This window comes from Carassius gibelio, chromosome B1, assembly GCF_023724105.1.
Source record: "Carassius gibelio isolate Cgi1373 ecotype wild population from Czech Republic chromosome B1, carGib1.2-hapl.c, whole genome shotgun sequence".
In the NCBI taxonomy this organism is placed as follows: Eukaryota; Metazoa; Chordata; class Actinopteri; order Cypriniformes; family Cyprinidae; genus Carassius; species Carassius gibelio.
In genome coordinates this window covers 19747589-19998874 of record NC_068396.1, presented here as the reverse complement: position 1 = coordinate 19998874, position 251286 = coordinate 19747589, and the positions used below count along the sequence as shown (strand labels likewise).

Below are 251286 nucleotides of genomic sequence, written 5' to 3'. Positions count from 1 at the left end.
CTGACTTTGGAGTGTCCCATCAACAGAGGGCGCGAGATAACTACTTATTTTTTCTGCCTGTGCTACATTCAGCTAGTTCTTATGGTCATTTAGAAGAGCACTTAAATATATATAACTGAAGTATTTATGCAATCTTTTTATTTTGCTATTCGGATACAATATTTCATTGAGCAGCATAGGAGAGAATGACACCTTGTGAAGAAGAATAAGCTAATAACCATCATTTCCCACACCTAGGCTACTTGTTAGTTTAAAGCTGCGGTAGGGAACTTTTGACGCTCTAGCGGTTAATAAACAGAACTGCTTGCGTCTTGTGGAAGAACATCGTAGCCGGATCTACTTCTCTCTGTTTATGTCTATGAAGAATCACAAAGGTACTGGGTTACTCCGCCGCGGTATCCCCGAAGCACTCTAAAATAGTCTGAATATAAACACTTATTATAGGTGTACCCTAGTGATTCAGGACAAGCCAAAAACACGGTTTGGAAAATAGATTCATGGTGTACTCGCTTAATATATACATTTTTCTACATTTTGAACACAAACAAAGTAACGGACCGCAGCTCTGATTGGTTATTTTTTACAAGGAGTGATGGAGTTTCTGCAAATGGCAATAGGACCACTGGGAGGAGCCAGAGGAGCTTGATTTTTTTCACAGATTATTATCTGTCTCATATTCTATTGTCAGGACATAATGACAGGTTTAATAAATATGTACACCATACACTTCTATAATTGGCAACTGTAAAGTAGCTGTGCATAGCAAATGTTGTCAGCCTTGCACTCTTTGTTATAGCTTATACCATAACATACATCTGAGTATGCTTTTCCCTCCATTATAATTAAAGGGGTCATATGATGCGATTTAAAAATAAATAAATAAATAAATAAATAAATAAATAAATAAATAAATAAATTATATTTATATATATATATATATATATATATTTATCTTTGTTTCAAGCTCTTGGAGAATAAAATAAGATCTGTAAAGTTGCAAAGACTAAAGTCTTAAATCCAAAGAGATATTCTTTATAAAAGTTAGACTCGCCCACCCTTAAAATAGATAATTCTAACATATCGAGACTAGATAAGCAAATGCCCTTATCCAATTGCAATCCAATGACAGGGACGCATGTTTTGAAGGACAAGACAGTAGCCTATAGGATCGAATGTCTGGTAGTCCTCATTTCATCTTGTTAACAAAGACACACCATAAAGTTTGTCATAGTTTTTATAATCAGTTTTAGCTCTCAACGTCTCCTCTTAGTCACATAAAAAATGTTCGTTAACATATTTTTCATCCTCGTTTTCGTGATGAAATTAACACTGAGGGGAATCTTGGAAAGTCTGGAGAATGTGTTAGCCTACTTATGTAGACATGCGCAGTACGTGTCAATTTTAAAGGCAAGCACGAACAAACATACAAACCTGATTCCCAAAAAGTTGGGAGACTGTACAAATTGTTAATAAAAACAGAATGCAGTGATGTGGAAGTTTCAAATTTAAATATTTTATTCAGAATACAACACAATGATTACATATCAAATGTTTAAACTGAAAAAAATTATCATTTTAAGGGAAAAATAATTTGATTTTAAATTTCATTGCATCGACACATCTAAAAAAAGTTGGGACAAGGCCATGTTTACCACTGTGTGGCATCCCCTCTACTTTTATAACAGTCTGCAAACGTCTGGGGACTGAGGAGACAAGTTGCTCAAGTTTAAGAATAGGAATGTTGTCCCATTCTTGTCTAATACAGGCTTCTAGTTGCTCAACTGTCTTAGGTCTTCTTTGTCGCATCTCCCTCTTTATGATGCACCACATGTTTTCTATGGGTGAAAGATCTGGACTGCAGGCTGGTCATTTCAGTACCTGAACCCTTTTTCTACGCTGCCATGATGTTGTAATTGATGCAGTATGTGGTCTGGCATTGTCATGTTGGAAAATACAAGGTCTCCCCTGAAAGAGATGACATCTGGATGGGAGCATATGTTGTTCTAGAACTTGGATATACCTTTCAGCATTGATGGAGCCTTTCCAGATGTGTAAGCTGCCCATGCCACACGCACTCATGCAACCCCATACCATCAGAGATGCAGTCTTCTGAACTGAGCGCTGATAACAACTTGAGTTGTCCTTGTCCTCTTAGTCCGGATGACATGGCGTCCAAGTTTTCAAATTTTGATTTGTCTGACCACAGAACAGTTTTCCACTTTGCCACAGTCCATTTTAAATGAGTCTTGGCCCAGAGAAAATTCCTGAACTTCTCGATCATGTTTAGATATGGCTTCTTTTTTGACCTATAGAGTTTTAGCTGGCAACGGCAAATGGATGGTGGATTGTTTTCACCAACAATGTTCTCTGGAAGTATTCCTGAGCCCATGTTGTGATTTCCTTTACAGTAGCATTCCTTTATGTGATGCAGTGCCGTCTAAGGGCCCGAAGATCACAGGCTTCCAGTATAGTTTTCTGCCCTTGACCCTTACACACAGAGATTTTTTCAGATTCTCTGAATCTTTGGATGATATTATGCACTGTAGATGATGATAACTTCAAACTTTTTGCAATTTTTCCTCTGAGAAACTCTTTTCTGATATTGCTCCACTATTTTTCACTGCAGCATTGGGGGAATTGGTGATCCTCTGCTCTGCCCACTTTCACTTCTGAGAGACACTGCCACTCTGAGAGGCTCTTTTTATACCCAATAATGTTGCCAATTGACATAATAAGTTGCAAATTGGTCCTACAGATGTTCCTTATATGTACATTTAACTTTTTCGGCCTCTTATTGCCCCAACTTTTTTGGAATGGGTAGCTCTCATGAAATCCAAAATGAGCCAATATTTGGCATGACATTTCAAAATGTCCCATTTTCAACATTTGATATGTTATCTATATTATATTGTGAATAAAATATATGTTTATGAGATTTGTAAATTATTCCATTTCTTTTTTTACTCACAGTTTGTTTGGAATCGGGTTTGTACACAACAATGGAATATATGGTACTGTTGCTGCTGCTCAAGAATTTGCTAACATTTTTTCATGCAAAGTGTGGAATACTTCAATAATATTACAACCAACAGCAGAAAGGCACATATACATCATATAATTTTCACTTCTAGGTAAAAACCAGCTAAGTTCTACATCACGTTAGATGTACATGACCAGAACAGTTTACTTCCTGTTTGCACCTTGAGAAGATGATGGCCGGATCAAAGCTCCAAAACTAAAGGCTAGTTCTGTCAGGGTTTGGCAAGGGAGAACCCAGATGCAGAATGAACGGGGAGAACAAAGTTTATTAACAAGAATGAGAACAAACAGATAAGGCAGGAAGACAGTCCACACAATAGGACTGTGTACATGACAGGAGAACAAGCTGGTCGGGGACAGGGGTAGCTCCAGACTCTGTGGCAAAAGGATACTTGTTAGCAACTCAAGGAACCACAGGCTTGATCCTGGGGACGGTAACTCTTGAAGCACGGATATGTCCATCAGGTCAGAAGAATCGGCGACAAGGAAGGACTCAGGAAGCAGGTCAAGAACAACACAGACACACAAAGACAAGACAACACTAGAGACGAGAGATAGACACAGATCAAAAGACTAGCAAGTAGAAGGCACACACAAAAACAAACCAGCAAAGACCAGAGGGAAATGAGCATAATATAAAGGGAACAGAGCACCCGGATCAGGTGAACACAACTGTACAAACAAGGACTAAACAAGGGGATGTGGTGATTGAAAACGAGGAGGTATGACGAGAGGAGCACATGGCCAAAACAAACAAAGACACAGCCATGTGCTCAGGCGCAAAATAAACAAAGAAACATTCAACAAAGACAGTACAGACAAAACTGTCAGGGCAGGATCCTGACAACTTAAATGTCTTACAAAGATTTTTGTTCATGGTGTATAGTATTCATGTATGCAAACACGAACCGTATTTTTCGGACTATAAGTCGCACCTAAGTATAAGTCGCATCAGTCCAAAAATACATAATGACGAGGAAAAAAACATATATAAGTCGCACTGGACTATAAGTTGCATTTAACTAGAACCAAGAACCAAGAGAAAACATTAACGTCTACATCCGTGAGAAGGCACTCTATGCTGCTCAGTGTAGGCTACAGGATCAATGAGTAGCATAGAGCACCCTCTTGTGGCTGTATGGTAATGGTAATGTTTTCTCTTGGTTCATGTCAAATTAATTTTGATAAATAAGTCGCACCTGACTATAAGTCTCAGGACCAGCCAAACTATGAAAAAGTGTGACTTATAGTATGGAAAATACGGTATATTTAGTCTTGTTGAGTGTGGTCATCAAAAAGTTAGCTGGGCTAAGATTTCTAACAATTTTTATGACTGCAGAAATATCTTATTTCAACATAATATATATATATATATATATATATATATATATATATATATATATATATATATATATATATATATATATATATATATATATGTTATTACACACATTATCCCACCATTATCCATCCAATTGTGACTGAACATAAAACACAATTTTCCAAAAAAACACTTATAAATAAACAAAAAATATAAAAATATATTTAATAAAATCTAGCGCAATATGGGACCAGGAGAGAAAAGCACATGTTCCTGGAGAGAAAAGGAAAAAATCTATGTGTCATCCAGGTACACATATATGAATTGGTCGACCATATCTCGCAGCACATTGTTGACCAATGCCTGGAAGACCGTTTGGGAGTTGGACAAACCAAAAGGCATGACCAAATATTCAAAGTGCCCCCTGGGGTGTTAAAAGTGGTCTTCCATTCATCCCCCTCCCTAATGCGTACCAAATGATAAGCATTACGTTAATCAAATTTCTTGAAGATTGACGCTCCCTGTAATCTCTCGAAGGCATTAACGTCAAAGGATAAGTATTCTTTACTCGTGATGCTGTTCAGTCAACGGTAATCGATACAAGGTCACAGAAACCCGTCCTTCTTCCCAACAAAAAAGAACCCCGCCCCCCCTGAAGAAGAGGAGGGGCGGATGAACCCTGATGCTAGAGAATCAGAAATATATTTCTCCATAGCCTCCCTTTCCAGAACAGAAAATAAAATTTGCTTTTAAGCGGAGACTTACCTGACAATAAATCTATGGCACCGTCATAGGGACGATGTGAAGGAAGAGAAGCAGCATGAGCTTGAGGTACTCCGCGGGCATGTTAGACAAATCCACTGCTTCCTCCTGAAACACAGACACAGAAACAGAAGGATAGGCAGACACAAGACATGACACTTATTGCTCCAGGCCAAGACTGATCACAGTTGCCAGTCCACTTTAGGGTTGTGACGGATGAGCCAGGAGTGTCCAAGGACTATGGGTGCAAGGGGAGAGTCTAATATATAAAAGGAGGGGATCTCAGAGTGGTTGACTGATGTGAGGTTAATTTCTCCAGTGGTGAGTGAAATGACAGGAAGTTCTTGGCCATTGAGGGCGTGAACAGCAATCTTGTGAGTGAGTGAGTGGTTTGAGGGGAATCTGAAGTTGGTGCACAAGTGCATGGTCCATGAAATTATCTTCAGCCCCGGAGTCCAGAAGTGCTTGACAGTCGTGGGTATGTGCTGACCATCTCAGTCTTACTGTGTGGAGCGTAGATGATGATGAGGTCTTCTCGGTGGAGATCCCACCCGATAGTAGCCTCACACTTACTATCAGGGTTAGCCTTTTACCGGACAGATGTAGGCATGATGACCGGCTCCTCCACATTAGAGGCAAAGGCCCTGGGATCTCCGCCTCTCCTTCTCCTCCAGGAAAAGCAGAGCTCACCCTACCTGCATGGGCTCGTGATTGTAGACGGGGCTGACCGTGTCCCCACCACTGACTCGTGTATCAACAGGATCTCTCGGAGTATGACTGCGCAGGGTCTGTCGCTCTACTCGGGACAGTCGTGCAGCTACTCCTAGTGCCAACTCAATAAGTCCATTGAGAGAAGTCGGAAGATTCAGGGCATAGATCTCTCTCTGGACATGGTCAGCCAACCCATGAAGGAACATGTCCCACTGCGCCTCCTCGTTCCATTTACACTTTGCCGTTAAGATTCGGAACTTGATGGAGAAATAAATCTCTCTCCCTGTCGCAGGTCCACAAGCATTCTGGCTGCCTCTCTCCCGGCGACGGCCCAATCAAACACCCGTCTCATCTCAGCGGCGAGCATCTGGAACGAGGCGCAGCATGGGTTTTAGTTCTCCCACACCACCGTGCCCCATAATGCCGATCTCCCGTTCGTTAAAACGAATGCCACCTTGGCTCGTTCATTATTGAAGGTCCTGGGTTGGAGAGAAAAATGCATGGATGAATGGAGAAATTACTCCAGTGATGACGAAGGGTTACTCACTACTTATATAGTGGACAGATCATTCTGTCAGGGACTGAAGACAGGAAACAAAATACAAGTAACGGTTTATTGACAGAAATGAATAAGAATGAGAAAGGCTTCAGCTGACGGTGGGTGGCGCAGGGACCTCGATGACAGCACAGGACGGGTGAGATGGTGAGTTGAGTGCGCTGGTGAAGGATGATGAAAGGTCCAAGTGATGACGAAGTAATCCACAGTGAAACACGGAACCGGAACAGACCCACGAGAATGAATGCTGAATAGGAGGAAGATAGACATGCTGCACGAAGGACCTCAAACAACAATCCGACAAACAAGAGACGAAAGACATTAAGTAGGCTGTTGGAATTAGATGCAGCTGCCGCTGATCACTGATGATCAGCAGTAACGCCCACATCAATCTATCAGCATGACGTAAACATGAGGCAAACAGGAAACAATGCATTCATGAACCGTGACATATATATGATTTTCATGTCTGGGAAAAGTTTGGGATTAAACGGGGCGCAGTACTGACATTGACCAATCATAACAGTTGCTGTTTACTGACTTTTTGTGTGTGCAGGCTTTATCAGCATTATAAATTTACCTCATGGAACATATACAGATAATTAAAAGGTAAATCCTAGAAAAATAATTTTCCATTATCATAACAATTAAATAACTAATACTAGATTACTAGAACTTTTTTCTTTCATGTCGGTTCTCAAATATCATTCTCCATTCTGTATATTAAAACCGCTGCATTATGTGCAGTTACAGCACCATATGAAAATCAGTGACATGTCATCTGTGATGTTAAACCTCGCCCAAAGCACTGACATGCTGAATAGGGATTTGAAGAACAATCCAGATGTTTGGAGCTTGACAGATTAGGTAACTATGAACGGTCTCTTTTGTATGATAAAGGGCTATATAAAGATTCTAAAAAGATTTCTCTTCTCATTGTCCATGGAAAAAAGTCACGACATATTTAATGTAGTTTCATAACAAGGTTCGGGAGAAGCACGTCAGATACTTAACCTAATTAGCACAGGTGGAACCACTCAAGATAATCAACCTTAGGTTATAAATACAGCTGAATCAGCCTACCTGTCTCCATTGACGGTTTATCAGCATCCCCCCTCCACCCCATCTCCTCCACTAGAGTTCATTTTACTCTTTTATATACGGGGGGGAGGGCGGATGGGGGTACTCTAGGTTCGGGCCATTCCCGAGCTCAGAGCCCCTTCCCGGGACAGCACGCCAAATATGCATTATAATACTTCAGTTAATTATATGTAAGTGTGAACTCGTGAAAATATATAGGCTATGTATACTATTCAGATTGTTTCAAAGCAGCTTTAGAATGAAAAAAAGGACAACACAGTTTCAATGATGCAAAAAGAAGTAAAAAAAAGATAAAAGTAAACAGTCATAATAAAAAAAAAACAACTTAATTGCAAGCTAACACTTTTTTTTAGTGTACTGAAATGAGTGACTGTTCTGCGTCACGTGTCGCTGTCCAGGGTTCTGAAAACAACTGCAGTTTTTTACACTACCTGGGCTCCAGTAGCCTACTTAAAAAAAAAAAAATGTCTAGAGATGATTTATGCCATGCACACATGAGAATTTCGCGGATAATTTAATTACAGACATTCTTCAGTCAGACAAAACAGACGAATTGATTGAATTTAAGAGGTGCGCGGGAGCAATTCTAAAAATAGCCTGACGAGAGCGCGCACTGAATTAGTACCAGATAGGCTACTCCTAAAAATACAGAGACGCGAGCAAGGTGTGCGCGGTCGGGCACACACATATGACTCTGATATAGATGCTGTTTGCCCATTTCACATATGAGTAAGCATGCGGTCGGTGGGTGAGAATGGGACACGCGCTCGCGGATCTGCATTTCTATTGACTCTTCCTTTTTAATCTGAGAGTGACGAAAGAGAGAGAGAGAGAGAGAGAGAGAGAGAGAGAGAGAGCGACGAAAGAGAGAGAGAGAGAGAGAGAGAGAGAGAGAGAGAGAGAGATCACTGGGAAAGAGACGGACTCCGCCTTTGCCGTCGCCGAATACCGAGCCCCCGGTTCAGTGAAGGGGGAAATCACAGATCTGCTAGCTAATGCCGGAGTTCCTCTGTTTGCGTCGTCTCCGGGCGTACAGATGATGGGCTTCCCGTAACTGGAGGTGGAGGGGAGAGGCGGGGGGTGGGGTAGCGAGAAAACAGGAGGGGTGGGTTGAAAAAAAAAAACACGAAGAGAAACAAAAGCACAGTTGTGGGTTCCTGAAACCATGCGAGATTTGCACTATTCTCAAAGACCGCTGCTCTATCCGTGGACCATGTCGTGAGGTGTGGCTCCAGCGCTCGGGATACTGCCAATAAATACGCCTGGGAGCAGGGCAAAAGATGTCCGCCTCGGTAGGGGCCCAAAGCGGCCCTCGCCCACCCACCGTGCCGGCTCCCATGCCCGATATGCCGGACCTGAGTCACCTCACAGAGGAGGAAAGGAAAGTCATCATGGCAGTGATGGTTCGGCAAAGGGAGGAAGAAGAGAAGGAACAAGCCATGCTAAAGTAAGGACTTGACGATTTCCTTTGTGCATCCACAGACGTTTTCAACACTTTGTCTTTACTCTGAGTCATGACCTTTCACTACCAATAACGTGTGATTAATGACTCCCTAAAATCGTAGTGCTTTTGCAGTTTAAGAACGCGCGCGTCTTCAAGTGTCATTTGCTGGATAAAAGCGTCTGGTTGCAGTGGCAACTACTGCATGGAAATCAGGAGTCTATGTAACAGATGAGCTTTGTATAGCTTGGTTTCAACAGCAGCGTGTAAGTAAAAATTAGCTAGATTTGAGGTCAGGCGAGTTACAGGTGCACCATGGAAAGCAGACAGGGAGATGGGGCGTGACAGAGCGCGAGGATGAATCATACTTCGCAACTGCGTGTCACACCCCACTCCACCCGATGCACCTCCGGGAGCAACACAAGGTGCTCTTCACCCTTAAGCAAGAGCCCTAACTCTCTTTCATGTGGTGAAACACAGAGCGAATGTTAACTTGGCGAAGGGCTATTGAATTAGGCTTGCGCGCTGGTGTGTGAAAGAAGACACGCATAGTTTGAACAGGGAAGCCAAAACGTATTTTTTATGGCTGTGGACAATATAAGATTTCAACAATCTGGAAAAGACATAGCCTACAGTCTTTCGCCGCTTTACAACTGGGGTGTGGTTCATGACTGGCTCGCGATTGTTTCGCGTGGCTCAGCCCATCCATGTGAGGACGACTACCAACTAAAATGTGTATCTTAAAGATACATGGATAGCTAAAAGTTGCGACTGTAGACACAATCGTGTGTTTTGAGATCTTAAATACAATTTCTTCTCATGTGACAAGCACCCTCTCCCTTTCGTCGGCATGAATGATTTGGAAAAGGACCTGATGTCGAGCGCTAGTGACGGCTCTTGCGTTTCTTGTATTCCCTCACAGTTACTCTTCTGACGGAAGTGACGTGATAGAAAATTGAGGCGAGGTTATGTAATTTTTTCCTATGACGATTTATCTGCAACGGAAATGGTAATCTATAGCATTGACCATGCGGTGATTAAGTCACAGGCGTCACTACATCACGACTCACCAGCCACATCTAGAAATGTGTGACAGTGGGGTATTTCAATACTGAACGTGCTGAGAGGAGCAGCATGGTTCAATATGAACCGTTTGTCTCAATATCTGTTTGTCCATATGTCACCCGCTCTAAAGTTCACAGTGTAGTAAAAGCAAACCGATGTGAAAAATATGGATACAGATTTACTGTAATCTTAATTAATCCTGCATGCGCTCTTTGAAATGCGGTGTTCTCTTCACTATTAAAGGTACAGTTCACCCAAAAATTCTGTCATCATTTACTCACCCTCAAGTTGTTCCAAACTATACGAGTTTCTTCTGCTAAACACAAAAGAACCTATTTTGAAGAATATTGATAACCCATCACTTACTTCTATGGAAATTTCTATGGATGACAATGGCTAGCAGTAACTCACCCATATTCCTCAAAATATTTTCTTTCATCAGAAGAAAGAAACTCATACAGGTTTGTATGATATATACATAACTCAAGGATGACACAATGTTCAGTTTTAGGTGAACTATCCTTTTTCGTCAAATTGAAATTCTGATTAAAATATATTAAATATGTATAGAAGTATGTTAAATGAACAGTATATACTCTAAAGTGTTTTTCCCTGTTTTAGGCCTATATAGTTTAATCAATATAAACCCAAGTAAATTCAAAATTAAAGTTTCATATAGGTGAAAAATCACCCTCAGGGCCATATTGTATTACATTTAAATTTACATTTAATCATTTAGCAGACGCTTTTATCCAAAGCGACTTACAAATGAGAACAATAGAAGCAGTCAGGTCAACAAGAGAACAACAAAAGTATACAAGTGCCATGACAAGTCTCAGTTAGTCTAGTATAGAACGCATAGCCAGGTATTTTTTTTTTTAATTCAATTAAAAAGACAAGAAAAGGTATTAAACATATTACGTTCAAATCTTAGTAGTCACACTGCATTTTAATATACCTAGTTCTATACTATATAGTATGGCAAAAGAGTACTATATTCAAATACATAGTATTAAAAAAAAAAAAAAAAAAAAAAAAAAAAAAGCAGTAGGTGAAAAGCACCCAGTTTTTGATGTGTGTATTCGATTGACACTTTACTATCCCATGAGGCCATGAAGAGGCTATACGTACTATCTTCTTTTTCAATGTTTTTCATCAAACGTGGCACCTAGTCCAGCAGTATGCAATTTGTGACACAGCGTCACTTATAGATGACACAGAGATCACATATTTTCTTAATTATGCTTAATTTTAACCAGTTAAACCCATTATACCCATTGATATTTAGTAGAGAAATGTGGCTACTGACTCCAGAGGGACCCCTCCGTGTGTGTTTGTGTTATTTTTCATTGTAAATTGGTCACTGATTTATATGATTTAGATGATAGTTAACATTCTGTGTTTTTATTTATCGATTTATTTTCTTTTTTGGCTTTCGTTGTTGTAGTCGGCATTAGTATATGATCAAATGCTGGTCTGAGATATTATATTATATTTTTTGATCGGTGACTCGGGTTATCTCAATCTTAGCTGCGAACAGGCCAGCTGGGACAGATAAAATGCTGTAATCAAGCTGCTCAAACTGTTCCAGGCAGCTTTGACAACAGGTGAGAGCTAATCATTGAGAGGTGATGTGGGAATGCAGCACCTGCTCAAGTCACGCAGTATGTGCCATCACATGCTACATGATCACACACATTTGTATATGAATATGCAGAGTTATGATAAAAACACTGAAAGCTTAATCACAAGCAGAACTAAATTGAAAACCCAGACCTCTACAGACAAACCTCAGAGCTCCTTTAGAGATTATGTTCTTGGGATTCCCTCCTTAAAAAAAAAAAATAACCTACTGAATCTAAAAAAATCTTACATTTCGGCACATCGGAAAATGTGCATCTACCAACGTTTTTGGCAAAACTACAAAGAACTTTGTTTTTTTTATATAAATATTATTGACTGCAGTTTCCAGCTGAAATGAACACTAGTGGCAGTAAAACAACTCTGATTCTTTTTCTAAGAAATTAAGATTGCAGGGCAGATTACTGATTAATATAAAATACTTATTTTTGCATGGTTCCTTGCACAATACAGTGATATGACTGAAAAAAATACAGCATAATTTATAAGCATACATTATGACGTCTGCATCACATAACAAGCTCCAGTTGTTTGGCATTTCTGATGTAGTAAACTTGCTCAGTAGCTCACCTGGTAAAGTGCTACGCTTGTGATATGTAGTGTTTAGGAGTTCCGTGAAACATAAGTCATGATAAAAGGGCTCAAAGACTTGTAGAAACAAGCTATAAAAGTTGCTTCAGCAAATTAGTTATTATCTTACATTGGCTTTTGTTAACTGTATCGGTTAGGTTTAGTGTAGGTGGTATGCTATTTTCAGCTCAATAGAAGAGTAATCTTTTAGCGCCAACCAACGACCATTTATTTACAATCTGTCACAATATGTATTATTTCTCCTTTGAACACCTTGTCCAGACCAGTGTCTTGCTTTAATGCTGGCTGAGTTTATGGGCTCTGCAAAACCAAAATGAAGGGAATAAATAACACCATTCATGTGCTCCATTCAGAGAATCCCAAAAAAGAGGCTTTAGGATTATTCAAAGGTTAGGATCGGATAGGCCCTCAAAGCCAAGATACATTGAAGAATAAATTGCAGCCACACAGACCACAACAGAGGCCACAGGTAGGCCAGATCAACCCAATACAACACAGGCAACAGGTAAAGGAGAAAAACAGGACTTTGTAAAAAAGATGATGATGGAGATGTTCAAATATGAAATGAATATGACACGACCGTACACACAATAGACAATCTTGAGCAGTTTGAGCAGTATGACAATACAAAACCTGCATATTCCAAGTCTATGCTTTTTTAGATTCCACATAAACTGTATGTTTAATTTGCATAATAGTAGCAAAATGTGCTAGCCCTCGTTGTTTCCTTCCACTGTAACAAAGCTGAGAGTATGAGAATGGCAGCCATGTTTCCTTCTAGACTTATGAAACTGGTTCAGTTGTTAAGGACAGCTTCTTGCCAGACTCCCTCAGAACAGTAGCTTGGCTGCGGAAGAAAGTCCTCATAAAAAGATAATGTGTCTTACTAAGATCAGTTTGTTGAAAAGACAAACATCGGATCATCTTTTCTTGTTCCTCTCCTTTTTTCTTAGCATGAGGAAGGTTTTAAGGTTTCAGGAAAAAAAAAAAAAAACGTGAGCATTAAATTATGAATTGAAGCTTAAAATAGCTCACTTGGAAGTCCTTGCTGAAATATTTAAAAATTGAGCTCGTCCTGGGCCTCTGTTGGTGTTCCCTGTCTATTTTAAACCTATTTATTTTTTCTACCTTCCCTCATGAATTGTTGGATTTAATTGTGTGAGTTGGCTCAGAGCATTATGAACCTATTTACTTTGAGATGTGAATAGGCTCATCTGTTCTTCTAACACTAAACTGTTGTGACTAAGCACTGTATTGATGGGTTAATCATTAAAACCAGGCAGTAGCCATTTCATGTTTGCACAAAAATGTTAAGAACATTTGACCTTCTTTGAGACACCAGTTACCAAGTGATTCAGTATAACATTATTGGCTGTAGTTCATGGTCTTGAAGATATTAGTATAGGTTTTCATGAGATTCTTGTTAATAGTGGGATTATAAAAACAGGGCATCCGCTTACATGATGTGGAAAAAGTGTGAGTGAAAAAGTGATAGAAAAGTTGCCTTTTTAGCACTCAACAACATGAAAATTTAATAAACAAGCGTTCTGCATGGGTTGCCCGGGAATTCTTGATCTGTGTGTGTGTGTGTGACCGACTAGTCAGAAATCCCCAGTTTACCAGTGCAGTGTCGACCACAATGCAAAAAAAAAAATGCTTTTCTTAGATTTTTTGTCTTGTTTCCAGCCAAAATATCTACAAATTGTTAAATCAAAAAGGATTTTCTAGAGAAGTAGAATAATTGTGAGTTTTTGATTAGAACAAGCCAAATAATCTGCCAATGGGGTCTAGAAAATTGATTATATATATATATATATATATATTGGCTGAAAACAAGACAAGAAATCTAAGTAAGAAAATAATGTTTTGCAGTGCAATCGAATCCGTCATGGTATCACATTAATGCATCATTGAATGCAATGCATATATTGGCATACTTATGGGTCACACACACACAAATATATATATATATATATATATATATATATATATATATATATATATATATATATATATATATATATATATATATATATATATATATATATATATATATATGTATATATATATATATATATATGTATATATATATATATATATATGTATATATATATATATATATATATATTATATATATATATATATATATATATATATATATATATATATATATATATATATATGTATATGCTATAAGAGCACCTTGCTACTGTGTGTAAAAATATTTACAGATAAAAAATATAACTCACTTAAAACCATTTATTGTTGGTGAAAATACTAGTAGCCTAAGACTATTGGACAGTACACATACTATTTAAATAGTTTTTTAAATAACTATATACACTATTTGAATAGTTTTCTAATAACTTGTTTGAAAAAATAGAAAATCTTAAAAGTAAACCGGAAGTCTTTGTTAGTGAATATCGAAAAAATGAAAGGAGAGTTAGTGAGAGAGAACAAGAGAGTAGGCATAGGGTCCATTACAAAAAGCACTAAAGGCACTTAGTCTATAAATACATACAACTTCCCTACAGTAACAGCTTCACTATCAACAAAGAACAGCAAAGTAGAAGATGCTGGGCATTTTTATTCCCGCTACATGTAGTATGTCTGTTGTGATTTTAATTACGTATGATAATTTCATGCCTTTCCTAAAGGAATCATACATCGTAGGCATAATTATTAATAACATGAGACATCAATGAATACAGTGGATTTTTATCATATGGGTTACTGTCAATTTAGACAGCTTCAGAGGTAGTTAAAGGATTTTCCTATTTAGCAACACATTTTCTAAAGAGAATAGCCTCCGCAAAAGGTTATTGCATTTGTTCATTGCTACGGGTTTTTCTAGGGTTTTAAAAGTGGTTATTCACTATTATATTATTGTCTCTAAAAAAAATCAGTGGACCCCCATCACAGGGCTTTCTTTGTGATCAGGTTTCTGAGTGTTCCCTTTCAATCTGGCAGACCCAACTGACCAAACGTGAGCTGTCTGCATTTGCAAAAATTTCTAGGGCATTTCTTTCAGTATTCTCAGTTGTTTTTAGTACATTGAAGTGAAGATTTAAGGGTGTTCTGAGTGGTTGCATGCAGGCCCAAGTCAAAAAAAAAAAACTCCCAGTGATTTTCTGATGTCTAGATATGGTTCTAAATGTGACTTAAAGGCTTTGTATACATTTGTGTTCCTAAATTTATTTATAATGTTGACTTTGTTTAGTGCCCCGAACAAGATTAAAACTGCTGACTCTAAATGAATTGTGTTGCCTTCTGAGAAATAATGCAATTTTGCAGCTTTTGTGAGTCCACCGTGTGAAAAGATGGATCTCAAATGAATCATTCATTATTGGAAAGGGTTCAGGGTCTCAGGACAAACAAGGGTTTCTCCCAACTGCTGCTTCTATCTCTTCTTTTTCTTGACAAGAATTGCAGAACGTCTTTGCATGCACATCTAACTTTAAGACCTGAAGTAAGTCCGAAAATGTACTGAGTTGTGAGAAAGAAACAACTAAGCTGCTGTGATGTCTGTTAACCAAAGAACGAAAGAAAAAGAAGAAATCAATGTTTTTATAGCTTTAAGCATTCATCTTTATTTAATTTAGAATTTCCTAGCGTTTGATAATTCAATGTATTCAATTTCTGTATATTTCCAACTTGCTGTAGGGCACGATGAGATTTATTATAAGGTGTTTATGTGAAGATTGTTTATTTATGTGAAGGAGTTCATTTAAAATTCAAATGTTAAAATTGATAGCTCTCAGTTATAATGTAATGTCGAATGGCTAGACAATGGTTAAATATTACGAAAAATATTTCCTGGAGACATCAGTAGTATTGGTCATCAGTAATACTCACCTTGAGTTATAAAAAAAGATGCCATAAGATAAATATTTAAAATATACTGTCTTTATGTTGTTTGTACATTAATTTGATGATTGAATGTGAAATTATTGCAAACTAACAGTAAATGTAAAAAATGTAATGTTAGGTGATTATTTATTTTTTAATCGATTGCTCTCACATATAAATAAAATATCAGTTACTTTATTTTTCTCATGAGCTATTCAAATTTCACTTGAGCCATTTCCATACATTTGTATTTAATTAAAATTGTAACCACTGACCAGTGACTTCAGCCTCTCCCGTTATTATCACTGTTTCTACTTTGCTTTCTCTCTTCTGCCTCCGCTATGAAGGATAAGAATAGATTTTAACCTATGAGCTGATTCAGTGATCGATACTTCTCTTTCTTTCCGCTGCCCTGTATCTAGTTTCAAATAGATGCAATGGTGGGTGAAGATATAGATTTTACTTTTATGAATGAACTTCACTCATAATCCATTATAATGAATCTTACGATATTTATAGTTTAAGATTGTATTTTTTAATTCGTTTTTTTATTTTTTGTAACTATAGTGATCACCCTATAAACTGATAGTCATTTATAAATTCACTGGAAGTCGAAATGTCCTCTGTATGAGGGTTGAGCCGTGTTTGTGTGGTTATTTTTCTGGTGTTTCCTGAGTGCTGATTCAACTAGACGCTTTCAATTAATTCGTGAAAAATTAAAGAAAGAAAGAGAAACACACAGTCAAGGCGGCAGCCGGGAATCAGCAAGTGAGATGGAAATAGTCCCTTTTTTTCTGTTCTCCACCCTTTTCTGTGTTGCCCTTCTTGTCTCTCTTCCTCTCCCCATTTATTCTTCCATCTGTCCGTCCATCCTTGCTGTCTTGCTCACACCTACTCTTCTGATGTAATCAACGGGTGATAATTACTAGTCTCAGGCCATGTCTGAGGAAAAGGAGAGAGCGACAGAGAGAAATCTTGTGTCTGTGGGACATTTTAAGGCCATGCATGGATCATAAAAACTAGAGCAATGAGGAGCTGTACAGAGAATACACAAAAATTAGAGGGGATTTTCCATTTCACAGTTATACGTATTACTCTTAGCCTTTTTCCTTTTAATTAAATAATTTTACAAGGGATATCTTTACACTATGTTGAGTGTGATATAGCTTAAATACAACAGTTCAAGAAGAAGTTAATATTGTGTTAGTTATAAAGATACAAAATTCCAGTTACTGTAGCGTGTCTATTTTAAGTTCATCAATCCACACAGTTCATACAGTACACTCTTAAAAATAATATTTCTTTATCGGAATTGATGGTTCCATGAAGATTCTCGAACATCCATGGAACCTTTCAAATTCACAAAAGGTTCTTTATGGTGGGAAAAGGTTCTTTAGATGATTAAAATGTTCTTCAAAGTGGTTTGTTTAAGAACTGTTCACCGAAAGTTTCTTTGTGGATCCAAAAATGGTTCATCTATGGCATCATTGCAAGAACACCCTTTTGGAGCCTCTAGTTTTTAAGAGTGTAGTAAGATTCCTGAATGAATCAGCGTTTCAAGTCAAGTCAAGTCTGCTTTATTGTCAATTCTTCCACATGTACAGTACATACATGCAGAGAGTTGACTGAATGATTCATTTGTTTCTTAATGAATCTGTGGACAAATTCAGATGAGAATAATACTCTTTTGCTTTTTTTTTTTTTTACAAAAATGTAAGTTTAGGGTTATTTTATGTAGGTTTATTTATTATATAAGCATTTATTTAATCAAATCACTGCCTTTGCAATTTGAAAATCACACTATACTGTATCTTTATAAGCTTTATTTTTATTATTTGTGCAGCCCTAGTAGTAAGGATTTTTGATTAGTTGAAAAGATGGTAATTTGTTTTGTTCCTGAATATATGAGTGTGTTTGAAGTCATAAAGACTTTCAGTTTGTTACAACTTACTGTCATAGCAATATAACCTGCAATAATGTTCAGTGTAAAATCCCCACTAGTGCATATTTGGAACATGTAAAACAGAAGTAGATTAATACAAACAATGAAAAGTCCTAGCACTCTTGGCGAATCAAATTTGAGCACTGGAACTAAACGTTTTATCATTATTAACACATTAATTAGCTAATTATTGAAAACATTCATTTTCTACATCTGATTTCATCATACACACACACACACAAAAAAAGTTTACTATATTTCAGTCAAGATTTTGGGTGTCCCTATGTTGCGTCTTACTTTCTTGGCAGAATGAGGTCATCCTTGTGTTCTCTGGAATTTTCAGTCACCCAACAAAGTTGAAGGAAATCTCAAAGTTCTCAAAGGTTTCCTGATGTCTTAAAAGAGTGTTCTTGTCTTTTGGAGTGTCAAATTTGTCATCTTTTTTGGTCTGCTCCTAGGATTTTGCACAGTTAAGTTACAAGTTACAAAACTATATTTGTACATCACAGTTATATCATCAGAGGCTGTCTTAGAGTTAAAGGGATAGTTCACCCAAAAATGAAAATTCTGTCACCACTTATATATTTCACCCATTAAATTCTATAGCATTTTTTCCAGAGTATGGAAAATGGACCAGCATTTGTTTGGTTAACCACATTATTACGAATATCTTGCCTATTTTATTTTATTTTTTTTTATTTTATTTTTTTTTCAGCAGAAGAAAAAAACTCATACAAGTTTGGGACAACTTGAGGGTGAGTAAATGACAGAGTTTTCATTTTTGGATGAACTCTGCCTTAAGCAGCTATTTTAGTACTTGTTTAGCCTTTTGCGAAGATGTAGAAAGACCACAGTTCAAGGCTCAGAGCTAACTTCAGTCTTTTCTAAGAGAAATCTATAAGTGTCTACTTGTATTGGTGTTTCTATTTTGGTCCAATATCCAGCCATGTACTCTATACTGGTGAATCACTGGATCTAGATTTAGATATATCAGCAACCTTTTGAACTTTAAACTTTGAAACACAGAACAATTCAGAATCTAATTTAATCCTGCGAAATTAGTTTGTACATTTATATTAGGATTCATGGCTCTTAGTTCCAGTCTTTAATGTTTACACTTGAGCATCTTAATTAGTTACTCACTCTCATGTTATTTAAAACTTGTGACTTTCTTTCTTTCCTGTAACACAAAGGTTGGCTATGAGATGTAGTTTTAGTTATGCAGTTATATACAAGTCATTTTTCAGGATAGTAATATAACCACGTATGGGTAAACTTCGTTAAGTTTACTAGTTACATTTGAAGATGCTGACCTCTGAGAATGGTGTTGAGGTGGAGAGAGTTGAGTCTTTTGGGTCAGTGCTCTCAGCTGGGAACAGCTGTCATGTTAGCAAGGGACCAGGTCTCCAGCCATCATGGAAATACACGTAAGCCAGCTCTACACCTCTTAAAGAAACAGTTCACCGACTAATGGAAATTCTGTCATTGTTTACCCTTGTGTCAATCATCTATTGATCTTCCTGTTGAATCAAGAAATCTCTTAACAAGAACCTGTCTGACAACATGAAGCATGCTTAAAGAGCAACACATGATGCTGCGCTCTAAAGAAATTCAAGAACAGATGAGAAACAAAATAGCGGACATGTATCAGTCTGGAAAGGGTTATAAAGCAATTTCTAAGGCTTTGGGTCTCCAGTGAACCATGGTCAGAGCCAATATCCAAATATGGAGAAAACTTAGAACAGTGGTGAAGCTTCCCAGGAGTGGCCGGCCTACCAAAATTACTCCAAGAGCACAATGACGGCTAATCCGGGAGGACATTAAAGAACCCACAACAACATCTAAAGAACTGCAGGCCTCACTTGCCTCAGTTAAGGTCAGTGTTCATGATTCAACCATAAGAAAGAGACTGGGCAAAAACAGCATCCATGGGAGAGTTCCAAGGCAAAAGCCACTGCTGACCAAAGAGAACACAAAGGCTCATCTAACATTTGCCAAAAAATATCTTAATTATCTCCAAGACTTTTGGGAAAATATATAATGGACTGATGAGAAAAAAAATGTACTTTTTGGAAGGTGTGTGTCCCATTACATCTGGCATAAAACCAAATAGCATTTCATAAAAAAGAACATCATACCAACAGCCAAAGATGGTGGTGGTAGCATGATGGTCTGGGGCTTCAGAACCTGGACGACTTGCCATAATTGATGGAACCATGAATTCCCCACTTTATCAGAATATCCCAAAGGAGAATGTCCGGCCCTCAAGCACATTTGGGATATGCAGCAGGACAATGATCTTCAAGCAAAAAAAAAAAAAAAATTAGGTTTGGAGTGGCCAAGTCAAAGTCTGAACTTAAATCTGATTGAGATGCTGTGTCATGACCTAAAACAGTCCATTAATGCTTGAAAACCCTCCAATGTGGCTGAAATAAAACAATTCTGCAAAGAAGAATGGGCCAAAATCCCTCCACAGCGATGTGAAAAACTCATTGCCAATTATCACAAATTCTTGATTTTTGTTGTTGCTGCAAAATGGTACAACCAGTTATATAAACTACATTTTGTATTTAATCTGGTTATCTTTGTGTAACATTAAAATTAGTTTGATCTAAATCTTTAAATAAAAATAATTAAAAAAAGGAAGGGGGCATATACAGTACATGCTGTATATTTTACAGAAGAAGGTTATAAGGGTTCAAAATGACAGTGACAGACAGGTGAGTAAACAATAACTGAATTTCCATTATTCGGTGAACTGTTTCTTTAAGAGGAGTAGAGCTGGCTTACGTGTATTTCCATGATGGCTGGAGACCTGCTCCCTTGCTACCATGACAGCTGTTCCCAGCTGAGAGCACTGACCCAAAAGACTCAACTCTCTCCACCTCAACACCATTCTCAGAGGTCAGCATCTTCAAATGTAACTAGTGACTTCATGTTTCATCTTCATTCTTCTGGAAATCCATACACATTTTTGTCTCCTTTGGAAGAACTGTTTGCCAAACCTGATTCAATATGTGTGTATAAATGCACATAAAATGTCCATAAATCTTCTTAAGCACATCAATAATCTTCACGAGGTCACTTTTCTTTTCTTTGATTCCTCTGCCAATGATTCATCCTTGTCGCCACGCCTTCGACTTCCCACGTAACGCTTCATCCTGACTGCGTAATATAGCATCACTGGCCAAGACTCCCCAAAGTCACCACCTCCATCCAGATACCTGCGACTGCAGTCTGCTGTTTGACTCCAGAAGGGAAACTACAAATGTGGTCAAGCAAGAGAAAATGCTAGCATTTGCAGTCATGGAGACCAGAAGTCGTGGGAAGTGTGCTTTCATTAGAGAGTTCCAGTGGATTCTGGAGTCACTGTTTTATGCAGGTTTGGGATTTTGAAAGAAAACTGCAGATCATGGCTGTTCGCCACAAACGGAGGTTTGTACTTGTCTTTGCAGTTTTGTTTTCTTGAAGAATGCTTTTTACTGCAGTGTAACGGAAGTACATTTAATGGGGTTGAACAAAACTGGGGGATATTGGGCAGAAGGTGAGGATGAACGTTACCTGTCAGCCTATATTGTTGGAGGAAACTTTTACAAAGAAATGCGTGCAATGAATTCACAATTTACAGTGAGCTGTGTCTTTTTTTTCTTCAGGGGAATCTATTTTAAATGGCTTTATGTCTTTACCATGGTCATTAGAGCTGCTAACCACTTGCTATAAGAGAACTGTTATGCTAATGTGGTGTTCCTTTGAGAAATGTTTCTGGAACGAAGCCCCATCTTTTTAAAGCCGACAGCAGCGCCTCATTGGCAATTCATCAACAGTTTATTTTTATTCCAGTGAAGGGAGAAGACAAATAAAGTGGAGTTGGTTTCAATTCAGATTGAACTTTGAAAAGATGCCTAACTGTAATAGACATTTCAGATATAATATGATGTTGTGCATGTGCTAAATGCTGTCCATCACCCCTACAGTTCATACACATTGTCAGGATACATTCATGTATCTGGAAAATAACATTTTTAGTTGATCGTCTGCAATACTTCATAACAATGTTAATAGTTTTAGTTGTCGGAAACAGTTTTTCTAACAGTACAAACACACTAACAAATGCTTCTTTCTTTCTCCCTCTTTCATTTTCTGTCAGGACACTGCACCAGCAGTTTGAGAGTTATAAGGAGCAGGTGAGGAAGATTGGGGCAGAAACCAAACGGCAGCAGGCTGTCCATAAAGATGATGCACCTACCTGTGGCATCTGCCGTAAGACCAAGTTTGCAGATGGCTGTGGGCATCTGTGTTCCTACTGCCGGACCAAGTTCTGCGCCCGCTGTGGGGGAAGAGTGTCGCTGCGCTCAAATAACGTAAGAACCCGCTGAGAGGCTCTCATTGCTTTTTATTCCACTCACCATCCATGTTGTCAGCTCCATTTCATTTTAAAATTTCATTTGTTTTATTATGCTTGCTTGAGTGTTCCTTTCTGTTTGTAACTACATATGGGTTGTTTGGTTGATTCCCTGATGGGGAATTTGCTGAATCTGTATAAACCTTACAATTCAGAGCGATTACAGTCTACATCCAGAATCTGCACAGCTAATCTCAGTTTCTCCTATCTGCACAACTCTACAGATTTGGACTGCGAATCCAAACCACCCACAGCTCCTCTGAGCTTTATAAAGACTCTTCTTGGAGTGAAATCTTCATTGACTTTGCTAAGAAACAGTAGGGTTATGTGTGGGACCGTTTCAAGCAGTACAACCTGCGATGGTCTATTTTAGGATCTCATCCTTGCGTGCTGTCCCTAAAGACGCCCCCCCCCCCCCCCCCTCCTCTAGTGTGTATTACCTGAGAATGGACTCATCTCACTGGGCATGCTGAGGAACAATCTGCCTCAGTTCCGTCCTGCCCAGCTGGGTGAGGTCCCCTACTGTCACATCTAGTCAATTTCAAAGTTTTCAATAAGGAATAGTAACAGTGGGGCTCTAAAAATCAGTTTTCTGTATTTACTGTTAATATGACATAAAGCATATTATTTTGTCAGCTCAACCCTATGATGGTGTTTACTTTAGGGATGCACAATATATTGGTATATATTAATAACTGGACTGTATTGTTGATTTTAAGATGATGTCGGATGCTTAGTTGTATCTGCCTATTTTAAGATTTAGATCATCATCTAGCGCTAATTTTTATAAGGTTAGTTCACCCGAAAATGAGAATTCTGTCATTAATTGCTTACCCTCATGTAGTTCCAAATCCATTAGATTTTCAAAACCCAAGTGAAAAGTACTTATGGAAAGTATTTTTAGAGATTCCCGTGCTTCCAGTTCTCATACTGTTGACAATATGTGAAAACTCAACATGTGAACATTTTGGAACTGACTTGCAATAGAGGGACAGAAATCTCTGATTTAATAAAATAGTTTATAGTAAAATATATTTTGTTTTATTTATCATTGTATAATGAGAAACACTCTTATAAGTTTGGAACAACACGAGGTTGAGTGACTGATGACAGAATTAAAAATTTTTAGTTGAACTATCCAAAAAAATGCCAAACTTTACAATTTTTCTTAGTGTGAAGAACATTTTAATAATCTAAAGAACTTTTTCCACTTAAAAATTAATTATTAAATTACATTTGACTGTATTTTAATGTATATTTGTGTATTATACACAGAGGCAGAATATTTGTAAGTGTTTTTATGTGTTTACCATCCTGTCAAGGGTTTCTGCCCCAGCCTTTATCACTAAAGACTCACTTTTACGCAAATCAAAAATGTGCAATGTGTCAAATCCCCCAAGCCAGCACCCAGGATCAGTCAATACTTTGTAAGGCCAAGGCTGCAACAGAGCATAGTTGTAGTTCTTGTGTTTCCCTGTCGGGGGCATTACAGACACAAAGTCATGTACAACCCTCCTAAATCAAACACAATTTGTCTAAGAAATATGATGCACAGGCACAGATTCAGCGAGGCTTCACAGTGTTGAACAAGCATCCTGTGAGGCTGCTTGAACCCCCTCATCTGTGTTTTGCGATGCTCTCATTTGGGTATGAGTGGAGAACATGTCTAGAGGTGTCAGTTCTGTTCTTACATTTCATCTCTACCAGAGAGCCATACATGACCATTGTTGGACATGTCTGCCGTTATGTATGGAGAACAAACTTTTGAAGAACGCTTTCAGCATTGCGTGAATTAAACATGTATTCAAATTACAATTATTAAAGCATCTTTGATTGCCCTTGTCACACTCTATGCATATGTCTGTTTTGACGCACAAGAGAAAACTCGGTTGCTTCACTAACACTTTTCCCTCCCACTCTTCCCTCTCCCCATCTCTTTTTCACACACTCTTTCTTTCCATTTCTCACCATTTATTTTCAATTTTAATTTCACACTTCTTCTCTTCCACCTCCAACCCTCCTCCTTTCCCCCACTACCCCTGTTTGCTTGTCTTTCACTCTCTGCTTCCTGGACTGCATGACATGAAGGAGGATAAAGTGGTTAGAGTTTTTCTTTTCTTTTTGCTGTGTGCTCTGCTAATGTGATCTGAGGAAACTGTGTTACATCTGAATATGCACAGTCACGGGATTAAATGGACTAATTCCATTTCTGTTGCTAATATAAGAAGTTGTGTATGTACATGTGTGCGAAAGAGTGATTTGAATCTATTGCAAAGCCTACAGTTGATGACTGTAAGTCTTACAACTTATAACAGTGATATAATATTAATATAGCTACTTGATCTATATCTTAAAATGTACTGAAATCCACCAAATGAATAATGTAGGTGTTACAATAGAAAGCCTGGTTAATCATCATGACTCAGAGTTTGTCGTAAGTGGACTATAGACAGTGCACAGGGTTAAGCACAAAAACAAAACACAAGCAGGATAATACACATAACACTAACAATGAAAAAAAATGTAACCTAATGACAGAATATGCAACAACAAAAAATACCATGATGTACAAAACTGATAACAAATTTTTGATAACTTTTGTGCTGCACTGTTTTTTTTTTTTTTTTTTTTTTTGACTGGTCTACAGAAAAATTGCTTGTAAATTTCTCATCATGCTACGGTATATTGTTATTACCAAATCTTGGCCCCTCTTATGCGCCTCAGTTTTTGTGTGAGCATTGTAAAATAATACTTTTTTCCACTCAAAAAATGAAAGTTTTCACTCAAAGTTACATAAACTCAGATTATTGAAGCTAATGATCAAGCAGTTAAAAAGAGATATACAAAACCTGTACTAAATGAAAGAAAACAAGTTGATGAAAATATTTAATCCAAGATTTGGTGATAAATAAAGCTATAAGCCAAAAGAAGCCGTAGTTTACAGTGAATTTATAACAGCTAAGGGGCGTTGTTGGGCAATGGGCAGAGCAAATAAAGTGTAATGATGTAAATAAAAACAGAATTCTTTCACCAAAAAATGTAGTTCCTCTGAAACAGTTGTGTTTCCAACAAAGCGGTTGCCGAGCAATAAACTGAAGTAAACAAAGGAATATGTTTGTAGTGTAATTTACAACAGCTTCGAATGTGTCTCAACCAATCAGAATCAAGGACCAGAACTATCCATTTAATAATGTAGTATAATATACTGTAGCAAGAGAGTATAAGCAATTTTTTGTAGGTTGGTCTTTTTTGACTAGGAACACCACAAGTATAACAAGCTATACTAACTATATATATATATATATATATATATATATATATATATATATATATATATATATATATATATATATATTTTTTTTTTTTTTTTTTTTTTTTTTGGAAGTCATATCCTGTGGGAGCAAAGTAAGTAATTTGTAGTCCAATGAGATAACATTAGTGTTTTCATATAAAAAGAAAATGCTCAAATGGGTCAAAATCCCTCCTTAGGTAAAAATGACCAAAACACAACATGAGGGTTAAATAAAATATTACCATGTGTGATGTGTCATGCATTGATATCTGGGAGGTCCTTTTCAGTAATTCATACTTCTTATTTAGAAGTAAGAAGAAATTAAATTTGATAATATTTTGCAGTAAGGTAGGGTAATGTAAAGTTGAGCTTAAAAGGTTTTTATTGTAACATTTTTACAGCTGTTTCAAAATTTATTTACAGTGTACTGGCACTGTCATGGCATTGTGTTGTAAAATTCAGTTGATTTTTTTTCTGCTATATTGAGCACAAACTAAATTTGACTAATATTGCGCCAACTATTTGTCTTCTGTTCATGCAAAGTGTCTCATAGGGAAAGACAGGGTAAGACATTCTGAGTATTGTACGTAGATTCTGCATGGGCAACACCAATTCTTTCCTCATGAAAGCCAGCTAATAGGAATCGAGCATGCGTTGGCTGAACCCCATCCCCCTCCCTTCCTTGTTGCTACCGCCAGGGATACCGAAGTCGTTGCCACAGCAAGGGGGTTAGGGGAATAGGGTATTTGGATTTGTTGGAATATTGATGTCTCACAACTGGTTGCTCTTTAGTCAAATGGGTTTAACTTAATCATTATGTAAGCTGCACTTATATAATTTTTAGCAGTGATGTTCTAAACATGGAATGGATTCCCTTTCACTTAAAGTGCTACCAGTGATGAGAGAATGCTTATCCGTGCATGTTCACTGCACCTGCTTGTGCCCTGGGACTGCAATAGGCATGCCATGGGGTGTAAGTTCAAGGTTAAAATTCAAGGTTCTAGCACATAATGTTATAGTCGCAATTCACTTTTTTAGTATTGATGAAGCACTCACCCTGCACTCCAGTGGGCACTTGCGACTTGTGCGTTTTATGTGTGTGATGTGTTTCCTGTCAGGTGTCTGTGTTTTACTGCTGTGTTTTGTGCTTGTTGTCTCTTTCTGAATGACTGGTAACGGAGTTGAGTTTATACTGCTAAAATGCAAATATACTTCCTTACTTGCCTTTCTAGAATATATATCTCTGAATGTGCTGTGTGGTTGTAATTAATCAATTTGGTAAAAAGCTTAGCTTTCATATGGGCAGATTCTTTTCAACAGTAAGCCCAAAGTATGGTTTTGTACTTGTACGTTTATCATATGTGAAAAACCAAATGCGTATTCTTTATTTGATAGTGCACACTAACACGGGTGATCGACACATGGGCACTTAAAAGTTTAGGTAATAGGAATAAAACCAAAATCTGGCGTAATGTGATAATCAAATTACAAACCTTTGATATAATTAAAGGTATAGTTATTCAATCCGAGATAATATGAAAAATGACCTCCGGCAACAGTGTTAAAGTAGCCCAATTCCACGGAAAACCACAGACTTGGCAACACTGCGTCTCTTCCTTTTCTGACCCGGGCCAGTGTTGCCACCTTGTGGACAAACTAACTTAGTGCAAACACAATTCAAGACATATATGCGATCTGCACGTACTCTTCTCGCGGGCTGGATGAAGATGTTTGGAGGGCCGCATTTGAACAAATACCAAATCTAGGGCATACAAATGCATACCTGTCAATTACGATTGTGAGACAGTTGGCTTTTTATGAGATTTCTAGGCTCAGTTTTCTCAGAAATGCGTCCAGCAATATTTTCTGAAAAATGTGTCCAGGCAGATTTTCTCACAAACGCTGTCAAGGAAGATTTCTGACAAATAAGTCTGGGCAGATTTTATCACAAATCCGTCCAGGAAGATTTTCTGACAAATGTGTTTCCAGGCATATTTTCTCACAAATGCAGTTGAGTAACTTCCTCTTCCAAAACAGTAGATGGCGCTAAGCAAGGGGATTCATTTAGCTAGTCACTTTTGTCCCTCATCTGCCATTTCCATAGAGTGTCCAAGTTATGACATCACTTTGTAGGACAACCCGGAAGTTAGCAGCGCATGGGTTCCCTCGATCGAAAAGCCTATGCATTTTCCCCATAGACTTTTGGAAAATCGCAAAAAATAATATCTGTGTTCATCAAAGAGTTATGACCCTAACACATTAAGTCTATCAAGATAATCTTTACAAGTTAATGCAAAATTTATACATTTTGAAGCCTAAATAAAACCGTCAGATATAAAATTCTAACGGTAGGCTATAAACGGACTACAGCACACCATGGTCGCTGATCAACGTCATCATCAAGCTTCCTTTAAACTTTATTTAAAAAACACGCTCACTCATTATGATCTGCGCTGCATAAACACTTATCCACTTTTTCATGAGAAATATTTCCCATTCGTTTTTTCCAAAAATGTTAGAAACTAATTTTGTTTATGCGTGCCTATCTGAGATTTTTTTATCTTTTGTTGGTGTTTTATTTATTTGTTTATTATTTTGTTAGTTTATATAAACCTTAATATTATTTTCTTTGTGATTAAGATTATTATGCCTAATCATTGTGCCCCAAATAAACTTTAAAGATCATCTTTCACTGTATTATGTTTAATACAAAACGTAAAACGTTAAACGTTAGCTATGGCTGTATCAATTTCCAAACTTATGTCCTTTTTCCTAGACGATAGAAAAACCATAGATTGAGCGAGAGAACCACTATAAATCCGGACATGTAGAACAGTGCAGCTTAGATGCTGGTTTACTTACCGGTATAGTAAGGGCCAGCATGTGGGACAAGGTTTATCTAGTCTTGGGAAAAAAAAATGATGATGCCCTTCAATAATAGAATTGAACAAGTTTTATCAAAGCAGATCGAGTTTGTTTGCAAAATGCTGGATTTGTTTGTTTAATTATGGCACATAATTCGCTCCATAGGATCCTTACAAAATCAAGGCTCAGAAACGTAGCAAGGAGATCTTTAAAATAATCCATGAGACATCAGTATATGTACGTACAACACTGAACAAAGGTGTAGGATTGACTTCCAAACAATTTTCACTCAGAAAGTTCTAGTAAATATCATAGATAAGTACAAAGAAACTTCAGTTAACACAGAAACATGACATATGAAAGTAGACAGACTAAAAATTTTATTTTCTTGTAAAACATACTAATTTTAGTAAACATTTTTATCATGCACACTGTATACATAGTATGTGTAAAAGTATACTGTGGGCTTAAACCCTTTAGCATTTAGCCTGTACCTGAACTGCATGCATATGCTAAAATTACTCGCTAGCGGAAATGTTTTGGAAAGCTGATGTAAAGATGATTCACGAGAAACATGCTTGTGGCTCGCTAACAAGATAAAGAAACAATCTCTTCCTAAAAGCCTTTTAGCGAAAAAACTGCTTAGCTTAGCTGTTAGCCATGTTGTTAAGGAAAGGAATGAGCATTATTTACCAGTGCTACGCCTCCTTTCTTACCAGCAGCAGGCTAGGGACTGTTCTGTTTACACGGCGTGCACAAATGCTGATGCACGCACATGCTATTCCTCCTTTCAGTCCTCCAGTAGTAGAGCTAGCCAAGCAAAGGTAAAAGTCCTTTAGGAATCTGTTCTGTGGATTGATGTGTGGCAGGCCGGCAGCTAGTGCAAGGATGGTATATTTTCTGAAACAGAATAGGGCATTGTAAATATTGGGAATTGTGTTACAATATTTTTCTAAAGATCAAGGAACAATTTGGTCTCTTGTGATATGAGAGCCTAAGCAGCCTGTCACAGGTGTCTGTATGCTTTAATATTAAAATTCCCTTGAGTGCTTCATTGGATCCAAGCTGTGCGTGTGTGTGTTTGTGTGATGTATGAGCAAGTTTTCTCTTTGGGGTGTGCATTGGGGACTGTGTCAGCAGATCTGTCATTTTTTGAGAGGAAGGCAGTTATTTTTCATAACCCATTTCTTCTGAAGTAGCACAGTTGAGCCCCAGTCCTTTTCCCAGACCTCTGCATAAGCAGTCGACTGCCTAATTCCTCTCTGTCCCACCTGTCGTCACTTCTTTTTAGTATCAAACCCATGTCACTGCTTTTGTTCTTTACAGCTAGTCATATCAATGTATTTACGTATTCATGTTTTTATTTGTTAAATTTTAGGGCTGAGCAATAGAACAAAAAATCGGTAACACTTTAGAATACTGTTTCTTACTTAATACATAACTATTAAGGAATTATTGAAGAACTAACAGGTGATTATTCATTAACACTTAACTCACTACTGTTAACTACTAAGAAAGATGTGTTAACTAATCAGTATGTAATATAATTTTATGATTGTGTTAAGTAACAGTTAACTAATCAGTAACTAATATATTCTGTGAAACCTCCTGAAGAACTACTATTAATTATCTACTAGTTAAGGTTCAAGAAAAATAACTATGAAGTAACTACTAATGAACAGTTTTACGCAAATAATCACTATAAGAATCAGGCTGTGGCCCACAAATCAAGTACTGAAGTAAAAGTACAGATAACCCAATTAAATATTACTCCAGTAAAAATAAAAAGTAGGCCTATTCATTTTCAAAATTACTTGAGTAAAAGGACAAGTACAAAGAACTACTACGGTAGCAACTTTGTTACAGCCCACTTATTAGCTTATAATGGAAATGAAATATGGATTTTGTTTGCTTCTAAATGTTTAACTTTTGAATATGAAATGTTTGTTAAATTAGTTAAAATGTGGGCAGTATACATGTTAAAATGGAATAAAATATGCTGTATTAAGAAATGTTCTCATCTGAAATAATCAGATTTTAGTCAAAATGATGTAGTTTATTATTATTTACTAATAGGTTCACTTTAGAATTCTGTTTCAGGTTCTAAGTAAGTCCTGCAAAATTATCTGATAATTCTTTATTAATTACTAATGGGTTCCCTATGTTTTCACTTTAGAATACTGTTTCAGTTTCTAAGTAATTCCTGCAGAATTATCTAATAATTCTTTATTAATTACTACTGGGTTCTCAACATTTTCACTTTAGAATAGGCCTAATGTTTCAGGTTCAAAATAAGTCCTGCAGAATTATTTGTTCATTAATTATTAATTTCTAATGGGTTCCCTATGTTTTCACTTTAGAATACGGTTTCAGATTCTAAGTAATTCTTCAGGAATTATCTGATAATTCTTTATTAATTACTAATGGTAACCCAACATTTTCACTTTAGAATAGGCCTAATGTTTCAGGTTCAAAATAAATCCTGCAGAATTATTTGTTCATTAATTATTAATTACTAATGGGTGGCCCATGTTTTCACTTTAGAATACTGTTTCAAAATTTTAAGTAATTCTTCAGGAATTATCTGATAATTCTTTATTAATTACTAATGGGTTCCCAATATTTTCACTTTAGAATAGGCCTAATGTTTCAGGTTCAAAATAAGTCCTGCAGAATTATTTTATAATTCTTTATTAATTACAAATTGGATACCTGTATTATAGCTTTTCCGCAGGCTTTGCCTTACATAAATAAATTTAATTAATGAAAATTTATATAAAATATAAAAACGAAGGTAAGTTATCGCAAAGGTACTGGGGTCATGGTAGGGTTCCTATTGGAAGCTGATTTCTTACAAAACACACTTCCTTTGTAGTTAATTAACACATCTTCCTTAGTAGTTAACAGTAGTGAGTTAAGTGTTAATGAATAATCACCTGTTAGTTCTTCAATAATTCCTTATTAGTTATGTAGTAAGTAAGAAACAGTATTCTAAAGTGTTACCAAAAAATCTATATTGGATAAGTTTGAACATTTTTGAATGATGCAAACAAATCACTAAATTCACTTAAGTCACAAACACTGATTTACGTAAATTAATTCAAACTTAAAGTTTAAATAACAGAAGCTATTAAAATATCTCAGTTTGTACATGCTCACAAATTTATGAGCCAGAGTTGTCTATATATGTTTTTTTACTTTTACTATAATGCAAATTAGACATTGAATTTAATCAAGTTTTTAATTAACTGACACAAACAGTTTGAGCTGATTTACAGAAATAAATCTTAACAGTGTTTACATAATAAAGAATGTTAAAATATCTTAACATGCTCATACTTCCAAGTTTTATTAGCCATTTTTGTCTATTTACTATTTAAGATATGTAAAATGCAGCATACCGACTTCATTGAATATTTTTAATGGATAATATAATTCATTATTCTTAGCTAGAATGTTTGACTGATATTTAAAAAAGGCACACTATTAAGATTAACATGCTCAACTCACAACAAATCACGTTTTATGAGCCATATTTGCCTATATATAGTTTTACTAATGCGTTTAATATATGAAAAAACCTTTACATTTTTTCATTTGAGTTTTTGTACACTTAAAAATGCTCATAATTGCAAGTTTTATTAGACAGGTTTCTTTACTTATTAATAAATGAAAAATCCCACAAAAGAACTTGATTCACTGCATTACTAATTCACGTAAATAAATCCAACTTAACTATAGCATATTTTTGAAATATTTTTAAATCCCACATTTACACACACTGATATGAACGGTTTGAACTGATAACTGATAACTGTAACATAATTTTACTGACTTTTAAATAAAAAGTACCTCGTTTCTAACTAGTTATTAGGAAATAAAAAGGGCATATAATTGTGATATTCCTGACTCTCTGTATTGGAGACTCACACTGTCCTCTGTACATCTTCTCTCCTTTCACTGATTTGGTTACCATGGAGAACAGTATTCACCAGAGCAGGGGGAGGCTGGCACACTTATGCTCAGAGAACAGTAGAGATTTACACCCATATAAATGTACACACACACACACACACACACACAACTTTCCTCTTCCGTCTCTCTCATTCCATATGTGCTGACCTCAGGTCTGCAGTTAAATTAAATTAAACTTGTTTACTGTCTGATTTTTATGGGGTCTTCTGATACTTAGTGACTAGTGATCTCCCTGCACAAGAAAATCCTATTCATGCTATTCAGGAATACAGTGAAACCACTGTTCCTGCCCTCTCAGAGATGTAATCTCTCTCTGTCTCGTAACAATGGCCAGGTCTCAGTGGCCTACATTTTGAAATGTTTTATTTCCCCTTTTCTCTTCAGTTCTCTAGTTGGGAGAGGAGCTCTAGAATCAAGCCTTTGCAAGATGAGAAGCTTTAATGGCTTTAGCTGCCCTGGATATTGTTGTGAACTGGCTTTTGGAGAAAAAAATAAATACAAGTGAATCAGAGAGAAAGTGAATCCTTCATTGTGCATACGGCTCGAATTTGATCTAATTCAAGGATTAAAGCCTTGGATTATTTTACTCATCCTCGACTGCACAAAATTAGTGATGAGCAATCTTGCCATCTATCCATCTTTTAGGAAGCATATTGAAAATTATTAGGTGTTGATTTTCTCAGTTCCTACTCAAACCCATCTAAACATGATCGGCAATACAAGTTTTCACCTATAAGTGTGAATTACTTTCTGATTATCAATAAAAACATGTCATATTTTTCCACTGAGACAGACTGAAGGTCTGTGGTCCATCTTTTCGAGATCAATGTTGCAGTTGTAGTCTCCCAGTGGCTCTGAGGGGAAGAGTGTGGGCAGCATTGTCTCGTCACTGGACTGAATAATGGGAAGGGCTAGCAATAGCACTGTGGGATTAGCAGGGATTGCTAATCCTTCCCGAGAGTGTTTCTCTGGCTGGCTGACAGCTGTGGGCCACTGCACATCTGATTTACCTCAGATTATGCTGGAGCTGTGCCAACTGGATCCAATCAGGCCATGATGCTCTCTCGTCCCTTCTCTCTCACTCTCCCTCATATCCATCCCGTCCTAGAACTGATTCTCTCCTCTTTAAGATCAGGTCAACACCGAAATGCAATGCCTTTGTCGGAAAGGTATCTCGCACTGGCTTCTTCAAAAAAATGATTCTGGATGTTCACGGTGTTGAAGGTTGACCCTGTGAGAGGGGATCCATTATCTAGGAGGACGCCACCATGTGAGTAGCATGAATTAGTTAGTTTGTCACCATTAGAAGTCAATCATTTGACTCCTGTATGAAGTATCAACCATCTGTCGTGACATTGCAGAATTATGAGGCTTTTTTAGCATCATATATGCTTTTGTGCGTCATATAAGATCTCGCTTTAATAATCCATTTGCGACTGATCATCAGGTGCTAAAGATGACTAACGTTACAGGCTTTTCGGGGGATGTCTGCTTTTCCGTTCTCACACCATTCATCCGATCGATAAAACATGCAGTGTCGGTTGCAGGGTGTGCATGTGATCTACACAGTTCTGTATCGCACAGACCTTTGGCTTTCTTGAAGAATCACTGAGATCAGTCAAAGAAAATAAGGTCCTACTTGACCCAAATTTCCTGCCGCCAAGACAGCCTCGGTGTATTACAATAGGAGTGGATTTACTGTCATTCTAAGGGTGCTTTAAGAGCCTAACTCTAGATCAATAGATTGGACCTCTGTGCTTTTAAAGCCGTGAACTTGTTGTCAAGGCAAGAGCTGTTCATTTGATTTAGCATTCCCGCTAATCATGTCAGATCAAGCCTGGCTAGCTAAAAAAAAAGTGAGAGGGAGAAGGAGAGAGTGTAAGAGAGAGGGTGAGAGAAATATGGGTAGAGGAAGTGAAGAAATATGGTGTCGGCGGATGTATTTTAGGCAGCCTCAGCCATCCATCTCATGAATGAACCATTACAGGGCTCGATAATAGGGCTTCATTGGGGAAAATGAAAGAGATGGGAGGAAGCAGACTGACAAATATGAGGCTGATGATATAATAACTTGTGCATTTGCAATGCAAAAATCTAGCCAGATGAAAAGGGATGGCTGATTTCGGTTACTTCTTATTGAGAAGATAGTTAACCTCCATTGTAACAGTATACGTTTGATTTAATTATATTTCTTCTTGTTTATATTTGTTTAGAATTGGTATTCTAGAAGTGGTGTTTAATTAGCATATGATGCACAGTAAAACCATGCTAATGATACCATCTACAGCCATATGTGTCTTTTTGGCTGTTGTGTCACTCCTTGCTTCATATTTTAGCACCTTGTGCTACTGTCGGAGCATTGCAGTTTTGGAACATTTAACAATAACGTTCATTTTATTGTTTCTGGTTTCTGTTTCTTCCTATTCAAATATACACACATGCAATTAAAATTATTCAAACCCTGATATATTGTTATAATGTTCAAATGTAAGCTTTTCTAAGAGTTTTTAAAGGTTCTTTTCTCACCAAACTTTTGTTCATTTTCGAAACATGAATTAAGATATTTTTATTGAAACATGACAGATTTCTGTTTGTTCTCTGAAAGTCCACACAACCAACATTTTGACACTTAATTAAGTTCATAAATAGACTGTAAGAGTAATCCTTATAAATCAAGTGGTAAGTTCACAGTTGATTTATATGATGAATATGTTTCATTTAAGCCTTCATTCAGATATAACTGATCAATCAATGCACATAAATCGAGCAATCAAATATGGTAAATGTAAGGTGATATTCTTGTGTCATGCAAGCATGTAAAATTTTTTGCAAGAACCAATTAGATTTGTTCTTATACGTCAAGCAAATATGGTTGCCATAATTAAAGAGCTTTGTGCGTTGCTCAATACTTTTTAATGTATAAAAGTTTTGGTAGCATGTACTTTCAGTGGATACAAAAAATGAGAGAATATTAAAAATATATTTTCAGTTGTGTCCCAAAAATGAACACAAGTCTTATGTTATGGACTTGAAATGACATGATGACAGTTTTCTTTTCTTGATTCTCTTCATTTGTGCTCTTAGTAGACCTCCAGTTATTAAATTGCACAATCTTTCAGGTCATTAAAGATGCAATAAAATCTGAGCTTTCAAGCTTATTAGCTTTAAGATTATGTTTGTTAGTAAACTTCCTAATTCAATAAGAATTAAGTTGAAAACTGTGCTTTTCAATCTATTTATGTGGTTTTTAGGTACCATCAGCTTTCAAGGCTTGTACCGTGATCTACAACCTTAGAATGACTTTTCAAAATATAGCTGCCAACAGCAATTAGTGCAATCCAGCAGGTGTAGGAAACTGTAAAGAAGTTGATTGACTGACTTGAAAATAGCCTCGTTTGTACCTTATGTAACTTGGTTTAGAGTGATTGACTTGATTATGTAATATTGCAGCTCATATTTATACCTGCTCAACAATGTCAGTTCATATTCCTTGCCTATTGCTCAGAGAAATTGCTAGATTAAAATTACATTAGCTAGATATAGTTAACGAATTAACAATATTTGATAGTGTGTGGATGCACTGTATTGTATGCATTTTATGTTTATATGTCTGTCTTTCTCTCTGTCTTATTTTAAATGTAAACCTATTTTTTTAAATACTGTAAAACAATGTAATTCAAGTATTCTGAATGCCAATATATTAGCGATTCTGTAATCTTGATAATTTACAATGATCATCAATCTCTGCTGGCCTTAAACACTTGTATTTGTCTATGCAGGTGATGTGGGTATGTAACCTGTGCAGAAAACAGCAAGAAATCCTAACTAAATCAGGAGAATGGTTTTCATCAGGGCCTGGGGGGAGACCTCTTAGTGTTGGCGCTCCCCTCAGTGTCCCTGAGTTGGAGAAGGACAGGAAGTTGCGCTCCAGATCACAGGCTCCGGTTGCTAACAACACTCTGCCACCCAGCACTGGTGCTAGTGACCCCACCAAGGGAGCAGATACGATGCCCACTTCACGCTCCCGCAGTGAACCACCACGAGACAAGTAGGCCAAAAAACGATTACAATTTATACACGACAATCCTAAGTTATATTTCTCAAAGCCTGCAAAGTATGCAGTGCAGGGGTGCATATTTACGTGGCAACTGAAATAAGCTTTTGTATTTTGTGTCAACTAAGAATGGGTCATAAAGGTTTTCTTGTTGTCTTTTGGGTGTGATCAACTAGGTTATATGTGACCCTGGACCACAAAAGCAGTCTTTGTCTTTTTTTGAAAGTTTAATAAATAGGCTTTCCATTGACGTATGGTTTATTAGGATCAGACAATATTTGGCCGACATACAACTATTTGAAGATCTGGAATCTTAGGGTGCAATCGAAAAAAATCGTAATACTGAGAAAATCGCCTTTGAAGTTGCCCAAATGAATTCTAAGCAATGCATATTACTAATCATGAATCAAGTTTTGATAAATTTACGATAGGAAATTTACAAAATATCTTCATGGAACTTGATCTTTGGGTGTTGCTTGATCCCGGACGAGCCCCCAATTTATGTTACGACCCGGCTCAAAGTCATAACATAAAGAGGACAACTGACAAGATGATTTCAAATAAAGAAATTGTAAGTTTATTTAAAATTAAACAAATAATGTCTAGGGTTTGAACACAAGATAATTATAGTAAATATCAACACAAAATCAAATCAATAAACAGTTGGAAGTGAGGTTGGTAGAGTTGTGGAAATCATATGGGAACGCAAATTCAAGAACCCACTCTTCAAACAAAAATCACAAAACCCAAATGAGAGAGAACTAGTCAAAATTCAGGAGCTCCTTAAATAGTTTGCCTCAGGTGCAAATGATCTTCATTAGAGCAATCCCGCCCGCCAAAAAGGAGTCAGTCCTAGAACTCAAAAGATAATAGCAAGAATACCTTCATTCATAATTCACACAGCGAATAATAACTTAATCTATATTAAATTGCATTATGGACAAACATGAATTTACAATGGACAATAGTATATTTATTAAGATTAGCTCAGAATAATAAAGGCTTCAAATGTGTTAAATGGTCAGTTGTTGTGGTTTGTTGTTAGTTCATAACAAATGCATTAACTAATGTGGTCCCACTTTATATAAGGTGGCCTTAACTACTATGTATAGTATTTACAAAAATAAAAAAATAAAAAATAAAAACTATTGAATTGCAAATCAATTTTGCTGCTATTTAGGTGCGATACAGGTAGGGTTAGGTTAGGTTTGGTGGTATGGGTTTGTTTAAGGGCATATTAAGATGTAAGAGTTTGGTCAGCAGTTTAATTATGAATGTAATTACAGAAATTAATTACAGATGTAATCACATGCATGCATTTAAAAAAAATATATGTTCAACACGTATGTACTAAATAAGTGCATTCTATCAAATGATTAATTTAAATGTAAGTACATAGTAGTTAAGGTCACCTAATATAACTACTGTTAGTTGATTGGACCTTACTGCCATGTTTTAAGATGGCATGTCAAATTCGTAGTTGTTCCAGGATTATGTGAAGCAGTTCAAATTGTAGAGGGGTTTGTTAAGGCCAAATAGTCAGCTAGTAATCAGTTTTCAAAATATGTGGTGTTACATATCCCTGTTGTCAACATACAATTTGTTCTATTTTAAGCTGGACATTTCAACAAAATCTGTTTATCCTGACCTGTTTTCAACTGGCAGTACGTGGACTGCACCTCCTGCCTTATAGTCTCTTTATAAGATGATGACTGTTGCTTTTCTTCCTATCAGATGCATATTCTACTAACCTCCTTTTTGGATTTGAATTCCCACAATTTGAAACAGTAGTTGTGCTATTTATCTTAAATAACTGCTATTGTAGCAGTTGTAAAGGCAAAATGGATGCAGCACTTGGAAATTCTAAATGCTATACAGTATCTCACAGTCTTTCCAACTTCTGTCTGCTGAATGATAGGAAGAGACCAGTGTCCCTGCACGAGCAGAACGGAAAGGTGGTGGGACGTGGAGAGAGAAGGCGAGGCCCAGGCCGGTTGTCATCACAGGCCTCTGAAGACCGAGCTCCAGGTGAGAAGCGTGACAGCAGGCGATTGGAGAAAGTCCACTCGCAGGAATATCCAGAAGATGAGCCCACCCATCCCCAGCGGCGAAGTAGACAGGAAGAGGAAGAGCGAGAGCGTCAAAGACGAGAGGCAGAGTATCAGACTCGGTACCGCAGTGACCCGAACCTTGCACGCTACCCTGTTAAACCGCAGAAGGAGGAACAGGAAATGCGTATGCATGCCAAAGTGTCCAAAATGCGTCAGGAGCGTCATCACAGTGACCAAGCCATCAACGAAGTTGGATTAATGCAAGATGGGGGTGAGGCAGCTGGAAATAGAATGAGCAGGCAACGAGTGGCTAACAACGAAGACCGCAAGGCCCTTTTAGAAAACCATCGAGCTTATTCTGTGGACAGGACCGTGGGGGGTGGCATTGGGGGACAAGGATCCCTCACGAAACAGGGCCACGGGGGCCCTCAAGTGGGCCCTACTGGGCCTCCAGACCTCAGGGATGGAAAGGACTGGGGCCCAAAGGGGTATCTGGAACCTGGGTCCGCAGCTTTTCTGCACAGGGCTAAGCGGGAAAAGGCTGCAGAAATCATGCGTAAAGATTCTTCTCTTAGCTCTGACCAATCTGAGTCATTACGGCCTCCTCCACCTAGAGCCTATAGACCCAAACGAGGCCTCAACAAAAGGCAGATGTCCATCAGTAGCTCGGAAGAAGAGGGCGGCTCCACGCCTGAATACACCAGCTGTGAGGATGTGGAGATTGAAAGTGTTAGTGAAAAAGGTAGGTAATCTTTATGTAGCTCATATTATTGTCAAATAGTCCCAAATTCACTGAACACTCTTGTTTACATACACAATACAGTGGTAAATTTGGTGATAAATTATTATTATTATTTTTTTTAATTGTATATTTTTCAATGATCATGGCAGCAGTAAGTGTAAACAGATTAATGGTGTGTGTTTGGTGTGGGACTCTGGGCCATGGGCACTGACACCATTTTATTACTAAGTGATTAAGTGACGTGACATACAGCCAAGTATGGTGATCCATACTCAGAATTCATGCTCTGCATTTAACCCATCCAAAGTGCACACACACAGCAGTGAACACACACACACACCATGAACACACATCCAGAGCAGTGGGCAGCCATTTATGCTGTGGCACCCGGGGAGCAGTTGGGGGTTCAGTAACTTGCTCAAGGGCACCTAAGTTGTGGTATTGCCGGCCAGAGACTCGAACCCACAACCTTAGGGTTAGGAGTCAAACTCTCCTAACAACTAGGCCATGACTTCCCCAAACACAAGGTTATTAAAGTAGAGGGTGTTTTAAACTAAAATGAGAAACTGTCTTTGATTAAGTAAGTTTATTTTCTTAAATGTTATACTGGAAACAAATGAACAGTGCAGTCAACTAATTCAGTATTAGTCCAAATAAATTGTATATATAAACTATACGTTTAGTGGTCAGTAAGAATTATTATAATTATTTTTTTTAAAGAACTAGTACTTTCATTCACCAAGAATTTATTATATTGGACCAAAATGACAGTAAAGACATTTATAATGTTAAAACATTTCTGTTTCTATATTTCTATCCTATCACCTCCACAAAAATATGAAGCAGCACAACTGTTTTCAACATTGATAATACAAATCAGCATATTAAAAATTATTTCTGAAGGATCATGTGACACTGAAGACTGGAGTAATGATGCTGAACATTCAACTTTGACCAAAGGAATAAATTACATTTTAATGTATATTGAGCTAGTTATTTAAGAATATATAAAAATATCAGTTTTTACTGTATTTTTGATTAAATGAATGCAACCTTGGTTGAGCTGAAGATATTTCTTTCAAAAACATTAAAAAAAACATTTAGTGTAACTATGCTCTTTATTCTGCTCACACACACTATTTCTAAAAGTGAATAAAAACACAGAGAAAATGCAAATCAGGAATAATACAACAGTAAAACTGCTACCCACACTTTATGGATTTAATCTTTAAAATGCAACTTTCACTTGTTCGGCTTCGATGAATGCAAATAATTAACATCTTAAACAGCTCTGTTTTGCATTTAGTGTGAAATCCAAGGTCAGCTAGGGTGATGTGAATGTATTGTATGTGCGAGTGTGTGCACGACACTTGCACTGCAGCTTTGATCAGTTCCAGTCAGCTCCCAATGTTATAATACGTTTTTAATAATTACATGAATATATATATATATATATATATATATATATATATATATAGTTTTTTCTGCATAATTCATAGCCATGCATAGCATCATCTTACGTGCGTCATAGAAGCTGTTCAACCATGATGATCAGTCTTGAGTCTGAGGTCTGTGAAACAAACCCTGCTGATTCATGCAGTGAAGCTCCATTTGTTTATTTGGAACATTTTAGGGCACCAGATTTGGGAATTAGGTCATCAGCTCTCTCACATAAAACCACTGAGTGACTGACTGGCTGGCTTTCATCAGTCCTGGGATGTAGCATGTTCCATTTGGGGACCTTTTGATATTCATCCTTGGGTAACCCATTCCAGCTCTGAGCATGATTACGCTTTGGCTCTTTCCATTACTCTCAGCTGCAGACCACAGAATTTTGAAAGTCCTTGGCATTATGCATTTGTAATCAAGCTCCAATTTGGTCAAATTATGTTAAAATTGTGAAAATTAGATTTATATTTAGCGTCACCCCACCATCACCTCCTCCTATCCTGTCCTAAAAATGCAAAAGACAGAGATTGCACCAACACTGGAGATGAGATAACATGTTTTCATTGAATTTATTGATTTGATGCCAATTTTGGTCTGCTGGTTATTTATCCTGAAAAAGGTCTTAAACATGAATAACTTGAATCTTGACGTATTGTTTGTGATTATTGTTGTGCATGTGTATTTATTACCAATTGAGTAGGATTTAGGATTTATACTTATAGAAGTGTTGATATAATTACTAATAATTGTTGAACTCAATATTTACATTTTTACTATATAAACTTTTGAGAGAAGTTAGTTTTGCCAGTTTTCATAACATATAGAGTGTGTTCATTTATATGAGAAATATAATGATTTAGGAAAGCTGAAGAGGTAGAATAGATGCTTCACATGAGTTGGCATTTTCTTAATATGTGGTTACATGAAATTGCAATAATTCTGATAAAATGTGTTATTATAATTTTATAAGGGGTAACCTATATTGTAACTTCAAAGAGTTTTTCTACATGATTTAACTCATATAAAGTAGTTTTACTTGTATAACTTAATGGAATTAGGTTGATTTTAATTAACGTTTTTAAACTCAAGTAAAACCGTTTCGTTTAGATGTTACATTGTTAACAATCACAGAGCTAATGAGACTTCATTCCTGATGACTAGGACAAGCTAATACTGGACAGAAGCTTATAATGTCAGTGATTGCCAAGGGAATAGCTCCTGCTTCATTCAGTATGTTCGCAGGGTCTTCTTGGCCACTATACATTAGACATGTAAGACAGTTTTATGAATGTAATCAAGATGATCAAATGAGACTGTAAAATTTTATACAGACCATATATTATCTTGTTTGGGCTTTGGCACTTTAAACATCCCCCACCTTTGTTGCTGAAGGCAAAGATACTTTGTGATATGCTCCCCTTAAGTTAAATGAACTCTCTATTAATTTACAGCATTAGTTTTCTTCTTAAGTGTAAATCTATGAGACTATTCTTATACACAGTATATCAAGAGAGATAATTCCCTCTTCCTATACGGTAAAGGTCAAGTTCTGGGCATGTATTGATTAGGCCTGTCAGAATAACGCATGCGATTAAATGTTAAACACAGTTAATTTTTCTTACTGCTTTTAAAGCATTTATTCTGTATTGTATGACATTGGCCAGAATGATTGACAGGTTGAAATGATAAAAATCTCCTTTGTACATTATATTTATATATGAAAATACATTTTCTCTAGAAGTGTTATTCACATAAAATAAAAATAAAATTAAAAAAAAGTATCTGAATCCACTAGCATGTTTCTTACAAAACAAGTTTGTAATTACGAAAAAAAAAAAATAGATTAATGTCAGTCAAAGCTAAAAACATCAATAAACATTTTAAGGACTTATTAAATTTATTTCAGCTAGTTGCCAACATTTGTCATGTTCTATTAAGTAATTTAATTAACTAAAACTAAGTAAACTTAATAAAACTATTAAATAACTCTAACAAATAAAAAAAGTTAAGTCTAATAGTATATTACTCACAAATCGGTTTTCATCTGGAAGCTACACAGTTTTTAAAACAGCCCTCCATTATGAGTGCCATCAGGCTTTTACAACTCTATTTTGGATTAATTATTTTAATTTTTGCAGGTGACTGGGACTGTCATCCGCTGGACCCAACTGTGTGGCATGTTAGTATTTCAATTGTATTTCAATCATATTTTTCAGTCATGTATCAGTGGCAATGAATAATAGCAGAAACAGAAGATGTTTGACGACAGCGTTTCTGTAGCTGAACTCATTGAACTGTATGTTTACATATACATGTCATGTCAGCAATGTGTGTTCAGCATAAATGGGACTAAAAAAGCATTGTTTGCTTCCTCACAGCATCCAGTGAGCTGGCAGCCATCCAAAGAGGGAGATCATTTGATTGGCCGCATCACTCTAAGTAAGCGCTCCACCATGCCACGAGAAGCCGGTTCCCTGCTGGGTCTGAAGGTGAGCTTGTCAATGGCAGTTAACACTAGCTAATCACATCTTTGTCCGTGTTTTGTACTTGAGGGGTTGGACTACACTGAAGGTTGTGTCCCGTTTACTCTATTGAAATTTTACAGGCATCCAGATGTGACAAAATATAGTTAATAATATGGAAATAATGATGATAAAATAAACATCTAAAGCTATTCTGACAGCTAGCAAACAAACCAGCCCTAAACAACAGCTTTCCTTACAGCTTTTTGCTTTATAATTGAAGTGTAATGCAGATCCAGCTCAGTAGAAAGAAGGAGGACCTTGTCCAAGTTAGGAATCTCCACCCAGACAGAAGTCACTGCTGAAGAGACTTGCTTTCAGTCTGTGCTGCAAATTTAGGTCAAAGTTCAAAAACTTGAACCCAAAGCGAAATTGGCATAGGGAAATTTATTTGCCTCCAGAAGTCCATCAGGTGAAAATCTTCATTGCACTGATTCCCATTAAAATGACTGGATTTTACTTGCTAACCTTTGCAACAGTAAGGTCATTGCACACTTTTTTGAAAAAAATTGACCTCACCTTATGGCAATCACGTTTACACACTGCCTCCGAAATATTCATCCGTCATTAAAAGAAATTCAGATCGGGTTCGATTTTTTCAGTTTGAGTTTTTTGACAGTTCACAGCCACTGTACAAGCGAACGCCAAAATACAGAATGCCGATTGTCAAGTAATCCACTTCCTTCCACACTGAGCTCACAGAAACTGGTGGTCTTCTTTCTATTATGTGGTTTTGAATCACCGCTGCTCCTGATGCGGAGGTAATGATAAAGGTAACAATGACAAGGTTTGTTATAGTTCTATTATGACAACCCTTGAAAGATTTTGGCATGGGAATGATAATGACAATGGTACTGTATTTGGTCTTGGTCTTGGCAGAATACAACTGCTACGCTGCTGCTGCTTTTGGTTATTGATGTTGTTGTAGATTATTACTGCTGCTGCAAAGCAAGTACAGTAACTTGCTATGGCCAATAAATAGGCAGATATGGTGCTGTAAGTATTTAAGACATACTGCTGATGCACAAATACTATATGTAATAACATGAGCACACCTATACAGGTGGAGCTGGGGAAGGAAACTATTCTTTTTTTTTTTTTCTCCATTTCGTTCACCCAATGGAGTCTGGGTTCGTTGCTACTGTCATCTTTTGGCTTGCTTAAACAGCACTGATGCTACGGGATGAGAAAAAACTTGAAATGACGCGGGCTGAATAACGACACTGCTGTTCTCAGTAGAGCTTCTCATCGCTGAATTGAACTAGTTTAATTACTGAACTCATCTGAATCAAAACTGTACCAAACAATGACACTTTTGTCCACTAGAGCTGCTTTATGGCAGAATTTTGGATTTGTATAAGTGGTTCTGTTACTTTCCTGTTTAACACCATAAAGCTGATTTGACTTGACTTGATGCGTCTGTCCTGTCCAGGTGGTTGGTGGAAAAATGACAGAGGCAGGGAGACTGGGGGCCTTTATCACCAAAGTAAAGAAAGGAAGTTTGGCTGACATTGTAGGCCATTTACGAGCAGGTAATAATTATAAAAATTAGACTGACTTATTTTGTAAGAAAGTTGCAGTATTTAAATATTTAAGTTTCTCCTTAGCTTTATGAATGTCTTCTGCTAGATCTCCGTTGATATTTTTGGTTGCATATCTACGTGTAATTTTTCACAGCTCATTATTCAGTCAGTCTGTCTATGCAGGACGCCGCCAAGTGCTAAATGGTTTCTTTTTTTGATTTCAGGCGATGAGGTTTTACAGTGGAACGGAAAGGCGTTGCCTGGAGCAACTAAAAAAGAAGTTTACAACATTATTCTGGAGTCCCAGTCAGCACCTCAAGTGGAAATAGTTGTTTCCAGACCAATTGGGTAAGCTAAACAAACCAAAAAAAAAAAAAAAACGAGCGGCTAGTTTAGAAATTAAATAAAGAAAACAAACTTTTAGATTTATGAGTGACTTCAGTGATTTTTCTTCCTGTTGCATGTTAAAGATGTATTCAGCGAATTCTGTCCAAAAACTTCTTGAAAAAGGTCTATAGAGCTTATCAGTAAGTAAAGTAGTATCTGAGAGTGTTTGTCTTCCCAGTGTCCCCATTGTCACCCTACATGCTCCAGACCCTGATCTCACCCTTAAAACTGTTCAGCCATCGCATTAGAGCGGTCCTTCGGTTCCCTATTCTTTCCTGCGTCTGGACAGTTTTGCTATGATGTCTCAAGAGGGAATGTGCAGTCAAGTTTGTGTGTATGTGTGTGGAAAAACGAACCGAGAGAGAAGCTAATGATCTGTCAACTGACACTCTTTTCTCCTGTGCTCCAATTGTCTGTTTCTTGCAGAGATACTCCAAGACTTCCAGGAACATCACATCCTCCTCTAGAATCAAGTAGGTTTTGTGACTAGTTTAAAAAGATGGTTCTAGTGAAAATTCTGACATCATTTACTCACACTTGTGTCATTTCAAACCTGTATGACTTTGTTTGTTACGTAGAGCACAAAAGGAGATATTTAGCAGAATGTCCAAGCTGCTTTTTCCACGCGGTTAAAATGCATCAAAAAGAGAGTCACTATTGAATTTCATTGTTTGACACAAGGGCAGTGTTAATCACTTCAACAAAATTATTTTCAAAAACTGTCATTAAAGGTATAGTTCAACAAAAATATTAAAATGTTGTCATCATTTTCGCACCCTTGTGTCATTCCAAACCTGTATGTCGAACACAAAAGAAGATATTTTAAAGAACCAAACAGTTGTTGGTTCCCATTGACTTCCATGGGAGGGAAATAAATACTATGGAAGTCAATGGGACCATTTTTTGATTACCAGCATTCTTCAAGATATTTTCTTTTATGTTCTACATAAGACAGAAAATTATATAGGTTTAGAACAACATGTGGGTAAACTATCATCTTTATCGAATGTGACATGACAAAAACTATGATTAAAAATCAAAATTAAGTACATTTTACCATTAAGTGTGCAATATATCACAGCTGTATACTTATTATGTCAACTTTTTGAACTTATAGCTGGTTCGAGTTCTATAGATGAATCCCAAAAGATGGAGCGTCCATCCATCTCTGTAATGTCACCGACTAGTCCTGGGATGTTGAGAGACCTCCCTCTGGTTCTGCCGGGACAGCTGTCGGTGAGCATGGAGAGGGGGAAAACACTTTGCAGAAAAAAATATGTAGACAAATTTTCACACCTGAAAATGAATGTGGCATGTGACAAGGTTGACGTATTTTATCTGTTAACTGAGTAATACATTTTTTTTTATTGCCAACACTTTAAAACTTGGAGAAATTGATATGTTTATTTATTATTATTCTAATTTTTAAATTATATATATATATATATATATATATATATATATATATATATATATATATATATATATATATATATATATATATATAAATGTTTTTTGTTTTTTTTTATACCAAGGTGAAATTATGGTATGATAAAGTGGGCCATCAGCTTATTGTCAATGTCCTACAAGCACGAGAACTGCCCCCTCGACCAGACGGACGACCCAGAAATCCCTACGTCAAAATGTATTTTCTTCCTGATAGAAGGTAAAATATTTAAAATGTATTAATAATAATTCAAAAATATTTCACAATATTATTGTTTTACTGTATTTTTGCTTAGCAGAGTTGAGACTTAAAAGCACTACAACTATATGACTGTAAACTTTTGAATGGTAGTGTAAACGGATGGCCTCAAAATTTTTTATTTTTTTCTAACAATTTTTTTTTTTCTGTCTTTGATAATATATTTGTCCATGCACTAGCTCTCTAATGTAAGATCTGACTTGCATTTTCCATTTTGGGTTTTGCTGAGTATCTGAAATACATTCCATGCCAAAAGATTAAATAATAAGCAAGCGGTAATGGAATCTGCAGACTATTGTGCTGATTTCTAGGAGTAATTTGCAAAATTTGCAGACTGCATGCATTCTTTTAAGCACACTACATTCGTCTATATAGTGACAAGAGCAAGAGACGGACGAAAACGGTGAAGAAGAGTGCAGAGCCAAAGTGGAACCAGACGTTCCTGTACTCTCACGTCCACCGCAGAGACTTCAGAGAGCGCATGCTGGAGATCACTGTTTGGGACCAGCCCAGGGTCCAAGAGGAAGAGAGTGAATTTCTGGGAGAGGTGTGTGTGCTTAAATTAGTATGTCCTGACATTAAGATGTCAAGGTATCTATATCTAGCTTCAAAACAACACATAATATGTACTTGTGTTCCATTTTCTTGACTCCACTGGTAATAATATATATATATATAATATAATATAATATATATATATATATATATATATATATATATATATATATATATATATATATATATATATATATATATATATATATATATATATATATATAAATGTACATATTTATTTATTTATAAATCCAAGCCAGTGGGAGCATAGCAATTTGCTCTTTGAAGTCCATTTTGTTAATATGCTAATTTATACATCCCCCTGGTGTGCAGTTGCTCTGAAGCAGACAATTGATGTTTCTCAGGTGTAAAGTGTCTCTGGTACTCCTATTCTTTCATGTTTCAAATTCCCCTTTACTGGTTTTCGTTTTGACCAGATTCTGATCGAGCTGGAAACAGCTCTATTGGATGACCAGCCACACTGGTACAAATTGCAGACTCATGATGTGTCGTCCCTACCATTGCCCCAGCCGTCCCCATGCCTCCCTCGCAGACATGTTCATGGAGACAGTCCAAGTAAAAAACTGCAAAGTAAGTATAAGCTGGCATATTTGTTCTAACAGTGTGTGTCACTGTAAAAAGTGAGGTCTTCATAAAAAGAAATCAAGGTAACTGTTTGCATTTCTTTTTCTTTTTTCTTTTTCTTTTCTTAAAATCTAAACCCAAATTTAAACATTTTATGAACACAATTAGGCTACCTGTTCAGGAAAGTATCTTTTATAGATGATGTCCTCAGTTAAAAGTTAAAATCAAGTGATGCAAATTGTTTCCTTTATTTACATGGTTTTAAATTGGTCAGTATTATGGGCCCTATAATACACCCATCACAATGCGACGCAAGGCAAAGCGTAAGTATGTTTGCTAGTTTCAATCCAGCATCCAGCACCACGTCATTTAATTAGCAAATGCATTTGCGTGCTGGTCTAGAAAAGAGGCGTGTTGAGGCACATTGCTGGTGCAATGCTATTTTAAGGAGCTGAAAATAGACTGAGCCATAGACCAGCTCAAACCTGGTCTAAAGTCTGGTCCAACGTTTTTTCTTTATTTAAAGAGCGTACACGCTGCTTATTTAACACAGGGACGCACAGCAGCACACAAACATGCCAAATATAAAAAATTAAAGGATTGCAATGCATAAGATTTTTATATGCATTTATAAGATATATATAAATGCCTACATGTCATAATGGATAGTCAACACATGTATCAGAATTAGGCTATTTGCTCGCACACAAACATCTCCATTTCATCTCGGAGACGCGTTCTGTCTTTGCACTTGTCAAATTCCATGGTGTAAATGGCAAATCCATCATGGCACGAGCGCAACTGGCTCTTAAAGGGAATGGAAAATGAGACTCTGATTGGTTTATTGCACGTTACGCCCAAAAAACACCCTTTACTCATTAAGAGAATAGGGACAACCCGTTTAGACTATGCGCCCGGGTGCGCCAACCGTTTTTCCGTCGTTAAAATAGCAAAAGTGGATTTGGACACACCCTGAGTGCACCTGCGCCATGCGCTTTACAATTTGCTTTTAGATCGTTAAAATAGGGTCCTATGTGTTTAATTTCATGTTTTTCTGTGAGAAATGTGAATGTCATGAAGAGCAACGTACTTGTTCTATACGCAATCAAATGTATTTAAAAAAAAAAAAAGTTTTTATCTTTTGAAGAAAAATCTTTTGAATTTATTTCATGTTTGATAATTTTCAATTTAAGACAAAAATATTTTAGTCTAGTGTGATCCAATGCTGTGAATGCTTTATACTTCAGTTATTAATTTTCCATGTTGTAGTTTTATTGCTTTATATAGCTTTAGTTTACTGATGTTTATTGTCCAGTGCATGATAATCATTATTTATTGAAAAAAACAAACAAACAAAATACATATAGTTTCTATACTTTTCTTCATTAAAAAAATATTGTACATCTTGCCTTTTATTACTTACAATTTATCTTAATTTATATATATATATATATATATATATATATATATATATATATATATATATATACATCATCCTTACGCATATTATAAACTGTTTTTATTGTTTTCAAAACCAAAAGAGACTTTGTTAATGAACATTTCCATCACTAATGTTATTGATGAGATTAATACTGATAATTTAAAGCAGACGAGCAAAGACAGAAGAAAGAAGTTACTGAACATGAGAACAAAATCAACAGCTACAGTATAAATAAAGCAAGTAAATGATCAAACAATGCAACCACATTAATTATTCATACCCCAGTTTGTGTTGAGAAGAGGGTGGAGGAAAAATGAGGTAAAACTGAATTGCTTTGAATGCAGGTTGCACTGCAGTTATAATTTTTGTTGTACTTTATGTTCAGTAGTTGAACTGTATGCTGTGTGTGTGTGTGTGTGTGTCTCAGGATCTCATCGCATCATTGAAACAGATTATGATGATGGTATAACGGTAGTGTCCACAGGTGGGTGGGGACAATCATTACTCTGAAGAGTAGAAACCCATCACAGGGTGAGAAAGAAAGCTAATGTCACATATTTATTACTAGCGTTTACAGTTGTTGTTGTTTCCTGTTCTTTTGAGCCTTTTAGTTGCATACAAGCATACAAATTAATTTATTCTGAATTGGCAAAAAGATGAAAGCATAAAATCAAACAGAGTGTGTATGCTTAGAATATAATAATATATAACAAAAGAAGGCTCTGTTAGTTTGAGAAAAACAGAACAGAGTCTTTCTCCTCCTGTGCTGGGCTGTCGAGTGTACCACAGAACCACAGAAACACCCCACATGAATTCTGTGCATGGACACTGTGGAGGAATGACTCCACAATCACGCTCTATATAAAACACACTTTTATCACCTTCATAAGACCTGTTAAATTTTGTTGTCAAGCTGGAGTAGCTAGAGGTTATAAAGTGATTATAACAGTGTATAACAGCATGTAACATGATTAGTATGGGTCTTATGAAAATGGGTGTTACCTCTGTTGCATGCCTGCATAGAAAAGCTTGCTGTAGAATTTAGAGCATAAAAGATAAATAAGCTGTTTTTTTATACTTTATTCCATGACTATTTTGAACATAAGAGTACTGCAAGTTGTCAGACCTGCAGTAAACACGGTATACTCTTATGTATCTTGGATATCCAAGATAAAATCTAAGGATTGTTGTCTGGACAATCTGTTTGACTGAAATTTTCTTATACAGTTGCACCTATATATATATATATATATATATATATATATATATATATATATATATATATATATATATATATATATATATATATATATATATATATATATGTATATATATATATATATATATATATATATATATGTATATATATATATATATATATATATATGTATATATATATATATATATATATAGTTAATGTCAATACTGAGAACTTGATAATGTGACATATTTTGATATTTATATTACTTTTACATAAAAGAACTCAGGATTTATTCAGGATTCATTTGAACATTGGGGGTTGTGGGGGATATATTGGAGTGCTTTCCATTTATATTCTGTTTATTAATTTAGGAAAACTTCCACTTGTTCAGAGTTAGTGCTTTGAGGAGCAATCATAAAAAGTTCAATAAGATGCATGAGTCATGAATTCTCAGAAACCCTGTAGCATTTAATGCTTAATTTAGGCACATTTAAAATTCCTTTCAACATTGATTGGGGGACGATTCACTTCCTTCCCAAATCTACTTTTTAACGTTAACTGCATGCATGCCAAATTTCTTTTACAAAAAGCCCCAATTTCTTACTATTGCAAATCAGTGTGCTTCTCCAGTTCAAAATCGTGCTAAATACATTCACTTCATAGTTCATAGACATTTTCATGAGTGAATTGTAGTGGAAACTGTATGTGTTTCAGTGAAAATGATACAAATGCTGTTAAATCCTTAATGAATTAGTTAAATTCTGTGGTTGTAACCATCAAATCCTTGATGAAATGTAGCATCATCTGTAGTGGTTTACAGTTGTACTTTAGAAAATTAATTAATGACATTGATACAGATTGCTTTTGTGGTGTTGTTTGCTCAATATTAGTTCAGATGTGAATCAAGCATTGTTTTTGCTGTTTAACTAGTTTTGATCACTATGTCAAGAAATACCACAAAATAATGAAAAAATGGATAGAAAGAAGATATAAAGAAGCCATTGTATGGTGCCGTTATGTTGAAATAATTTTTGTAAGGGAAAACTCCCACTGATAGCATCAAAAAAAATAAATAAATCCATATCATATTTTTACAATAACACAATTCAAGGCTTTATAGATTTCTACCGCCACACAAGACTTGCCATCTTTTTAGAGACTTTCTTACCTTTTACTAAACTCATGCATCATGTGCAGTTAATTCTTATATTTGTTCTGCCAAGCGAATGAAATATAAGTCAAATGTAAAACATGACACCAATTGATCATGAAAATAAATGCATAAAAGGGGACAAATTCAGACAAATCCTAACAGTACAATCATACAGAGCAGATTTAGTTTTTCTTTATTTATTTTTTGCTTGTTTTCTTTCTAGCATGTGTAGAGCAGTAGCAATTGTGCTGGTAATTCAGCACAATACTTTGGCATGAATTGTTGTAGTAGTTTTAGAAATGTGAATGTTAATGTGTCACTCTCCAATGTCCCTATTTTATTTATTTTTGGCTGGAACAAGTCCATGACACAGAATGTACTTGTATTAAAGCAGCAGAGAGGAACTCCAGGGACAGGGAGAGGTCAAGCACACTGACCGTACCTGAGAGACAGGCAGCCATACAGCATCGCTCGCGCTCAGTGTCCCCACACAGAGAAGACCAATGTAGAGCCCGCTCTCGACCTGCACACGTCCCTATGCAGAGGTGAGCCACATCAACTGGATACCACAACCTAACTGACCAATCATAGAAACTATTTAACAGTTTAGATTTTTGGCCTTTGTTATTTTTCAATTATTATTGTATATTATATTTAATTATAATAGCATTTATAGTAATAATAATAATAATTATTATTATTAATTTGTTAAAGTCATTGTTGTATTTGTTTTTATTTGTTGCATTTATTGATATTTATTTTGATGTTATTTTATAGTATAATTTTTTTCAATCATATAATAATAAACATTATTATTATTTTACCATTGAAAATCACTGTTTGTTTCTTTCTGACTTTTTTCTTATAAGCTGTTGCTGATTAATAATTCCTGTTCCCCTTTGTCAGATCACTACAACGTGAGTCAGAAGTGATTCTGATGAATGGGGATCGCTTGTGAGAGCCTATCTACTTCAAGTGAAATAAAACGAGCCAATGCATATTGGCATACTATAATTGCACCAGCTGCTTTGCATCGCAGCGCGAGTATATAACAAGCAGCAGGTGCATTCGCATACCTGTCTTTCGCTTTGGAGCCAGACAGTGAATGCTGTTCCTGTCTCCTGCAAGATTCTACAGAACGGTGATTCGAGTCTCTGCGAGGAAGCCTCTGTGTGGTGTTGGTGTGAGGACGCGTGCAGTGGTGGTCGCAATCTCTCTGTGTCAACAATTTGAGCAAAACAGCTGTTTTCACAGCGTTGTTGGTTCAGTGGGCATGACACTCAGAGTGCTCACACAGGATTGCACTACTTCCCTGTGTGTAGCCGCGGCTATCTCCTTGTGCGTTTCAGCACTTCAGAGGGCTGACATGATCAATCTACTTCTTTTTCAAGATGTCATTCAGATGGTGTATTTCTGGATACAGCCAATGTTTGACTCCGGCATACAGGCATGATCGCAGTATCACGTGTTTGGGCTATAAGCACGCTGAGATGGCGCTCATGGATGACCACATGACTGTTGCAGCGTAACGGTCGAGACTCCGTTACCTCGAAAAAGGTGGAGCCCCTTCGCTTATTTCCCGATCTAGCCCTTCTTCTGCCCAGCTGAAGAAGCCTACTTCGGTTAATAGCCTTGATGATAGCCTCGGCCTTGATAATAGCCTCGGCCCCCTCACTCATCTGTAACGCTACCCGCGGAGCCTCCAAGAGTGCGCACTGGGCCGCCCCCGGTGGTCCCAGTCATTTCTTTTGGAGCTCCACTGGATGATCAGATGTCGGTCGCTGCATCGGAGGGTGAGCTAATCTCCTCTTGGGATGACGACTCGGCTGCGCTGCCCCCCTCAGGTGTGCCAGCTTTGTCCGAGTCAGACCCCCAGCTAAAGGCTATGCTTTCCCGGGCCGCCGCAAGTGTCGGGCTCGAGTGGAACCCCCCCACCGTGTCCTGAACCTTTGCGGCTGGACGATTGGTATCTCGGGGCGGCCCGTGCCGGTTCACAGCACCCTGCCCCAGTGCCTTTCTTTCCGGAAGTGCATGAGGAGGTTACAAGGACAAGGACTGCACCTTTTTGAAAGTGAAAAAGTGACATGAAATTCAGCCAAGTTTGGTGATCCATACTCAGAATTCGTGCTCTGCATTTAACCCATCCAAAGTGCACACACACAGAGCAGTGAACACACACACACACTGTGAACACACAACTGGAGCAGTGGACAGCCATTTATGCTGCGGCACCCGGGGAGCAGTTGGGGGTTTGATGCCTTGCTCAAGGGCACCTCAGTCATGTTATTGCCGGCCCAAGATTCAAACCCACAATCGTAGGGTTAGGAGTCAAACTCTCTAACCACTAGGCCACGACTTCCCCGGAACCATTCTGGTGCCTCTTCCTCCCTCACTACCCTTGACGGCGGGGAAACTAAGGGTTACGTGGAGATTCTACCGGTGGAGCGGTCTGTGGCAATGCAGGTGTGTCCCAAGACTGCTACCTCCTGGCCTGAAAATCCATGCCTCCCCTCCCAGGTGTGTAAGTTCTTGTCCGCTCTCACGGGCAAAGCTTACTCAGCCTGTGGAGAAGCTGCCTCCGCCCTGCATGCCATGGTGCCCATGAAGGTCTGCCAGACCAAGGTGCTCAAGGAGTTGCACGAGGGTAGTTTCGTTATGCAGAAACTGTGTGTGGTGATGGACCTCGCCCTCCGGACAATGAAAGTCCCTGCACGCTCCCTGGATCGGGCAATGTCCCACTGCAGGGACCTCCCTTTCGAACCATTGCAGACTTAAAGTTCCTGTCACTAAAGACAGTGCTCCTGACTGCTCTCGCTTCCATCAAGAGGGTAGGGGACCTGCAAGCATTTTTCGTTGACGAATCGTGCTTGGAATTTGGGCCGGCCAACTCTCATGTTGTCCTAAGACCCCGGTTTGGATATGTGCCCAAGGTTCCTACCACTCCCTTCAGGGACCAGGTAGTGAACCTGCAAGCACTTCCTTCGGAGGAGGCATACCCAGCCCTAGCTTTTTTCTCTGTCTCGTCCGCTCTTTGTGGGTTTACGTGAACAGAATGCAAAGCTTCAGGACCTCAGATCAGCTCTTTGTATGTTACGGAGGCCAGCAGAAGGGAAAGGCTGTCTCCAAGCAGAGGATGGCCCACTGAATAGTGGATACCATCACCTTGGCCTACGAAGTCCAAGGTGTGCCTTGCCCGTTCGGGTTGCGAGCGGACTCAACTAGAAGTGTTGCTTCCTCCTGGGCCCTGGCGCAGGGTGCCTCTCTGACAGATATATGTAGAGCTGCGGGCTGGGCGACACCTAACACGTTCGCTAGATTCTATAGCCTCCGTATAGAGCTGGTATCTTCCTGTATACTCACCCCCAGTGGCCAGTAGCACAAGTGACCCGTTCTTAGAGTTGGCTTAAGACGCCACTCTCACCACCTTGTGCCGGATACATGCGTCCTTTGCTTCAGTAAGTGTTCCCCAGTATGGCTAACCCTGTGAGTTCCTATGTCACTACTGCGGCAGTCGGACATGGCGGAGCATCTGACACCAGGCCTACACTCGTATGTGCTGTGGAACCTGTGTTAGGCTGGGTATCCATATCTAGCGGTCCCTACGGCGACCCCATATGTGTATTCTTCCATGATCAGTTCCTCCGTGGTCGATCCCGTGTCTTTCCCTCAATAGAGCTGCTCTGTCGTCTCTGCTGGTGTTCTTTCCCCCCTGTAACTAGACTGGAACCACCCCTGAGATTGCCATATGTTGTACTACCCTGTTGGCTAGTTCATATGTGTAACATCACTGTGCCTCTCTCCGGGGTAGGATGTGGCTTCCACAGCATTCCCTTTGCCCAAGGGTACACTTTCCCAGCATTATTTGATGTCACACTGAGTGGGTCTTGCGGAAAAGCGGTGACTGACCTTCTCTGCTTGAGCCCCTACTTCTGCCCCACACTTGGGTCAGGCCAGGAGGCTCAAGCAGAGCGCTGGAAGGGCTAGTCGCCACAGTTGCTGAGGTTCCACTGTATGACCTGGTCACAGGTCTGTCTCCTCAGCGGAAAAACAGGTATGCAAATGCACCTGCTGCATGTTATATGCTCGTGCTGCTATGAACAGCAGCTGGTGCAATTATCTCATGCCAAAAGGTATTGGCTCGTTTTATTTAACTCGAAGTAGATAGGTTCTCGCAAGTGATCCCCATTCGTCAGAATCACTTTTGACTCAAGTCTCCATTCCCTCCTCGGGGAACGAGGGGTTACCATTGGTAACCGAGATGTTTTTTTTTTTTTTTTATCAGCTAATTTACCCACCCATGAATAAATATTCACTATATAAAGAGAGCAAATGTTGCTAAAAACTAGCTTAAAGGGATAGTTTACTAAAAAATAAAATTCTGTTTTTAATAACTCAACCTCATTTCGTTTCAAACCCAAACCTTTGGTTATTTTTAGAACACAAATTAAGAAATTTGTGATGAAATCCGCGAGCTTTCTGACCCTGCATAGACAACAATGCAACTGCCACGTTCAAGGCCCAGAAAGTTAGTAAAGAGATTTTTAAAACAGTGTATGTTACATCAGTTGTTCAACCTTAATTTTATAAAGCTACAAGAATGCCTTTTGTGTGCAAAGAAAAAAAAATCAACAATTTCTTCTCCTCTTCAATAATAATGAAAACATTTTAACAGTGACACAGCAAAGATATAACGCTCATTTATGCACGCATTTCAATGTAATGCTGATGTAGCTGATATAGTTGTGTGGAGTGATGATGATGATTGATGTGTGATGTACATTTACGATTCAACACTCTTTATCTTCTCCTCAGGAGTCTGGATGAGATCCACAAAAACCGCCATCATTCCTATTCTCCCTCTCACTACCATGACTCCCACCAGGAACATCGCTCCGGAGATTCTGACTATGAATATTCAGAGGACAGGTAACACTATTCTAGTGCTCAATGCTCCAAAATGCATATATAAAAATGTGTGTGTGTTTGTGGAAAAACACTGTAGCACTTTACATAATCATATGCTTTAGCTATATCGAACTGTACAGTATGTTTTTATTCACACCTAGACTGATAAATAGCATCAGGAACATTTGATGTTTTAGAAAAGAGTTTGACGTGTTTTCATATTGTGTCAACAAAATGTTTTATGCTGTTGCTCTACTAAATACTAATACTACTAATATGACTAACAGTCATAGTTTTTAGTTCATTCCCATTAATAATAGTACAAATATTGCTAAATACATGTCTATCACTTTCTACACATATTCTGTTTTTTTTCTTTTCTTTTTCCTCACCATCCTCTTACTTTTGTTTTATGTTTGGTTGTCAAACTGTCAATGTGTCACCATCACCATGGCAACCTTAGCGAGGTCCTGGAGATGCACAGATCAATCCGAGGTGGGAGTGCTGAGTGCCTGCATACAAACAGGTAAAAATCCAGAGCTGCCACTTTGAGTTACCTGTATCCCAGAATGCCTTGCTTTTCGCTGTTTCTTGACAATTTTAGAGCATCCAAATCTTATGGTGATGACATAAATATAATTAGAGAATTTAGAGCAAGACTTTTTTTTCATCTTAAAGTTCATTTTGCTTTTAAGAATTTACATGTAATCTTTTTTTACAGTCATTTTTCATCTGTTGTCTGTGCCTGCCATGTTAAAAGATTGAAAAGATTTTTTTGTGTTTGCTTGAGTAATGGTTTTTATTCTGTTTTGCTCTTTTTTTTTTATGCCGGCTTGTTTGTGCTAATGTAATATAGGAAATTAGCTAGGCACTGTAACACACTTCCCCCAAAGATGCCCTTGTTAGTGAATGGTATACATAAAGATATTTACAGGTAAGCTATTGAGCAGATTCCCGTACTGTTAGTGAAATCTTTTAGACCCTTGCAGCAAATTTGTGTGCTGTTTCAGTCATTACAGACATAGTTTCCCTTCCCTTTCATTGTGTTGTACCTCTGTAATGTAGTTTACCGTGAGTTGTATTTTGTAATAATCTAATGTGCATTTATTAATTGTCCACCAACCATTCAATGCAAGTCTGTGAAATTGCTGTATAGCTTTTCGGTTCATAAACACATACTCTGTTATTACTTTTTAACCACAATTCAAAATCAGAACAAGCTATCGATATATATTTAGGTAAAACAACAAAGTTCAATGAAGATGAGAATGCAGTAAGCAGAAGATGCAATAAATCACAGTTTTGATTAACTATACACAAAAGAGAAGAATCATACTGTTATGTTATCATGACCCAAATATGAATACAATATTATATCACCAGGTCCCTGCTGATTCCCATCCTAGTATACAGTTTTAGACTGTAAGATACTTAATTACAATATTTACATAAAGAGTATGCTTTAATCTGGTTTAAGATAAACTTGGCATATATACTGAAAATTCATTATCCACAAATGAGGTAAATTCAATTTAAATTAAATTACTCGTATAAACATTCAATAACACATATGAATACTGAGTATCTCTTTGTCATAAAAAAAATACTGTATTGTTTTTCTAGACACAGCTGAAACATTTTACAGCATCACAAATATTATGTATGAAAATAAAACTGGGAACAAGTCCTTATTGTAAATCATTAATTGAAATGATTCATTCAAACCAGCTGATTCATTCATTAGGAAGTAAGTGACCACTTTATGAGAGGGTCATTGAATCATTGATTCATCCGATTTGTTCAAATATGAATCATTCAATAACAAGTTGACAACAAGTTTGTTGTTTTGTTTGGAACTAAAACAATCAGTAAGTAAATATGACATGACATTCATGGAAAACAGCACTTTTGCTTGTCATACTGCTTAAATATATAATGTTAATATAAACACAGATAACAGTAAATCACACATTCTTCCAACCATGGCATGTATATCAGTAAGTGATTATATTGCAGATTAATTTAAGCATTTATTTCAGTCAAGCAGAGTCTTGAGACGTGCATAGCTGCAGACATGCTTGTACACAAAAGCATGACACCTTTTGCTGTCAAATGTCCCTTATTGTCTTCTCCTGAAGTTGGCAACCCCAAATCACTAAAATTGCTTCTAGATCTATTTATTCAACTGAGAGGATTAGTTGTTTCCCTTCTTGTGATGTTCACATTTAAAAAGCCCCTTTCTACTTTTACTTCATTTCTAGTAAATTTTTGCTTTCTTTCTCTGTCTGTTATGCATGCTTTTGTTTCTTTCTTTGTTTCTTTCCATGCTAAGCTCTACCCTCCCTGCATGCTTAAAGAACAAACCGCCACGGCGAACAGAGAGGGATGGTGTTATCTCTCTTAGTGCCATTCCACAGCGTGTTCTCAGGTTCACAGACGAGGTCAGCTCTGGGTAAGGGGCCCAAATCCAAACCATATAACAATCAATAGCAAGTGAGAAGGAGCAGTGAGCAATTCAGATCTTTTGTGCTGTGCTGCAAAAGGCACAAGTATATATGCCTGAGAAAACAAAGCAGCAAGAAACTATTACAATAGTAATATGCCATATCATGCCATGTGTATATATATATATATATATATATATATATATATATATATATATATATATATAGATTGAGGACACCCCCTTCCCTTATTACTATGTTAATGGCCAGTAGGGGGTTGCACGACTACTGATTTCTACTAGTCGATTTTTTATTTAAAAAAATACTCGAGTTACTCGACTACTTGTGGTTCATGCTACTGTAAATGAAAAGACATTAAATAGTTTTTTTTTAATATAAATAAACGCTTATTAATTCATAGCGAATGCAACAAATACACATATAAATTGTCCAAACTTTATAATTATGACATTACATATTTAAATGTTCATGTAACAGCCAGTATTTGTATCTGTATTTGTGTCTGTTACAATCACAACATTTTTATCTGCATTCGGATACAACGTTGATAAGACCGTCTTTTTTTCATAGTTATCACTGAACAAGTATGTCGTGTTAAACTAAAAGAAATATTAATTTCTAAAATAACATTTATCATGCAAGCTGACAGAGATGTCACGACAAATATTTAGTGATAATTTGAACACGATTGAATCAATTCAATGCAAACATTTTCATTACGCAGAACACGTTAAGCGAGTCTTAATGTTTAGTAAACTTCAGTAAACACATATGTGTGTGCCACGCAAACCAGCAAAATGTAAAGATGCAAACACATAGGACAAGTAGAAAATGTATCCGTATCTAAGTTGATTATTAGCCTGCTAGAACTGGTTTGGTTTTTGAGAGACTGAGACGCGCAATCATATTATATCGTAACCTAAGGTTTAAATCATTGCCTTTTAAACATATACAAATAATAGACCGTATATTATGTATTATTATAGATGATATTACTCTGGCAAAGCTCTGATTTCTGAGAAATGCACCAGCTATGCTGTGTTTGATTTGCGCTCTTTTCATTCATAAAGTTTACGTTAATTCACTTCACACTCATAACTTTAGAGGTCTGTTGTATAATATTGCACTGATCCCTGACTCAACTGTTATCTAGCAAACTCCGGCCTGTGCTAGCTTCAGCCGAGTATTCAGGCAGAATTATTCTGAATTTATTTGTACTTTTTTAAGCTAAAATCCATGCCATTAAGGAATTCGGTTTCAGGCACACCCCTAATTATTACATTACATATTTTAATTTTACATGCAACATAGATCATGTCGTAGAAAGTAACAGCTACACGCAATTCTGTAATCCTAAAATTCATGTCGTACTTGCAACTCGTTATTATGGTTAATGCATGCTCGACTAGTCGATTGTTTCTGACAGCGCCGATAAGTGGTTGAAGTAGTCGATCATTTGAAAATGGTCCCATCGGTAATAAAGTTTCTTTTTTTATATAATGAAACAATAAACTGTTTACGCTCACTTTCATGATTTTAAGATTTTCAAGTGTAAGTACCTTCAAAACACACTACAGAATGCTACAGGACACACCGTCCCTACTGTACAATGATGGTGAATAATGTATATATTAATTGGTTAATACTGTTCTTTCTTTCTTTCTTTCTTTCTTTCTTTCTTTCTTTCTTTCTTTCTTTCTTTCTTTCTTTCCAGTGATCTTCAGCCTTCATTAGACAGAGTAAGAAGTGCCAGTACAACTTGTTTGAGACCAGAGTCAAACTTCCACTCATCTGAAAGAGAAAGGTATGAGGAAACAAGGGGGATATCAGTACCTACAAGTACACTATTCTTAAACTGCACTCTGTGTAATATCTCAAAAACACCTTTGGGTTCAAACAGTAAATATGTTTACATGAATAAATAAATAATAAATAAATGGATTTATTTATTTGTTAATTAATAAAATGTTTGAGCAGCAAATCACGTGTCAAAGAAGACTGGAGTAATGATGGTGACAATTCAGATTTTAAAATATATTATAATGCTGATTTTCTTTTTCCAAATAGTAATACTGTTTATGTAACAAATATTTATGTTATATTTGCATAATAATATATTTTTTATAACCTTACCAACTCTGAACTTTTGAACAGCAGTGTACTTTAGCATCTTTTTCTGTAACAGTTTCAGTTAAATCAGAGAAGCATCATCCTTGATCTCCATGATATCTTTCCATTCAGCTTCCTACATTCCTCCTTTTGTTTTTTTGTTTTTTGCTTTTTCTCCCACTCTGATTGTTTTCTGGATCAGTCATTTTCCATCTCACAGGCATTCTGGTAATTTGGATAGGCCAAGCTGTCAGATAGCTAACAAGAAAACCATTGATGGCGACAGGTGAGATCTCATAATAAGCCTTTGAACATCTCTTTATCACTTGTCTGTTTTTGTTTTCTACACTGATTTACGTATGCTTCTTTACTATTTTTTACCTTTCTTTATTATTGGTTTACCCATTTCAGTTTTTGTTTGCTTGTCTGACTTTTAAATTTCATTACAACATTTCCTTTTTTTTCTTTTCACCCTGCTGTGGCTGTGTTTAGACTTCAGCCCACCTCTATCCTCAGGGGTGGCAGGAGGGGGAGAGAGCCTCCCCTCAGGCCCTTTGGCCAGACCAGCTTAGGGGGTTCCTGCCCTAACTCGCCACGAGCTGACAGGTGCATGCTGGGAGCCCCTCAGAATTTGGCTGTACCTGTAGCTGCCTGTAGTTTGTGCACTGCTGCTTATTGTGATGTCTTAATCATATAAATTCAGCAATACAAGAAATTACTAATTTCACCTACGAATCTCAAATCAGCTTTCTTGTACTTCTGTGACTACAGTACATAGTGTAGAGGACAGTAGCTATGTTTCCATCCAAAGATTTGAATCAAACTTATGCGCAAAACTGTAATATCACATAAAACATATGCGAATAAAGCACCGTTTCCATCCAACGAGTCAAAGAGAATAAAACCCGTCCCCTCATGGTAAATGCAGCTAGTGTTGGGAAGGATACTTTAGAAAAGTAATAGGTTACAGATTAAAAGTTACCCTATTTAAAATGTACTGAGTAGTGCAACTATTTCAGGTCCTTTTTAAAGTAATGTACTGTTAGGTTTGATAATTTTTTTTATTACATTTCTAAATTTCTAACGAAAGTTTTCATCTGTTGATCATTTTGAAACATTTAGAGAAGGCAGGGTTAACTTTACAGTAGGACTCAACACGGATTACGGTCAGACTTTCACAATACTTTATCACTTGAATTAAGATGATTATTTAATTTTATAGCACAGCCACACAAAATCTGACTTTAGCACGGATTCTTACTTTTTTAAAATCATAAGATATAGTTAAATAGTTACTGTTTAAAAAAAAAAAATCCTTGTATAGGTACAGTACAACAGGAAACACTAGCATCTTACAATGCCTTGGGGAAAAAAACACGTTAATCTTAAAAAATAAAGCAAATACATAAACCCAAATAGGAAATAAAAGAGTTATCAAAGAACCATGTGTCCTGTTCTGTGTCCTAAACTGCTGAAACATTGGTGTCACATATTTAAGAGCAGTCACTGCAATTTCTGAAAGAAATCAATCAAATCTGTAAGTGTGTGAAAATATTCAGATGTAACCCTCCTTTGTAACTGTTAGCTTTTTCATACGTAACTGTAATTTAGTAACACATTTTTTTCTCAGTAACTGTAAAAGATTACAGTTTTTTTTTATACATTAATTTTATAGTTAAATTACAGAATTCTGTTACATGTAACTAGTTACTCCCCAACACTGGAGTAGAATGAAATATCTTTTAATCACATTTTTTAATTGTTCATCTGATGGGAAGTAGTAATCAGTCCTTTTTTTTTTTTGGGACAAAATCTCTCTCTTCTCAGAGAACCTCGGCATGGTGGACATTATTCCCCGGCAGGGACCACTTTATTAGGGCACAGGGGCAGACAGCTACCACAACTCCCTGCAAAGAGCAGCAGTATAGAGCAAGGTAAGCAATTCAGGCTCTCTCTCTCTCTCTCTTTCTAAATACTCACAAACTCAGACAGCAGTAACCTAAAATGCTGTTACCATTCAAATTCACACCCCAAACCCATGAATCTGTTCCAGTGACAGTTACCTTTATAAATGCCAGGTAATTTCATGACTCCTTGGTCCATAGCCTTTTTTTTTTTTTCATGTGGTCAACAAGTTGTTGATCTCTCTACCTTACTCCTTTCTGTCTCTTCTCATGCCATCTCTCATTCCTTCAACCCCATCTTCATGAAGACCATGTCAACAGTAAACCTGAAGAGAAACCTAAGTCAGGTATCTCATTCCATTCTCTGCATTTTGCCCTAGAATTGATGTTTTTAGTCAGTGGTATACTGTATATTTCTTAGATAGTTCAAACTTATCAATATTTGGAACATAATGTAGTAACTCACCCAAGTTGGTTATGTGCTTGTCAACCAGCCTGGCTGACCATCTTTAGATGGTTTGTTACTGGTCAAAGATGACAACACCCAGTTTGGGAAATCCTGACTTTATCTAATGTTTCATATACTTCATGTTATTGATAACAAATAATAGAATACATTTTTTTTCTCTTTGTATTTAAATATTATGGAGCCCCGCACATGACAAGCAAGACAAAATAAATAAATTGTGCGCACAAATTACTAATTCATTCTGTCGATATACTTATATGTGCACACGATTACTATTTCGTTCACTCGATTTGCTAAATCATGTGCACAATTTACTAATTTGTTCCCTCTATTTATAAATTGTGTGCACGATTTAGCATTTCGAGGGAACAAATTAGAAATCGTGCGCACAATTTATAAATCGTGGGAGCGAAATAGTATATTGTGCACATGATTAAGCCTACTGTTATATTATTTTTTTCATGCATGTCATGTGCGGGGCTCTGTAAAATATAATGGCCAGCTTGGACCTGTTAGAAATCAGCTACCATTGTTCCAAAATGTAGAGACCAGCTGACATCGAAGCACTACAGGCAGAACTACGGTCAATTTTATGATTTTGGGCTTTTTTGTTTCCATAACATCTTATTTCAGACTAGTGGAAATAAAACAGTCAATGTATACAATTAAGTGTTTATTATATTATCTATTGTAATTGTAGATTTCAATTACAATACATATATTTAAGAAACATTAGTACTATCATGATAACGCTCAGAGGATTTTAGCATGGTAATGTACAGTATATGGCAATGTTAATGTATTTGTTCTTGGCTGAATAGATCTGATATGCTTTTGCTGCTGAATTGCTGCTGCTGTTGATTATTGCTGTTATTGTAGATTATTGCTGCTGCTGCTGCACACGTAGCATATATAATAACCTGTGGCAGATCTATACAGGTGGAGCTGGGGAAGGTGGAGGGTTTTAGAGTAACTCTGTTAGCACAGCAAAATGCTCTAGTGAGTGCTAACCAGCCATTTCAATGTAAATCTTATTTGCTGCAACATGAACCAATCAGCTTGTGCCACGTAATTTAACGCTGTGAATATCATCAGTTTGTACTAACCACATGCTATCTAGAGTTTCATGGAAGGACTTGACATTTCTTTCTGCATTCACATATTCCTATCTATATTCTGAAGGTTTTTACAGAGGAGTTTGTTCATATAACATTCACTTGATTTATATACTGTAACTGTAATAAGTTTTGTGTTTTTTTTTTCTCTGGCTGTAGACTGTATTTTCAGATTTATGGAGCCATAAATACAGAAATCCCAAATTCCTTTTGTAAAAACCTTTAATATGTCAAAAAAGGAATATTGAAGCCGACTTTATCCGATGTTCAGATTTTCTGTTCTGGAATATATGCAAATAAGTGCATATTTAAAGAGATAATGTCTATTTACATATTTTAACATTTTGCAAAACATGTTATACAAAACAAGTGTACTTTAATCAGTCAACTTGAGAAGTATGGTGATAATCTATTAGTTATATTTTTGTATTACCTTAAGCTGGATTTTCAAGCAGTGAATATTTAATATTCATTTCCACCCAAAGTAACACTGTTAACAATCAGAAATGTCGACTGTTTTCCAAATGTCCTTATTTCATTTTTAATTAACACTATTTCTGTGCTATTTTAAATGAGATTATTTTGTCCCCTGTTCCATTTTTTTTTTTTTTTTTTCCTTTCTGTCTTGATGTAGCACTAGCAGTGGAAGACCGAGCTCGTCAGTTGCAAATGAGAGGACATTCCTATCGACCAGGCTCTTCTGCCAGCTCTGGTCATGACCCAGAGGCAGAGCTCAAAAACAAGAGAGATGTGAGTGTTAAACTCCTTATCAGGTCTCCAACTCGTGTGACTGGCAATGCTGTTATGTATGGCAGGTTTTTAATTCCTATTGAAGATTTTTTTTTCTTGTCTTTGATGGTTTAGATGTATAAGGATCAGAAGAGGAGTAGTGATAACATGTCTGCGAGGTCATCAGACAGTGACATGAGCGATGCATCAGCTATCTCCCGTGCCAGCAGTGCCTCACGTCTGAGCGCCACCAGCTACATGTCCATCCAGTCTGAGAGACCACATGGGAGAATCAGGTTAGCTTATTAACACAGGATCCATATTTAACACTCGTACTGTGTGTTAAACTATTTAAAATGAGGATAAATATAAATTGGCAGTGTCCGTTAAACTTATTAGAAAATGCAACATAAAACATGGTTGTAAAAATTATAGTATGAACCTCTCTGATATTAAGCTACACAAATCAGACTTATAAACCTACAAAAACGTTCTTCTAGAAGTTTAAATAGGATGTCTAAAAAATGTTTGCAGGTTCTAAAATTAGTTGTAATAAAATTGTTACAAATTAAAATACTCATAATCAGATTACTGTTAATTTTTTATTGATTAAACGACTGCTTTAAAGAAAATGCAGTAAATTATTCACAATTCACTGATTCTCCACAATTCTTCTCTTTTATATATTAAATTTGATATTTTAAGATTGTATTAATTAGTAGCTTTATTAGCATCAATTTATTACAAACCTGCTGCAGTTTCTTAACAACACCCAGTTTGGGAAATCCTGACTTTATCTAATGTTTCATATACTTCATGTTATTGATAACAAATAATGGAATACATTTTCTTTCTCTTTGTATTTAAATATTATGGAGCCCCGCACATGACAAGCAAGACAAAATAAATAAATTGTGCGCACAAATTACTAATTCATTCTGTCGATATACTTATATGTGCACACGATTACTATTTCGTTCACTCGATTTGCTAAATCATGTGCACAATTTACTAATTTGTTCCCTCTATTTATAAATTGTGTGCACGATTTAGCATTTCGAGGGAACAAATTAGAAATCGTGCGCACAATTTATAAATCGTGGGAGCGAAATAGTATATTGTGCACATGATTAAGCCTACTGTTATTTTATTTTTTTTATGCATGTCATGTGCGGGGCTCTGTAAAATATAAATATGGTACAGGATTTTCTTAAGTCAATGTTATTGGTAAAAAAAAAATATCTAAAAGTAATCAAATATAGTTATCTAAGATTAGTAATGTAATCGATTACTACCCTTTTTTTCTTTTTTCTTTGCTTCACTCTAAATTGCTAGTTGGCGTTAAATTTGGGGATTGATTTGGGTTTATTTTGGACGCTACACACAAATTGGTCTATTCAGCCAAGGTCTGTAAAGACAAGATGTCAGAATGCAACCATCTATATGTGTTTATAGGACATGAAAGTAAATGAAAAATGTTTTTTTTTTTTTTTACTTTTCAGTCTTTCTTTCTCTTTAGCGCTTTGCTATTTTTCCTTTCACTGAAAAACATTATATCAACATTCACTTGGATAGCTTATTTATCTTCCTCTACAACAATCATAATAGTTCTCCCTAGTAACATTTTAAAATGATTATTTACAAAGCAGCAATTAATAATGCCGGTCACATCAGATTGTGATATTTCTTTGTTTGTTATTAGCCATGTGTTTAACATTTGCATGCTCATAGCTGTCTGTCCTGTGCATGGCTTGTTAAATTTTTTATTTTCTGCATGATTTACTTTCCTTGCTATTATGGCTTGTGCTCTATTGCATGCATGCATATTGTATTGGGTGTCAAAGGTCAAAGTCGTTGGAGAGTTGTAAAGGAGATGAAAAGAAGGAGAGAAGGATTTCATGGGGGGTAAATGGAACAGACAACAGGAGGAGTCTAGGAAAGAGACGTTTCTCTGAGGAGCTTAAACGCAGACGTCATACGGTGGCTGGAGATGTGAGGTAACATGGACCAGCTCCCCCCATGTTTTCACCTTATCCACCACCGAAGAAAATTTCATCCTTACCTCATATCAGAAAAAAAAAAAGTTTCTAGTACCAATTTAAAAATCCAGTAACAGCATATAGAAATTTGCTCAACAAACTTCCTCGTCTTGCCAGAAAACAGACCACAATCTACCACTACCACAATCTGTAATACTTCACTGAGACTGTATGATCCCTTTGTAGTTGACTCTTAAAAGTGCAAAAGCATGCTCAACCTCAGCACACATCTGGACATATGCCCAGTTCTTCTTCGACTTTTGATCACCATTTGATATATTACTGCTGCCATGATCACTAGAAAATGTATACAACATCTCTCTTGCATGAAATTCCATTTGCCACATGCACACCATGGTTGGTAATATTGAAACCTTAATAACAGTTACTTTTGTGAACATGGCACATTCTACAAAAAGACTAATTTACATAGAAATGAGTCAATGACGATGGTAAGAAGAAAATTTGCATTCCTACAGCATAAACAGTAGAACATATAATTAATAACGACAAGTTTGGGAGTTGTATTCCCAGAGAATGCATGAATTAATTAAAAAAAGTACACCTTTAATGCAGTTTCATCACCACTTCAGATAAAAGTGTATAATGCTAAAAAATATAAACTCCATAAATATAAATGTAAAATTAAAAGAAAAAGAATGATGTTAATTATTATATTAATTATTAAATAATAATTACAGAATCTGTAATAACTTTTATTACAGATTCTAAGTAACTAGATAATATTTAGTATATGTATATTATTTATTATTTGCTCCTCGAGCTGAGTCTGTTTCTGTTTCTGTTTTTGTCCTTGCCAGAGTTTAAGATATTATGATTTTATTAAAGTTGCTATGAAACCACATAAAATGTGAACAATTCTGTATACAAATAAAAATAACTATACTTGAGAGGCACTAGAAATTGTAGCCCAGAGTGGTTAACCACAACCAATAAGTATTATCAAATGCCTTCTAATAGAAATAGAAAATGGACACTATGAGACTCTTTTCTTTTCCTCTCTCTTTTCTGATATATTTGGCTTTACTAACCAATTATATCTTCAATATTTCTGATCAATTTGAAGCCACACACTACAGTAGTTATCAATTTGAATGAAGTCTGCTTAGTTCAATCAAACATACTGTAGGCATAACGTAAAGTTGCTATTGCGACATACTAAACGCTGTCTAAAACTATTTTATGAAGCTACTACTTAAACAATTATAATGCATGCAGTTTTTGATATATAAATATCGTAAATGAAAAACGTAAATGTACTATTGTCAAAAATATTCAGTTTCCCTACACATTCATTGTGAATTGTGAACTAAAATATAGATGTTGAAAAAAATGAGAAAGTATTAATATATTATCTATCTTCAATTCATATTCAAGAGGCTTCAGCTATTCATACTGCATTGGAATATTCTTCTCTGCTGAAACATATCCTTTTCCCTACAAATAGTTTGAGAGGTTCATTATGCATGCTTTTTGAATTCATTTGTTTGTATTCTGCTTCATTCACATGCCACTCTGTCTGTGTAAATGTTTGTCCTGTGTATTGTACTGTGTGTATTAGAGCCCTCTTTGCATGCCTCACCTCATACATCCCATGCTTGAATACTGAGCCAGCACTGGATCCCAAACCCAGACCCCTGTCTGTCACTACCCTCCAGCCTGTGGAAGAGAGACCCACCTTCTTACTTCCTATCCCCACCCTGTGTCCCCCAGAGAGGGGGTTAGAGTGTAGAGATGATGGAGATGGTGCAACTGGACAGTCCTGCAGTACCTTGACTCCATCAGTGGGCGCAGACACGAGGCGGCTCCTCCGAACCCCCAGGGGGCAGCAGAGGACATGGCTCCTCTGTCAGAGTGTTCTGCCATGTCATAATATAGACAGTTTGAATAACTAAACCAAACATGTTGCTGTTCAATTAACACAATTATGTTATCTCATGTGTAAGTCTTAAGGACCTCATGAAAAATCATTACACTTTTAAGGCTTTTAGTGACTATGTGTTACAAACATATACGTAGATTATGAGTGCTTCATGGGAATAAGCGGCCACTGTTATTTTGGAGGGATTTGATTGTTGCAATTCTCTGATTGGTGGAGATGTCTCTGCAGAATCATGGGTAATGTATTTTTTCACCAGGAATTCATAATTGGTCATATCATTTGAATGCATTTTGATGGCTTCAGCAAAAGCATATAGCATTAATTAACAACATCATAGCTCACAATAAGGCAAATCCCCAATGGAGAAAGTCAATGGCATTTTTACTTCTGGATCATGAACCTCTCATTTCTGGCTAGGAACCAATTAGCAATTTAAATAAAACTTTGCTTGTCAAATAATTTTATGGAGTCTTTAACAGGTGTTAACTTGTATTGACTACTGCAGGAGTCATGGTTCAGGCTAATTTCATATAGAGAAGTTGGCTGAGAATATGAATTTTATGTATTTTATGTTCTATACTGGTTTGTCCAAAATCATTGGATAGGACAAAAATAGTTTTTTTTTTTTTTTTTTTTTTTTTTTGTGCTAAGGTTAAAATCAGTGACATAGAAGGCTGTGTTGTAAATACACCCATAAAAGAATAAAGCATTTTGAATACCATTCTCAACAGTCTCTCTTTAATGTCAGTTAGTTTCTATTACCTTTATATACTGGATCAACTAATCTGTTACTAATTTAGTCTATCTCTCTTTTACTTGCTTTCTCTTGCTTTCAGTCGACAAGTCAGAGCCTCATCTGGTCGAAGCATGCTAAAGAGCACAAGCGTTAGCGGTGACATCAACACGTCAGAGCGAACAGACGGCAGCCAGTCTGACACTGCCCTGGGAACAGTTGGAACCGGAGCCAAAAAGCGGCGCTCCAGCCTCAATGCTCGATTCGTGGCTATCGTGGGAAACCGTCGCAGCCGAAGCACCTCACAGATCAGTCAAACGGGTAACTAGTTCAAATCTATTAACATACAGTATTTACTGACATATCACTTGAGACTTATTGATATAACAATTAGAATTTAAATCTATTTGGACTACTACCTGTGCACAATGCACATTTCTTAATATTAAGCCTCAAATATGTACAACATACAACAACCAACATAATAAAATGTTACCACATTTACACTCATCTGTTTTGGAAAAAATTAACATGTAACATATCCACTTTTAATTGCACATTTCCCTCTGAAAGTGTTGTAAAAATGTGCCAGAATCAACAAAAGAAATTATTTAGCAGAAATGACAGAATAGGTTTTGTCCAAGAGACTTGGACATCAGTTCATTTAAATATTTTCAAGATTTCTATGTTAACACAAGAGGGCACTCGATGTTTATGAAACTGCATTTTAGGCTTACCTTTCTTTTTTCACTTATGCTGAATTCAGAACTGCATGCTAGCATACTACTCTTACTGCCATATAATTGTATGGTAAAAATTGTAAGGGCAGTATGATAGCACGCTGTTCCGAATTTCAGCATTTGTTTTGATTAGTATCCTGCTATGAGTTTAATGGCATGCTTAAGCTATGGTTTGTCCTCATCAAACATGAGCAGGGTCTTTTCAGAGGGGCACCTGTGGCCATTTTAGTGATTTCAGATGTCAGCACTCACTCTGCATTGTTTGATATAATACGATTTTTCATCGGGCGACTTATGTCAGTGCCACAGAGCTTGTTTCTTTTGAAAAATTCTTGAAAGAACATTAGAGGATTCTAAAACCTCCGGGGGAACTGCATTTTGTTCTCTCTGTTTTATGTAAGCAGACAAAAAGGGATTTGGGATGATGAGACATGCCCTTGTTTTTAAGAGAGATAAAAGGGGGTGGTTAACACAGTACGGTTAGCGTCCATCCCGGTGGGAGCTACAAGCACTGTCAAATTATTTTGCTGCCTGCTTTTAACATCAAAAAGGATGTCGTATAGTAAAGAGATAGTCTGCAGCTTGACCAGTATTGTTTAGAGAGGACACTGATCCAACTCTTTAAAACTTCATCACAGAAAATCACATAGGAGCGATACAGATTTGTCTTTTTTCTCTAAATGAATGATACAGACTTCTCTTAAAAGTCTCTTTTTCTGATTGTTTGTGAAATCTGTCCATCTTCAGAGGCATCCAGTAAGAAGTCAAAGGGCAGTCAAGGGACGATCCAGCGCAGTCAGGAGACGGGAATGGCTGTGGAATTGCAGAGGAATATGAGTCGTCAACCCAGCCGTGAATCTAACAACGGAAGCATGAACAGCTACAACTCTGAGGGCAGGTAAGTTTCCTTCTGCTTTATTAGTTTTTTATCATCTTTTGCATACTTCTAAATGTATGTAGGACTTGTATGGTGTGTTTTTATGTATATTGCACTGCATTGGTGAAGCACTTTTTCCAAAAATCTGTCGCATACTCTTTAAAGCAGCATGGAAACTTTTGTTCTCATCATTTCCTACCAATAGCGAGTTATTGTATGTACATGTCTGTCCTAAATCATGGGTCAGTTGGAGCAATTTCCTGTTTCTTTAAATACAGCAATCCAGCATAATTTGACATTTTCCATATTTTTTCCTCTTCTGAAATTCCCCATCTTAAACCAAGGTTATTATTGTCTAGAAATAGCAGCCTCCTTAAGTGCCGTTCCTGTTACCCTTGACAACCTTCAGTCAGGCATTACCATTATGCCTCAAAAAAAAAAAAAAAAAACCTGTTCAGTTTGTGAGAACAACATACCTGCATATAAACCTACAATAGTTTGGGTCCAATGATCATTAAAATATGACTAAATACAGAATTTTATTTCCAAAACTTTGAGATCCAATTACTAAATTTTGAAACGAATCTACCATAAATCAGAAAGAACAGCATCTGCAGTATTTCATATCAATGTTTGTCTTGGTCAGTCCAATCTTCCCAGCAGTTCGAGTCGAGACTCAGTTCAGTGACTTCCTGGATGGACTGGGCCCTGCTCAACTAGTTGGCCGGCAAACCCTTGCCACACCAGCAATTGGTAAGTTTTTGATTTTTGTTCTTTAATCTTTCACCCTTGTAGCATACTATCGTTATCCCAAGTTGTTTACAATTTGTATTCATTTATATACATTTTTGTAGATGTAATTGATTGTGATTAATTTAAATAGTTTCATTATATTAAATAGCTGCATAATGTGTATAAATATTAGTTGAGAAAAGGCACCAATGTGATTTAAGACATTATATTATTGAGGCAGACAAATAGAAAGAATTCAGAATTGAGTTTATTTTCATATCACTGAACATAAGCCCAATACTGTCCAATGATGTATTATTATTATTATTATTATTGCACTTATAATTGTACTAAATACCTTCAATTTAATTTACAGCCCTCATTCACTTACATATTTCAGTACAAAATAACTGCTAATGGAAACCGCAGTATGTCGGAAATGCTTTTTGCATGAATCATTTGAGTAAGTCCATTAAGCAAAGCTACCATTTAAATAAATTATTTGATTTGTGTATTCTGTGATGTCCAGGTGACATTCAAATTGGCATGGTGAATAAGAAAGGCCAGCTGGAGGTGGAGGTGATAAGAGCACGAGGTCTCATCCAAAAACCAGGGTCCAAATCACTCCCCGGTGAGTCGCTTCTGCTCTATTCTGAACTCCATGTGTCTCAGATTACTCAGCCATGATACAACTCATCAAGCAGTTCTAGCTGATACAAAAAGCAGTCCGATTTATCAGAGCTAGTCACACTAATGTCAGTATGCACTGTTTATATCTGTCTAATTTGATTCATTCTTTACATAGCTCCATATGTCAAAGTCTATCTTCTACACAATGGGGCGTATGTAGCTAAGAAGAAGACAAAAATTGCACGCAAGACACTCGACCCGCTGTACCAGCAAACGCTGCAGTTTGAAGAAAGTCCACAGGGTAAAGTGTTACAAGTGAGTCATGTGGTTTATTCATCTTTTTTTCAACATGTCGTTTCACTGATGAGGAAGTCGAACAAGTCTTTTTGGAGAAAATATCATTTGAAGGCTTGTGTGTCTAGTTTAAATGGATCACACTTGTGAGATTAGATGTTATTAACCTTGATTATGTGACCTGATAGGGTCATCCACTGATGAATCTGTTGATTTTCATCCAATTAGGTAATTGTCTGGGGAGATTATGGGCGAATGGACCACAAATCCTTCATGGGAGTTGCACAAATCCTACTAGAGGAGCTGGACCTCTCCAGCAACGTGATTGGCTGGTATAAACTTTTCCCGCCTTCTTCCCTAGTCGACCCAACTCTTGCCTCTCTAACTCGACGTGCTTCTCAGTCATCCCTGGACAGTTCGCCGGCACCTGCGGGGGTTCGATCGTAGTGGACTAATAACATAAAGCACAGTCTGTGAGACAACAGGACAACAATAAGAGCCAGGCAGAAAATGCGATGAAATAACACAAAGCTTTGTTCAAATCTGACAATCACTCCTGTGACTTTGTTTTTGTTTTCCTCTTTGTGGGTAGCCCGTGTTCTGCCAAATTTGTTTGTCCTAAATGAAATCGTTTATTTCTCTCACTGTTTGTCGCGTGAGATTTAGGGCTGTCTACACTAGCACGCGGGAAGCACCGCTTTAGGGAGAACATAGAAAGCAGTGTGATATTCAGTCAAGTCTTCATTGAAATATACGTTAGCTAGTTTTTAACAGAGCATCAGAATGTATCAACCCAAAAACAAAGGTGACCTCTGACCAAGGGATTGTGGGGGCTCAGTCGAGGCCCTATCTAAACCCTGTTTGTACTGAAAGCGAAAGGTCAGGAACTTGAAAGACATAGGGCGTCCCCTGGGGAGGTTGTCTGGAAGGGCAGGGCCTTTCTTGGTGCCTAAACCTGGAGGACCCAAAGCCATGGTTCATATCCTCCAAAACAGTTTTCAATGTATGTGACAGCAAACGGAGGCCGCTCTCGTCGTTTATTTCACTTCTTTTATAAATGAAAAACAACAGGTTTGCATTGTCCTGTGAAAAAGACAGGAAACACTAAAAAATAAATTGAAGATGATGCATCTGGAAATCCACACATTTCTTTGCATATTTTTATTTACTTTTATTAACTGAAACTATTACATTATCCTAAAGTACGTTGCTATACATCATCTTATTCAGTGAATTGGATTCGATTTTTAGATGTTTACACTTATCATTCAATGCTATTAAAAAGTAGATATTTAGTTCATGAGAAACACTATGTACCAAGATTAACATATTTGCGAACTTTGTTCATTTTCCTATTTGGGGTGTTTGGTAAAGGAAATCTATACAGTCATGTTTTCATCTGTTGAGTATCTTGGTACATAGAGTTTTTCAGACACTAAACTAACTTTTTAACTTTGTTTGATGCTAAGTGTTTGTGCAGACGTACACTTGTCTTTTTGATATACTGTATGTGGTATACTGTAAAAGCAAAAGCCACTTTCAGCTTATACTGTACCACTCTGAGGTAACACGACTGGCCCGAAACCCTTGCACATACGTCTTTATTTTGAATAAAAAATGCAAGCACAAAAGCTTGATTTTAATATATATATATATATATATATATATATATATATATATATATATATATATATATATATATATATATATATATATATAAAATCAAGCCAACTAGCTTGTTAATTGCATTTCCACTTTGTGTACTTGCCAGAAAACAAAGAAAAGAGTCAGGCAAATACGAATTCCTCTTGTGTGTCTCTGTATATGTTGACGTGACCAATCCGATTTTGCCATCACAAGCATAAACACCAATCATCTATCAGGCCAATGGACCCTTTCTCCAGTGCGGCGGAGCAGCATGACTTGGATCAGTTCCCAGCTGCATGCACATTTTTGTAAAACAGACTACACAAATGTTAAAAAGTAACAGAAATAGATATGTGTTAGTTCAACATACTGTAGGCCAGCTTGTATGTTGCATGTACCTGTACAGTTTGCTTGTACTTGAATATAAGAGATAATCCAAGAAAAAGAAGCCATTTGCTTTCACTCAGACTTTTCAGATCAGCTACAAAACTAGTTCATGTCCTCCATTCGGGTGCTGAATGTTGCAACATGTTTTCTTTCTTTATTTTTTAAAAGTTTTTGATTGCTTTTAAGTCTTTTATATCCCTTAGGGGAAATGTGCTGTACTGTAACACTGAACAAAAACTAACCTCCCTCACGTTTTACAGATTTTACCGTATCATAATTTACCTCAAAACCATAGAAATTTACTTAGAAATGTGTATACATCCCATCAAGTTATTCAAGAGTATACCGATATCAAAACAGGAACTATCAAAAATATATCATACATACATACATAAAAGTATCCATGTTCAATATAAATGTAGATGCACAGAGACTTATTAGTGCATGTGTTGTAAATATGAGATGACCATGTGGTTAAGCCATATTTGCAAAGGGGCCAAGGCTTACTTTTGAGAACAACCATCCCAACACAAGGGACCGCTGAGCGGACACCTTTCTCATCATATGGGTCCAAATCTAGAGCTCTCACTGTCACTTTTAGAGGGCCGAACCACTCCGCTCTAAAGCTGTAGCCAGATTGTCATTTTCTCTGTGCTATCGAGCCAAATTCTTCACCTCTGCTATCAGAACATTTGGATTGTTTTTCTTCATGAGAGACAGGTGTTTCTTTAACTTGATCAGTATTCTTGGGTAGAGGAGAAAAACAATGCTGACTGTTTACAACTTCTAGTATGTGTTCCACTGAGATGATGAAAAAGAAAAAGTATTCACTGCAACATTTCTGTTTGTATACAGGTGTGGCTCATATGATGTGTATGTTTTATATTTAAAAAGAAAAAAATGAAAAAGTTCATTTTTATTATTTCCAAATAATAAAAAAAAGTGTGTGAAAGAAATTTCAACCCAATGTTTGTTCTTTTCTTGTTCATGGAATTTTTTATTTATCAACAGTGATGAGATGAACAGACTTTAGCCCATATATTAAGATTGTTTAAGAATAAATAAAAGCAATCACTGCTTTTGACCTTCACTTACTGTATACTTCCAACATTTCTAACCATATATTTAATCATCTAATAGTGCTTTTCTATAATGTTGGCTCTGGCCAATACCCTCTAAGGCTTTGTTTAGGAGCAATAACATCTGTATGCAATCTGTCTTGTATATGACCCCGTTCGTGACCTTTCAGAGGACCACAGGAAGTTTCCATCCATTTTCCACCAATCACGGTTCATAAGTGCAACAATAGCAAAAACATTCAACATTTATAATTTCTCACAATAATGCTATTTGCGCATAAGTGTAGGCTATGTGAGTGGAAAGAAAACCAAAGTACAGAAAATTTCAGAGAAAAGTCTCATTCATGACATCATCCAACTTGCTGCAGCATTATGGGAAGCTTATACACGTGGGAGGCTAGCTAGTTATTACACATCTTGCCCCATAATGGAACATGTTGTCACGGTGTTAAGAATCTGTCATTCATTTTTATATTATCCACCTTATTTTGCAATGCAAAATGTAAGCATATTTTATAGCCAAAATAAACAATAACTTGAAGAATAACAGATGGCAGTAAAAGGTTAAGTTATTTCCTCTACAAATCAGTGTTTATAATTAATAAATGTAAAAATAAAGTGGAAAGTTTTTTTTTTATTATTATTATGTAAAAATTACGTTAAGGCAAACTGTAAATAGCACCGCTTTTGGGTTATTTTGTATGTAATTTTGCTTATGTAATTATGTTCCACATTTAAAGAGCCAAAATGTGACCCTGAACCACAAAACTACTCATAAGTAGCACTGTTTTACTTGTAGCAATAGCCAACAATGTATGTGTCAGAATTGTCGAGTTTTCTTTTATGCCAAAATTCATTACGATATTGAGTAATGATCGTGTACCAATAAGATATTTTGTAAATTTCCTACCGTAAGTATTAGTAATATGCATTGCTAAGGAATTCTTCTGGACAGCTTCAGAGGCAGTTTTTTCAAACTATAATTTTTAAAGTTACTGAAATATATTTAGATATTCTTTGTGACAACTTACCTAGGTCTGCTCTATTGCAATCCCAATGCTGACTGAACGGCGTCGTGAGAGTTATCCTTACACTCAGCAGCAGAGGGCAGACGATTGTTAGGATCTTCCTCAGAGATTCGGTTCGTGTGATCACACAGTGGAGAATCATCAACTCAGCACTCTCAGCATCCCGTCAGGGCTCGCTTTCTTTGCCATGCTCAGACTTAACCCTGCATTCAAAGTAGAATTATGCAATTAATGCCATCATTTAAGACCACAGGTTTTAGAGTAAACTGGTAAAGCATGAATGTATCTATCAATTGATTCATTCTAAAATCAAGAACCAGTATGTACAAGTCAGTCTAATACAGAGATAGGCTACAAGTAACCAGACCATATTAATGTACACACTCCACCTAAAACAAAAAAGTAACTATATGCAATTCTCTTAACCTCTATTGTAGTCTATTGAAGATCCACATAATTGCATGTCCTTCCCCGTTGCCTCTCCAGCTCGCGTCACAGCAATTAGCCTGATACATGTCCCTGTGTTCAGCCAATGACCCCAGTGCTCCACTCATGACTGATGGCAAGTGATGGTGCTGGTTGCAGCAAAAGAGCTCATGGAAAATAGAAATAATTTCCATTGTGGGCTTTACTGGATCATTTTCTCAAGTTTCTAACCATATAAAAATGCGTAAGAGAGTAAATCGCATTAACACCAGTAGCACACAGATGGTGAAGTGTATAGGCCTACTTCTATTCTTAGCCCTTGATGAGCTAGAATGAATGTGAGTCTATGCCTCTAATATAGATGATTGGAACTCCGTCACATACTGTTTACATACATGCTGGATTCTGAATCACTGGATACAAGGTTGAGAAGCAAATGGAATGCAGCCCATGATGAGGCACGTGTAAATCATCACTTTTCGACAAATGTAGGCCTAGGTGCTATTGATATGCTGAGTCCTGAAACAATGTTAATTTTTTTTTTTTTTTTTTTTTGTATCTAAAAAAAAAAATGATGGAAAACAGATCTGATTAAATTAATTAGTATTCACCATCTTTACTGGTTATACTTATTTATATGGACATATGGACCAGCGCAAGATGTTGCTTAGGCTACTGACACAGCACACAATGCTCACCAAAAAGAAAGCAGTGGTCAAGGGAAGAACAAAAAGCCACAGTTTCCCAATCAGTTATTTATGTGTGGGGTCCGTGACAGAAAAGTGTGTCTGAAGCCAATAAAACCGATGGAAGAAGTGCCTCAGCCTGCACTGCAGTCTGGTCCACCAGTGACCGTTAAACTTAAGAGCATCTCATTTGACAATCAAATAGACTTAAATTGCTCTTGAGTCTTTTGCATAGTAAGATGTCGGCGTTCCAGAAGATTAAAATAAGAATAAGTATGTTGTCCGACATTTCTTCTTCTCACAGATGGATCGTTATGATCCAGCAGGAGTTCAGAGTTTAACTCTAGGGGAGGGCGAGCAAGCCCACACAGAAAACACAGAGTTCGTGTGGATTTTATTTTGGGTTTAGACACATGCTGCCTGACAGTTATACTACGAGGCTCTGGATAAAAGGGAAAATGTGCCTAAATAGTTAGCAGAGTCTTTATTTAAAAGGAAACTTTCATTAGAGATAAAATTAGATTAGATTAAATTAATAATTTATTCAGAGTGGGATTCATGCTAATTACTCATTCTGCGAATTTTTGTTGGTAGGGATAATTCATTTCCCCAATTTGTTGAAATCTGGCACAAATATTTAACTGGCTTTTTATAATATGTATTAGGCTATAATTGTTGTTGTTGTTGTTTTGCAAGTGTAGCGAATCCGGAAAGGGACATTAGCCTAATAGACTGTTGCTATGGTTACCTCCTCAAGCAAACTCGGTTTCTCTCCTGAAGCTGTATTTTGCAATAAAATTAATGTTTTATGAAAACTATTAAATGTCCTTTATGTAAGTACATTAAAACACCGTTTGATTTGGCATCATGTGAGAGTTTAAAGCTAGCTCCTCTTAATAACGGAAACTTAATGCGTTTTTTTTTCTGAAAGGAACCCTCGTGGTCTGTTACTGCGGAATCGCACTGTACCAGTTTAACTTTAGGAAATACGATTTTAAGAACGAGTTGTTATGCAAATAATAATTTTACTATGTAAACACGCGCATGACTGCTCAACCGTCAGCTTACCAGAGACGGAGCTGACACAGAACTTCTCATGTCTACATCACTGTTTATTCAATTAGTAGCCTACTACCAGAAGTGTGAGACTATATAGGCTCATAGCGGGTGCACTAGGAGCATTTACATGAATATTACGGAAACGTCACGGGCTACAGCATGAGCGCGCAGAGTGTCACATTTGATATTTCCTGTGCGCGTGTAACGCCAAGCGTGTGAGAGGAGCGACATCAAAAGCGCGCGCTGGAGTAACACGAGCTGCACACAGGCAAGACACACTGCAGTCATATAAAGTCACTTTGACGGTCTCTTCTCGTGGGTCAGCGCCTGCAGCGACTTTATACGCCTCCCATTTACTTAAGTGTGTTCATATCAGGAGCGAAGAAAGTGGCGTTCGCACGTCACTACCAGAGGTAAATTATATATTTTGAGTCTTTTTGACATTTTGCGTTGGTAGTTTCTTGGCTCTCCCGTCGCATCTACCAGAGATATAACAGGACGCATGCCACGCGTGTTTGGGTCCGCGTTGGTGATGCCATGCCCCGCAACCACAGCGGAGATGAGGCCGGCTCCGGCCTCTGGATGAACACCTCACCGGAGCACCACGCCGAAAGTTACGGATTGCATAATGTGGAATGTGGTGATACGATGAAGAACAATTGTTCACGGCCGGAGGACGGACTGTTGTCCGCATCTCACGCCGCCGCAGGTGCATCGGCCACGGAAAGAGAACGGGGGAAGCAGGGCGCTCGGCTGAGTCTGCTCGGGAAGCCTCTGGTGTACGGCGCGCAGAGCGGCCGGAGAAACGCGCGCTACCGGAGGATTCAGAACTACCTGTACAACGTGCTGGAGAGACCAAGATCCTGGGCTTTCATCTACCACGCTTTTGTGTAAGTGCCGCCTTTGTACCTTCACAGTCTGCTCGTGTATACTGAAAGCGTTGCTCAATTTCTCCAAAGTTTTCCAGCTAGAAAACGTACCTGTTGCTTTTAAGATTTTTCCGTACTATTGCCACGTATGAATGGAAACATCACTGAGGTGGAATATTGGCGCTTAAAGCCATATATAAAAGCCTTTGTATGTTTAATATAAATGCAAAATCAATAGATGTGGAATGACATGGTAGATTGTATTATGTGATTTTCGACTTGTTATTTTTATTCTGGTAGTAACAATAACAGTGAATGTTCGGCTGACAGACTGCACACAAACATCACAGCATCACATCAAGAGGGTGTATTGTTCTTTCGGGGTTTGGTCTTGGATTTTCAATCAAGCAAGGATTACTGTGAAGTGGAATAACCTGACGATATGATTCTCACTATGATATTCATTCATAGTAAGATTGATAGTTTGATTAGGTGATGTGATGTGCTATCAGGATGGGGAAGCCCTGAAGGGCTTTAAGTGCTTCTCATTTGTTTATACCATGTAAACTGTATACCATGAACACACAAAGCAGGCAAACATGTTGAAGTTTTGCAGTATTGTCATGGTTTCTCTTTTCCACTCAGTTACAGTGAACTGGAGACTAGAGTTCCAGTATCATGAATGCGATATTGTTTGTTATATCCCAAGTCTTTGCACAATAAAATTTAGTTTTTCAAGTTTAATTGAATGTCTTCCACCAAGGGGAAAGATAATCAATGCATAACAACCTAAATTGTGGACCATTCTTAAAACAAATCTTTCAGGTGTTACTTCAGAAGGCTTGAAAGGTCAAAACAGGTTTGGAATGAGTGACCTATAGGGTAAATATATGATTTTTACCTACATTTATGTGTGAGCTGTTCTTTTAAAACCCTAAAGGGTGTGGGACAAGTTAGGTTTTTGCATCTTCAAACCAGGCTAATGTCATGGTCAGTCAAATTATGTGATCTATCATTTCTTCTAGTAAAGAAATCAAACTGCTCATCCATGTGAAGTCATTTTCTATGTCATTGGTTTTTTTGCAAATCTTGTGTTCATGCATAGCCTGCTGAAAGAAGGACAGACTTCAACACCTTGTTAGCACATATTACCTTACACATACTTCAACACTTTGTTGATTTATGCTTATGAATTCTCCCATGAAATGGTCCATTAGATTTTATGCTTTTAGTCTTGAATTATTTGTCCTCAGATCATCCGTTTATAAGACTGAGTTGAGACAGGTTATGTTTTCTCTAGTTTGCTGTTGTAGGTTCTACAAGGATTGGGCAATACAGTTCATTCCTCACCAAGTGTTCTTTGCAAGCCCAAACACTGTGTTCTTCAGATAATGAGCGTAATAAGGTAGAGTGTTGTTGTGTTATGAGAGTCTCTTACTGCGAGGTAAGTCTTGCCAAAAAAGGGTCACTGCTGTTTACGCTAAGGATATATATTGATCTTCATCATGAATATGATAACCCTAACCTGAACCGACTCAAAGAATTACAAATAATGAGTGAATCTTAAAGGTGCGTTTCAGTTAGTAAGAATTATATCATTGTAATGCTACACTGTTGTTTTCATTTCACCTTAAATGGAAAAAATTTGAAGAATTATTTTTTGTAAACCTTTACACAAGCTCTGTTACACAAATGAAACTTGGTGTTGAAACATGTTGAAAACTCCATGCTTCCCACCAGCACTGTCAACTTCTACTTCCCCCTGCCGTGATGCTTTTCAGCAGATGCTGGCCTCGAAGCCTCATAAAAGTGTGACACTTGAATGTGATTGACAGCTGCTGGAGGAGAAAGAGTCAGCAGACACTTGAAGGGAAAGTGACACGGGCCATGTTACCCTTGTTTGTGTCAATCATGCAAAGAGCAGAGCCTTTCCTCTGAGAGGCTATTAAAAATTGTGCTTATAATTTCATTCGCATTGAAAGATCTGCATACAAATGTTCTCATTTGTATCATTATTAGTTCCTTTTTATGTGAATTAGCTGATGAAATTGCATTCGGCTGGTTTATGGAGTGATATTTTCCCATTGTTTGAAGACCATTGACGAATGTTTTAGAGGCTGTTAACCTTCTTGGTTTTCACTAGTGGATCTTCAGGCCATTTCAGAATTTGAATCAAGTCAAAGAGACACTGGAGTGTGAGACCTAACACTGTCATATCTGACATTTGTAAGCAGAGTTGTCATTCACCTTTTAGTGGCTATTTTGCTCTTTTTTGTTTTTTTGTGCTGTAACATTTTACCATACTCTTCCCACACACACTCACTCAGATATACCACAAATTTACTCATATGCAGATTACCGCGTCACCCATTCCTCTGTACAGCTGTTTTTAAGAAAAGTAATGCAAACTTAAAACTTAAAGACATGCTTCACCCTTAACTCAACATTTATATAACAGGACGCATGCCACGTGTGTTTGGGTCCGCGTTTGTGATGCCAAACATAAAAGAATATCAAGGTAACACTTTATTTTAAGGTCTGTTTCAGTATTTACTAACTATTAACTGCGACTTCTACCTCAATAAACTTCTAATTTGCTGCTTATTAATAGTTAGTTAGGCAACTGTTAAGTTTAGGTGTTGGGAAGGTTAGGGATAGAATATGGTCATGCAGAATATGTGCTATATAAGTACTAATAAACGGACAATAGGCTAGTGATATGAATGTTAATAAGCAACTAGTTAATAGTGAGAATTGCTCTCTATATTTAAGTGTTACCAAGATCTGTTTTTGCTCATAATGAAAGCCAGTGGGGTCTAAAACAGTGATATTTATTCTATGGACACATTTATTGGTGTCATAATTATCTCTTTGAAGTCAACATGATTTGCAATTCACAATCAGTTTTACATCCATAATGTATTTTAGAGTGATACAGTATTCAATGAGAACTAATGTAGAGTAGAGATGGATTGGAAAATAACAATATGCATGTTGTAGCATTGATATGAATTTGCTAAAACAATGCCTAAATGATAATTAGTTAATATTATCTAATAGCTTTGATAGACTGGCCATCCATCTAGGGTGTTTTCCTGCCTATGGTCCGAGATGCTGGATAGGAAAATGTTTGAATGTATGTATTATCCAAAAGCCTTTTGTTGCCTGAGTGGCATCAAATTGCTAAGAACAGGAACATGTTTTTACAAGTTAAACGCTTGGTTTTATTATCACTTTTCTTCTGTCTCCAAAAAGAACATGTGAATGCATCTTTAGTGGGTTCTTTTTCTTATAACATACAGGAAAGAGAGTCTCGGTAAAAGAGTCGTGAGTAATAGAGAGTTTTAGTAAGATGAAATATATTTTGTTCATCAGACTTCCTGTTTCACATCAAACAGCTACTATACATTGACAGATTTTAGAAGCTTTTAGGTTTAAGAAGACATTCTCTGCAGTGTCTTACAAACAGACACGTGCCCCCATGTACACTTCTCAGAAACAGGAAGCTACTGGTCACATTGTGAAACCGTTCTCTGCTGCTTGAACACAGCAGACACAACTCAAACTGTACTATTCCTTCTTATGAGGAACTTTTTCTTAGTAGGCAAACACAGTCACATTGGGTCATCGTTACTTTTAGAATGATCATGATGTTAGTAAATGAAGTTTTCTGGATTTTCTGTGTTCTTTCTGAGTCACAGGGTTATCCCCACTGTTGAATATACTAACCACAATGAAACCCTAAAGCACCTGCAGATGTAGCTAGTATTTGAGCTGAGAAGAGGAGCAGTCAGTATTCTGGAAACGGATACTTTAGCAACAGCTTAACTTAGTTCAGATGAATCATACTGCGTAACGCGGTTCTTGAAACTCGCAAACACAGTAAAATGTCTAATGAGCGGTGCTTAAATCAAGTTTGTGATTCTGGCAAAAAAATTTTATGTTGGCCATTGTGTGTATTGTAGCAGTTTAGAAATTAAATGTCCAGTGAGTTCTGGTATAAGGTTGATTACATTTAAAAATAATATACCACCTACCCTAAACCTCACCAATAGTGTTTACAAAAGCAAATGTAGGATAATGACTCGTTTGCTAAAGCAACCATGCCAGCTTGCTCCTATAAGTCTTTGAGTTCTTTTACCAGGACTCATGTTTTACTGAACTTGTACAAAGTGCTCCACATCACACCAAAATTGCTGTACCAGGTGAGCTATTGAGCAAATATACTGTCGGAAAAGTCATGCATAAGAAACTGATTGTGAGATGTCAAAAAGTATTCATTTACAAATCATGTGATATTATAAAAGTGTTTTGAGTTCATAACATAGTTTTGTGCAAGGACCACCTGCAAATAAGTCTTTATTAAGGGTACTGTATGTAATTTTTAACCACTATAGCAAAAAAGAAAATAGCATAATAGGTTTGCAATTCTATGTCCACATACTTGTTTCTCAGAGAAGCATTGTTACAGCCGGTTTTTCTTTGAAATGTGAGTTCTGGGTCGGAATGTCTTTTCTTGTTTCTTGGTCTGTGTGTTTCCAGACTAGTATTTCACCAATAGTATTTTGACACACCAGGATGCCAGTTGCCTGATAATATTGCGTTTTGCAGCCATGTAAGCCAGCAAATGAACTCGGTCAGAGATCACAGATCCTACTTGACTTAAAAGCCTCGCATCCACCTAAAAATCTCTATGATCAGAGAAATAAAAAATGTGGATAAATCAACTCATCAACTTACAGTGTAGGAGACTACTCAACCTAACATGTCACTTGTGCTTGTTCCTTGTTGCATCTGGCAACCCACGTGAGCATCAAGTCTAAGAGGAAGGAGGCGGGAGAGACATTGTTCTCCAATATTTTTAATTTGCATAATGTTTTTAATACATTATGCACCTGTTTCTGAAAATATTCCACTGTAATCATATTTTTTTTATAAAAAGGAATACACATTGTTGAGGTTTTACTGCAACTAGAATTAATTCCAGCAGGAAACTACAGGGGGTTGTACAGTATGCTTGCATGTGGGTACGTTATTGGAATTGTACAAAAATGTAGGTAGAGGTACATTTTTTTTCAATGAGCCTATGTTGGAAAAAAACAATATGGTAGTTGATGAACAAAAGGAGGACAGCTGGTCAGTATTTGTAATTCCCAGAAGCAATGGGCACTCTCATCCAATCAAACACTTCTCATGTGGAATAGAGTTTGTGTAGAAAAAAGGTCTAAGAGGTCCAAACCTATTAGATAGGGTGGGCAGACTGTCCCCGGGTGGAGCCCTTTGTGAAAATGTCCCCTGTTTTTCCATGTGCTCAAAACAGCCCAAAGTTAAATAACACCTAGTGCGCTAGATATGGCACATGATTGTTTAAAAACATTATATCACTGCATACAGTGTGTCATTCCATATTAGATTTTTCATTTTTGAAAGTGAAGTGAAAGTGACATACAGCTAAGTATTGTGACCCATACTCAGAATTCGTGCTCTTAATTTAACCCATCCAAAGTGCACACACACACACACACACACACCATGAACACACACCTGTAGTATTGGGCAGCCATGTATGCACCCAGGGTGCAGTTGGGGGTTCAGTGCCTCAAGGGCACCTAAGTCGTGGTATTGCCGGCTCGGGACTCGAACCCACAACCTTAGGGTTAGGAGATAAAACTCTCTAACCACTAGGCCACGACTCCCCCTTTTTTGACATTGAATTCATATTTACAAACACAAACACACAAGCACTGTTGGGTTTTAACATTTTATGAGGGGCAAAAAATACATATATAAATTAAAGGATATAATGTATTGACCACTGACATTATTTTTAGAATCATTTAATTTTAGCCTTCAGTTTTAAAGCATGCAGTTGAATAAATTATTGAATGTATATGTGTGTATTCGTGTGTGTGTTTGTATTGGGTGTGAGTGTGAAATAAGAGACAGAGAGAGAGCCTTGTTTGCATGTTTCCAAATGAAAGAACCTCTCTTACCAGCTTTGGCTCGTCGTTTCCACTAGTTCCAACCCAACCCCTGATACCTTCCAAAATAAACAACCCAGTGTTAACTCACTGTTTTCATTCACCTTCATTTCTGCCCGTGCTACTTGTGGCCCAAATATCTCATATACATATATAGTAGGGGTGTAACGATACGCGTATTCGTATTGAACCGTTCGGTACGCCGCTTTCGGTTCGGTACGCGGTACGCATTATGTATACCGAACGGTTCGTTGGAGTAATTAATTATATTTGAAAAAAAAAAAAAGAGAGAGAAAGAAATATAATGATATGCGTTCAACAAGGTAGCCCAATAACCCAAACAACGTAACAGGCAACGCCCCTGACACTCCCGAAGAAGAAAAAAACACCATCTTATATGTTTATGTTAGGCTACTCAGCAGGCGCTCGCTCACTCAGTTACACGCTGAAGGCTCGTTGCAAAATAGCCAATGCGTTTAACAGACTAGAAATGAGAAGATTGGACTTTGGATTTAAGACTTTGGATTCCCTTTAAGCTATAATGGTGATGGCAAGAGAGTGGTGGATAAATAAACAACGGTATGTCGCATCTGCAACATGACAGGGTACACCAGCGGGATTACAAAAAAAAACAAAAAAAAAAAACAGCGGGAATATCTGGGATATATGCGTCAGTACTATCTGGGAAAAGACGAAAAAAAGGAGAAACATGCACGCAGCAAACTATCCCTGCAGCATTTAGACACTATAGCTTACAGGGAATCCAACCCAAACACCAGACCTGTTGGTTATTTTAGGATCTTATATTTCTGGTCTGTTAAATGCATTAGACATTTTGCAACGAGCCTTCAGCGCGTGCTGAGTGAGCGAGCGCCTTAGGGGCCGTTCACATATCGTGCCTAAAAACGCATGGAAAACGCTAGCGCGTCTTTCTCCTGAGGCGTCTGTCTTTGCTAAGCAACAATGACGTGCTCTCTCCATGAGACGCGGAAATTTCAGCGAAGGATAAATGGATTTGCAGCTCTAAAAATCGCTTGCAGTAGCTCTGCTACTGAATTTATTTCAAAATTGCAATCCATATACAACTATGATCAGCTGTTCCTTCATCTTGGCTGAGCTCTCAACGTTGTTACGGGAAAGGATGAAGCTGATTGGTTGGTTCTTGTCACATGACCCGCGGTGCGCTTGCGGCATTCTGAAAAGTTGAGATGTTTTTACATTTTGCTGTATCTAAAACGTATCGAACCGAACCGAACCGTGACATCAGTGTATCGTATCGAACCGAACCGTGAATTTTGTGAACCGTTACACCCCTAATATATAGATATTATAGGAAAAATATCTTGGCATATTTCTAATGTATGTCTAATGCAATTAGTTTTTTTTTTTAATTATGTGTTTATGTCTTCTTAAATATTTGTTTGATAATGATTTAGAAGCCAAAATGTGTAATTTTTATTTTTATGAAATATGCATACATATGTTTCTTTAATAAATGAATTCAAATAGTCTCTGAAATATGCCCATGTTCCCAGATAGTGGGCCTTCATTGACCTCCTGTCTTTCTTTAGATTTATTTGCAAGTATGAAGTTTGTAGTCAGAGGGCAGGCCTTTCTCTGTGAGACTGGAGAGGTCTTAGAGGTCAGTTCCCAGAGCTGTTCTCAGGTCTGGTATAATCCTTCTTTGCCCTCTTCTCTTGCTCTTAACCAGTGAGAAAGAACAGGCCTTAGCATGTTTCTGTAAAGTGCTACACTATGTGCCAACCAAAACTTGTTCTTATTTGTCCTCCTGGAAATCCTGGAAATTCACGAAGAGGTCCTAACTTGTATTGTCGCGTGTGTGTGTGCTTGAATGGAAAAGTGGGTGAGTTAACCATTCCTAGACTGCAGTGCATATGAAAATTATGTCATTAATTACACACCCTCAGGTCGTTCCAAACCCATAAGACTTTTGTTCATTTTTGGAACACAAATTAAGATCTTTTTGATGGCAGAATGCTGTCAGATTTCCTTCCATAGACTGCCTTTGTAACTACCACTTTGACACTTCAAAAACTTCAATTAAATCCTAAATTAATTAACCACTCGATTCATATGGATTTGTTTTCTGATCTCTTTATGAAGTTTTTGAATCATCAAAGTGGTAGTTACAAAGGCAGTCAATGGAAGGAAATCTGACAACATTCTGTCATCAAAAATATCTTAATTTGTGTTCCGAAGATGAACGAAGGTCTAACGGGTGTGAAAAGACATGAGGGTGAATAATTAATAACAGAATTTTCATTTTGGGGTGAACTAACCCTTTAAAGGTTGTGTGTAATTTAATTTGTAATACTTTATTCTATCCCTATATCTATGCAGAGGTATACAGAAGGCTGAAGGCTCTCTGCTCGCAGAAACATGCAGGAAAAATTAAAACAGGATGGTAATATGCAGGGGCTACTGCTTACTGTCTTGACTGTGTGTCTAGGTCAGTGAGCTTCTTAAAATAGCTTTTTTATGACAAGTCAAGATTAGTTTATGTTGTAAAATATCATGTTGTGCCACTCCCCCAAAACCCAATTATATTTATTATTAAAGACCCCCATGTAGTTAAAATCAAGTTTTTAACTTGCTTAAAACTGTGTTTTTTTTTTCAATGTGACATCAGTGGTTCAACCTTGATTTTTTAAAAGCTGTGAGAATACTTTTTGTGCAAAGAAAACAAAAATGACTTAATCTCTTCCGTGTGAGTCTTTGACATGCATTCACCATACCATGACATGAGGTGAATAATTAATGACAGTATTTTTAAAGCGACAGAGTACCACAGTGACCAGTTCCAAAACCAATTCCGAGTGGGGCTTTTCACATTATCTCTTTATTTGAAAATGGTTTAAAACATTTTGCATCATATGCGATTCATGCAAATAGAACAGATTTCTAAGAACTTGGCACAGAACCATGTGTTTTAAGCCTGAATAAAAAACATGAAATAATACACAGATGTATGCCTTAAATCTAATACAACAGACGTAGGCTTAAACTTTAAATAAACTATATTGAAACAAATGTTCCTTTTCTTTGTAGCTTATAATATCTGTCAATGTCTTGTGTATTTAGCCTAAACCAGACTAGTAGGTCTCTAGAAACTCCAGAGTGATGGTTATAGAGCAGCCACCCTTCTGATCCAACTGGCCTGTCATGAGCAATCAACTTCCAGTGACGTTCCCTCAAACACACACACACACACCTACAAACATGCCCACACACCACTTCAGTTACTTTATCGCGAAATCCGTTATAAAGACGGCGTGTCTGTGCGCGTGAGGGTTCATCTGACCCTGATCACAGAGCAACATGCAGCTGCTGTTCGTGTGCTGAACAACTGAAGACAACACTTGTGTGTGGGTCTTTCATTACTGCCATGTTTAATATTCTGACTTTAAAGCCCAGAGACAGATCTTACAATCTTTTGTTAACGAATTAACAATTTCTGTATATCAGTATAATTGTCTATAAGCTGTAAGCTCTAAGAGAATTGTGAAGGATTGTTGTAAGTAATGGAAAATATTCTCCAAAATTTGAAGAGCAAAATGGATTTAATTATTAATAGTATATATAGATTATATTTATATAGTAAATAACCTCAAATAAGGTTTGCCCTCCATCATCCCCTGGTGCTGTGCCATGTTTGCTTAAATCAGCAAACCAAACTCAGTTTGATATTCTTCTCATTCTTTTTTTTTATGAAATGCATTTCATTATAGAATACAGTTATGGGAAATTCATCTTGGTAATTGTATTATAAAACAATGTGCATTGTGTGTGACTGAATAAGCAGTTTTGTTCAGTGTTTTCTTCAAACTCTGTCCTTTTACTGCTCCCATGTCACATGTCAAATTCTCCATATCTCCACATGGGCAGCTCCTCGTCCACATTAATGTCCCCACTTCCTGCACCCTCCCCCATGCTGTTCCTCCTTGTACCCCTCTCCCCTCAGCCTTGACTGTTCCCAGGTCAGTGTAAATTATCTTCAAACCCTCCGTCTGCGTAAGTCATGGCATGCGACAGTCCCAGGCATCAGACTCTTCTGCCTAAGCTTCACACACATGCAATCTGAAAGATCTGGGTTGTGAGTGAGCCCTTAATTGCCACTGAAATGCCGTGGCTCCATTTACAAAAGTAATTGTGGCTTTTACCCCACTACTGTCATATAAAGTGTCCTTCATAGATGCTAGTACAAGCTGGAATTGTGTTTTACTGTCCAATTTTCTTTGTAAACTCTGGGAAATGAAGTCACAGAAACGGTTGTCAGTGAGGCCGCCTGTAAGTGTGTTTATATCTGTGTGTGCGTTCGTCCATATGTGTGCATTATTGTTTATTTACTGTAATAAATTATAAGCATTAATGTGCACCTCGGTAAAACACACCAGTGTTATTTTAGTACTTTTATATTTTTATTATTATAATATTTTGAATTAGTGTTTATTTCTATGTTCTCTGTTTTTATTTTAGTTGTTTGTGTTTTTACTATTTTTTATTTTATTTTTTTATTTTCATTTAAGTTTTGGATATTTTAGTACATCAAGTTAAAAATCTAAAATGTTGCCTTGGCTACTAGCTGAAATTAAATAAACGTTTTTTTAATAATAATAATAATAATAATAATAATAATAATAATAATAATAATAATAATAATAATATAACAATTACATACAATACAATGCTATAACAATAACAATTATTATTGTCATTATTATTATTATTTTGGGTTTTAGGCATTCAGGTTTAAAAACAACCTAACTTTGGGTTATTTTGTAAATATGGGCAGAACAAGTACTGGGTTATTTTGAGCAAACTGGTTGGGTTAAATGTTTTTACCATTTTGTTTTAAGTAATCTATTGTTTACTAATTATTATATTGCTGGCTTAAAATGGACTGGAAGTTTAAACTCACACACATAATAATAAAAAGATCAACATTTAATATTAAGCAAGAACACATGGACAAAATGGACAAATTTAATTTATTTGGGTTATTACAGCATAGTTTACAATATTACAACTGCAAGCTGAACCCAGCATTTGGGTTAAAAAAATAACCCAGTACCTGTGTAAAAATATTAAAAACAACCCAATAAAATGACCCAATGGGCTGAAACCAGCATTTGGGTAAAACAATAAAAATAAAATAAATAAAAAAACTCATTAGTGTATAATAAATCTGAACCACACACAGTATGAAATGAATAAAGAGCTATTCAGGTGTATTCTTGTGTTCAGAAACAGCTAGGTGTGGCAAGTTCTGCAAATTTGTAATCAAAGATGGCAAGCTGGAGCACCACTGATGGAAAAGACCAAAACATTTTGAGACTCATGTCAAAGTTGAACTACTTTAAACAACACTACATCTTAAAAAGCAGCCCTCATTTCACAAAAGGATCCTGTAGCTGTGAAAAACTAATAAATCCAAATCCCGTAGACTGAATACAAGTATCGGTTCTGTGTGAACATCCACTGGGTCTAACTGGGCACAGCCAAACTCAGTTGTAAAATGGTACAATATAAGTGTGGACTGTAGGCCAGTATCAGGTTTACGTTCACTGAAGTAATGTTCAATGATTTGATGAATTAATCTGACTTAATTAAATTAAAAAGAACAACTGACAGTCTTACAACTGAAATGTGTTAACTGGTGGTGTATCATTAAGCTGAACTTGTTATACAGAAATTATCAATCAAAAAGAACTCTGTTATATATCTGTTATCTCACTAGTTTAGCTGGTTGCAGGAATAGAAAAAAATGTCAGAACTGAATTCCTGTTGGCAGTGCTGGCAGTTTAACTTTTTGAGAGTTTCTGCACCAGTAGACCTACTGATAAAGGCAGCAAGCAACCTTAGGAATCAATCTCATAGCAGTCAGTGTATCATTCTACACTCTCTGTTCCACCTGCATCAACAGGGGCTTCTTCAGTTTCATTCCAGACCACAGCTAAATCCACTGCAGCTCATGTTAAGACCTCTGGGGAAATCAGAAAATTCTCTGTCACTTTACTGGAAGATAATGTGTCATTGTTTTGGCTAGCATGCTAGAATTTGTTCCTGAATATGGAAATGTAATGCCTTTCTAAAGAGGATGTTTTGTTCAGGACTGCATAATATACATGTATGCTAAGAGTCATCTGCCGCTTCTGCATGACAAGTTCTTCCATGAGCTTCAGCACTCCAAATTTAGGATTATTTTTATACAGCATTACATATCAATATAACCTTAGCCCTTTCAATCAAACAATGGAAAGCCAGTCTTTTGAGGAAAGAGGATTAACAGTAGTTTGGGGTTGCAAATGGTGGACTTGACATTAAATTTGACAAATAAACTACTCATTTAATGTAGTTAAACAGCAGGGCTCCAGACTGCAGCTACTCATTCAAATTTAATCAGAGACATACGGTATCTGTCTTGCACAAAACAAAATAATGTAGCCTTTCCAGTAAAAAGCTATGTTTAAAAAAAATAATAATAATGGTGTCATATAGCATGACACTATGCTACGTTGTTGGTTTTTAAATCTGTAATGGTAAGATGTATGCTTTTCTAAAATATCCTTACAATACAGTATCTTGTATTCAGCATCAGAAAGTCATTCTACACTTACATTTTACACTTAGAAACCAGTAATTGTAGTGGTATCCTTTCAAAAAGCACCACTTTTAATGTACTCATATATAGATTTAAGGTACTAATATGTTCCTTTTAGGGGTAAATATGAAATAAAAAATAAGGCAGCATCTTAGGTTTTCTGTGCCTTTTTATTCTGAGAGTGAAACAGTTCATTTAAATGAATCTTTCATTTGTGCTTTGAATCAGTTCTCCGAAGTCTCCACATTTTAGGCACACTGTATGTATCAAACTATTTAGTTAACTGTTGCTGATGTTCTTGACTTATAAATCAAAATATGTTTGACTTGTTCTAGTTTTAGTTAGTAACTCCACTAGTGGTGTCCTTTTTAATTTTCTTTTACATCATCAATTGGCTTTGTCCTTCACTTTTTGGTTAACACAGATATTTTTTTTCTTGCACAACTGAAAAGATAAATCTCTCTCTCTCTCTTCTTTTTGTGCTATCCGTGGCCAAACAGCTGTTGACAACAGGGTGTAATCACAGACAAACAGCCAAGAGGCAGTTTGAAGCCTAATGAATAAAATGCTTTATATTCTCACTCCATGTCTCTCCATGTGAAATAGCCTTTAAAGCAACCATGCTTTAGTGTCTTGACAACCCTGGCATCATACACCTGTGGTATGTCTGTAGGTTTGGAGCACTTTTGTTACCATAAATGGATAAGAATAAGTATTTTTATTCAGTGATTAGTTTTATCCATCCTTTCGCCCATATATTCTGACAAAAAAATAAATAAATGTACATACATGGTTGTACTCTATTTTCTAGGTGATTTCATCCTCACTGTTTGGATTAATATTTATTTACTTCTTAAATCTCTGCATGTTCTCTCAATGTTTTTTTTTTTTTTTTAAATGTAATTTCATGTCAGAGCATGCTTTGCAAGTATGCTTGTCGTAGGGGTAACATTAACCCTATGTTTCACATCTTCTTGATTCTTTGTTCCTAAAACTTGCTCACAGCACTAAACAACGAAACAATCAAACAATGAAAATAATATAAAATGATAACACTGCTAAAAATTGACACAACATTGTGTACATGGGTAAAGTTTACTCAAAAGTGTTAATTTAAAAGGGGGTGAAATGCTCGTTTTCACTCAATATCCTGTTAAGCTTGAGTACCTATAGAGTAGTACTTCATCCTTCATAACTCCAAAAAGTCTTTAGTTTTATTATATTCATAAGAGAAAGATAGTCTGTACCGATTTTTACCGTGTGGGCGGAGCTAAAGAATCACGAGCGCCAGTAGGCTTTTGCGTTGAGAGTGTTTGGAAGCTGTGACATTATCGTGAGGAAAAAAACATCATCCAAAACAAACCATGGCTTACAGTCAGATTCAGCCGTTTATTTATTTAGGCTGAAATTGAACAAGAGCAGCAGCAGCAACGACTACAGCAGGACATCTCTATGTAGTATGTATTGAAACTGTATATATTTGCTTAGCGGTTTTGGAAAATGACTAAGTTCCACTTTGTCGTCTTTTTTTTTTTATTTTTTTAAGCTGTAAATGCTGAAAGTGCAGATTGATGACAACATCGCATGTTGTTTACTTGATGCGCTTACACGCCGATAGCTGAGTTAACAACACAGACATATTTGAAGCAGTTTTACTCACCGCCTGTGGTTCCAACACACGATCGTGACCTTTTTCGTTGGGACTGCATTATCCTTAAGAAATAAAGGAAATAAAATAAAGAAATACTCAGCTATAAATAATGTGTTTTTCATACAGTGCCTCATCCTAACAGAGTAGTTTCTATGAGGCGAAACAATCTGGTCCTTTATTGCACCTTTATTGGTCCTTTATTATGTTTCTAAAAGAGTCAGTGTAATTAAATTTAAGACACATTAACTGTTTTACTACATTTGGCTTGTTGTTAAGGTGTCGCTTGTGAATCACTTTACTTTATTTGTTTGTCTTTGTAGATCTTGATGTGAAATAAACGGCCTCAAAGGCCTGTTGTACTTCTAGTTGTTTGGCCATTAATAATGTCACTATGAAAGCATATGGGTTATAAGTATTTTCCAGGCTGCTCAAACATGTTCTCCGTTCGTCTTTCTTTCTCTCTTGCTATCTATCTGTCTTTTTCAAACAACACCTGTTGTATTTGGATGTAATACAGAGTCACACAATTTTAGTATTCCTAAAATCTTCTGGAAGAGCTAATTCAGAGAGTTAGCAATGCCAATGTTTTTAGCGGCTGTGCTCATGAAGCTTTATGACTTTTGTCTTTACGAGATCCGTTCTGACCAGCTAATACAATTTCTGGGGGAAATTATTGACAATGACAAAGCAAAATATCCTGGATTGATTATTTCTGAAACTTTAAATGAAGTTTAGCCCCTCCAAAAAGATGTAGATGAGTTTGTTTCTTCGCCTGAACAGATTGGGAGAACTTTAGCATTACATCACTTGCTCACTAATGGATCCTCTGCAGTGAATGGCAGTGAAAAAGTCCAGCCCAAACATATGTTTTGGACTTGTAAACAGTGCTTATTATATTTCTCTCCTGATGAGATGGATTTTTTCAGTGGAGAAAGCAGTATTTGGATAGAGAATTCAGAAGCAGTGATTAATTATTGCTCTTTACATCTCAAAATGTTAATTAATGGACTAGAGTCATGTGGACTACTTTTGGATTATTGTGATGTTTTAAGCAGATCTTTGGACTCTCATTCTGACGGCACCCATTCACTGCAGAGGATCCTTTGGTGAGCAAGTGATGTAATGCTAAATTTCTCCTAATTCAAAAACAAATTAATCTACAATGTGTCTTGAGTGTGAGCAACTTTTCAGAATATTCCCATTTTTGGATAAACTATTACTTTAAGCAACAAACAAACAAGAAAATTTGACTTGTGTTGTCACACAAACAACTGACACCCACTAGTTTGTGTAATTTAAGTACTTTGTTTTTTGAGGTAGTTTATGTCCTCTAATTCCCTTTTCTCCCTTTGTTGAAGTCTTTATGTTGTTACAGTCTTGTTTGTCACCAAGTTGTGGTTTTAGATACAACAGACATGCTGGGTGTAACTGTATTTTTCGTGATTGGGTGGAGAACAGCATTAGAAGAACATTTGTCAACAATGGCATTCACCCTGGTGACTGCACATACCCCTCACTGCTACTTTCTCCTACACACACACACACACACACACACACACGCGCGCATGCATGCACGCTCAAAACACACGCTGGTATTCCTATCATTATGGGGAAATTTCATAGACATAATTGATATTATACTGTACAAATATAAGTGCTTATTCTTTTCTACTTTTAACTGGCATAACTGATAAGAGATGTGGACGATCGTTGTCAGTTGTTGTCCTTATCTATTATTATTGATTTTCTCAAATAATTGTTGCAGCCTTAGCATATAACCACATGGCCAGAAGCGTCATGCACATTTAAAGTGAGTGGGCATGTGTCATATCATCAGCTGCTAAATTCAAACCTGCATTCGCTGGCTGGCGCTGAGCCAGATACTGATGCGTTTTTACAGCACTGAGCATTATAACCAATCACAAACAATGCTGTTGAGCTTATGAGTGCATTGACCAATCAGAGGTGTTCAGATGAGTCATCGCTAAAATGCTGTTGTTTTCTTCATTTGCTTGCTATCTGAATACCTCTTTCTGGTGAATTCTCTCGTCAGAAACAAAAATATGTGTACTAATCTGTGAGATATTAATTTTATAGTGTAAACAGTTTCAGTGATTTTAATGGGAGTTTTTGAGAGTGCTTGAACTAGACTGTCAGTGAAAATGTTCTTTTCTCCCTTTCTGCACAATGAAATTGTAGTAGCCTAACTTGCAGTTTCTTCATTAATATATAACAAATTCACATTAAATATAAACTTAAATATGTAATGTCATGACATCTATACAGTATCTGTTGTTAAGTAAACAGACAGGTTTTTATGCATGCATAGATTACATTATTAGGTTACTTTGTCTTTGACCCATCGCCCACTATACAGTAGATCAACATAATCTATAAGGTGAGAATCAAGATACATTTTTCTGCATTTAGGAAAAAAAAAAAACCTAAGTGCTGTTGTGGATGCTGTGCGTCACATGATGACCTCAAACCCCCACCCCCAACTCATGCCCCCTCAAAAATAATGAGTGCATGATTCCCCTGCACATGACCACTCACATTCACGAAGGAGCAGTTGTTAAAGTCCTAGCGTGTCAAGGCACTGATTCAGAGATCGCCACAGCAAATCAACAGCAACTGTTAACAAGGAGCTTTCATTAGTACCCTAATTACAGAGGGACACCCAGCCAGAGTGGGCGGCGGCAAAAGAGACAGAGACGGAGCGTGTTTTAGAGGGAAAGAGAGAGAGGGGGGGACTGGGAAGATGGCATGAGACTGGCAGAGATTAAAAATATTCCTGACCCCGTCATCGGCCGGAGGCCAAACAAGTGATCATGTGACAGCAGCTGCAGGGGCATCTCTAGCACTGCTGGACTCTCTATAGCTCTCACACTGATACCTGCTCTTCTTCTCCACTGTTTTTTTTTTTTTTTTGCCCTTTATCTTTTGCAGAGTTAATTTTCTCTTTTCTCTTTCACATCTCTGAATATGTCTCAGAGTGGCTTTACCACCCTCTTTATTTTCTTTCTCTGGTTTTATTTCTTGATTCAAGTCTGTTTTGCATTTGCTTGCGGTTTCTGAAGTTTCTGTGTTGCTCTAATTTAGCACAACAACAATTATTTATGTGAATAATGTATGAGTGTAAAAGAAAGAGAGTGAGGGTGATATGTGCTTTCTGAGGATGGCCTGCCACCGTTTCAGTCTGTATTATTAAGAATAGTCAGTTCCAGTAATAAGTACAATAATGATACTGAAAAGAAATCAATATCAAAAGTTACATAGTTTTTTCAGGTATAATGTAGTGGTTAATATTAATGTTGCATACTGATTATATGTATATATACTACCAGTCAAATGTTTGGAATAGTTAAGATTTTTTAATGTTTTTAAAAGCATTTTCTCTTCAACAAGACTGTATTTATTTGATCTACAATACAGTAAAAAAAATCATACTGAAATAATATTACAATTTTTATTAGCTGTTTTCTGTTATAATATAGTTATATCTGTGATATTAAAGCTCAGTGTCACATGATCCTTCAGAAATTATTCTAATATGCTGATTTGTTGCTTAGGTATGGTGCTCAGTTATTGATAATGGTTCCTATTATCAATGTTGAAAACAGTTTTTGCTGCTTAATATTTATTTAAATACCACTTACAGGGCTCCAAACTGAAACTAAAACGGTCGCATTTGCATCATGAAAGTTGAATTGCGAGTGAAGTGTTAGCTTTTGTCACCACTGGTGACTAGGCCTATGGATTTACAGGTACATGAATCACTTAAATTGTGCGTGTAATGCCTTTTTTACTGATTGTTTTGCGATCACATCTTTTGTTATGTTTGCGCATTAAACTGAAACGATGCATATCAAAGTTTTGGAAAAAACTGATGAACACCTGATAAACACAGCTCAGTTGAGCAGTGTGCGAGAGAGAAATGATGGAGACTTGAAGAGAGTGCAGAAAAACAGCGTTTATTTTGTGCACAACTTGAACAAACTACATCAGGTAAAGCTGTCAGTTGTGTGGATATTGGCAATATCATTAACGCTTCTCATTTATAATCATTAATAATATGGCTTCTTAACAAGATCTTGTGTTCTGTTAATGTGTGGACTTCATTATCTGATATTCACTTCACTTGCAGTTCAGTAATCACAAAAAGATTTGTGCTTTGTAACTTTATAATTAACAAAGTGTCAGCTTTAAAATTATTCTAATTATTATTCAGTTTTGGCGCTCTATAATGTGGCAGGCACGGTCTCGAGTAAGTACCCCAGTTCCAGCAGCACGTGAACCTATCATACCTTTCTCTTCACTAGTCTACTAAAGTACATAATGAACATGAATTAACATCAAAATATTGAAATATAAACATCATTAACAGCCAAATATTGTCTAACAAACCATACATCAATGGAAAGATTATTTATTCAGCTTTCAGATGATGTATGAATCTCAATTTAAAGAAATTATACTTTAGTGGTTTTGTTGACCAGGGTTACATTTTTTGGTTCCACAAAGAACCATTCAGTCAAAGGCTCTTTAAAGAACCATCTCTTTCTGTCCTTTTTATAATCTGAATTTTTTTTTATGTTTTTGTGAAACATAAAGCTTCTTCAGATGTTAAAGGTTCTTTATGAAACCATTTAGACAAACAAGGTTCTTCTATGGCATTTTGACCTATATTTTTGAGAGTGTTTTACAGCATTTACAGCATTGATGAGGAGCCCAGACTTCTCTCACTGGCCAAGTGATGATTATGGTGCATGATATTAGTACAGATTCTGTGTAATAAACAATGCGTGACTGTATTTCAAGTTGAAAAAGCCATTTAGTTCCCACTTTAAGTGAACCTTAGTTCCCAGGTCACCTACAAGATGGATTAAAATGCTGATAAAGTCAAGAAAAGATGAGACATAAACACATGACAGTATGATTGAAATGTTAAAATGTTTAATAATAATAATAATAATATATTTTTTTAAATAATAATAAATAAAACATGTTTATTCTGTTGCACCTAAAAAAAATCATTTGGCGTCTTAAGTTTTTGAACTGATTTAATTGGAAACCAGGAACTGAACTGAAGAAGGAAATTTCCTCAATATGTTTCCATGTTTTCGGCCCTAGTGAGCTGATGAGCTGATCGTTCTAGATCTGTTCCTTTACATTGTGCTTATATCAGCAGGCAGAGCCTGATGAGAGAGAATCACAACTGTCCTAAAAAACAAATCATCATGCACTGACCTGAACGGACACCCTGTTCCCTCTACTACTGAATGAAAACATTCACACACACACACACGCACACAGAGAAATGCTCCGCTAATACCGGTAATGTACATGAATGATAGAATGGAACGAACGAAAACATGAATGAAAGGATAAATCATTAAATACATAAACAAATCATAGGGTTTGTGCTTTGGCTGTATACAAGTTGCAAATAACATGTTGTTTAAAATATTATATATTTATTCATGGAATATATAAAAATGTTTCGCCATAGAAAATGTATTTGTAGCGAAAAGAAATTCAACAATGAAATAACATCCATGAATGTAATTTATAAATGTTCCTAGCAACCAGTAGCCACTTACGATTTTAACCACTGGCAACATGGAGCGACAAAATCACTGGAGATGAGAACTGGACTTCACACATAAAAAAATACCTGCTTGAACTTGAGTGTTCAGCACAAAGGTGCAAACACGGGAATTTATAGTAATTTAAGAGTGTGAATAATCATAATTGAAAGCTTATTTGTAAACTTTATTATTTTGGTCGTTAAGACAAGGATCGGCAGCCCTGGGTGTGTTTTGAACTTTCTGTTCTGAACTTTGTGATCACTCTCCAGGCAATAATAAATATATGTTCATATAACTTGGAACCAAAATTGATTCATTGAAATACATTTTGTACAAGACGTATTTCAATCATTCATTTTAGGAAGACTATAGTGCTGTATGTTTTTCTCTTCAAAGTTGTGCTGATGTAATATTTTTCATTTGTATTGATATCTTTTTAAATCGGGGGTCCCTTAACTCTAATGCATCCTTCCATTGGCTCTTCAATTCAAAACATTGGTCCTGTACTAACAAGATGCAATTTGTTTTTGAGAGATGATAAAGCATCCCATTTATATTTTCTTTATAATTATTTTTCCCCCTTCAACTTATTTACTTAAGATTTGTTTATTTTTTAATAATTTACTGTCTTTTGTTTTCGCCTCCAAAACATTTCAACATGACTCACTCATCTGGTAGCTATGAGACCATAACCACACCTTATTATCAGTCTATGATGGCTTTTCTTATCCCTGTCCATCAATGAAAAATTGCATCGGGTACATTTATTTGAGCATGTGTTTTATATCTATGAGTGTCGGTGGGTGTGTGTATGTGTGCTTAGCAACCCTCTATTATTCGTGATTGTTTGCTATGAGGCGACACTTTTGAAAATGTCACTCAGATTTTGGCTGTCATTGCATTTGAATGGGTGGTTATGTAAATGCATTATGGGATGTGATTTAAAGTGGCTCTTAAATGGGGAAATAGGAAATTGTATCTGTAGGAGAGAAAGAGATCATAGAGAATACTGTATATGTTAAAAACAGCCTCAATGTCACATACTTGCCTCTGATAATTTAGTTTTTAGTAGTGAAAAGAACCTCAAGCCTAATCAAATGGTATATGAAGTCAAAATGTTTATTTTAAAAAAGGCCATTGTGAAAAACTATGAGTGTGTGAACTTGTGTGTCTGTTTTGGGGCTTATTTAATAAGCAGACTTGTACGACAGGAGTCAGTGTGTGTGTGTGTGTGTTCGTTTGCCTTTATAGTGTTCTTTAAATTTGTCACAGCGTTTTAGTAGCATTATCCAAATGCTAAGAAAACATAAGTACATGTCTCTTGTTTAGTGCCTGGAGGTGTATCTGACAAGTGCAATTACAAAGCAATTGCTTTTGCTGTCACATGTAGAGAACATTTACTTGAATATAACTGCATGAAATGGCAGCAATAGGAACAATGCAGTTTTTGATATTATTTAAAACAAATAGCCTTGAATAAACAATATTTGCTGTCAATGAATATTGTCATGTCAGTCAAATTCCTGATGTTTATGTCATATTACATAAGTATCTAAACTGGGTTAAGCCAACAGTCCCCAAAACAAAAATGGCTTAATAATAATAAAAAAAATGAATAACCCTACATACTGACCTCATAACTTGAGCAGACAGAGTTTAACTTGACATTATTTTTCTTCTCTTGGATCTCAGCTCTGCTTTTGCCTCTGTCTGAATATTACTGACTAGCATCATATTTGAAGGGCAGTCATTTGTTTATTTCTAAACAGAAATATACAGTCGTATTACCCCTGTCTCACATGGTGTTCTTCAGGGTTCTGTGTTGGGTCCATTTCTTTTTAAAAATGCTTCCTCATGCATCGTGGCTTTAGAATTTAAAGCTTTGCTCATGATACTCAAATCAGTTTCAAGTTGTTGCACCTAATATTTTTTTTCTACCTCCTTTATTGTTTTTGTGTCTAATGTCTGTTATTTTCCCCTTTTGTAGATAATCCTGTAAAGTAATTTGACAAAGGCACTATATAACAATAACAATTATTATAATAATGATTTTATGCAAATTTGAAAACATCAGAATTTAGTGGAAAGTCCCCATCGTGACAGTGAAACACGTGTGTCTATGTGTGTGCTGTAGTATGCACGTGTCATTGGGTAAAATGCTGTCCCTAATTGTGCTACTGTGTGGCTGTCTGTTAAGAATGGAGGTTCAAAGGGAGCAAGAGACCCTAAGGCAGTAATAACATCTGTGGCCATCTTGAGCCCTCTTAGATGCCCACACAGTGTAGACTCATACAGTATTTATACACACACACAAACATTTCCAAGTCTGACATAAAGACAGACACATGATCATCAATCACTTAATATAACAAAATGTTACTGGTATGACAAGTAATACCATAGTTCATTTATCATTTTCTGTGGTTTACAGTAAACTATGCCCTGAGGAATGCTGCAGTCTTTCAGCTGAAACATTAATGATAGTTCAGTCAAAGTTTTTTTTTTTTTTTTTTTTTTTGATGGGATGAATGGAGTCTTTCATTCGGCATGTTAATTAGATATGCAGAGTCATCCTGGGATGATGCATTTAAAGGGGTCCTACCATGAGAAATCAAAATTCCCTTGATATTTTCATATAATTGTACCACAAAGGTATACTGTAACTTTCGGAATCCAACATTTCTTTTCCAGTAAAAAACTTTTCATTAAAATAAGGCTGAAAAGGTGAATAAATCTAACATTCAAATAGCTTATTTAAGTATAAGAAACATTATGGGAAATAATCATACAATTAAATCATAAATTCTTTTGGTGTAAAAAGAGAATGCAGTTGCATACAATATACTGGAATGAATTATATATACAGTACAACAAAGATCCACTATATGGACATCATAAGTTTCTCTCTGTACAAATGATTATATATTGTACTGGTGTAATACAGACTGTACAGTGGTGATTGTAAATGATTTTGTGCTGAGAAATACAGTCTTTAAGCTTGCAGCAGCTTGCGAAGCTTAGAATGAACCTTATACTCTCCTCACCCACACATACTGGTTCTCAAAGAATTTCCTGCTAGCTCATGCAAAAAAAGTTTCACTGATGCTACGATGTCTCTTACACACAAGCAAACAGTTTTCTTTATTTTCTTTCTCTTTTCCTTTTCCAGTGTCCAGTGGCTTAAATGTGTTCAAGCATGAAATAAGAGTTTGTTTGCTCAGCTGCCCCGCAGGCACCCGTGTGGTGGACAAATAGAGGAAGCATTTCTTTGGTGCTTTAGTGGCTTTTGCATTCAATCAAATGATCCCATGACCCATGATGCTTGCAGTTGTGTTTACTTTAGTATTTTTTGTGAAGCATCACTACGGACAAATTAGTTGTTATGTAAAGGGAGGTTTAAGGATGTTATGCTGACTTACAGTTGATTAGAAATTAAGTTTAATCAGATAAGATAAGTTGAGGAAGTTACAGAGAGCAAAGCTGAGCCAAGATAAATTGCATTTAAACATTGAATCTTAGTAAAAATTAATTTAGTCGTACTGAGTATTTGTTAAATATTTAACCCTGAACATACTATTGCAATAATTACATTAAGAAATTGTATAGCAGTTAATTTTCTCTATTAACTCGTGTACTATTGTGCTTTTTTTTTTTTTTTTACTTTGCATGGGTAAAATCTAGTCATTTCAATAGTAGTCCACATAAAAATTCATTTGAGGGAACGATTTCCCCTCACAGATTTCATAACAGTTGGTCATGTAAAAGCTGCTTGCTATTAAAAAAAGTGACTTATGTGGTCTCTAAATCCAGTCCACAGAGACAGATCACTACATACTTACCAACAGCTTATTGAGATATGTTTTTTTTTTTATTTATATATATATATATATATATATATATTTTGTGTGATATATTCAAATTAATATTTTAGTAATCTAAAAAATATATTACTATTAAAACAGATGTAGCTGAGCATCCACACAGGTGTTAGTGTGCTTTCACACCTGTAGATTGCTTTGTTCTGAAACAGAGATTAAAATTATTACAGTGTTGCTTTTTATTCTTGGTGTGTTCACTTTCACATGGCAAAGTTTCTGAACGGACCAAAATTGTTACTACAAGTCACATGCTAGTAAACTGTCCTCTCATTGGTCAAAGTTCCACGGTTTATTTTCCAGTATTCCGCAGTATTAGCTTAAAATTCACCTAACAGTTACTACGAAGACGAACAATAAGACATTATAAAATGTAAAGGCATGATTTCATTTTGAATGGCGAAGATGTGATCACCCACAAATATCACCTGCATCCCAATGGGCATACTATCCATCCTAAATTCTATATGATATTAGTAATTTTCTATACTATATAGGTCAGACAGGGTGGATAGTATGCCCATTGGGACGCCTGGACCGTCTACTGCTTTTCCCAGAACTTACGTTATTAATACCCATCATACCTTGCATATAGCCTGGTTCGTCGGTCTGTTGCATCAGATTGCTTTCTCACTACCACCGAACCGCTCCAGAATTCTTGTGTTGTAAAGAAATTTTACAGGGAATCATTTAAGAAAACATTGTATTGTGCCACATGTTTGTGTGATTGAGGTCACTGTTTTAAGAGTAACAAAGTTTGCTTAATGGGTGGTGAAAAGTTTTGTGTTATGCAAGTTGATCTGAGACATATGAAGTGTTTTGTTAGTTTTAGTACATTTTGGATGTTCAGTTGACTGTTGTGCCAAACTGAAAATTGGTGTGTGTGTGTGTGTGTGTGTGTATGTGTGTGTGTAAGAGGTTTTGTGATATACAGGAATGAAAACTTAATCCGTCTTTTAATAGGAAATCCTCAGTAGCTGCTGGTGCAGCTGACACACACTCTAAAACAGACACTCTGACACGTTCTCACACGCTCTGGAAGCAGAACACAGCATGTCAGGAAACTGTAATTATTTAAGATATGAGACTAGTGGCCATGCTTAAGAGAATTAACTATTCAAAATATCAATTGTGTTGTTGCATGATGTCATTAAATGCACACATCTAAGGTTATAAATGACCTGAAGGGTTTTGAAGTTTCTTCAGCTGTGAGAGATCATGGTCAACAGTAATTATTGTATTCCGGTTAAAAGATCCCCAGCTTCCCTCAAAGGGGCTCTGTCAAAATTAGATTGCCAATTTAAATGATTATACAGAGGAAATGATATCTATTCTTTCTGTCTACTTTAACGCAGGACAACATTTTACCAAAAAAAAAACTGAATTCCTGTAAATTCAAATGGGTTGAAGGAGTAGTTTCTCTAAAAAAATATATATTCTTTCATCAAATACTCATTCTATGTAATTCCAAACCTGTATAATTTGCCTTCCTGTGTGGAACACAATAAAAGATATGTATAGAATGCTTCTGCTTTTTTGGTTTAGAATAATACTCAGTAGTTAATATAAATGAATGCATTTAGGTTGATTAAGCAATATTAAAGGATATCTTTTATTTAAAGCCTTTTTTTTTCAATGTACTGACAAAAAGATGTAAAACATTCTTAAAATGTGTACTTTTGAGTTTTGTGAAAAAGAAAATCACATAAGTTTGGAATAGCATAAGCTGAGTAAATGATGAATCTTGTTGCTATTGTGGTCGCATTACAGCACAGTCGTGACAGGCGTGCAAGGTGGCTTTTTTTGTCTTGCAGGAGACATGCTGTTTACAGCGAGCGATACTTGGTGCATTTAATTATAAGCTCTTTACTAATCTTGGCCTGCTGCAGACTCTGCCAACTGAGGCATCAGACAACCAACAGCACAATGTGAGGCTCTTGGAGAAAAACAGGATAGCCTTGACCGAATAACCAGATTAAACATTAAAGCCCATGCCAGCAATCACTTGTACAATGGATGCCCATTCCTTTCATGTTTTAGTGCCAGATCAGCATTTACCCTTTCAGGCAGGTGGTTGTGGTAAAGAATGTTTTATAACAGTCGCAGGTCGCAGACCTTGCACAGCGTCTGCAAGTGAGCGTTGTGATGCGAACTACAAAATTTACACGGCAAGCACTTTAGGTCTTTGGATTATAATGGCATCCTTTTATTCTTCACTGAAGACAAGGAATGAGAATCATAGATGCTAATACATAGATTACTCGTTAATATGTAGGTATTCATTGCTCCTGGAATGGAAAACATTTCAGTTTTTTTTTTTTTTTTTTTTTTTTTTTTTTACTGTCAGATTATTATAATAATAAACTATGCTACCTTACATTTACTTTTTGATGATGCTTCATTTAATTTAAGTGATGAACATTTAACTATGATGTATACTATACTCCCTAATATTTTTTTTTGTTTAACTGTTTAAACACAAATACACACATCTATCTATCTATCTATCTATCTATCTATCTATCTATCTATCTATCTATCTATCTATCTATCTATCTATCTATATATCTATCTATCTATCTATCTATCTAATCTATCTTATGCTACCTTGCATAGTTAAATGTTCATCCATCTATCTACTGTATCTTTGTGTGCATGTGTTAGTACAGTATATGCATATTACAAATCAGTCAGCAAGTAAAACTCTTTACAATATTATGATTCAAAAGCTGGGCTTAAAAAAATATATAATTCAACATAATTTTTCTTGTGTTCTGACTTTTATAATTGTTTTGTGAATAACCAAATATATTATGACTTTTAGGGGAAAACTGTTACATTGAGTTATGGTTTATAACATTGTTTTATTTCTGATCACTACCATCGCTGTGTACTGTTGTGTTGAATATGCATAATGAGGATGTTTTAGCAATACTCTGATCATTTTAGATGTTTATTATCAGCAATTGTGCATGCATTATTTGCCAAATTGAGTGAAAATTGGTTAAAGTGGGCTGTTACCGTGTGCGGCTGCATTTGTTAGTTCACTTGCATGTGTTAATGGGTGGATTTTGACCTTTCCAGTATGGTGAGCGAGCGTGCAAAAATATGATAATTAGGAACAATTGCTGATGTAGAATCTACTGTAGGTATTTTAACATTATGGTAAGCATGGCTCTAGTTTCTGTTGGCTTGTTGAAATGAGTCTATCAGAATTTATTTTCTCTGATCGACAGCGTTGGGTTATTTGCTTTCAGCCACTTTTGGAAATCAGCTCTGTTAATAGCATCTTATTTTAGATCAGCTAATGTTTCTGACAGATATTACTGCTCGTTATTTCTTCCTGTGCAATTCAGGGAATCTGGGGAAGGTCCAGTAGGTGGGCTCATATTAGAGGACATCTGTGCATGCCAGGGTTGTGGCACAGCAGGTGCCCAAATCATCCAGCAGGCACAGAGAGGGGCCGTGGCAGACTGCTACCACCCTTGTTCTGTTTGTGCTGTCATGCCAGTTCACACACACTGATACACAGTGAGAAATGATTATGCTGAAGGTGAGCTCTGAGTCTTGTGTGTGTGTGTTTGTTTGGGTTTGTGTGTGCGCTGTGGCCTTGGGCTTGTAACTGTATTTTCAAAGCCAGTTCACCCAGCTTTCTGTCTCTCACTCTCATTCTCCCTTTTTCCTGTAATATCCCTTTATTTACAAAGTTACATTAGGCTGACAAAGCAAAAACACTATTCATTTAACACAATTTCGACTCGTCATCATCCGAAAAAATCCATAAAACACTTAAAGTAAGTAAGCAGCTCAGAGACACTGGTCCAGGATCAGTCTGGAAGACAAACGTTCCCCTTGGTATCTCCTCTCTTCATAATGATGCTTCCCGTTTCCCGTGGCTCTCAACGAGAGTCTTATGAAATACATTTTGTAAAGATGACATGTTGGACCCTGGAAGAACCTGATAACTTTAGTGGGTACGCGTGGAACAATATGCTGTCAGCGCTGTTGTTATGACTGTATTAATGTTGTGACCTTTTTCTCTGTGATTTAACAGAAAGGAAAAGCAAGGGAAGTATTATTCTGCTTGCACTCAGGCGTTTTTGAAGATTAAGCCTAACTAAAGTGTGTATGTGTGCACATGCGAGCATCTATTTGTGTGTGAGTGTGTGAAGTTTTCGTATCTTTGCACACCATGTTTAGCACTGAGGAACTTAAAAAAGGGGGAAAAAGCCAAGACTACACTTACCCTCCAAGCGCAGAATAATGCATATGAGGCAACACGGAGTGACAGCGCACTGTGCTTAACATGGAAAAGTTCAAAGCACAAAAAAGAAAGAGATATTGGTTCGTAGTTTATTATATCTGTGCAGTAGTTTATTGAGCTTTTTCTTTTAACAGTTTTAAATCTCAGTTTTAAATTTTGTCCGTCAGTTGTTAAACGCTTAGTGAACATTGTTGAATCAATATTGTTTTAGACCAGATTTGACCATTTCTTTTTCTTCCATTTACTATGGTCAAGGTACACCCTTGTGAATTGGCAAATAAACAGGTTTTAAACTTTCTATTCACTCTTATCATGTGCCATTCTTTCTTTTTCAGTGTCCACTCGCTATCTTTGGTCACCAACTCTCCAAAAAGAAAAAACATTCACTGCAGCCAGTTTGATTTTTTCTCCCCTTTCTGCTTCGATTAATTTTTTTTCTATTTTCCACAAATAGCCTACTGCTTTCATGAGCGCAGTGAACATTGATAGTGAAAGTGTCACTCAGAGACTGGTTAAACTTGTGTGAAGTATATAACACAGATTATGAAGGATTACCAGACCAAATTGGGTCAAATCAACCCAGCTTCCTTACCCACACTTTTGGCTTGAGGAAATAAACAAGCATTTTTTTAGAGTGTGAGGCCAAAAAAAAAAAAAAAAGATTTATTTCGATTCTTAGATTTTTTATTATTCATTTTTTATTAATTTTATTTTATCTTGATTTTTAACAAAAGATTGTTTAGAACTTTACATTTTATCTATTATTTTTGTTGTATTATTAAAAAAATAATTTGAAATTATGCAAGTAATTATATTTCAGAAATGAATCAGAAATGTTGCTATCATTGCAGCAATTTAAGTCTGAACCTGCATGTTTTTGCAACCTACTAGTCACATGTTGCCAAAGCCCTGATTAAACGGTAAATCTCCGATCCATACAATTTATTATTCTGTTCAAACACTATCTTCTTGAAAGCAATGTGACCAATATGTAAAGCAGCCAGTCACAGTTTATTTTTTTAGAACAGAACAAGAATAAAAATGATCTATAAGAATACCAATATTCCTATTTGTAACATTTGATTGCTGAACTGCTCTTCATTATGTAAATAAAATGAAGAACAGTATTGCAGTTCCCTCATGTTCCAATATTGCCATTAAACATCATCCTTCACATGTGCAAAAATGAGCTGTGAAACTTTTATGTTTGTTTGACTGCATTTTATTTAGAATATTTTCTACCCTGTACCAGTTTCTCACAGCACTTTGTGGTCTTTTTCTTCTCACATAAAACAATAATTTCAACTCAGATCAACTTTCCATGGCCCTTTATTTATTTACATGCTAACTAGCCATGTAATTAGCAGGATAATGTATGTTTAGCCTGTCATCATGAGAAAATAAACCATTTTAGGATGTCAAGATCACCCTAGGTTTTTATTTTGCCATAATGATGAGCTTCAGTTGTCAGTCAGGAGAATAATCTAAATGAATACAATGCTATCATTATACTATTCTCCAGCAGATTTACTATGCTGCACTCAAGTTCACCCCGTGAGATTTGATGATATCTACCGTTCATGTCAATATTAATAAATTCCAAGTTATGCATAGAAGCGAAATGACTATACAGCCATTTTTCTGTTGTACTGTACGTTCGTTTCATAAATGAGGCCCAATGTGCTGCAGACAAAATTCCAGGATTTTTCCATGCATCAGGCAAACAGTTTTTTAACTTAGTCTTTTTATTGCCTTTCTTTCTCTCCATCCCCCTTTCTCTTTTTCTTCTTGTATCATAACTTCACAAAGAAGGATAACTTTGAACAATTACCCTACCACATTAAACTACACACACATGCTCTCACCCCCACTTGTCCGTAAGTGGAAAATTGTCTCCGACAGGCTGTAACCCTCCACCTTGGTTAGCTTTTAGAGTGGTCATAAAAGTCTACACACTGCAGCTAATCTTGCTAGCACTTGTTTTCCACTGTAAAAAAAAAAGGAAAAAGAAATGAAGGAAAAAATATCATCCCAGCCTTATTTGAAAATGGCAGCAGGAGATGCGAGTAAGCCAACAGCCCCATTGTAGTTCAGCGAATGTCATCAATCAGCGTGACCAAGTGTCATCATATGGACATCAGAATAATGGAGTGTATAAAACAACAGTTTACGGCTCAACAGAGTTTTGTCTCAGCCGTGAACCACAGACAGGCAGTTATTTGTGGAATGATCCACCTACAAGAGCATTTAGAGTGAAGTATAATAAGCAGCAATGTGTGTGCATGTCCTGTTTAGAAAGCAATGGCCTGAAATAAATCAACTCCAGACACAGAGTCTGTGTGTGACTCTGCACTCCTACCTTCCCTTCAGTACATAAAGGTGTCATTCAGACCAGAGCGAATCTTAATTGTGTGAGTGTGTGTCTGTGGTCTGCTGTTTGTATTATCATGGCTGCTGAAGATTAGACTTGGACAGCTCTATTTATGTTTCAGAAGTAGACATATTTATTATGTGTAACCTTATAAGCATCACCTTGCCATCTTAAGACTATACAACCAAAGTTACGCAAGACCAGTAGGCAGTTGTTTGAGAAACTCTTGACTTTCATAATGTTGCGGTGACCAACAAAATGTTGTTTATTTAAAGGAGACATATCATGGAAACTCAGTTCGTTTTAAATGTAAAATGTATGCTGTGTAATAAAATAATATACAAAGCTCCTGCTAGTTCAAATAAAATATTTTTTGATTATTATTATTAAGCTTATCGTCTTTTGCAACCTACCTTCTACCCTGTACCAGTTTCTCACAGCACTTTATGGTCTTTTTCTTCTCATATAATACAATAATTTCAACTCAGATCAACTTTCCATGGCCCTTTATTTATTTACATGCTAACTAGCCATGTAATTAGCAGGATAATGGACGGTTCGCCTGTCGTTATGAGAAAATAAACCATTTTAGGATGTCACAAGATAACCCTAGGTTTCAATTTTGCCATAATGATGGGCTGCATTTTCTCTATCAGAAGATAGACATATGACCATTCAGTGTGTAATATTTAGCAGCTTGGCCTGCTCTGATGAACACTGACCAATTAGAACAGAAGGTTATTTCATATAGAAGTCTTAAAGGCATGATCACTGCAAAAAAAAAAAATAAATAAATAACTGCTATTGTCTGTCGTCAATAGTATAACAATGTATGAAGCACAACTTACACAGAAGTCAAATTCAAACAAGGCAGATTGTGATTGGTAAATGAGATTAATCTGCTTTACCAACTTGAACCAGCTGGAGTAAATCCATTGCGTGGATATTAATTGAAATGTAAAAAAAAAAATGCAGAGCAAGAGTAAATATCACACTTGGAAAGGGTATATGGCCAAGTGGAGCTACTTACTGTAAAAGTAAAATTAGTTGTCAGGCACACACAAACCAGCTTTGTCCAGTGGAAATGTATACGACACACATACAGTACATCCTATTAGTTTTGCAGTTCCTATGGAAAATACATCTAAAGAGGATTAGGAGAAGGCAGACTGCCTCTCTCTGTCATCCTCGATTTGCCTCTATTTCCATCACTTTTCTCTTTCTCCTTTTGTCTCACTCTCTCTGAATGTGGCCTCAGTATGGTCCATATATTTTTATTAGTCTAAACGGTAGGCTCTGGCATTGCGTCCTCTGGCTATTTTTGGCCACTGTAATGGCCCCTCATTAGCCACTGTATTAGCGCGTGTAGTGAATCAGTAGGTTGGAAAGATGCACAACAAGCATGTGCCTCGCATATGTTTAAGTTCTCTCGGCTCTCTTTTTAGGATTGATTGAATGCTGGTGTTGCAAATGTGTTAGTCACCTGATGTCTGTGGGGGGACATTACCGCTGTAGTGTCTTTATGGATGTCATTCCTGACTTCCTTTTAAATGATGTTCTCTGTAGCAGAGCTATTCAGTCATCGCATCAATTTGTAGGCCAATCTGGAAGGATAGTTTGCTTCCAGAATATCCTATGGGTTTTTAGGATAGCTGTTTTTGTTTTTATGAATAAAGGTCTGTGGTTAACAATACTTGAAGAGCCTTTCACATTTTGTTCTGTAACATAAATTACACAATCAATCTTTCAAACAATTTGGTTGTAAATGTAAGTCTTGAGGGTCCTTTTTTGTCTTTTTTAAACATTACCTTTTATACATTTTTAGCATTTTAATTATATTCATATTTTTTCATGTCCTTAAGGTATAGTTGTAGTCTAACAACAACCAATATTATATATATATATATATATATATATATATATATATATATATATATATATATATATATATATATATATATATATATATATATATATATTATATATATATATTGAACCATGGCTTGAAAATGCTAATACTTTTTCTGGATTTAGGACATCAGAGTGAACAGCTGTATTATCTTGTATAGCTTTATTGAAGTACAACGTTGCACAAAGTCATCTTGTCGCTGTGCTCTGAAGCAGCTGTTCTTCCTCCTAGGTAATTAAATAAAACCCCTCTGAACTTTTTCCAACATGATTCCTCCCCCCATCCCCTTTCTTTTTTTCATTAAAAACCATGTTATTCTTGAATTGGCATTTAACACAGACTCACTGGTTTCAGACGTTGTCGTTCAAGTGTTACTATATTTACATGGTAAATTAATCTCAAACTCTCTGAAATTGCATTAACATGTCTATCATGAAATGTGCACTGCCTTTCAGAAGTGTTTTCTCTACAGACAGATGAGGAGGAACTTTTTCAGAAAACATTGTAAGAGCAGTGTCAAGGGTATAACAAAAGCATCCCAAGTCAAATTTAGAGTTACTGGCCATTTGAAAATGCAAAAAAAAAATACATGATTTAAGTATTAATGAATAGTTTTACCTTTACGGATTATCTGATAAGTGTACAGATCAAATCAAAGACACATGCTCTACACAAGTGAATATCTAAATACAATGCAGGCTGGAGTATAAAGTAGAGTGATTGCACTACATTTGGATTGTTTCAGGGTTTTTTTTTTTTTTTTTTTTTTTGCACTTTTCTTGAGTACTGCTGAAGCAGAATATTTTGCTCAATTAGTCCTCCAAAAACTGTACCTAACATATGAGGTCTAAAATGATAAAGTAAAGAGTAAAAGGTATAATTCTGCAGGTCATCATGACTTGTTCTTTTTGTCCATTTGAATAAGCTGATGCATTAAAATCTCAGTAAATCCAAATGTAATTTACACTTATGGCTGAACTTTTAAAGCCAGTAACATCCATTTAATCTGTAATTTTACAAAAATGTGGTCATTCGTTCAAATCACAAGTATAATAAAATGTGAAAACTTTACTTTCGCAGTATGTTCTCAGCTAGATACTTTAAGTAAAATGTTGACAACCATACTTAAAGGGATAATTATCTTCTTTTGTGTTTCACAGAAGACAGACAGTCATACAGTTTTGAAATGACATGAGGGGGAGTAAATGATGACAGAATATTCATTTTTTATTGAACCAACCATTTAAGTATAATTTCTCATTATGACATATTTGCAGAATTGACTAGTTGGTGGGTTGCCTGAATGACATGTCAATACTAGTCAGATCAGAAAAACGTCCTGAAGAAGCAGGTTTGGGGTTTTCCTGGAGCTGAATAACTATTGCAACTTGCACATCTTCAAACCGTAACATCAACCTTTACTTCAGTGGAAAATTTTACATCCAATTTTTCTTTTTCAAATTGATTCTAGGTTATCAAGATTTTTCCTCTAGAACTCCCTCCATGGGGATGGGGACATATATGTAATAAAGACTCACACTGAGCCACCAAGCATACATACATATGCTTTTATAAGAGCTAGCATTCAGGAAATATAACCATATGATACTATGTGCAACACAGGCGAACATAGACATGAAGGGGAGCAGGATCCTAGGATCCAGCAGCTGTTAATTAGAAATAAAGAGACCATATTAAACAATACCAATTAAATTAATTAGGAACATAAGGAGAAAGCTTCTCACAAGACTGATACACCAACACAAAGGGTAATAGACTAACAATAAACAGGTGAAAACAATGAACTGACAGTAAGGGAAACCTGAAAGAGGAAATAGGAACAGAGTACAGACTTAAACTTCAAAACAAGACAAAAGGACGGAGACATAGGAACCATTATGTTATGAGTGAATGTGCCTAATGAATGTGTCCATTGACCATTACTGCATAACAGTCTTATAGGGCAACAACAGGCAGGAAGAGCCAGTACTGGCTTTATCCATTAGCTTTTCCTAATTGTCCTTCTGTTTGGGTGAAAGCTATGGCTTGCATGGAAATTTCACTCATTTCCTCGGCTCCTTCCTTCCCTGTTTAACAAAATTTGCTTCTAATGTCTGAAGTCTTTAGATTACTAGTGTCTGGTGTCTGACCGTCTTTGTTCAGATGTGATCTGTAGAGAGGTATGTGTCCTTAACAGTACATCCACTTTGATGTCATCTTTATGGCTGGTAAAATAAATATTCCTGATCGAATACAAGCTCAAACCAAACAAAATATTTATTAACCCTCCTTTTCTGTAAAAACAGCTAAAAGCGAGGAACTTGGAAACAAAGGGGTGCGGTTTTTTTGCACTGATTTTTCTTTTAAAAGTTAATGTTAAGTTTTTAAATCATTGTTTTTTAGTCACTTTAGGGTTTTAAGATAAAATATCCATAAAATTGGATATAACTTATACACATATAAAAAAATTTCCCACCCAGAAATCGTTAACATTCTTGCATCTGGTAATTACTTTTGAAATGGTGACTGTCATCATGTTATGAATTGGCCTCATTCACTTTTATCATGTCCACTGTGCTTATATTGCACTTGGATTGAACACAAAGTCATACCGTCACACTGTGGTCCTCAGATTTCCCAGCCCCACTGATCATGTGTTGTGCCTGTACAGTATGTGCGTGTCTCCTTCCTCTCTGCACTCTCGCCTGTGGAGATACTAAATAAACTGTAATGACGCAATCGGCAGAACAACTGTCTGTACTGCTCTTTTGCTCTCTCTCTCTCTGTGTGTGTTTCTCTTTTTCTTCCTCTCCTTTAATCAGTCAGTTTATGCACCACCTTTTTTCCTGCCCTTTCACAGCTCCAAACAAAGGAAATATAGAAATGTCATCGTCAGGATATTTTTAATTTATTGACTATATGGTTTGTGATTTTCATTTTATGTAATTCTTCCCAATGTTCATTTACATTAGCACCATTAAAACTGATTATTATTTCATTCAGAAATTCCATAGAGCAGAAGGATAATCACATTTTTACCAAGGTAAATTACCATTGTGTCTCTGTCTGTTTTGTCTGCATTCATGAGCATGTGGCAAGGGACTAGTTTTGCATCAGCGATCAGATTTTCTATAGAACAAACTAACACAGTGCCACAATTATTTCTCAAACATAAACAATGTTAAATGAAAAGAAAAAAAAACTCTAACATTAAACATTTAATGTACTTTAATATAAAGGATTTTTTTTTCAGTATTAATTTTTCACTTTTTACCTGTATTTTGAGTTACATGTTGAGATAAGTTATTGTGTTGTGTTTTAAGGTTGAAGAAAATTTTGGTAAACTTAATGGAAAAGTACTGGTAATTTTCTGCAAGGACATTTTTTGTTTTTTTACAGTGTGTGTCATATTGTTTTTTTTTTGTTTTTTTTTTTTACCTTGCATAGTTTTGTTCGTGGTTTTCTGGGATGAGGACATATCATGCAACCTGTCCATATTGGCATCTGGCTAATTTGGCTAGCCTCTACCAAGTGACAGATGAATTTGCATCACAGTACCATAGATGCCTTTGACATCAACAATAAAAGACATGGAAAGCACTTTCTCCTGCTTTATACATTTGTATTTCTATTTTAAATCTATTTATTTATTTATTAAATGTAATTAAAACTATTTTTCGGTCATTGTCAGTCAGTTGAGAACCACTGGATTAAGTTTGTCATTCTTTTTATTAGTGTATTGTAAGTGTAAAATCATTGTTTAGTGATTATAGTATTGAGTTCATGGATGACAAAAAAACATCAGTGTCAATCCCATCAAACTTTCAGCAGGTCAATCCAGCTCATAGGGAATCATTTAAGATTTTAAACGGGAATTTGGACAGAATCACTGTCTTATGGCTGATCACTGAGTCAGCAAGCAATTTACTGAACGAGCCATATAACATCAACTCTGCAATGATATTAAAATATAGTGAAAATACTATTAATTAGCACAGTAACAAGATTGGCAGTTTAAGATATTAACTTGTAAGCAGAAAACACAAGATACTTCTCTTTTCAAATATAAATAAAGCTTTATCGGATAAATCTAAGACATATAAACTAATCTATGACATGAACACACACATTCATACAAGTTGCAGAAAGATAGACAGTAAGGAAAGAATGAGTTTAAGAGAAGGAAAATGTGAAATCCCAAGTTTATAGCAATATGCGTGCATAGACCTGAACAACCATCAATCACTTAATTAACCCTCGAATTGAGTTCCTCAATGAGGTTAAAAGTAATTTTAAATGCACCAGTTTAGAATCTGGAGGTACTTGTGTGGCTGGTTTAGGGATTTCCCTTGTTCTTGCCGAAAAAGGGTTTCCCGAGCTTGCTGATTGGCTGGAAGTTCAGTAGTCGATGAAGTGACTTCTTGGGAAGCCAATGGTCGGGTGTTGTCTGAAGACGCTGAGTTGAATTTTTAGACAGACACTCAAGGTCGGACTCGGAGACACAGCATTACAAAACTTAACTTAGAACACGAAACTCTCAACAGAAAAGAAAAGAAACTAAGTAAAACAATAGAGGTAAAGTCTGACGGGACTAGGTTTTCTTCTCATTGTGGCTAAGTAGCAACAGACAACGGCGCTGAAAAAACACAAAAAGTAATGGCAAAAAGCATGGCTGAAAGTGATGACCAAAAATAAATAAATGATTAGTAGCTCATTTTATTAAGTCGTTTTAGTGTCATTTAGGTGCATGTTTACATGGAAAGGCAGTTTATGTGCCATTCTGTGGCGTAAGGGTATTTTCTGTGGAGACCAGAGGTTAAAAGGTCTTCTAAGGAATTTCAGCCTGGTTCTTGTCCTCTAGTTGGGGGGATGTCAATCCAAAGAGCTTGTGATCATGATTACTATCATGGATTTGCATGTGATGGTCATGCTGTGCATCTCTTTGACCATCAATCTTGATTACTTGCCCCAAATTTAACAATCTCCTTTCTGAGTTACAATTGTTAATGTGTTCATTTGTGTTAATGAACCGTTTCGTTTCAACCATGCTCCCGATTGAATCTATAATTTGTCTGGTTTTCTCTGAAACTCTACTATATCTATATATTTGTGTGTGTCTATGTGTGTGTGACTGTATGTGTGTATAATGTAGTATATAGTAAAAAAAAAATGAGTTTTGTTAAATCAATATTAGATGTTTTGAGTGAGGAATTTAAGAAGAATTTGAGTGATTGTCTATGAGAAATTACCTGAGAAAGTACCTGAGAAAATCTTAATAATCATAATCTGTTTTCATTATGATTTATGGTTATAATGGATTTATTGTTTACAACTGAAATTCTATTCATTTTGATTAGTGATCAATAAAATATCAAAATAAAGACCAGTTATTAAATGTTAGGCACTTTCATGTTTAAATGCTAACTGGAGGGCAAAATATGTGATCTTGATCTTTCTGAGATGTTTTTTTGGTTGAGCAAAGACAATTTCTTCACAGGATATCCAAATAATTTGCCATCGTAACATTCATTTGCTTACTATATTTGTCTGACTCGGCTTGTGAGAGTGTGTTTTATGCCTGTGTTTATGTCCTCTGGTATTTCAGTGTAGACGCATGTTAATCCCAATTAGTGCTGGGTTAGCATGAGGACAAGGAATGGCACATACCAATTGTTCACGGACAAAGCCGACCTGACAAATGCTGTACACACACACACACACACACACACACACACACACACACACACACACACACACACACACAGCTCTTCACTGTTAGTCCGTGTGTGCTGGGACCAACAGCTGCTGTCCCCAGGCAGCACAGGAACAGCTCTTCAGACTAATACACAAGCAGTTCAGAATGGCCACTTCATTCCATGCGGTGACATGAGAGATAAAGGAGAGGAAATGTTAAGGCACCAAATTCTGTGATCATATTTTCTTTAGGACATGCCTGTGTTATTGAATTCCTCCCAGCGTGATCTGAGTGAATCTAACAGTCTTTTCATGCCCAAGAATGCATGGCAGTGAGTGTGTGTTTTTTGAAAGTGGTTGGGTATAGGTTGTATTTCCTATTAGATTAACACCTGCAGTAGACATTCATTCCAGGCAACAGACATTTATGAAAATGTGAGCATGAGTGTGTGTGTCTCCACAAAACTGATGTATAGAGGAAGGTATTGTACTGGTTGATTAATTACAGAAGCTGCTGAATGAATCTTGTAATTTAAAGTCTCTCATCCCTATTATCATTTAATTAGGGAATTTCTTATATTTGCATGCAGTACAGTTGCCATAATATGTAATGGCTTTTATTTTATTTTCTTTTTCTGAATTTAATATCAATTTGTTGGTTTAATTTGTAATTTTAGTTGATTTGCACTTAACTGTACCTTTCCAATGACTGACAACTTTGGAATTTTAAGTTACGTTTTTATGATCAAATAGTAGGTTGTTGAGTGATTAAGAGGTCAAAGGTCATGTGCCCTTATGTTCTTTCTGTTGTTGTGGCACAGCTCCACTCACACTTGTCTTCCAACAAGCTTTTTGAACCGTTTCAGTCTGGGTTTAGAAAGGGACATAGTACAGAAACAGCCCTGGTTCAAGTTATGAATGATCTGCTTATCTCAGCTGACTCTGGAGCCTCCACCATCCTGGTCCTGTTGGATCTTAGTGCTGCATTTGATACAGTGTGACATTCTATCCTGATAAACAGGCTGGAGAGATGGCTTGGTGTCACTGGTATGGTACTAAACTGGTTTAAATCTTACCTCACTGATTGTACCCAGTTTGTTGTTTTGGGAAACAACAAATCTGAACTTGGACAGGTCTGTCATGGTGTTCCTCAGGGATCTGTAATGGGTCCTATATTGTTTAGTGTGTATATGCTTCCCTTGGGACAAATTATTAGGAAATATGGTTTAGGGTATCACTTTTATGCAGATGATACGCAAATTTACATCAGCTCCAAGTCTGATCCTACTCTCACCTCAACAGTTCTTTCAGAGTGTGTGCTGGAAATAAAAACATGGATGCACCATCATTTTTTTAAACTGAATTCTTCTAAAACAGAGGTTCTACTCATTGGCACACCAGCAGCTATTCATAAGGGTAGCAATCTTAATTTGATTATGGATGACAGTGTAGTACTTCCATCTGCGCAGGCTCGTAACCTTGGAGTAATTTTTGACACTCATCTGATACTAGACTCTCACATTAAGAGTATTACAAAATCTGCTTTCCATCACCTCAGAAACATTGCAAGAATTAGGCCTTTCCTCACTCCACCTGACGCTGAAAGGCTTATACATGCATTTGTTACTTCCAGGATTGACTACTGCAATGCACTATTCATTGGCTTACCTGCTAAATTAATCAAACGCCTGCAGTATATCCAGAATTCAGCTGCTCGTATTCTCACATATACTCCATCACGTCAGCATATCACAGGCGTGCTTTATAGTTTGCATTGGCTTCCTGTACAGTCACGTATTGTTTTTAAAACTCTAACATTAACATACAAAGCTATACATGGAACTGCCCCTTCTTATATTTGTGACTTAGTCACCCGATACATGCCTTCTCGTTCCCTTCGGTCTGCTGATTCCCTTACTCTTCAACAACCTCCCTATAGATTAAAATCTATGGGCGAGAGAGCTTTCTCTGTTGCTGCACCCAGGTTATGGAACGCGCTACCCATTGCTGTTAGAGAGGCTCAAACAATAGCCAGTTTTAAGAAGCTGTTGAAAACTCATCTTTTTAAAATTGCTTTTATGGACTGTCAGTAATATTCTACTGTGTTGCACTGTAATGAATATTTTTTGATTTATACTTTTTATTTTGTATTGCATTTATTGTAGTTTTTGAATTGTATTTGTTTGTAGCGCTTTGGGTTCTAGAAAAGCGCATTATAAATAAAATGTATTTTCTGTAGGAAACTAAAAAAATACAAAAATTAAAAATAAACTAGATTCAATGTAAAAACTAGAATGGAGTTTTGAAGCACACATTATAAATATTCCTTGTTCATTTAAACTAGCCTAAAAAATACAGTTTTATGTAGCAGCTACAATTATTCATTAGTCTTTTTGTGGAAATGTTTAGAAGAAAGTGTTATTTTTCAGTGCCATACACAAAATCTTCTAAAGAAATTTAATTAGAAGGACAACATATGGTCTTTTCCACAGCACTCAGGATTTTAATTTTGGCTTTCATTACTACTTTGCATTTAATTTTCCTTTTCTTCCTTTTTTTTCTTTCTTTTTTAGATTAAATGAAGAAAAAGGAACATAATGAAAGTCTTTTCCCTTTACTCTTTGCTGATCACATTATGTTTAAAAAAGGAAAAAAAGTGCTTTTGCAGACATGGACATTCTGGATTTATTTCCCCTCCTTAATTCTGAGTCAAGGAATTTTATTAATGGAAAATTTTGAAGGGGGTTAGGTTTTCCAAAGCCTTTATGGACCGTCACTTTTTAGCAATGCTACTGCGTCTAGACACACACACACACACACACACACACACACACTGTGACCTAGTAAACAGTATATATATATATATATATATATATATATATATGTATATATATATATATATATATATATATATATATATATATATATGTGTCTGAAACAGATGAGAGTGACAAAGCTTTGGCACAAATTACCACTGGAAGAACAATGCAGTGAATGAACATCTGTGCTCATTTTGCTCTGATCAGCATCAGGAGGAAATTAAGTACTTTATTTGGATTTAATTTCCATGAAAGTTTACATTAAATATATTAATGTTCTGTGCAAGAATGTTGCTAATGCTAATCTTATATATACTTTTAGGCAAAACTATGTGTGGTTTGTTATCATCTAAATGTAGACGGTGTTATAAATCTGTTTTTCTTTTCTTGTATCATACAGTCACAAAATAAATTATTAAAATTAAACATTGTTCTATTAGCAAACACTATAATCCTTCCCAGCCTATTTTAATGTACTTTCTGTGTAAGGTTTGAAAGAAAACAGGGTTCATTCTGGGAGTATTTTGTTTAATTCTTTAAGTCTGTTTGTTAAGCAGTCTTGGATTACAGAAATTAAACAATGTCTCCATGTTATTGGAGTTTCAGATGTGGTTATCCACTTTAGTCTTGGATGTTACTAATGTATTTTATCTTTCACCCTCTTAAAAGTGTGTGTTAAGAAAACACTTTACTGATTCGTTTCAGATGAAATTAGGTTATTTCTCAAATGACAGAAAAACACAGCATTGGTATGTAAGGGGTTTAAATTGCCTTACAAACAGACTGAGAAGGGTACATAATGTCTGTGAAATTTGCTCTTTCAATGGAGGATCTGGAACTCTTTGACTAGTTCTTTTGTCAGTTGTTGGGGTTCTGCTTCTGCATGCCTATTGACTCCAAAAACTGTTGCCTCTCCTTTCCCTTTAAATTTTCTTTGTTGTTAAAGAGTTTTGAGAACAAGAAAGTCAAGTAGCAAATTATTTTTTTTAGTTTCTTAGTTTAGTTATTTTTTATAATAAATAACATAAAGAATAGAAAGTAGATAGAAAGTGTTCAATGTTAAAACATTTCACACATTGAAAACCATTCTTGTTCATTTATTTAACAGTAATAATGCCTTATGAGATTTAAAAAACCCATACAGATGTCTGCCAGACACTATCACCTATACAGTGGGCCAACCTCTGCTTGGAGACAGTCTTCCCTTTCCTCTGACCTATTTAGCAGACAAAGACCTGCTCAGAGCTTCTAAAACTCTGGGTGCAGTTCACTTATATGCACAGCGCTCTTAGCAGACACATCAGCACCAAGGCTGGATCTGCCTCATCCATGATGAGATTGTGCTTTCACATGGACCAGCTGTCCACTGCATCATGATGTGCTGCGATAGCAGTCACATAAACTATGTTATGTGGGTGACAGCCTACGTTCCAACCTTTCTTGCAGGTTAGAAAGCACCACTCTAATCGTGCATCTCCAATGGTCTTTTTGGGTATAAGAACACCAGTTTGTGAACAGATTCTACTTCAGTGCATAGGCTTGCCTTGTCAAGGGAATTCTAGCGTGAGTGATGGTGTCCACCAACTCAAGTCTGCCATGTCCCATCCAGGAGCCACACATGGAGGTTCCACAGATCTAGACACGGGTGTCATATGGTGCCAAGCCCCTGAGAAAGGAGGCCCTTTTTGGAGAATTTTATGTACTGTAATGTAACAGGCAACCATTACCAATTGTTGTTTTCCATGCCTTTCTGAATACGGATTTACAATTCAGGCACACCCAAAACCCCCAACCCTACCAAACAGCCCCACCTTAGATGTAATCATCCATCATGATGTTTCACTGTGGACATCGTCCAATGCCAATTCTGTTGACATCACCTAACCCTACCCTAAACCAATCCTGGGGTTGGATGCATCTGATAATGCGCTTCTGTATGTGCATCTTGAACGAAAGCTCGAACTGTGCGAAAAAGCGAGATGAGCTAGGAAGGGCAAGCCATATACAAGTGGCACCAAAAGAACAATCAACATACACACAGGGAGTAGAGCTGGATGTTACATTCTGACTGATCTTCACAGAACTCCGTAAGTGAGCCAGCGGCAGAACAGAAACAGAATGAAACAGAAGATTCTCCACCCAGGCCTCCTCCGGGAGAGGGAGCAGTGCTATCCTCGCCGTCTCCTTGAAAAGAGCAGATTCTCACATCTCCGGGTTGCCCACGACTGAGCCACTTTGTCATCTTCCTAAGAGGTCAGTGGGGACTCAGCTGGCAGAGAAGCTCTTACTGTAAACCTCAGACCTCCCAGATCACCAGCCATGGTTCTCTGCTCAAGCCAGAGAGACCAGAACAGGTAGTGGCAGAGGGTGACACTCTTTTTACAAAAGAAATGCGAGATCGCAGCAAAGCCATGCTCATATGCTTCAAAATGCTTCAGCATGTTGGATGCCCAGACACTGAAAACAATGATTGTGTCCATCCTCTGAAGACAGGTAACAACGGCAACCAAGAGGACATGGAAGGAACGGCTCTTTTAGGAAATCTGCTCTCTTAGTTGAAGTGCCCAGGGGAATCGCTACAGACAGGGACAACGCTGTTCGCACAGTCACGCCAACCAGAACAGCTTCCAGACAGATGATGAATGGCTTTGTGGAGATCAACACGTTCATCCATTCGGCTCCGAAGCAAAAATCTGAAAAGTGGATGCACCTGTTGCCTATTTATGTGTATGCATGAGGTGTGGTTCAGGTATGCAAAATCCAATAGCCAAATATCATTGGTGTTAATTCTTAAAGTCAGAGATGATTGGGGCCCCCAAGTGACCTTGTAGTGACTGACAGATAGGGAACATTTCCTGTAAAATGCACTCACAATTATCCAGTCCAGACTGATGGTGAAGTTGACTCATTCCCTTTAAAGAGATTGTTCACCCAAAAATGAAAAATCTGTTATTTACTCACCCTCAAGCTGTTCCAGACCTGTTTCTTTCTTTCCGCTGTTGAAATGAGAAAATATTTTGAAGAATGTTGGCAACCAAACAGTTGACAGTAGCCATTGACTTCCACAGAATATCCTCTTTTGTGTTCAGTGGAAGAAAGAAACTCATACAGGTTTAAAACAAGTAGAGTTTAAGAAAAATGATGAGAGATTTTTCTACCCCTGAACTAATATTATTTGTAAAAGGGGTAGCACTGTAGGCCTTATACTGTAGAACACTTCTTTTACAACTGACAAGGAATTCAACACAACAAAAAGTCCATCACTGTTAAAAGTTATGACCTGCAATTGGTTTGTTTTGTCGGTATAAATTTATGTACATACTCTATGTTGGTTCATTGATGTTAAATAATATCTTTTAATTAAAACCAGTTTGTTTAGATCTCACCATTTTTAGGTAACTTTTTTTAGTGCATACACACACAAGTAGAATCAGGGTATATTATTTTTGGGACCTTGAGAGGTCATATTTCATATTGAAATTCTGAGAACACCAGCCAGTGGCCTGAGAGGAAGAGCAGGAGGAATGAGAAATTTGTAAAAGGAAGAGAGGTGTGCAGGAAAATAGGAAGCCGAGAGCATGCATGTGTGAGAGGAAGAAGGAACAGATGTCTTGTCGCATCTCTCTCAGGCCATATTTTCACAGAGATGTTGATCCCTCTGGCTGACTTGTGTAACTTTTCTTGTTTCAGTTTTTTGTTTTTGTTTACCATGCATTTACCATAAACTGAATAAAGAAACTTTGTATCAACTTAAAAAAAATATACTCTAATTTGTTACAGCCAATTGTATTAGTTTTCCTGAAATTATTTTTATGGTTTGGTGAAAACCTTAAGTGATGTGACACACTGCCAAGTATGGGGACACATACTCAGAATTCATGCTCTGCATTTAACCCATCCAAAGTGCACACACACAGCAGTGAACACACACACACACCATGAACACACACCCAGAGCAGTGGGCAGCCATTTATGTTGCAGCACCCGGGGAGCAGTTGGGGGTTCAGTGCCTTTCTCAGGGGCACCTAAGTCGTGGTATTGCAGGCCCGAGACTCAAACCCAAAACCTTAGGGTTAGGAGTCAAACTCTCTAACCGCTAGGCCAATTAATTTCAACTAAAAATATTTATTTTTCCAAAGACAAAAACATTCATACAAAGATTATTTATTGTTTATTAAGTCCATATATCATACCGAAATAATATATGTTCTTTAAAGACAAAATGATACTTGAACAATGTTAAGACAACTTTCAAAGACCATAATTTTTATTTTTATTGTGGTGTCTTATTAAAATATAATATTTTCTGCCATGCATTACTACTACTACTACAAAAAAAAAAAAAACAGTAATCAACACTCGGTGTCAGGCGAAAATAATATTTAAACCATTTTCTTCTCTTTTATTTATTTTTTTTCACATGTGGAGTATTATTTGCGGAAATCGTGATTTTCAATTAGATAAATATAAAAATGCACTTTGCATAAATGCCATGATTGTTTTTCAGTGTTTTTATCATTTGAGTAAAACATATATCTGGTAAAACATATATCTAAGGGCTAGAACTGCACCACGGGAGAACACATGCGAACAAGGGGTTCTTTAAATAGAAGAACAATTAAAAAGTGGAAGCAGAGAGATAATGATTCTGACAGACAGAGGAAAGAGGAAAAAGAAGTGGAGAAAAAGATGAAAGAGAGTGTTTGTGACAGATGGGCAGAGTTCAGGTTTTCGTAGACCCCATTGTGACCTTTACATCTGTGTTAAGAGTCTCTGCGGGAGTTCGGGTGGACTCACTCAATAGCAGCTAACCTCCTCTAAAACAATCCCCTAAATACAAACACTTACTGTACACATACACATACATGTGGTAATCCTTCACACCTGGGATCACATTGATTAGCATATACTTTTTAGTTCTTTTTTGGCTCTTAAATGAGCATGCCATTTAAAGGTCTTTGATTTAATTCCCAGAGTGCACTCATACTTGAAAAAACTTGAATGTACTGTTAATTGCCTTGTTTAATCTGCCAAAATTCATTGTTAATGTAGATCAATCGTGATCGTGATGTGCAATCGTTATCTCATATTTCTTCCTGATTTAACCTGTAAACCCTTTGTTGGTATAAATTGATGTATTTAGGTTGATTCAGTGAAATTAAATAATATTGTTGACTTGAATAAAACCAGTTAACTTAACAGTAGACGTTATAATTTTTAGGTTACTTATTTTCCTATATATATGTATAACATTTCTAAATGTATCAATTGGACCTGTTTTGTGGACCATCCAAAACCCTTGGAAAGGGTATGTTTATGCTTTTGTGTCCATTTTGAAGCTCAGAAGCGCCAATCCTCATTCATTTCAAGTGCATTCATTATACCAATCAAAATTTAGGGGTCTGTAAGATGTTTTTGACAGTCTCTTTATATTCATCATGGCAGCATTAATTATATCAAAACCTTAATATTGTGAAATGATCACAATTGCAAATAACAATGTAATTCAAAATGTAATTTATTCCTGTTGCAAAGCTAAATTTACAGCACCTATTGCTCCAGTTTTCAGTGTCACATGATGCTTCAGAAATTAGTCTAATGTGCTTATTTGATCCCCAAGAAACATTTCTTAAGAGTTTAGTACCACTACCACTACATTCCTTAAAGTTTCTCTATTTTTCATACAGGTTTGAAAAAATATGAGGGTAAGAAAACCATCACATAATTTTCATAACTGACTGAACTAGTCCTATAACATTATGATTTTCAAAAACTGAACAAGGATAGGACTCACAATGCAATATAACAGTGTCACCATGTGTGTATGTGTGTGCTGCTCACCTCTTTACATCAGGTCTGGTGGATACACATTATACAGCAGATCTTAAACTGCAAGGTTCTCCATGGCAACAGAAAGCCCAGCATCTGCTACATTGCAGATCTGAGTATTTTTGAGCACCACTACACCAGCAGCATCTTCTCAGTGTTTAATGTAGAAATGTGGAAATGATAGTAAACCATTAATAAGTCCATTTGAACCCTGACACAAAAGTGATCTTAGAAAAGCATGAATCTATGCATACTACAAACACACTGGAAGCCTATGTAGTATGATGTGTCTCAGATTTGCTGTAATATTTAAAGACAGCCTTTTTCAATTTCCCCTGATGAATAATTGATGAAGCATGAACAGACGGGTGAGTATTCGTTCTTAGCTTGAGACTCCTGAGAAACTGCCTTTCTGTCTTGTAGTGTTACAAACATACAGTTTTTCACCAAACCATTCATCGTGTTTATTAAAGATTTAAACTACCAGTAACATCATAGCACTGACTATTAGTCACTTTAATTATTATTTTTTTTTTATGCAAATTGCCAAAAATTGACACTATGGGGGGATGTAGTAGGTATTTTTATTGCTATCTGTACTTCCTCCTTGCATTTTGTTTGTGAGAGGGTAATGGGTTTCTCATACTTCTTTTCAGTCTAGTAATTCATATCCAAAAAGCTAACAACCAAGAACATCCTTTGACATTTTATGAGAAACTCAACTACATAAAGAACCTGTTAATTTTCCTGGGATGATTCAGAAGACCTATCTCAATTTCAGTCTTCAACTTTTTATATATTTAATATGTTAGTGTTACAGTACAGGTTTTCTGTTTTCTACCTGACATTTAGTGCTTTTAAAAGTGTTGATTTTTAGCAAATAACATGGAAACCAATTCTAAGTCATAGCTAAAGCTGTACTGCCTTAAAGGGGGGGGGGGGTGAAATGCTATTTGATGCATACTGAGTTTTTTACACTGTTAAAGAGTTGGATTCCCATGCTAAACATGGACAAAGTTTAAAAAATTAAGTTGTACGTTTGAAGGAGTATTTTTGTTCCAATAATACTCCTTCCGGTTTGTCACAAGTTTCGGAAAGTTTTTTTCGAGTATGGCTCTGTGTGACGTTAGATGGAGCGGAATTTCCTTATAAGGGCACTTCTGCCGGAAGAGCGCGCGCTCCCGTATAGCAGAGCACTGAGAGCAGAGGCATTCACTGATCAGAGCGAGAGCGTCGCGAAATGTCACAAAAGGAGTGTGTTTTTGGTTGCCAGGGCAAGACAACCCTGCACAGATTACCAAAAAAAAACAGCATTAAGGGACCAGTGGATGGAGTTTATTTTACAGAGCATCAACGGAGTTGTGCAAGTGTTTTTGTTTGTTCCCTGCATTTCGAAGATGCTTGTTTTACAAACAAGGCCCAGTTTGACGACGGATTTGCGTATCATTTATTTCTTAAGGATGATGAAATCCCAACGAAAAAGGGTGACGATCGCGTGTTGGAACCGCATGCGGTGAGTAAAACTGCTTAAAATATCTCTGCCTCCTTGTTAGTGCGTCCCCCTCCCCTCCTGAAGACCCGGGTTCGAGCCCCGCTCGGAGCGAGTCGTTGCTGCTGCTGCTCTCGTTCAGTTTCAGCCTTCACAGCTGTTACAGCTTCCACATGCTCTCAACACAAAAGCCTACTGGCGCTCGTGATTCTTTAGCTCCGCCCACACGTCACGCCTCCAGCTTGTCGTGTTTTTCCGGGAAAAATCGGTACAGACTATCTTTCTCTTATGAATACAATAAAACTAAAGACTTTTTGGAGTTATGAAGGATGCAGTACTACTCTATAGGTACTCAAGATTAACAGGATATTGAGTGAAAATGAGCATTTCACCCCCCCTTTAAAAAAAAAAACAGACAAAAAACTTCTATGCACACACATTTATGACCTCAACTGGAACAAATAGTTTAACCAATATTTCGAGCAGCTTGAAAATCGAGTTTGGGTTGAATTGACCCGAACACAACAGGAGGGTTAACAGGATTAGAGCTCAAGAACAGCAGGAGAATGTGTAATGTGTATTCAGCTGGCTAATTTGACAATGAAATCTTCCAGATGCATCCACAGACACTTTACAGCAGCTCTACCTTTGGATCTTACGGAAACAGCATGGTTGGAGACAGATGTTTGACAAATGCACACAAACACACATGTATTCTTTATTCATACCTGCTAAACCTAATAGAATTTGTATTTGTGTGCAAATTGAATCTTGTTTGTTGTTTTTAGAATTGTTGTAACTTTACATTTCTTCCCAGAACTCCCCTACCTCTCTGTGGCTTTGTGCCTTTATCACTCTGTTGCTTTTAACATCCAGAACAGCTTGACAATATTGGATCAGAGTCAATAGAGTCAAACTAAACTAATACCTATAAACATGGTAGGAGTTTTGGATTTCTGGTTCCACTGTGTTGAAATCAATAGACTTTTTGAATGTGTTTTGGTTAAATGTGTGAAATAAGGCCTGTGTTTAACAAGAGCTCAAGAAATTTTCACATTTTATTCTACAACATAAAATACATCAGTAATACCTCACTCAAGATTTTGTGAAGCTTTTACGTGTCTAGAAAACCAATATTTAGTATGACATTTCAAAATGTCTCACTTTCAACATTTGATATGTTATCTATATTATATTGTGAATAAAATATGTGTTTATGATATTTGTAAATTATTGCATTTCTTTTTTACTCACAATTTGTACAGTATCCCAACTTTTTTGGAATCGGGTTTGTATTATACTAACTTACTAACTAACTAAACATTATGATACTGAATACTTGAAAGAGTTATGCCGAGTTCACACTGCACGATTTTAGCCCCGATTTTCACTCACCGACAGGTTTTGCAAAATTGCCAACAAATGCAAATTGGTCCTCGTTCACGTTAGTGAATTAGCAAACACACAATCTGAGATAATTGCCTGCTTGTCACCGATGCCCATGAAATATTTGCCATGCTAGATATCTGGACCTGTCGGCGATTCAAAATCCTGCTGTCTGAAATGAGTTCTGACTGAAAAATACATCGGCGTTGACCTACAGGCAATGAGAGCAAGATACAGGGCAGTGGGAAGTTCTGGGAGGAGTTAAGACCACAATATCAGGAAGCATGGCTTTGGTTCCGAGAAAGACTCCTTCTTGGTCTATTTGGACCCAAGAAAGGGAGGAACGTTTAGTCAAACTTTGGCAGGAGCTATACCATTTTTAATATCTTGAGGACCAAACAGAGTTGTTGGTGATTTTCCTATTGTAAAGTCATGCAGTGTGTAACTCCCTATCGCAGATCCATTGTGCAGTGTGAACACCGCAGCATCGGAATTCTACCCCAAATAGTCGTGCAGTGTGTAAACAACGGTGATCTGATAATGTTTACAGCCTAACTGTACATCTAGCGAATGTATTAAGATTCAAAATTCACAACACACAAAGAGTGTCTGTTAAACAGTCAGTTTTGTTTGAGTTCTGTGGAAACTACACACATTCAACAAAGGATTCTAACAAAGCATGATCTATCGATATTTATAAAAGTATATAACACAGCCTATCTGAAAGATTAGAGAAAGGGGAACAGTTAGAGATTAAAGAGAGAAAGCAGGGAGGAGAAGGAGAAAGTCAAAGTGAGAGAGAATGTGAAAAGGATTAGACAGCTGCTAAAACACTATCAAAGGACATCCATTCGTTTCTGCTGGAAGACAGTGTGTTTGTTTCATACCATACCCCATCATGTTCTAGAAATGTTTTAGTGGTATATGGGCTTGTGAGAAGTCCTATCACTGCATCTGTTTTACCAAGGATGAATGTCTCTCTCAGCTTGTTTATAGTCACACTCATCTAAACTGAATACATATTATGCCAGTGTGAAGTTGTGCCATTTCCATAGCATTAAAATGAAAGAAAGTTAAATGTAAAACATAAAGAAAAGTGAAAAAACGAAATACTAATGTCGCAGAAAGCAAATTATGTGCATCCAGAAAAAAAGTAATGTCCAATAAGAAACGGCCTCACCTGCAGACAATATATATTGAATTTCTCTTATTGAGTACACTTTGCTATCATCATCATTTGTGATCTAAATATATTGGACAAAGTCACTTTTATGGATATCATTGAAGTTAGTTTTCGCATTATTCTATTTAGTGAGCATGTGAATATCACAGTGAAGCGATTTTTTAAATGATGTAATTTGAGAAGAACAGATGTTGCCAAGAACCTGGGAGCTGTACTGTTTATTATTTTATTTTTATTTTTATTCTGTTTTTATTTTCTTTTTTATTCATAGTTATAGAAAGACATGTTTTAAAACAATTTGAATTGGTGATAATTACATTTTCCTGTCCTCCATTTTACTTTCAATCCTGTTAGTTATAACTCTCTCAAACCAACTTTTAAACCCTGACTGAGCAATAGCTAACTTTAGCGCTTTATTTCCATACTTTTGCATTATTTTATCTTGTTCATTTTCATGTTGTGAATAAAAGTCTGGCATATTTTCTGAAAGTCTGGCATAGCCGTTTATATTAAACTAACTTAAAATTACAACACAAGCATTTTTAATTTTTTTACAGAGTTCAGAAGACACTGACTAATAGAACTGACCTACATATACACAAATGTACACTCAATCAGCTAGCAATGAAACTAGTTTTTCTTAGTGAAAGAAGCTTTGGGGTGACCGTCTTTGCAATCCTGACCCTGCTGAAAGTGAACAAGATGAATGAACTTGTCATTCACTTTAATTACATCATATCATAATATATATATATATATATATATATATATATATATATATATATATATATATATATATATATATATATATATATATATATATATATATATCATCTACCATTGCTGCATTTGAAAAAAAAAAAATATTTCTGTAGTTTCATTTTGATCTATAGCTAAGGATAAAGTACAGGATCAGGTGAATACTAGCCACATCTGTTTTTCATTCAGACTGAGGTGTAATTGTACCTTTTTAGTTTCCTGGATTTTATTATGTTTGTCTGTTTGGCTCCGTCTTTGTCTGTCTGCTCATCCATTCTTCATTCATAATGTTCACTCAGACATTCTTTTATCGTTCCTCTGTAATCTCAGCGTCTTTAGGTTAGAAACCTTATAACCGAGGAAATATATGAAATAGTTGCGATATTATTTTCAGATTTTCCCCATTATTTTCTTTCCTGTCACAAGATACGGACAGTTTTTGTTAGTTTAAGTATTGCTTAGCAGTCTCTTTTAGGACCACACCATTTTGGCAGGATAGAGTGTTTTGCTTTCCTCCCTGAGCAGATCTGAGTGTGTTTGAATTATGATTGGGCCTGTCTCCATTATGATAAGATTTGTAAATGAACTGAAGATGTGTGGAATGACTTATGTGCGCACATCTGGCTCTTCTATCAGGAGATGGAAAATATCTTTACTACGTTCCGACCGGTGGGCTTCCAACCAAGTGCCTAGATTAGTCAATTTCATTTTAGGATTTATATCATCTTTCCACCCTGACTCTGGCTGGTTCTTGTTAGCAATGTGCCTATTTTGAATTCATAAAGTATTGTTTCTATTGTTATTGTAAAATAAACACAAGACTACTTTGGGATGAATAGGTTTACTCTGGCATGGCACATGTCTGGTATTGCCAAGATTTTTTTTCTTTACGCTGATAATTCACTGATAGAAATGACTACTAATTATTAATGTATTATTAATGATATTAGTAATATTAATAACTCATAAATGAAGTAGGCAAACCGCTTTAGAATTTTTACCTGTCCTCAAGATAATTATGAAATATCCAATATTTCTCTTCAGTTATCATTTTAAGGGAAAAAAAGGTTGTTTTTGTTTGTCTAGCTGGAAATAATCTTTCACATTTAAGAAGTTTTCCGCAGTCCAATATAAAAACTATTTTAGTCTCTTAAAAAGACAGCTGCCATAGTGCAAGTGTTGGCAAGAACCTTAAGTAGCTGTATTAAAGACAAACATTGATTTGTCAAGGGTTATGTGAGACCATCAAGAATCTTCCAGTATTACTTCTATAAAACTTTTCCACTCTTCTAACTGCACAAGGAAAATACTTCCAGTCAGCTTGGCCCAGTTTTCAACAACAAACTTCACGAAGGCTCAAATGTTCATCGAATTGACCCAAGAATTCAAGTTCATGTTTTTGTCAAGTTTCCCGTTTTATTTAGTAGTATTTGTATTCCTTTGAATGTAATATTTTAAAATCCAAAATTGAAGAACCAAAAAATATTATTTAACATAATTGAATCAACTTAAATGCATTCATATATACCAACAAAATCTTATTGGTTAAATCAGGTAGAACTAACTCTTTATGGTAACAATTGCAGGTCACTTGACGTGCTAGTGGAATCATTAAAACCCTAATAATTTACTCTTGGAGTAAATGGAGTTTTGTTTTTTCAGTGTATTCACATTCTTTTTGACGAGCCTAATCGACAAGATAACTCTTTCCCTGACATTGACGAGTTTTTATGCCTTTTTGTATTTTCACTGTTATACACTAGGGGGCGCTATTACACATCTTCTGAACGAGTACAAAACATCCCGAACAAAAACACATGTGAACAGGATGGAGAAACTATTATGTAAACAGATGCATATGGAAAATAATGCTATCATCAGCAATATACAGCATATAAATGACAACTGCATAATGTTACGGAGTAAAATGTTGATCTAGGAAGTGCTATATATCTGTGCAAGCTTTGAAGGTATTGATGGAAGTGATTTTTTTGCGATCTTCTCAACATTTTGCTCAAAATTATGCATTTTTGTAAAACCTACCTATATTCAAGTGTTGATAAAAACAAGAGTGCTTAAAGATTTTTTTATTTTATTTTTTTAAGTAGAGGCTCTGATCTTTATTTTGGTGTATTACAATTTCAAATATTCATACAGCAAAATATACTGGCGGCCGCTGGCAGTGGCTGGCAACTTTTTTCAAAAATTCCACCGGGGAAAGAGTTATTAACTAATTTCATATCAGTGCTAGTTTGGCTCTATAATATGCTTTACTTCCTTTAGCTCATCTCCTTGCTTGTACAAAAAGGAAGTTTAATGGCAAACGAGCTCATTTTTATGTTTATGGTGCTGCTAATTTCTTTTCTCTTATTATTTAATTATCTCTTATGTTGTTCAAATGAATAATTTAACCTCAGTGCTGAAATATTTAAATTGTAATGTTTAAAACTGCAAGGCTCCCAATGATGTGCTAATAGTACCATTTATTAGCTTTAATGAACGTGTCAAACACACAAACTCAATTGATGTGAGATTACAGGAAGGACAGCTAAAAGAATGTTGTTTGTATGACAAATATGTGACTCAGTTTATTCTTTCCGTAGATATGTTACCTTGTTAAACATTGACGTCAAATGGAATATTCCCAAATTGCAACAAGACAGGCTATTAGAAGTATCCGTTCATTATGGGAGCCTTCTAATTATAAATAACCTTTCACAGTTCATTCCTTCTCATGTTTATTATTATGTGTCTCCATCACAATGTTTAGCTGTTTGTTGGCAACCAGGGAGATTAAAAGCTGCTGTGAAATCTTTGTGAAATTGATCAGTGTCAGGAGCTTTATTGATCCTTAATCTGGCGTCATTTGCTGTCTGCTGCCATGATCAATCATAAAATAGATGAGAGTCCATAAGCAACTGTACTGGATGAGTGTGTATGACTCACACAGAAAGTACTGCCTTTTCTATGAATCCTCAGAGGGTCTGAAAAGTTCATTTATCATAGACCAATAGACCATCCATCATCTCCTGCTGTCGTGCCTAGGCTAAATAGCTTTGGACTGAGGAGGTCTGTTATATCATACAGCACTGATGAGGATCTATTTTAGGTAATGCACTTATTTATTGAAGACTTGTAGACTAAATACTTTCAACTGTATAGCATACACAAAAAGCGTTAAGAGTGATTTTTTTACTTGGAAAAAACTGTGCCATGTATTTGCACCCTCTGCGTCTGTTATTTAGCACCTGAATCAAACTAGATAATGGCCTGAACACACTTACAAAATGTGTGCTAAATGCATTTTGGGAGTCAAAATTTACAAAACTGAATGTCTACAAAGGGAGTTTATAATATCCCATATGAAAATAAAATATATATACATATTTGAAACATTGCCATATGGTGTAAAAACACATATGAAACCTATTAGACATGGAACAGTTACATATATTAACATATATATCTATACAATGTTTTATGTTTATGTATCTGTAATTCATTTTTGTGTGTGTGTGTGTATATATATATATATATATATGGAATGAATAGTTGTTCTCTATTATTTGATCTTCATTTAAAGAAACGCTGCTTCCATAATCAATATAAAATGTAATGATATTTCACTTACCACCTGTATTCTTTTTCTGTACTGGATCATGTTTCTCACCTATATTACAGTGGATTCTGTATTTAATTTCTTTGTGTTTACTGACTTCTTTGCATCTGGCTGTGCTCCAGCTTGCTCCCCTGAGAACTGCTGACTGCTCTACTTAAGTGTGTGTATGTGCATGTGTTTCATAAAATTGTGTTTACTCTTGCTAAATAAACTTATCTTGGAGCTAAAGGAGATTAGTATGAATAGGACTGTTCAGGCCCCCAGTTCAAACACTTCAGTGGTTTGTTTGGTGTAGAGATCAGATCATCAGCATTCAGAGAGTGAAGTACTACACTGATCGCTCATTAAATGAGAAAAACAAAAGGAATGATTGACATCCCTATACAGTAAACTAGATTCTGATCATAGCTTTGTTCACATTTCTCTCATTTCCAGACATTAAGACTGACTTTCCACACTGCCATTAAGCAAGTGATGAATTTGTTCTGCATAGTCAGACAATGTACAGTATATGTCTCATTTATTTACACAAGTTGGTATAATACTTTATTTACTTTGAAAACTTAAATACAACACATAATTATAATAGAATTATAAGAATAATAAATAAATGCATACTATGTTATTTTGAACTATATAATTAAAACACATTTCCAAAAAAGTACTGAAGAAAAAAAACAAACTAAAAAGTGTTACTGTGGACTTGCATTAAGGGTCCTCCTCAGTCAGTTTGTCTAAACTCCACACTGCTTCTGATCTTGCTTCTGAGATACAGTAACTGAGCCAGAAAGAAAGAGCTCTGTTTAACTGAGAAGCCATTTCAGAATCTCTGTTTTTGGTTAATTCATGAAAGACTAGACGTTCTATATGAAGCTGTGCCTTCAGACACGTTCTTCTTCATCATCATCAAGATTTAGACAAGAGAGAAGATACAGACTGTATAGAGGTAAACACCAGATTAATACCTCCTCCATCTCCTTTCATTGTTTAACAAAAATGTATTTATTTATTTTTGGCTGATCCTGCCCTGAAATATGATACAGTTTTAGTAACATACAAACTATTGTTCAAAACTTTGTGCTCAGAATATTTTTGAGTCTCTCATGTGTAAAAACACAGTAAAAACAGTAATATTGTGAAATATTATTACAATTTAAAGTTTTCTTTTTTAATAAATATTAAAATGAAATGTTATTCCTGTGAGGCAAAGCTGAATGTTTAGCAGCCACTACTTTTCTTTTCTTTTCTTTTTTAATAATGTTTGCTATTAATTTATTCAACAACAACAACAACAACAAAAAAGAAAAGAAAAAAAGAAAAAGAAAAAAGGGGAAAAAGCAGCTGCAAATTCATAAAAATACTTTTGCAAAAAAATACAAATAATAAAACATACATGAACAACAACATAAAGCAGGGCTGGTAAATGGTTGCTTTCTTTGGTCCATCAGACTATCCTTATTAATTAACTATGTCTTTATGAATAGAATAGAATAGAATAGAATAGAATAGAATAGAATAGAATAGAATAGAATAGAAGCTGATGGGCAGAGAGCCGCACAATAACAATACATTAAACAAGGGCATTATAGCTAAAAGGTTTTCTTTTTGAATCTGATCTGTGTTCTGTTGCAGTGTTGCCTCTGTTCTCAGAGAGATTGTTGCCTGCAGGCGCTTTCCTTTTCTGGATTGATTCCACTCTCATTTGGCAACGGTTTGATTCAAATATTGTGACTGAACATTACTCTAAACAAGCACCCAGGTGGCTTTCTCAAGGTTAAGAGCATGTAATGCATAAAACTGTTATAACAGAGAAGGAAGTGTGCACTTGTGGGCTAATTCTACACATATATATACAAAATCTCACTAGAATCCTGATCCCACGCAGGTCATGGTTTTATAACTCCCACTGACACACGTAAACAAAGATAAACACAAACAGATTAGCATTTTAGACAGTAGTGTAGTGATAGACTGAATATGTGAAGTTGCAGACCTCATTGATGACCCTGCATGCCTTACAGGAACTTTAACTCCCCATCCATATCTGCATGACGTACAGGAATATCATCTCCATCTTAAACCTAGTATATTCACAATCTAGGAAACAAACTCCTTTAGTCCTTGTGCTATAGCAACTGTGTCATAGTTACAAAAAGACCCTTTTCTGTATATTTTATTTTATTATTTTTTTTTTTTATTTTTTTTTTTTTACACTATCAGTATCCAGCTGCAAATAATGCAAATTGAAAGCATAGTGTTAAAAATGTCACAAGTTAGTGTCACATAGTGTGTTAACTTCATAGATGGGTCAATAACATGACAATATATAACTGCAAATATATATAAAAACATTTCTCTTCCAAATGAATTAAAATTTTCCAAACATGAAGACTTGACTCAAAAACAGAAATGACTTATCATGTGAAACTCAAAATGTAATAATAATTATAAATTGAACATTTAGGTTATTTTAATAATTTTTATATATATATATATATATATATATATATATATATATATATATATATATATATATATATTATGATTAATAATAATAATAATACATTTATTTTAGAAAAATGTTTATAAACCAATTTGCATTCACATGTATTCAGTGTGTAAAGAAATATTTTAGTACTTTTTATTTACTTAAAGTTGTTGGAAAATAAATAAACCCAACATTTTTTGAGAGTGTTTGGATGGTTACACATGATATTTTTGGATTTTAAACTTAAACTGTTTTCAATTTCGATTTTCTTGAAAATTATATAAAAATATGGCAAAACACGAATACAAAAGGTGCATTACTAAGAACTTCTTACATGTGTAAACTCAATTTAAAAAAAGTCTTTCCATTTTTTCATCCTTACAGACACTATTATGTCACTGAAGCAGATAAAAGATTTATAATTGACAACTGCGGTAAATGTCAGGAATTTTAAAAGCCATTATCATCTTCCACTAAGGCTGCGCAGCCCGTAAAAATGTCTTTCTCTGGATACAAGCCTGCAGAGAGAACAACACAGACCCTGTCCCCTGAGAGGGGAACCAACATCATGATGAGAGTAGAAGAAGGTGTCTGGGTGTCTCATTACCGTGTGACCCTCTGTCATTAATACCCGTTTGTGGAGAGGCAGAAAGAGAAGGCCACGATCAATCAGCTGAAATTTAGCTTCACATATAAACAGGTCTGATGAATGGTTGCCGTTTAAAGTGGGGCGACAGACTTAACACAGTTTGCACTAAGTGTCTGTGCCTTTACTGCCAGATGGCTGTAGAATCCAGTCCAGTATTTTTTTCAGAGTTTCAAGTCTGCGTGAGCATATGTATTTGCTTAATATCTAATACTAACATTTCAACCAATTTCCTGCCATTTCATTAATTTATGTTCATAAAATTAGACACGTTGAGTACTATAGCCTGTGTACTGTATTAACTATGGCAACCGTTTAAGAGACCTTGACACCATTGACCAAGATGTTGCTTTGGCCTGTAATAAGTGCCATTTACAGATAATTATAATATACTGATTTAGATAGATAGATAGATAGATAGATAGATAGATAGATAGATAGATAGATAGATAGATAGATAGATAGATAGATAGATAGATAGATAGATAGATGTTGTGACTATGGCATTTTTTCATAACTTACTGACACATAATAAGCCCACCCTACCGATCTTATATAATTAAGTGTAAAATTGGGCACCGGGATTTTATCCATAACCTTCTAAAATCGTTCTATTGCAATCAAGGCGGTTTTCAGTTTAGTGTATTAAAGTGTTTGATGGATGTGGGACATTTATATTACTTATTGATTTCCTTGAAACAGTTCATCAAACATTAGAAGTGATAATAGACTATTGTGCGACCTCATATATTGGCTCGTATATCAGCAATATCCTTATATAATAAATTGCTCCTCAGTTTTATCTGTGAGTCCGGCTGTATGTGTCCATTAGCCGAAAGGGCAAGAACGATCATCGCCTTTTAAAGCTATTAAAGAAGATGTGCTGCTTTTAAAATCAGTTTAATATGGTATAATTGCATCATTTCATATCACAGTTTGAGCAGTTTTATCAAACACACAGATGCGATCTTGAATGTTTAAAAAAGGAATTAAACATACTTGTCTCATGTTTATTTTTGCTGTTAACTAGATTACTTAGCTCTCAATGGTCTGTGAGCAAACTGCCATGACAGAGCATTTACAGAAGTTATTCTACACACTTAGTAGGATTATAATGTTATTTAGTGTTCCCAGCTGTTCCTCTCACTCCAAGTGTTCTGCCTTGCTAAATATCATTAGACGCTTGACGCATGCAATCCATCTGTTATTCTTTAATTGTGGTTTGTCTGAGGTATCATGCTGGAGGGATACAAGGAAAGATAGTGGGAGCTTGATGGGTAATGCTAGTTAAGTGTTGCAATGCAAAGGCAAGACAAGGGATGTGGGGGGAATTTAATGTGAACAAAAAAAATAAATAAAGAAGATTTTAATGTTTAAAGGGACTCTGCTGTGACATAATTGTATCCTGTAGGGCATTCAGTCATTTGGAAACATAAACCTCCTTAAACTGTTTGGAAGATTTTAGCACATACTAACCAGTTTGTACAGATTGAGTTGTTAAATTCTGAAGCAGCTGGTTTAGAAGTGGAAGAAGCACTGCAGTAATCCTCTAGTCCTATCAGCATCTGGACCCCTGCAGTTCCTCAATTACTATGCTAGGGCTTTATTTCAGGCACAGATTCTGCAGGGGCTGCTGTTCCCTCAACGTGGCTAAACAATCACAGTTTTCCTTAAAAGCACAGAAAAACTTTTTATATTAAGATGAAAGAGAAGCCAGGCAGCAGGAGGGGGTTTTATGTTTGAATCTGATGTATGTGCTTTTTTGTTATATATATTTGAACGCTTTGGAAAGTCTCTTGCAGTCCTGTAAAACTTCATTTCCTAATGTTCAAAGAGTCTGGGTTTTAAAAAAAGTTGAATGTTTAAGCATTTTTAAACAATGTGTGCAACCATGCACAACTTTCTACGTGAACTCTCTTTAAGTTAATTTCCTCCTCTTTAGAAGCACATTTCAGGTGCAGCACGCATTAAGCACAGTTCTTGAACTACATTTCGCTCAGCATTCATCATTAGTTTGGATTAAACGCTAACTCTATAGCTGCATAGCCCTTCAGGACTTTAACCCTGCAGTCAGGTAAGACTTGAGTTTTATATAAGCCATCACATAAATCATCAATTGTCGTTTTGGGATTAATAAAGTACATATTTGTTTGTATAACACACATCTGGCATAGTTTTTACTATTAAGCATGCAGGCTTGTGTTATTACCTATTTTAATATTAAATTATCAAAAAGCATTTACCCACATTTGTAAGCACACTAGCATTGAGGAAAGGCTGAAATGCACTACACAACTATTATCTGAACAGATTTTGAATGACTTGGTAAATGGTTATAGAGAAAATATGGGCTTCATACATATGATTGAAGATCACACACTACCAGACATTCAGATGATTCCAGACACAACAAAGTCATGCTTTGAAATGTTTCAAAATTTCTCAGTCTCAGAATTTTCAGTGAAATCTTTTAACTCCAACTAGCCAAAATCTGTGTTTTAGCAGCTAGCAGTGACTCCTCCAGACTGTGAATAATAGCAAAAGTCATGTGGACATTTATAATTTCTTGCTTAGCAGCATATCAGAATTTTGCCTTCCAACCACACTGATCAAAACTGTGTACATTAATACAAATATCTTCACTGCAAGCATCTGCCTGGTAAACCAACAGTCACTTCGAGTCGGTGTGCTAAGACAAAGCATAGTGCTTTGACACTGTGAAGATTAGCTTTTGGCACAGTATCTCAGTTTGCCGCTAAACTCTAAAATCCTGCTAAACCATCCTTCTATTATGATGTAAGTGCATTTGCATGTGCAGTCTACTATAAGTTACTTAGGCTAGTGCTATATACTAAAAAGCAATTCTGTCTGGAGCTGTTGTCATCAAAGGGAAGGCAACTCTTTCATCCCTTCACTTTTTTCACACATCAGTTGACGCAGAAAGACCAGACATCCCACCAGCAGGCTCTCATGGGAGACTGTACAATACATTGGAGGGTTATCCGTGCTGGTTTTAGTAACAGTCTTTGACTTTCTCACTTTCTGTCATTTTCATTATAACTGTGCACTTAGCAATACTGGTGAAGAGCACATTTATGATGAAACTGTAGTAGTCTGTGCATAAAATTGTGGCCAGTGCTCACATAGACTGTGCACAGGGTCATATACACAAAACACCAACAGGGTAACACACATGGCATCAAAGAAATACAATAAACATTACCTACAGTAAATGATATAACAATCAACACAAAACACCTAGTGTGCATTACTGATTAAAACATGAGAAGAAACTTTATTATCAGACACATTACATATATGTTTTATACTGTGTGTGATGTGTCATGCAGAGACGTTTACTGATTTACAAATAATATACTTTTAAATTATATGTTGATTCATAGTTTGTACTTTCAGAAATGATCAATTTGACATTATTTTACAGTAGAATTACATAAATGCAATTTTCACCACATATGTAAGGAAGGTTATTGTAAAACCAATTAGCAGGCTTTTACTGCAGCATTTTTACAGTCTTTTTCTGTACATACCACAAAAAAAAACAAAATGTTTACAGTGCAGTGACATGGTCTCAGAGTTAAGAGAGGAAAGATCAAACATGCAAAATGTTAATGCTTTGGCTTCTCCCATACACAGATGTAATGTATGTACTGTACATATTACATTTCCATTGTCATATGAAGTAAAACATATATGAAACCTATTAGAAACTGGAACCATTTGTCTGTCAATACATTTTTATAATACGGTATAGTAAGTAAATATAAAAGATAGTCATTTATTACAAAAGCATTTATATTAACATACAATTTAGAGTATTGTTATATTTTATGTACATGCGAAAATCATATATCAACATTTTAGTTCCGTATTTTTTTATATTTTCTAGGTGGATGAACTTCTGGTTATGCAATACTGGCAAATGAATGCTTTGAGGATATTTCTTGTGAGATTAAGTCCTGGTTGGGCTGGATGCAGGATCAGACATTCCCTGCATTGGTTCAAATCCCAGATGGCATTGTCTTCAAATGCCACAAAAATGTATCCGTTTGGAAATAACTTTCTTCTTAAAGAATAGCAAGAGAGAAAAAGAACCAGTAGGAGAACCAGTTCTCTCAGTAGGAGAAAACCATTGCACAGCAGTAGCTGCAACGCTGACAAGGAGCCAATGACACTGCAGCAGTGTTCTTCACATGATGAGACGGGCTGACGACAGCCTGTTACTGCTAACAGAGCTCAGACAGAGACTGAAGTAAAGACATGGTTGAAAAGCGAATAGTAGGCATATGAAATTAAAGAGAGACTGTATATAGACTAATTGATGGGTTATGTGGTGACTGTTTGTTTTGTTGCTTGGAAATTAAGCCTTGTGGTTTAGAATAATGTCATTATTGTACAAACAGATGCTGCACTTGCTTTAATGGACAGCTGGCATTGCTGTATATTTGTGGTTTTTTAAAGCATGATAAACAGTCCCTCCCCAATGCACTCACTCTTTATCTTGTTTATGTTAGGAGAGTCCTTCTGTCTCTGACACAGGGACAGCATGCATGCTTCTAAACATATTTTGTTGGTCTAGTCTGAAGAATTGTTTGTTTGGGTTGTTTGTAAGGTTGCAAGTTTACTTGTAAAAGTAGCTTGCATCTAAACTAAACTTGTATAGCATTTGGACAAGTTGGGAGACTTTGTTCCTTGAAGGTCCTGTAGGTAACACTTGTATATTTACAGCCAGCATCTAAATCAACAGAGATAAGTAATTAAAATAATTGCAATTAATTATATCTAAAATAATTTTAAATTCAGAATTCCAGAATTTTTAAGACCGTTTAGCTACTCAATTTACATGACTCTTGACTGGATAAAAATTTAGGACAAAATATTGTATTTCTACCTGCTAATATATATATATATATATTAAAATGTTTAAAAAGTGTGGTATAAAATATAGTTCAAGTTTATTCATTATACAATTGTTCATAGATGTACAAATCACTTACAGTTCACAAAGAGGATTCTCATTTTCTATATTCAGGTCTTCCATATATTGTATTCAAATATTCAGACTGTGCGTGTTTTGTCTTATTCTATTTTAAATCATCTTAAGGGCATTATTTCTAAGCTTGCTGAGACCCCTAATGGGCCCCAAACTGGTTTAGAAGATCTAATGAAAACATGTTTTGTTTTACATTCAAGTCAGAGATTTTGTTGTTTGGTGGCAACTACTTACAAAGTTTTTCTTTTTGGGGTGAGAGTCATACATACTCTTTAACTTTCTTTGGGCCATTACACCTTTGAGAGGATTTTGGTGATAATTATTTGTGAATCAAGATTCGTTACTTCTGTGCAGTTTTTATAATTGCGTGCAGGACCACGGACAGCTCACACATCAGGAGTCTTTTCTGTTCCCGTGGCTCACACATGTGCTTAGAGCGACCACTTGGCAGTGAAGAAAAAAGCTTTTATCTACACACACCAGATTTGTCTCTCTTTTCCCCTGCTTTGCATTTAATTCTATGTGATTGTAAGACATTTAGGGTGTATTCACAGCAGGAATGTCCACTAGTTCACTTGCTTTGGTCTGGACCAAATACAATGTTCAATGCGGTTCGCTTTCACACTGCCCTTTTTTCGAGTGAACCAGAAACTGTAAACAAAGCCACACATGTGCTTAAGGTCTTCCATTCATTGGATCATCCATTCAACCGTACCAGAGTTAGTTTGGAAGAGGACCGAGACCACCTCTTCAGCCTGGTCTCAGTTCGGTTGTTTGGTCCGCACCCGAGTGCGATTGCTGTATTCACACCTGCCCAAAAGATCCACACCAAGAGGGGAAAACGAGCTTGAGTTTGATTCAGTCAAATCAAACAAGACAGGTGTGAATAATACACCCTTAGAGACTTTTTACAGCACCTTGCTGTGAGTTCACTAGTACATTGCTATTTGCATAGAGATGCTCATTTGTAGGAGACTTGATTATTAACTGTGTATAATACTATGTTTAGTTATATAAATTACAGTGACAGGGATTGGGAGAAATATAATTTCAGGCTTCCATCTGCTGTTTTTAACATCAAATAAGAAATAATGATATGGCGTGATACATATCTGTGTGAGAGAGGGAGATTTGGTTCATTAGTCACTCGTCCCTGGCACTCACCTTCAAAACAAATCAATTTGATTATGCAAAACGATGCCTATTAAGTGCCACTTCAGAGAGCCGAAAGTGTGTGTGTTTACTGTGGTCTGCATGTAAATGTTAAGATCCTCTCTTTCAACATCAAAGACCCGTGACACTCCACAGACACCAACTGCCACCCACCAGGGCAGGAAATGACACGCAGGTACAAAAGAACAAGGTAGGAGAGCAGGGTTGTGTAATTAGCTAGGGCTAACAGATGATTGATGAGGGGAGCTACTTCAGCTCTGTGCACTTATTCTTTTTCCTCTGGAAAAAAAAGAGGGTTTTAGCTCTGGGCGCTGCACTGAAATAGTCCTGTCTGAGTGAGCTGACAAGAGGCAGGAGAGTAGAAGAGCTCTCTTTATATGCTACAGCCCTGAAGAACAGACAGGCACTGGCTGCTTGACAGATAATTGTACTGTCTATTGCAGTCTACTTTCTCGGCTACTTTTATTCTACCATCCATCCGGTATAGGTGGTTGTTGCAAATGTCACCCTGTAATTTTTCTTTTCTTTATTTATTTAGTTTCCACTCTCAAGGTTTTATTGGGGATTATACAAAAGTTAGTTGCTATACTCAATTACACTTGACTGGTTGACTTGAGCAGCACTGGGACTTTTTAATGCTTGTATCACTTATATGCTTCTGTGTTGGTGAGTCCCAGACAAACTATCAATCTGTGTAATGAAAGTGGGGATTTTTTTCAATGACTCCTTCAGTCGAGTCACTGAATCAAAGCAGACTTATTCCAAAAACTCTTTCTGTTCAGGAATGAAACAAGTGAATGTCTTCATATGTGTTTATATAACATTGAATAATTCACTCAAACGTTTTTCTTCTGATGTTTATATTTTATTTTAGTTCTATAATTTTCTTTATTTTTTTAATTTTTGCCTTTATTTTGATAAGACGGTTTAGTTACAGGAGGCGAAAGAGAGAGGGAAAGAGAGGGGCCCGGGATCAGGAAAGGTCCCGGATTCGAACTTGAACTTTAAGCATGTCTGTGATTACTTCCACCCTCATGCCTATGGCCAAATTACAGCACATGCAATATTTTGTATTTACATTGTTTGGAAAGGACTGGAATTATGAGCAAATGCAGGCATTCAGCAGTGACATTGTCATATGTCAGCCTATGGAAAACACTGCCCCTGCCCTCTGCCCTGTGTTCTCTGTAGAGGAGCTCGGCCGCTGTTTCCGAGTGGAGGGCAGGTCAAAGGGTGAAGCGCCCCATCACGCCCACTGCTTTCACACAAACGCTGCACCAACACTGAATGAAGCCTTTAGCCCCTTCTCATACAGGCTTAAATTACAGCCTCTTCCGGGTTATGAGGCATTTTCTCCTGATAACCCCGAAAATAACTTAAATTACACTTTCAGATTTGATCGTACAGATAAGAGCAATACATCAATCGAATCTGTTCGTTGCATACAGACATAATAACAACAAAACTCTGTGCATTTATGAAATAAAGATAACAAACAAGGTGTGCTGTCTGCAGCCTTTGTCTGCGCTGATCTTCATTTACAAACGCGTCAATAAAATGAAGTGTAACTCAGTGAATACTCAACGAAGAGACATGAGAGAGATATCTATAGAAAGCCTGACATGTCTACTTTTAAACTAAACAAGTGTCGCCAAAAACAGATAATCTGTGATAAAGAAATCCATATGAAAAAAAAAACTTCTCCAGGCCCCCAAAATACCCTTAGACCTCAGAGGGTTATAGAACATGGAAAGAGGGCAGTACATGTTTGTAAAATTAATGATTTTTGCATCAATGCTCTTGAGTCAACGCTCTTTGATAACTGCATGCTGCAGCAAAGACTGTTCATCATCAAGTCAAAGGGCCAGTCAAGGTTGTATTTTCGCTGATCTATTCAGTTCTGTCCACTTGCATTAGGTCAGAGGAATGAGTTTCATGGGCCTTTGGGCTGTGAAGCTCTATGCCAGAGTTCAGCAGTGCAATTTTACTTGGCTTTAGAAGATGGGTTTTACCGAAGTTTGAGTGATTTGTCTTATTGATACTTCTAGTATATAGGTTATATAAGTGGGATTTCAAGCTACTGAACATTTTAGATAATCTATCACTGCGAATGTAGCCTGACAAGATAGTTATTTTATTTTATTATTATATTATATTTTTGTTCATAAATGTCCTCAGTGTCTCTTCACCTTTCTACAGTATGTGGGGGAATATAGCAGCAAGACAGAAAGAAGAATGGAGGCATGAGATTTGCAGGGAAATAGATGAAGTAGTTGAGAAAAAGAAACAGTGGGAACCAGACTAGATGGAGCAAGAGGGATAAAGCTAATGGAAGAGAGGGAGAGAGAGATCAGGCGGCTGACGCAGAAGACCAGTGATCAAATACAGATGTCTCCCACCCGTTATCTGAAGGGGTCAATAATGCAAATCTTCAGATACAGTTGTACTCTGAGCAGCGGTTTCCCTCATGCCATACTTCATATTGTTGATGGGAAATTAACGTTATGGTACTTAAGAGTTTGAAATATTTGAAGGAAAGTTTTTTTTTTTTTATTAGAGACTTGTTCTGTTAACATCAGTTGAGTTTGACGTTGAATCATAAATACAAGCCATTTTTTTTTCTTTGTGCATGACAAAATCTTTCAATGATGTAATTTTTGTTCCCCCTGTTGTTGTTGTTTCTTTTGACAGGTTTGTCCTGGTGTTTGGCTGCTTGGTGCTGTCCGTCTTCTCAACCATTCCAGATCACCAGGAAATGGCCTCTCAACGTCTCCTGATCTTGGTAAGAGCTGAACTGCAGTGTCAAAACAAAATCCAAACAGGATAAAGCATGAGAACAGTCTCATGCTAAGAAGTTTTTTTTTTTTTTTTAAATCACATGAACTCTGTGTTAACTGTACTCTAATACCGTAGCTAGTTGTATGTCTTAAACGCTAATGCTACGTCCTGCATTTATTAAATAATGTTAAATAGCATATGCTTATACGCTTATGATTTTCACTGTTACTGTAATTAAAAGTCAGATCCTGGCACAGGAGATAAAGGGAATATTCTCTACTTCTCTAAAGTAAATTGCCTCTGCTCTCCACCAAATGCAGCTGCTATCTGTCTTATGATGGGTATCACACATATTTAGACAAATATGGTGAAGTTTTAATAGTACTGTACAACACACGTCAAGCTAACCAAATCAGTAAATCACAATATAAACACAACCAAATATGCCCCACTTTTAGAGCTTGTGGTTTACTTGATCCCTTTAATGCAGAATGATGGAATATTGTCAATAGTTATTTGATTACAAAGCCCTGACAAAAGCCAGCTACAGGTGAGAGATATGAAGACTGGATCAAAGGCTCATGTTATGCTGCTTTTCTGTTCCTGGAAGCCTGCTGGTTTGTGTACTGGTAATGATGGCCGTACAAATGGACTTGATTTGTTTTATTGACTCTTTTATTCAGTCATACTGCTGCCCCTTTAATTGATAATGCAAAGACAGGAGGTAAGTCAACAAAATAGAGGTCCTTTTAAAATGGCTTTTACCTCTGTGAATTGAGTCAGAGACTCCATATAAGGTTACCAGTCAACATCTGCTGCTGTATGTGTGCATTAGCCTATTGTGTTGGCACATGTTTGTATATGTGTATGTGTTTGTATATGCTTTATTATAGGCAAAATGCTTTATAGTGGGCAAAATTAAGTATTAATCAAACACAACCACTTAATTTGTACAGTGTACCGCATTAATATGGGATTTTCTTTATAGAGGTATACGTGTATTTTGTACTATAAATAACATTGCTTTGTGATTTAGGGTTTAAGGAAATATCTGTAAAGACTATATGGCAAATATATATATATATATATATATATATATATATATATATATATATATATATATATATATATATATATATATATATATATATATATATATATATATATATATATATATATATATATATATATATATATATATATATATTATGTGGCTAAATTATATTTGAAATACATGCCAAATATATTTTCCAAACAGTGAAACTCAATGAAATATGTTTTTGAAATAGAAAATATTTAGTTTCAACCTTCATATACCAAAATATATTTTTAAATGTATTTTACGGCAAGCAAATGCATTTTCTTTGACTGAAATATAGATGTCAAATATATATTTTTAAATATTTTAAGAATATATATTTATATACATTTAAAATATATATAAAAATGGCCAAAAATATATTTATGTAATTTGTATAATATATGTTCATATTTTCACAAAAAAAAAGAAAAAGAAAGAAAGAAAGAAGAAAAGAAAGTGAATATAAATGCAGAAAACTCCATAATATGTTCCTTGTCAAGCATAAAGCGTTATGTTAGCAAATATATGTTTTGGGCCATTTTTTTTTTAGATTTCTTAAATATATTAAAAAATATTTGAAAACAATATCCTGGCAGAAAAGTTCTGTATTTGTGCTGATGTTTTTCTTCCAATGTGGTATATTTACAGTGAATGTTGCTATTCATCTCTGTGTTTTTCCACTGTTTATTTATTTAAATTACATTTTTTTGACCAGATAAATTATGCTCTGAGTAAATCATTTTTGAGAACATTTAGACTTCTGTAGTTGAGTTCTTTAAATTGAAGGATCTTGTAGCTCGTCTAACTAAGGATTCTAAGTAGCACTAAATACACATTATATGACTAAAACAGAGATCACTAATGGATCCATAATCCAGTTATGTTTCACTTGTTTCAAGAAATAGCTGACCCACAGATTATATTTGACAGGCAAGGACACCTCCACCTGTGTTTCTTTATTAAAAAGTGCTGATGTAAGCAATGTACGGTACTTATCTCACTGTGTAATTCCAGCAGTGATGTGTGTAATGTAGCTGGTTAGTAGTGTTATCATTTTCACAACCACAGATGATACCAGTGCACACCCACACAAACAAACCTGAAAATGTCTTTCTTTGTCTTTGTAGGAGTTTGTGATGATTGTGGTGTTTGGGCTTGAGTTCATCATTCGAATCTGGTCTGCTGGTTGTTGTTGCCGGTACAGAGGATGGCAGGGACGTCTTCGCTTCGCAAGGAAGCCGTTCTGTGTTATAGGTGAGCCTTGAATCAATTTGCAAGTTTGTCTCCATGAAATGATAATCATGAAGCTTTCATTGTTTAAGTTCAGGATTTTCCAGACTTTTCTCATTTAACCAGACTAAACGAGGTGATAAGAGTGAGATCCATATTAGAAAAGGGGTTCACTGTTATTTAACCTATTCAAACCTTTTCTGAAAATCTGGTTTGAATAGAGATTTGATCTGATTTACTAGCCATAAACATATCTTCCCTCCATGAAACTGTAAATATCATTATTTTAAATATATATTTTTACCATAAACAGCACAGGCCAGCATTTCGGACACAGCAGTAGATGAGATTTGAAAGAAATTGCTTTCAAATAAATACAGACTTGATTAACATCGGAGATTTCTTTCAAAAATGTAAAAAAATAAAAATCTTACCCCAAACTTTGGATGGTGCAGTACACATATCTGATCTATGGTAGGTTTATATTCCTCGTCCCAGTTCACACAGTCGTGTTAGTCATGTGCTTTGGAAGCTATTAATAACACTAATACTATCTTCCCTCACAAATAAATTGCTCAAGTCAGCTTTCATCATTCCATGATGACACAAATTATGTTTATTCCTGTGTAACCAAGGCAACAGCCTCATAACTGTAGATCACCATTAAGGAAGTGCCTTATGCCTCTAAAATAACCTAACTGCAATTACCTATTGACCCCAAACCTTTTACTCGGCATCCTCCAGTTGTGGCCGCCAAAAAACTACCAAATCCTGCTCATTTATACTTGCTTTGTTATTAATAATGTCTTACTTTGTTTAAGTGTGTGTAGTTGCTTGTGGTGTCTGTTTTTAAGTGCTAACACTTAGCCCTGGCCTTATCGATCTAAATGGAGATAATGAACCTCATTAATAATGGTCTGTGTGCAGACCAAATGTCCTTTGAGATTCTATTAAGCCATACCTCAATCTGATCACTATTCCCCTTTGTATATTGTGAACTCAAACCCAGGCACTGGCCAAGGTCTTGATCCCAAACATCAGAGACACTGATGACTCAATTACTGTACAAAGTTGCACATTAAAGCATAGCTATTTTCAGCCGTACAGTGCCATTCTGAAATCGGTGCGGTTTCATGCTCACGAGATATTAGAGTTCATTAAAATCCTAATCTCTTTTCACAACAGAAAATTCATACTTATTTCACACATTCACACTTGTGCTCCTCCTTGACCATTCGGATTTAATATTTTTCAGTTTGTCATAGGCAGGCATTCTGAGAATTTATATGGAGCAAATGTCTCAGTGCTGGAATGATTTTGACTCTCTTGCTAGTGCACTTAGAACTGAACTAGGGAGCAACTGAAATGCTGATAACAATTTGATTAATGGTTGGTCTTTAGCCATTCAATATCCATATCCATGTGCAAGCTCATCATATAACCATTAGACTACTTCTTGAAACACATTTGAACGTAGAAATGTTTAAGAGACTTCTGAACCTTGTGAATCTGGTTTTATACCATGTGAACATAGAATTACTGTATGTCATTTTCTTTTCTGGCTGAAGTCACTTTATACCACACGCATGCACATTAAAGCCCCATTTCATCAATATGATGTTAATGGAAACAGAATGCATGAAGAATTAATAACAGGTGATTGATTTTAGATCATTAAAACTCATTATGAGGGAATGTTTATGTGCCCAGAGGTCTTACAGAACCTGAGGGTAAATACTGTTGCGAACATCGACTAGCAGCAACATGTTTTAGGAAATACTGCATTCATGCATCATATACCATGATTGTTGCTGGAAAGTTTTAAGTAGTTTCAAGGTTTTTTTTAACAGATGGGTTGCAAAGCTGTCCCCAGGATAAACTTATTCAGACAGGGTTTATTTTGCTTTGTAACATTTAAAGTGAGTGCATGTTTACTAATTGATTCAACAAGTTATTAGCTGCCATTAGATGGTATTTGTGTGTTAAACTGACGAATGAACCCTGTCAAAGAAAGAATGGTGTTCAGATGATGATGTATGGGATTTTGTTGTACCCTCCAGCAGTTTATAGCAACACCAAGAATGGGTATCCCTGGCTGTTCTTAAAGTTAGTTATTGCACAAATTAAAAACATATATTGCAGATTTGAATAAACTTACTCCAAGTAACAGTCAACATATTCTGTCACTCATTTTAAGCCAAAACTGTTACATTTCTATTCTGCAATGTTTAACTATTTATCATATCAAAGGAGTAGTTAAATAAAATAAACACCCTCAAGCCATCCTAGATGTAGATGAGTTTGTCAAACCTTTGCTTCTGGCTAAAATATGAGTTCTCTATCCATATTGCTGTCCTTTAAATCTGGCATAAACATAAAAATTAGGAATTTGAAATTGTTATATATTTTATGTAAGCTGCATTATATTAGAAACATGACAAATAAAAGCATTGTCACTAGAGGTTTCAGGCTTTTGGACTCCATAATCTTTTTCTAATTGTCATTTTTAAAAGATAGCGGAACAAAATTCTTTCACTTTTTTTTTTTTTTTTCAATTGGGCTGATGTGTTGGTGGTCTGTTTCATGTGAAGGCCTGATGTATTTTTCATTGAGTACATGAGTCATCTCTCTGCTGTGCTGGATAACGGAGTCATAATTTATAGATCCAGAGTGCACTTCTACACCTAAATAAGCATTTTCTCTCCCAGCTCGAGACTCCCCAAAGACTTTAAGAACACATGCAATGTGATGATTTGACTTATAACGACAGAGCAGTAGAGTGCCCTTTTCTCTGGAAAGTTTGAGTTCATCGACTACAAAGTATTTGAGAAATTAGAGGGAGGATCAGAAAGAGAAAAAAATATTATTGCAGTTGAGTAGTTGTTTGTGCTTTTTGAGGGTTTGATGTCGCTTCTCCAAGTGGATGTGGTTTCTGTGTGAACTTCCCGTGTCCGTTCGCTTGTTCTTTCTGTCTCTTTCTTTCTTTTCTCCTCCCTCAATCCTCATTTCTCACAGAATATGGGCAAAATAACAGTTTGGAAATCACTCTTTTCAATCATTTACATGAACAGAATGGCTATGTTGTGAACTCTCATTTGAGAAATAAATTGTCTAGTTTGAGCTGAGGAGATGTCATAGTCATTTAAAACTACATTGACAATTGACAATTAAACTGTAACTAACTAAATAAATATTTTAGAATCTGATATGCTGTTAAAACACATTTGGCAAATTATATCTCCTGTGATATGCTACGCATGTAAACTGTTTTCTGACATCATTTTTTCTGTTCTTTTACCTAACCGTCAGACATCATAGTGCTTATTGCCTCTTTTGCGGTGGTTTCGGCTGGGAGTCAAAGCAACATTTTTGCAACATCTGCCCTGCGAAGCTTACGGTTCTTACAGATCCTGCGAATGGTACGCATGGACCGCCGTGGAGGAACCTGGAAGCTTCTGGGATCTGTAGTTTATGCACACAGCAAGGTACGTTTATTGCATTGACAAGTCAGCATCTAGAATTATTTGCTTTTGAGTTACTTACAATTTAAATGCATGCATTGCTTTATGAGCAAAAACTTCTGTATCATATTCTGAAGTACTTTCTGTACTTTTGTAAGGATCATCCTGGTGTCCTCGAAATGTCTCCAAAATGCTTCTCTGTCTAACAGGAATTGGTCACCGCCTGGTACATTGGGTTCCTTGTGCTCATCTTTTCCTCTTTCCTGGTTTATCTGGTGGAAAAAGAGTTCAATAAAGACTTTGCCACCTATGCGGATGCATTGTGGTGGGGCACGGTGAGTCTCTTCACAATGGTGCATTTCACCAGAGTCACAGCATTATTCTCACCTATACAGAGCTTTACAAAAGAAGTTCTTGTGGTGCCAGATACGTGTGACTCTAATGCATTCTGGGTAATTTTGGCTGTAGTGTCCAACATTACTGGAAAACTGCAAGACGTACTGGTTTCAGTTTAATATGATCATTGATATCAAATTTCAGTAATGATTTCAGGCTCACACTTTTCAGCCTTTTGATAATTTCCGTGCACCTTGTTTGGGAAATTGAAACCTTTTTCATAAAGGTTATACGAAGGACCATTAGATTCCATTTCCATGGAGATAGAAAGCAATCATGATGGCCAAAAATGACAAACGGCATCTCTGGTCTCGCTTGGATGCCTTTGATGGTTCAGAGAATAGATTTCAGGCTCATTCAGACTGTTTCAACCCAAACGAAAAAGACAAATATAGATTTATACGCATAAGTACAGAGATAAACACCATTCAGAAGTAAAAAAAAATGATCTAGCACATCTGTTCTGATGAGGTCATGGTGAGGTCACGCAAATTCAGTCTGTCAATAGATAAAATCTTGACAATTTAGCCAGATGCCAGCTGGGCAAGTTGGTTGATATCATCCTCAAAACCCATCAATAAAATTTCACAAGATAAAAAGAAAAATAACCCAAACTACACTAAACACAGCTCAGTTGCAGTGAAGATAAACATGGTTTATATCGACCATGATATGCAGTTAATAATGCACAATTTTTAAAGAGCCATTCAGAAAACCAATTGTTTTTTGTTCAGTTTATGTCATATTTATAATGTTAACTAATGTTAGGCCTATGCAGTTTGTGGTAATATTAATACATTTATTAGAATAAAATATAAAAATGAAAATACAAAACAGTTAAAAAAATCTATATAAAATAAAATTTTGTTTGCAATATTGTAAACTATTTTACATCTGAGTCCTAAAGGACATTCTGTCATAAATTATTATAATACACTTTATTTAATATATAAGTTATGTAGTTCACATATACAAACTGGAAAGTCCTCTAATGACCCTCTGTGTGTGTGTGTGTGTTTTTTTATTTTATTAGATCACCCTCACTACTATAGGTTATGGAGATAAGACTCCTAAAACCTGGACTGGACGGATGCTATCTGCTGGCTTCGCCATGCTTGGGATCTCTTTCTTCACTTTGCCCGCGGTAAACCTTAATTACAGCACAAAACATCCTCATACCTCGTTTCCTTACACTATCTACAGTATTAATCCAGTGTTTGTTTATCTTGTCCCTTCTCCAGAAGCAACACCAATAAAGAAAATAATTTGCATAATTGAGACAGTCGCTAATGTTCTTCTTGGTTTTCAGCCTTCAGTACACAGTGAAATCTTATTCCTGGCTGCTAAATTTTCCTAATGCTGAATTTTATTAGGTGTCTTTGTGAATTGCAAAGGCAGTTCGGCTGTTTACCCTGTCAGAGCAACAAGGTTTTCAGCCAAATTTACAAATCAGCCTAAATGAGTTGATGGAAATAGTGGAAATTGATGTTCTCATTTCGAATTAAACCGCTCACACCTTTGGACTTAAACTTTTTTATCATGAAATGATAAAACGTTGAGGGAGCTGAGTTTGACCACTCGTCTTAGTTTAGTTAATGCTATATATTCCTGCCTGCAAGCTTCATGCTACTTAACATTGTTTTCAGAGCATTTGGTGGTTTTAAATGTTATACTATTCATAATCAAAGCCAAAAACTGCTGAGTTAGTAACTTAATATTTTAAATTACAGTCAGTTGGATGATTGTGCAATATAAAAACTAAAGTGCTACTACTGTATATATATATATATATATATATATATATATATATATATATATATATATATATATATATATTGGAATATATATTGGAATATACTAACATACATTGATTAGTGTATTGATTACACAAATTAGTGACAGAATTTTTGTGTGAACTATCCCTAGTAGAACTTCTTAAATTGTAGTAATAAACCAACTTTGTAAGAATTCAGTTTGACATAATATGTTAAGAAATATTTGTATGTTAAGTGAACATGTAATACTATTGCTTGTTGGTAGTGGAAGATGCTTTTACAGAGAGCTGCTAGCATGTGTGTGTTTCCTAGTTCTGTTGTCTAATTCAAAACTATAGCATCAGTGACATGGTTCTACTTTACTTGCATTGCAGGGTATTTTGGGTTCAGGTTTTGCCCTGAAGGTTCAAGAACAGCACAGACAGAAGCACTTTGAGAAGAGAAGGAACCCTGCTGCCTGCCTCATACAGGTCAGACACCAGAGTCATTACATCTGCCCTCACATTTGGGGATTTTACACAATTCTATACAATATAATTTGGTTTGTAGTGTCATTATTATACTGTATACTGTTTTCTAATGGTCTCATATATTTGTATATATCTGTTATTTGTGTCTGAATGCACCACAGTTGCCTGATAAATCTTTTATGAAATGGCTGAGACTGCAGATAGTCTTACCTAACAGACAAACATGGTTCACTTCACAGCAAAGAGACTTTATTTGCTTGGACATACTGGTTTAATATGGACAGATTTGGTTTGGATACTAGCAATTAAGAGTTTGTTGTAAAATGCATTAGGGAGTTGTCCTCATAAAACATGTGTTACGCCTATGGAGAGTCGCTGTAAACCACATATGCAAGACTGTGTGTGTGTGTGTGTGTGCGTGTACCTGGTACTCCCTACATTATGAGGGCCAGATGTCGCCATGAGGAAAACAGCTTATAAATCATTTAGAATGAGGTATTTTGAAAAATCTAAAATAGCTTGTGTGAGGTGTAGGTTTAGGGTTAGGGTAACGGGAAAGAAAATAGTTTGTACAGTAGAAAAAACATTACTTTTCAAATGTCCCCATAATGATAGGAATACCAGCGAGAGAATGTGTGTGTGTGTGTGTGCGCCTTATATTTCAGCTTACCATGTTTTACTCTCCCTAACCCTGAATAAGGCTGCGTGGCGATATTACTCCACCGATGGTAGTCGTCCTTACCTTGAGGCCACTTGGCGTCACTATGAGTCTACAGTCCCTGTCCCGAGGCATGTATGGATGCCCGCTCTGACCGAAAAAAACCTGTGTAGTTTTTTTTACTAATCTACTTTTTCCTTTTTGTTTTGTTTTTTCCTCTCTTTCTCTTCTATGGGCTTGTTCTTCTTGTCTTTTTTCCTCTTCTGCCTTTATCCTTTGTTCTTTTGGTTTTATATATTTTTGCATGTAGTGTGTGTGGCGTAGCTATGCGGCTGATGAGAACTCGGTTTCCGTTGCTACCTGGAAACCTCATTTGAAGGCGTTGCATACCTGCAGTCCTACAAAGTAGGTACAAACCCCTGGCAGCATCTCCTTTTTATCCCTGGCTTCATTCATTATATTTCCACAGAGGAAAACTTTCCACTTTCCCTATATTTATTTGATTCCTTAGTGCAACATAATTATGCCTGCCTCCCACACGTTCCCCTCTTGTTTTCACGTCCTTTTCATTACAACATTCAAAAAAAGTACATTGTCCGTTACGGATTTATCTCATATGTTTATAGTCATGCACAAAAATCAGTATAAACCAGGATCCATTGTTACAGACAAAAACAGGTCTAATGTAGGGCTAGCTGTCCATGAAATCACCTGATTGCAGTCTTTCTCTCAAAGGGAAAGGGAAAAAACGATGCGAATGGACTGTAATGTTTCTCTCCATTTCGCGTTTATGCCCACATTCTGTTATAATGGCCCAATTATAGATGAAGTGCATGCGCAGTCCTCCGTCTTGGTAAATAGTATTAGCAGCAGTCAAATTGTCTAACTGATTAAGATAAAGACTTCAGCGCCTTTGGCTTGTCATTCATACAGTATGTGCGCATATATCACACAGCACCATGAAATGTAAATAGACCTGCTAAAAAGCATAACTATAAATACACAGAGAATAAACTAGTCATTTAGTAGGGCTTCAAATATGGCACATTTGTTTGCTTGAGCTTATGAATGTCATGCAATACTGCATGTTGTGATATGCATGTATATGCTAATGGTTGCATTTATCCATGCATTATGATTTGAACTGGCTGTTGCTTTTAATGCATTAGTATGCATGAAGTATTCAATGATAAACTGGATCCAGTGAATCTGAAACTGTTTCATGTGTAGTTTATTCTCTTCTGAAGATTCATTGAAAACATCTCCCTTTTATGTATTTCTCTTTCTACACCACGCAAAGGAAGGATCAAGGAGAGTCATCTACAAGGTTTGTATAGTTCCATATCTTATATACTGTATATCTTATTTACTCTACACTATAAATAATTTACAGCTGAGACTGAATTTGAAACATTGCTGTTGTTATGCTTGTGTTAAACCTCATTTGACTATGGAAGCCTGTTTCTTCCTTGGAATTAAAAATAAAAAGGTAATTGGGGCTTTGTCTCACAATGGTACTTTCTATCATATAAAACGAAGATTTATTTATTGTAATTCCAACTTTATTTCTAATATTTGTGAGTTTATTTTTCACTGTGACTTTAAATCTCAAAATGTGACATGATCATTTGCAGTGTGACTTAATATTTCACAACTGTGACATCATTCCATGTAACTGTGACTTAAATTTTGTGAAATTGTGACTATATCTTACCGTGTGATTTGCAGTTTGACTTTATTCAGGTAACGTCCACTTACGGCTTTGTTTCTTGCAATTGCAACTTTATATCTCAAGTTGTGATTTGACCACAATTAAGACTTGGGGTTTTTTTTAAGCTTCATCTCACGATTAATTTTTTATGTTTACTTTTGAGAAGGAAACAGGCTTCTATGTTTGATCAGTAGCTCGGCTGGCACAAACCCATCTTCCCTCTGATGTCTGAGACTGTTTACTGCCATCTGTTATGAAGTGCACTCTAATTTTCATTGGCCATGTATACATTAAACAGATGTAACGGAATAGCAAATAATTGAGATGTATTCATGTTTTCATGTTTTGTCACTTACCAGACAAATGTGATTATTGGGGGCCTTGACTTCAATTAGAGAGAGAAATAATGAGAAAAGTCAAGTCAGGCTGTTTGAATGACTGCATTACACAGCAGCTACTAATGTACAGTCTCATCAGTCCAGATATAAGAAAGAGCTAGTGGACTTATTTGCATAATTACTAAGATACAACTTCAAATTGAGCCATATTAGCGTGGCCAGTATGAACAAGGCCAGACAAAATAATTTCCACATCGTTATTTATTTATTAAGTGCAGAACAAATAAATTAAATTGTTTGTCTGTGACAATTGTCTGAGAGTGAACATTTCAAAGAGTGTTTGGAAATGTTGTGTCTGTGGGTTCTGACCAGTTGTTTGTGTGAAACGACCATCCATCCACTCATTTATGATGCAGTGCTCATCAATGACCAAGAGGCAATGATACCATAATTAGTATAGTTGCTAATGTGACATTATTGAGCAGAAGTGGATGACTCACTGCAGTGCTGCATTTTTGAGTGGCCGCTGCTCTTTTCTCTGACTCATGTTCAGCTGTCTGTTCTATTGTTTTCCCTGAAACTGAGAGGACTGCAGAGTATTTTCTCTTAAACTCAATACAGATAATGATTTCTGATGAGTGTTCTATAGAACTCTCTTGTGCTTGCGCTGGTGCACTCTGTTAGTAAATCTGACCAACAAAGTATGGTCACTTTTTACTGTTGCTCGATGCAATTTTGCATTTGAAATCCAGTCATTTCAAATAGAAATCTGCACATTAGCGAGTTTCCAATTGAAGGCTACAAAATTTCCACTCGTCTGGAAAATCTCGCATTGAGTTTAAGTTGGCTATGCAATTTCATCGGATTGACAAACAGAAAGCTGTTTAGTCTGAGAGTTACTAGAGATAAGTCACGTTTTTTTGCCTGCAAAAATTCACCATAAATGATATTTGACTTAAACTTGACCTTTAAAGACTTGATCTGGCCTCTGCATCAGTGAACTGTGAATATCTCTAAATTCATATGTGACTAAATGATATTCATCATTAGAGATTTTAATAACCTAATAAATTAGCCTAGAAGATGATCTACAGTGTTGACCCTGTGCCATGTTAATAGCCATGCATGAAAAATGCATTTCATTACTCACATTTCATGCAATAAGAGAACAATTAATCTCATTCTGAATAATTATCCCAACATATTTGTGATCAAGTGAAAATACTTTCTTTCAAGCCACAATGAAGTAAATCAATGTACATAGATAGACAGATAGATATCATGGAAAATTACGGGCACATCTGAAGGATTTTTATCCCTCTTTTCTTGATGCTCCTCTAGAGTCTTCCATCTTACACTGGCATATTGTACCTGAAGGGCTCTTTCATAATGATTGTTTAGAGTGATTGTTTGACTGCACTTCTAATACTATGGAGGTCTAAGCAAGCAATGCAGAACTCATAAAAAATGACTTGGCCTCTGCGATTTTTGTACTTCATGCAACTCTTTGATGATCATTGCCATGGCTCATGGCAGGAAGGAAAGTGCTGTTATTTCTTCCACTCTCTTATTCTCTCTCTTTTTCCCCCCTCTCAGTCAGAAACTGAGTTTTAAGGACCGGGTAAGAATGGCAAGCCCACGTGGACAGAGCATTAAAAGCAGGCAGACATCTGTTATAGACAGACGTTCGCCTGGAGCTGAGATCAGCACTGATGGATCGAGTCCTACCAAGGTCCAGAAGAGTTGGAGTTTTAATGACCGCACCCGATTCAGACCCTCCCTCCGTCTCAAGAGCCAATCACGCTCCACTACTGAAGGTGAACAACACTCTGATTGGAGAATTACTTTGAACCGCTGTGATTTAATTGTATTGAATTGAGAATTTAGCTCAAAACATTTTTATTCTACACTGACTATGTAGTTAAGAGATTGAAATTCATATTGAACTAAGACATAATGAAATTCAAAATCTGAACTGGAAAATAGTTTTTTCTTCCTTCAAATAAATAACATTGTGACTGCTCCAGTTTAAAATTCCAAAACCTCAGAATTTCATGAGAAATACCATTTATAGAAATACCAATATAATTATGGCCAGCCATGGTGACACATTAGCGAGCTAATGATAATTGTCATGATTATGATGATTATGATTGTAATCAACATCATTTTTTGGTAGTTTTGGTAAGAATGGTTTGTCCATCTGATTGGGATCATTGTGAGTCCATATTTTCCTGATTAGGTCCCAAAGGCCATTGACTAAACTAGGATCCATTTATTTCCTCATTCCTTCTTCCCCTTTTCTATCTTTCCTTTTTTTTCTTTGTTTATAGCAGATCATCAGTGTGTAAGCATGCCATGTGGAGATATGATTAGAATTGGGTTTAATGAATTTCTATTTATTGAACCAATGGCAGGAGGGCACCAGAGGCCTGCAAATGTGATATTGTTTTTTATACAAACGTTCAGTAATAAAAGAAGTCAGTGTGGAGCTGAATTTAAGACCCAATATTGGCAGTTATTTTGTCTGTGATTCACTAATGTAAATAATTAATGAAGTCTTTATCCTCTGGGAAAGCAGTAGATATCATATAGGCTACATTTAGCATTTAGTCAAATGGTTAATTAAAAATTATTTACCAACTTTAAGTGTCTTAAAGGGTACATAACATACACATTTTCACCTAATCTCACATTAATCTTGAGTACCTAGTAGTACTGCATCCTTCATATATTCAAAAAGTCTTTAGTTTTAAAATATTTATAAAAGAAAAATACAGCTTTTCGTTACTTTCCGGAAAAAGCAGAGCTCCTGGAGGCGTGCCGTGGGCGTAGCTATAATACTGATGTTTCGTGTTGTTTCCATTAACATATATTCACTTATGTGCTGATTTCCAACAAAATACAGAAATCTGATGCAATTGTACTTACATGAATGGGATCTTTTATCACAGAGATGGCTCCATGTTTTAATAGCAAACGATGTGCAAATCCAGCGTCGACTTGGGCCTTGTTTATAAAACATTTGTCACTCAAATAACCAGAAAAACAAACTGCATCCACTGTTCATGTAACCCTGGGTTCTTTGGGAAGCTGAACAATGCACTTATTTGGAGGCATTCTCGAACAACTCATATGCAGCGTTGCTGACGATTCTGAAGCACGTTGATGTGCACGGTCTCGCTCTCCTCTGGTCAACGTATGCGCGGGCGCACTTTTCGAAGAGAAATGCTCATATAAGGAGTTCCGCTCTCGTCTACGTCATTAGATCCACAATCGAAAAATAAATACAATAAAAAAATTTCCGGCACAGAAATTATCAGTCATTCTTCTAAATTATATTTTAAAACATTGGCCGTGTTTAGCATGAAAATCCATCTCTTTAACACTGAACAAAAAAACAATTGAACGCCCCACCCCCTCTTTAATGTGCTACTGTGTCTAAGACGTGAAGCACTTTCAGAAAACAAGCAGGAGATCTACACGTATTTACATGTACTACAGTCTAATATGACTGAGAAACCCCTTCTCTGATTCCCAGCAACATCTTCAGAAGCTTCATTTCTGCTTCATGATCATATATGAATAAAACAAACATGCAAGTAACAAAGTAACAAAATATAACAAGGTTTATACATAAATATAACCAATCATTCAATTCCTTTTGTGCCTGTCTTTGTACAGTATGTGTGAGTAATATTACTGGCATCATACGTCATATCGCCATCTGCAGGTGGGATGTCTTCTCCCACTCAGACACACAGGTCAATTTATTCACCATATGAGTACTCAATGACAACAAAAAATATTGCTTTTATTTTGTATTAAATTCGAATCGTATTATAATAATTTGAGTTGCTTATTTTATTTAGATTTTTCAGCCACTATTTTTATTCATTTGTTTATTTATTTTGTTTCAAAGGAATATTAAACCTCAAAATCTGAAAATCTACTCACCCTTGAGTCATGAACAAGATGAGTTTTTTTTTTCTTCATGGGAACAGATTTGGAGAAATTTTGCATTACTACACTTGCTCACCAATGGATCCTCTGCAGTGAATGGGTGCCGTCAGAATGAGAGTCCAAAGAGCTGATATACATCACAATCACAATAATCCACACAGCCCCAGTTTATCAGTTAAAGTGAAAAGCTGACTAAAATACCAGTCCATAATCCATAATATTTCTTTCTTCAGTGAAAAATTCATTGAAATATACAGATCATGCACAATCTAAAAGAGGCCAAAACAGCTCTCAACGAATATGTGGGTGGATTTTGATGTGAGAGCAACAGGGGATGGACATTTGGTGAGCAATTGATGTAATGCCTCATTTCTCCAAATCTGTTGAGAAGAAACAAATTCATCTACATCTTGGATGGCCTGAGGGTGAGTTCAGCACATTTTCATTTTTCAGTGACTTATTTCTTTATTATTCCTTTATTATTTCATTATTTCAGTTAGCAAACATATTTTAATCACTGGATTATGTGTTTAAAGAGTGTTGCTGAATCACTGAATTTCTTGGGGGCCTTATTAGGCGTCCGTGAGCATCTAGTGAGTGTGGTAACTTATGGGAATCTTATAAATAATTGAACTTTTCAAGAAGTAGCATAAATCTACAGTCAAGAATCCTTTTGCCTCAAATCGCATACTGAAAACCATCTGATTTTAACTGGAAGCATATATTCCTTCCTCACTGATGGCTGTAAATATTTTCCTCTTTCACTAGACTGATCGATTGCAGCCTCTCTAGTCATGTTGTGAGAATCCTTCAAGGAGCATAGGGCATGATTAATCCTGTGTGCATCCAACACACCACTTTCTAGCTGCAGAAATGCACTTGAGTCTACATTCACCTCTTTTTTACGCAGAAAATGTGAACTATTTCCAATTTAGATGATTGCTTAAAGTAGTGCTTCCAGCTATAAAATTCACAGAAATGTAATGTGACATGCTAGCTCCGAAAAACAGGCATAAATATATATTTTAAGAAGAGAGATTTACAACATGATTGAGGAAATGTTGAAAATGTGTTCTTTTATTGTATACACTGATGGACTTAAAATTCTGCATCTTCTTAGAAATTTATTTTAGTACACGTACTGTACAATTGTTCAGTTTTTTAATTCAGTTTGACCTGAACTATTTCATGATTAGTTTTATGAAAATGAATTCGTTTTATGAAAACCTTTTTTTGTTTTCCCCCAAATTATTTTCATTTGGAGATGGTTTTCACATAAGTTCTCCTTTCTTGTAGGGGTGCATGATAAATATCGGCCGATAATTAATGCACATCTGGTTATCAGTTCCGATATTTATCATGCACCCCTACTTTCTTTATGCACTTTAGTGAAATTTTGACTTTTTTTATTTTGTGACACAATGTGTGTGTCATAGGTGAGGCTAATGTTGGTGCTGATGACGCTTTTGATGAGAAAGGGTGTCATTGTGACATGTCAGCAGAGGACCTGCCACCCGCACTGAAGACCGTCATCAGAGCAGTGAGGTAAGAGCAGCGATATTTCACTTCACTTCACAATGCTGAAGTATTTCAGAACTCCAAAACATTATACATGAAGGGTTCGACACAAAACCTTTTTTTTTTTTTTTGTGGCACATACAATACAAATGGTCGAGCCAGTGTTGCTTTGTTGGACTGGTGTTTGTACAGTATGTCACAAAACAAGTTGAACAAACTCAAGGTTATGTAATTGCTTTTAGTTTTAAACCCAAACAAATATAACCTGGCTGAGCATACCACAGTGTTCTTTATAATTTCATCAGGGTTTGGTCCTAAATTTGTGATTAGTCCACAAGTGTGTGCACACGAAAAGTGTTTTGAAGCAAACATCACTGGCTCACCAATGGATTCTCTGCAGTAAATTGGGTGCCGCCAGAATGAAAGCCCAAACAGCTGATCACACTAATACAGAAATCATCAACAAAAATGTAGTTCATCAGTTTAGTAAAGTAAAAAGCTGCATGCTTCTAAGAAACAGATTCAAGAAAATGTTTTCAACTTTAAACTGTTGCTTCCATGGTCCATAATGCATAATAACCCATCCTCCAGTGAAAAAGTCAATTCTCTGTTGTCCTCTAACATCAAAATCCACCCAAATATTTGTTTATAACTTTTTTTGGCTTGTAAAATGTGCTTGATCTGTGCATATTTCTCTGCAGGAGGTGTTATTATGGATAATGGATGGAGGCACCAGTTATAACAGCAAGTTAAAACATAGTAATGGTGGATTTGTTTCTTACAAACCTGCAGCTTTTTGCTTTACAAGACGTCAGTTGATGGACTAGAGTCATGTGGATTGTTTGTGGATTATGTTTTTTTTATCAAATGTTTGCACCCATTCACTGCAGAGGATCCATCGGTGAGTAACTGATTCTATTCCCGTCAAGAAACAAACTCAACTACTCCTGGGTAAATTTTGGGCACACGCTTTAATTTTTTGACTGAACTATTCCTTTAAATTTTGTCACTTCAGATTTTGCCACTAATTCTTACAAAACTGAACAACATAACTCGAAATTGCCTCAAACCTACTTTGTGGTACAGGCCTCAAGCAAAGAGTGCAAAGTTTGACGGCACAACAGATCTGCAGTGTTTACAATTCTTTGAGAAATCAAACTAGAAAAGGTTTACTTAACCTCTATAGCCAGGCATAAACACACAGAAATATGCTCAATTGTCTGTAATGAAAATGGCACTGTCTGCTTGTCAGTCTTATTTAATTATACTCGCAGCCACTGAGAGCATGAGAAGAATCAGTGTCTCATTATCTAATTTCACTATCACGATAGAATACTGTTAATACTTCACACACATCAACTACGCTCTTCATTTTGTTTTGTCTAGCATGTGTGGGTCAGTGAAAAGCTCAGTGCTAGATTGACAGTATGTGCTCATCTTTTCCAGCCTCTCACTTGCGCTTTGATTATGAGGAATGAAAAATGAACTCAGTCTTCTTTAGGCTGTCCTGCTTCACTGAATATTCCCGGCTGTAGGTGAAACGCTGTGGTAACCCTGTAGCTTTCAGCTGGGGTTCGGTTGGACTGTCGTCTGTGTGACCCCAAGCTCAGACTTTCTCAGGGTGTTGGATTTGTCTATGTTGTTGTTTGATCACCTTTTAGAAACATTGCTGTGGTTGTTCTCAGTCACCCTAAATGTAAACTGCTAATACTTTGATTTGTAATATATTGGGTCATGGTGTGTTTGTTTTGTTTTGTTGTTCCATTAATCTAGTCGAAAAAGCATAATTTAGTTCTGTGTCCTTTATATTGTAATTTATACTGTATTTTGCTCAAAAGAACAAGACACATTCGCATTTTAGATATTAGTGCATACATATTTGTTTTGGGCTTCATACGACTTCAAAGGAAGAATAACATTAGCATATGGTTTTGTAGGATCATGAAATTCCATGTGGCGAAGAAGAAGTTTAAGGAAACTCTGCGACCATATGATGTAAAGGATGTAATAGAGCAATATTCAGCCGGTCATCTGGACATGCTCTGCCGAATTAAAAGTCTGCAAACCAGGTAGGACAACCCAACAATTGTCCAAACATGTTTTTTTTTTCTTCTTTTTTTTTTGAAAATTAAATTGTCAAAAGTGACAGTAAATACATTTCTAATGGTAGAAAGATTTCCATTTCTATTCATTCAAGAATCCTGGAAAAAATAAATAAGTGTGATGGTTTACACAAAATGTCTTCTGAAAATTTAGCTTTGCCATTAGAGGAATAAATTAGCCTACATTTTAAAATACATTAAAATAAAGAAAAAAGGCTGTTGCAGCAGTATTTTACAGTATCACTGTTTATTCTGTATTTAAGCAAATAAGCCTTGGTGAGCAGAAGGGACTTCTTACCAAACCCAAAGAAATCTTTGATTTATAGCATACACACATGTAGACTTCAGTACATGAAACTTTTGATGAACTGAAACAACTGGACTGTAAGAAACCAAATTGCTGTTAATGACCTCAAATAACAAATGTCCACTAGTGTGGTGAATGGTGAGTGGCTTATCCTTATTTACAAAACATATTATCATTTGTTCTTAAAGGTGCTGTATGTGGGATTGACACTAAGTGGTTAAACTAGGTATTGCAGTCCAAATGCAAAATATTTGAGAAGGTTTTTTTCACCCAGCCCCTCCTCCTCAGACTTTGGGCACACAAGTGCACATGACAATGAATGAAATGAAATATGCTGTGTTTTCCGCCAAACTGACAACCCAGGGTGCCGAAATACAATTGGGTAAGCTGGCAGTGGGCGGATTCACAAAACAAAGACAGACTTTCCCGACCGGAACGCACATTTTCAGGGAGAATAACTAACTGTAGCATTGTTTTTCAGATAAACATGTTAACATGTTTCTTAAATATCTGCAAACATATTATGGTATTTCTATGCTTTAGTAAAGTCAAAAACTTACATAAAGTACAGAGCTACTTTACAGCTGAATCGCATCTTGCAATATCAACTCAACTGATTTTGAACTTAACTGCCTCGAGTTGAATAACAACATTGCTTCCTATTCTCAAACTGCCTATACTTGATCGATTAACACTCCTGAGCTAAATAATGACATCAGTTGTCTTTTACAGCTGATTTACAGCAGATCCACAAGTACAGCAGGTATTTTTGCCACTTAAAAAGATCAGAAAAGGAAGGGTTTGAACTTGCATCGCACCACCAACATGTGCACAAAATAAAGCATGTTTGTGTACTAATCACTAGGCATTCACTCTTTACATATAAATTACAGCTAACAGCACAATAGGAACAAAAGTCATTCCTGATACAGCCAATCAAAACACATTGCAGCATACTCACTTATAAATAAACACTTACACCAATAACACATAACAATCAATGCTCATATATTTAAAAAGAGCAGCAACAAGCATTTCTAAACATGCAGCCCAATCAACAGAGGTTAATAATGGCACAGTCAATCAAGGATTCGATACATCAAGTACATTCATCTTGTGTAACATCTGTCTGTGTTGCATAATATGTGAATTAAAACATTTACTCAACAATGACATTTAAAGATAATTAGCCACCGCATTCGTGACCTCTACAGTATATCATATCCGCACTGGTATGTTGCCTTCACATTAATCTCATCATGTCACATCTGTTCTGATGCCCCTGAGGCCGTGCTTCTCCTTGGTCATATATGGGTCACTGGGTGGTGGTCAAACCCTGGGGTTCTGCCAGACAATGTGATGTGGCATATTTGAGAAGCTGTGTATCATTATTGCAGTATAATATGAAATTTACAGGACATTTTTGATTCAAAAATGTGTATAATATCTAATTACTCGGTGTTCACAATCAGTTAGAATATTCTGAAAACACTGATGCAAACGCTGAGATTCTGAAGTATGTACTTAATGAACATTACCTTATTTCATAAAACCTTGGGAAATGATATGTAGTCTAATATAAAAAGTAAAAAAAAAATAAGCAGACCGTTGTATGCCAAGTACCCTTTTCAAGACATTTTTCTCTTTATAACCATGGCAGGTCTTCTTGTCACTTTAAATAGGTTTCTATTTTATCACTGAATCCTATGGAGTCAAATGACCAAGGTTTATAATGAAGCAAGACCAGTGCCACCATGTGACCAAAACAGAACATCACAGTTCCTGACTCACTTCATCGTCTAAATCAGGGGTGTCAACTGTTCCTGGAGGGCCAGAGCCCTGCAGACTTTTGATCCAACCCTGCTCCAACAACCATAGCATGTTGTTTTCAAATAAGACTGAAGGACTTGATTAGTTGGATCAGGTGTGTTTAATTAGGGTTGAATCTAAACTCTGCACGGCTCTGGCCCTCCAGGAATTGAGTTTGACACCCCTAGTCTAAATGAACAACAAATTAATCTAAAGTCTATATAATTTTTAATTAATCAAATGTCGATGTACAAGAAAAATATAAATCTTGAATCTGGTTTGCTAGTAGTAGCAATTTCAAAAGTGTTTTTCGTATTTGTATTTCTTTAAACACATTTCAATCCAGTCTTTTTGCTTACATCTGTCTCTCACTTTTAGGGTGGATCAGATTCTTGGTAGGGGCCAGATGCCTATGGATAAGAAGGTCAGAGAAAAGCTGTTATCTGACTCAGACATTCTGGAAGACGTGAGCATGCTGGGAAGGGTGTGTAAGGTAGAAAGACAGGTGAGTTTAGAGACACTCAGTTAAACAGCGTTTTTACTTACTCACATGTCCCATACAGTATGACACACTGAATCAATTAATTTCATATTTCATTGAATCTATGAATACTGCACTGGTTTTTAGGTGTTTGTTTCTTCAACTGTGGCCAGTTTTAGAGTTGTGGACTTCTAGAAAATAAAGTCTTTTAAAACACACTTTTCTTACTCTCACTAATAACATTCTTTTTTTTTCTTTTTTTTTTGTAAATGGCCAGCAGTGTTGTTTCTATTTCTAAAGATGAATTTTGTTTAATAACATTATGGGGTGAAACTGATGGTGATGGATTTGTTTAACATTATTGAAATAAAATTGGCCAATGATAAGGCTGTTTTCATAGCTTGTATCCTAAATACAAACTAATATATTACATTTTTACATGTTTGAAGGGAAATTACTCACAATATAATATTCTGTTCAGAAATTATATTTACCTTGAGATTGTTGTTTTTCTAATGTCATTGTCTCATGGTTCAAAGTTTATTAGCTATCATATTAAATATAATAATAAAGCAGTGGCCCTTAGCAAATTCTAATCCTAAAAAAAATTTAATGCAAAGAAAAAAAAAACACACACACACACACACAAGATCAAGATATTAATTTTCCCTGTAACTGTTTTTAATGTAGAACCACTGTATTGAACATGACACATGCATTTCAACAAAAAGTATGTCTATGTTTCGTCTCTATAGGTGCAGTCTATTGAAACTAAGCTGGACTCCTTGCTGGACATCTACCGTCAGGTTCTGCAGAAGGGTTCTTCCTCTGCCCTCACTCTCTCCCCTCTTCCTCCTTTTGGGTTGGAGGAGACTTTAGACTATCCGAGCACCATCCTCAGTAAGGATCTCTCTTGCTCCTCGCAGGTCAGCCAGTCCATCTGTGGTAATCACCCCAGAGCACTCCAACTAATATTAGCCCCCAATGAACTCAACCACAACCAGAACAACTCCACAGCATCATCTCCCGGGCTCCATCCAGCCTCTGCCTCACCGTTTAACCCATCAACCTTTCAAGTTCCTTCAACCCCATCTATGGAGTGTCCATCAGCACAAGGGAGTCCTTCTCAAATCCTCAGCGCCAACAGTTTTCACTCTTCTGTAGGCCACTTTCCATGTGTCAGTCAACCACCTCCTCCTCTTTCATCCCCGACCTCTTCAAAGCTTCAACTTTCTTCTGTTCCTCCACAAGCAGGTCATGTTCGCAGCATGGGACCCTCTAGGTCGGACCCTACCGACTACTCCAAATCCTGCTTCAGAGGAGTCGGGATGGACTTTGGGCTTAACTCTAGTATTAGCTGCAAGCTTCAGCAAAAAAGCAGACCCAGTGCTAAAGAGGACAGTTCTTGGAGGAGACATACAAGCATGGATGCAGAGATGGATCCTCTTGTTCCAGTCTCTCCTCTTGCCCCAATTCAAGGCCAATGCAGTAGAGGCAGAGGACTAGGGAAATCCCTCTCTGTACAGGACTTCATGGAGCCTGTTCTGGAAGGTCTCAGTGTGGACACGCATTCTAGTCAGGCGAGTTTCTCCACCAGCGTTAGCAGCAGCCAGGAGTCTTCAGCTGGGGGCATTGAGATGGGAGTAGGGGCCTGGGGAGAAGCTGATCTCTTCATCAGCGATAGAGACCTTGAGCTCTCAACTAAGACACATACTCAAGGGTTCAACTTTCTTTCCCAGACCCCCAATGATGCATCCTTCTCCTCCGAGCTGCTTAGGACAAGTAATACGGGTGGTGCTAGTCACAACCTAGAAAGTGGACATACTCCCGATACAGGCAGCAGTGAGACTATGAACATGCCACATGTTCGACTAAAATAACTACATTACTAATGTATTACAAACTCTTAGAAACCATCTCTGATGGAATGAAACTTTGATACGAGAGTTATTTTGGATTGTTTCGTATTTTTATGAGGCCAAGGCTAATTTAGATCTTTTTTTATACGTGTTCTATTATTTTGGTTTATTTGAAAGAAATTATTTCATATTGGCCACTGTACATGACATATCATTGCATGCATTGTTCTTTTTTTAAAATGTACTGTAACATTTAAAAAAAAATCTAATAGAATGTGGTAGATTAATAATCAAACTCCTGAAATGATCAAAATCAGATATGGCATAAACTATCCATTGGACTGCATGAACACTGCATGTCTCCAGTCTCATTAAAGAATGGCTCATCAACCCAATATTCAAAATATGACAAAAATAGAAAAAAGTGTCAGAACATAAGACACAAGTAGAAATATGTCACACTTTCTGAATTGATTTTATTGTATTAAAAGGTCGTTTACTTTTCTTATGTAAAAACAAAAAAAGTGCCAGACATGTTGTAGGAAAATGATGCTGCTAAAAATTGTACAGTTTTGATAAAGCATATTAAATGATGAGAAGAGCACCTCATAGTTTCCTTTCTACATCAGTTGCTATTTTTTTATTATTATTTGTCTTTCTTTTTTTTAGCTCTGATCACACCGCAAACACAATTCACACAGTCCACCTTAAAATCTTTTTTTTTTTTGTAAATGTACATCATTATACAATATACATTATAAATAATTATTGTATAATGATATTTACAAAAAAAATTGTTTGCATGTGCACCAGTAGTGAACATTGGTGTCAGAGCTCTCAAATGTCTGATTAAAATACAAAAGCCCCATCAAAGATGTCTGTGAAAATGTCTTCTTGTTATATCTTTGTACTGTAATTTAGAAGCAGGCATCTGAGTTCAAATGTATTTTGATGTTGGTTATGAACCGAAATACATTAGATAATGGAGAATCATATTCCCCTTAAGGTACATGAGTGCAAGTGCAAACAAGATGGCTCATGCTTGTTCAGAGCGCTGTCAGGTTAGACAGTAAAGTGCGCTAGCTACTTTAGCTTCATGCAAACAGAAAAAGACACTGAACTTCAATTTTAAAGCTATGTCACAACACATCAAACTAACTTAAGAGACTAAGATAAAATCTCATAGCTTTTGGACAAGCTGGAGCAGTTAGCTTCTATTGCAAGCCAGGTTACACAAGCAATGTTAGCAAGAGGGTTTCGATATTGCACACAAGCTACAGGATAAATAAAGCTTACTCTACACTCCCACCAGAGGCAGATCTGCTTAAAGTGCTTCGAATAATTTAACAATAGAACAAATACCACAATGAAGACTGATAATTCAAACAGAACATACGATTAAAAATAAATATACTTATCACTACTGTAATCTTTGTCAAGCAGGCATAAGTTTTACTTTTCCTTCTGCTTTTGCGATGCATTGTGATAATTAACCAAGCTTTGTTTATGAAGTTGAGAAGAGGAGGGATGGTGTGGCTGACCCGAGTGTTCGCAGCCCAGCACAACATTCATTTGTTCTTCTGGGCCTTTTGGGCAGATTTAGTGACCTTCTCAGAGGTCGGGGTTTTCTTCTCAACCCCCTTGATGACGCCCACTGCTACGGTTTGACGCATGTCGGGCACTGCAAAGCGACCTGGGAAATGAAGATCATCCGAAAAAAATAAACGTATTATTAAAAACAAATGTAGTTATTATAAATAAGGGTCAACCATGGTTTTCTTGTGGAATTGGGCTACTTTATCACTGTTGCCGCAGGTTGTTTTTCATGTCCACGGCTTAAAGCGACCCTGAAAACGTGATATTTTCAGAATTTTTAGTGGAACACCACCAAAAAACTTGTATTTTACCCCCCCTTGAAATGCGATTGTGCTAGTTTTGCGTAACAATTGGGTGGGTTTTGTTGTGGAAACCTGGCAGTTTCAGAAACAGAGATTGTGGAGAAAGAGAGACCAGGAAACTCCCTGGCATAATATTGATTTTGAGTCCATTATTAAATATAGATTTACGACCATATTATTAAATTTATATACACCTTAATGTATTTTTACGTACATATACAGTGTATACTTTCACATAACATTTTAAGGTGAAGTTACTGTTATCAGTGTCCAGTTAATTTTCATGGGTGAAATTCAGTACTTTCCATTCAATCCTTGTGTTCAGATTTTGAGAAAACTATAGTGGGAAATCTTTCGCCATCGTGTTTTGGACAATTGGAAACTTCACTTGAGGGCGAAAGATTTCCCACTATAGAATATGACCAGATGGATTCATATTGATATGACTAAATTTCTTCCATGAATATTCACTGTTTTAGACCTATTAAATGTTTTTAGTCTGTTCCTGTTTGTCCCTCTCTTCTCTCTTATCACTTAGTGTTTTACCTCAAACTCTGCAGACAAATACATAGAAAGTCCACTCCACTGAAACATGGTGAAATATTCTTGTAAAAAGAACTTGAAAAATTAAGGCATGTTTACAGCGGGAGTGAATTTGGTAATAAATTCAGGCATGTTATAATAAAGATTCCAGAGGAATCCATAACTTTAAATCCAAATTAAGATATGACCCTTACCAAGAGGAGGATACTCAGAGAAGCTCTCCACACACATGGGTTTGCCTGGTATCATATCTACAATAGCAGCATCTCCAGACTTCAGGCACTTGGGATTGTCTTCCAGCTTCTTTCCAGAGCGAAGGTCAATCATTTCCTTCAACTCGGCAAATTTACAAGCAATGTGAGCAGTGTGGCAGTCCAACACGAGGGCATAACCAGTGCTGATCTGACCTGGGTGGTTCAGAATGATCAAAATGTCAAATGTCAATGTCAAAATCTGACATTTTAAACGAAATCTTATTTGTTACACTGTAAAAAGTGGTAATTCTTTTATTAAAGAGTTATTCTACCTGATTTAATACACAGAAATGAGTTTCTTGGTCTACAATAATGTATATAGTTTGATCCAATGATAAATAATTTTGACTAAATTTTGAATAAAACCAGTTATTTTACGTTTACCATTTTTTTTTCAGTGTAGACCCTAACAGGCATATATCTACAGTAGATAATAAATCATGAAATGTGTCAGGTTTTCTAACACTATAAAACCGCACACTAAGACCTTTACCTGTGCGGTGAAACTCGCTGCCTCCTGTGGAGGATCATTCTTGCTGTCACCTGCAACATTCCCACGTCGGATATCTGACTGAGACATTCTTCACATTAAAGCCCACATTATCACCCGGAAGAGCTTCAGATAGGGCCTCATGATGCATCTCCACAGATTTCACCTCAGTGGTCACATTCACAGGGGCAAATGTCACAACTAGGCCAGGTTTCAGAATGCCTGTTTCAACCCAGTCCCACAGGCACAGTACCAATTCCTAAATAGCAACAAAAAGAGCACAATGCTAAAAGAGTGACATGTTACTAAATATATAACTTAGATATATATAAGACCCTTTCAGTTTGGATGTCTTCTTACCTCCAATCTTGTAAACGTCCTGCAGTGGGAGGCGAAGGGGTTTGTCAGTGGGGCGGGTTGGAGGCTGAATGGCATCCAGAGCCTCCAACAGAGTCGTCCCAGAGACACTCCCATCCTTACGAGTGATCTTCCAGCCCTTGAACCAGGTCATCTACAGAGAAAACATCTGATCATAGCCAATACATGTAACCGTTTGGAATGGTTTGGATGGTGGGAACCTGTTAGGATTTAATTTTTAATTAGAATTTAGCAGACGCTTTTATCCAAAACGAGTTACAGTGCATTCAGGCTATCAATGTTTACCTATCATGTGTTCCCAGGGAATCGAACCCCCAACCTTGCGATTAATCCAGAGATTGCAACGAATGCCACTGTATCGGGGTTGTAGCCGATTTTCTTGATGTAAGTGCTGACTTCCTTCACAATCTCCTCATAGCGCTTCTGGCTGTAATGGGTTCCGTAGAATCCATCTTGTTGACACCCACGATCAGCTGTTTGACACCCAGAGTGTATGCCAGCAAAGCGTGCTCTCGTGTTTGGCCATTCTTTGAGATGCCAGCCTCAAATTCTCCAACGCCAGCTGCCACAATCAACACAGCACAGTCTGCCTGTATCAAAAGAAATGAAATGTTTAAGATTAGGGAAACACTTTAATGAGTAAAGGGCTACTTTCTTATTGCTGTTGTTATGTGATTACATACAAACCTGTGAGGTCCAGTGATCATGTTCTTAATAAAGTCTCTGTGTCCTGGAGCATCAATGATGGTGACATAGTACTTGCTGGTCTCAAACTTCCACAGGGAGATATCGATGGTGATGCCTCGCTCTCTCTCAGCTTTTAGCTTGTCAAGGACCCAAGCGTACTTAAAAGAGCCTTTTCCCATCTATGAAGGGTAAAGAACATACATCTGTTTAGAGAAAAGTCTTCAACTGAATTTCGTAAACAAATGTTCTCTGTCACAAAAGATGCAACGGTTATTTTCAGGCCACCAATTTGACTGGCCAAGCAGTGTTCCAACAATGTTGATATTTAGTGTTTCAGCACAGTCTTGTCATTGTATGTCACAGTCTTCAGCTGGTGTGCCCAGGAAGGCCACCAGATGGCACTGTGGTTTTCTGTGAGCACATGGCTTGAGTTGTGATTGTGTGTCTAAATTAAGTGCAAGATTATTCTGAGTCTTTTTTACTAAGTGCAAATCTACTGTAGCTCCACCCTCCATCGACACATAAGGTTAAATATGAAACATGTGAATAACGGCTTCAATGGTGTAGGCAGTAATGTTTTGGGCACGGAAAACTAGCTTCCCTTGTCAAAAAATCCTATTGGAATTTCACTTTGTCCTATTGGATCCTACTGGATTCTTAGAATCCTATTGGACATTCTGATTAATTTTAATGGAATTTCACTTTGTCCTGTAAGATCCTACTGGATTCTTAGAATCCTATTGGACATTCTGATTGATTTTAATGGAATTTCACTTTGTCCTGTAAGATTTTACTGGATTCTTAGAATCCTATTGGACATTCTGGTTGATTTTAATGGAATTTCACTTTGTCCTATTGGATCTTACTGGACTCTTGGAATCCTATTGGACATTCTGATTGATTTTAATGGAATTTCACTTTGTCCTGTAGGATTTTATTTGATGTTTAGAATCTTATTGGACATTGTGTTTAATTGAATGGGATTTAATTTTTTCATGTAATCTTTTATTGATTTGTATTGGACATTGTGATTTTTTTTATGGAAATTCACTTTGTCCTGTAGGATCTTATTTGATTCTGTTAATTACTTTTTTAAGAGTAACTTTACTTGTTTAGATTAGCACTGTGTGTGTGTGTGTGTGTGTGTGTGTGTGTGTGTGTGTGTGTGTGTGTGTGTGTGTACTTGTAAGCCATAAAAATGCACCCTACATATACACAAATATATATTTTTTTAATTCATAATACAGTAAGGCAAATATTTTAAATGATGTAATATCCGAATAAGTTAAATTGTATTACATTTGACTAAGAATTCATAGAAACAGAAACATCTACAATGGTTGTGTCGTGACGCTTCCCCTTTAAGAAATCCGAATGTAGTGCGCGTGACACTCCAGCGTGCATAATTTGAACGGTAACGGTCAGGCGAGGAAGCTGAGAAATCGAGTGATTAACGTTGTTTAACTTGTTAAAAGTTTATTGAAAGACGCGTAAAAGGAAGAAATAATGATACTTATATGAGCTGCATCCCAAACGAACCATTTTGGGTGAAGTAATTATATCTGTTGGTGAGTTGTTGATCTAACGTTAGTTACTGTATCTGCTGATTAGTACAGGAGTCTGCCATTAACGTTACATAGCAAAAGCTAATTTAACAACTGATATTAATGAAATATTAATGTATGCCATTTATAATAAAATGTAATTGTATAAAACACTGAAGTAGCGAGTACAGAATGCCTGTTCTGCCACCATTTTGAGCGTTTTGAATTGTGCTTTACAGTTTTGTGTAGCGCTTTATTTGTATTAATGGATTAATATGTTCTGTTGTGCAGGTCAGGTTTTATGTTCCAGTTAAAAAGTTTGACATGAGACCGTTCTCCCGTGATATGAGTGTGAACATGAAGACACGCATGACAATAGATGGCGAGCCTTTGTCAGCTGAAGGACCTGTTACATTGCCTAGTAACCAGTTGACTATATGCATGGTAATTCCGCATAAAGATAAGCCAATACTCGTAAACTTCCGGTAAAACTGATTTAATGTTGTGGTTTATACAGGTACAGAAACATCTCCTGCCTAATTCTTGTCAGAAAAAAAACTTCCATCTTCATAATTAATGATAGCATAACAATAATGATAGATGATGGCATTCACATACAGTTTTATGTTATTTAACAACACATAATTGTATATGCCAAGCCTAGTATTCCCAGGCGATTACCTAGACACGTAACTACATTGAAATGCTGAAAACTAAACACTATAGTAACTGTTTATAGGCCAGTGGTTCTCAAAATTTTAAACCAATTATATGCATTAAAATTCAGTAGCGTAGTAGGCCTAACTATTATTATATTTACTGTTGTCAGCCACTTTAACATTGTTAATATACATTTTGAACATTAACATTAACACTACACTGTGCTTACAAACAGGTAAATAAAAAAAACAAAAAACTGAAATAATGATTAAATAAAAATGTGTTGTACCTAAAAGTTAAATAAAAACTGTGTTGGACTTAATCTTCATTTGAGTTTAGTTATTTTTGCATTTAAGTTCAAAAGTATTGTGCTTTAACATTAATTTATAATTAAATTAGTGATTCAGCTAGAGGGTCTTGTAGCACACTTTGAGAACCACTGGTTTAGGTGTAGGCTAACATTAGTGATGCTATCTCCCAAATTACATCACAATGCTCTGATTACCTTCTTACTTAGTCATGAACATTTTTTAAACCCTTATAATATTTACCCGCTCAACTCTGTAGCTGTGCAGTAAAATTCACTTTAAAGATTTTGACTCCAAATTTGTGTATTTTTTTTCGTACTGAAGTATAAATTATAGCAAGTGCAGGAATCAAAAAGTCTCATATCATTTAATAAAAATAAAAGAAATGTCCCAACGCTAACAGTGTATAAGGGAGAATTATTTAAATAATTAACTAGTTAACTACAAATTAAATAAGTTAAATATTAATGGTATAACAATTAAATAATGCATTAAATATTTTTTTATATTTTCAGATTTAATTTAGTAAATCAGTTTTTTTTATTTTATCTTAACTGTAAAAGCTGCTAAATATATTCAGTTAACAAAGACTTGTTACTGTTGTAGTTTTGTTAATCTGAATTTAGTTCAAATCACATAATGAATTTGAATTTGGCTTGTCTTCCGTTATTACTGTCAATCGAAGCAATGAGTCCAGAACAATTTAGCAGAATTACCTGCGTAATATTTAACACTAAAAACATTTAATGGTAAATGTGGACGTTTCATCCTCTTAGATAAATAAAGATTTTCTTCAAATTGTGAATAGATTTTATTAGAGAAGCTGAGAAAAGGCCTCTCCCCTTAAAGCACAGTACAACTGACTGTAAATGACTGAGCTGGCTTATCTAAAACCAGGAAGTAATCGTGCATATGTTCAATTGACAGAGCATTAGTGATTGCTTGGGAATATATTTGATACAATATTTTTATTTTCGTTTTTTTTTTCTGTTTTTACATTACACACTAATAGTACTTTATTACATTAAATGAACAGTTTAAATTCCCTTTGAGGTGTATTATAATGATTTACAATATCAAATTCTACATATTTTTTAATGTTTTATTGTTCTGTGTTGTGATGTGATTGTATTTGCTATTATTATTATTGTTACAGTAAAGTGTTATTTTCATATTCAACTTCTGGTCTCTTGTATACACTTTATATGTTCCTCCTCACTCTAGATATGTTCCTCCCTTTGGGTCTAGAACTGGTTTAGTGTATATTTACATTGGAAGCACAAGTGCTACATATTGTGTGTGTGTGTGATCAATCCATTATCAGGGCCTTAGAAATTTTTCGTACTAATGCTGTATGCTGCACAAATCACCGCTCATGTTTTTTACAATGTTACTTAAGGTCATGCAACATACAATAAACAATGTCTACATCAGGGTGAGTTTAGGCAAACTGCAAGTACTATTTGTCCATAAAACAAATACAATGGAAAAGTGTACCTTTTTAGAATAAAAAAAAAATCCCATAGAAACAGTCACCCAACTGGATCCCATTAAAATCCTATAGGACTGATCCTACAGGATATTTATGTCTTGTCCTACAAGACTATTCCTATCAGAATCCTATAGGAACGGTTCCAAAATATGATAGAAAATCCAATTAGAATCCTGTACAGTTTTCTTATTGGAATCCTTTAGGATTTTTTGACAAGGGTTGTAACGGGATTGATTGGGTTAGAGTCCGGATTTTGCCGAGCTCGTTCTTCTCACTTTTCCCATCACAAGTCACATTAGAATTTATTTTCAATAAAAATGAACAAAATGTTCTAAAAGTGGAAGTAAAGTGCCTAACGAGTGTTTAATAATGATACAACTATTTGTAAATGTAATAAATATAATCATTTACAATCTGTTATTATTGCACCCTGTTAATGTACAACAATACTGAGGTGCAAATGTATCTGCCAGTATAAAGCATAACTTCTGTAGCATCTAATTATTCTTTACACTTAGCCTGTTTTACATGGTAAATAGAATATCACAATTTTCACTGTATGTTTTCTGTAAATAGCATCTAGAGCTACTTGCACTTAGCCTACTGTATATAGCATCTATCGCTAAGAAAGTATCTCAAGTATGTCACTTAGTGTAAATAGCCACTGCCGTATTTTTCATACTCTATTGGCAGATCATTTGTAAAATAAGAAAAATGCACTTTAAATATTATTTAATTATGCAATCCATTGATAATGGCTTTTTATACTTGTGATGCACGCGCTTAACTCAGAGTCAGTCAATTTAGAGTTGATAAAACCAACTCATTTCAGCTGTTATGTAACCGAAAAATATATATATATGTACTGTATATAGAAATATAACACATATCGGGCAAAATAAATGAGCAATTTCTCTCAATGTTTTTGTCAATATAATGAAAGTCAATTGGGTCCAGTGTTGTTGAACTTTTCTGTTCCACATAATAAATAATGTCATACAGGGGGGTGTTTAAATGATGACAAAATATACATTTTTGGGTGAACTTAAAAGGAATAGTTTGTCCAAAACAAATTGTACTCCCCTTCAGGCAATCTAATAAATAAAGTATCTAATATATGAATTTGTTTCTTCAGAAATTTAGCATTACATTACTTGCTCAGCAATGGATCCCATGAAGTGAATGGGTGCCGGCAGAATGAGAATGGCCTGAGGGTCAGTAAGTTCTCAGAATATTTTTGGGTGAACAATTGCTTTATGTTATTAACATACTTTATAGAATCATTTCTAATCTGTGATTTGTGCTGATGTTTAGTTGCTCAGAACTCTTGCTTGTTTGATATTTCTTAAGTAGGTCATCTTACATACAGTGGGCTTCTCTGAAGTATTTTTATGCATTAATAATAACAGTGCGACAAATTGTTTGTAGCTAAATCTATTTGGTCTTGAATATTTGGCCTGCTATACCTCTGCAGCTTCCTTTTCAAACTTTTCAATGGTCCTCTTGTCGATGCCTCCGCACTTGTAAATGAGGTGGCCGGTGGTGGTGGACTTCCCTGAATCCACATGGCCAATGACCGCGATGTTGATATGGAGCTTCTCTTTACCCATCACTGGGCTCTCATTGGGTTACAGTCAGCCTACAACAAGAAAACGGAGACTAAATAATTCATCACACAAATAAGTTATTTATTGTCTAATTGCACTCAGATGTACGGCGACAACCAATAGCTCAGTATACTTTATAATTTTCAGTTCCTCTTAATTTATTTACAATATGTCAAATAAATTTTGATGAAAGTAATACTATTTTCAGAGTCATGCTAAAAGTAAACATACATGTAGGCTACTCACATGATAGGCTCATCATAACAGAAGATAATAAATCTCTGTTTGGGTTATCATGGATGTGGTTCAGAATTATGATTGTTATATAAATGAGTCATTTATCATCTAGAATTGTCAGTCGCCTACAACAATGACCTCTAAAATAATTTACAAAATATAAATGACAAAATCGCTCATTTGAATTAATATATATTAAAAAAAAAATCTTAGGCTACTTATTGGTCTAAATTATTTAAATTAGGGCGATAAATCTGCTAATATCACAGTATGCTTGAAAGCCTGTCCATGTTTATTTATATATTTTTTTTACCAGTACAATAAAGCAGCACCGGCCACCTGTCTTATGAGTCAAAACTTGTCTAAATAACCTAAATTAAACGATATACTATTTTATTTCAGTATTTTTTTTTTATTATATTATCTCCATTTCAATAATAATCTACAATCATTCCGATATTTACATCATTCTGAACAAATATGCTCATTTAATAATGTTATGCATATTGGCTAACGTTACATAGCTATAGATGCCACATCATGAAAAGCGCGTGCTGCGTGACTGACTGTCTGCTGGACAAGAGCACAGATGGCATTGGACAAAAAGGATATAGATTTTGTTTCCACAACAGAGCCTATCCGTTTCAGTAACACCATGTTCTCTATTATATCCTTACTGAAAATAAAACTCATCATGCATTCTCAATACCTAATAAACATCCACCGGCTTAGCCCTACCGGCAAGTGATCAAAAAGCAATACACATAAAACGCAGAGAGGGTGTGTTTTTCAGGTGTCCAACCTTGGAGAGAGGCGCCGGTTGTCCAGGCAGCCGGAGCAGCCGGAGCAGCCGGAGCAGCCGGAGCAGCCGGAGCAGCCGGAGCAGCCGGAGCAGCCGGAGCAGGAGTCGCGACGCTTCTCGGTTGTTTGCTGCCTCGCTGATGTCGTCGTGTCGAGGATGTTTCTATCTGTTCCTCTAGAGGGAGATGTCGAATAAGAAATGTAACCTACAGAACCATATCTGGGGTAATTGACTTTTAGGTGTGTGATGAGTTCTGTATGCGGTGTTTCTTTAATTTTTCAGGTTATATTAAAATTGTTTTAGAAACGTTTTACCAGGTCTCCGTCATATATGTTTTGTTTCAGAATGCCTTTTAAAGAGACATGAAAATGATGGCCTTATTTAGCCTACTCACTCTCAAGTTGTTCCAAACCTGCGTGAGATTCTTTCTTCTGCTGAGTATGAACATGTTGGTAACCAAACAGTTGATGGTACCCAATGACTTCCATAATATAAATCGATGGAAGTCAATGGCTGTCGTGAGCTGTTGCTTTTATATCTTCTTTTGTGCTCAATAAAACCTACTCATTTTGGAACAGCTTGAGAGTTGAGCATATAAAGACAATCCTTATTTTTTGGGGGGTGGTTATTTGTGGGAATTTGTATATTTTTTAAATAGAAAGCGATCACGAACAGACCTCGCACCGGGCCCCTCATCAGCTTGGGATGGCCCTAACTATCCATATAACTATGGAAATTATTGTTTCTTTTTGTCCTATTTCCAGACTTTCAATCTCAAAATCAATCATACATATTAATTATTAATATAAATAAAAAACAAAAATAGTACATAATAAAATATAATTATAATCATAAACTATTTAAAGATTAATTGTAGGGATCTACATGTATTTTTACACAAATTGCAAATGCTCATGACATTTCTACTACTTCTTTGGCACTAATATCAAATATAAAAAAATATTTATTTAATGAGGAGATATAATCATGGTAAATATCAGAATATTTGATATAATAACTGAAATAACTTCATGTTAATGAATCTTGAGACCCATGTTCATAATCTTACTCTGAAGATGTCTGACAGGTGCTTTATGGCAGATGTTACATCTGTCCAAGTGTTTATTTATTTATTTATTTTTTAAATAATATAAAAAATCATATTGAAGTAGTAAGTTGTAAGAATTCCAAAATCCATGTATTTAGAGATGAATTTAAGATCCTTGTGAAGTTAAAATCATTAAATTATCCTTTAAAAAGTTACACTACGTGGGAATATTCTTTCTCAAACGTCCTTGATCAATGATTGTTATGGTGGAACATTTAAACTGACAACAAGACCATGTCTTTCCTTTAGTCAATGAAATCGCTAAATAAATCTGAATTAGAAAGAAATAATAATAATAATCATGTCAGTTTTAAACTCAAAATCTAAAAGCAAAACACATTCCTCTGAGTTGCAAAACCATATTCACAAGGGCCTGAACCCATAAGGCATACAGTTGCCCCTGCTTGCAGTAAAGACAACTATAAACCAAAGCCTGCGGTGGTAACTATGTAAATAGGTTTGATAGGTGATGGTGCGGTTATCATTATTACAGCCTGTTTAATCATCTTCTCAGTTGTTATTACATGGGGTGACTTGAGCCAGTAAATAATATAATTCACAAATGGAATCCCACTGTACCTGCCAGTAACTTTCCAAGAGCCCTGTATGTCAGCCCGAGATGAAAAACTGTTTTAGCAAGCCTTCATCTGTGAACATGGCTCTGGCTTGTGCCTTAAAAATTTGACAGGGGTCAAAAGCAGTAAGCTCAGATCAACTTTACAATATAAATGGAGATTTCCAATGTGCTTTTCTGAGTCAAAGAGCTTTTACAAGACAAATAAGTCAATTTGTACACATTTTCCCCTATACATTTAACTTATTTATGTTTTGGCTGAGCAACCCTGGTCTCATTCCTGATGTTTTGTCTTGGCTTTCTAAAGAATTCAAAAATAGAAGAAGATATATAATTCTGTAAGTAAGAGTTTTATAAATAAAAAACAAAATAGGTTTAATTAGGAGTCTTCATTGTTATCAGTGTTATGTGCATGATCAATTATGAACAAAGTGTAGCAGTCCAAAACACGTGGGAATCTTTAAGTTCTAAATAAAGAGTTGTAAATAGATCACCATCTGTGTCTCTGTAGAGCCATCACCCCTCAGATCTCTGTATGCTATATAAAGTCCTTCATATATATCTGATCCATGGAGCTGAGAGTATGGAAATGTGAGATTCCATGGTTAATTATAAATGATATCTCAATGTATTCATTATCAAACGCCCCCATAGCATATCTATTGCAAATAATTGTCTCGATAAATATTTTGAGATTTCATTGTGTGGGCTGGTTTTCTGTACAGAGATAAATCCTAGTGTTAGACCGGGAAGGTTTATAAAAGAATTCCTGCTGAAACTTCAGTCCAAGACCAGGGTTTATTTATATCCATAATGAGGTCAGAGAAACTCTTACAGCCACTGACATATGCTCGCAAGTACAATAAGCAACACTTCACTGTTGAAAATCAATAAATAAAAGAACAAATTTATGTTTTAATGTATGTTCTATGTTCTTTTCCCCCCAGAAATTTTCATCAGAACATAAAGTCTCCTTGAATTAAACTAAATTACTCCAGCTCTGTGCATGTGCATTTTTTTTTTTATTTTTTTTTTTTTTTTTTTACCATCTCTAATTTGCTTCAAACAAGATTATTTTATTGTGAATACACATGCAACAGTTAATCATTTCTATTTAAATGCGTGAACTATATTGTATTCCACTTCAGGCTAATTTTCTCGAATCTCTCTCTTATTCTCTCATCCTTGCTGCCTCTATGATTGGGTGATATTTTTATAAATCTAGGTCCTGAGGCCACCTGGGGAAAACAGCACCAAATTCAGGCCATGTAACAAACCCGGGCCGAGCAGAAAGGACTTCGACAATGATGCGTCATATCACAACTTTCCACAAACAGAAACAAAACACATGACATAGTGAAACTAGCAGCTTGAGCAGCACAGGCTGTTTCATTCATCAAATCTGGATTTACATGTTAAGCCTTTTACTGGAAAAGGAATATTAAAGATAGGGTAAGTGTTTCTGCTTTTTATGCTTGCTAAAACTCGTTCTTTTTTTAAAGGAATGCATTTTATTACATAACTGTGGGCTTGGATAGTTTTCTCACTAATGCCGATTATAAGTGGCACAAAAGAGCACAAAAACGATCTCTTAGAATGAATCTCGTGACACTAATTAGAAAACTGTACATTTCTTAGACCAGTGGGTTGTTGCTATTTCAGAGGAGCATGGCAAAAACAGTCTAAGCTATTCAGACCTGCAGCACAATCTCATAGAGCATTTTAATTCCAATTTATATTGTTTAGCAAAAATCACAAGTACACCCTGCAATGGTTGGAATATATATACTGTATATATATATATATATATATATATATATATATATATATATATATATATATATATATATATATATATATATATATATATTTATTATGCATCAGTCAATCAGTTTTAAATGGAACTGCATGCTTCGGTTATGCTGATATGTCACTCTGAATAGCGGCTCAGCAGAGATAATCTACTTTCAATATGGAGCTGCAAAATGCCATCTGTTAGAGGCTTCATATGGTCATACATTACACTGAAATTTACAATGGAACACAGTCCACACTAAGACAAACAGAAGGAGACAAAATGTCTGGTTCACCACAAATCTTTATGATATTGGCAGTTTACAGTGTCAGTAGTGAGACAGTGCTTTTGCCTTGTTCTCCTTGCTCTTGCATTATGCTCAGATGTATGTGTTAATTACATTTATCTGCATGCATTGCTCCTTTACTTTCAGCTGCTTTTCTTTTCTTTTGTCCTGTGCTCCACTCGACTCATCTCAGAAGCACTAAGATGGTGACCTACTTGTAATTGTCAGGGAGATTAAACTCAGAAATGGCATCTCTGTGTCCCAAAGTGCTGGCGTGTGGAACATTGTAACTGTTTCATCGCATGGATGATTTGAGATCCCAAATTTATTTATTTCTCTGGTTAGACTAGTTAATGTTTCAGATACCCCCCCCCCCCCCCCAAAAAAAAAAAAAACTAAACAGGTAAAACTGTGTTTAGACTCTACCTTCAAACGATTAAAATGTTTTAAAACATCTTTCTTTACTTGTGAAAGCTTTGGAGGTAATATTAGATTCTTTCATACATTCGAATCACATAATTTGGGAAATGTATCATATTTTTGTCATTATTCAAACAGGCCTATGTAATGTCTATAATAGGCTACATTAGCCCCAGTCCTTCTCTGAATTTAGCTGTTACTTTATGGGAGAGATTACTGGCTTTCCCACGGTTGTCCAAGTCTCTTTTTTCTTTCTTTCTTTTTTTTCCCTCTCTCCCTCTCTCTCTCTCTCTCTCTCTGCCCCTTTGTGCGCGCGCTTGCCTTACTACTCGCGAGCTCCGGAAAGAAGCAGCGGGTATGACGCTGAAGCAGGAGCGCGCATGTGGGGGATAAGGTTTGTTGAGCTGGTTACATTCAAGGAGAAAGACGTGTAGACATCGGAGAAAGGAATGACGACGAATTGTCTAAGAAGTTTGCGATTGTTTGATCATGGTTTCTCGCATCTTCCTTAAGTCAAAATGAATGAAGTCCAGGTAGGTTTAAACTCGTTTATCCGGCCGTGTTGTTTTCGAAAATGGAAAGATAAACTTCCTCACAGAAACTTCAACTAGTCAGGCTTCATTAGAGGTGAAGTCGGTTACAGCAGTCAATGGGAAAATACCTACTGTCAAAAAGAAGGAGTGTAAATGTGGACATACGCTGTACTTGAGCACCTGCTACCTGTAAAAATGCAAATTTAAAAAGTAATGTTTGTAATGCTACTGCATAGACCTGTCAATTGGTTAATGGTAAGGCAAATATTACATGTACTTATATAATAAAAAGCAGTATGCATAATTTAAGGACGAATATTTACAGCGAAATATTTTTTTTTAAGTTTAAGTAAATGTATGAATCCTTTGCATGAACCATTCGTTTGTTTAGATTTTATTTAAAATATATATTATTTATTACTTATCCGTTTCTTATTGTAATATAACATAGAGTGTTTCTGTTATATTTCATTTAATTTATCCAATGTTAATATTATTGTGGGGTTATGTTTACCCTGGTGGTGTTAATGTGGATAACAGTGTCCTCTGTCCTGTTATTAAAGGGCAAAATTAATGAAGAGGCCTTGCATGCAATGCATTGTCCATGTGTGCTGTCATTACATTTCCAAATAACAAAATATTTGATTTGATTATTAATAATGGGATATCTGTGTGACATCATTTTTCATCCCCAATGGGAAGGAGGGTTGGGGGTACCGATAGTGATCTGGGTTTATAGCAGCATGCCGATTTCCCACCTGATGAACAATCTGAATAATGATGACAAAGACGTTAGGGAGTTAGCTCGATCCTTCCTGTTCCTGGACCTCAGGAGACACAGGGTGCCATTAGCCAAGGATTCAGAGCCACATTTCCTTGGCCTTAAAAGAAAACCCAGGGGGAAACTGGACACTCACTCGGCTGGTTTTGGGGTCTGGTCAGACTGGCTGGACCTGAATAACCTCTGTGTAAGTATAACTGGAGTGGGCTCGGTCTGACTCTGGGACGGTGAGGGTCTCAGAGGATATCATCACTGACCCCCTGATCTATGTCAGAGCAACAGCTGCATTCGGTGGACATAGCCCCCTGCTAACATCTACAGGTGCCCGGCAAGCTCTCATGGATTTACCTCAGTATCAGCAAAAACAACACTGGACAGGATTGAACCTTCAGGGAAAACATGCTTGCTGTCTTCCCTCTGCTGAACACTCTGTGATTTCTCAAGAATACAGCACTCAGCGAGGACATTGAGGACACTCAGCTCAGGTTCCTCACTGTCTGCATCACACTGCAGAACAGATCACAGAAACATAGCCACATACCCTGAATCACTGTCATGCTTACAGAGGAATGAACACAGCACGCCACAACAGAATAGTGGACTTGATAGTAAAAGACATATTGAACTATTTACCATCTTAAGTAAGAATATTCAAACATTCTTGTGTAAATTCATTCATGTTTCAGTATCTTAACAGTAGCTCTGAAACCTTTTCTCATTTGTCTGCTAACACACCAGATGTTATTGTGATTAATGAGGAGTGCAGAGAGGGGTTTGTTTTGGAGGTTGCATGCACCTTTGACTCTAGTATGGAGGAAGCTTTCAATGATTTCAATGATTCATCATTAAATATCAATCACTCCTAAATACCATTTCAGAAATAGGTTATCGAGGCAGATTACTTGTTTTTATATTTGATAGTTTAGGACACACACACAGGTTGGTTGTAAGAGGGCTTCAACAACTTGGGATGCCCAGAATTAGGGCCAAACCCTTGGCAAAGTATTGTGCACTGTTTGCTATTATAGGCAGCTGTCATATATGGAGAAGACGCTGTTATTTATACCCATAAGAACTGAGTGTTATGCTTAGTATTGTAAAGTCCTGCTGTATGCCACTGGTCCATGATCTTGTACTTGTATTTAACTGCATCTATAATATTTCTGTCATTGTAAGTTACTTCTTTTAAGTGAACTTAAGTAAATTGTTCAAATGTGTGCAATTACAGTGCAAAAGAGTGTTGAGGGATAAATAGTTGCTGTGAATTTCAGACTGACAGGTGTCTCCATTTCTCTTCCCTGTAGGTAAGAGCGGTTTGCACTTCGTCAGTCATTTGGCACCGTCTGTATCTGCAATCTCAACAAGTGTGAATGAGGACGTACCATGCTCCTGGATATACGCTGCTTTTTTAGTCCCAGTTTTATCTATTTTGCTTACTGAGACCTTCATATCCGTTGTGTTCACCTGTGATCATGATTAAAAGTGAAAACAAAAGTGAACGGGCACTAAGAAGTGCATCTCCACACAGGAATGCTTATAAATCAGACTTCCATTCCATCAAATGCTCATTTGATGGAAGTGTGCCAGTCAGCTCGCATTCACCCTTCTCCAATGGAGGCACTGACTCCCGAGGCAGACCGTCGGGCAACAAAGTGAACAAAATAAAAAATATATTCTTGCAAATGGATGAAAAGCAGAGTCAAGACAGTCCTAATATCAGCAAACCCACATCACCAATTTTTCCACTGGATTCTACCCCTTACAGGTCCAGTCTGAGTAGTGTTACCAGTCTAGATTCAGCCTCCTTTGAGGCATGGAAAACGGAGGATGTTTCCATTGAAAAGGCAGCACTGGCTGAGAAGTTCTCAATGACCAGGAAGATGTTTGAGAGTGGCCTTAAAGAGCAGTCTCCAACAGAGAGATCTGGCTCTCCAAAAGTTATCTGGCCTCAGCTAGTGGAAAGACAAGAAAGGAAAGCATCAGCTTCTGGAGAGGGAAATGACAAACCTAAAGAGCTAGAGAAACAGGCAAAAGGAAGGGAAGACAAGGAAAAGGGAAGAAGCGAATGTGAGACACCACCACATAAGTTGAGTGTGTCAATGAATGCCGGACCAATATCCAGACGTCTGGAGAGCTTTATGTTGGACAGTGATAGTGAGTCCCTGTCAGCAGCTCCTTCCACAGAATCCCATAGTCCCATTAGTCATTCCCAGTCACCTTCTGCTGATAGCGACCATTCGGATCCCCCTTCATCACCAGACAGCTGCAGCTCCCCTGCTTCTTATTCACTGTGGGCTGATTCTCCTGCTGAAGTATGTTTGCCCAAGTTAAATGGTTCAGATTCACATGGTACCCCTTTGAATGGAATCTGTTCGAAGACATTACATAACACTAGTTCCACAGCTGAAGAACATATTAAGTCCTCAGAAGATACAATCTCATCAGAACCCACTCTTGTGTATACATGTGAAAAGATCCACCACTTGTCTGCAAGGAGTACCACTAGTCAAGCATCTGTAGCTGAGGATCCTGCCCTTCAAGAGCAGCAAGGTGAAGGCAAGAATAGCGAGAAGTTTCCTGGTTTGTCCACGGTCAGAGCTGAGCTGGTGGTGGTGAAAACCGAATCATCGGAAAGTGAGGGGAATGAGGAGGAACAGGTTGAGGATGATGTTTTTGAAGAGGCTGGCAACGAGAACCAATCCCCAAATTGCAATTCTGAGAGGGTGTTGACCAGCAGCGAGGAGCTCCAATTAACATTCCTTGGGAAGGAATCAAAACAGAGCATTAGGGAACATGAGGAGGAATGGAGGGCGTGTGAGGAATCTGTACAGACTGTACGAGAGAAAGACCATAGAGGGGAGGGGAAGTTTCTTGAGGAGAACATACTGGATAAGGAAGACGAGGAGGAGGAGGAGAAAAAAGACAACACGGAAGTAGAACTAAAGACAGAACGAACTGAAGAGGAGGCAGAACTGAAGACTGTTATGAGGGAGAGTGAGCAGAGAGCTAACAATGTTGAAGATAAGGAACAGCAGGATGAACAAAGAGAAGGAGAGGATGAGGAAGAAGATGAGGGAGTAGAGGAAGCTGTTGAAGAGGAGGACGATGATGAACGAGAGATGGAAGATGTCTTAACAGGAAAAGAGAGGCAACAGCAAGATGACCAAGGATCAATTGGGAAGAGATCTTTAATTTGTGGAATTGAGAATGCTGCTTTTGTGGATGACAAGGACAACAGGACAGATTTGGAATGTCAAGGGACGGAGGAATTCCAGGAATCTGAGGAACTTCCAGGACTCTCTGATGAGGAAGACCTCACTCCAAAGAGAAAGATCAAGTTCTCTACAGCACCAATCAAGGTATGTCTCACGCAATATTACTTTGTTTACAAGAAACTCTATATTTATATGTTTTTTCTTTTTTTTTATTTAGCTTCAAAATTTATTTGTTTGTCCCTCTGAAATGGTTCAGAAGGTTTTTGTTAGAGCCTGAAGGAATTAGCCTGCCGACAGTGACCCAAAGCTGTGTTTGCACCTTTAGCAGATGCCCGTGGCTCAATTCGGTCAGCACCTCAGTTCTTACGGTCACAAAGCATGTACTATCACAACTATTATTCATGTTTATATGACAAGATCCTACTTGCTTTAAGGTATTTGGCACCCTTGTTCTGCGCCAAAACACAAACAAACTTTACTTTTACTTTGAGGAAAACATTATACTTGTTTCACTATTTTATTGGTTTTATTGATATTGTGACTTAGTTAGGGTTCCTGCTACAGTTTAAAATACCTTTTACCCAGAACATTTAAGATAACAGCTCTCAACCAAGGTGCTGTCTGAGCTTGCATTACTTCAGGCATGTAATATCCTATGTCTCATGTTCTGACAGGTTGTTTGTTGTTTTTTGTTGAGCAATGTGTCATTTAGTTCCATATCTCAGGGCTTCACCTCTGGTCTCAGCTGATAAGACTCTCACACTTTGAAATTTCATGTGACAAATAAACAAGATTTTCTGAAATAGAAAATGTATGTTCAAGCGATCACTCAAGTCTCACTAAAACGGTTTATAGAAAGTTACTGTTGCGTCAGTTTAATCCATTAGCATACAACTAGTTATAATATTGAGTTCAGTGTCAGAATGCAGACTCGCAAATTTACAAAAAAAAAAAAAACTGGTTTCTAACCTAATTAATTGCTTGATACAATGACCATTTTTTAGAACTAAGGAACCAATCACTGGATTTGCCCAGGCTTACCAGGGTATTGGTATGAAATCTCTGACACGTCAGTATATTTTTTGTCTTGTTTTCCAGTGCAAATAGTTAAACATTCGTAAATCAAGAGATGTTTACTTGAAAACCCAAATAATGAAATGTGTCAATGTTAAGTGAGTTTACGCTTAAAATGAGGAAAAATAGCAGCCAATAGAGTAGAAAAAATACTTGCGTAAAGTGTATGAATGGAACCCTGGTGTCCTTGCCAAGCTTACTTATTGGCCCTTATCAGTTTTGCCTGTTGAATTGACAACAAAAAGTCACAAAGTCATTAGTGTTTTCTCATGTGTCTTTTTTTTTACCCCTACTTGTCTTTGGCTACAGGAGACTACTGCTATTCAATACATATTTTCACATTTTAGTCATACAGTATAACAGATCAAAGCAAAACACAACTCTTTGATATCTGTCAGAGACCAGGCACTGGGTTGCATCAAACAGAAAGTGCATTGTGCTGTTATTCATGTGTCTGACTTTGGGACCTTTCAAATGTGGAGTGTTTTAAAAGGATCCTGTTAAGGGAAGGAAAGGTGTTCTGTCTTTGTGTGATTGGAAATGGATAAAAATCATCTCATCATATGTCTGTACCAATTCAATGCTGTGGAAGTTCTTGCATTTGCATATTATTGAGAATATAAATCTAATATACTAAACCATTGATCAAATGAAATGAAGAAAGACATATTAAATGTGTTCCAGCTTTGACTGCCCAGTCAATAACTAGAGGCTGTATGTGTTTGTGTGTAAGGGTTACATTCCCCGTGGACATTGCAGTTGTTCTTAGCACTCTTAAAAGATCTCTTAAGTTTGGAAACCAGGTCATGTATTTCTTTAGAGCACAGCAGACTGAAGACGCCTTGGATTTATAGTCTGGGTCAGAACACACACCAAATCAGAATACCATAGCTCAGTGTTTAATGTGTCACTCTTCCCATCATCCCTTCCTCCTTGTTGTGTCCTCCCCGAGCGTGTAGAGTAGGTCAGTGTCAGTTTGTTTGCTGTGTATTTATAGAAATGGGATGAGTGGGTGGTAACTAACATTTGTCTTGTTCTATGATGCATTTTCTCTCTAAATCTGGAAGCTCGGGGTCTCCCTTTGTAAACATATAATAGGTTCCCTACATGTTTGGTTTTGACATTTTTGTTTACTCAACCCTCAGGATGCGCCTGTTTCTGTATTTGTGGAGCTTTTGTGTTTACTCATCCTGTTTTCTATATATAGGATCAGCAGGAAGTGAGTTGCCTGTCCTCATATAGGTTGTGAATGAGGATTTCCTTTCAACAGATGTGTGTGTTGGACATCTTTTGATCTGTGATGAGGCAACGGGCTTTGATTATTAGCTCATTAAGTGTTTTTTTGTCTTCTAGACAAAATATAGTGTCTTAAAAATCCATCTTTAACCAAAACAAATGCTGTTCAAAAAAGATAATTCCAAACCTGTATGAGTTACTGTATTCTGTGGAACACAAAATATGATATTTTGAGAACTCTTTTTGTCCATACAGCAGAACTCAATGGTCACCTGTTTGTTTTCATTAATTACATTAAAAGTTTTACATTTTAATTCCCATTAAATTATTAAAGGGCAGGATTTATAAATTATTTTTGCTGACTTGTTCATATTGTACCTTGTTAACAACTAAGTTTGTTTTAATGCTGCCAAAGGATATTCCTTTTTTTGGAACGGTTTAGTATTTCATTATTTTAATATTTCTTGGTCATTGTGCTTTAATGCAATTCCAAATGTGGGATTCAGGTTTGACGCTCGACCTGAACTCTATGACATCTGTTGTTTTTTCCTTATTGTAAGTCACTGACGGACTCTCTCGTCCCAGGAAGAAACAGTCCTGTGTTCTTGCTAAAAAGCCATGGCTTAAAAGAGTGAGAGAGGGAGGGAGCGAGATAGAAAGAGACACTGTGCTTGAGCATGTTTGGGAAGAAAAGGACATTGTTCAGAGGTGCACGCTTACTCCATGACAACTAGAGCCGCTAGACAAAAGAAAGTGGGGAGAGAATAAATAAAGGAAAGGAAAAATAGGATTGTTGTGGAGGAAAATGTATGGAGGGAGAAAGCAAAAAGTAAAATGGTATAAGACAAACAGAGAGGAAATGCTGTTACTCTGCCATGTCTAATTGATTTTGAGGTAGTGCTTTCCTTCTGTTTAATTCTAATGCCGTACTCAGTCCAAGTCTATTGCCAGTATTAGGAATTTATACTATTGACTGACCTGCTTTTTAACTGCCTGTTTCAGCCTAAGTAAGTCAATGAAAAAATGCTGTGGGCATGTAATTTAGCTAGCACCTTCAATAGGGTGCGGTTACTCTTACTTTTGTACGGCAAAATTCTGCAGGTGAAATGCAGCATCTCAATACATATCTGCCTCAGAAACCAAGGCCTATAAGTTAACCTTTGAAATGCAAATTCACTATTTTAGCCAATATAAAACTGTGCTTCACAGGTAATGACAATGGACTTTCTCTGCCTGTAAAATTTCACAAGTATGTTTTAATACTGCAAATTAATAATTTCCACTTTTGTAACATTATGTGTGGAATGAAAAATTGTATTGGTCACTCTTTTTTTCTTGTGATTCAAAGAATAGATGCTGGCTTTTTCAAGCTTGAAAAGGGTTGCAAAAAACATATCATAAAAGTAGTCTACGTATATAACTTAAATTTCGGTCTGTTCCTTACACAAAGCAATTGTATCTCTTCAGAAGACTTGTAATACAGCTGGAAGTCGTATAGACAGCTTCTAGGGTGTATTAATGTGTGTTTTGAGCTTGAATGCCTGAGTGCTTATTCATCAGGATGTGTCAAGTAAAATACTGAGTATTAACATGTAAATGTGGGCAGTCATAAACCGGAAGATTTGAATGAGTCTGAATGACTCATTTATGTCAGAAATGATCTGGGTGGATTTTGTATTATCAGAACATTATTTTACATCAAAGTTAATTGAGAAATCAATAACTCACAGATTCAGCTATGCAAGGTGATGACCTCTACGTGGGTGTTCACAGGTGTGTTATTTAATGTATTTCCTCTTCTCCAGGTGTACTTTACCTTCTCCAATGAGGATTATGATCGCACAAATGATGATGTGGACCCTGTGTCTGCATCTGCTGAGTACGAGCTGGAGAAGAGGGTGGAAAAGATGGATGTTTTACCAATCGATATTCAGAAAGGTTTCTATCACAAAATGTATTTCCCCTGGTTTGAAATTCCTGAGAAAGTCAGTTAACTGTAGAAGTATTATATTTGAGATGGCTGTTTTGTTATGTAGGAAATGATGGCCTGGGAATCAGTATAATTGGAATGGGAGTTGGGGCAGATCAAGGACTGGAGAAGCTGGGAATTTTTGTTAAGACCATCACCGAAGGAGGTGCAGCTCACCGGGATGGACGGTAAGAACTTGTCTTTTGACTTGGACTTATTGAATCCAGAATAAAACCGTCTTTGTGTGATAGCGAACAATAGGAGTAACAGATTATGGTTATTCTGCTTTCAAATAAAACAATCATTGGTGTTTTGTCTCATCAGAATTCGGGTAAATGATCAGATTGTGGAGGTAGATGGAATCAGTCTGGTTGGTGTAACTCAACTCTTTGCTGCTACTACATTGAAGAACACCAAAGGTCTGGTCAAGTGAGTATCGACACACAACGCTGAACATAAAGTGACCTGTTTGCAGTTTTAGCTAAAGTCCACTAAGGTCGTGGGTTCAAGCCCCACCAAGATAAAGCTGTGAGCTCACACCATCGTTGATCAAAGCAGCTCACTCCACGTTGCTCTAAAGGGGTTTTCCCTGTATTATGTAAGTTATGAACATGCATCACATATTAAGGAGGAAATGTCTGGTAATGATTCACCAGGGGCAAATCTAATCTCATAGTCAGTATAATACCGGCAACGGTCATAGTCCCAGAACCACGTGAAGGAATTTGATGTCCTCCAATGCAGGTTTCTCATTGGCCGGGAGAAACCAGGAGTGGAGAGCGAAGTGGGCCGTCTGATCAGTGAGACTTTACAACACGAGACAAGCCCTGGAAACCAGGAGCCAAAAGATGAAGACCACTATAAACCAAAAAATCAGCAGCCACAGGATGAAAAACCGATTTCTCAAATCCCTGAGCAGTATCATGATCAACAGGAAATTGAACCACCGGCTGAAAAGAGTGTTGTGCAACAGGTATGTGAACATGTAAAGATAAGCTTGATGTATGAATAAATGAGTCACTGATCATTGTTGGGCCCATATTATGACTGATACAGGATAAACAGAGAGAGACCGAAAAGAGGCAAGGGGCGGAGGATGCATCAAATGGCTTGGCACAAGAAGTGTTTTCACAACTGAGAAGCCAAGGCGTTGATCTACCTGAAGACATCGATCCTACTGAGCTAGAACAAAAATTCAAAGAGGTATAATGTGAATTTCCACATACTGTAACTTATTCATCATTGTGAAATGCTTTCTCTTTCTCACTTTAATTCTCTTTTATAGCTGCAGATAAAACACAGTGACACAGTAGCAGAACTCAATCAGTTGAGAGAGAAGGTAGGATGCTTATAAAATGCTCATTTCTTATTTAGTATATTGTCTTAATTGCTGAGTTATTTAACTTTTTGTGTGTTTGCAATTGTAAAGCTGCAAGTGAGCGAAGCCGAACGTAAGTCTTGGGAGACTCGAGGTGCAGCTCTTGAAAGGAGTGTGGAAGAGAGCAAGGAGCGCATTGAAAAGTTGGAAAAATACTGGCTTGATGCTCAGGCCCTCTGCAAAGCAATCAACCAGCGTTTTAATGAAGCCCAGACTCAACATGATTCCCTAAAGCTCAAATACAATAAGAGCATGATGCTTCTACAAGAGCATGAACAGAGGTATGTTTGAGCATGTTAGGGCGCTTTTTTTTTTTTTAAACAAAAAAATCTGATTTATAATTTAAATCAATTTCCCCCCCTACTTAAAATCAGTATTCAGATGACGAAGAAACAAGCCAAAAAGACAAGATGGCAGGCTCTGCCATTGTAAACAGTGAAAACGTTACATAACATAAAATCTAACATAACATTCTTACTTACTGGATACAGTTTGTAAGACTGTCAGAGGTCTTCACTATTTTTTTTTTTTCCATGGGAGTTGCACAGAATTAAAGCTGCGGTAGGTAACTTTTGACGCTCTAGCGGTTAATAAACAGAACTGCTTGCGTCTTGCGGAAGAACATCGTAGCCGGAACTACTTCTTTCTGTTTATGTCTATGAAGAATCACAAAGGTACTGGGTTACTCCGCCACGGTACCTCCGAAGCAATCTAAAATAGTCCGAATATAAACACTTATTATAGGTGCACCCTAGTGATTCAGGACAAGCTAAAAACACGGTTTGGAAAATGGATTCATGGTGTACTTGCTTATTATATACATTTTGAACACAAACAAAGTTACGGACCGCAGCTCTGATTGGTTGTTTCTTACCGGGAGCGGATTAATTTCTGCAAATGGCAATAGGACACTGGGAGGAGCCAGAGGAGCTTGATTTTTTCACAGATTATCTGTCTCATATTCTACTGTCAGGACATAATGACAGGTTTAACAAATATGTAAAAAATATATTTTTACAAAAGTTCCCTACTGCAGCTTTAATTAGAGAGCCACTCTTACTGCAAAGTATCAAAAGTTACATCTAGTCACAAACAGCATGTTCGTTTTATAAATTTTTCATCATTGATATGCAATGCAATACAAAAGGCTATCATTCTTTATAATTTACCAGTCAAATTTATATATAAATATATAAAATAGAAATAAAAAGCAGTAATGCCTTAATGCTAATATATATATACACACACACACACATACTAGTCCATCATGAATCTAACCATCTAAGTGCACACTCTGCGTTAAGAATAAAACTGGCAACTCAGCAGTCAGTCAGTATCATGGACGTAGGACAGAACAAGTGTAAATATTTTCTAGTCTATACTTCCATCTTTTAATGCCGCTGGTTTAGTTTAGTTTTTTTTTTCTTTCGTTTTTTAATATAAATTATTTGTAAATGGAGCAGCAGACACTGTCTAACTGTGTCTACACCGGATGCGAGAGAGGTCATGCCACGTCCCGCTGCACTAAAAGTCTGTCCAAACTTGATGACACCACACTACATTTGAAAATCATCTGAACATAGTGTCAGAACATTTCGTGATAAGTAGAACGAGGCATAATTTTACTGATGGGGATCGTGTCGCTTCCACACCGCATCCAGTGTAGACAACATCACTGGGTTCTATTGTCTTTTGTTGGATCGCACCATTTGTGTCTGGTGTAGACATGGTGTACATTTTTTAATGGTTTATGTTATAGCCCTGGTTGTTTTAAATGTTTTTATGAAATATCTGTATTGACTGCATGATCATATCATCGTATTAATTACTGCCATGCAAGCAACAAAAGTAAAGCTTGGTGAGTCACGCAACGAGTAACACTGCTGTAGGTTGCTTTTTGGCGGGTGTGCTTGTGCTGACGTGGTCTTGTTCATTTCGTAGGGCGAAACATCTCTCTCACTCGGCAGCATGTCTCTATGGCAAATGCGCGAGGGAGGGTTGACCCAAATCAGAATTACGGGAGCCCTAAGTGGAGCGTCGGCAGATGTTAAAAAGAAAAATGATTTTAATTCAAACAAATCGATGTAAACTACACATTCGAGTTAATCGATAAAATCGATTTATTGCCTAACCCTAGAGCATGTAATGTGTTGGCATAGCAGAATCTTTCTAAGAAGTTTGGTCAGGCGTTCTTGGAAATGTACTGATTTGTGAAAACCTGTGTCAAGGTGAATTATTAGAAATTATAATGTTCTGTAGAGAAATACGTGAGACAAGAGAATTGAGAAAAAGAATAGAAGTACATTTTCATGTTTTGCTAATGGTGGGGCTGTTCTTGACCTGTAGGAAAGCTGAATATGCAAGGAAAGAGGCGGAGCTGACGAGAAAACTGGAGCAAAGGGAGAGAGAGCACAAGAGCACTGTGAGGCAATTACAACATAAGGTAAAACTGCAGCCTGTTCATGTTAATCTCTCATTTATAACAAAGTCAGATCACAATTCTAAACATCTTTCTGGTCTTGTTAATGTTCTGCGATGTGGCTTCTCTGGGTGAATGAGTGAATGTTCTACATGTTTCATTTACCTGTTCTGAGTGGTCTGCACAAAAATTGGGGCAAAATTTCACATGTGGCACTTTTAAAAAAGCAGAAATACACTGGTTTCTACACAGATATCTATTAGAGATGCACCGATCGATCCGCCAGGGATCAGAATCGTCCGTTTTTACGGCCAGTCATGATTGGCACAGATTGGTGAGATCCAGATCAATTAGTCTCACTTCTTTCCGATTTCGAGCTGATCCGGTCGAGCCGGTTAAATAATGCTTGTACTGCAAATTTTTTTGATCATTCCTACAGGTTTCGTGCTTACACCAAAAGCGCGCGCACCACCACTGATCTATATTAGTGCACAATGCACAGTGGAGTGCACAAGCCACGCTCGGTCTCAAACAGCTTGTAAGCCACAAATACCTAAATGAGTACCTTACTGCGCTAAAACGTTCAAATTCATACTAAATTATGTCAAAATTCCCGTCTTGGAGAATATCCAGTTAAACAGTCAGTTTTGGAATGTTAAATAGTTAAATAGAATGCATGTTTAACAGTAAATTGGTCCATGGATAAACTCTTAAAGGTACCGCTGACCCAATATTCCTGTTGCTGTCAGTAAAGTTAATAAAAGAACAAAAGACAAAGAAATCACTTTCTGCTCTTGACTGAATAAGTGAATATGTCTTATAACTTTAATGGAAAGCATTATTTTGTATTTAATTTTTACAATGGAGACTACAGAAATTGTAATTTACACTTACACAAACTTAAATTTCTGTAGTATTTCTATAAAATTTCATACCTGAATAGAAACTTAACCTGAAAAACTTTATTCTACTGCATTTATTTGTGCTGTTGTTTGCAATTTTTTGTATTTGTTCTTATTTTATTACTGACTTTTTACTCGGAATTAGGCTATTTGCTCGCACTCTAATATCTCCATTTCATCTCGGAGACGCGTTCTGTCTTTGCGCTTGCCAAATTCCGCCGTGTAAATAGCAAATCCATCATGGCACGAACGCAACTGGCTCTTAAAGGGAATGGAAGATGAGACTCTGATTGGTTTATTGTACGTTACACCATAAAAACCCATTACTCATTAAGAGAATAGGGACAACCCGTTTTTCCGTCATTAAAATAGCAAAAGTGAATTTGGACACACCCAGAGTGCACCTGCGCCGTCCGCTTTACACTTTGCGTTTAGATCGTTAAAATAGGGCCCTCTGTTTCTTACACCCACTTGTCATTAAGTAAAAAAGTATTTATGTTTTCAAACAGCATTTTATATTTTTGTAATTCCGCTGGTGTTTAGCCAACAACACCAATTATAAGAGTACACAGGCAAGAGAGCTGATTTTTTTTTTTTAGTTTATTCAGTGTTAGCATGTACAATATACAATGTGTCTTCCAGAGGGAAATAGAAATACCTTAACAGAAGATTTTCAAAGTATTGTGACACTGGTTTGGCTTCAAATAAACTACAAAAACTACACAAAAAAAGCATACATGCATAAACATATTTAAAATAATAAATACATAGATAAAGGGACTACAGTAGCATAATTTAAATAAAAATATAAATTATAAATAATAATGTGGGTGATTAGGTTAGACACAAAGTTTAACAATCAAAACCTACAGAAAGGCACATAAAAAGATTCCAGCCTAAAGTGGAGACTGTCATCTGAAACCGAAAAGAACATCAGAACACAAAAGAACCCAGACCATTCTTTGTAAGTTGCAAAGTTGCAGAGAGCTGATTTTGGATTCTTCCTCTGCTATTTACTGGTTCTATCCTTGTATTAGAGATTGTGTGGATTTAATGTATGCCGAGCTTTGGCATTTTTCAGACCTGGGACAGTCTTGTGCTCTTACTTTCTGTTGTGTTAGACTACAAGGGTGGGTATTGGGACAAGCTCAATTTTGCTTAACAAAATAAAGCAGTAGCTCTGGTTTTATGACCAAAAGCGTTGATGTTATTGTTTGGGCAGCTTTATTCGCAGATATTATAACACCAAAAATCTGCAGCTGCATATTTATCACACTGAATTTTCACTCTAAACTTTCGTCTTGATTAATTTTTTGCGACTTTTAGAGTTGGTGTAACATGTAGTGATTAAGCTATTAAAAAGATTAATTGAACATATATTAGTAATCCATGCATCTGCCAAATACATAACATTTAGTCATCATAGAAACTAACAGGAGAATAACAGATAACAGGATAGAGTATTGTGACTCTATATACACATAATACCTCTCTACATTTCTTAGATAGCTTGTCTGGAGGGCCATACTGGATCAGACCAGCCAGAAGAGTCTTGTAGCCCCGCAGGAGAGAGTCAACCTAGCAGTCCAACCTCTGGTTCCTCTGAAAGAAATGGACTATCTACAGATGACCTTCACTCTGGTACAGAAGAGCTCAGCCAATTATTTATTCTGTATGAAAGATGCTCAAATATATAGTTTGATTTTTAAAATGTATAGTTTATCTGTAATGTCTTACCCTTGTTTTGGCCAGATTGTAACGTCTTTTATTAATAATTATTTTTTTTCAGAAACAGTCTAATCTGTTAAAGTAGGCACTTCTGTTTTTGAGATATTGGTGTATGTTCCTGTGGCTCATAGGGGTTGTAACGATATACCGGTATGACGATATACCGTGATATAAATATGTACGATTATCATACCTTCCATTATGAGCACGCATACCGTGCGCCTACATTTGAAATAATGAACTTGAGCGCACAAAAGATGCGATATATGAACGGCAAAATATGAGTTAAAATTGACACTAGTATGGGAATATTTTTTGTATAGAAAAGACGAATGCTTAATTGTTCTTGAAGGTAGACACAGTTTGCAAAAACTGTGGTCGGAAAGCGGCTGCAAAACGAGGAAACACATTGAACCTGTTTACTTATTCAGAACATCATCATCCCATGCAGATACAGCTATGTCCCATTTATAATTGAAGGTTAATGCATTATGTTTTCTGTGATGCGGAGTGAAGCACAGAATCCAGTCATGACAGTTAATTTACAGTTGCTAGCTACTCTGCACATGTCACATGAAAATGTGCGAATTGATGGATTGATGAATAAATAAAAAACAAAGCTGTAAAATAATGACAAAATCACTGCTATATAAATGTATAGGCTAATCTGTTTGTTATGCAATGTCTCTCTGTGAATGAGCGGCGTTGTCATGTACTACATACTCAAGTATGCGCCAGCGTGGCTTAAAGTGGCAGGTTTAACAGTGCCTGCTGTCTCAGGACATGAACACAAACACTGAGAGCTTCACTGAGAGAACAATTAATAATAATTTCATCATTTTATTTGAGAAAACCACTGTCAAAAACAAATACATTGACACTCAAAGCTCTTCAATACAACCCGTCCAAATAAAAATCTGCTTTTTAACTGGAAGAAATTGACAGAAATTACGATAGTACTATAATGTAGCCTACTTCTAAAATAATAATAATTTACATAAACATTAGGGAATACAATTTTTTTTCCTCATTTTAATTTAGTAAATCTGTTGTGCAGCCCTTTGCAAAAACATAAAAGAATAAAGGTTTTAAAACATCAATTAAATTTAAATTTGTATGCATTTTCATTACCACCATTTTTGATCGTATATTTGTATATATGCTTTTTGTATTCTTTTTATAACCCCCCCCCAAAAAAACCCTGTTTTGATTGTTTAATACCGCATACCATGAAACCGTATAACCATGGTATTTTCTGAGACGATTATCATACCGTGAAAATCTCATACCGTTACAACTCTAGTGGCTCAGTGGTAAAGCATTCCATTGCATTGCAGCGCAAAATGGTTTTGGGTTCAATTTCCAGGGAAAAGACACTGGTAAAAAAATTTGAGTAATAAATTGTGTAGCCTGAATAAAGTAAAGCAAGTAAATGATTTTTAAGTAATTCGCTTTATGCCGGTATTCGGTAATTCAATATATCAAGGTAATGAATATGCACAATATTGTTATCATGTGCTTCTAAATACTGTGAATAAGTATAAATTACAAAAAAATGTATTTCCCATCAGCTGGTCAAAGTGCATAACACCGCTGTATGCTGCTTGAAAGAAGCATGTGCGTTCTGATGTGCGTTCAAGCACATATGAGAAGCACATGGGGGAATGCGTGAGAGACGAGCTGAATGAAAACACATTCACTCTCTGACAGCAGATGGCGCTAAACTGCAGAAAATGCAGCCGTTACCCTGGAAACTCCATAAATAAAGCAGCTGCACTACTTTCTAAAATGTATTTAAATAGATTTAAATAGCCATTCAGATTTGTGGATTTGCTATGGTATTCATCACAGCCCCAAATACTTAAATATGTAGACTTAATAGACTATTTATTTTAAAGCTTTATTAACAATTTAATCTGGACTACAACATGCACTAGATATTGTTTGAAAGTATTTTGATTCTTTCTTGTTCGATCACACTTTACATTAAGGCTTCATTGGTTAACATTAGTTAATTCATTAGTTAACATAAACTGCCAATGAAAAATCCATTCCAATATTTTATAACAATCAAAAGTTGCAACTGTGTTATTTAATGAGCTAACATGAACTAAGACTTGTATTTTTTAACAAAGATTAATAAATTCTGTGGCAAATGACTAAGGTTAACTAATGAGATCTTATGGTAAAGTGATACCTATTAGTCTTTATAGTTATTTTGCACTTTAATCTGTGTAAAACTTAAAAGTATATATTTTTTTATTGTATTTAAATCTTCAAAAATTTTATTAAACCTGTTACACTATATTCTGACCACTTTTTAAAACTAAATTGCAATATCATGATATTACCATATACCGTGATAAAAGCATGAGCATTTAATCGCAACATGAAAATGTGATACCGGCATATCCCTACTTTGGATAAAAGCATCTGCTAAATGCATAAATGTAAATGTTGGTTTGTCCTCAGATGCAGACTGGGGAGATGTTCCTCAGACGACTCGCCTAGACTGCAGTGTATACAGAGCCAAAGCCAAGCTGGCACAGGGATCTCAACGCAAGCGGCCCTCCCGAAGTAAACTCAGAGAGTCAGCGAAAGGCTCACAGGCACCAAGCCAATCACAGGTGCATTGAACCACAAACATTCAAAAGCACCTCACAGAGTTTCACTGCAGGACATTGTCAGTTTAAACTAGGCACTCCTGAAGAATCTCTGCCTATTTCTTGCTATTAATATAGAGTCTCACTCAGACAGTCTCATACTACCTTGACATGCTAATGCATCAGACGTTTCTGTTTTGCCAAAGCAAATGATCAGATTTTGATTAACGATTACCAAGACAAAAAAAAAAAAAGATGTCAGCATATTAACTTGCATGGATTAATAATTGACCTCAAGACTAGCAGTGTGTGCTAACACGATAAATATAAATATCTGTTTAATATGTTGACCTTCATCCTGTATGTTTTCTCTAACAATTTGGATTGAAGAAATCAAAGTTTAATTTGATCTCATTTTTAGGAATCTGTGTGCACACAAGACAACAAACAGGACAGAACAAATAGTGAAAGAAGGCGGTCTTACCTCGAGAGCCTAGCCATACCTGTTCCATCCATACAGTTTGGTCATGACCAAACATGTGAACCAAGAAGTGAAGGCAGAGGTGATGTATTTATGCAGAGCCAAACACCCCACGGAAGCAGCAGCACACAAGCCAGCCTGTCTCCACCTAAAGACTCCTCCATTCACCAGTCCCCATCCTCCTCACAGTCCTCCTCTAGTGTGTTCCTCAACCTGAGAAACAGGAGGAGCAAAGGCAAGGAGCGCAGCAAGAGCAGAGCAAGCAGAGGTACAACTCATTTCTTAAAGAGTATTTTTTATATATATATCTGCTGCTTCCACTGGTTTTCTACTTAGGCTCTTCAATATCAGTCTGAAGACTATGAGGAAATGTAAAAGATATTGAATTGTTCTTTTGTTTTTCAGATGAAGAGAGTGATGGTTCACTAACACGAAAGACCAAAAGACGATTCCCAGATTTCAGGTATGGCCTGGCCAGCAACCTTACTCTTGTGTGCCAAAATTAGGACAAAACAATATGAGGAGATGAACGACTTGTAGAAAAGAAAAACAAATATAATGGCACTAATCACGAAACTGCAGAAAGTCCCACCTTTCAGTTAAAGGAATAGTTCACCCAGTTATTTCATCATTTATTCACCCTCATGTCGTTTCAAATGTGTATGGCTTTCTTTCTTCTGTAGAAGATATTTTAAAGAAAGTTGCAGATATTTTTATCCATTATTATGAAAGTTAATTTCAAAACTTTCAGGTTCTCCAAATGCTATAAATAATTAAATCCGTATGCCTTGAATGGTAAATTAAGAGATAGTAAAACATAATGGTATTTGATAATGCCGCAAAAATGCACACTCGGACTGCAGTACGATACTTAGACATTCCACGACTGGACTAGAGTCAGTTTAGCATGTTCAGTCAGCAAAATCAAGATATTCAACAGATGCCAACAGGGGTCTGATCAGACAAAACCTGACAAAGTGTCTGTTGGCATTTGTCGGTCCAGTGAGAATTGGCCTTTAGTTAAAATTTAAGCTTTGTGTTATTATATTTTTTGTTTTTTCATGCTTTGATAACAGTTATGATTGCAAATTGAAAGGCTTTTTGATATGTTCATTATACAAAGATACACTGTCTGTCGTCTTTTCAGCAAAATTTTGTATAGATTAATTAATCTCTACTTTTATGTCTATTTTTTTCTTTTCTTTTTTTTTTGAGTTTGAAAGCTTTGGACCCCATTGACTTTCAGAATATGGAAAATAAAATGTTCTTTTTCATAAAATAAAGAAAACCATCATAGTTTGGAAGGACACGGGGAGAACTTAAATGATCACACTTTTTATTCCTGGGTGTTGTTTACTTTAAAACATGATATAATTTAGAATATATTATTAAAAGGTAATCTTGACAGTCAGATATCTGTCTTTCCCCAATCAAGTAGATAAGGCCTGAAATTTAAACTGTTATTCTGCTTTCTTTTTCCCTGTAGTGGTATACGCAGATCTGGTGGCAAAGGCAAAAAACGGGAGAGCATCACACTGAGAGGATCTGTAGGGAGCAGGTGGGAATATCAAATCTCCTAATATTAACCCACTAGATTAGCTGAAGTTAAATAGTTTCAAATCATTTTCAAATGTGCATATAGAGCAGTTAGCAGGAATTCTTTGTCGTCCAAATTCAGGGGATCAGGAGAGTTACTGGATGAGTCCAGCAGCAATGTTTCCCCCTCTGGCTCCATCTCTTCCATCCCTTCCTGCATGCCATTTTCCTGGTTTGGGGACAGAGAGAAGGAAAAAGAGAGAGAGCGAGAAAAAGAGCGATCTGCATCCAGTGGCAGTCTGCCTCGTACTCCTTCAGAGGCATACATAGAGGATCGTGCCAACAAGGTGAGTAGGGTCCAGATGTTTTATTTTTAAATAATGTTGTCTTAAATAAGTTATGTTGTCAGTGATTTAATGCATGCATTTTTAAGTGATTAATTAGACTGAAGCCATTTAAAAAGAATTCCGTTTGCAAGGTTGCAGTCGGTTGCATTCCTGGGAGTCATTTTAAGTTAATATTTAAGCTGTCTCATTGTGTTCAGTCTTTGATCCCAACAGGAAGTCAAGTTTTGTAATAAAACATTTTCTGAAGGCTGTACTGTACTATTTTTGTTTTGAAAAAAAAAAAAGTCGGAAACTATACTGAATATCTGTTAAAATCTCATTTTAAGATGGCAGTAAACAAAAGTTTAAGGAATGTGTTAAAAAAAACGAATGAATAGGGAATGTTTACACTATTGTCACTACAACTCATTTGTTCAAAAGGTCAGATGTTCTTACTACTTTTTGAACATGGATTTTGCATGATCATGCACATTGGACCCTACTACAATATGTCATTTTGCTTATGCAGTATGTGTGTTTGTGAAATCTCCTTCAAAACAGACCAACCTCTCCTGGCCATCTCTTCTCTCTCACTCCTTAGATTTGGTACAGTATTCAGTTGGTACTCCTGCCAAAGTATCTTTTGTGTGAGGACAGTAATTACATTCAGTTTATAGCAGCTGCTACTAACCTTAGTGGACTAGTTTTTGGTGTGGCTTTGTTGAAAGATGAAATGCTCCACTGTAGTAAATGCACTCTTTCACAATATACCCTTTGGCCCACACTGATACATCCAATCATGTTTCTATATGGAGCATTGCCATGAACTGTGTTCATTTAGTGACTAGACCTAGTTTTGTGTCTGAGAACATACCCTAAAGAATGATTTAATAACTTGATTTAATTCAGGTTTAGACATTCATTCATTTCACTAACACATGATAGGGATGCATGATAGTAGTTGTAGTGTGTGATAACGCTCCATTGCCAGCTTGTACAAGTAATGCAATGTAGTTTTGTGTTTCTACTGGTTTTGGTTTCTGGAATTGTTCTCCACTGGTACAGTTTTCCAGACTCTGAAGGTAATATCACCACTGCCACCACTCCATTTCACCATATTTAGTTCAAACAAGCATTCAGGAGCGAAAAAAAGGAATCAATTAAAGCACCAGATACAGTAAATAAAAGTGCTTAGGGTAATTAAAAAATTCTTTCTTTCTTTCTTTCTTTCTTTCTTTCTTTCTTTCTTTCTTTTTTTTCTTTCTTTCTTTCTTTCTTTCTTTCTTTCTTTCTTTTACAAATCTATTAAAGTACAATTCATACATACTGTGACTTGAACACATCTTATATAATGCATTTCTATTGAATTTAATTTAATGTTTTTAATTTCCAAATTAAAATTACACACACACTATATGTATGTATGTATGTATGTATGTATGTATGTATGTATGTATATATGTATATATATATATATATATATATATATATATATATATATATATATATATATATATATATATATATATATATATATATATATATATATATATATTTATTTATTTATATTTGTGCTGTAAAATGAATAATTGCATTAAAAATAATGTATTTGTTTACATAATATATGTAAGTGTACTGTGTATATTTATTATAAATACACACATGCATACATGTTAAGTTTATACATTTTAAATATTTATATATGATATCAGTTATATGAATATAAATATATACATGGAAATACATGAAAATAGTCTTAATATATGCTGTGTGTGTGTATTTATATATACATACACACAGTATACACACATATTGTGTAAACAAAAACTATATATATATATATTAGCTTTTTACGACATTAATGTCATTTAAATTTATATACATACATTTATGTGATCTTTGCACATAAGCTGTTATTTATTATTGTTTTAATTAGCTTGTTTGTCAGTTGCCCAATTACACTGAAACTCTCGTCTTGTTTAAAAGGTTTTTTAGCGTGAACGTTGAGGAGCTGGTTAGATGTTTGCATTGATGTGACACATTTAGTGACCTTTTAAACCATTAGCATTATCTGCTTTAAAAATGCGTGCTTATTAGCATCCCATCCTGTAAATACAGTATATGTGGAAACCGTTTGTGAGTAATTTTTTATGTGTCTGTTTACATGTGTATGTCCCCGTGTCCTGCTTATTTCAGAGCTTGTCTGTTACGGATGATTCGATCGCAGGTAGTCCTCGCTCTGTGTTGGCGGGGTTACTCAAAGAGCCCCGTCTCCTCGGGCGCTCGCACACACATACCTTCTCCTCCTGCGAGGTGAGCGGCCATCGGGTCACCACTGCATGAGCTTTAACTGTAGTTAATGGTTAGCAATTGTCATATGTGTATATTTGATCAGCCCTGAGCTTGAACTTTTAGTTTGTGAGTTGTTTTGAAGAGGCAGATGGAATGTGAGGGAGGAATGGAAAGAATGAGATTATTCTCATAGCTTTGAGAAAGAGAGGTGATAGTTCAGCATGCATGTCGTAGCATTTCACTATTACAGCATGGCTCAGGCCTGCAGTATACAGGTGCATTCACATTAGTAAAGTTTCAGCGAGTCACCTTCAAACCAAACAGCTTTCTGTTGGTCAGTGTGCAGATTATATGTGATTTTTTTCGCATGGATTTCTATTGAAATGACTGGATTTCACTTGTGAAATTTCATCAGGCAACAGTAAATGTGACTTCTAGGCTCTTCCATCTGTGTATAGTAATGTACAGGATAGCAGGTTTCTCTCCTCTTAATGCACTCTGTGCTCCTTGCCTATGGTAAGGATCTTTCCGCAGTAAATTCTGTTATCCATGTGGAGTGTGTGTGTGTGTGGTTGTGAGTGAAGCAGCTCTCCAGTGTCTTTTTTATGTGCATGGTATGTGGAATTTCCCAAATGATTGCAACAGTCTTTCAACGCCCTGTTGGTAAGATGTTGCCACAGGTAACATTATTTTACAAGTTGTGTTGGGTGTGTCATTGGCCAAACCTGTATGACACACTGTACATTCTTCAGGGGAACACAAAAGGAAGTGTTCTGAAAAATGGTCACACTGCTCTTTTCTGTAAAATGAAAGCATTTTATGAAATGTCCAACTCCTCAATGGTCAAAAAAGTACAATGAAAGTCTCATAAAAGTAGTTTATGACCAGGGGCCCTATCTTGCACCCAGCACAATTGACTTTGTACACCGACGCATGTGTCATTCCTATTTTGCACCCGCGCAAAGCGCGCTTTTCCCTCCACAGAAGCACGTCGCTAAACTAGTGAATGAACTTGCGCTCCCTGGGCGGTTCAGCGCAAAAAAGGAGGCGTGTTCCGGCGCAAACAATCCCTGGTGCTATTTTGCTGTTCCATTAAACAATTGCGCCACTGACCAGAAAAAAACTAGTCTAAAGTCAGTGGCGAGTTGCGCGTTGTTCATTATGCTATTTTAAGGGCGCATGCTTGACCATAATGTATAGCGTGCACAACGCGCATACACTTTGCTCATGTAATCTACACAGATGCAACAGTTATTTTTGCAAATCATAAATTGTTACACTTAAAAAAAAAAATTTACACATGAGATGACGGAAATCATTGTGGTGTGCCACGAAGATGTGAAAAAATAGGCATAAATCTAGCTTACAAATTATTCAGGCTAATTGTAGTAATTAAGGATCAGACCTGTTTGAGGTCATATATGTATATAAGGACATCTGACAAATTGGTTTGTCCGTCAAGAACCAGGAAAAAAAAATCGATGAAACAATTGTGGCTATTTCCTCCCACGCCAGTTTAACCGACGCTATTTTGGATGGGTTTCTCCCATCCCCATACAACACAACTTCTCTGTCTTTCACTGCTCTTACAAGAACATCAGTCTCCTCGGCTGTGAACCGCTCCTGGCGTGTGCCTGGTAAATACGCCATAATAATAGCAATCCATAATGGAACTTGCGCACCTGCTTTTAAAGGGAATGTTGGATGACGCTCTGATTGGTTTATTTCACGTTACGCCCAAACCACACCTATGAATAATGAAGCTACTTCAGACCAACCCATTTTAGATTTGCGCCGGGCGCAAGAGCCATTTATCCCGCCGGGAAAATAGCAACAGCGCCGAGACCCGCCCACAAAGTTACTTGCGCTTCGCGCTTTGACACTTGCGTTTCAGATCGTTAAAATAGGGCTCCAGGGGTGTAAAATACTTAAGTCATTTTACTTGATTAGTGTACTGTAGTATTATTTTTGGGGATTTGTACTTTATTTAAGTACAGTTTAAACTGACTGCTTGTACGTTTACTTGATTACATTTCTAAAGAAAAAAAAACAGTACTTTTTACTCCTTACAACTTGATTTCATCTTGAAAATTACATTAGATTTCTATTTTATCGTATGCATATTTAATATGGTAAACAGAAGCTCAAACATGTGTGCTTGACGTGAGAACCAATGATCATCAAGCACACACATTTCTACTTCAGTTCTGACTTTCATCAGGTAATGTCTGGCTTCAAAAGTTCACCATCAAATCTGAGGAAGCATATTGAGCTAGCAAAGTTGTTTTCCCCAAAAAAGTTTATTCATTTTTTCTCTTGCTGGTTTGATAGAGCTATTAGCGGTTACAAGTTTTTATTATTTATTTATTATTTTTTATTTATTTAAAATGTAACCAATCTCCAAAAAAAAGTGTTAAAAACTTTGTATGTTAAATTAATTGTAATTCATGTATCCAGTCATATCCAGGTAGTGGATAAGTTCTGTTTGTAATATGTCATGGATGGCATGAGAGTTCCATGTATTTGTTTGTTTTTTGTTTTTGTGTGTTCAACTGTGCTGCACTGTATTCACTTTTGTTGTTGCACTAGATACTGTAGATGTGTTTGACCTGTGGCATTGCATTTAGTTTTGTTTTAGTTTTTTTTTCTCCCTATAATCTAACTTCTGTATGTCTGTAAGACAAAAGAAGTACTTCTACTTTTTTAATACTTGAGTACAATTCAAAGTTGTACTTTTTTACTTCAGTATGTTTTTGGTATGATACTTGTACTTTTATAACTGTACTTTCACTTGAGTTATATTTCTGAGTACTTTTTACACCTCTGGAATATTACTAGCCTTCTGAAGCCATACAATACTGTAGTTTTATGTGAGAAACAGCATTTCTCACCTTCCAGAAATAGTGGCTGGTAAATACCCAATTTTATCACCACTTAAGATTTCTAATTAATATAATTCAAATGTTTAAAACCCACTATATATGAAATTACATCAACTTGCAAATTAAATCTCAACAAAACGTAAATGAGATGAGAAGTAATGAATAAATGAATAAAAAGTTATTGACATAGATTGTTCCTCTATTGTAAGTCAATTTGGCGAAAGGGATCTGCTAAATACATCAATCTTAAAGGGATAGTTCAGAAAAAAAAATGAAAATTCAGTCATTAATTATTCACCCTCATGTTGTTCCAAACCCATAAGACCATTGTTCATCTTCACAACACCAAATGAAGATATTTTTGATGAAATCCGAGAGCTTTCTGACTCTGCATAGAAAGCAAAGCAACCTTCACACTCAAGGCCCAGAAAGGTAGTAAGGACTTTGTTAAAATAGTCCATGAGACATCAGTGGTTCAATCAAAGCAAAAATAATAACTTTATTCAACAATTTTGTCTCTTCTGTCAGTCTTCGCTGTCATTCAAGAGAGTAGCATGATGTATGCGTGTGGTGCTGCTGATGCAGGAGACGGCTTTCTGACATAGAAAACACACACATGCACTGTGTCTTGTTTACAAGCAGAGGAATGAGCAAAGGAAGATTTTTAAATGCGCTGGAAGATGATATCACTGAATTAATGATGAACTGACTTGATCTAAAATTGTTTTTACCGTTTTCCTTTTGTATTACTACGCACTATTTTTCCTATTTAATACTGTAAAGCTGCTTTGAATCTGTATTGTTAAAAGCGCTATATAAATAAAGGTGACTTGACTTGAACACATACACAAATGCATCGTAGTACTCTCCTGAAAGCTCGGTGAAGTCTGACAGGGAAGAGAATAAATTGTTGAATAAAGTCATTATTTTGTTTTTTTCTGCGCACAAACTGTATTCTCGTAGCTTCATAACATTGACCCACTGATGTCACATGGATTCATTTAATGATGTCCTTACTACCTTTCTGAGCCTTGAACATGTCAGTTGCGTTGCGGTCTATGGAGGGTCAGAAAGCTCTCGGATTTCATCAAAAATATCATTATTTGTGTTCCAAAGATGAATGAAAGTCTTACGGGTTTGTAACAACATCAGGATGAGTTATTAGTGACAGAATAAAAAATTTTAAGTGAACTATCCCTTTGATATACTGATAATTTCAGAAGATTATGATTGATCAGTAGTGCATCTTTTGAGTCCCTGGTCACTACATTTTATTGAAAAGAGCTACAACACAATATTTCAGAACATCTGATTTCAGACTTCAGTCCAGTTCCACTGCTTCTGACCTGATTTCAGAAGTGTGCTCTAGATTCTGTCTGCCCTGGTAGGAGTCTGTTGATCAGTAAACACACACTCTTAATTCAGGCACACAAAATGAACAGAACGTTTGATTAAAATAAGCCAAACATATATAGGTTAGTGTTCTTTTTTTCATATAAGAATGGTGTATTGCAGTCTTCCACACCTTATGACTCTTGTCGTGTTTCTAGTTCAAACATAAATACAGTATATAATTCTCTTATTTTCAGACTCTTGATGATGGCCCTCTTCCAGCGGTGAAGCAATACGTGTGGCAGAACCGCCCACTTGCCGAGTGGACCAATCAGCAGGTCTGTCACTGGCTGATGGGCATGAATATGGAACAGTATATAGCTGAGTTTACAGCGAAGGGTGTTGATGGTCAACATCTCTTGTGCATGGACAGCAGTAAACTTAAGGTTGGTCCTTGTGTATTTGGATTATTTTCTATTTTCAGCATAAATTGAAATAATATTCCACCGAAATATGTGTTGTCTTCCAGGAGCTTGGCATTTCTAGTCAAAGAGACCGTTCCACCATTAAGAGGAGACTAAAAGACATGAAGAAGGCTCAGGAAAAACTCGAAAAGCAGCAAGTAAAAAAAGAAAAAGAAAGGGGGAGAGAAAAAGAGGCCAAGAATAAAAGCAGTCAACCAACAAACCTAGAATCTGCCTGCTGAGGTAGTGACAAAGTCAAGGACCGCGAGCACGCATGCTCACCGTCCCAAGTAATGATAATGTGTGCTGATAGAAATGGAGTAGACTGTCTCACACACAGATGATTTGTAGACAGTTGAGAAAGAAACGGTATGGCTGGTCACAGAGTTTCTCTGCCAGTCAAGCCAGACAGAACATATATTTTTACTGTAACTGTGTCTTTAATAAGCTTGTTATTAATGTCTCTTTTTGATACAACCCAGGAGTTAAAGAATCGATTCCTGTCCGTCACACTGACATTCAACATGCATAATGGCACTTTGAGAATATGGGAACTTAATCCAAGTGTCCAGAAAGGATGTGCATTGCCTTTAACTGATTTGCTTGAGTGTTGTGAGTGTTGAATGTTTTGGGATGCTGTACATGGTACTAAAACGGCTGCTCACCAGAGGGCGCTGAGGTTAAATATCTAGCAGTCAGTCAGATGCTGAGATCATCAATTGCTTTTTTTTTTTTAGAATTAATGCCAAATTATCATGAGCTGAGCTGCTGGTGCACACTCTGCACTTTAGCTAAAGTTAACTAACTCGTTTGAATCTCTCAAAGTGATGCACACACAATTCCAGGGGCAATAGAGTTACGCTTCGGTGCCCTCTTTAGTGTGCACTTTTAAGTGAGCACTTCACCACCCTAAACAGATTATTTTCTTTTTCGGAAAGAATCATCTGTGTTTTATTCTTTTTTTTATTTTATGTCTACTGTACATAACTCTTAGTGATGTACATTTTACTGCAAAGAGGAGAGCAATTCATTGTCTTCTGTCCCAAATGATGATGATTTTACATGTCTTAATAAATGTTTTACAACTACATATTTTTATTTTTATGTATTTTTTTTAAGAATTTCTGTTTAATTTTAGGACATTTGTTTGTACCTCATGACACATGTAGTTTCTAAGATATCTCATGAACTGTCAATTAAATGATCTTTCAAAGTTCACCACAAACTGATTTTGCATTTATTCTGATGATGCACCCAACATACTGAATCCCTGTCATTTTAGCAGTCTACCTACATTTTATGTGTGATTTCATACTGACATGTGAAAATTCTTGGTTTAATAGCTGTATTATTATTTGGCGTATTATAATAAGCCAGGTTTCAACCCACAAACTTTGAAGATTACATGTTTGTAGCTAAATTGATTTGGCACAGTATTATAAAATGTTTTAAATGTAATGAAAAAGACTAAATTATTTCACTACTTATTACAGTTAAGTGCATTAATTAAATTTGAATTAATTACACAATTAATTGCATGTCAAATTTTTAAGTAGAAAGACTGAAATATAATTTTCTTGTAAAATGAACTCCAATAATCTATTCACAACTTACATTACATTTTTAAATGCATACACACACAAACATACATCCATGTATATATGTGACTGGAGCACAAAACTGGTCATAATGGTCAATCTTTGAAAGCTGAATAAATAAGCTTTCCAATGATGTATGGTTTATTAGGATAGGACAATATTTGCAAATTGAAATGTGAAAATCTGGAATCTGAGGGTGCAAAAAAAAAATCTAAATCGTGTGTATGTGTGTGTGTGTGTTTACTGGTATTGCCAATGTTAGGGGGATCAAATGTCCCCACAAGTATAGTAATACCACTAAATTTTGGCTTCGTGGGGGCTCTTTTTGGTCCCCATGAGGAAATAAGCTTCTAAATCATACAGAATGAAGTGTTTTGAAATGTGAAAACGCCTGTAGTTTTGTGTGAGGTGTAGGTTTAGAGTTAGGGTAAAGTGATAGAAAATACAGTTTGTACAGTATAAAAAATGATTAGATCTGAATGCCACCATTATGAAAGGAAAACATCTGTGTGTGTGTGTTGTGTTAAAGCTTGTAGTGCATTTACATAAACAATAGCATATTACTTGTCTCTTATACGTTTATACACTTACAGACACAAAACGCAACATTTTATTTTAATAAGAGTCACTATTTTATGAAAAAAAACATTAAAAGGTTGAGTTTCTGATAAAAGCAGAATATATTCCACTAGCTTGAGTTTGTGGTGTTGGTGACTTGGTAAAACAGCATTCACTAAGTCTCAGTATGAGTACTGGCCTGCGTCACCTGCATCTGTTTCTGTGCCCGTCTAGCACACAAGTCTGTGCCTGTTCATCAACACTACACCTGTGCCAGTCACGTCAAACAATAACCCTGCGCTCATGTCTCCAGCCTAAGTATTAGAGCCACTGTCTGCTGTGGAGCTCTATCTTGAGTTGTCTGTTTAACTTCTGTTCAGGTATCTATTCCATCAGACCCATGATGCGTCTCTATATTCCATCAATTAGAGCCTAGTCTGACTATGTTGTCAACCTCTATCCGTGTCTTTTGTTTCTGTCTGCAGCACCATCTCATATCTGTCTGTCTATTCAAAGATTATTTAGATTTACAGCTGACAAATCCACCAAAACAATTTGTGTAAAAAAAAACTGCTCCTCTTATATCAATTTAGGTCCAGCAAATCTTTTATTTAAAAAAAATTCATACCAAATATCTTATAATCAGTTTCATTACTTCAGTGTCAATTTTGTGTGAACTAATACATTTGTTAAGTGGTGAAAATTCAGACATCATCACTCTCCATTCAACAAGTCACTTTACGAATGAATACAGAATTAATACTTTTCGTTATTTGAGCACTTGCATTGCCAAAAGGTGCTGTTTAAAAAATTAAAATAAAAAAGCAACTTCACATTTATACAAAAATATTTTCAAATGACCTTCAAAAACTAAAAGAAACCTTTAGAATCTGGTCTTACAATGGATTGTGGCAGTCAACCGATAATATACCAAACTGTTCATAACAAAGTAGTTCTTAATAAAAATCAGTCCCAGTTGTAGTAGTTAAAGTACAGTAGAAAAAGAAAAAAAAAAACACCTGTGAAAATAAGACATGTACCTGACTGGTTTTATCAACTAAGGAACAGAAAAAGTCCAAAGACACAAATATTTACATTCATCCAGGTTGTTTTAGCTGGATAACACAATTAGAAAAAAATATGAACCAAGCAGTCCTGACTCACACAAGCCGTTCATAAAACAAAACAAAAATTACAAATCTTTGGCCTTTGTACAACTGAAAGCACTGCTGAGAATAAATACATTAAATGTATATACATGACTGTATGAATGAGAAGTGAACTATGATATGCAAATGGGGTGGAACATGGAAGCAAATTTGAATATTAAACAAAACTCAAGTATGAAAAGTTCAGTGTGTGCAAAAGTAAGCATTAAAGGCCTTAAGAAGGGAGTCTTTGGTTTGATATCAATCAGATTAGCATTAAGCTATGAGTAGCTCTCATTTTCATTCCATGAAGTCATCCATTGTTTCTTCTCCGGAGGATCCATTTCCTCTTTCCCCGGCTCTTGTCCCCTCTCTTCCCTTTTTATCCGCACAGCATTATAACTGGGGACTCTCTCATCATACTTGGAACGTTTGAAAAATCCACACTGTTCAGAAAAAAAACAATTAGCGCAAGATAATGCTAACAATGCTAAAGACTACCTTTAGGAAAATGTGTAAAAAACAAAGACGTAGTGATGTTTGCAGTGTGTGCAGCATGCCTAGCACGAGGAAAGAACGAAACATTCAATGTTTTAAAGAAGAAATAAGCAAGAATCTAGCTGTAGAAAGGACCGTATGCGCTGAAAGCGAGAGAGAGGCTCTGGTAAACATCCCAAGCAGGCCAGAGAAATGCGCAAGTTCCCAAATCAAGCCACATCTAAAGGCTTAAAAGAGCTTTAGAGATTCAGACATTCAGTCATACCCAGTCACACGCACCTGAAGCTGAGTCAATGCAAACATGTTTAAACCCTTTCCCAACAACTTCACGCATGATTAGTTTGCATTCCTCACAGCATTTCGCTTATGTCTGAGCAATGAAAGCCATGGAAAGTTCCACTGTAACCCCACATCTAGAAACTGACAGGCAGCACGTGCTTCAGGCTAAAGTGGGTTAGCATGGGCTAACTCTTCATGCTAGCTCTGAGCACACAGGTCAACTTGATCTGTGAGATCTTTTACCCTAAGAGAGAGGTTCTCATTCTCTGTTTCTCTGTTTACGCATCTGAAGTCAGCCTCTCTTTTTCCGGTTCTTTGTCGCTTTTGCCGAAAAAACCACACTAAAAGGGGTAAAGGTTTGTTTTTTAAGTACTTGATGGCAAGTGAATAGTATAAAATATTGAAAATCTGTTTTACAAATTGTCAGTGTTCAATAACAGTAAAAACAGGCTTTTGTAGTCCTAAATCAGTCTGTTTGTGAGGTTAGTCATATCATCTTACCTTCCAAAGCAAGAAGACCAAAATGCCCAGCAAAAGAAGTCCGAGTAAAATGGCCACCAGAATGACCCACCAGGGCATCCCGCCGTACTGCGCAACTTTGCGCTCCGGAAACACGGTAACGCGTACCTGTAACAGGACAAATTGTCTTTCAAAATGCATTCATCACCTCAAGATGAGTTTTCAGACCTGCATATAAAGTCAGTTTGATAAAAAGAAATTGATCACAACATGGAAGGAGAAGTACGTATGGATAAATGCCGAGAATATCCTCACCTGTGCTGGTTCATTTTTCAGATCTATATTTTTAGCTGAGCTCTTGAAATCCAGTGACGCCTTGACAATAATATCAATGTAGTTAAATTTTTCATATTCCTGTAAAAAATAGTTAATTGATAGTTTAATAACATATAGTGTCCATGTTATCAAAAAAAAAAAAAAAAACTAACCTCTTATTCTATCTGTGTTGATGTTGGTTTAAAAAAAAAAAAAGTACAACATATAACATAACAAAACAAAATCATCTTGAACACAAATGGAGTGAACACATCTCATATGATGATTAAAAGGTTTTGAAATATAGTTTGTAGAGTAAAAGTTTTTCGTGAACTATTAATCCTACCACATGGCGTTTACCTTGACACACTACCTTTTTTTCTTATATTAATACACAATAAGCAGTTTTGTTAAAACACAGTTTCAAGCAGTTTTATTTTAATTTAATAAAAATGTATTATTTAAATATATTTAATAGATTATGCCATTTAAAGTAAAAGAGAACTGGTTCACTCACCTCCAGGAAGGTAGAGTTCCAAAGGTAGGCTCTCAGGCTGATGACCGCATTGCTGTCCATTCCCGTTAGAGAACATATGAATGTGACGCACTGCGCCCCGTCCTCACACGACTAAAAACACAAGAAGAAGAAGAAGCGATTAGACACAGGATGCATATGTCAGCACATACAAGGCATTCAGAAATACTTCAGTTTTGTAGCCTTAAGCTAAAATGCTTTTAATAAAAAAAAAAAACATCTGTCAATGTGACATTTCAGGTTTATTTTCTTAATTTGCTAAGTTATAACTCATTTGGGGTATTTGGTTTTGTAAAACAAACAAAAAAAAGTCTATTGGTCTGAAAGCATTGTATTATTCATGTTTGGTTGACTTTACCAAAACTGTGCTTTTCCTCTTGTCAATAAAAAAAGAGGTTTTTCCCTCTTTTGCAGGAGTTTCCTCAATTTCACGTTTAGTTCGTGGCACTGAAGGCTCCTAGATGACCGTAAGACAGAACAAATAATCAATTCATTTCAACAAGAACGCAACATTTTAATAACAAAAATGTAGACTGTAAATAAGATATTAGAACTACCTTCAAACCGAGTTTGTTGACCTCATTTTGATTGGTGCAGCTGAAGCTTTCTAAACCGGTTGGGGTCATCTTCATGAGGTACAGCAGCCACTTGCCCTGAGAGTTATGCTTAGGCCATTGGATTATCATAGAGGCCGTCCCGAAGGATTTAAGGGGTTTGCCCAAATTTGTAACCTGTAAATTATTGTATATGTATATTTTACATTTTTCAAATAAAAAGCACCTCTAAATACCTTGACATGTAAGATAGTTTGTATGCAAAAAAAGAAATTGAGGTATTGTAAATGTTCAAAATGTATGCTTTATATACAAAATGTTATGTTTTAGTAAGGAAATCTAATAGTCACCCTGAATTCATAGTCTATTGGACTGCCGACATCAGTTGTCAACTTCATTGCGCTCTCTCCTTTAACTTCTCCAGTAAAGTAGACCTGAGATGGCTTAGCAATGCTGGAGATGGTACATGATGACAGTACATGAAGATAAAAATAAAGGAGACTGAAATTACAATCATCAGGAGATGAGAAATGATAACCTACCCTGAGAGGGACAACAGGAGCTGGATCTTAACAAGGGCTTTGGCTTTGAACAACGGTAACTGCGTCTGATTACTTGTCCTGCAATTAGCAAAAAGATAAATACAAATATGTAAAAACAAAAGAAAATACAAAACTAGTTTTAATACTGTGCCTTTGGCAAGAGTTATGTTCCTACTCACGTTAGGAGTTTAAGGTCAATTTCAATTTCACTTGTATCCAAAGAAATTCCTCCAGTGTTCAGAATGATGTAGAAAGTTGTCTGAAAATGTTAGTTAAAAAAAATTTTTTTTAGCTTTTCTATTATAATAACATTATATATATATATATATATATATATATATATATATATATATATATATATATATATATATATATATATATATTATATTGTCTAATATAGTTCAAAAACTCACCTCAGCATCTTTTTTGAATGGATTTCCAATATCACACTCGGCTTGTGACCCATTCGCATTGGCTAAACAGTTGACTGGTTTATCCTGTAAAGATTTTTGATCATTGACTTGTTGAACATAGACTTTGTAGTGTACGATCCAAACTTAAATTTGTATAATTCATGAACGAAAACATTTTGTTACATGATGTTGATGTACCGTTTACATGGTAATGCAATGTCTGATTTTAAAATGGGTTTTAAAGGATGAATTTTGAGATTTTAAGTTTTCAGTCGATATATAATTTCTGATGATTTCTAAAACCCGGTAGAGAAAAAGGCAACAAAGAAATCTTTTTTTAAACAAAGGTCAAAACTCATGTTATAACGTAGATTTTTGAGGGTGCACTCTTGTCATAAATTAATCTATTACTTTTCCTACATAATTTTAAACCAAAAATCTTGGTAAAATATATATTTGGGAGTCTTAGACCTTTCCAACGACATATAGTTTGTCAAGATTAGATTAGATTTAATTGTAATATAGTGAAGTTAATGTAGGCGTCCCGGGGTGACAGTTATTAAAAACGAATTCTTAATAAAAAAAATATATAAAATTAGTGCTGTCTTATGATTAATCGCGAATAATCACATCCAAAAAAATTTGTTTACATAATATATGTGTGTATACTGTGTATATTTATTATATTATATTTATTATATATATATATATATATATATATATATATATATATATATATATATATATATTATATAAAATCTAAGAATATAAATATGTAAATGTATATACATGTAAATATTAGTAAAAAATATGCTGTATGTGTTATACAAAACAAATATACATAGTACACATACATATATTATGTAAACAAAGACTTTTATTTTGGATGCGATTAATCGCGATTAATCATTTGACAGCACCAATACAAATATTAAAGATAATGAAAATATTGAAAAAATAAATACTTTGGTCATAAGTTAGACATCTAGCAGCTGAATTACGTACCACAGATTCAGTGTAAATGGTAGAATACGAGAGGGATTTGGGGAACGAGGAAGACAGCTGCACTTCATAAGCATCTTCACCCTTGTTCTGCACCTTGATCTCCAACGCAATGTACTTCTGATCACTAAGAGACAGGACGGGGACACCTTTTTCCCTGGGAGGAAAACAAAGAGGTTCTTCTTCATCACACTTTATTTTGACATTTGTTTTCAAAGGTTATTTGAACACAAATGATGGCATTTTTAAAAAAGACAAGAAGGATGCTTTCCGAAATTGGGACATATAAAAGATAAACACATAATGATAAAATGATAAATAAATAAAAACTCACTCAGGTAATGGATGAAAGATGTTTCTGTTTGGTTCCTTGGAGCAGAATTTATACTGCAGTCGCAGGTCACTCGTACAGATATGATCAGTGCCACATCCTTCCTTGATAAATTCAACCTGAAAGCAAATATGAATCAGAAATTATGTGAAGCACTCGTATAGTTTATATATTTGTATTTTTCGGTCTATGTATAGGTGAACATTTATATATAGTATATTTATAGTCACAATCTGTCAGTAGGTTAGTTTGTGTATAGGTTTATACTGTTTTGGTTCATTGCTGTAGTCTGTGTTCATGTATCACTGTCGTCCTGTGAGGCACATTGTGTTCCACTGTATGTCCACACATGTAGAGGAATGACAATAAAGCTCAACTTGAACTTGAACTTAAGAATAACATTTAATACTGAATGAGATCTAGGACAAGCATGATTCTAAGGACCTGACAACAGAGGGGGGCCCGAAAGGGAACCGCGATTTCTACCACAGGGGTGCGAGTTAGCATGCTGTCCAGGGGGCCCAGAAACCATAGTGTCGCCCCTGCATACTTTGATAATATTTCAATTCAATTTTGATAATAAATTCAATGTTTTGGGTCAACAAGAATTGTTAAAAAGATTTAAAGTATTAAGCTGGAAGCATGAGATTGAACAAAAGAAATATTAAAGATCACTTTTGCACTGTTACAACATTTTTTGCTGCTTTATACAAAAACATAAAGCAACACAACTGCCTTCATAATAATCAGAAATGATTCTTCAGCAGCAAAGCAGCATATTAAAAGGATTTCTGAAGGATCATGTGACACTCAGCTTTTGCTTCACGGGTTTAATTCGATTTTAAGACAAATTCACATGTACATGTAAAAATATTTCACAATATTATTGTTTTTACTGTATGACTGATCAAATCATTTCGGCATTAGGTGAGAATAAGAGTTTTCTTTCAAAAAACCCCAAACTTTTGAATGACTTGAATGTATTCTAAATAAGATCGTGGCAGAACACTGAAAATGCAACGATTGCTTAAGAAGATGATGGTACCTTGGTAAAACTGGTGGCGTCCTGGTTAGCGTCCAGGATGGGCAGCAGATTCGGGAGAGCGCTCTGTCTCTTCCTGCGTGCGGATGGGTTCAGGATCTCCACAGAGACTTCAATCGGGATACCTCTCATTTTGTCTCTTAGGGTTTCCTTTGTACACAATATACTCGTATTATTAAAAGACATTAACTTTTCACTTGTTTGCAGCATAATGCCATATCATACTGTAACTAAAGCGTCAAACGTGCCTTTAATCCAGAAGTAAAAACAATCACCACTAGATGGCAATACTTCCTTTTTTACTGCACAAAGATAAAGCCATTCCTTACAACTTATCCATGTTGATTTATTGTAACAGTTGAGCTCTGTAAGGTTATTCTGAAGTCCTCAATCTAAAGTAGTTTTCCTGTCTGAATGGGATCTGCTGACTGTACCTGCAGTCTGAGGCCTCTGGTAACGCAGCTCTCTGTGCCCTGCCCCTTGAGCTCTACTTCTCCTGTGCTTTCATACTCATTGGCTGAGCGCGGGTTGAAGATGACTCTAGAAGGAAGATTAAGTTTCTTCCGTTCAGATTCAACCTTCATAGTGTATTTCACCCCTAAACAAGAGAAAAAAGACACGGTCAATCGAAGCAATAACAAAATGTAGCCATTTGTTTACAGTGATGATAAGATTCTGCACAACAGAGATGAACAATTACTGAGTACGTAGTAATTTACCCGTGAAGGTGAACTAGAAACATGTACTTACTCAGAGTAGGATTGTAGGTTATGGGTTTGACTGAAAATTTGAAGCAGGCTTTAACATCAAGGCTAAAAAACAATAAAACCTTGCTTTTAGATGGGGGTTACTGGCTATTTGCTAATATAATAAGGTTTGCTTTGTTTTATTATAGTTTTCTCACCATACAGCGTCTCCACAGTTTTTCTTAGTGAGGTCTAGCTCTTTCGGAGTGGTGGTGACAGTCTTTTCAATGCTGATAACTGACCGTGCCCTGTGGTGTAAGACCCAGAATCAATGCATTTCATCATTCATCTATATTGCTAAATGAAGGTAAATAATAATTTTCTAAAAATGATAATAAAATTGATGAGATATGAAAATGCATGTTAGTAGAAATTAAATGAAGTGAAACTGTTTATTAATAAAATCCTTAATAATCATTACAGGTTGTCTATCAGTTTGATCATACCTGTACACAAACACTGAATCAGAGAGAGAGCCGACAGCCAGATCAGGGTAATTATTTCTGTCTAAATCCATGTTCCCAGCAAGAGAGTATCCGAAGAGTTTCACATTGTGATCTTTTCCTCCAAGAACCTGAAATTATAGAATTTATTATTGAAAATCAATGAGTGAATACTGAAGAAAAACTGAAAGTAAAGAAAAGTGAATATATGACTATACCTGAGCTCTTTCAAGACCTTTAAGTGAACCATGGAAGATGTATACGTTTCCAGCTCCGTTACTGTCATATGGTGCACCAACTGCAACGTCTGAAAGACAGCAGGATTACATTAAGAACATTAGTTACATATTTCATCCAATTATTATTGTGGTTATCACCATTAACATAGAATTGTTTTAATGTTAATTGATGCGCCATAATACGCCATCTTTTCATCTCTATATATCTTAACTGGATGTTTTGCATTAGCTGTATTCATAAAAGAGACTTTATACTAAACACATACCATGATAACCATCCAGATTCACATCTCCCATGTTTTCCACAGCCAAACCAAACATGGAATAAGCAGCTCCATCAATTCTCTTGGGGGTGATCTTGTCCCAAGCCCCTTCCTTGTTAAGATAAACATAGATGGCCCCACCGATATCACCGTCCTTAATGAAGTACTGAGGTGCTCCGACTACAATGTCCTGCCACCTGTTTTAATAATCAGTGCAGAATAATTATACATCTAGTGTTACTATTAATAAATAAACCCAAAACTATTAAAGTAAAATATATATATATATATATATATATATATATATATATATATATATATATATATATATATATATATATATATATATAAATAAAGCTGGAATAATACATAAAAAAATAACACAAACAATAGATTAGTTAAATAAAATAAAATAAAGCTTAAAATAAATTAGATTAAAAATAACTTACAATTTTGCTAAATAGACATATTAAAAATCAATAAAAAAAATTATAATAACAACAGAAATTCTATACTAAAGTAACACTGATCTACAACCAATAAAACACATACAAAACATAAATTAATGAGTCTATAATATAATATAATATAATATAATATAATATAATATAATATAATATAATATAATATAATATAATATAATATAATATAATATAATATGCTGTTTTATTTAATCTTACCCATCTCCATTAATGTCAAGCACTGCAAGATCATAACCAAAGGAAGAGGCAAGTCCGGGACCCTCCAGGGTGTATTCAGCCGTCAACATGGATGATTTAACATCGTCTTTCTTTAACAGCACGACCGCCCCACTGTGATTGGCTCTTGGAGCCCCAGCAACTATAGTCAACTGACCTCTCTTGGTCAGCATTTTCCCAGAGTCCAGAGAGAAACCTGCGACAGACCCAACCAGTCACAACATTTGATAAAGATCAGTTTACCAAAAGAACATTGCAAACCATTCAGCGATGATGGAACATGCAGTGATAAAACCTACGAACAACATCAACGCCGACATGCATGATTCCCACTGACTTGGACACTCACGGTATGTTATATTTTTGCTCATGCAATGTGGATGTCAACACAAAGACAGCTTCGAAACATTCCCGTGTGTTCACAAAAAAAGGACACAATGTAAAGACCAGAATGATGAGAGGTTGAACGCAAACAATCGATCGAGCTGGCGTCCAGGAAATCTCACAAACCTAAATAGCTATTGGAGGCCACATCGTAAACGTTCTCCTTGGCCACCTGAAGGGGAGCTGACTGATACACAAGCTGATCAGAGTGGCTACTGGATATGCTAGTCATGAACAGCACACCTACATTTACACAAACAAGACTTGCACCAAATAGAGCACAAACAACCAAGCAGACCTAAAATGGAGTAGAACCAAACAAAGGGTAAGAAACGCAATCTATATCTATATCTATGCCTTGCATCCTAACAGGATCGAGTGATATGGATGATGAATGGAATGGCATGTGATGATGGCCTCACCTAAATAACTGTTAGCAGGGACAGGCACCAGGTCTGCATCAAGTCGCCCCTCATCTCCGACTTCATACGGGCCGTCATCAAAGATATTTTGATCCCACAGAGAGCTGTTCTTCTGCTCCATCCGCACCAATCCTGACAGCGGAGGAGCGAGTGAAAAGGAAAGGGAAAGGGTGAAGGGTTGAGGATGGAGAAAATGAACAAGTGAAGAGATGAAGCAAATATGTCAGAAAAGAAGTTTAAAAAAGGAGGATAAAATACAATATGTCAGATGCAATGAACCAACCAAGAAAATGAGCATGTTGTGAAGGTGGGGAATTATGGGTCTTGTTTAACAGTGGCTATTGCTTGACCTTCCCATAACAACTGGGTTTTCACCTAACATTAAATATTATACTTTAACATAAACATACATCCAAGCACTTTAATCCAAGTTGTCCTCCAATACCTTTCCAGTTGTAAGCACCCGGTGCTCCAAACACCAGATAGTGATAGTCCTTTGTGAATGTGGCGGAGAGCCCCTGCTGGCATGATCCAAAGCGCTCGTGTCCTCTGTTTCTCCCGTTACAGAACATCCATTCCCCTCCATCTTCTAATGAGGCATCACTAATCGTTAGGTCCTCACTTAGTACGTAGCAACGACCCGTAATGTCACGCAGCTCCTGCTTTAAACCCACAAACATGCGTCGCTGGTAGCGATGCGCACAGACCTAGGAGAGAGACAGCGGGAGTTCGGTTTAAATCAGTGAAATAAATAGCATAAAACTGTAATGCATAAATAAACTAAAGAAATGTTAAAAGTACATAATAAAAAATAATTATAAATAAAAACTTTTTTGCACTGGTACACTGTTACATACTACCACTCAAAATATTAACAACAACAACAATAAAAAAAACCGTTTGGGGTTGGTTAAGAGGGGTTGCAACTCTTTCTTTACCAAGGCTGCATTTATTTGATCAAAACTAGCGTAAAAATATTGTGAAACATCATTACAGTCTAAAATAACATTATTATACTGTAATATAATAATTTTCAAATGCATTTAAGTTTACTAAATATCGAAAGGACATCATCTAGTATTAAATAAAATAGCTCATTACAGTCTAAAATAACATTATTATATATATATATTTTATATTACTACTGTAATTGAATCCTTTTAAAATGCATTTAAGTTGACTAAATAGCGCAAGAACATAATTTATTTGAAATATAAAAGCTTCTGTAACTTTTGATCAATTTAATTTGTCATTAACGCATTATATATATATTTTTTAAATACTGACCTCAAAACATTTTCCCCCTTATTTCAAATTTAGATTAACTTGGCTGTCATCTTTAGCGAATCTCAAAATGAATATGTGTTTTTATACTGTACATTGTATTTCCTAAATTCACTTGTATTGTTTAACAGGAATAAGTTCAGTTGTTAGATTTGTTTAATTTTTTTATCGTGATTAATCATATAAAAAAGTCTGTTTATACATATGTGTGTGTGTGTTCTGTATATATATATATATATATATATATATATATATATATATATATATATATAAATAAACATACATAAATGTATATATTTAAGAAATATATGTAATATTTACATTTATATATAATATAAATTGTATGTATATACATATACCTGTATATATTTTTGAAATACATACATGTAGCCTATGTGTGCGTATTTATATATACATATAAATATACACAGTAAACGCACATATATATTATGTAAACACAGACTTTTATTTTGGATGCGATTAATCACGATTAATCGATTTGACAGCACTATTCTTCCTCATTTAGATTAAATAGTGTATCATTTTAATATTCACACACTCTCTCTCTCTCTTACCAATATCTTTCCTCCAGGCCCCTGGCTCTGTACAGTAACTCCCATCCACTGGTTTTGCTTATTTTCAGTCTCCAGGTTTTCTACATGAACAATAAAAATGCTCACTTAACACATGCAGTAACTCATTATAATGTGCTTTACTTTCATTTGTTTGAGTTTACCTTCATTGTCAAACATCACTCGTTGGCATGACTGACTGGGAGAATTGATGTCACAGTTGTACATGCCTCCCGTAATTGTAGACTTTTGCTTGGACAATGCTCTAGCTTTTGGTGCACCAACAAGCAACCTGTAAACCAACAGAAAATGTAATAATGGATTTGCAATATATTGAATTTCATGTTACAAATCTGCTATGTGCTTTGACTCCCGCTCTTATGCCAATCCAGCCCCAAATAACAAAAAAGCGTCATGTGTAAATGGAGTTTTAAGTGAGAAAATTGCATTTTTGAGAAACATGGTCAACAATGGCGTCAGGATGGTGGTTATAATAGTTAAAAAAAAAATTGCAAATCAGTTGCACACGCAACAAACCACTTAAAGGTGACTTATGAATGTTTGGAGCAATATTTCAAACTGTATATATGGATATTTGTTCATTACATCCAACTTAAGCTCCTCTAGTATTTCATTATTATCTTCTATTTCTCCCCACATTGGTCTTCAGTGGGATCTTCAGTGGAAACAATGCAGATTCAACAGCCCACACAGTAAATGAGCCAGTGTCTGGACATATTACTTGTGCACTGTGTATTAGGGAGTGGGGAAAATTCTTCTCTACACTCTTTCTATTGTTTCAACTGAAACACTCCCCATTGAATATCTTTTCTCTTCTGCATAAAGGAAATTTAGTCCACAGAACACCTAGGATATCCACCACAAAAGGCTGTATCTCTGGTTTCACTTCATTTATGCCAGTGAAAGCCTCTTTTCTCTTCTTTGGGTTGACTGGTTCAGCGATAACATTCAACCCAACACTTCACAGATTTTAGCTACACAAGCTCTCTTTGTGGGAATATACAAAAAGGGTCTGACTGAAGAAAAGCCTGCATTTCCCACAATCCCCTCGCCAAAAAGTTAAAGGAAGAGTAAAAGAACCTGGCAATGTCCTAGAACTCTTTAGAATTTACTTTTTACATTATCTACCCCTTAAATGTGCATATTCGTATGTTAGCGTAGTAACATGTATTCCTGTAGCTCGGTGGTAGAGCATTGCATTAGCAGCACAAAAGGTTGTGGGTTCAGTTCCCAGGGAACACAGATACTGGTTAAAAAAAACACTGTATAGCCTGAATGCACTGTAAGTTGCTTTGGATAAAAGCGTCTGCTAAATGTAATGCTGCATTAAAACTTTTGTTCTTACTTTTGTTTAGCGTGTTAATACTGAAAGACCCGGGACATACGAGGTCACACACAGAGGACGATGACAAAAATTTGATTTCCAATTTCAATGTCATTTGGGAAGTGCAGTTCAAGTAGCCTGACTACGTCAGACTTCCTACTTCCGCTCAATTTTATTTCGCTTCTGTACTCAGTCTGATACAACGTCAGAGCTTTCTGTTTGCCACCGGTCTGGAAACAGCCGGGCCAATCAACGAACAGAGGGCGGGCTGAGAGCCGTGACGTAGATGCGTAGATTAACTTCGCATAATCTGCAAAAGTCGTTTACAGCCATGTTCACTCCGGTATTTCGCTCGCATCATCATGTGTTAACAACAGGTTTACAGTGGAAGTTCAATCATAGATTTGAGTTCGATGCATGATGTCTGTGCTTCAATGCGGCTGTACAGGCGCATAACATACGTCATAACTAAACGTATCTGACTGGCTTACGGTAACCAATGATTTTAAACTTCAGACAAGCGCCCCCTAGCGAGAGAGAAAACACTTCTCTATTATGCCATTCCAGACTCTGTCTACGAAGCAAAGTGAAGTAGCAGAGTCTGGTATTACCAGGCTACAGTTCAAGTGCGGTCCATTTCAAATGTGTGAAACAATTCAGTCATTATTATCTTTATTACTTAAGAATTCAGATAACCAAAGACATAATGTTTGTTGTTTCTGGACAAGTGAATAAAGGTCAGCTGAATATGTGTTTGTATTCCCCTGGGCCTAAAATATAGTGCAGAATTCTGGGTTTGAATAGGTTTGAAAAGGGGTGAGGCATTTAGGGGTAGGAATTCCCTTCATCTCATGCTTTGATCTACTGATATTTCCAACAATCACTACTAAATCCTTCTGTGATGAACAACTATATAAACCAAGATCTGTCTGGATCACAAAAAAAGAGAGGGAGAATAGCTTTAGAGTCACATTTTCCAAACAGACAGAGAAAGCACTGTTTTTCTGAAAGGGCAACACAAACTTTTTTGAAAGGGCAAAAATAGCCACTGAATACCTGCTATTCATTGCACTCTTCGGAGTATAACGATTGCTATATCTGATGAAAATGTTCATGATTGCATTAAAATTAATGCAATACACAAGCCTGAAAATTACTACATTGCACATCCTTCAACGCAACAAAGAATGTTCTAGTGTCCATTAAGTAAAGAAAAACAACAATAAAAGATATTACTGACAAACATATTTATAAGAATATCTTCATCCATTCAGTCACAGCAATTCATAACTGTTTTATGTTTTGCAAACTTCAACTTTGTATTTGAAATTCAATCTCTTATATACATTTTAATACGGTCTTCTTACGCCTGAGAAAATAATTACATTTTCTCATATTCAGGTTGATTTATAATCGGGAGCCACAATATTTCCCATAATGAATGTAGACAAGACCCCTTCATTTTATTAAAAGCTTTGTAATTGGCCAAGCATCTCTTATGTTAACACATTTCAGGAAATTGCAATAATCTGGATCACAATCAGCTGCTGAACAGCATCATTCCATTCTGACAACCCCATAACTGATTTGTGGGTAATGTAATGTGCCTCCATTTATCACTCCCCAGAAAGATGTAATGAATAGCACAACAAGGATACGCCTCACTACCACTATTGAAATGGTTTGCTCCATTACAGGACTAACAAGCCCAAATTCCAAGAAGAAGAAAAAGATTACATTTGGAAAAAAACAACTGAATTTTGAAAAGAACAATAAGAATTTTGTGAAAGCTCCCATTTCATTGTGACATCATGTAAAAACAACCAAAACTGTTGCTAACAGTAGCAACCTCCACACACATTTCTTTTATGCCACTTTACAATAGACAGTGTTACTTCGTGCCCTTTATTTGATTTTGCTGTCATTACCAACAAAGCCACACTTTGATACATTTTTGCATTTATGGCTGTTGCCGTAGAAACAATTATTTCTGAAACTTAGAGTAAGATAATCTTGTAACTGTGATATTTCCAACATGGCATGGGCACTGTGTCTTTAATTCAAAACTTTTTAAGCCACACTTGTATACTCACACTTATGAAAAAGAAGTTTATTCAAGTGTGCTATTAGTATACTTCTTTTAAACTAAAATAGGATAGTATGCTTTAAGTTAACTTTTTATTTACTTCTCAGAAATGGGCTTTATGTACTCATAAATATACTTAAAATGACATTTAAGTATACTTGACTTATATTTTTTAATGTATTTGAGCTACACTCCTAGAATCCGTGTTTTCATTATTATACGGTAGAGGGCGCTAGTACACACTAGTATCTTATGCACAGAATTTCCAAAATAACACTAGTGAAGAAGAAAAACCAGATACTAACACATCTAACACGGTCTTCTGATATGAAACACCATCAAATCTGTAACGTTATGGAATAAAATAACCGAAGAAGAGGAACTGTAATAATTACAGTCAAGCATTGGGGTGTTGAGCGACTCCATCTACATTTTGATTATCATTCTTAATCCAATTCAAAATGTTATTTCTTTATTTTTTATGAAACACATTAAAGTGTTTAAATAAATAATGCATGAAGCTATAATAAAATGTTTTTGTTTACAAGCAGATACTCTGTTCTTTCTTTGAATGCTTTGTATGTTCAGATATTCATGTATAAAACCTAAATAAGGACATAGTAGTATACTTAAACTATCTACTATACTTTTATATACTAAAAAAGTGGGCCAATTTAGTCACAAGGAGTATTGAAACAGTACACTTACAAGTATACTACTAGAACACTGATATTTGTATAATTGCTACATAAAGTGTACTTAAAAATATACTTGAACGTTACTTAAGTATACTTGGTAAAATATACTTTTTCGTAAGGGCACCGATATGGCTAAAAGCATGTTATTGTTTGAAAAGCAGTAAATCGTGGTTATATTGTAGTAGGCCGAACAATTTTATAAACACGCTCTCATAATTTTGCATGGAATGCGAGGCATTGATGTTTTGAGGAATCTACAGAGGAGGCCGTTGCTATGGTGCAAGAGTTGGGCCTGCTGAAGAGGCTTGGAGTGTCATGGTTCACATTACGATCTGACAGGAGCTGAATTACGGCTCCAGATGTGCTTCAAAGATTTCAAAGACTCCAGGCTTAAAGATACAGATTGTAAACTGATATTACCTGACCTACTGTGCACAACAATGGTGCTGTTAGAGAACAAGACTTTTCTCTAACTCCCTTTAGGCAATGATACATTCAGCTACAGGTCTAGGGGTCAGGATTCACAAATGATGTGTTGAATAGAGCCAAGTTCATCACTAACATTCACAGGGCCTAGTTTTGATCTTTCATTATGGCTCAGTAGGCTATACTACTCAAGACCTTATCACAGGGTCTAAAATGGAGGCTACAGTGCACATGCATGAAGTCTATCAAATATTGTAAGCAAAATCTCAAATGCTTGCTTGATATACAAGAACCAATGTAGTTTGTTCTGGTGCATCAAGCAATTACTATAATGCTGCCATTGACCATATTTAATGTGCATTGTTCAGATGTCTATTTTTAAATCTTCAATTCAATCTGATCCTCAAATGAAACAATCAAGCTGTTTGACATAAGGATTTAGTTTCATTAAAAATATTTTCATTTTGGGGTTCAAAAGAGTTTGGAAAAACATATGGGTGAGAAAATTATGACTACTGATGAATGATGAATTTTCATTTTTCAGCGGAACTTTCACTGTAAAGATGATAAAAAAACAATGTATCTACCCAAACTCAAACTAAATTTCTTAATCTATGGGCTTTTTGCCATTATTATATTTGAGATTTAAGAAATGAGAAAGTAGTGAGACAATGGGATTTTGGAAATGACATGTATACAGTGGTTTAATCATACTTACTAGACAGTCCAATGCAATAGAAAGTACAAATGAAATAAAGAACAATACCTGCCTGATCTTACTGACGTACAAATTCAGCCCAATCTTTATGTCTATGCCCGCACAGGAAGCTAAGAGAATCACAGGAAGGAAGCAGTAGTCCATTTCCATGCAGACTGGACCCACTGCAATCTGGAATATGGGCCAAATGTGTTAAAGTATGATAATTATTGTTCAAGCACGTGTTGAGGAAACACTAAGAACCTTCAAAATATATCACACTGCAAAGGTAACTGAGAAAGTTGGAAAACACAGACACCCCTACCCCCACAGACACTCAGATTCTGTTTGCACCAGGTCATGCATCTCAAAAATGTCTCCAGTGATCACTTGTGATCAGATTTCAAAAGGAGGGTCTCAGATTTCAACAATACGTGATTTTGTGACAAGACACTATCATGATGTCAGTGTTACTGCAGGTGAATAAAATGCAAACACAGAAGAAAAAATAATAATAAGACAAACAATCTCAAATTTCAACTCAACATTTCAGGTTGAATGCTCACTGTCATTTTGTTAAATGGGAACCTGCAATACTGAGCTCAGGTTACTGCATGTTCTTTGAAGCTTTCTGCGTGTATATGTATGGGCTTGTCAGAATGTTTCATTTGGATGTTTATTTACTTTAATTTCTGCACAGTTGCTTAAAACCCTTAGCACAGTGGTTCATTGACAGCTGACAAGGTGGTGCTTAGCTCTTGCTCAGAACTCATTTCACTATTTTACTAAATCTTTTAAAACAAAGAGAAATGAAAGTGCTGCAGTGTACTTATGAAACAACTGCCATAATGAAAGCACCATCAGCCCAGACTGCTTCAGTGAAGTACTGGTGAGTCAAAACCAATCAAATACTGGTGCCAAGATTAGGGATCAGGCTCAGAGCTTAGATGTTAAAATACTTTCTGCCAAGTTCTGCCTTCTGAGTTAAAGTATGGGCACACTTGCTGAATAGTGTTTCCCATTATTCTTACATGTATTGTGTTACAATAGGATCATTTTACAAAGAGTAACGCAGAATAAATGAGACTCCAGGGTACTGACAATACCTCCCTATGTTATGCTGACCACAATTACATGTTAATATTCCATACCACTGACTGAGACATTAGGACAAAATGCACTGATAATTAATACTTATATAAAAGATATGAAAAACAGTATATCACACTTGACATCAAGGTGTCTTACTCTATTTCTGCATTTGTGTCCACTAACAAAGTAGCCATTGTCTGTTTGTATCTGAGTATGTTTGAGCCTGTGTTCCAAGTCCCCTTTAATGAGCAGCTTTGTGCAGTTTAGTAGTGAGCACACACACACAGAATAAGAATGGAATCACTTTTCAGGTTTCATGCTCCTCATTTCCAACTTGTGTTTGACTGTCACAAGAGAAATGTTAAGGTGCCAGTCAAGCACACACACACTGCCTACATTACCAAACAGTGGCTCCATCCTGCCAGCTATGACAAGCCAAGGAATTCTACATCAATGCTACACTCCACCCAACACACACACCCTGCCCTGCCTTGGCCTGCAGTAACGTGAATCACCTCCACACATACACACACCTGCAGGGCATGTGTTACTGACTAGAACAATTTGTGTTCCAACACAGCCAGCCAGTGTTGCCAAGCCCATCAGATACACACTGAGGATATGAGTCAGAGCACACACACACACACTCAAATATGACTTTCATAAACTGGGTGTGGTTTACAATATTTAAAAATCCATCATAAATCCATACAAATAACATGCTGCTATATGATTGCACAATACAAGGGTTGTAAAATGTGGGTGATATAAAGTTTGCTACAAAGCAACAGCTTGTCTTCCTTAAATTGTTATTCTGATAACTAAAGGTATGTTGTTTGAATTTTACTGGAGATATAATCACAACTATAAAGAAGGGATGTTCTCGTAATCTTCTTGTTCCCTCTTCTTCCTGCTTTCTGTGGTCTTGTTTATGTAGTATTCTTGCTTACTCATCCAACTTGGCATTGTGCTAGTTCGAGAATTGTAGGCTCTTGTATGATCAACAGCATGTGGTGTTCTACATTTGTTGCTTTGTATAAAAGACTGTGCTAAATAACTAAACGCAAATGTAAATTTAACACATCAAAACTGTTGTATAACTGGTAGACTCACTCTCTGCAGGACAAACATGAGGTCAGTCCTGGCAGCCTCTCTCCTGTGCTGCCAGGGTTGATGGCAGTAGAGAGGTTCAGGAATGAGTTACAGGCTTCTGCACACATTCTTTCGCTTGCGTGTTAAACTTGAAACTTACAATGCACGTCTGATGCTGCCAAGGCAACACGGGTGTGTTTTTATGCGAACCACCAAAACAATACCAAATTGTCATTACTGAGAAAACCATAAAATGTGTTCTAGAAACACTAAAGTTTGCAACTCTCAAATAACTTCAAGTACTAAGGATCCCACCTACAATCTAAACCATTAAAGTGCTTGAGGTCAAAGAGGTTTAAAATGAAAGGATGAAGAAGACCAGACATCTCCATAGCGAGATGGAGAAGGAGAAGGAGACAGAGATCTCTAATGAGCTCCATGAAGCTAAGCATGCATGCAGGGCTTACTTCCAAGTAATGAGTACAGTAGTGGGTGGAGAAAGTTATGCCCTGAAATGCCATAAACCTCAGAGTCCCAAATAAAAATGTTTCTAAAGTCATTACTCTCCCTACTGTTCCAAATCCGTATAACATTACCTTTCCCATCTTCCATTAGTGTCAAGCTTCAAAAACACATAAAGATGACCAGACTACACAACTCTTTTGTGCGATATTCCACGTAATACATGGAAATAAGGTTTAGGAAATAAACTAAAAAAAATAATATATTTATTTGCTATTATTTTTCACCATATTATAGCAAATTCCGAGAAACAAATCAGCTCGAATCATTCAGACCCCGAATCAGATCTACAGGCTCGGTTATAACATCCGACTCAAGTGAATCATTAATTATTCACGAGTCGGGCATTGCTACTCCTCGTGAACGAGTTGAGGGTGTTTACATAATGACTGTTTGCTTGGAATATAGCGCGCGACTATATAGTTTACAGTTTTGCGATTCTTTTTTGTGAATGCTGCAGCTATGCATTTATTATTATTATTATAATTATTATTTGGTATCTCCAGTAAACATTGTAATTGCATGGAAAAGTAATTCTTTGAAACTTCTTCTTTTGTTTTCCGCAGAAAGATAAGCTATGGGTTTAAAACGACATGAGGCCGAGTAGCTAAATGATGAGTTTTCTTTTTTGGATGAACTAACATAATTGTTTAGGTCACATTATCTAGGCTAATGCACTTTGGAATGATATGCAATGCATGGGAGCGCATATGTCTCGAGGCTTAAGGTCAGGTGTGGATTTCTATGCGTATGGCATAAATATATACATTGGTATATACTGCCAAAAAGAAAATACTACATACTATTAAATGTAGTTTGTAGCCTATTACAGATATATTCTACAATCAGTGTGTTCAAAAACCAAAAATGCTCTACGACCAAAGTACCAAGATTCAGCCAGTTGTAAATGTGGAATAAACTCAACACGATACTTGGACTCCAAAGAGTAAAATAAATGCTTACATTCTTTTTTCAGCTGGTCTGAGTTGTCGGTGCATGGCAAGGGAGAAACCGAACAAGCTGTTGGCATCTCCCGTTTTCCTGATAACATTGTCGGTGTCCAGGTTGAAGGCAGAGATCAGAGTCCATCCCAACAAACTGAGAAGCGCTAAAGTTAAAGTCCTGTGAGATCCCATAGCGATGTTGGGTTGAGTTCGTGTCGGGTTCTTGAGAGATGAGACTGCAGCCCGCTTCTGCTGGGATTGTGGATGTCTATAAAGGAGGAATCGGTCTTCCGTCCCTCCTCCTCCTCCTCCTCCACCCATCCCCACCCTCAGCCGTGCCCTACCTGCTAATGCAGCTCCGAGCTTCGGTTTCCCTCGTTATTATTCGGTGTCCCATCGAATTCTTATAGTTATCCGAGCGTATTATAACGTCGTATAGAGTGTTTTTTTGTTGTTGTTGTTGTTGTTTTGTTTTGTTTTTTTTAAATATTTTTTTCATTAATTAAACCCACAACTCATGATAATACCAGTTGGGTTGTGGATTAAACTTTATTAAGACACCTAACACATTTTCTAAAATCACGTCCTATATTTATTTGATTATACTTTTTCTAATTGACCCGTTTATAAATTAACAGACTAAACTGTTTGTGTCACGTGGTATTGTTCATTGTTAAATTGCCTATACTGTGCAAAAATTTACCTTACTATTTTAATTTAGTTTAATTAAATATTTATTATACTTTAGTGCCTATACACTAATTTATCAGCTAAGATAAACATTGTCGCAGGACATTTTTTTTTCAGATTTTATGCTCATTCTCTCATATTGTTTTTGTCTTGTAAATCTTTATTTTTATTTTATTTTTTTTTTACACAGAGATTTGCTGCCATCTCTTGTAAACAGTGTTGCTCATTTCTAATTGGTTTGACTGGTTTTACAACTCATCCTGTCTTAAATCACTTCTCTTTCACCCCCACGCACAGCAATAATCAGGAAGTTATTGTTGTTAACAGTAACCACACAAACAGTACACCTTCATCTCGTTGACTATGAGCATGTATTCTCAGATGTGCAAATGAACACAGACATCACAGCCTCTTATCTCTGGTTTATTAGCCCTGAGTTTTACACGATTTGGATGAACCTGGCTAAAAGCCTAGATATACTGTTCCAGATCTGGTTTTAGACAATTGGGACATTGAGACAATATTAGCATTCTATCTTACCATAAGACTAAAAACTATGAGCTTGTTTAATGCTACCAAGGGGATTGGGGATGTGGATGTGGGGGTGGGGAAGTACACAAAAGGAATGAAAGGCAAAGGTTAAATAGCCTAATAAACAAAATTGACATCTGAAATAGAGACAAATAGCTGGTCACCAATTGACCTGTTAATACTGTCATTACTATCACACATGTTATCAGAACATCACTTCATCAAAATCCCACCATAATCCTGAAATAAAAACTTAAGAACTTCAGAAATAGAACAGATCAGATGCACTAGAACAATTAGGTTTAACTCAATTGAGGTGAATTGGACAAGAAGAACAGTCACATGAACTTTATTTAGAATGACCACTAAAAGATCAAGTTAGATGAACTTTAACCTCTCAGTATTCTCCTCTCACAAAAATGTATAAAAATGCCAAGACAGTAATTTAGTCCTATTTGATATATTTCAGCTATAATAATATCATTATTGGCTTAAAAAGCACAGCCAGCGCAAGTCAGGCAAGTCATTTTTTATAACCTAGTAAACTACATCTGGGATAGTAATGCACGAAGCCAACTTTCATGTGGAAGACTCACCCAAAATGTAAAATAAATAAATAAATAACCCCAAATTTATTTGACCATTTGCTCACCTTTATGTAATTCTGTATCGGCTATAGGCAATCTTCTGTGGGACAAAAAATATTTATGTGTATTTTATCATTAATGCACTAAAAATGAGTAAGGTCCAGTAAGTTGAGGTTTTGGACCCCACTGACTTTCACTGTACGGACAAAAAAAGTTGAAACATACATTAAGATTATCTAGTGAGTAAGTGATGATAGATATGACATTCTTGGGTGAACTTAGCCACTCATAAAGATTTATTAATTTTTTAGCTCTGGAGAAGAAATCTGTGCAAGGGAAAAAGACAACAGAGAAAAGTCAGTTGCTTGAGACCAGTCCCATGTCTCTTATTTTTGTGTATTTTATGTGCTACTTGTTTGATGTGTATATAATACACACTTCGTTGGTGTGCATATAATACACATTTTGACGTACATATAATACACACCCACCTCACACCCTTGAACCTACCAGCTGGGTATGATATGCACTTTAAAGTCCATTTTTGCGTATAATAGTGTGCCAAATAGAAACAAAAAATCGTGCCATTGAAACGCACATTCATGAGATCGGTTATTCATAAGAATATTTTGCCATGCCAGTCATTGCGGCTACCACAGAAAATCAGGGTGAGACATTGCGATAACAAATGGGCACACAAAATTGTCTGATTCATTGACCTGGAATTGCCTCACAGCCAACACCCTTTGAAGGAGCATACAGCATCTCCCTCTGTTCTTTACCCAGGTGAACTGTTCTGATGTTGGTAGTGTTGAAATGCAATGCCTGAGGCGGGGAGTGTTCAGAAACACTTGGGCGTTCCTGGATCTAAGTCTGCAATCAGACCCCTCATCTCCTCTCCCAACACCGCCTTTACCTCCATACCTTTCTCCCTTTCTCTTTCCACCCACGTCCCACTTACCTCAAACACAAGCACTCCAATCACTTAGTATGCACTCCCTCTCACTCCCCCCCCCCCCTCCTCTTCTTTTTTCTCTGTGACATTGGTGGTCGATGTTTCCACACAGCAGCAGCAAAAAAATCTGTATGGAGAACAGAATGATCCCAGAGCTGTAAATCTCTGTTTATCCCATCTCTCGTAAATCTGTTGTTCCAGTTTCATTCCGGTTGCTTTAAATCATATTGATGTCCCCTTTATTCTGTACCTTTAGATGTTTTGTTTTCTTGTGTACACTGTTCTGGATTTCTCTGAATGTTTGCAAACAGATTCATAGATGTAGTGCTTTAAAGACAGCTCTGGCCAGAGAGAGAGGATTCTGTCAGCTACTGTCTTCAGGGGTACGGATGGGGCTCCTAATGGAGAGATATGTTGACAGACTCAGGTTTTGTCATGTCCAAGGGTGTAAGTGATCTCTTAAGTTGCCTGTACTGCCTTTCCCTTTTTGGTAAGAACTCCGTTTTTTTTTATTATTTGAATCAATAAGGGCATGGCTGTTGGTTATTACTGCATTATCATTTATAACAGAAGTCCCATTCAGCTTTGTGAAGTGTTTAACATAATGTTGTTTTATTTATTGAAATTTTATAAAAAAAAAATAAAAAACATATATCTAAATTTAAGAATTGGTTGTCTTTTATATATTTGGTGTTAATTTGACTGGAATTGGCCACAACCCACAAGATGTTGTGAATTAAAATGACAGGAAATAAAATGTATTTGTATTGTTATTCGCAGTCACTCAAAAGGCCTTCACCAAAACATAAGTAACTGCATCATTATTGTTAATACTTCTTATCTAAATAAACAGTATGCCTTCTATTTTTCTACCTCACTTAATTTTCACAGATTTGGAACTGAAACCTCAAAAGAGTTCTCTGTTTAATCCTGACAGGAGCACATCCCTCCTGTGCATTGACAGTATTGATCTTTTTCACCCTATATTAAACACATATGACTCATTTAGGGACAAAACATGACATATTTCAGTCTACTGTCATGCAAAGCATTCACTTTCTTGCTGATTCCATGACAAGATATTTAACCACATCGCAAATTCAAATTTGTCAGCATCAGTTTGCTAAGAAAGAGAGACCTCTAGCTTTCAATAGTAGGTGACAAGAGTTCAGAAACACATAAAAAGTATTGTGGATGATTACAAGGATTACAATATATACAGTACAGACCAAAAGTTTGGACACACCTTCTCATTCAAAGAGTTTTCTTTATTTTCATGACTATGCAGATTTTAGGTCCTTACTGATTAGGAATGTATACAGTCTACATGTGTGTAGGCACATTGGTATTGATCTGAATCTCATTGCTCTTTCCTCTCTATTGATTATTGACAGGGGACTGATTTCCTCTTTACAATTCTAGATGAAATTCCTCATGACCTCTGTTCTCTCTCTTGGGCCCTTCTGCTGTAAGCTCCTCTTTCCTCTCAGCCAGGTGGGATAATCCATCAAATTTTACTTGCCCGGGAGGGTGAGAGCCAATACTCAGGTTCCCTGTGTCTGTGCGTGAGAGACACTGCAACAAGAGAAGGTGAAATCTGTTAATTGTACACATTTTATTGAACATAACCTAAATATAAACAGCAAAAAAAAATAAGCCAAATAAGTTTGTATACTTTGTATCTATGTGTATTTTATATCATTACAGACAGACATAACATGTTTAACTTCACAATCTTTACATACACTGTCTATTCATTCACATGCTCATGTTAACTCCGTCTTTCTTCTCAACACAAGGCTCAACAAGTAGAGACCAATTAGAATGAGTAATCCCTCAAGTAGCCTCAAATCCTTCGATAACCCCCGTCAGTCACTCTCTTACTGCAATCAGAGCAGTCTAAAACGATCAGTTCACTTTCAAATTAAAATATCAAATAAAAAATAAACAAACCCACGTCATCCAAGATTTTTATGTCTTTCTTTCTTCAGTCGAAAAGAAATTAAGGTTTTTGATTATTATTATTCTCCTTATAGTGGACTTCAAAGGCTACCAAATAGTTGAAGGTCAAAATTACAGTTCCAGTGTGCTTCAACGGGCTCTACATGATACCAGATGAGGAATAAGGGTCTTATATATATATATTTGCTTTATGAACAGAAATACTTGCCTTGCACTGCTCTGCGATACACATCCATGACCTCAGGTAATATGTAATTATGCTAAAAAGGTCACGCATGACGTAGACGGAAGTACCGACTCAGTCAGTTTTTACAAATGTGAAGAAGGAACACTGTTTAAAAGTTGTTGTATGTTCAATAACGAATACATTTTTTTTTTTGCAAATGCCTTTTGACTTAGTTTTTGCATGTTCGATATGTAAACACTGAGTCGGTACTTCACACGCCAATGTCACACGTCACCTTTTCAACATAATTACGTATTACATGAAGTTGCGGAAATGCATCGCAGAGCAGTGCAAGGCGAGCATTTCTGTTTATAAAGCATATACTTTTTTTTTTTTTTTTTGAAAATGACTGATCATTTCACTAGACCCTTATTCCTTGTTTTGTATCGTGTAGAGCCCTTAAAAGCTGCATTTGGTAGCCATTAAAGTCCACTATAAGGAGAATAATCCTGGAATGTAAACATCTTTGATGACTTGGGGGTGAGTAAATAATCAGGAAATTTTATTTTGAAAGTGAACTAATCCTAACTTTATCCTTCATTTCTGTTAATTTTTCATAGTGGTTTTACAATATTGTTTATACAATCCTATTTGCACATAAAAAATAGATAGATAGATAGATAGATAGATAGATAGATAGATAGATAGATAGATAGATAGATAGATAGATAGATAGATAGATAGATAGATAGATAGATAGATAGATAGATAGATAGATAGATAGATAGATAGATAGATAGATAGTGCTAGTTCTGGATGCTAATGTACACTATTCCAGGTGTACTAGACTATTCAGTAACAGTTATGATGTGCAACAATTGTTAATGCTTGTATGAAGTAACTGTTTTATAAAAGAAATTAGACCAGGGTATATTATAACAGGACGATATTTAATTTCTCTTTGTCTTGTTCTTAATTTGTATGAACATAGCCTACTATTTAATATTTTACCAAGTGTATGTTATTCATTTTAAATTGCCATGTAAAAAATGTATTTTTAAAATTAAAAATATTCCACTTAGTATCTCAATTAGTGTAACTTTCAAAATTCTTTTGAATTGAATATAGCATGTCATACAGCAAAATGTGAACTTTTCAAAACTAGACTAATGTAATCAAGGGCTGAAAAGGACATGTGGCAAAAGTGTTAAGTGAAAAGGTTTTTAAAAAATACATTTTATAAATACAAAGTATGCAAAGATCTTCTTTTGGATGGCAGATATGGAGCCAAACAGAGGGAATGAGGTGTTTAATTGAATCGTCGGTCGATGTTTTTGCAGATCAGGTATTTCAATTTTAGTACCTAGTACCTACAGTACTTAACAGTAAAGGGCCCAATACTGAACCTTGTGGGACCTCAGCTGTGAGAATGCAGGGAGTAATCCTTTTCACCTATTATTCAAGCATTATATGAGTAAAACCCAAAGTCAACTGCTTGTAAGACCAGCAGAATGATCTTTGAAAAATCATATTGACTTAATGCTCTGGCTGACATAAGCACTTTCGAAATGGCAAGTAAAACAGTTCCAGCAGGATGACCATGTTAAGTCTGATTGATTGGGATAGAAGATAGACATCATGTTAAATTTAACAGTATCCTAACAGAGGTTTAAGCAATGTTAAGCAAATGTTACCACAAGTTTTTACAGCAAGTTTTAATAAGTTGTTTCTTTTGGGGGATATTATGAACTTTTGCTGCACTGCATAATATTTTATGTGTTTTGGGGGTTTGAAAATGCAAACTTTTAAAAACTGATTTCAAAATGCAAGTCTTTTAAAATCAATACTGCTATCACCTCTGTGGAAAATACAAAAACATGATTTTATGAAAACAGTGGCATCATGCGCATACAGATTATGTGTTCAGTATTGAATGAATACTGAATTGAATGAATTGAGTGTTCAGGTGAGTAGTGTTTTTTTACAAAGTCACATTGCCTTGCATGTATAATATAAATATTTTGTGTACAACTTTTCAAAAACTCTTTCTGTTATTAGTTTATTGTTGTTGTGTACTTGTACCCTTAATTATTTAAGTGAATGACTAATAATCATATTCAGCTTGACTGTATTCACACTGAGTTTATTTAAAGACTTCAGGAGTTTCTTTAAGTTAAGGCAATTTAGGGGGGTTTGACCTCTGTAAAGCAAACAGTAAAGCATTATATAGATTATGTTCTTTTGTACATATGCAGTTACTAAGCTTGTTAAACCTGATGACTCCAAAACTATGGGACTGACAGATGGGCATGTCTGAGGGAAAGAAAAATAGAAATTAAGAGAAAAACAGTAAATGCTATAATAAGTATTTGTACTGTACACCACAGATTTGTGGCTGTTCCTGCCTGAGCAAACAAAAGCAAACTAAACCCTGTCGGGAGTCATGGCTAAACACACACACACACACACAGAGGGAGTGAGGTGGAAAACAGAGTAATGCCATGGCAACAGGAAACAATACTGTAAGAACGTGTACCCAGAATGCATATTTGGTGTGTGAATAAGATTACTATGCCTTTTTATTAGTGTGGCTGAGCCCAGTGCACTCTGGAACACCAGATATTTTTAGGAGCCATTTCACACAAGATTTTGAAAGTATAACTTTGTTAAGTCTTGATTTGCAGAATTATTGCACACAAAATCCATTAAACATCTCCTCGTGATCACATCGGTTTGGCAGATGGAGAGCTTATAGTTGCAAAATGTTACAACGAAGCAAGTCAAGTGGAAAACTATGTCCCATTCCTAGTGGAGAACATGAAAAAAAGCTGATTTTGTAACACTGGCCTGAGGCATTTACCGTAGACTTATTTCTGACAGTGTAAAGAGGTTGGTGTGTGAGAATACCAAGGTTTTGTAGTAAATGTGACTGTGTTAGTGCATATTTATACATGTGTCTGTTCTTTTCCGATGTCTTGACATTATCATTGCATTCCCTGTCCTCTTCCCTCTGCTCAAGACTTCCTTCCAGTTGTTTTTGTTAAGTCCAACAGCCATTAAGCCATTGTTGATAAAAATAACACTTTAGGTTGGGAAACATGACTGGTAGTCAGAGCAGAAACAGCCATCTGTGTCAATGGTTTCACACTGAAAAGTTCAACTGCAGCTACTGGGTGGGTCTAGATCTGCCTCTGTTATTATACACTCTGGAATTTGTTACTAACAGACTGTTATAAATCTGAATCAAATGTGCAGACGGATGCTGTTTTGTATGTTGTTCCATACTATCTGTTACTGTCTGCTCATACTGTACTCTATTCATTTTCTCCATGCTAATTTCACAGTGCATTCTTTATGTTCATGTTGGGTGTGGAGAAGAGAGGGGGATAGATAGGGAGGAAGAGGGGAAAGAGAAATAAAACAATGATGCAGCTCTGTCAGTTTTTCCTTGCACTTTTTTAAAACCATGCGTTTGTGTGTGAACTCTGTCATTCATTCTACCTCCTTTTCAGGTGGAAGGAAAATAGGCCCCACAAGGATCTTTAAGAGTGAAACTGTTGAACCGGTTTTCTCCAATGCTGAGAAAAAAAAGATTCAATACATTCACGCACACACACACGCAAAAAGCACCCTCAGGGCACACATGCCAGTGTTCAGCCCTGTCCTTTAAGAGCAAGTACAAGCAGATTGTATCTGTTGCGTCTCACACAGTCACTCATTTGATGCAATACTGAGGAAACAGATCAGTTTTCTCAAGGCAAAAGACCTTAAATCTTCAGCTAAAAATGTCACTATGAAAAACTGTTAACCTTGTTAGCTTCATAATGTGTAAATGAATTGGTTTAGTTTACGTAAAAAAATCTTTGTTATAGCAGCAAAATATAAAAAAAATATATATATATATATAAATATATATATATATATATATATATATATATATATATATATACAGTATTGTTCAAAACCAATTTGACTAACCAGAATAATCAAGGTTTTTAGTATATTTTTTATTGCTACGTGGCAAACAAGTTACCAGTAGGTTCAGTAGATTCTCAGAAAACAAATGAGACCCAGCATTCATGATATGCACGCTCTTAAGGCTGTGCAATTGGGCAATTAGTTGAAAGGGGTGTGTTCAAAAAAATAGCAGTGTCTACCTTTGACTGTACAAACTCAAAACTATTTTGTACAAACATTTTTTTTTTCTGGGATTTAGCAATCCTGTGAATCACTAAACTAATATTTAGTTGTATGACCACAGTTTTTTAAAACTGCTTGACATCTGTGTGGCATGGAGTCAACCAACTTGTGGCACCTCTCAGCTGTTATTCCACTCCATGATTCTTTAACAACATTCCACAATTCATTCACATTTCTTGGTTTGCTTCAGAAACAGCATTTTTGATATCACCCCACAAGTTCTCAATTGGATTAAGGTCTGGAGATTGGGCTGGCCACTCCATAACATTAATTTTGTTGGTTTGGAACCAAGACTTTGCCCGTTAACTAGTGTGTTTTGGGTCATTGTCTTGTTGAAACAACCATTTCAAGGGCATGTCCTCTTCAGCATAGGGCAACATGACCTCTTCAAGTATTTTAACATATGCAAACTGATCCATGATCCCTGGTATGCGATAAATAGGCCCAACACCATAGTAGGAGAAACATGCCCATATCATGATGCTTGCACCTCCATGCTTCACTGTCTTCACTGTGTACTGTGGCTTGAATTCAGAGTTTGGGGGTCGTCTCACAAACTGCCTGTGGCCCTTGGACCCAAAAAGAACAATTTTACTCTCATCAGTCCACAAAATGTTCCTCCATTTCTCTTTAGGCCAGTTGATGTGTTCTTTGGCAAATTGTAACCTCTTCTGCACATGCCTTTTTTTAACAGAGGGACTTTGCGGGGGATTCTTGAAAATAGATTAGCTTCACACAGACGTCTTCTAACTGTCACAGTACTTACAGGTAACTCCAGACTGTCTTTGATCATCCTGGAGGTGATCATTGGCTGAGCCTTTGCCATTCTGGTTATTCTTCTATCCATTTTGATGGTTGTCTTCCGTTTTCTTCCACGTCTCTCTGGTTTTGCTCTCCATTTTAAGGCATTGGAGATCATTTTAGCTGAACAGCCTATCATTTTTTGCACCTCTTTATAGGTTTTCCCCTCTCTAATCAACTTTTTAATCAAAGTACGCTGTTCTTCTGAACAATGTCTTGAACGACCCATTTTCCTCAGCTTTCAAATGCATGTTTCCTTAAATAGGCTTCATCCTTAAATAGGGGCCACCTGATTCACACCTGTTTCTTCACAAAATTGATGACCTCAGTGATTGAATGCCACACTGCTATTTTTTTGAACACACCCCTTTCAACTAATTCAACTAATTGCCCAATTGCACAGCCTTAAGAGCGTGCATATCATGAATGCTGGGTCTCATTTGTTTTCTGAGAATCTACTGAACCTACTGGTAACTTGTTTGCCACGTAGCAATAAAAAAATATACGAAAAACCTTGATTATTCTGGTTAGTCACATTGTACTGCTATTATTTTGAACAATACTGTATATATATATATATATATATATATATATATATATATATATATATATATATATATATATTCTTACAGTGTTTAGACATTTCTTAGCAGCACTATATTGGCATTTTTCCCTTTTTTTATATATATATGGTGAGTGACATAACAGAATTGTATTTTTGTTTATGTGGCAGCTCTTCACCAATGAACATTTGAAGAAAAAGTTCAGATACAGGTCAGCTTCACTAACTTGGACTCGTGAAGGGCATTTTATTAAGTTTTAAGTAATTAAGTAATTTTACCTTAAGAAGAACATAATTTCATTTAGGCAGATATCCCGCCAGAGACAAAATAATTGAACTCTATGGCTGGTGCTCTCATAAAAATTAAACTTAGATTGTTATTGATTTATAAATTTCAGAGTAGTCTGTCTTTAACCCTCACCTATTTTGTGTCTCTATCACAAACCTGCCGATTTAATTTTACGCTTATTTTCAGCCTCTCTCAACCACTCACTCAGCAGGCACACAACATCATAAGACATTGATATTTGGTCAAATTTCAGTTGTGATGTCAAGTGACCAAAATTCAATGTCAGTTCAACGTCTAATGTCAATGTTAGTTTGATGTCCAATACCGATGTCAGCTGATGTTGATATTTGTTGGATGTTGGTTGTATGACCAAAATCCAATGTAAAGTCAACATTAAATTGGAATCAAATACTGACGTCAATTAGCCAACGTCAATCTGAGGTTATATTAAAGTCCTGTGCCTGCTGGGTAGAAGCTTTGGTGTCGCATTAACATTAACAGTACAAAGGGGGACGTTTGTTCCAGAGTTACAGCTAATAAACTCAGAAAGCTCTCACTATTTTGGGTGTTAAGGACCGGGCTTTTAAAATGAAGAGGGAGACCAACAAACTTTCAGACAGTTTTACATGTGCATCTTTATCAGCCTTCTTTCTTTTCATCTTCCACACTGTTTTCAGGGTCAGGTGATATGTAATGCATTCTCGTGGGTTAGCCATAATTAATGATCATGTGATACCACTACAGACTGATTTACTGTGAGAATATGAAGACCTTCACCAAGTTCACGGTCTAAAAGTCATTTTCTAGACAAAAAAAATATTATTAAAACATTTATATCATACTTACCAATTATAATCTAATTTACAAGCATTTAACAACACAGATATAGACATTTTCCGCTGACAGCCATTTAAAATGAGCTGTGTATTCAGATGAAATAATCTTTTGGTTTTACAGAAACCTTTATTGATAGCATTTAGATGTTTTACTACAGTGCCCAATTCCTTTTTTGTAGTTATTTAAAAACCATGATTTCTTTCTCTTTATGATGGTTTTATAGAGTTTCTAACTAAGCAGGTCTACCTGGAGAAAGCTACTGTATCTATTAACATTTCCATTCATCTTAATGGCAGTTGCTTGGCTGGTGCAGGACCCATTAAGTGGTGGAACATAATTTGATATCTGACACCTTTTCTTATGGTCATAATTATATTTCAGCCAATTGTCTGAGCCATAAATGCCATGTGAATAATAACTTTGGAACAATGGCAACATGACAACGCTGATTTGTTGATTGATCATCATTGGTCCAAACTCACTGTAAAAGAAGATCCATAACTTTGTCTGCCAACTACATGTTCTAAAGATAATAAAAGTTATCTTTATGTTTCGGAAGAAATAAATATTTATTTTACTATTTATTTCACTGCTCAGACATTATCCCACATGTTTTCACTGACTTTATAAAATGATGCAAATGACTTTTTAATCTTTAAAGAAATCATTCACCCAAAAGTATAGATTTGTTGTTAATTTACTGACACTCAGGCCACTCAAGATATAAGTGACTTTATTTCTTCAGTAGAACGCTAAAGACTCTTTTTAGCTGAAACCATGGTGATTCAAAATATCCAAGTCAATGGGTGCCATCACTTTGAGAGTTAAAAACAAGGGTACAGGAAACACAAAATGAATACCCGCAGCTCCTGACGATATAGAGGTCTTATGACATTTACATTTATGTTTACATTTATTCATTTAGCTGACGCTTTTTACCCAAAGCGACTTACAATTGAGGAATACAATAAGCAGTTCATCATAAAGAGGCAAATAAACACAGGAAGAACTTGCAATACAAAATTTCAGTCATTGTTCTGAATAATGCATGTAGACAGGAAGAGGTTAAGGAAAGAGAAAGCAAAGTGTTTTGTTTTTTCAGATGAAGTCAAATGATGACGGAAGAGATGAGTTTTCAGGTGTCGCATATATGAATATTGTTTAATTTTTCAAAATTGAAAATTATGAAGGCAAACAATCCATTTTTGCAAGAAATTGATCATTCAGCCTGATCTCACAGCAATTCATACATATTTCACGAGGTGGCTAATTCGGAATAATTTTTTATGACCTCATTCGTACAATACGATTTATGCTAAGTCGTACGTATTTTACGAGTTGCACAATTCGTATGAATTTGTACGAATGACCTACACCTAACCCCGCCCCTAAACCCCGTCACTGGGGTCTAGACATTCGTACAAAATTGTACGAGCGAGGTCGTACGGATTCGTAAGAATTAGCCACCTTGTAAAATACGTCCAAATTGGTCCTGAGATAGCGTTGGATCATTACTTGCTATATTCATTCAATACAACATGAATCACCAAGGTTCAGCTAAATCAGCTTTGTTGTACTGAAGAAGGAAAGTCACTTGATGTTTCTGAAAGTTTGCTGCATAGCCTATTTACTTTCCTGTGTGGATATGCAAATTCAATCTCACCAAGGCTCTAATCTTAAACAGATGCGCTGAGAAACTTTTACTGTCTGAGCTGCGAATGCTTGAACCACACCCAGAGGCTTCAGAAACCACTGTGATAAAGGAATGAGGAGGAAGAGGAGATGAGGAAGAGGATGAGGGAGATGATTAGGACATACACACACTGATTCACACCTTACTCACTGTGTAACACACTTCATTGCATGAGTGTTTGACTTCAGGCGAGGATGAAGGTGAAAGATGGTATTTTATTTGCAATGAAATTGCTTTGTTCCCATGGAGAATATAACACACCCGCAGTTACGAAAGACACATGTACACACACATCCTCATCGACGGCAGTGAGGAGAAGAGAGTTCTAAACCAATCACGAACTCTTGCCGAATGACAGAATCAGTCCATTACATCTCCTGGAAAGATTAAACATGTTTTAAAGCCATAACCTGTTTGAACCGGCTCTTTTTATAATTCATTGTGTGTCATGGAATCAAGTACTGTGTAAACTCTTTGTACAGTAATATTTAAAAATGCATAATTTTGCCTCTCTTATGTTACGATTGTTCGTAGTTTCTGATGTTACTCTGATGTTATACAAATAATATATTGAGATTTACCGAATAATCACCTTCAGACCTATCTAAAAACCCACACATTCATTTAACAGCTGCTTTTTATCATCCCAGGTCTCATTGCATCTTAACAGGACACAATTCATCTGTCTTCTTTATTTAAAAGATATTTAATTTCTCCTGTAGCATATTATTGCAGTTACCCCTGTCCTCCTTTTCCTCCTTTCAACCAGAAATGTGTAGATTTTAAAGGGAGAATGATATTTTCTGTTTTTCCCTCTACTCCCTAAAGATGTGAAAAGTGAAATCTGCTGGAGGATAATACTTATTTCATGACTACCAACTTTCATCCATGAACACTCACTAAGGTTTATCATTGAACCTGTAGTGAGAAGACCACAAAGGTTACCTTAAAAGACCTTTACTGTATTTGTAATATATTTAAAGTTTTATTATCTAACATTTAAGTGAGTGTGCGACTTCTAAATATTTATATCAAGGGCACATTTTTATATGTGCTGTTTCTCTCAATTTTAACACCTAATTTTGTGGGCTTTAGCTTCTCTCAACGCCTCACTCTTTCTCTGTCAGATACAAGAGTGCTATATGGTTGAAGCCTATGGGATTCTTTCCTACATATAAATCTTAAAAAACAGCCAATTGCTTAACTGGCAAGTTACTTATAGTCAGTATGTCTGTTGGGAAACAGCCATAATAAAGTATATAAACAGATATAAGCAGACAGTCTACTTTAATGACTGATAGATGACATGTACAGTTCCCGAAGTTACTTATATCAAACATAGTGTTAAACCGTAAGGTAGCAGCTGTTTGGGAAGGCTGTTAAATTTGAACTATAGGGCTAGAGTAAATTAGCATGCACTGAGTGGGATACACCATAAAACATTTTCTTGTGTTGAGTGTGCTGTGTGTACTTTTTTCTGCAGCAGTAGCAAAGCTTACTTTTTTG

At 36.3% G+C, this 251286-nt stretch overlaps 5 protein-coding genes across 20 annotated transcripts; 3 read left to right on the top strand and 2 right to left on the bottom strand.

Moving 5' to 3' along the window:
* Positions 1 to 8579: 8579 nt before the first annotated feature.
* rims1b (regulating synaptic membrane exocytosis 1b) lies at positions 8580 to 76561 on the top strand. Of its 11 annotated transcripts, XM_052545676.1 has the most exons (33): positions 8580 to 8937; positions 22167 to 22380; positions 36333 to 36601; positions 38526 to 39400; positions 42988 to 43028; positions 43228 to 43338; positions 44804 to 44903; positions 45119 to 45242; positions 45708 to 45754; positions 46399 to 46517; positions 46817 to 46947; positions 47362 to 47533; positions 47979 to 48132; positions 49995 to 50051; positions 52313 to 52466; positions 56734 to 56847; positions 57290 to 57352; positions 57683 to 57760; positions 59159 to 59278; positions 61006 to 61095; positions 61621 to 61686; positions 61893 to 62006; positions 63228 to 63334; positions 63613 to 63651; positions 65523 to 65638; positions 65753 to 65913; positions 67462 to 67614; positions 70396 to 70613; positions 71780 to 71930; positions 72556 to 72662; positions 73171 to 73272; positions 73447 to 73586; positions 73794 to 76561. In XM_052545676.1, the coding sequence occupies exons 1-33, from the start codon at positions 8771 to 8773 to the stop codon at positions 74010 to 74012; spliced, it is 4893 nt and encodes a 1630-aa protein (XP_052401636.1). In that variant the 5' UTR covers positions 8580 to 8770; the 3' UTR covers positions 74013 to 76561. The 11 variants fall into 11 exon arrangements, with proteins under 11 accessions (XP_052401636.1, XP_052401633.1, XP_052401629.1 ...); XM_052545669.1 differs by lacking the exons at positions 57683 to 57760; positions 59159 to 59278; positions 61893 to 62006; positions 67462 to 67614 and adding an exon at positions 26257 to 26277 and having other exon boundaries at positions 8582 to 8937; XM_052545666.1 differs by lacking the exons at positions 57683 to 57760; positions 59159 to 59278; positions 67462 to 67614 and having other exon boundaries at positions 8583 to 8937; positions 61603 to 61686.
* A 3393-nt stretch (positions 76562 to 79954) lies between these two features.
* kcnq5b (potassium voltage-gated channel, KQT-like subfamily, member 5b) lies at positions 79955 to 171669 on the top strand. 2 transcript variants are annotated; one of them, XM_052545210.1, is made up of 14 exons: positions 79955 to 80767; positions 147801 to 147891; positions 150096 to 150222; positions 153508 to 153683; positions 153869 to 153994; positions 155089 to 155199; positions 156205 to 156300; positions 157001 to 157089; positions 158259 to 158285; positions 160604 to 160824; positions 164407 to 164515; positions 166426 to 166557; positions 169085 to 169211; positions 169943 to 171669. In XM_052545210.1, exons 1-14 carry the CDS (start codon positions 80415 to 80417, stop codon positions 171065 to 171067), a joined length of 2910 nt encoding a protein of 969 aa, XP_052401170.1. In that variant the 5' UTR covers positions 79955 to 80414; the 3' UTR covers positions 171068 to 171669. The 2 variants fall into 2 exon arrangements, with proteins under 2 accessions (XP_052401170.1, XP_052401169.1); XM_052545209.1 differs by lacking the exon at positions 157001 to 157089 and adding an exon at positions 157269 to 157363 and having other exon boundaries at positions 79956 to 80767.
* On the bottom strand, positions 171503 to 182087 carry eef1a1b (eukaryotic translation elongation factor 1 alpha 1b). Its single transcript, XM_052545211.1, is given in 11 exon segments — positions 171503 to 172739; positions 173682 to 173940; positions 174235 to 174307; positions 174309 to 174463; positions 174465 to 174490; positions 174592 to 174742; positions 174895 to 175043; positions 175046 to 175199; positions 175293 to 175475; positions 180767 to 180939; positions 181947 to 182087. Coding segments are annotated over 10 exon segments (1419 nt in total). The 5' UTR covers positions 180911 to 180939; positions 181947 to 182087; the 3' UTR covers positions 171503 to 172614.
* Positions 182088 to 184944: 2857 nt separating this feature from the next.
* ppp1r9alb (protein phosphatase 1 regulatory subunit 9A-like B) lies at positions 184945 to 214370 on the top strand. 4 transcript variants are annotated; one of them, XM_052545287.1, is made up of 20 exons: positions 184945 to 185080; positions 188748 to 190802; positions 194774 to 194906; positions 195005 to 195125; positions 195262 to 195366; positions 195682 to 195910; positions 195994 to 196140; positions 196223 to 196276; positions 196367 to 196596; positions 198662 to 198758; positions 201142 to 201277; positions 203837 to 203991; positions 204389 to 204716; positions 204854 to 204911; positions 205935 to 206006; positions 206127 to 206331; positions 206872 to 206916; positions 208507 to 208623; positions 213074 to 213262; positions 213346 to 214370. In XM_052545287.1, exons 2-20 carry the CDS (start codon positions 188916 to 188918, stop codon positions 213520 to 213522), a joined length of 4485 nt encoding a protein of 1494 aa, XP_052401247.1. In that variant the 5' UTR covers positions 184945 to 185080; positions 188748 to 188915; the 3' UTR covers positions 213523 to 214370. The 4 variants fall into 4 exon arrangements, with proteins under 4 accessions (XP_052401247.1, XP_052401246.1, XP_052401249.1 ...); XM_052545286.1 differs by lacking the exon at positions 184945 to 185080 and adding an exon at positions 186411 to 186662; XM_052545288.1 differs by lacking the exon at positions 184945 to 185080 and adding an exon at positions 187107 to 187928.
* A 1654-nt stretch (positions 214371 to 216024) lies between these two features.
* On the bottom strand, positions 216025 to 236778 carry itga6b (integrin, alpha 6b). 2 transcript variants are annotated; one of them, XM_052545291.1, is made up of 26 exons: positions 236527 to 236778; positions 227770 to 227897; positions 227609 to 227688; positions 226195 to 226456; positions 225750 to 225881; positions 224926 to 225139; positions 224249 to 224442; positions 223962 to 224050; positions 223747 to 223874; positions 223459 to 223548; positions 223305 to 223366; positions 222989 to 223152; positions 222558 to 222704; positions 221516 to 221631; positions 221185 to 221338; positions 220180 to 220263; positions 219946 to 220025; positions 219767 to 219844; positions 219575 to 219677; positions 219228 to 219401; positions 219029 to 219127; positions 218653 to 218763; positions 218136 to 218234; positions 217863 to 217988; positions 217605 to 217702; positions 216881 to 217030 (listed from the first exon to the last, which is right to left on the bottom strand). In XM_052545291.1, exons 1-25 carry the CDS (start codon positions 236697 to 236699, stop codon positions 217640 to 217642), a joined length of 3150 nt encoding a protein of 1049 aa, XP_052401251.1. In that variant the 5' UTR covers positions 236700 to 236778; the 3' UTR covers positions 216881 to 217030; positions 217605 to 217639. The 2 variants fall into 2 exon arrangements, with proteins under 2 accessions (XP_052401250.1, XP_052401251.1); XM_052545290.1 differs by lacking the exon at positions 217605 to 217702 and having other exon boundaries at positions 216025 to 217030.
* Between the last annotated feature and the right edge of the window lie 14508 nt (positions 236779 to 251286).

Excerpts from the sequence above, each read along its gene's own strand:
- ppp1r9alb (XM_052545287.1), top strand. The coding sequence starts at position 188,916 with ATGATTAAAAGTGAAAACAAAAGTGAACGGGCACTAAGAAGTGCATCT. Across the intron at positions 195,367-195,681 it reads AACACCAAAGGTCTGGTCAA|GTTTCTCATTGGCCGGGAGA; the intron begins GTGAGTATCGAC and ends CCTCCAATGCAG. Across the intron at positions 195,911-195,993 it reads AAAAGAGTGTTGTGCAACAG|GATAAACAGAGAGAGACCGA; the intron begins GTATGTGAACAT and ends TGACTGATACAG.
- rims1b (XM_052545676.1), top strand. The coding sequence starts at position 8,771 with ATGTCCGCCTCGGTAGGGGCCCAAAGCGGCCCTCGCCCACCCACCGTG. Across the intron at positions 48,133-49,994 it reads TCCAAGTAAAAAACTGCAAA|GATCTCATCGCATCATTGAA; the intron begins GTAAGTATAAGC and ends TGTGTGTCTCAG. Across the intron at positions 70,614-71,779 it reads CTCACAGATCAGTCAAACGG|AGGCATCCAGTAAGAAGTCA; the intron begins GTAACTAGTTCA and ends GTCCATCTTCAG.
- kcnq5b (XM_052545209.1), top strand. The coding sequence starts at position 80,415 with ATGCCCCGCAACCACAGCGGAGATGAGGCCGGCTCCGGCCTCTGGATG. Across the intron at positions 80,768-147,800 it reads TTCATCTACCACGCTTTTGT|GTTTGTCCTGGTGTTTGGCT; the intron begins GTAAGTGCCGCC and ends TTCTTTTGACAG. Across the intron at positions 156,301-157,268 it reads CTGCTGCCTGCCTCATACAG|TGTGTGTGGCGTAGCTATGC; the intron begins GTCAGACACCAG and ends TTTTGCATGTAG.
- itga6b (XM_052545290.1), bottom strand. The coding sequence starts at position 236,699 with ATGGGATCTCACAGGACTTTAACTTTAGCGCTTCTCAGTTTGTTGGGA. Across the intron at positions 219,128-219,227 it reads TCAACAAACTCGGTTTGAAG|GAGCCTTCAGTGCCACGAAC; the intron begins GTAGTTCTAATA and ends ACGGTCATCTAG. Across the intron at positions 217,989-218,135 it reads TGAAAAATGAACCAGCACAG|GTACGCGTTACCGTGTTTCC; the intron begins GTGAGGATATTC and ends GTCCTGTTACAG.